Here is a 287,942-nt window from a genome sequence, read left to right on the forward strand (position 1 = left end):
AAAAAATTAGTTCAGCACTTTCACTTGATCTTTGACCTTTTGACCTTTGAGGCAAAAACAAGAGAAAAAAAAAAACTTTCCAGAGAATCTCTATTAGGTTATACATGCATACACTAAGTGTAAAAATAAATAATCCTGCTGCCATTGCATAAACATGAGGGTAATAGTAAAATTTTGAAGTGTTGCCCTTGACCTTGGACCCCCATAAACCCTTAATTCTCTAGATAATCACTGCCAGTCAGTACATGTATACTAGTACGTTCCATGAAGATACCTTGAACAATTTCCAAGGTACGGTGAAAAAAGGTGAAGTTTTAATATTTTTACTTGACCTTTTGACCTTTGACCTCATGACCCAAACTTTCACCAGAGAATCATAATTGGGTAATACATGTATACACTAAGTTTCAAGAAACTATCTTCAGGCATTGCATAGATATGGTGGAAAAAGTGAAATTTTATGTATTTGACCTTGACCTTTTGACCTTTGACCTTGAGTATGTGCACCCAAAAGTTGATAAGCACAACTTCACCTCGTACACATACATGCCAAGTTTCATTAGGATACCTCAAAAGGTTTTGATAGTTACCGGCCCTGTCTACAAAATTCATTACGGACGGACGGAAGGATGGACGGACGGACGGACAACCCGAAAACATAATGCCTCCGGCACCACTTCGTGGCGGAGGCATAAAAAATTAGGGGGATACAGGTAATAACCTGAGGAAACAGATCCCGGGAAAAAGAATTGAAGAAAATCCTCATTAGTAATACTTTAATAGGTCCAACTATACTCAAGAAACTGCTCATAAATCTAAAGAATAAATGGGGAACTGCCTACAAGCCTTCATTTACCAAGTGTAAAAGTGGAAATTTTTGTGCATTTTGCTTGACCAGAAACAAGTATGAAAATAAAAACATAATTTTACTATACCCGGTACTAAAATTTTAGCACGTCATGATATGTTCCACCAAAATTATGGCTTTTTAAAATGCATTTCACCCAGCCAAGCTCAAACTTAAAATTAAAATTAGCCACGTTTACAGCATTGGGTTTGGATGACCTGTTCACAAGGAACATGTAGTAAACATTAGAAGTTAGAACCACTACTCACAGGGTTAGATATCTAACGTTAACAGCTAGTTATCTGTTTGATACTCTGTGTTAGTTTAACAGTTATACAGTAGGTTGTAGACAAGTTGTAGACCCTATCTACTGATAATCTATGTCTAGATCTAGCATGTCTAGCTAGAGTAGAGAAGATTGCTGATGTGCTAGTACCGTACTAGTAGGCTACCTTAGAGTCTAAGTAAAACTAAAATACTACTGTGCAGTCTTTGTTTGGTCTATATAACTACTGCCAGCACAGTACAAGTAGGCATGGTAGAGAATGTCGGATTACACAATACGACGGCAACAACGTGCCAGCCAGCGGACAAAACAGTTCAGTGAGTTTGACCGATTGGGCGCTCACTTTTTGTTTACAAAACACTCAACAGTCCCACGCAGTTTTCTAGACGGTTTCTACATTTTATATTGGTATATTCGCAAGCGCTTCCTTCCCATCCCAATCTTTATAACGCCATCAAATTTTAGACCTCCTTTTACCCTTCCTTGGACCTTGCTCCCTTGATGCTGATATCAAAAACAGATGATCTTACCGTGAGATCAGACATTCAAATTCTGAGATACAGATAGATCTCCCTCACTTCGCACTCTCTACCACTGGCAGTGGCACTTGACTTGTCACCGAGCGCGAGCCGGTCGGTGTGTGTTTACCGCATGCCTTAGCAGTAATTTGTACGTGTACAGTGTACGTTGTACGTCTAAAAACTGTTGCGACATCACCCTAAGCCTATAGAAGGCCATCGCCGCCAAAACGCGTGCCAAACCATACGCATACATGTCAGAACGTACGCATGCTTATTTCATAACGTACGCATGGTTCTTTCATAACATACGCATGGGACATTTGCTATTATTTTTCAATGAAATTCCTAACGTACGCATGCTTCTGTCATAACGCACGCGTGGTTTTGCCATTACATACGCATGACAGAACCAAGCGTATGTAATGAATGAACGATGCATACGTAATGACAGAGCCATGCGTACGTTATGACGGAACCATGCGTACGTTATTACGAAACCATGCGTACGTAATGACTCGACGATGCGTATGTAGTGCATCATATATTTTTCTGTAGCTATTACGATCTCGCACAACCAGTGAGAAAGCAATTAAAAGTTAACATATTAGTTCGGTTTAGTTCAATTCAGAATCGGACTTTATTCTCTTGTCTGCATTGAACGTACTCCAAAAGAAAAAGAGTATTCTTTTTATTTTTTTCAAGAACAATAAGGCGCACAATCAGTACACTCACATAAGTAAAATTAAATATACAGTAGTCTGATGACAGAATGCAAAATTGTGTTGATTTTAACAATTCAGGATAGAGGAATAAATGGTGATCTAACTGGTTCATGGTAGAATGATTTTGGCGGGATTGGAATGCAGAAATCTGTCGTTATAAATAGGCTAATAACTTGACACGGCAGTCTGAAGAAAAGAGTTTAAAAAAATAATAGGAAATAGAAATGTGAAAATAGATTGTCAAGTATAAAGGGATGAAGTGAGTGCAATATGCCTTAAACTATAGACGTGAATTTTTCCTGAATGGTTTGATGTTTAATACATTCGTGAATAGTGATCCGAAATATCAAATGCATAAAGAATATCGTGAATGACATATTTAGATGTTTCCTGATCCTTAGAGTTTGATAGGCCTATGCTTTGTCATGGGAGATTTGTAAGAAAACCAGAGGTGTCGCGCATGATTTGATTCGTACCGGCAGTGATTTCTATTAACTGCAAGGTCCGTGGTATGAGATAGAACTATGGAAGAGGAGTTGCTTCGGATTAATGAAAACGAAAATCTTTGCAATGACGTGTGGGATATAGGAGGTTGGTATTGCAGTTGGGGATGAATGTATCGTGGAAGAAATGAAGCAATTGTGTTGATGTGCTTTAACATAGTGCAGACTGGTAGGTACAGAGGTCATGTACTCTCATAGTTCTATAGTTGTTTTGATAAAGGAGAGGTATGAGCTAAATAGACATATATACACATTGGAATGTCCTTTTCTGTACGAGAAATAACGCATCAATTTTGGATTTGTTACAGTAACTCTGTGTAGTAGGCTATTACAGAAGTTGAGCCATGGTGAAACAAGATAGTTTCTCGGTTGAAAAGCAAAACATTTTCGCGGCATGATATTGTCGTGACTTCAGGCCCGTAGCCAGGATTTTTCAAGGGGGGGGGGGGGTGCGGTCACTAAAAAAACGGACCTTCGGTACCAATACCAATGATGACACACACACACACACACACACACAATTATATATATATATATATATATATACATATTCTTTGGACGACCGAACTACAAAAGTTGTATAAGAATTTGCGCGCGAAGCGCGCCGCAAATTGTGAATTTTGACTGTTTTAATGACGTTTTAAAGTCTCGAGGAAATTTGTATTTTTGTCTGTTGCATGCAATCGCGTTACGGTATTTCATCTAGGAAATAGTAAAAACTCATTTTGCCAGGAAGTTGCAAAGTTTATTTAATTGTGTTCGAGACTCTGCGCGCGTAGCGCGCCGCAAAATTGAGAATAGTGATTTTCCTGGTGTTGTTTTAACTTTTATTTTTTCTATTGTATACCCGCGTTAGCAGGCCTGAAGCCAGGATTTTTAAAGGAAGGGGGGATTGCGTTAATTAACAAAACGGTCCTTTGATACTGTCCCGGGAGGGGTAGCGACAATTAAAAGGTGGACACCATGCTCATACATGGACTTTCAAAATGGCCCCTAAACGAGTAATGATCATATGATTTTTTCGGGCCTTAAAAACAAGTATTCCTTAAATGTTTCCTGCACCCTAAAGAAGTACTTCATCATGATTGAACAATATACCATTTTCCCAAATTTCGGCCTTTTTGATACCCTTTGATTATATACGCTCGTACATCACACTTTCCATCTATAATCCGTGAGAAAAAACGACCCCTATTACGCGTTTTCTTTAGCGAGTATGGTCACGGTGTCCACCTTTCAGTTGGAGTTTTCCATCCCATTGGATGCTGTTTGGAAGATGAAACATTCACTTTACTATACAGTATATCAGCCGTTGGTATGCGAGTTTGTCAAAAACGAAAATAAATAAGAAAATTTTTAAAACAAAATGAATTGTAAATGTGAACCATTTATATTTTGGCTCCTTGTGGTAGGATATTTCCAGCATTTCCGAACTTTCAAATAATCATTTTAGATTTAATAATATTAAAGGTAGTAGATCCGATTCGCAAACATCTCCAATATCAGTCAAATGTCATATTAACCATCATGCTAAGAAGGTTTTCTTTGTGAAATTTGGAGGTCAGTGAAATTCAAAAATTAAACATCCGTTAGCCATTGGAAGAAGTTGAGTGCAAATTCAGACCTCAGGCTTAGTGCTCAGATGTTTTCCTATTTGATTTGATCTGTCTTACTGTGCACACTAAGATACATACTGGAATGGTTATTTCTTATTTATTAAATTATAGTAGCATATTTGGTTACTAGCTGTCTCTAGGCATTGTCGAATTTGGGCTGCAAAGAGATCCACTACCTTTAAGTTAGAAGAGAGATAAGTAAATAATGATAAAATAAAAAAACAAAAAAGAATGAGTTTCTTTTGTAATACTATCCGACAAACTTTTTACTTTACCATTTTACTTCATAGCTCAGCACTTTCCATTCTCTCTCATACCCTCTTACCCATTACATTTAAATGAAATACAACTAAAATGAGTTTGCGTGCCTGCATAATACTCTTTGGAAATTATAAGTGAGAATGTTGTTAGGTTTTGGCTCACTTTAAAATGAGAACCAATAGAACTGTCACAACATGAGAAAATGTATAAGTAATAATCAACAGTACATTTCCGAATTTGGCCTGCAAAGAAATCCGCTACCTGTAAGTTAGAAAAGAGATTAGAATAATGATAAAATAAACAACAAAAAAGAATGAGTTTCTACCGCCGTATAATACCAGAACAGAGCCTGAAACGGTGCAGGCTCAAGAAATCGTTTGTACTAATACGTCTTGAAGTACTGTGTGATACTGTTGACTCAGACTTCTACAAAGCTGTAAGTGAGAATTTTAACCCAATCCGGCTCATTACCTGTGTTTTTTATGAAAAATATGAATAAAGAATGTAAATTAAATAACGACGCGTCACAATGCAGTCTAACGCTCTCACAGTGTTATCATACATAGGGTTTTTCCTTTTACTCCGGAGCTCTTGCAATATTCAGGCTTTTGTAATACTATCTGACAAACTTTTTACTTTACCATTTTACTTCATAGCTCAGCATTCTCTCTCATACCCTCTTACCCATTACATTTAAATGAAATACAACTAAATTGAGTTTGCGTGCCTGCATAATACTCTTTGGAAATTATAAGTGAGAATGTTCTTAGGTTTTGGCTCACTTCAAAATGAGAACCAATCGAACTGTCACAACATGAGAAAATGTATAACTAATAGAGAACTGGAGTAAGACAGGCCTTTCATTTTGTTTTGTCTCTCCTGATCGTTCGTAAGAAATGCTAATTCATGACCACCTTTTCACAATTTGATTGGAGCATGCATTCATAATGGAAAATAGTTGACATAATAATCTATCCCCTGGCATTATCATGCCAACATGTACTTATATATACATGTACTATATCTTTGTGAGACGTAGATATAAAATGTCTCAGGTTTTCGATTATAGTAATTTCGAGGAAATTTCTTTAATTTTTATCATATATGTAAACTTGAGGCAATTAGATTTTCATCCACTTACCTCTGTTCCTGTGAAAAAATGCAAGTGTCAACCTCAATGTCATCCACGAATCGCACGTACTCGGGCGGCCAGTGGAAAAAAAAAAAACACCGGTCACACGCGCCAAGGGCCATGGCATGCAGTGCCAATATAATAATAGCTCGCACAAATTGATACATAACATTTGTGTTTCTGTGCATGGGGACGATCCCATGGTTCATTCAACAACAGGGTTTCGTACAATTATTTTTAACATCGTTAAACGTACTCTTCCACATTTACGTAGCATATAATGTGTCTTTATATTTATTTGGATTGTTATCTTGAGAATTGCTAAAAACCGTTATTATGAAAAAGTGGACCTTTCAGAATTTGGGGGGGGGGGGGGGGGGGGTGCGTACGCACCCGACGCACCCCCCCTGGCTACGGGCCTGGACTTGGAGCCGACGGTCTTTTTTCATGGCACAAAACGTTCGCGAATCGCCACTGACATTCAATGCATATGGTATAGTAGGCAAAAACTGTCGCGTGCATTTTCATTTCGGAAACCTTGACTCGCGAAATTTTGCGAATTGATAATGCACGCGAACATCTCTTGTGTTCTGGGATAAATAAATTATCAGGAGGACTTTCTTTTTTCGGGGGGGGGGGGGGAGGAGGGGTCAATTTGATAAAGTGTTTCAATTGATATTGATATTGCTCTACATCAACGTATAGGCACCGAATTAATCAGTGTTTAGTAGCCACGATAAAAAATAATCAAAGGCCTACATATTCGGGCGGGATTCAAATCTACGACCTCCTGCGACCTCTATGACCTCTTGAGACCTCTACGACCTCCTGCGACCTCCTGCAACCTTAATTGCACAAAAATCTATAAGACCTAATGGACCAAACCTCTGGAACACACCTCCAGATTATGTTAGATTATTTAAAACGTTATCTTCTTTTAAAGCTAGATTGAAAAACTGTGTTACTGTCAGATTACAATAAATGAATATTGAATCTGAATATAAATTTTGTTTTGTTTAAGGCATTTATTTTCTTAATTGAACACAAATTTTCCTTTGCCGTCCATGAAAAAAAAATATTTTTGTGTTATGTTTCTGCTCAATATCGGGGATATGCATGCCAAAATAAGAGATGAATAATATCTTCAGAGACACTATCTGTGTCTGCGCATAATGATAAATTGTCTCATGTTTCTGTGATTAATTCGTCGTTGAACAACAATATTTTTTTCTAATGCAGATGAAATTTGCACTTTGTCTCAAGTTTTGTTGGTATAAGTATAGAAATTCTGTGTGTCGTCAATATATATAGGTATAATACTGTATAGATGATCAGAAATGTTAGTTAAAATATAACCAATTAACGTTAATAAACTGATTCTCGCCGATGTATATACTACATAGTTTATTGTTATAGATATTCTCGCATATTCCGAAGATCAATATTGGAATTGCCCATCTCTGTTTTCTTAAATATTAATTGAGGCAAATAAAAAACAAAATGTGAGTTAGAGGATAATTTATTTGGAAAATAAACGTGCGTAGTAGAAGCGTCCACCTTGTGAACGATGCTACGACACAGATCAACAGCCTCTGAGGAATTATTAAAGCGTAAGCAGTGGCGTAACGAAGGGGGGAGGGGTGGCACGTGCCCCCCCCCCCCCATCCGCTGGTAAATAAACCCCAAATCAAAAACAAAAACAAAAAACAAAAAAGACCTCACCAAAATGGTAATGCAAGGGTTAGTAAACTGCTTTTGAAATCGACATGAAAGGGTGATCAAGAAATAAGATATTTTTCTAAGATTTCTTTTAACCATGATTAAAGAGGTATTTAGTGTGGAACGTGGTTGACAAAGCCTGGAACCGACAAAAGATTGTGATTCAGCGTGATTCCTGGTTGGCATTCTAAATATAAGTAGGATGTGCGCAGTGTACTCAGAACATCCGAACGGCAAAAAGAGTCGCTGCAACGTTGCGCAATGTACACCTTTGTACCTTACCCTTCGTTATCAAAGCCAGATCATTGATTTTGCAGTGTTAATTGCTTTATACATACTAGTCTATCTTAAAATGCCTTGCATTGCCAATAATAAAACTTGACCTGGGCTATTTCCTAACCTTTCCATGTATATAAAACATATACACACACAAACACAAACAATTTGGGGATGCTCTATAGTGCAGATTTTGAACATCTTTCCCCCGCTTGGTCACTTTGACGCCCCTTCGCTGGTCATATCTCCCCCAATCACGAACATAAACCGACACCCTTGACTACCAGTGGTGGATGAAGGGGGGGGGGGCACTATGGGCGCCCCCCTCTTAATTTCCAAAGCGAAAAATATTGCTACAAACGGCAGTTTTTGGACTGTAAAATGTCAAAATCCGCTCGCTCGCATTTCATCGTTATGCCATTCTCCTGATGTTATACTGTCAGTAAATTGCCAGCAGTTGCGCCCAGTGAGCCCCCTTAATTTCCAAAGCGTAAAAGTAAAAGCCACAAACGGCAGTTTTTGTACTGTAAAATGTCAACATTTTCAAGCTCTCTCTCTCCGCTCGCTCGCATTTCATCATTATGCCATTCTCTTGATGTTACTGCCAGTAATTGCCAGCGGTTGCGCCCGGTGCACCCCCCATAATTTTTAAAGCGAAAAAATATAACTATAAACGGCAGTTTTTTGGACTGTAAAATGTTTAAATTTCAAGCTTGCTCGCTCCGCTCGCTCGCATCTAATCGTTATGCCATTCTCCTGATGTTGCTGCCAGTAAATTGCCCCCTTAAATTCCAAAGCGAAGAAACATAGCTACAAACGGCAGTTTTTGGACTGTAAAAAAAATGTCAAAATGTTCAAGCTTGCTCGCCCCGCTCGCTCGCATATTATCGTTATGCCATTCTCATGATGTTGCTGCCAGTAATTGCCCCCCTTAAATTCCAAAGCGAAAAAACATCGCTACAAACGGCAGTTTTTGGACTGTAAAATGTCACAATTTCAAGCTTGCTAGCTCCGCTTGCTCGCATTGAATTGTTATGCAATTCTACTGATGTTGCTGCCAGTAACTTGTCGTTTCACACCGTCATTCCATAATCCATGTAAGGAAAACTTACGATGTTGCTCAATGACTGCTCTGTGGAATGTATCACATTCCGTTATGTATTGTAGTCCCCATTAAAGGGACATTCCGGACGATTTTCATAATTTCACATCATGTAGTACATAAATCAACAACTCCATGTATAGATTCGTGCAATTTGTTGTGGTCCTTGAGCAGAGAAGCCAATAAATTGAAAATCTTAAACAAATTACACTGAACAGTGTTGATGACATCAGAGCCTCATATATTTCAGAAATGTAGCACTGTGCAATTCCATTACAAGACCACTTGCTCAAGAAGTTCACCTGTGAAGAATCTATGCATGCCTTCTTCTTTTGTTCTGCTTCCGTGAGCCCCGACTCATGGTGAGGCTGCCATGTCATCATCCTTGTTCATTGCACTTTGTCATAAATTTTGAAAACATTCTCATTCCTCATCCCAATCACTATAATTTCTGAAACTCTGTACTCAGTTTAGCTGATTTACAGTTGTACAAATGTAAAAGTCTGAAAATCACCCGGAGGTCCCCTTTAAGTTTGCAGACTGACAGCGCACGCACACACACACACACACATACACACGCACGCACGCACAAGCATACACACCCTCAAAATTACTTTTCCACGAGGTGAACCCCCCCCCCCCAAAGTCTTGACCCACGGTACGCCACTGAGCGTAAGTGTGACTTACTATAAGTGCTTGTGATCAGAATGTGGGTGAATTGGTCTGTCTGAAGGCCTGATTTGAGGGATATCACATTGACCATATATTATACACGATATACCCTGTGTCGAGAATTAGAGTAGTTTATCGACTTGTGTCACGAACATGTTACGCACACTACCCAAAGATTGCAAATTTTAAAAAGGTGATAGCCCTAGAACGTAGTTTTGCTTCGTTTGCGTGCTATCAAAATCTTCGTGCCACTGCTGAGTAAAGAATGTCTTCCGTGGCTGTGGCACAATGGGTCCTACGCCGAGATATGTAGTAAAAAAAAGGAAACCTCAAAACACAACAAAGTTTGTGTAAAAAAGAATATCAATGATAAGTGCTGACTGCAGTGTACACTTGTGGGCAAGCAGGTAACGTTGCCTCAATGGTAAGACTTATCTGTCAATCGCTACTGTCCATGTATACTTTGAACCAATGTACGAGAAATGGGAAAATTAGATTACAAATCACGATCCACTTGCCAAAGTATTCACTTTCTCTTGTAAAGTACGTGCAAATGAGATTACTTGAGCGATCTTTTCCCAAAATACACTACCGCTGCAAACGCATTTTCTCTCTCTCTCTCTTTTTTTTTTGCATTTTTCCGGATCTAAGATAGTTATTATCTTCCGCGCATGTAGTTTCTAGATTTTCAAAACGTAGTGTTATTTCCATTCAGGCTGAATATCTTATATTATGAAGGATATGGCAATATGATCAAAGCAGGAAAGCATATTTACAGCAAAAAGTTATTGCGACGCCTTTGACAGAAACAGGTGCATGAATTGATTAACAAGCGATGAATGTCAATAAGTAGTAGGTCCATTGTTATAATCACATGATTATTAGCTTCATTTGACGAAGTTGATCGGAAAATGATAATATAGGCTTTCCAGTGAGGATAAACAGTTTCAAATATTTTCACATTATGCCTCAGATTCATGATTGAACTTTGCACATTGTTTTGGACAGGATTTACTTCTGTTCAATGTGCTTTACCATCAGGTAAAATGTAATTTCATTGAATAAATATTAACAAGCGAAATATACTAACTGCCAACATTATGCTAGTGCTCAAAAGTATCCTCAGATTGCTTGGAAAGACGGCGGCATACAATCCCAACCGCCAAAGGCACAAATACACCAGTGGAATTCTTTTGTGAATCCTTACAAAATTGACAGCTGTTTGAATAGTTACTGCCAGTTGGAACTCTTGTTCTTGAACCTCCTTAATTGGTATCATATAGGGGCTACCGCCAAATTGGTCATTTCAACATACCCACTATATATTGCTCACGAAATGAAAAGACTATGCGTACGTAATGACGAGACCATACGCACGTAATGACAAGACCACGCGTACGTAAGGAAAAGGCCATACGTACGTAATGACGAGACCATACGTATGTAATTCCAAGACCTTACGTACGTAATGACAGAAATCTGTTAGACCATACGTACGTAATGACAGAAGCACACGTACGTAATGGCAAGACCACGCGTACGTTATGACAGTAACATGCGTACGTTATGACAGTAGCATGCGTACGCTAAGAATTTCATAGAACTATAATGACAAATGTCCATGCGTACGTTATGACAGAACCATGCGTACGTTACGAAACAACCATGCGTACGTTCTGACAAGCACGCGTATGGTGTTGGCACGCGTTTTGGCGGCGATGGCCTTCCATGCTGCGCGCGCGTATGCGACGTGCGTAGCGTGCAGTGCATCGGTCATGCTCAGTGCGTGGATTGCCATAATTCCATATTTGCTCTTTTCGCATTGAGGCCACCATCGACCACATCGACGTACGTACAATACGTGTAGCGTCAATGCTTGCTGCTGTGTGTTGTAGCTACAATGTACCTCATCCAAATCTCACCGTGCGACGACAAACTGTTCTGAGGGACGTATGACCGACCGACCGAAGGCGCTGGAGTCTGTTCATCAGCCGGTGCAGCAGGCCGAACTAAATTTGGGCGGAATCAGAAACATATCGGCATGCCAACATCTCTAACGTTACAATGAATGTAATCGAGTATGGCCACGGAAGTCACGGCTCTCCCGACCGCTGTAGGTTTCCCGGTTTCCCTTCGATTCGAATTGGAGAGAGATGGACTCGTGCATGGAGAGAGGAGTGCTGGAGACTGGAGTGGTCTGGAGCTGAGCTGAGAGAGCGAGCGAGAGAAGGGCAATAAATGTGGGCCTGGGGGTCCAGGGGTCAGATGGGAGTGGGGGAGGCCGAGGGGGTGGGATGGGGAGAATCTGGTATTGCACTGGTTTAAACTCACTGGTTACGGGCACTAATACTGTACTGGAAGATATCACTGACCATGCTGACAATGAATTAGACTAGAGTCTAGACCACTTCCATTAACATAGACTATAACAATTAGGAAATTCACCTCGGTAACGTAGAGTGATAAAAGGGCAAATGGGCTAAATCGTGGTATCGATCATGATTGGTCCCCCTCTTTACGCCTAGTAAATACTAGTAATAGACATAATATTCATTCTGTGTGGCGAGTGCATATGTGTCTTCACTAACTGCAAAGTATCAGTGGCAGATCCAGAGGGGGGTGGGCGCAAGAGGCGCACGACCCCCCTTTAATCGTTAAAAACAAAAGAAAAAAAAAATGAAATGAAACCCGGAAAGTTTTGTTGGTCTTTGCTGCCCTTTTTACTGTGAATTTGAAGAGGTAACAGGCTCAGGGCTGCCAACATTAGAAACTAGTTGAGAGTGACACTCCCATAGGCCAATGCTGTAATTTAGGAGTCAAAATGAGTGAGATCAATAGAAATGCATGCAAATGATATTTTAGAGTGAGAAAGGACCAAAATGAGTGAGTCTCACTCTCAATGAGTGAGAGTTGGCAGCCCTGCAGCGACAGGGCTGTATATACAAATAGTGAAATTACAGTAACGAGCCCATGATTGGTACAGCGCCATGATTGGTACAGCCTAGTATTCTTCGACACACTGAAGCTAATAAATGATTCATTGCCTTGTATGTATATCATGTTTGAAAGATGAAGGGCTGCCAACTCTCACTCATTGAGAGTGAGACTCACTCATTTTGGTCCTTTCTCACTCTGAAATTTCATTTGCATGCATTTCTATTGATCTCGATCACTCATTTTGACTCCTAAATTACACCGATTGGCCTATGGGAGTCTCACTCTCGACTAGTTTCCAATGTTGGCAGCCCTTGGCCCGTTACCTCTTCTGTTCACAGTAATACCAGGACAGCAAAGACCAACAAAGCTTTCCAAAAAGTTTTTGCTCTCCATGACCTCTTGCCAAACTAGATTTCAAGCTGGAAATTAGCAGGCAAGTTAAGACGTGGTCCTCATTTTGGACCGCTATTTACCAGTTGTTGGGCACTGAATGGTGAATAGTCATCTTCTGTGCAAGTGAAGCTGGTCATGATGTTCAGTCAACTAGCCTGTAATATGTTTATTATACTGTATTTCCTAGCAGAGGATGAATGAGCATTACAGTCAAACTTTGACTCAATGAACATAATGAAACATGCTCACTTTGAGATTGTTTGTCTTCTTTTCATTTCCTCTTCTTTCCTCTTCCTCTGTACCAAGGTACCTCTTCTTCTTCTTTGGAACTTTTTCTTCTCTAATTCCTCCTCTTCTCCTCCTTCTTCTCCTCCTCAGTATTATTATCATCATTATTATTATTGTTTGCATTTCAGATGGTAGAACAGGACATAAGCACCTTCACTGCACATTAATCTTGTATCAATAGTGCATACAGTACAGAGTGTAGGCTGTTTTTAGATAGTTATATGAACCGTAAGATGTAGTGAGAACAAAACATTGTCTTACCCACAGAAAGGTTAAAATTATAAAAATTTGACACTGATGTGCATGCTGTTAATTTGTCTATCTTACTAGTACTATCACAAGTGCAGGTGTGTCTAATCTCCTAGTTGCTTATGTCTTTTGATTTGTTTTGTTAAAAAACACATTGCAGTTGATGACGAGGACAGATGCCCTGATCCAAGTGCCAATGATATGCCATTGCAGTTTTCAACAAGAAATGGACCAATGGTCATAGAACAAGTTCATGATGTTGGTAAGCTGAAACCATCTTATATTTGAAAGCAAAATTCTTTCAAGGACAAGTTCCCTCATATCATTGTTTTAATCTATTTTCTCCTCAGATATATCTGGTTTCTATCATATTTCTTCCCGGCAAAAAGGTAAGGGTATCTATCTAATTGGGGGCTGCAGCCCCCTCCCCCTACACAAATTTTTGGCTATTAATGAAAAATAAATCCCCAATATTGCTAAGGAGCATTTACCTTTGACCTCCCTTTGGCCAGAGGCCCCCACTCAAAAATAGTGTCTGGTGGGTGTCATAGAGCAGGGAGGTCTCACCTCCCTGCATAGAGTGAGTCAGTATTTAGTGATAATATCCCTTTTCGGATTCATGAGAGGACATTGCCATCTGGTATTCTTTAATCAAGTAAAAATTTTAATGCTGAATATTTATCTTAATTGTTTCCCAGGGGATGTATCACCAACCTTATCCCGGCACTTCCTAACTGAAAGGCAATATTTAGGGAGAGGAGGAGAAGTTCCCGTTCGCAGAGGAAGGAGGAGTGGGTCTAGTTTCCTTGATGACTCGAGTGAGTTAGTCCCAGGGATGATGCACGAGTTGGGCCAAGGGGCCACCGCTCTACCCGCGGATCTCTTGGCTGGCGAGGCAATGAGCCATGGGTATGGAGCCGCACACCTGTACCCTGGCCTGGTCCAGGGAACAGATTATGGGTTCGAAGGTCAGGGGTCTGTTCCTGCAGGTGCCATTAGTCCACTAGTGGGCACTACCAAGAGTGCAGACATGATGGAGGCATCCAGGAAATCTGTATTTCATTTCAAGGGCTTCACTGTCTTTCAACCTAGTGTCAGTAAGTTGAACTACACATTATGAGACACTTGCTTGTATGGTGACTGCATCTTTATCAGGTTCAGATAGCTTGGTTCTAGTTTGTATTTTTATCTTTTTATTGTGATGAATACAAGGCTAATTAGAATATTCCTAATTTGTCGTTATTCAGAGGCTCTGGACACAGAACAAAAAAATTGCTCTGGTTTGGTATCCATTTAAACTATTTTCCAAGCATATGTGAACCTCTTTTCACACCTGTTTAAGAGAACTGCTGCAGTATACTCTCTAATTCTTAATTTTTTGTTGCAGTGCTGGCAAAGACTTCGGAATATGATTGTGTCTGAATATGCACAGTTGGCTGATGGCCATGATGATGAAAATAATTGTCATTTATTTGCTTTTCTTTCAAAATATTAGATTGATAAATTGAATGAATTAAACGGAGTGAAATTCATAACTTGTTTATATTGATTGAGCAAGGGTTGTAATATGCTTCTTGATGACTAGTGAACAGGATTTCAAGAATATTTCGATTGCAGTCTGATGATGTGTGGTATTCAGTTATGCCATACTTGGTTTTGTATTTGTTGGAGTAGCTGTGGTACGGTAAAATTTTGCTCCAAGTTTTCCTCTTGAAATCTATACATTCATATAGAGTACATATGACCGCTTACATTCAATTTTTGCATTTAGTATTCTAGATGGTTGCATTTGATATTGAAGTATGATAATTAGATTAGATAATTAGATTAGATATCGCATCAAAGTCCTTATACTTTCTTTCAATCTACAGATCCCGCTCCACCCACTCCTGGTGAGAGACCACCTGGATGCAAGACTATATTTGTCGAGGGATTTCCTGATGCCATGAAGGTGGAGATGCTTGAGGATCTCTTCGCCAGGTTGGCCGGGGAGATCGTCAACATTCGTCTCGGAAAACAAAATGTCTGCTTCATCAGATTTGCAGATGAATTTTCAGTCCAGGCAGCAATGTCAGTAACGGGTAAATATTCTCGTCAACATGAGCAGGGAAGCAGTTTATGTTGCTGCTACAGGCCTGTGCTAGTGTGAACGGATGGTGTCAAAGCCTTTGATTCATGAATAAAAACCTCGTAGGCAAGTCATGATCATGAAATTATCTTTGTGTTTTTTCATAAAAAATGTTTGTTAATCTGTCTACAGTGGACTCCCCTTATAATGAAGTCCTCAGGACCAGCAGTTTTCTCCCGTTATAACGAAATTTTGTTATAGTTGAACATATAACCAATAGAAATACATAGAGTGGATAATGTTGCGGCCTAAATTTTTACTTCGTTTTAACCGGAATTTTTTTTACAATCGTGTTAGTTTTGATGGGAGTGCACTGTATTTCCTTGTTGCAACTGTAATGCATCATGGTACAGATGGAGGACACATGACTACAATGTCATGTCAGATGAAAGATGGACATTGATGCTACCAGTGTCGTTACTATCAGTGGTGTATTTTCGTCTGGTCTATCTCTTCTGTCCAGTATGAAAATGCTTGCATCAATTTTGTCCACCATAAATCACTTCACAACATGGAAATGCAGAATTGAGTAAATGAGAGATGATGTCTCTTTTACGAGTGTATGATTTGTCCTGATTACTCAGGCTACACTGTACGCATCGGGGCAAGCCTCAATCCAGAAAACAATGGACGACTGCGAGTAGAGTATGCGCACACTCGCCACGACGTGCAAGAATACGAGCGTGAACAGAGACGCAAGGTCCAGGAGCGTCGACAGAGAGAGAGTGAGCGGGACAATTACAGCCCGGGGGAACAAAGAGTAGTTCCAGGCTACTCACGGATAGATGGCCTTGCACTCTCTGCCAAACTCAAAAGTAAGTTTCTGAATTCATGACACAAGAGAATACCTTTCAACTGATTGACAAATTGCCCCACGTTGACGTAAACAAGAACTGAATTAATCAGTGTTTTAGGTGTAGCCATGACAACAAAATCATGGGCATATGTACTCGAGCAGGATTCGAACCTACGACCTCCTGATCTCCGGACAGGCGTCATCTCCACTAGACCACTGAGATTTCGCCCGACAGCAAGTGTTGGTTCTAATCCTTATAGCATGCAGCGGGTACTGCGCAATTATTCAAATTCATGCAATTCTTCCGTCGAGATATTTTCATTGCAACTGATTGTTTACGTTGACGTAGGGCAATTTGTCAGTCAGTTGCAATGAAAATATCTCGAGGGAAGAATTTCATGAATTTGAATAGAGAATATGTTTGTCCAAAATTAGACCCCGTTATGAATTTCAGAATATCAGCATTGCCCAGCGCTAGGAAAGTAGATATAAAGTGAGCAATGTCTATAAAAAATGTTTTTATCTGCTTCATTCTATTGCTGAATAATCAACTTTGTCTTATATCTTGTAATGTAGGGCAGCACTTGCCACACAATATTTAGGTTTAAAATATCTCAGCGAGCAATAAATGATTACTAACCATGATAACAATGCATAGTTTTGTTAGAGACTGTATGCATCCAGTAGAATTTTACTTCTGATAAGGCCAAGTAAAAAAAGAAAGCAGTTTCTCGTCCGGGTTTTTTGAGCAAGGCGATGAGGGAGGTCCTTACTATTTGATATCTTACTATTTTTTCGAGCATTGTCAAAATGAAAGTAATATGTGTTTCTCGTCCGGTAATTCTGAGAAAGGTAACGAGAGAGGGCTTTACTATTTTCTATATCCAATTTACGAAATGAAATATCACTCTGGTAGCTGTGTTATGAGAGACCAGGTCCCAAGTGTATGTCTTGCCTGCACTATGTGCATTTTCAAACAAATAGATATATGTACCATACTTGAAATGAAACTTCATGCATGCAGAAATACATTTGCTTTTTCTTTCCACTACAGATGTCGAAGGGAAAATGGCCATCTTAATACTGGTATTTAGTGTTGTAATGGCATTTCTGATACCAGTGTACTTGCAATTCTGATGTATTGTGCTATAAATTGAAACAGGTATAAAACATGTCTTTCAACAAATGTACGACTGAAATGAATTCCATGATATTCAAAACACTGCTTTATTTATCATTTGTGTTTGTGACTTTTTGTGTCCACACAGCTGGTATGTATCTGCATTTCTTCACAGTACAATTATTGTAGCACATTCAACTGGAAACTGGCTTGTTCAATAATTGCAGATGGATGTCAAAATGATACTGACTGATATGGCATTATAGCATTAAACATTTAAAGATGTTTCTTCATGTTCTAAAAAGTCATTTGATAATCACTCATCATTTGGATGATGAATGATTGTATACCAAAACTACATATGTTGTAAAACATGTACCTGTGAAGGTAAGTCACATTCTCCCTTCATTTCTTCCATGGCCATCATTACAGTGCTACCAAGAAGCAGCAGTGATATAAACCACTTATCATTTGAGTGATGCACAATTTAATACCAAATCTGCGTATATTGCTGTTTATGCATGACAAGTATACCAATTTAACTACATTGTGACTGTATTCATTCAGTCATATCAAGGGTATGGAAAAGAAACACGTTTTTTTAATATAAAATATACACATTTTATGCATCACTTGTTGAACCTACGAATCCAACCATAATATCTCTGGAAATGCACAGCATTATTTTTGCCTTTCAACACAACACAAACTTACTGAGTTAGATCTTTTCTCATATGAAAACTTATTCGCTCAAGGATTTAAAATGCCGCAGACAGTACTGCCAATTGTCAACCCTGTGAAACAACCACCTGATTTCCTTTTTACTGAAAGACAGAATACGAACCAGTTGAATACTAAAGCCGTTCGCTGTGCACTCGTGCGCTTGAGATCGGTTCTCTCCATCACTCCACGATTTTTTTTTCCAGCTCCAGAACGATGCTATGCTGGCTGGCTGGTCTCCTCTACTACAGTGAAATCCCGTTATAACGAGTTCGGTTATAACGAGGAACCGCTTATAACGAGGTGATCGCGTCGGTCCCGCTTTCCTTTGCGTGTAATGGCAGAACGAATCGGTTGTAACGCGTTCAGTTATAACGAGATTCCAGTTATAACGAGGACAATTTCGGTAAATCATGATAAAGAAAAACATAAGCAATTTGATCGGATATAACGAGGTTCCATTTCTTGACCAAATGGCCGCTTTCAAACACGCGACAAATGAAACATTGGAAACCGAAATCTCGCTATCCACGTCTTTTCCCGTTTTGCAGAGAACCGTTCCTTCCATGTTTTCTTCTTAATCACGCGATAAGACATAGGAACACCTTCCGATGTTCTTACTAAATCATAAAACATAATCATTCGATTTTCTTTTTCGCGAGAAACGCGTGCGTGCTATGAGGTCAGACCACAGCGCAACGAGAAAAAAATAGATAACGCATTCAAAAACTTTTCATGTAGCGACAATAAAATCATATCCAAAAATGGACAATTGGAATGTGTGTGCACCTCATCATTATATCCTTTCCGATTTTAGTTCCAACTTCCAGTTCTTTTGCTGGTTTTGAGCAAATATGAGTTTGGATGATTAAAGCCGAAATAATAAAATCATCGCCCCGATCCCGCCGGGTGACAATTATCGAGTAGCGTTAAAATAGTTGAGTAACGCATGTTAACCTATACTTAATCGGTGTTCAGAAAAAGAAGCAAACGCATTTATTAGTTTGAATAGATCTGGATTTTTTCATTATCATTTAACAAATGACAATTTAAATATGAGTGTGTATGATCAAAGCAGAAATAATTAGTGAAATCATCGCGATCCTGCCAGGTGACAGTAGAGTAAAAATAGTTGAATAACGCATGTTATCCTACTTAATCGGTGCTCGGAAAAAGAAACAAACGCATGTATTAGTTTGAATAGATCTGGATTTGTTCATTATCATTTAACGAATGATAATTTGAATATGAGTGTGTATGATTAAAGCCGAAATAATTAATGAAATCATCGCGATCTCACCGGGTGACAGTAGCGTAAAAATCGATGAATAACGCATGTTAACCTACTTAATCGGTGCTCGGAAATAGAAACAAACGCACTCAACAGTTCAAGAACGGATGTACAAAACGCGAAGAGATTTTCGGAAGAAAATAAAGAACGCATCTTTAATCCCTTCGAGCGCAACCATCATGCATTGTATAAAATTACAGCCAAATGATTCATGAAATTATCGAATTCCCGCTGGGCACCAACAGCGTAAAATACCTCGCAAGTTAGCGGTAAACAACTACTCTGAAATCATCGCGATCTCGCCAGGTGACAGTAGCGTAAAAAAGTTGAATGACGCATGTTAACCTAAATCAGAAAAAGAAACAAACGCATTTATTAGTTTGAATAGATCTGGTACAGATTTGCGTAAACAGGATGACAACCTCCCACATTCAATACTGTCACATATAGATATTTTTTTAGATATTTTTTTTTCATTTAGATATATTTTTCAAGAACGGTCGTACAAAACGCGAAGAGATTTTCGGAAGAAAATAAAGAACGCATTTTTAATCCATTTGGGCGCAACGATCATACATTGTACATGTGTACATGATTACAGCCGAAATGATTCATGAAATCATCGCATTCCCGCTGGGCACCAACAGCGTAAAAATACCTAGCAAGTTAGGCCTACGGTAAACAAGGCCTGTATGTTACTCTATATATTTGCCCCCATATTTGCGCTGGTGTTTAGAAAAAGCTTCACAAACAAGAATTACAATAAAGAATTAACTTATCATTTCAGCCTCTGGCGTTCTTCGTCTAATTCACAAATCTCCCTTTATTCTCTCAATAATAACGCTTAATAATTGTGTAATAACAACGCAAAGGATATGTCTAAGTTTCATTAATGGGTATATGACGTCATGCTTATGTTTTTCTTTGTTTTTGATGAGTATGGTTATAACGAGGTACCGGTTATAACGAGGTAGTATCGCCGGTCTCACGGACCTCGTTATAACGGGGTTTGTGGTTACATTGCGCAATCAATCTAGCAGCACATGAAGCGGGCAACAGCACGAGAGAAATGTACAGAAGGTGCTCAACGTCCTGTCTACATCACGACGTACCGAGTGCGCTATACATCACAGCCCAGGCCCGCCCATCCAACTACAGTTCAACTGCTTTGTGGGTCATTCCTTCTTGCCAAGCTCGCAGTGTGAAATGCATGCGTTATTACATACGCACTACAGAAGCTACAGCTGTACTACAGCTAAGTAGAGGACGCTTAAATAAGACATCACGATTGGTAGGTGAATTGTCGATTTTTTTTTTTCGGCGGCCGAAAAAATAGTAAATAACAAAAAAGTCGATGCGGCAACTGAAAATCGATGCGGGCGGGGAGCGGGCTGGGACGAGAATTATGAATTTCTTGGTATTTTCAGCGCCATTTTGAAAATAGTAAATAGTAAAAAAATCGACGCGGCGGCCAAAATCGATGCGCGCGAGGACGAGAAACTGGTTTCTTTTTTTACTTGGCCTAAGATGTATGTAGATACACAAACTCATTCCCAGTTAGACTGATAAAAAGTGTGTGCAACAAATTAAACAAATGGGATGGAAATATGAAAGAATCTTGTGATATTTGAAGTTCCTGTCCTGTAGGGAATTTTATTGCAACACTTAATTTTCATATAGTATGGTTTAAATGTAATTTTTCATTGCTTTTGTGTAAAAATACAATTTCAAGTCATGGAACCTTTATTCTCTTATGGTTTAGTACTGTATCAATTTCTTAAATCTGTATTTATCATATAGAGCTATCAAAATTATTGAAAACTTGCAAAAGACGAATTTAAGTATAGATAGCTTGATTTAACTCCCAAGATGTTTTTTTTTTTTTGCCTCATACCAGCATATCGCTTTCAGTAAGGTGCAATTAACAGAATGTGATGTGTGATTATGCTGAAATGCATAACTTTCTATCATTATTTGTGTATAATGACAATTGATGAAATAAACCAAATGATGTGGGTATGACCTTTGATTACTGACCTTAAGGCCCAAATTCACTAAGGTGGTACAATTGAAACCATGGTTTAAACCATGGACAATTTGTATGGAGCGTTACGAAATCAGTCATTTTTTGGGACGAAATGACTGATTTTGTAACGAAATAGAAACAATTGGCGCTCCATACAAATTGTCCATGGTTTAAACCATGGTTTTAAGTGTACCACTTTTGTGAATTCGTGCCTAAATGTATGATTTGGAATGGTGTTACATATTTCTGTCCTGAATCAGGACAAATTTTCAGAAGGAAATATTAGCAACCAAGTTCTGGCATTTCTCTGTAGATCCGGAGGTATTTCCTCAAGCTGCCAACCAGCTGGTCCTTTGGTTGGAGAGGGGAGAATGTGATAAGAAGAATGCAGGTGCATTCTACAGCATGGTGCAGTCCACACACTTGTAAGTCCTTCTTTGACAGGTATATTTTAATAATGGTCATGTTCAGACGGTGATCCTCAACCTCAAGACTAGCTATCTTCGAGGATAAGCTCTTGCCCCCTAACTATGACATGCGTTTACATGCATGATGTAGCTTATCCTCAAAGATAGCTATCCTTGAGGATAGGCTCATTGCCCCCTGTAACTACACTTTTATCTACAAGTTCCTATCAAAAAGTTCTGTCCACACAATGCTTAACTATGAGTAGGAAACCCCCCCCCCCCCCCTCTTCTACATGAACCATATGAGCATTAGATATATGCTGTTGACTGGTAGTATCTCTGGGATTATATGATGTCAATTTGTCCAGATGGGCAGCAAGGGCCAGGAGCCTCAAAGCCCTAGAATTAAGGAATGTTAAAAATCTACTCTAGAAACAGTAATGATTGAGCTAGGTACCTGCTATGTGTAAGTACTCTGGTGACTGTAGTTTGAAAATTGTTCATGGTAGATCTGGGGGCACCAAATTCGGAGGCAATTTTCATCAAACTGACAGGTATTATTGCTAGGCGATAGAATATCTATTTGTAGAAATGGGTGCCAGAGCCCCAAATAAGAAAATATTTAAACAATTTCCTTCAGATCTATAAAATCTGAAATGTTCTGAGTAAATAATGTAAATTTGTGAGTATACTTCAAACATGTTTAGTTTGTTCGCAAGATCCAGGGATGCCCCCCTTTGGGCTGGGCCAAATTTGGGACCAGTTTTCACATTTTGATCTTTTTGCAAGGGCATGGTGGAATTTTCCACAGACCTCTCAGGTAGTATCACCATAGTAACAGAAAATACAAATGAATGCCATTACCTCCTGGAGGCAAGTCAAAGTTTGTTGTTTTCTTCTGCAGTAGTAGTCTGCATGAAAGGTGAACTTGTAATGCTCAGGTGAGCGGGAGACCCACTGCAAGTCTCTTGGCAAGTTAGGTACATATTAACAGCATAAAGTGCTACTATTCTTTGTGGCAGCCATGTGAGACGACTTGTCGGGGAGAAGGCCCAGTGGGACCAACAGCTAAGCCAGATGCAGCTGGCTCACCGCACACACATCATGGGAATCAACACTCAGTGTAAGTCTACAGTCCAGTTCCCAGAATTTTGTTTGCCTTTTGTTTTTGTTTTTTTAATGTATGTTTTTTTTAAGTGAACAAACGGATAGCTATCAATACTGTGCGATAAAACTGCAAAAGGTTTGTTGACATTGGAATCAAGATGCCTGCGTTCACACTAGTCTCTGAGTCTTGGAGAAAATTTTGCTCCAAGAGGTTTGTTCACCAAAGTCTGTATGTGAATGCTTCCAGCAAAACTTCTTGTGTTGGAGATTAATATAACTGAGTTGAGAGGTATGGGTTTGCATATGTTATGCGATGAACTTCATAACTACTTCTGCATGTCTTCAGTTGTCAGCTTATTACCACACAGAACCATGAATGGACACATTTTTCTCCAGTCTGTCTGCTGGATTTGAGGGCTGACCCCAAAGCAGGGATGTGGTAAGATGAGTAGGTGGAAATGTCCAGTCTTCGTGACACTTTCTGGCCCTGTGGGCTGTCTCACAGACATGATACTGATAGGGTACTCTGTATTGAGTGTTGTTTCAAATCCCTCTGAGAGAGACTTTGTGTTTGATTGAGCTGCATTTAGGCATCCTCGGAAGGTGGATTGGTGTTCATACATTGTATAAGGTTTTGATAAAAGTTAACAACCGCATCATGATGGGTAAGGTGAGTACATCATCAGTCTATCATTCCTGCATTCCTGGATATCGCCATGTCACACATGATAGAACCAAGAGGTTATTGCACACTGTTTCAAGGGATTCTACAAGAGACTTGTAGTCGCCAGACTAACAGCTCCATAAGATTCAGAGAGCCAGATCTGGTTAGTAATGAGAAGAAGTTATAAAACACCCAAACAAACAGACCAAAAAAAATCAATAAATAAGAAAAAAAAACAAAACAGATGTCATCACTTCAGCTAGGAAAACCATAATTCTCAGAGATGCCAAGTCAGAAATCAGATAGGAGTGAGATTTTGCAGTGCTGTAGCACCACTCAAGCAGGTTGGTGATCCCCCTTCTGTGTTAAAGGGGATGGCTCGTAACTGATCAGTGGGAATCAGTGGGAATGCTGTGAGATGATTGTTCCAGTTCTTGTGGGATTCATCTAAGAGTACATTACATATCTATTGTTGTGTGAAAATTGTTAACCTCAGAACGGTCTCATATTCAAGTAATGTGCAGTTTAATGTCCCGTCACTGTACAGGCATGCTGGCCTGGAAACATTAAACTGCACATTACTTGAATATGAGACCATTCTGAAGCAAATAATTTTCACACAACAATAGAAATATAATATACTCTTAAATGAATCCGACAAGGATTGGAGCAATCATCCCCCAGCATTCCAACTGATTCCCACTGATCAGTTACTAGCCATCCCCTATAAGGAGGAGCTTTAATGTTTTCAAACTGTAAATCATGCAATCTGGTGTATACCTTAGTAATACCAAATTCAATTCAAAGTAAACTTTATTGTCAGTGCAACAAATTCTTTCGATACAGCCGTTCAAAAAAATCAATGTAATACAAAATATCTAAACGTACACTGGAAAGTCAAAAAAAAAAAAGAGCAAGCACATAACTTATACTGTAAAACATTATATTTTAGCGGCATGAAATTTTCGTGAATTGGAGCCGATGGCCTTTTTCGCGGCATGAGATATTTGCGAGTTGCCTCTAACATTCTAACATTCAATGCATAAAGTGTAGACAAGAACTTTCACCTGCATTATAATTTTGCAAATCTTTGCACTTGCGAAATTTGCGAAATTAAAATGCATGTGAACATTTCTCATTCTACAGTATCAAAATATTTGTTCAAAATTATTGTGTTATTGCAAGAGAGATGCCCACATAAAGACAAACTTGTAAAAGTGTGGGCCATTCAAACCTTACTGCTATTAAAGCCTACTCTGAATTTTTTTTTAAAGCATTCTAATAAAATAAAAAACAAATCTGGTAGAATAAAGATTGCCCCAAAATATGACAATATAGTTGGTGGAAATCAATATTTTATCTTTTTGTTTTTCAATTTTGTCTCTTTTTGTGAGGCGTGAGAATGAACTTGTCAGCTTTGTGAGCATGAGATAGACCCATGAGGCTTGACTGTAGCATGTTTGAAATTTGGTACATTTGGTTTCTACATCTGCAGTCTACCTAGTGAATGGGAAAATGTTAATGTGAAGCCAAACTTATTGTATTTGATGTGTAACTGTGAATCCATGGTATTGGATTTTGATGTTTATATGATGTAGATTTATAAGTGTGTACTTTTTGCTTGGTAGTGAAAGAGTCATTTTTTTTTTTTTCAATTTTGAAAAAAGTATTCAAGATAAAAAAATGCATGCAAAAAGAGTACCTTTGAAAGAAGCAGTCCCATTTTCTCTGCGCCTTTAAATTGGCTCTAGGGCAATTACCCCCTAGGCAATTACTCCAACCCTTCCCATGACTCTAAATCTAACCCTAATCCTAATCCTGAGCCCAATCCTAACCCTAACCCAAACTCTTAACCATAAGACCTAACTCATACCCTAATCTTTACTCTATCCCTAACCTTACCACTAATCAGTATTTAGCTGGGGTGGGGGAGGGGGTAATTGCCCTCGGGATATACGTAATTGCCCTGATATGCTTAAAATTGTGTATCATTTTTGTTTTGTGTTCAGTTTTTGGTCCAGTTACAGGTACATAATTTGCATTTCTCCATCACCAAACGGCTGAAATATGATGTGACGATTCAATGCCGATATACCTATTCACTTTTTCATTGTATGGTGGATCAAAGTCGCATTCAAATTCAAAAAAAATGTTTAGAGGGCTATGTATGCAACAAAAAAAAAGAAAAAAGAAAAGAGTCAACACAGATATTGGTAAGTGAGTATTATATAAACTCTTTGTCTTTATTTAGTCTTGTATTCTTTTTAATGGACAAAGTGTTTAAGTTCGTCAGGAATCATTTCATTCCACAAGAATTGTCTCGTATGATGTTACTCATCCTCGTGCAAAATAACATCTTCAATTCAAATGACTTAGTAAAAGCTAAGTTGTGCCAATTTACCCTAATTGTTAAAAAAAGATTCCAACAAAAACGTGTACTTCGGCCCAAAGATTTTCAAGACATTACAATGAATGGTAAGAAGGACAATTTGTGCATTATTGTCACCTTGATGCTCAAGCCAACCGTAAATGCAAACAAGGAATATATTTTGAGTAACACATATTGCAAAGAGATCTTGTAGCTCTGTTACCCTTCAAGAACTCAGGGAACCAAGATCTTTTTGCATTGTGCTTTTACGTCAAGGTTTGTGAAAAACAAATCAAAACCACAGAAAAAAGAGAGTTTCTTTTTTCAGGAAAATTTGTCTTATTACCTACCTCTTCGTTGTGTCCATGGTTGGGAGCAGACTCCCTGATAGAGCAGGTTTTGGTGAGTGCATGCAAGCAGAGGGTCTGGGACCACTTCTCCAAAGCACAGAGGAAGAACATAGAGGGCTGGAAGCAGCAGATAAAGGTAGGTGTTTGACATACCCAGTACCACCCTCCTCCCCCTCCTCCTCCTCCTCCTCCTCCTCCTCCTCCTCCTCCTCCTCCTCCTCCTCCTCCTCTTCCTCCTCTTCCTCCTCTTCCTCCTCTTTTTCCTTCTTCTCCTTCTCTTCATGTTTCCAAGGGATACTCAGATGTCAAAGGTCAAGTATGGTGGTGATCACTTGTTTTGCATCCAATACATCTTGATCTCCAGAGAGTTATAAGAATGGCATATTGCTGAACCAAGATGGCGTATGTGAGTAAGTGAACATTGTTGTTACGTTGCCTCGCTTAAATTTTACATCAACATGTTCATCGGATGATGGCAGAAAAAAACACAACAAGCCGAGACACTCCAAAAATCGCAAGGCAACTTGAGGAAAAAGCTGTTCAAGACAAATTTTCAGAAGTGAAGTGTGAATGGAAGAGAAACTGTTAGCAGAATGGATGGCGAAGCGTGGAGTCAGACACACGGGAACATGAGCTATGCAGCCGCCGCAGGCACGGCGGGCAGTTGTACAGCATCAATCGGCCATGGGGAAATGGCTCCGAAGTAGTTCTCTGCCTTTGAAAGATCACATAAACAAGCGATCCAAGCAGCTCAAAAAAAAGATGTGTCTGGTATGGTTGGTGAAGTGAAGGAGGCAGTGCAGTTTTAATGAGCGGATGTGTGACAAAAAATCAACAAAATGGAGAAAATAATCCACAAATATGAAGAAAAAGAATGGCATATTGCTTTACCATAGCAGGGGAAACAAATATTCTGTACACAAAACTTTGTGAGTGGTGATTTTTCTTTTTTCTTTTTTTTTTCAGTACATGGGATTGACTCTTTGGCAGGATAAAATTGTCCAAGAGTAAAAAGCGACTGATAAAACTGCATGGAGTAGACACTAATTTGTTACTGAGTATGGCATGGTTTATCAAAAGCATTGTTTAGTCTGTTTCATTCACAATATCATCAGTTACAGTGTGACAGTAGCCATTCCAGTCTGTTGCAGTGCATTTTACTTACTGTGTCGAAACGAGGTAACAAATGCTTCGACTGTTTGTTCACACAGACATCAAGCTTGCCAACTTTATTGGGTCCTATAATGTAATGTATAGTTGAGACAATGAATAATATCTTTTCATTGATACCAATGTGTGAAAGCTTAATTCAAAGGCGTACACAAGTTGAGGCAAATGTTTGTTTTGTGGTTAGATTGAATACATGCACCAGAAAGTCTATGAAGAGTATTTCGATATTTAAAAATAAATCAGATTATAATGAAATTTCAAAGTCATTCAAATTATTCTAAATACTCTGGTAAGAGAAAGGATAAAGGTAAGTGTGTGGAGCCATCTACCTGTACCAACTATGAACTGACTCTTGAGTGTATTACAGATTAATACAGTTTCTCTGTTGGCTTAGATGCTCATTTAGAGTACATATTCACTGTGGTAGTGTCTCTATTAGTGATATTTAAGTTCAAATTGAACTAGCCCTGTCTACAGCAAAACAAGAATGCAGGTTTGGCATATAAACTATAATGAGAATACCATGGTAATGTATATACATAGGCTATGACATTATGATGTACAGTAGTAATTACATGTCATCCTGTTATTTCTTATAGCAGTTTTGCGCATTCCTCTGCTACTTATGAACAGAAAACTTACGTTATATTGTATTACAACAGAAGTCAGAAAATTGCTCTCATATATTTTGGTTTGGTTTGTCTTAATAGCTTCCAAGCAGTCAAACTTATAGAAAATTTGATGTTTAAACTGGACAGTTGTAGTGCATATATTGTTGTCCATCTCTATGGAATGGTTTGCTCACAGGAAAAGAATTGAGAGGAATTTTGCCAGTAATTTTTGCTTTTGCTGAGAGAGTCGAAAGTTTGAGGTCAATCCAGCAATGTTACAGCTAGTCAAGTTACCCTTCTCACGAAGGAGCAGATAGAAGGCTCAAGTTTTGAGGCAGGGTTCAAGCAGACTTCATCCTTACAGGATTTTGTGCAGCAGAATTTCAATTGGTGCATTTCTGAAGGATCATGGTTATTGTAAGTATTGATTGAGTGTTATTGGCACCAAGTGACACACACACACACACGCACACACACGCACACACACAGAAACTGAGGTGAGCAACACAAGCTAACTTGCTCATGCAACAGACTCGGACTGCCCATTTGCACCGTGGAGAGCAAGGTACCAGTAGTTGATCATATGTAACCACTCTTGAACCCAGCTGTCCTAAAAAAAACAGAATCTGAGTGCAACTTCAAAATGAGGAACCGAAATACCAGAATAGGCCATGCTGGTGGGATTTACTCGGTACTTGTGGATTCTTCAAGGTAATGTAATCTTGGGTTTTGCAAGTAACTCTGTTTCTGTGCAGCAGTCATCTTGAAGAAGTCTGGTCTGCAATAGTACCGTCAACGATGGCAAGTAATTATTTGAGCCTAGCTGTCTTCGAAAACAGAATCAGAGTGCAACTGCCAAATAAGGAACTGAAATATCAGATGAGACCATGGTGACGGGATTGACTCTTGTGCATTCTTCAAGGTAAAGTACTCCTGAGTGATGCAGGTAACTCTGTTCCTGTGCAGCAGTCATCATGAAGAAGTCTGGTTTGCTACAGCAAAGTGGACGATAACAAGTAATTATGTCAAACTTAGTCCTGATGTGATGATGTATCAGTGACTAGACGTGGAAGTGTCGGAAGATGGTGAGCATGACAACACCAGCAATCTCCTCTGCATCATATAGTTACCATGGAAACCGGGAATCGCCCACCGAGCCAGGATGTCAGTTGACACTTGATGCCACAGTGGTAGGAGAAAGTGTTTGATAAAAACAACAGTTTGAGTAATACTTGTAGAGCACTCTTATGTTTCTACACCATGGTATTCTGAAATTTCCCGATGTATCACATGTTAAGATGGTAAGTGAACAAATTTAGGGATAATTATTGTGCTAGGAATTCCATTTTTCAATCTGAATCCTGTAAGTCCATACATTACAAGGTTGGATATGTCAGAACTTACATTTGTGTGGGTTTTACCATCAAATGGAGGTTGAGATTCATTGAAGTTTTGAGAGATTTGTGCAGTTTATGTGAGATCCTTTCTCATGATGACAACAAAGAAAAATCAGTTTTGCTGTTTATCTTTCATGATGATGATCTAACCATTACTATAATGCCAAGGCAAAGTCAAAATGATTTCACTTGATACCTTTTAAGAGTTGTATCAATCTTTTAACAAGGCTCTTTACAAAGAGTGAGATATGAACAGAGAGAATATGAAAAGATGATAGCAGGGAGAGGGTATGTTTCAGATACATGTATATGAAAGATTGCCAAGTCTATCCAAAATTATGAAGAGATTTTCAGAGAGGAAATGTTTAGCTGTTTGTATGTTTTCCATTTGATGCACTGACGTAATAAATAACAAAGAAAACTTATTGGCTGTGAAACAGTCATGTTTGGTTTAAGATATTTTACAACAAACCTCACATTTTTAATTTCTGTCGCACAAACATAAAGAGTAAATTTCATGGTCTTGTGGTATTCATCTGTTCATAGGGGTTGGTGTCCAAACAAGTTGCATGTCTTGTAGTTGAACATGCATAGTTTGATTACCACGATACTAGGTTAGTACCCAGGATGTAAGTACAGAGAAATGACTACAGTGCCTTGGGCACTTCATCTTGTTGGAGTTGGCAAACTGTGTGAGGGCCCTCTCTAAGTTTCATTTGTGGTCATTTGATGGGTTTGTAAGGATGGGGTGTCAGGATATTGTCATAATATATCTGTCTGGATGTACTCTGTCAAATAAACATACAGTATAAATGACTATGAGTATAAACTTGGGCTATTTGTTTTGCTTTGGTTTGTAACTCCCAGCAAAGACTGTATTTTTTTTTGAACGGGTATTTTATTTGTATTTTGTGCAGAGTCTACATCAGCAGCAGCAAGATACGATGGGACTCGGCGAAAAGGGGGAGGCTGAGATGGACCTCTCTGACGACGATGATGGCACTGGAGAGGCGAAGCGAATCAAGATAGAGCAGAATGTACCAGGTCAGTTCACATATGCTGCATCTTGATGTCAGTTGTCAAAGTCACATGACTTGAGTAGAGCGAGGATGGGACAACCTATGAGGGTCTTTGTCTGCTGTTAAAAGTGACGGCAAATTCATACTGCTAAACATTTGACACAAAGTTCTTCTTCCATTGACCAATTATGCATATTTCTAACCCCGAAGAATTAATTCATTTGCAATTTCAGCCATACACACTTGTGGAATAAACATACACACACACATACACACGCACACACACACACACACACACACACACACACACACACACAAACAAACAGTGCAGAAATTCAAAATACAGATATTCAATTGCTGGTGATTCATACGAACCTTGTGAAGCTGTGGTTTAGACTAGTTTACTAGTAATCAGATAACAATGATTATTATCAACATCAAAATCCAACACTTACCTGTGTGTATTTCAGTTTTCCTCAGTTGCAGGACATTTGTACAAAGCATGGTAAATTATCTAAAATTCTTTTTATGGCAGGGTATGATGTATGAGAGTACAAACTGTGCTGTACAGCTTTGCTGTCTTGACAAGAATCCATTCTTATTTTGTCCCACCCTTCTTTCCAATGTTCATACTTCAAATGGTCGATTTTTATGCTTTTGATATTTGTTGACCATCTCTATTTTCCCTCATTGCCACCAAAATTGTATCAAAGTGGAATCCACAAAACCCGTCGCCAAGCAGCCGGACCCGCCCGACAACGAGCTCCAGCTCCAGGTGCAGGCCCTGATGCATCAGAACAATGTGCTACGCAGCCAGCTGGAGGCGCTTCGCACCGGGGAAGAGGGGGGCGGGGCTGGAACCAGCGGCACCAGTGGTGGTAGTGGCCCCGCCCAGCCCGGTGCCACGCCCCCTTCCACCCCCAATGAGGAGACAGAGACACAGATCAAAGCTTTGCAGCATTCCCTTCTAGCCATGCAGCAGGTAAGGACCAATAAGACCTTAACTCTGAGCTTGCTGTCATACATGCATTCAATCCAACCACCTCTTCATAATAGACATAGATGTATTCATCCAATAAAATGATGCTTTGGAAACTTTTAGATAGCATGTGAGCAGTTGACTCAAACAACCATCATGACTTGGTGCACTTAGAGTATGAGTTTGTTTGTTTGTTGTTTGTTTACTTTGGTGATTTCACATGTTGCGCAATGCCATACACAGTTCTGTATGGAAACACAGATATAGCACATCACCAGAAGAGTATTTTGGTGGCAGTGTTTGAGATTTCTTATCATGACATTCTTTTTATTCTCTGTAACTGAGATCACTTTGTGTTAGCTCTGATTTGTACAAGAAAAGCACTATGTGAAAAACACTGTGTTATTATCATTTCTTATCTTATGTCATCTTTTTTTTCTGCAGCAACTACAGGAAACCAAGAACAAGTTGAAGAAGGAGGAGTCTTTGAGAAAAGAGGCAGAAGAGAAAGTGAAAGTAAGTTCCTGAAAGATTAGTTTAATTCAGTTTAGATAGTCCTGAAAAGGGAGGAGAGATGCCATATTCAACTCATTGGCCAGAATTCATACAGGCGGTTTCATTTCATTCCATAGTTCATGAAAAAAAGTTTTGCATATGAAAGCCCAATGATTGTACCCAACAAATAAGCCAGATTGTCCCTTATCCATTGGCCAGAATTCATACAGGCTGTTTCATTTCATTCCATAGTTCATGAAAAAAAGTTTTGCATATGAAAGCCCAATGATTGTACCCAACAAATAAGCCAGATTGTCCCTTATCCATTATTTGATATCTGTTCCTGAATGCCGCAAAAAATGTATTGTACCTGCTCTAAATTTGCATCCACCACAAACTGAATGTAAACCGTCATTATGAATTTTGGCCTCTGCGATGCAATCAGGAAAGATATTTGAATTAAATTAATTCTACAGGGCAATTCCGCAGTTAGGTGGACATGACATGGATAAAAGAAATGTGCCTCTTTATCTTACTCTTTAATCTAGGTATCAACTAATGCCATGGATGTTCACCAATCATTAAGGTCTTTCAAATTCAGTACATTTTATCTTTCGTATTGATTGATTTCGCGAGATCTAAAACCATCATTTAAAATGTACATGTGGGACTGGGGATGCTGAAATTCACTTAAATGCAAATTACAGTGGGTTCCTTTGACATTTTTTCCTCAAAGTTTTGCTAAAGGGTAAAAGATAAATACATTTAAATACTCCAGAAGTCATGTGACATTTTGTCGATTACAAAAGGGTGAAATGACCTGCGGAATTACTCCGGACAAATGTAACGTTACTAACCGTAACGTTACTAACCATGCTTTTGGGGGTCTAGCTAAGAAATTATTGGTCGAACTGCTAAAAAACATTGTGTGAACATTTGTCATGATGCAATAATTGAAATTAATGCAACACTTTGTTTGAAGTAACTTGAATTTTTGCACACTTTTTGTTACAAGACATTGATTTTTTTGTCATGTCCTTTTTTCGTAACGTTACTAACCAGCCATTTAAGTTGCCATAGCAATGCTATTATTTCTTGGATTGTATTCATGCTTTTCTATATCATAAACCTGGGAATGATGAACATGTTTTTGACATAATTTTGGCTTGAAATGAATAAATGGTAATTTAGTAGTAGAAACAAATATCTAAATTTGTTCAAATGTAACGTTACTAACCGCGGAATTGCCCTACAGCTTTCTTCCGGATTTTGTGTCGAAACCCCAACATTGTGTGATTACCTGGAATCTTTGCTTTAACTTAGATTTGTGCACTTGATTTACTATATTATTTTCATAATCAGTTTCAATGCTACATTCTTACATATCATAACCGGTACCTGTTTTTATACTGTTTATATTCTGTGCTTCCGAGATGGATGCTGTGTTGCACTTGATTTTAATAGGGTTGCCAATTTTATTGCTAGTGGCAAATAAAAGAATGAAATGAAAACACAAAACTATTGATAAAGTAAATTTTTAAGTAGAAAAACATTTACATATTTTTACTGGCACTTTATTTTGTCAATCGTGTCTGTGTAAGTGCATTGGTATTTCCGCAGTTGTTAAATATGCTAAATGAGAATAAGCAAGTATCATATTTACTCTTTGCAGACATTGGAATCTGTGGAGAGGCAAGAAAAGTCAGATGATGGGTCAAGCCTAGAAGCATCGTTTGTTGCCATGGACACCAAGAGGGCATCCATGATTGGTAGGTGCCATATTCAGCCTCTCACTCAAAGACAAAGACAAAGAAGTGAATGTTGAAAAGAAGATGGTGAGGATGATGAAAAGGCCCTAAGAAAGGGAGTTTTTATTGCCTCATCTCTGTCTATCTATCTATCTGTCTATCTATCTATCTATCTATCTATCTATCTATCTATCTTTCTGTCTATCTGTCTGCTATCTATCTATCTATCTATCAATCTATTTATCTATCTATCTATCTATCTATCTATCATCTATCTATCTATCTATCTATATATCTATCTATCTATCTACTATTTATCTATCTATCTATCTATCTCTCTCTCTATCTGTCTATCGATCTATCTATCTATCTATCTGTCTATCTATCTATCTATCTATCTATCTATCTATCTATCTATCTATCTCTAATGCTCTATCCATCCATCCATCTATCTTTCTATCTACCTATCTAACTTTTTACTTTCTATCTATACATTCATATCTGTAATGTATGCACACGTGTTTCTACCACAGTCATACAGCCATGTGGTATTGTTTAATGATATCATTATGATGGTTCCAGTTTTCTTCTCTCAATCCATCTCGTTTTTCTTGGCATCAAGTCTATATCCCCCTTTTTCTTCCACTCCTCGCCAGGGCTGCTGAGCATCTTTCTCAACGTGCACCCCTTTGGGGCCTCCACGGAGTACCTCTGGTCCTACATGCAGCGGGTGAACCCCTCCATCACCATGTCGGACATTGAGGCCCTCCTCAACGCCTACCCCACCCTCTTCCGGCAGGATCTCTTTGGCGTTGGGGCGACCCTGGAGAAGCGCTGGCGCTACACCCTGTTTGCCAAGTTCACTGAGAGCGGTGGAAAGAATTGAACACTTATTGAAGGTGTTACGATGATTGTGTGGATGTGGTTGAAGGCAAAGAGGGATAAACTTGAAGAATTTAACCCTATTGGACCTTGTTGTGTACAAGTGGAGATTAAATTTACAATGTAGGATGATACGAGGAGACCCTGAACCAGGTAAAGAATCGCACTGCCCCCCCTTCCCACACACACACACACCCATGTGAAGGCAGCCATGGGTGGTTCAGAGATGTAAGGAGTGTGGTGATGGACCCCTTTAGAAGCAAAACAGTCCATTAGTTTTGTACTCTTCCTACTTCTCTATAAAGAAGCACCGCTGTTGGCTTAGATCACCACCCATTATGATTGGAATACCAGCTGTGTGGTGTGGGAATGAGCCTATCTGTGCTTTTCGTCAGATGAGAGAGTATCTCTACCCAAGCCTCGTTTATCACCTCCTCTGGTGGCGCATCATGTCATGTCAAGTCATCATTTCTGAGCCTGAAGACATTGAAAAAACATTCCAGTTACTGGTGGACTAGCACATGTAAGACCAATGGGTTTGAGGTAGCACCTGTCAACAACAGCAAAGAAGGATTAGCGTGGTATGAAACAGGTGGAATCCTGTTGTACCAAACTCCTTTAGAGAAGAATGTAGAAATGTTGTGATACCAGGGTTTGCAAAGAGACTTTGAACTTTGGGGTCATGAAAATTACGTAGTTTTAAGGAGAGTTTGTGAAGTCGCTGGTCTTGATACTGAGCATGCACTATGTGGGCTTCTATTCAACCAGCAGCTACATGTATGGTCAGCTAAGATGGTACATGTTGACATGTCAATTATCTTAGTCTCATGTCTTCAAAAATGTTAGGATAGCATTTCTTAATAGATTAGCAACTTTCTGTTTTTTAGCAACAGCCAGTTAGGAAACAGGATTCTTGTCATTACCATGACACTTGCCATTTTGATTAGAGTTGCTATCGAAGCCACTGTCTATGAAATTGAGCCCAGACATCTGTAGATTGCAGTCAAGAGATTGCTTCTTTTTGGCTAACATTCAATGTATAGTGGTCATCAGTTTGTTCTTTAATAGCAAAGTTCATTCTCCAGTAATCTAGTGCAAAAGATACGAATGTGTGAACATTTTTGGGATACAGAATCAAAATACTTCAGAAATACTCTTTTCTAACGAGGGAAGTACACTGAAATTTGCCCAGCGTAAAATTTTGTATGCACAAAAGTTTTTACTTCTGCAGTATTATCTTTGTGTATGTGAAGATGGCTAGAGGATCCAGTAGCAAGAACAGAAAAGGACTTAGAATAGAAAGGAATATTTCTGAAAATATACAATTTCTCTCTTAAAGTGAGTTCAACCTTTTGCTGAAGTTGGCCAAACCAAGTACCCATCATTGGAGGGAGAAAAACAGTTTTCCTAAATCCAACCATGAATGAATGCAATGCATAGAAGTTTAGTATGGTTATAGATGTGCCAAATAATTACATGTACTGGTATTTTTGTGGACCTTTGTATTGTAATTACTCGCACTTGCTTTTGTCAACTTTATGTGGAGGAGTGTTGCAAACTTCATGGTTTTAGTGGTTTTGTTCATTAAGCATAGTTTAAATTTGTTGTAGGGAAAACACAAAGCCGTGATGTATGCAATGAGTTGGTACATTCATGATTACATACAGTGTATTATTTGTATGTGGTTAAAAATGTATGATGCTCTGTAGAAATTTGAATTAAATCAATGCTACTATCAAAAGTTTCTAACAACTTCACTTATTGCTAGAACACTTTCCCTCATTCTATACATACCTATGTATTTTAATAACAGTATCATGAATGCGTGTGTGAGGCATTTTATGCTGAGGAATTCTTGTTTGGTCAAAGGTGAAATATTCATTTGGTTCAATTTTGATTACATTTTAGCAATGTCAGTGTGATGTGTGTCCATATTGTGCAGCCTGATATATTATATATAATTTTTTTTGGGTTGTCTACATCATCAAGGCATCGAAAAAGGATGCAAACACAGACAAACATACACATATACACACATACACACATTCACACATATACAAGCCCTAACACATATACACATTCAGAGTGATAATATGTTACATATTTGATTTTCCAAGCCATGACTGGGAAGGCATAATCATGAACTACGCGTGATGGACAAAGGGATTTGCTCACTCAAACAGAAACATACTGGTACTCAAAGATATATATTCATGTTCATACATTTTAACGTTTTATTCAGATGTAAAATATATAATCCATTTCCAATTGTTTAGAAATTATGAACATATATCTTTGTGATACCACTGTATGAAACATTTACAAACTAAATATTAAACATGTCTGAAATATACATTCATGATCATTTAAAAAACAAAAGTAACAAAAATTGCCACAAACGTTAATATAGCAGCATTACATGGTGCTCGTTACAGCAAAAACTCATTAAACATATTGCAATTCTATGTTTGTTTGCTCTGTACATTGTTAAATGTGCGTTAGCTTGATGGGGGAAGTTAAATATGCAGTATATTTGCCACACATATGTGACTTGTATGTGTAAATGTATTAATTTATATGTTACCCTGTAAAGGTATCACTTCCAACACTAGGATGCTTACAAAATAAAAATTTGTCAGCAACGCTATCTTTTAATATTTGTGATAATCTATATCCTGGAGTGGAAATGATTGCAACATAGGAGTAAATGGAAGCAAGAACAGTATCTCAATCTGTCTTGGACTAATCTACACAGTACGGTAGCTAAGAGCAAATTCAGATGCAATCCTACGATACGAATGTCGGTGGCCTACTACTCATTTCCATGTGGTCTCATTAAAGGACATGTTCACCTTCATAGACATGTGTATTGAGTGAATGCAACAATATTAATAGAACACATCAGCAAGAGTGTGAGGAAAATTGGACATTCCGTTTAAAAGTTATCAATTTTTGAAGTTTCTGCATAGTCACTGCCGGAATAGAAGACTACTACAGCTTGTGATGTCACATGTGTACAACGATATAAAGGACATATAAAGAAAATTCGAGATAAAGTATTTTCATTTTTCTCACATACTAAAAGAAAACTTGACTCCCCTCTTTCAGAGGGCAAGGAGGAATAATACTACCCTTAACATACATCATTGACGAGTCGAGGAAATGTGCACTTTTTTCGAAAAGTAAAATTTTCTTTATATTTTCCTTATATCGTTGTACGCATGTGACATCATACACTGTAGTAGTCTTCTCATCCAGCAGTGACTGTGCAGATACTTTAAAAATTCATAACTTTTGAACGTACTGTCTGATTTTCCCCAAACTTTCACTGATGTGTTCTGCATTCACTCAATCCACTAGTATGTGAAGGTGGACTTGTCCTGGATCTGGGATTTATTCTGTGGCTGAGCAAGACGTCAGCAGATCAGCGTTGTAACACTACATCACATGCAGTACAGGGTAACCTTGTTAAAACGAGCTGCTTGGGACCAACTGGAATTTCCTTGTATGGGGTATTTTGTTAAAATGGGGATAAAAACAAAAAAAATATGAAAGGAACTGGACCCGCAATATTAATCGTCTTAGTGGGTATCTCGTTATATTTGACCTCATTGTAACAAGGTTCCACTGTATTATGTTCACATGAATGTTACACAAATGAACACTCATCCATCATGAATGCCTACATAATCTCTCCACAATGGAGATATCTGTCATATTTCTTGTCACTTTATAGGAAATGTATGGCACACAGAGGTAAACAAAAGGCAGCAAACATCAAACATATTGAGGGCATCTTTTGATATCTCAGGAACTGGTTATAAATCCAGCAATTGATGTTGAAGTCAAGAAAAACAAACCAGGCAACAAGAAAGCAATGCACACTTGATAATTTCCGACGCAAGACGGTTGTTATCATAATGGTTGTCATCTCAGAGATGTGTATAACCTTTTCATACAAGCTGCATTGTGAAATAACAAGACAATACATAATCAATCCTCAATTCAGTGATGACCTTCTTGCAGATGAGTAGATGTGAGGTTTTCATGACATTTCAGCACCTTAATTTGATCACTCTCATCAGATTGAGCAACTTGGCAATGTTTCAGTGAACAAAAACATCCCTAAACTAACTTTCATGATATTCACAAACCTTGTGAAAATCTCTGGCAAGTAGGCTACAAGTTTGTGCTCATTATCAGTTCCAATCTGTTCTGTCGTCAGAATGCTTTACAAATACGATAGTTTTTGGTTCTTTCTGTTGATGAGCTTCAACCATGTCAGTCATTTTAATTCATAATCATTGATCTTCTTTTTTGTTTTGAAAGGAGCAAACCTCTTTTTTTTTTCCATCACATGAGCATGAGAGCTGAATGCAACACATGAATCCCACTCAACTCGCTATTTTCGCATCCAGTCGAAGCACTTCTCTGTTCTTTACAGGTACAAGGTACAACTCCTAAAGAATGCATAATTATGAGATTACGAGAATGCCAGGAATATATCAACATGTAATAGCATGTCACTTTCAAGTTGACTTAGATGAATTTATAAGAAAGTCAAACACACAGAAGCAGAGACTCCAACCCTAGGCACCTTCTGATCTGGAGATTCTCCCGCTCGAAACCCCTAGCAAACGGGAGACTCCAAATTGATGTGTGCGAAGCGCGAAGTTCCTAGGGTACTAGATGTTCTCTGGTGCTATCTAAGGCTTATTTTTTCAACGTACGATAGCAATAAGTAAGAAATCCTTTCCACCGGGAGACACAGAGCCAGGGCGGGAGAAATCAAATCTCAAGCGGGAGAACGGGAGATTTTGCAAAAATGGGCTTTCGGCGGGAGATCTCCCGTCGAAAACGGGAGAGTTGGAGTCTCTGCAGAAGGGCAGAAGTTGTTGTCAAAGTCAGACAAATATGAAAGTCCTGAGATTTAAAATTGTCTTTCATGTTTTCACTGAATAGTGATGCATAATTGGTCCAAGTACAAAATAATCACTGAAATCATAATCATGGTTGATAATTTAGAAAATGCAGCCCATCCCTTCCCCATGACCAGGAAGAAAGTTTTTTAGTTTTATTTTGTGTCTAAAAGTCCCTATACTCCCTTGTCCCCCCCCCCCCTCAGTGTGGAACCTCAAAAGTCATGTTTTGTTTGTTTTCTCATTTTAGCCAAAAGTGTGTGTGCAGTGTGTGTGTGTGTGTGTGTGGGGGGGGGGGGGGGGGGTGGACGCTGCAGCTCCCAGCCCCCAGCCTCCCCAGTTCTGCAGCCCCTGGGACAATAGGGAACATGTAAGGCATGCAATGACATCACCTGCTCAGCCACTTTGTAATATGATATCATTTTTTTCTATGAAAACATAAGAACATAACAACATTCACTACAGGGGATGGCTAGTAACTGATCAGTGGGAATGCTGGGGGATGATTGTTCCAATCCTTGTGGGTTTCCAGGTTAGCATGCCTGTACAGTGATGGGGCGATTGTTAAAGGGGGCCGTTAATGATCGCCCCGACACTGTACAGGCATGCTAACCTGAAAACATTGAACTGCACATTACTTGAATATGAGAGCATTCTGAAGCAAATAATTTTCACACAACAATAGATATAAAATATACTCTTAAATGAATCCCACAAGGATGGGAACAATCATTCCCCAGCATTCTCACTGATTCCCATTGATCAGTTAATACTAGCCATCCCCTTTAAATTCCATATTTGAAGTCGGATATTGATGAAACTGAAAATTCTATCATTCTATTTGCCTGATTTTACTCCACCTTGAACATGACGCAGAATTGCACTTTGAGATGGAATAAATGCACTAAAAACGGATGATTCACTGTAGGATACAGTGTACCACAAGCCTCTTTTGTCACATGACATAAATATACAAGCATGAATACAAGCTGTTGGTAGACTTAACGACACAGTAACTAACTAGTCAACGTCAGAAATGAAGAGGTAAATAATACTAGTAACCCTGTCACCATCACACACTAAGAGAGTAATCTTACCAAACTTCTCTTTATCCCTTCACAAATATATTCTGAAGAATCACAGAAGGATAAAAAAGAGCAATACTCTTACATACAGTTACTTTTACAAGCAATAAATATAAACATTAGCTAAAGGCATATCTGATATCCTTCAAGATATGTCTTGATTATTCTTTTTTTCTCAATCCTTATTCACAACGCTCATATTGATACAATCAAACCTGCCTAAAGCAGCCACTAAACCATTATTGACGGGTGGCTGCTATAGACAAGGGTCTTTAACATGGCTTTTTCTCTCAAGAGGAATTTTTTTCTTTTAGTGGCTGTACAGAGTAAGTGGCTGCTATCGACAGGTGGCTGCTCAGACAGGTTTGACTGTTTATGTATTTTCTTTACACTTTCTAAAAATTTTACAAAATGCAGCAATTTGAAGCACCAAACCTGCAAAGAGAGTTGAATCTTACATAATCTTTCATCTGCTCTGTAATATTTGACTTTCCCAGCTTGATGCAGCTGGACAAATTGTTGTGTCATGTTTGGCAATATTACAGTGCGCTTGAGTTTTAGTTTGGTCATAAATCTGGATAAAATTACCGTTTCCATGCCTGTGAGCGGCAATATTTAGCCTGAATTGTCAACAGCATTAGGCACTTATACGCACTAATTGTACACCACATATCTTATTTGTGAATATTACAGGTAACAGTATTTGGAAGCTATGACGAGAGACAGCACCAGCGGTCGTGTTATGCAGAAACAAATGGCAAACTATAACAACAACAAAATTTTCTTTGCCATATAACAGTCTCCACACATCACTGTGCACCATTATTGAAACAACTTAGCCAGAATGCACAAAGGTTGTTTAAATCTTATTAATGGATTGGCTTTTTTTTCGTCAAATTTCAATTGTGAATTTCTGTCAAACATCGTGAATGTTGAAATGCATTCAAGTATGAACATACACTAATATGGACATGCACAAGGTATGCCTACTTTGTGCTTGTTTTCACAGTCCATGTACTACACTTAATTGTAGTATTATCTTTAAACCATGGATTTGAGTCCATGTCCTAACTTTAAACCATGGACTTGATTTTAACTACCTTTGTAAATTTGTGGCCATTAGGTATACATATGGACAAGTCACCACAGGTAGTCAATTTGAACATATGAACGAAGCAAATGCAAAAGTTTCTCCTTCCCCCTTTAATGTTTCTTGATGTATACATAGAAGTGGAAATTGACAACTTCAATGGCAAATGTTGTCTTGACATAGCAGATGAAACAAACTAGTAGAAGGAGCAGTGAGTTAAAGAATTCAACCATCACTTTGACATTCAAAAGTTTTGCCACTGGCAGTACAGAGAAAGCTACTATGGTTACCCCGCATTAAGCTGTGAGAAAACAGCATGGCACATGGTATCAGCTTGTTGCATGGCTTGAAGAAGGATGGGATGGGGTCCCATGACCCTCCCTGGGTCAGACCGAGCTTTGTTTGTGGTCGCCAGCTGCACCCAGCATAGCGGTCAGTCTGGACTCTGGGTTGACCAGCAGGTTGTTTGGAGTGTCAAACTCACACACCTGGTGATGGTGGTCAAGAGAATGAAAAACAAGAATTTAACAAAATCTCTTTACTGGCTACAATATACATAGAAACATTCATACCTGCAAATGTGGTTATATATTTTTCTTCCAACATATACAAGCACACATACACACACACACTGTGATGCATACACATGACTTGATGATTTGGTGTTTCAATTTGATCAGCACCTTATTTCTCTAGCTTTGTTCTACTGCAAAGCATCTGTCCCATTCTGTTGATATATCAATGATCTCTGTGTAGATGTGTACACCATCATAATTATTTTCTACCAGAGCATAAAACAAGATACAGGTATAAAAAACAGAATGCCAGAATACCACGAATGCCAGTCAAAATGAATTGAAAAGAAAAAAGTGAAACAGATGAACATGTATGTTTTGTTGGCCCTCTTCTGTCACTAAATGTCACTTTGAAAAAAGTCTTGAGCAATTAAGATTGAAAATATAGTGCAAATAAAACTGCAGCAACAACAAATTGTATACAGGTGACTCCTGTTATAATGAAGTCCTCGCGACCAGTATTTTTTTTTTCTTTCTTTTTTTCGTTATATCAAAGTTTTGTTATAGGGGGAGTGCATGGTTACTTCTGCTTTTTTTCTCCCTCTCTTTCCAAGTAGAGTGTTCCCATCCAAAAATTGTATTATTATTATTTTTTAAAGCAATGATGGATGATTGATTGCACAAAGAAAAGACTACAGCCCTACTGTATAAATGTGACTGAAATGTCATACCTGGCCCTTGTCCATGACGAGGATCTTGTTGCAGTCGAGCACAGTGTTGAGTCTGTGGGCGATGATGAGGATGGTACACTCGCTGAAGGCCTCACGAATCGTCTTCTGGATGAGGCTGTCTGTGTGCGTGTCGATGGCGGCTGTAGCCTCATCGAGCAGAAGGACCTGAGCACAAACAGAAACATGACAGCATCAAGTATGAACTTGTTGTATAACTAACACATTTATGAATGCTTTGTCTCCTATTTTGAATCTCCGTATACTTTGAAATGAAGATAGGTACACATTTTATTTCTATACCACCAATCAGAGAGACAGTGTCGGACAAGAAAAAACAATCCTACTGATAAAATCTGTCAGCGCAATAACAGTCATTTTAGTCATTTGATATCATGAAATGTTAAATCATGTCTAATCTATCTTTCTTTTATTTTCTATCTTGTGTTTCTCTTGCCTTTATAGATTCCTGAGCAAGGAATTTTCCAATGAGTTCTATCAAAGAAGATCATCCTTGTCAATTTTACATGGCAAAATATTCTTAATCTGACACTGAATAATTCACAACTTGATTTCCTTTTCCTACTTGTACCACATCTAAGCATGCATTACCCCTCGTCTCATACTGTAAATTGAGGAATGTTCGCATGCATTTTAATTTCGCGAATTTCGCGAGCGCCAAGATTTGCGAAATTAAAATGCACGCAAAATTCCTTGTCTACACTTATGCATTGAGCGCCAGTGACAATTCGCAAAAATTTCATGCCACGAAAAAGGCCGTTGGCTCCAATTCGCGAAAATTTCGTGCCGTGAATATATCATGTTTTAAAGTAAACAATTTATGGTTCTGCTACAATGGCTGGTGCTCCTAAACTCACTTTGCTCTTGCGTAACAGCGCCCTCGTCATGCAGAGAAGTTGTCTCTCGCCGACGGAAAAGTTCTCTCCGTTCTCAACCACAATGGCCCCAAGTTTGCCTGGTAGGCTGGTGATCTGGGGAGTTACAAAAAAACAACAACAAACAAACAAAAACAAAATAAAAGACTAATATCATACACTACGATCAGCTTCTGCTGAGAAATGCATGAATTTCAGGGGTTGTGTTCCAGTGTTACAATCACATAATGTTTTCATGCCTCTCAGCTTCAGTAAAAGCTGCAATAAAAGATAGTAGTGATTCAAATCTCATATCATCTTGACTCCAACTAGCTGTGAGAGATATTCAAGAATCAAAATGGTATTCGCATTGTCATAGTTACATTCTTATGACGTGGCACCTTCAATGAGTCCAGGTTTTTGCAAAATTAAAATCCCATTAAATGAGCTAAATCACTATTTGTACCATCACTTTCTTGCACAGAAAAAAATAGTCTTGAATAATGTTATTGTTTGCTTTTATTTTCAAAAGACAAGTTCTTCATTCCAATTAAAGATAAAATGGAGTTCCTGTTGAGATGCATTTCACGGAGTGAAACCATGATTCAAAGTATCTGGATATAACTGCTAGTCAGTATGATGCTTAGGGAGCATTATAACTCATGTTTGATTACTAGAACATCAATTTAGATGAGAACTGCAGTAGTGACTCTTGCAAAATAACGGCTCGTTTTTGAACGGAGGATTTGGTCTCGAGCGCATGATTCATAACGCCGTTAGTTTGACTCGACGCGGTACCGCGACAATGCAACATACGAAACCATTATTGCATGATTACTAAGACATGAGAGCACTTTGGGGCGAGTAAGGCTCACAGTGTTAGTTATATGAAAGGTACTTTAACCAGAAACACGAACTTCAGGGAAACTTTGTAAAGGTACCAAAACTTTATATTATCTTTAAAGCAACATGGTTACTCACATCCTTCAGGGCAAATTGAGTCAAAGCTACTTACTGTTTCTTTCATGCCCGTTCTCTCCAACGCTTGCCAAATATCAAACTCTGAGTTTTCATTAAATGGATCCAGGTTGGATCTGAAAGAAAATCAGCAAAGACCAGCCTCCATGATAAAGCATCGTACAAAAGTAACTTTCTGCTTCTCATCTGTCAAATTACAACCAATGGTATTGTCATCTTCATGTGTAATGCTTACACAAAGAGCATCGGCATTTTCCTGCCAATAAACATCAAAAGATATTGCAGACGCAGTCACAGTGACCTAGAAGTACCTCTTACGTGCTGCCAGAGCTCTTGCCCACATATCTTCACATAAACAAGGAACCAAGACATCACAGAAACTAGATGTATCGCTATGGCGACTGATATGCCTCCGCCATAATGCATGGTTCTCCTAATAGGTCTATAGTACAATGTCTTGACAATGTGTGATGACAGTTTCACACAATTGGCAAAATATTAAAATGACAGGTTTGACACAAATGTGCTGAATGTTCACTTTCCTAGAACTAGGTTCAATTGGATGAATGATTAAAATGTCAGAGTGCAGGTATTTGGGGAACTGATGATTTTAACTTGACTTTTGACCCTTTTATAAGTTTATGCATTGAGTAATTTTCAAGGTATTGAGAAAAAGTATAATTTCAGTATCAAATGGGAAAATAGCATTATCTAAACCTGGCCTTTGACCTTTGACCTCACAGTTCCAAAGAGAATCACTGTTAGGTTGAACATGCATAAATATGTAAGTTTCAAGATGATACCTTGAGTTACTTAGAGATATGGAGGAAAAAGTGCAATTTAGCACTTTCACTTGACCTTTTACCTTTTGACCTTTGACCTTTTGGCAAGAAACTTCCCCAAAAATATATATTGGGTAATACATGCCATACATCAAGTTAAAAAAAAAACAACCTTCAGGCATATTGCATTTTAAGGAAAGTAGTGATATTTTGAAGAGTTGACCTTGACCTTTGACCCCCTGACCTTTGACCCATGACCCCCAACTTCCCTAGATAATCACTGCCCATTGGTACAAGCATATATACTAAGTTCCATGAAGATACCTTGAACCATTTGCGAGATATGGAGAAAAACATGAAATTTCAATTTTTTTCACAAAATAACCTGTGACCTTTGACCTTTGACCCTGTGACCCTAAAATCCACACAAAGTATTATCCCCCAAGGATATACCCTCATACCAAGTTTGATGTAAAACCACCACACGGTTCTTGAGATATCGACAAAAACAAAACGGGAGGGACGGACGTACGGACGGACGTACGGACGTACGGACGGACGGACGGACGGACGGACGGACGACCCGAAAACATAATGCCTCTGGCCACTTCGTTGCGGAGGCATAAAAATGTGACCCGCTACAACAAAAGGATCCTAAAGTCGCTGACGGGCGAGCCAAACATGGCCAAAAAAAATGATATTTTCAGGCTTTTCCTTTGATCATTTAGCTTCGAAATTTCGGCAGATGATAGAAGATACATTAGACTACAAAATTCTGTTAAAACAGAAATCTGAACGTTTTGACAGATTTTGGTGATTTGACTTCAATCTCGATTTTCTCGGCTCACCCGTCAGCGACTTTAGGATCCTTTTGTTGTAGCGGGTCACAAATGTCATATTCTGTGTATCTGCCTCAGTGCGTCTGTCCATACTAAATGATATTCGTGGACCATCCATACTCTAAACATATCTGATGTTGCAAAATGGTAAAGTTTTCTATATATTACGTAACACACAAAACAGAATCTTATAATGCTGCCAAAACAAAGGTTAGATAAAGATTCTAAGTCTTCAATTAGCAGCCTTGTAAAGCAACAGGCAAATTGTTCTACCTCAGCTAAATTCATGATTTAGACATACCTGAAGAATAAATAGATGCTCAAAACGGTAAAAATTTCAGAATTCTAAATCACTTGCTCATTGAATATATATGATAAATGCAAAAAATAAAGGGAAACTGATAAAAAAATGAATGTAAATATTCTAGTGAAAATATATATATACATACATATGATATGGCTATACCACAGACTGTTAAAGTTAGGCTATCAAACTCGATCAACATACTTTAAGTTTGTCTTCAAATCATAATTTCTGAGAAAATTGTTAAAAACCTGATAGTTCCGATGAATAGCACAGGTTCCTGGGGTATGATAGAGAGGTGGCTGCGGAGGTCACGCAGTCCCAGCTGGGATATGTCCACGCCGTCGATGACGATGGAACCAGACTCTGCTTCCACCAGTCTGAAGAGAGCCTTGCCCAACGATGACTTCCCTGGTGACGATCAAAGAAAAAATTCACGAGTGTAGTGTCATAAACATGTGTAGCTCAATACTATATCTGAGTGAATACTGATAATCCTGGCAAGCATGGAGATTCAGCTGGCACCTGAATAAAACCAACTCAAATCATTAAACAATATAGATGAAGTAAATGAATGTGGATATACAAAAAATCCAATGGGTCCACATTTTGACGTGGGAGCATATTGAGACAAAATTTGAGTGTCTGAAACCCAACCTGATTTAGAAAAACAAACAAACAGAATCTGTTCTCTTTTTTACGTGTAAAATCTCAGATCTACAAATATGACAAATGATAATAATAATAATAATAAAAAAAATTGTACATCGTGAGCATGTTAGGATATATAATGTGATATGCTTTTGAGACAAAATTTCAATGATCCAATGACAGCCAGAACATTTTGAAACAAACAAAAAAGTAATCATACTGGTCTAACATACATAAGAGAGTCTAAATGTAAAAAGTGATATATCCATTTTCATCAACTTCAGAATTTGAGATTGGAGCTGCTGAAACACAAAGAATATTCATTCATATATATGCAATAATTTGAATATCTTCACAAATAATTCTTGTAGCATAACATTTGCAGTATTATTGAAAAGATTTTTTCTCTACTTGATTATTAAAAAAAAACTTTGAAAGTAGCATTTATCTGTTTTTACATTCAAACTGTCCAAATCTTCCTTTGGTGTATACATACATATGATATGTATACATATACACACAAATATATATATGATAAAAACCTAAAATGGCACTGAAAAATAATATACATATACATATATATATGTATATATATATATATATATATATATATTTGTTTTTCTTCGTGGGGGGGGGGGGTGTCATAACTGCATGATTTATCAAGTCTCTTACTCCCTACAGGCAAAAGCCTTCTTTTTTTCTTTTTTTTTACCACACTTAGTTTTCAAAAAGTGAGTAATCTCACCTTGGCTCCCTTACTCTGACAGCATTCTCTTACCTGACCCTGTCCTTCCCACAATTCCAATCTTGTCTCTCGGTTCCATGGTGACGGAGATATCCTTGAGCACCAGCGGGAGACCCGGCCTGTACCTCATCTGGACCTTGTCGAACTGGACACGCCCTTCCTGCGGCCAGTCTGGATCCACTTTGGTAGTGTCTGGTTCCGCCTTCTGCTCCTCTGGCTTCAATGTCTGGCAAATGGATGAGGATATAAAGACATCAGAGAAGAGATGAGGAAATAAAGACATCAGAGAAGAAACTGCTGCTCGTTCAACATCTATTAGGTCTAACAGTAATATAATCTGATAACAGTCAATGATAATGGAGATTACAATGCTGCTGCTGCTACTACTACCTCTTCTACTAGAGATATACTATTACTACTACTATTACTTTACTACTACTACTACTACTACTATTACTACTACTACTACTATTACTACTACTACTACTACTACTGTTACAATTACCACTACTACTACTACTACAACTACTACACTACTACTACTGCTACTACTACTACTACTACTACTACTACTACTACTACTACTACTACTACTACTACTTCTACTGTAACTACTACAATTAACGACTACTACTACTTTTTCGTGTTCTTCTTCTATTTCTTCTTCCTCTTCTACTATTTCTTCTTCCTCTTCTACTATACTATTTCCCACTCCTGCTACAACTACAACTAAGGCTTATTGTGATAATAGCCTTTTGCAAAGGCAGCTCACTAGAATTTCAGCACATGCTTACAGAGAGCAATGGACTCGCACACACAGCGTGCGCCCCTCTGATCTTATCACTACATGCTGAGTATGTGCGTGCGTGTCCATTGCTCGCTCTCAAGTCCACTGCGAGCTGCCTTTGCAAAAAGAGATTGTGATAATACAATGATTATATCAGCAATGGCAGTTGAAGACTAACAAATTGATAGTACTTGATAGTAGACAATGTTTAATTTACCACTAGTTTCATGACTATCAGACAAGAAACAGATCACAACTAGAAATGTCGCTATGGCGACTGGTATGCCTCCGCCATAATGCATGGTTCTCTTAATAGGTCTATAGTACATGTGGACAACGTGTGATAACATTTTCACAAAATTGGCAAAATATCAAAATGACAAGTTTGTCATAAATGTGTTGAATGTTCACCTTCCTTGACCTAGGTGTAATTGGATGAATAGGAGAGCAAGTATTTGGAGATTTAAGAACTTTAAAGGTGCATGGTCCCGGTGTTTTAGTCAAATGCGTACGAGGGCGCACGGCGCAAGTTTCCTATAGAGACCCATGCTATCGACTTCTCTTGGGCGCTTACGCTTTGGCCCACTTTCCCCGAGTCCGAAGAAGTCCGATCCACTGTGTCAGTGGTCCGATCACAGTTCGACTCATGATTCGGCTCAGGGGGATGACAGCTTTAGCAAACTTCTTTTGTGATGTCATAATAAGAAGCACATACATGCACGCACCCTGGCATTACTACAGACTGCGTAATGCGCAGAGAAGACAACGAAGGCAACGTTACTTAGGAACACCTACGCGCTATACTCTTGATGACAGCTCAATTTCGGCAATCTTTGTATCAATGCTAACGGTGATCGGCAGTAGCATCAACAGCGCCATCTACACTACTGGGACTATGCCCCTTTAACTTGACTTTGATCCATTCACAAGTTTATGCACTGAGCAATTTTCAAGGTATGGAGAAAAAGTGTAATTTCTCTATTGAAAAGTAAATTGTTGCCATTTTCATCTGGCCTTTGACCCTAGAATTCATATTAAGATAATCACCACCACGCAGAACATGCACAAATATGTAGTAAGTTTCAAATTAACATTCCATTTCCTAGATAAGGAGGAAACAGTTACTGTAAACGTGGAAATTTTCGCGGTACATTAATTTTCGCGGATTTCGCGCTACGTTCGGCTAGCGCGAATTCAAAAACGCGCGAATATATCTTCACAATTTTCTATGCACATTTTGAACGGGATGAATTGTGTGCGCTTCATCGATGATACTGCTACGTAGTACAATGTACAGGCATGTTTACGCTGTGCGAAGAGACGATAGATTGCTGTGTACTGTAGCATGCATGACTTGTGTGCACCGCACGCACCGATGCTACATTCCCCCGTGACTACGGTACTACAGTCACAGCTGTACTACGTATTTGAGTGCTTGTACTCCCAGTCGAGCCGCTCGCTATGTCGCTTGTCGTACGCTGGCATAGCAAGCTATGTAGCAGAGGCTTTGGATGAAAGCAGTGAATGTGTACTACAGTAAAGTAACCTGCTGCGGAGCGCGAATTTAAGAACCCGCGAATACGTTTTCGAGCCGCTCAGCGCGAAAAATTAATCGCGCGAAAATATTGACGTTTACAGTAGTTCAGCACATTCACTTGATCTTTGACCTTTTGACCTCTGAGGCAAAAAAAAAAAGAAAAAAAAAATTAACAGAGCGCCAGTATATATTGTGTGTTGTTTAGACGCCCTCTAGAGGCGACTGTATTGTAACCATGTTACAGCCTGGATCTCCAATAAAGTGGAGTGTTCTTTTCGCATCCTAAATCCGATGTGTTATGTTTGTCTGTTTTACGGTAATGGCGTGGTGGCAGCGCTCGGATCGTTTTCCACCCATCAACCAAGGCTTGCAGGCCACATATGGCCGACACATCAACAGTTAGATACAGTAGCTGTCGTGATTTTTGCGATTTGAACTGGCTGTTCATCACCTCCATCAGCGTTAGCGACACACAGGTAACGCTTTGATAGCCCCACGTATACATACGATACGATGGCGCGGTCAGCTGCGGATGCGCCCGCACAATGGCGCTTATGTCGGGACGAGACTCCCGAGTCCTTCCTAGCGTGGAAGAGTAGTCTCATGAGCACACTTCGTGCATACCCGGAATTCTCTCCATTCCTAGCGGAGGGGGTTTCTTGGAAAAGGAAGTCGAAGGCAAATCGTTTGCGCGGTTTCGTCGATGATTCCTCTGACTTGTCTGGCGGCAAGACAGCCGCGCAGAAAGTTCAATTGCTAGAATTGATGCTAGGTCAAATTTCAGCTTTCTGCCCAATCATTTCTCGAGGTTCGATTGTCAATAATTCAACTTCCCTGGCAGACATTTGGCACCTGGTTTGCATCCACTATGGGTTTGATAGACAGGTAGTTGATCATGACATACCGGTACGTAACTGTGATTTTGTTGATGGTGAATCTGTTGCCAGTGATGATGAACCAGTTAATGATGTTGGGCCATTAGAGGATTATAATGATAGTGAACTGAGAATCATTGATGAGTCTGAATACGAGATTGGGCCCAGAGCAAATAAAGAAAGCAATCATGATTGGTTGAATGTGAGAAGTGTAGATAATGGGATAAGTTATGCCAGATCTAGTCACAATTTGGATGAGTCACAAAGTGAACTGACTATTGCAGTACCAGTTGGGATATGTCTGTTGGACGTGTTGTACGTGTAGCTCTACCCATTGGTTGCACAGGATCTAGATCTGTTGCAGACTGTGATCATGATCATACCGCTGTTCCCCCTTATGGTCTAGGCCAACATGGCACGTACACTGACAAGAGGTTGGTAGTAGATAAAGTCGAGCTCCCTGATGACATTCCCAATATTCCTGGTGATCATAAGCATGTGGAGAGTGTGTCAGTGTTAGATGAGGGTATTCTCGGATATTCTCATGGTCTTGAACTCGCTCTTGGATACGACTGCCCTTGTCACATGTTGGCACATTTTGGTTTGTCAGAAATCAGTAATGTTGAGTTTACTGCCAATGTTGACAACTGTTTTTGTTGTGTTGGGCCAGTAGAGAAGGGTGAAACTGTCAAAGAAGCGGAGTTTTGTGGTAGCGTCCCTGTATTGCAGGCTCAGTTCTCTTCTTCTTGTGTCAATGAGTCCCAGTGTTCTGTAATGCTGCACTCTAGGCGTACACACACTCGGCATTCACACTCACGCAACATGCACGCTGTATTTGGTAGCGAACATCACGATTTCGCCATCACGCAGAACACCGGTCCAGCCAATGCCTTGAGCACACATCATCCAGATCTGTACGTGGACCAGCCATTTCCACGTCAGCCATCACCGCTCGATAGTCCACCCCCCACACTGGGTGCTACTCACAAGCACGTTACGGCAGACGGCCAGCTCTATCCGTGTGTTGATGCTCCCCAGCCCCACACAGACCAGGTCCAGCTCATTGCAGTTCCTGATCATCCTTGTCTCTGGGATACACGTCCACAACATCTCTGGCGCAAAGCAGCGCAGTCGTTCCTTGATGACGCGCACATCTTCATGTACCAGCCAACCAGTCCCGTCCACCCCACCCCCATTATGGTCGATGTCGAGGGAACTCAACTTCAGCTTGATATGAATCAGGCTCCTCCAGGCCGCCCTCCTGACACCCCCGCTGATGGGACCCACCTTCAGCTCGATGTGAATCGGGCCCCTACAAACTGTCCTGATTACCCTGCTGATGGGACCCACCTTCGGCTCGATGTGAATCGGTCTCCTCTAGGCCGCCCTCCTGACACCCCAGCTGATGGGACCCACCTTCAACTCGATGTGAATCGGGCTCCTACAAACCCTCCTCCTGATACCCCTGCTGATGGGACCCACCTTCAGCTTGATGTGAATCGGGCTCCTTCAGACCGCCCTCCTGATATTCCTGCTGATGGGACCCTCCGTCAGCTCGATGTGAATCGGGCTCCTACAAACCCTCCTCCTGATACCCCTGCTGATGGGACCCACCTTCAGCTCGATGTGAATCGGGCTCCTTCAGGCTGCCCTCCTGATACCCCTGCTGATGGGACCCACCTTCAGCTTGATGTGAATCGGGCTCCTACAGGCCGCCCTCCCGATACCCCCGGCTGCCAGCAGACAAGCGGTTCTTACTCCACCCCTCCTGTTCCTGACACCATTGCGACCCTTTCTCCAGGCCGCCCCCCTGATGTCCTTGACTATCACCCTGCCTGTGGTGCTACCTTTGTTGCTGTCAAGGGTAGCTGTTGTGGAACCTACCTCATGTGTGACAACATGTCATCTCCTCCAGGTCGTCCTCCGGACATTCTGCAAAATGACATCACCACCACTGCAGCACTAGGGTTGCTGTTACTGTATCTTTGCATACCAATGAAGATGCCTGAGATCATCTGCACTATCTTGCCACAATATCTCGTAAGTGTCTCGGTGCTAACTCAATCCATGTTTGCTGCCTTGCACTGATCATTGTACAGCATGTTTCTGGCACTGGACTGTTAAAACATGTTTTAGTTGCAGGCTTTGCCTTTTTGCTTTGAAATGTTAACGCATTTATCAGAAACGATGATGTATTTTTGCATATTTTTGATAGTTATGGTAGCCTGCCGGCTGTTTTGTATGTTGATTCATTTCTTCATACCACTTTTGACTGAGCAGACAGTTTTGTTGAAATCCTTCTTGCTTGTTTAATACACATGCATATGGTGCTCGGATTTATATATTATGTGTATGTAGGTTCTACATATTTACCAATCATTTCCTGTTTGTACTGAGTGTTGGTAAAGTATGACTTTATCATTTGTGCAGGTTGTCGGAATTTTTGTGTGTACTTTGTTTTATTGTCTCTTACGCTCATACTCGTACACTTGAAAAGAACTTTCTGTGAATTTGTTGATGGTTTGTTTAGAATATTACAGCACTACTGTAATGTTGTTAATGGGATTTTTTTTCTCCATTGGGAGGTATTTTATTGACCACTGTATTTTTGAAGGCTTTAGTGATATAAGTATTTTGGTGTACTCTTATCGTTTATGTACATGTCGTATGCTGTGATGATACAGTTTTGATTAGTTTTATGTCTGTGGTTATTTTTTCTAATTCACATTCCTGAATAGTTCAGGGGAAGGGATATGGAACGTGGTAAAAGAAGGGAAGAGCGTATAGCTAACAATGCACTTATAGACGAAATACAGTGTACTTGTTTTATGGGGGCAAATATGTATAGAAGTTCGGGTAGTGAAAGAACAGATGAGATAAGGGAAGTAGTGTGTGTGGATAGGACCAATGAAGATATTATGACAGAAGAATAAAGAGAAGTTATGATGTGTATACAGAAGCCACAGTGTTTTGATAGGACAGAAGATTATAGAGAAGTTATGTTGTATTGATAGGATAAAATGATTAAGTTATATGTTATTAGAGGGAAAGAATGATGTTATGATTTAATGGATAGTATACAGTAATTGACTACTGTCATAGGACAAAAGAATGTCAGATGTGGTGAGGTACAATGTAATGACAGGACAGAGTAATGTACAGAAATTTTAGTGTAATGAAAGAAAATGCTGAAAGTTGTATGGATGAGAAGAAGGGAGATAATTTTATGAGTTATTCACAGTTTTTTGATGCATTCTGAATATGTTAAAGTGTAGTATACAGCACTTACAATACATAAGTGTATGTTGTATTATATTTTGGAGATATACAATGGTTCGGTGAATGTAGGGTTTTTTATTTAGGGGTTCCAGTTTGGGCTTACTGGATTGATAAAAACAGTTCGCATACTATCCCCTCTCCTTTTATGGAATACGGTGTTAGATGTTGTGTGATGGTACATGTGTATTGTGATGTTAGCGCTACACTCGTACTACGGTCAATCCTTGTTTTTTTGGTTTGATTGGCTAATTATATAAATTGTCAGAAGATAGTAGATATTGGATGCATACAAGTACTGCTTGAGTTATTTTTGAACGTGTCTGTATAGTATGTATGGCAGTACACCTGTAGTTCAGAATATAGTACCTCACAAGTTTTTTAGTATTTTTATAGTTTATACAATAGGCCTGTATATAGGTGAAAGGTAAAAGATGACATATTAAAGAAAGTTTGGTGAAGTAAAAGGTTGCTTTGATGCCAACATCATACACGTGTGATTTTACACGTCTTATGTGAGGTTGTGGAACACGTGACATTATATTTATTGTTAGTTATTTCTAATAGAAAGTTCTGTCTCAAAAGCAAAACATGTTTGCACTACGTACAGTACATATTGCTTTTAGTTTGTTGGAGTACAAAGTGTTCCCATATGTATTCATTATTCATGGTATGCACATGTTTGCACCATTCCCAAGAGAGGAAGGAAAAACAGAAAGAAAGAAAGTAGTCACGCCAGTATATATTGTGTGTTGTTTAGACGCCCTCTAGAGGCGACTGTATTGTAACCATGTTACAGCCTGGATCTCCAATAAAGTGGAGTGTTCTTTTCGCATCCTAAATCCGATGTGTTATGTTTGTCTGTTTTACGGTAATGGCGGAGAATCTCTATTGGGTTATACATGCATACACCAAGTGTAAAAAAATAATAATCCTGCTGGCATTGCATAAATATGAGGGAAATAGTAAAATTTTGAAGTGTTGCCCCTGACCTTTGACCCTTGACCTTTGACCCCATGAACCCTAAATTCTCTAGATAATCACTGCCAGTCAGTACATGTATATATACTATGATCCATGAAGATACCTTGAACAATTTCCAAGGTACAGAGAAAAAAGTGAAATTTTAATATTTCTACTTGACCTTTTGACCTTTAAACTTTGACCTCATGACCCCAAACTTTCACCAGAGAATCTTAATTGGGTAATACATGTATACACTAAGTTTCAAGAAAATATCTTCAGGCAATGCATAGATATGGAGGAAATAGTGAAATTTTACGTATTTGACCTTGACCTTTTGACCTTTGACCTTGAGCATGTGCATCCAAAAGTTGATAGGCACAACTTCACCCCCTAATACACATACATGCCAAGTTTCATTAGGATACCTCAAAAGGTTTTGGTAGTTACCCTGTCCACAAAATTCATTACGGACGGACGGAAGGACGGACGGACGGACGGACGGACGGACGGACGGACAACCCGAAAACATAATGCCTCCGGCACCACTTCGTGGCGGAGGCATAAATATATGGGTGTGACAGGGCTCCACACTAACTTTTATTTTTGGTGGCCCAAAGGCAAACATCCGACCTTTTTTGGTGGCCCGGCCACCAAATTCTTCATTTCTGAAATTTTGGTGGCCCGACGTGCATTTTTGGTGGCCCTGGGCCACTGGGCCACCGTTAGTGTCGAGCCCTGGGTATGAATAGATATGTCCCTTTTCCTACTAAAATCTGAAGTGTGCGATGTATGCAACCGTTAGCGATGTTTACCGTGATGTAGTTCAGCATTCTCTCCACCGCAATGAAGGCACTTTCTGTCTCGGTTGATGCGATGAACATGGTCTGAATCATACCAATGCATAGCTGTGGCAAGAGAAAATAGCACACAAACTGGTAAAATTTTGAGTCATACATGTAGGGTCAAACGTATACATTTCTGTCATTTTTTTTTTTTTTTTTTTTTGCTGTCAGCTTGGTTCTTTACTGCTATGAAAGAAGTCATTTGAACTTCAAGTGCAGACCTTTCAGTCTGGACAGAGTCTATCATTGTCGTCAACCTAAGGATTTCAGTTTGATGTGTTTGTTTTGATGCACAATCAATCACTAAACAATCTTCCTTAATTTCCTCAAAACCAAGATGAGCAGAACCCACCCCCCCATCATCTGAGATAGTGACTATACATAGACTGAGTCATTCAACCAACTCTAAAAATTAGATGAAAAGAGGAGTTATTGACAGAGACTTGAAAAAAAAAATGCACTGCAAGTTTCTGAGTTGAGACAAAAAGTGAATCATCAAGATTTCAGGCTGAGGTTGAAGAGAAACTCTAACACTTGAGATGACAAAGAAGATGTGAGAAAATTCCATTGGCGACTCGTTGGGAGAGAGTAATACTTGCTGTGAGATGGAAGAGAGAAAGAATCATATTTGATATGAAAAAAAAAAGAAGAAGAATAGTCATAGGTTTTGCTTTGTTTTTTGTTGATGTTGTAGAGAAAAGGAGTCTGTGTGAGTGGAGATGTGACAGAAACTGAGTCATACTGGGGGATGGCATATAAACTTTGACATGATCTAGTGGAAATGACCTAATCACTTTTAAAAAGAGGCAGAGAATGAGCCAAAACTTTAACCCTTTCTGTGCCACAGACTTTGGACAGTGTGTACAATGCTATGGGGTTTTCTGTGCCTCAAAACACATCAAGGGTTAAGACAAAGGGTGCATCTTTTATTTTGCACTCAAAAGTGAATGAAAGTGAACCGTACTGAGTGCCAAATATAGAGCATTTGAGGGCTCTGTGGAGAAAGCGTACCTCAGGAGTTATTTAGAGGAGGTCACACATTTTGTAGCAAAAGGGTCAATCATCTGGCGTGCTTTAACAAGCTAATCACAGATGTCCCGAACAAAGAGAATGAACTCTTTGCATTTTGACGTATGTGCACGTACGCGCATTCTTCACATGCGAACTTTTGGTACACTTTTGGTACGGTTTCGAAGCACATTGAGAGGTGGGCCACATTTAATGGCCTGGTTCGGTTTGGTATGGTACACTTTAGGAGCATTTGAATTCTCCTCTGGCACAAGTATGGTATGTGCCCGTTTGCTTTTGGAGAGCGCTTGAACGCACACCCAAAATGAGGAATGTATTGATCACTCACACTTGAGATGAGGTAGAGAACCAGGGCAATGAGAGAGTTTGACATGTAGTCTCTCCAGAGGACAACGATAACGGCTACAAAGCCAGCATTGATGGCCGCACAGGTGTCCAGTCTGACCGCTGCCCAGCGGATGGCCATTTGGACGGCTTGGACGAGTTGGGTATTACCGTCTAGGAAGGACTCAAACCTATGGCAGATTGACCAAACAACAAATTAAGTGCCAGTCTGTTGCTTTATTGCACACACCCAGGGGCGGATCCAGGAATTCCGTGAAGAGGGGGTGTGTTTACAAAATTAAAGGGGGGCGCATGCACCCCTCCCCCATTTTTTTCTTGTATTTCTTTTGTTTCAACAAAAAATAAAGAGGGGGGGGGGGGCGAGCGCCCAGTGCGGTCCTCCCTGGATCCGCCACTGCACACCAAGTAAATAAGCCATTTATGACTCAAGGCAGACACTAAGGAGGAATATTGTCCAGTCTCAAAACTAATATAGCAGTTACACAGCAACAGCATCATCAATGGCACTGCTCATTCACCATAGCTAATAAATGAATAAGTGGTTGAATAAATGAATGAACAAACAAATGTATGATTTCAATTAAGGAATAAAGAAATCAAAACATGAGTGAGAGATTGATTACAAGATTCCTCTTGTTTGTTTGTTTGTATTAGAGTAAGAATTCAAGCCTAAGTTAAACTGTTTAAGCAAATGGGACTATCCTTTGTGTACTAGTATCCTCAGAGTAATGTGACAGGCTTGATGATTTCTCCAAATCAAGTTTCTTTCTCTCTTTCTTGTAGTTGGAAAATTTAATGCAAATTCATCTACAAACAACTGGCATCTAGCAAGAAAATGTCAGAGTTCTGTTACAAGCTGCCTCTTTTGTTCAGCAATGAATAGCGATGTTGTAAACAAATGGGAGCTTTTATTTCACAAAATGAAGGAGAATGATTAAACATAAACAGATAAAGCATAGAATACCCTCAAGTAAATACCCACTCAGAATGGCGACAAAACAAAACAAACTAAACAATAAATTCTAGGCACCTACTGAATTACTAGCCATTCCCTAGCTGGCATAGATTCAAATAAAGAAAAAAACAAAACAAAAACAAATATACCAAAACAAAACAAAGTCTTATTATGAAAATCAATGAAGACTATAATCATAGAATAAAAGACTAGCTGCATGCCTACCTTCTAATGAAATATGCAGATTTAGCATAAGCCCTAATGGTGGGGTGTCCCTGCATTGTGGCCGAGACGTGGGAGACCACGCGGGAACGGGTGATGGTGTCCAGTCGCTTGATATCGCAGAAGCCACGGCGGAAGAACGCGAGGATGCCGAGGCAGACGGGAATGAAGATGGCGAATGCAATGATGTTCCAGGGCAGGATGATGCAGACGACCAACTCGGCAATGATGATAAAGGAGAGAAGATAGAGCAGCCGCAGCAAGCAGTTTGGAAGATCAATGTCCACTGTGTATGAGAGGAGATTATGTTCAAATAACTCACTGATGATCACGAATAAATATGATTTTTCTAATTTTTCTATTTCTTCTTTGTTTCTATATCTTCAATCATTGCTATCCCTTTCTTCTTTGTTCTTAGCATCACCTGTGTACATGGCCATTAATGTTTTGTTGTGTGGAACAGTTTGACGTTTACTGTAGTTAAGTAAAGTCGATAGTTTGTCAAAACTGTTTATCTAATAGCTTGGCTGACTGGGAATCCTCCTGTATGGTACTTTGATTTTTTTTTTCCTTTTATCATATCTCTCTTTTATCTCATGAGGATTTCCTTATCTCTCTTGCGCAAAGTTAACCATGATTAATGATGAATCAATGTGCATGTTTTTGGAAATGATTTGCTGATTAATATTACCATGCAGAAACAATAAATGAAATGAAATTAGCCCAGATACCATGACAGATAGGGTATGTGGCCACAGTCTCTTTTTCAGAAATGAAATCATTGGAAATATTGCAAAACACTTTAGAAACTATTTTTTTGAGCTGCATACATAACTAACATTACCCTTTAAGCGAGACAAATAGATATGTTATCAATGTAGTATGTATCTTTGAATATGTCATTCACTCGTTATCATATCTGTTATTTTATTCAATCATCCAACCAACTTTTACTCCATTTATCAATCTATACCCATGCATCCACGTGTCTCTTTAGCAATATGTATCTGTCTCTGTCTGTCTGTCTAGCAACTTATGACCTAGCTACTAGCACTTACCTATCAATGTCTGTATCAATTTTATGCTATCTATCTACTTATCTATCTATCTATCTATCTATCTATCTATCTATCTATCTATCCATCCTCTATGTGTCTATCAGTCTAATTGGAGTTGATCATACAGCTCTATGCACAAATTTTTTCAAGCATACCTTCATCAAGGTCCTTGGAGAACCTATTGAGGATTCTCCCAAGGGGTGTGGTGTCAAAGAAGGACATGGGGCTCTCAATGACCTTCTGGAACATTGCATTGTGGAGGCTGGTAGCTGCCCTCAGAATCACCTGGTAACCACAATTGCAAAGGTCAAAGTTCATTATGGAGATGGACAGAGATTTGGCATCCGTTCAAAGCATGTGCTCAAATCTTCTTTAGTTTGTCAAGAGAGATCAATATATTGCCCTTGAGCATAAGGAAATGCCTTCTAGATAATATGATGGCAATTATCGACTTCAACTGGGTCCTACTCCCTCTTAAGACAAAAACAAAAGCACTAACAATAAACATTCATGTATATTATCTTGAGATAAAGGGTTTCTTTTCTTCTGTTTTGAATCATATGATAAGTATCACCACACATGTGTTTTCATTTTGCTGGAATAAACAATTGAATTGAATAAAGGCAATACAAGACAAGAATTAGAAAATTATGTTTTATTAGCCCATCCAGTCAAAGAAACCACATTTTTGTGGTTTGTTGTTACATTCGTTTATGAGAAGCTTCACAACTCAATGTTAGTTATTCTTAGGGCAGAGTAAAAATCATCAAGCCCTATGTCAAGGTTCGATGCTAACTTTTTTCTCTGGTTGCCCATTTGGGTCACTAAATTGATTAAATGTTAAGTTTTGGTGACCTGAAAAAGGAGATGCGGTGGCCCAGAAATAAAAGGAAACATAACAATCCATTTTTCCAATCTTCAATATGTATAGACAGAACTTCATACAGCAGTTTCCAAGTGCATTGATACAGTACAGAAAGGCTGAATGAAAATACAGAAAATGATACAGAAGATGGTAATTTCTGAGGCAAAATTCCCAAGGTCTTAATGAATTCAGTAGACCTACATTTCACTATACTGTCATCACATGAGATACATTCCCCGAGACATATGAAATATAGAAAGCTGGTATATGACATACAACATAGTTAGAGTTTGATGGCTGTGGGAGCTGTACCAAAGAGGATTGAATGATAAGGAAAACAAACTCACACGAGTGAAAATGTATCCAGTGAGGATGTAGAGCAGCACGTCGATGAAAAAGAGGGCGACATAGACAGAAACGTGGTAATGGACACGCTCCAAACCGCGGGGCTCATACTGGATGTATGAAGCTTCTGTCGTATTGTCCATGCCCAGGTCCGAAGCATTCACACTGACTTGCACAACTCCGTCCTTTGGGAAGTCAAGTAGACAAAATTGGATGGAGGGACAATGAGTTATCACTGAAGATGAAAGGAGTATGAAATAATGCTTGCAACACAGAACTGTGAAGATTTTAGCAACTTGAACACATCTATCTATCAAAGCAGTTGAAAAATAAGTCAGTAATCTGTCGCAGCTAGTGATGGAGCCTTATGAGTGCCTACCCATAGTCGTTTGGGATATATTTGGTTATTTGTATTCATTTGGGTTACGAATGTGCTTTTTTTTTTTTTTTTGGTAGATTGCTTCATATATCAAAAACGCTTTCCATAAAACTTATGTTTTCTAACATTGCCTGATGATATATACTAGGATACACCATGAAAGTGAGTACATTTTAAACACATTTCATTTTCTTTTTTGGTCTTTTTAAACAGCACAAAACAAATCACTAGTGTCATGCAAAGCTACTTGACAACTGCACAAAGAGGACAATAATTGTGAGCATCTATACCTGAGGATGCCATGGCTGATGCTTTACTGGATATGTGCATCTTAATTTCTCCAATCTTGCTTAACTCTGAGCTGATCTATGATTCCTGGAAATGATTTCATGGCCTATACACCTCTTACCAAGAAGAATCTGCAATACAAATGAATTAAGATAACAATGTCCTGCATAACCACAGAGACTCCAACTCTCCCGTTTTCGACGGGAGATCTCCCGCCGAAAGCCCATTTTTGCAAAATCTCCCGTTCTCCCGTTTGAGATTTAATTTCTCCCGCCCTGGCTCTGTGTCTCCCGTTGGAAAGGATTTCTTACTAATTGCTATTGTATGTTGAAAAAAATAAGCCTTAGATAGCACCAGAGAGCATCTACAACCCTAGGAATTTCGCGCTTCGCACATATCAACTTTGAGTCTCCCGTTTGCTAGGGGTTTCAGGCCGGAGAATCTCCAGATCAGAAGGTGCTTTGGGTTGGAGTCTCTGTAACCATATCTTACCGGGCGAGGATAGTCAGACGACCGCAGCCACAGGCCCAGCCAGGCATTTGTAGAAATCACAAAGCACTTGGTGAGAAGGATGAGGAATCCAGTGAAGAGGATGATGGGCCATCCTCCTCCATAGTGGACGTAGGAGCGGTAGGTTGCCATGGAGATAATTCCCGATTCCATTTCCTCATCCTGAATGAGCTTAGCTGTAAACATGGAAGGGAATGAAAATGTGGCTTCCTGTACAACATCACATAGGCCTATGTATATGCGTGTATCTCAGATGGAGGATGGGAGGCCTATGATTGAACAATCCTCCCAATTTGCAACAAATTCCTGTTTCAATGGCTGAAAATGTCATTTTTTCTTCTAGCACTGAATAAAGTGTACATTAAAAGTATTATACAAACAATGCTGTTGAATAAACCTACATGAGATGGCCTTAACCTAAGAGCTTTTCCTTCTTTTTTTTTCTTTTTTAACCGAAAAAGGCCAACAAAATTTTAGCCAGGGGCTCATTTCTGGCTCTTCTACATCCACTTTCTCTATATATGCAACTCTTCTAGTTGTTTCTATAAAAGGGACTTTATATGAGGCAAGGACACAAAACCTCTACCATGAATAAAACATACACATCTATGATGCATGTTGTTAAAGTTACACTGAGTAGTTATGAAGTTTCAAACTTTTGCAGCATACTTGCAAGGGTGATTCTTGAGGGTTATTGATGTGTTATTACTGATGTCAATAACTATGTTTTAGCATGCTACTGCCATCCCGATACTGTAACTTGCTCATTCTATGAAATAATCTTTCTCTGTTGAAAACATAGACCTTTTTCAAATTTGACATGGGGGTATAGATGAAGGCACTGCATTGTCTTGTGAAATAAACACATGAAAATCACATGGATGCCTTTATTATTTTTTTTTTCTGCATGATATGGCATTTGTTATATTCCATGCTATGTTGGAAGTGAGAGAGAGAATACATACATGACTATTAGAAAAAAAAATCAGAATCACTCCCTTAATGGATTGAAATATCTTAAAAGAAAAATTAAATTAAAGAAAATGAAAACAGGTAAACAAAAGAAAAGCAAGCAAAGGCAGAAAGAAAATTGCAGGTATTGTGCTATATAAAGACATTTTCTCTTCATATACCTGGAGTGTTCTTGTTAACATTTTCAGGCGTGGTCGCATCCTCTTGAATCTTCCCCTCACGGTGGGATGAGGGATCACTCTCAGTCCGGTCCCGGTTGTCCGCCTCCTCCTCCTCCTCTCCTTCGGCTTTCTTCTCCTCTTTCTTCTCCTCCTCTGCCCGCTCCTCCTCCTTCTCCTCGGCAGAGTGGTAGGTCAGGATGAGTCTGGCGTATTCCCCCCGATGCTCCATCAGCTCTTCGTGGGTGCCCGTCTCCGCTATCTCACCATCTTTCATGAGGAGGATGTGATCGCAGTCCTTGAGGTACTGCAGGAAGAATCAGATATGAAGACAATGTTGGAGGAGAAATCCTGACAAACTAAACCCAGAGGACCATAGAATGAGGTAAACATAGAATGCATTTAGTTTTAGAGCTTACAATGTGATAATACCCATTCCCCCCCCCCCTAAAAAAAAAGAAAGTTATATGTAGGACTTTCATGCCCCAATAGAATTGGTAGCCCTAGATAGTAAGACTACTGACTGAACAGTATGATTCCTACAGAAAAGAGCTGCGCACAACAAGATGACCTGTGCAGACCATATCATAACAAAGTGACACTACATATCACTGATGAAGAAATAACCATGGATGACTGAATATTGAATTTCATTAAATATTGCCTCATCTCCACAGCACTTCACATACCTACCAATGTCCAAATAAAACTGTATGGAAGTCTAGTATCAGGCTGCAACCTTGAACAGACTAATATTGCAAACACATAGACTTTCACTCTTTACACTTTGGGGCCCACTACTACATTGATTAAAGCTACATTATATGTTCTGGTAAAAACAAACAAGGTAAATTTGGCAGTCTCAATCTTTCATTATACATGCAGTATCTAGTTGGTCTCTACTTTTGCTTAAAATTGTTTTTCGCGTATATACAAGGAAGTACAGGTTGTAATGAGGTAAAATTGAATGTCAAGGTGACTAATTGTCACAACAACATTTCTACCCTGTCAAGCAAGCTAATACTAGTGGTGTAATGGCTTTGGTAAACTAGCATGGGTGTAGAGAGCAACAGGTTATTATCATCACAGTGTATGCATTTGCCTGTTTCTGCTCTTGGGTTTAAACCAAACATTTACATTGTATGTGCAAATATAATGCTGAATATGTTACAGAATCTATTTGCCTTTGCTTTATGGCTGGGATCCATCAACCCCATCAGTGTAGGAAAGATTGAAAGTTGTAATTTCAAATCACTTGCAATTCACTGACACACACACACACACACACACACACACACACCATGTAGCACATGATATGAATATATGCGAATGAACAGTCATATGAATACATTCACATTGTAGTTATGATGCAATTATGCACAACCTTTGCCCCCTCCCCCCCCCAAAAAAAAAAATACAGTGGACTCCTGTTATAAGGAAGTCCTCAGGACCAGTGGTTTTCTTTCGTTATATCGAAATTTCATTTAACCAAACAAATAAATAACATACATCAGGAGGATAATATTGCGTCCTGAATCTCTATTTCTTTGTAACTGGAATTTCGTTATAACTGTGTTCGTTATAATGGGAGTGTACTGTAAAAATAGGAAGTGAAAGCAGCACCCCATACAACAAGGCGTACAATGTATGTCACTAATGTCTTCAAAATGATATGTATGATAAAAATACTTTGACACATAAATGAAAACAAGTAATTAATTTTCTGAATATAAATATGTACTTTAATACATTTTGCTTTCAGTTTCAAATGACATGAATGTCAGCCATAGTTAAACATAATATATATGAGAAAATTCTCCCACTTTCGTGACATACCCGAAAGTACATTGACATTGTACAAATCAAACCTCACAGACTGAATATTCTGCTGTAACAAAGCTCCCCAAAAGTCTTGTCTATGGTCTAAATGTGAACCAGCACAATATTTACAAATGGGTCAAGTCACAAAGAGTTCAATTTTGCATCACTCCACATCTCTGCCAACACAACAGACTCCTTACAAACATGGCTGATGGCATCTCATTATATCATTACAGTACATCCGCTTGTTTAAGGAATGATCAGATGAAATGTCATCTTACACTGAAGACTAAACAGGAACATAACCTTGGAAGTCAGTATTGTTTTAATAAAAGCATTTCATGCTGTGGATATTTCCACACTTGGGCTACATGTACAGTCAGAGTATCAGAAAGCAATGTGGGTACACACGAATTCCAGGAAACACTAGCAATTGTAAACATGACTTCTCTTCACCATCTCACTGTGGCAAAATCTGTTGTTATGGTTCTCACATTTATGGCAAATAGTAAGGATTACGATTACTTAAAAGGAAAACTTTTAAGCACAGATTGCAAACTTTGGGCAGTAACCTTGCTCTTTGCTTCCAACAGAATATTTCATTAAAAATGCCATACTTTCATTTCTTGTGAAATTTATCAGTACATTTGTACCTAGGGAAATTACTGCAGTTAATGGAACTTTATGAGGTAGCATCCACCACACAATCTGTTTGTTGTTGCATACAGGACATTGTGTACTGTATGTGGACAAAGCAAATACCCAGGTTGTATGCTCATTGGGATGGATGCCATTCAAATAATCTGCAGACCCATCCCCGTAAAATATAAACAAACATATACTGTTCATGCTTGTTCAAACTTGTACAAGCAAACAATGTACATACAACTGACTGTACTCTTCAAGGGAAAAAAATATTGCTGAAATGAAGATTTAGATTTTTACTTTAATTTTACAACCATATCTGCTAGCAATCATACAGACAGTATTTTGAATTACAAAAACATAATTTGTGTTAAAATTCAGAACAGACTACCAGGCAGTTTGGCACTAGGTCCACATGTACTGTCAGCCCTTGTGCGAACTACAGATCGGATACAACATTAAAGAAAACTGAGATTTGTGTAAATAATTTTTGTTTTCTATTTCAACTTGTTTACTTGTAAATACTCAAAATAAAAACAACAACATATTGAGCTGACCACAGCTAACAGCCAGAAGTCTCATTGCAGAGATTTCTATGGCAGCTGGGAAATCACACAAATTGAGCTGTTTCAATTTTATCCTTTTACTTCAATGTGGCATCCAACAGAATGAAAAGCTCACCACTGCCCATCACATCAAAGAAATACATCTATAGTCAAGTCAACTGAAATTTGTGTTTAACTGAAGACATACCTCACTAAAACCTTTAATGGTGGAAACAAAACTAACTAAGATATAATGCACTGATATTTTCAAAACTGCTTATTTTTGTTTGTGAAATATAAAGCAATCATAACAGTAAATATCAATTGTTGGCATCATTTCTCAATTAATTGCTTTACATGTAATCCAAGAGACATCAAGCAAGTTACTCCTCAATGTGCAACAGCCAAAATGCAACAAGGTGAAACTCCTGATATCTGTCTTTGCAGCTAGAATGTGACAAAATATTTCCTCTCAAATTGACTGCACTACTGCTTCTAAAATGTTCTACAAGTGTTCAGAGCCTCGAACAGCCCCCAAAGCTTGTAGATGTATGAATTACCAACTGTAAGAGCAGTCCTTTTGCAACTGAATCAGTATGGGCATTCAGAGTCTTTTCAGTGATATTTGTCACTTTCAGATCATTTTTGCTGGTACATTTTATCAATTTTTCATTTCTTAGTATACAGGAAGCAGTTTGTTTTGTCAGAATGGGTCAGACATGGACTTCAATTTACAAACTCAGATACGACATCATCTTGCCGACTTACAGTGTACATTCGTGAGGTTACATGAATGCAACATCATAAATGCACAAAATCTATGTAAGCAAGTAGACTATATTATAAAATGGGTTCAAGAATGTAGCCAATAGGAAGCGCTGAAATGAGTCGATCACGTGTGCTTTGGTTATTCTAGTCCCATCGCACTGCGTGTTAAATCCTATTGCCGATCGTCTGTGCGCGCGGCGGCTCCTTTGAATTGCATGCATACAGTACGCGCTGTCAATCCTGTAAACAACTTCTAGTTCGGACTGCCGGCCGGCCGGCCGGCCTTTCTTCCCTTGTGCATAACATGTGTGGCGTATGTATACTCTTATACGTACACTTTGTACAGTACAGTAGACCAAGCGTTGTGGGACCGGACGCGTACATGGAGTCACTTTGAAGGGCAAATCCAACGATTTAGCAGGTTAATTCTCACGCCGTTTTCAGAGTATGTTGTCTAGTAGGCCTATATGAGGAGTCTATATCAAGTCTTTAAGGTAAAGGGTGCATATTCTATGTAAAATAAGTAAGTTTTCATGCGGGAACTTACTGTAAAACATGATATATATTCGCGGCATGAAATTTTCGCGAATTGGAGCCGACAATCTTTTTCGTGGCATGAAATTTTCGCGAATTGCCACTGGCGTTCAATGCATGTAGTGTAGACAAAAACTTTTGCGTGCATTTTAATTTCGCGAATTTCAGCGCTCGCGAAATTCACGAAATTAAAATGCACGCGAAAATTCCTCGTTTTACAGTAAGTGTCCGGAAACCCAACCCCCCATCATACTTATACTGTATGTGCAGGATTTCCTAGTGCGACGTGCGTAAATGTTTGGGACGAACATCTTCGGACGTTTTGACCCACAAAGGTACGTGAAAAACGCTGAAAAATGCTATTAGTTTTCGATTTTTCGACCCATTTTATAAAACAAATGATGCACAGGATTATTTTGTGGCGTTAGTGGAGGCGTAGCGCACTCGAGGGTATTTACACTTGTGAAACATAACGCACTCTGTCCTGTGCATCATTTATATACTATATAGCATAAGATGTGCAGTGTAATGCTTGCTTTACTAGCATGACACACCGGTATACACCGAGTTTGCACAGTCTGGTACGTACACTATACCACAATAGTGTGATCCCGACAACTCTGTACTTCAAGGAAAGGTCATAACATTCAATCATATCTCCTGTGGTGGCATGGAATAAAAATGTCAGTTTACATGAGACTAGCTGGTAATAGAAGTCTAAGGGTCTTGTCTACAGGTTAGTGCAACTGCACTATTCCTGGGCAGATACTACTATGTTTCTTTGTTTAGCCATGGTGCTAGTCTGACAGATCCAAAGAGAAGTATCACCCACAGAGGGATAAAGATAAAGAAGAGGGACAGGCTTTGCTGTAGTTCCAGTCGCACACACACCAGCACCTGGAAGGCCAGCTTGAGGCTAATCCCAATCACGAAGAAGATCTTGGTGGACATGGTCATCTCCAGGTGGCGATCGTGTCCAGTCCGCGCGTGGGTGATGATGCGCAGCAGCTGGATGAGGAGCACAAGGATGTCGAAGAGCCAGAGGGGAATGAAAATCAGGAACCAGTTCCACTTTATCTTCTGGTCCAAGTGCAGCGCCAGGAAGATGAAGAAGACCAACATGAAGAACCAGGTGAAGACTACCTTTGGTGCCAATGCCATGATGCAAAAAAAACTAGCGCGGTTCACCTTCGCAAGGAGTTTTTAGATATGGTCCGGATATTGCCAGCAGTATTGGAAAGCAGAGCAGAGGTCAGTCTTGAAGAGGTCCCCTTTGATGCTCTTCACTTGGGGGGGGGGGGGGGGGGGGGGGGATGAAGTTTTAAATATTTGACAACACAGTCTGGATTCCAATCTCAACTTGGTACCAGAGCCAGGCCCAGAGGAGTAGGTCAACCACCTACATTCGTTCAGGAGTCTGGTTTGTATACCGCTGAAGAAGTATTGACTTGTTAATGATGTTATAATGCAAGATACAGTAGATGTAGCGACAGCGTGTTCACTTGAGGTAGAATTCCACTCCGTATCATCATCAGTTGACGTGAAAGCATTGATAAAAAAAAGATTGGTTCCCGCAGATCTTGGAACGCGAACGTAGGAAATTGCTGGGGCACTGGTACTGGCACTGGTAGTGCTATTCAAAATGAGTGTAGGCTCTGCCTTATTTTAGTCACAGAAATAACACAGGAAATGTTTGTTTCAGGCATCACTGCAGGTAGCTCAGCTCAGTCTCATGATTATCATTGCAGAGCCTTGAATTGTAAATCAGACGACGCACGATCGTCATATGCACTGTCCGACTGTGGAAATCACCATTATCATGATTATCATCTATATAGCCTGACCAGACACTGTGTGTCGCGACGACAGCGCTGCGTGTAGTTATCATCTATAGAAATCTAGCTGGTGATTACACTACCGTACATCCGCTGCAACACAGAGCTGCACTGATGATTGGAAATCCAGGCAGTTAAAGTTGACGTTCGTGCTCACTTGAAGTAGATCTGTACAGTTCTTCTGGCAGCTACTTAAAATATTAGGAATATAAACTGTGAACAACACTCCTCGTCTTGTTTATTATGGGCTCTTCGATTACAGCTAGCAGCGTGCAAATTACTGTATACTACCATGGCAAATCGTGTTAACGCGTATGCTGTTACAATACGTGGTTTTGATGCACTGCATACAATACATGTCGCTTCCGCATTGTACGAGGCGAGGAGGGCTTCCCATAGGCGCGCGCTATCAGCATACTACTTGGGTTAGTCTTATCTACTAGACACTAACTTCTCATTTAAAACTGTAGGCCGGCCTATTTTATCTCGTTTACACTTTTGAAATATCCCGGCTTTTTATTTCCTTTTATTGATTCACAATATCATGTCATTGTGCAAAAATTGTTATTAATTATGCATCATACCTCGTTAAAAGTTCAACATACATTCGCTCTGCAGCATTTTAGAGGACGATGCGATGATGACAAATTGTAATCACTGGAAGCGAGGTTGTGCTCCTAGCACGACCTTCATGGGAGATTGTTTACCTTTTGTCACGTGTGTGGATGTGGTGACCGATTTATCTTCGGTGGTGATTAACCGCAGCCGATGAAGTGTCACCGTCGACGGACTGGACGGAGTGTAGTGTGGAAAGTAGTCTTGGTAGTAGCGAACCAATATCCAATACGAGTTGTCCGAAAATGACGAAATTAATTTGTACAGCGCTAGTCCTTCTAACCTGTCTGTTTAATGTCGAAACTCTTCAACCTTTTGTTATCATGGAGCAGATAATCTGGGAGTCGGGAGGTCCAGAAGATGTCGCAGCTTACCGCATTCCCCTCTTAATCCAAGTGCCTACTGGAGACCTGCTGGCATTCAGCGAAGCTCGAAAATACAGCACCCGGGACTCCGGGGCGAAGTTCATCGCGATGCGCCGCTCAAGTAACGGTGGTGACTCGTGGGGACCCAACACGTTCATCCTCAATAATTACAACGTTCCCGATGGTACAAATCTCGGAACTATCACAGTTGATCGGTTAAACAACCGACTCATTCTTATCCACACTTTCTGTATTCATTCAGCCACTGTCTGTGTGAACGGAACTGGTGAGAAACCGGCAGGTACATACATGATCACCAGTCCAGACTGGGGATATTCGTGGTCCGAGCCGGTTTATCTCGCAGATGGAAACCCCCTGTTGAAAAATCTTCATTACAACCCGGGTCCAGGTTATGGTATCCAGAAGATGTATGAACCTCATAAAGGAAGACTTGTCACGTGTGGACAAGGTCGTTATTCCTTGTTTTGTCTGACCAGTGATGGTAAGTTAAATCAAATGCGAACCGGGGTATGGGTAGAGATGAGAATTGAGCTTTCAACTTTTTGCAAGATACTAAGAAACCACTTATAATGAAATGTTACAGAGCATACAATTCTAAGACTGATATTCAAAGTTTATTTGATGAATATCAGTTGTGAAATGGCTGAGATATCCAAAAACAAAGTAAAACAAAGCGATCCTAATAGAAGATGGGTCCCACCCTTTGTACCTGATCACCTTGTTTTGGATATCTCGGCCATTTCAAAACCAATTTTCATCAATTTTCATCCTAAGTAAGAGGTTTCTCATTATCTCACAAAAAAGAGAAGAAGTCAGAAACCTGAAGCCAGGTCTCAACCAAAACTACCATCTGTCTGGCAATACTTGCAAACTATATGGGGGTGGGGTAGGGGTCATAAACATTGATGCAAAAATCTGGCATGTTTGCTGTTGCTGCAACTGCAACTTAGTACTAATTAAGCAATGCTTCAAATAAAATCACATCCGTGCTTCCAAGGGTTAATCCGTGCTCAGAGTATAAAACAATAATGTCAAATTAGGGAGGTACAAATGTAGAGAGTCGCCTCCCTGGTCAAATGTGTAGATACATATGTACATGTCAATGTTGAATATATCAGGCTATGGTTTTTCCCCTTTAGGCATATATACTTTCAAGCCAAATTGAATATGCAGTACCTCTTATTTGCGCAACATGTACACTACAAGTTCCCACTATCCATCGTAGTAATTATTGTGTGGACTCTACCATACATGACAGAATCTAGAGGAGTTGAATGATTGATTGAACAAGATGTAGATTATACAGTGTAACATTGGGACCTTATCACTTTATCATGTCGTGTGATATTGCTGAGTCACTCTCAAACCTTCAGGCTAGAAATGTAGATGATCTGATGAAATTGTCTTCTTTCTGTCATTGCTATTTAGATAATGGTACAACATGGCAGATGACCCCTGGACTAATGAAGATTCCATACCAGCTCTCTTCAATGAAGACTGGGGATTTTGAGCCAGGTGAAGTGCAGGTAATTCAAGAAGAGTTTACCTTAAAAAAAATCATGTTTGGCAGGGAAAGCAGCAATAACAACAGATGCTCAAGAGCTTTCTGAAAGTTAGCAAGATATAAAAACGTAATATAATGGTCATGAAATTTCATGTGTTATGACTACCTTGGTAATTTTTTTTCCGTTGTATGTGAAATGACACTTCAGTTTTTCTTGAAAGAAACATTTGACTATTGACTATTTTGATGATAATTTTCCAAGTCACTATGTTTTGACATCACCTTGCAACAAAGTCAATATCTTCACAAAAAAAAAAAAAATCTATAAAAAAGGAGGCAATTTCTCTTTGTGAATGATATATCTAGGGGACCATACAAAATTATGAATGGACTATTAAAAGGTAGTGGCTTTGTTACTGAGTGTATTTGCTCAGATTCAAATTGATATGCTGGTATTGTGATAGCCATTCAGAATACAGTATACTGTATACATACACTTCTATACAAAGACAGACTGCATTATCTGCTTGAAGTCAAGATGCATTGTTTTTTTTTCTGTCAAAGGTCATTGAACTGAAGAATGGGACACTCCTGATCAATGCGCGGAACCAGATGTCATTCCATTGCCACTGCCGCATCCAGGCTCTAAGCTTTGATGGTGGCGAGACGTTCCCCCTCCCTTACGTCACCCTGAAGGAGGAGCTGATAGATCCCAGGGTGTGTGGCTCGTTGCTCCCTTTCGGTGACATCCTCTTCTTCAGCAACCCTTTCAACCCAAGCCAGCGAGTCAACCTGACTCTCCACTGGAGCATGGACTCGGGGGAGACGTACCCCAACTTTTTAACACTCTATGAGAAGAGTAGTGGGTACTCTTGTCTGTCCACCATTGATGAGAACCACATCGGTCTTGTGTATGAGAAAGACGATTTGAAGTACATTTCATTTCTCAAGATCCAGCTTAATCTTTGATGTTCTGGAATTAAAGTAGACCCCACAGTAATACCCACAGTTTGTGAGAAACTCAAATGGAGATACATTGTAGGGATTGACAAATGTATAGAGGGAAACCAGGACCATAAAATAAAAAAAGTTCATAAAATAAAAAGTTGATAAAATAAAAAAAGATCCATTTAATGCAGCTGAATGTTTGACAACTATTTACAGATTATAGCATCATAAAATGATAATTCCAAATGGACAATTGATACACACATAGTTTGTGACTGGCATATCAGTAAAATTGTGGTTTTTTTTTCAACAATTCATTTTAAGTCTGTCTGCCAATTTGAGAACTACAATGTATTGTGAAATGTAATACATATAGATTTGAATTATATTGCCAATGAATGCAAACCTGTGTAAAAAGTCAGTAATCTTATCAGAAACCCAGGTTGGCATAATATTCTAATTGCAGACATGCTGCACTGTCTGCCTTTTTGAGTTTAGAAAGTATGACTAGTCAAACACTGACTTGTGATAGTGTAGGTTGTAATAAGAGGAGCAGATTGTTGTTGCTGTTTTTTAAATGTGTAGTTGCATTAATTTGCGTTCCCACAAAGAACTTAACGTCTGCCGTTTTTTAAGAACATTTTGAGGTCACATTTTAAAGTTAACCTGCAAGACTGAGTATCTTTTGCAATGTATCTTGTCCATGAATCTGTCATGCAGTGACCATTTACTACAAATTATAAGGTGTATAAGTGAACTTTTTTTATTTTATGGTCCTGGTTTCCCTCCATACGTTTGTCAATCCCTACAATGTATCTCCATTTGAGTTTCTCACAAACTTTGGGTATTACTGTGGGGTCTACTTTAATTCCAGAACTTTTTGATGCAATAACCACTTACAACCAAGCTTGGGTATGGGTAAGTTTTGTATTGAAAGCCTATATAAGTCATGATGCTGATAAAGTACCCATGTGATTATCAAAGGTCATTGAAGGTCAACTTCTACGTTTTAAAACATTCAATCGCTATGCATGTTATGACAAAACTTTGTCCACCCTCATTTGTTATTGCAGTCAAAGTAATTTTATGAGTGCTCGTGCACTTATACCTCTTCTCTTCAGCCATACAATTTACTGTTGAATCCTTTTCATGAATCAACATGTAGCCTTAACACATGTAAATTTGTGTTCTGTGTGATTCATGCATTCCCCATTATGTCCTACAGTGTGCATTATTCATTGTGCCATCATTCAGTCGTGGGCATAATTTCCTGCTTTCGGTTCCCTGTTTGCAAGGTACACACCTCTGGAAAAAAAAAAGAAAAACACAAAAAATTCAATGAACATGGACAATAGTCACATTGTAAAAACTGTATATGACACCATTCATGATTCAGTGGGACAAAAATGCTGTCAACCATGGAGTCTAACCTCTCACCCCATAATAAATGTTTGCAGGCAGTAGTGTACACTGTAGATGTTTCTGAGTGCAATAGTAGGTGTCAGAAGAGACCAAATGCCTACATGTACCAGTATGTTTGACTGTCAGTGCATTAGGCAATCACAAACAAAGGATTGTATACAAAGTCACGAGTACGCAGTAAAATCAGACATACATGTTGTCTTTTTCTAATTCTCCTTTGTTATGTCACACTCTGCCCGTGTTTCTGATGGCACGCAGACATGGGCGATGTATAATATTGGACAAAGTACAAACTGGAATAATGGCTTCACCAATGTGTGCACATTAACATTTTTTAATACAATGTACTACTCTGTGTGCGCAATAGTACACAAGCGCAGAGCGAGTTGGTATGTGAATTTTACATGTAACTGTTTCCTTGTCTAATATATCTTAGCCATGACCGACTTAAAAAAGAGGGGGGCGGGGTTGGGGATTGTTTTACAACTTTGTACTGATTCACCATGACTTTGCTGGTAAACTGTATATATTTCTCCACATGATAACCTCAGGCTCTTCTCAGTATTATGTTGGAATGTTGAGGTCTTTGCTGCATATTTGCCAGGACAAAGAAGACTCAATTTACGACCCATTGAATTTGCCGTGTGGAGTTTGCTCATACCATAAAAGAGGCCATTTGGGTGTATCTGACCTTGTGTGTGCATGTTATGGGGGGTGCTTAGGGGGATTTATTTGTGGGAACATGTATGAAGAAAATGCAGACACATATAATATATGCTTTGTGTACTCATGTAATGAGTATGAAATGTAAACGCATGAAATGTATCGAGTGTGTGTGTGTTTTTTTACAGTTTTGTAGTACAGTGTATTGTGATTCTCCAAGAGCACAAAAGTGACAAAAAGTTTGTTTCACATATCTGTAGAATGTGTTTGTTTTTTAAGTTTCAATAGTCATGTTTTCCTCTCTTCTGATTTGGACACCTTTATTCAGCATATACACTACAAATATATATGATATTCTAGTACATGTATGCATGGATTTGCAATGTATGGGAGTGCCTATTTAAAGTGAACATAATCTTGATTAAGGCCCACCAAGAAGTGTTTTTAATTTGTCAAGTAGGTGCTTTTGGTAATGAAACATGCCAGCTGAAAGTGACAAGCCAGACATGTCAGTGATCAAACTTCTCTTTGCTGTAGGAATAAAATTCATTGCTGATTTTCTTTCAAGTATCTATAATTTTTTCTGTTATTTTTTTCTTTATTTATCTACATGTGCTTGGAGGGTTGAGGGCAACTGATAGTTCAAAATATGCATTAACTGAACAAGCAGCCCAATCCTGAACTATTTTTCATACTGAGCTTTTACTTTCTCAGTAATTACATGTATGTGTATGTAAGTGTACATATGCTTGTATTTAAGAGAAGATGTACCATTTAGATTTTTTCATGATGGACAATATTATGTCTTATATAATACATATATGTTATAATTTTACAACAATGCATGATTTCAATCATCTCATTGTCAGATTTTCCTGATAGGACAATAAAATGAATCTCAATAGACCATGAATGATGGTGAGTAGGCCTACTGGTAATCTTTGGTTTCTTCCACAAGTGTCATTTCTTTGCTGACTGGTGTTAGGTGGAATGTCTGTCGCGTGTTTTGAGGTGTGTGTTAATGTTGATGGGATGTATCTATGCTTATCCATACATGTATGCAGGGCTCGATATAAGCAGTGACCTGGCGGCTCAGGGCAACTAGTATTGTTTGGTCACCAAATAAATTTCCAAAAAGGCTGTCTTTTGAGGCCATATATTGGGCACATAAGTTTCCAAATGAATTGTTATGTTTCCATTTATTTTTGGCCACAACATTTCTTTCGTGGGCCGCCAGAAAAAAAAATATGGAGCTCTGCTCTGTGATATACTGTTTCACATTGTACATTTCTGCTACATTTGTTGGTTGTTGTTGTTGTTGTTTTTTTTTTTTTTGGGGGGGGGGCACCAAAATTTTCAATTTAGATATCTAAGTGGCTCAAACATGCCATCAAAGAGAGAAAAAAAGTTAGTGTTTAGCCCAGGATAATGAATTACTGTATATTTAAGGAATTTGGGTATTACTACCACTACTACTACTACTACTACTACTACTACTACTAGTAGTAGTAGTAGTAGTAGTAGTAGTAGTAGTAGTAGTAATAATAATAATAGTAATAATAATAATGATAATAATAATAAATAGATAAAAGATAAGAATGAAATAAAAAATGAAAATAAAAGAAATTCAATTTCAATTACAATCTGTGAAAAAGCAACATTTTGTCCATATACTCAATCTAAACTTCTTTTTTGAATGGAGAACACTTATGTCCCCTGTACTTTGATGCAACATTTATATACACATGTGCATAAGCGATTATTTCCTTGTAACCAAAACAGACCTTTTGTGTGTGTCTGTATATTTGTTTGCTTAATTTTGTTTGGCAGCCCTGTATTATATATACCCTCATTTTTATTGTTCCATTGCAGATTCCTTGTGTTATACATGTATATATACATATATGTATATATATATATATATATATATATATATATATGTATATATACATGTATATATACACATATATATATACATGTATATATATATATATATATATATATGTATATATATATATATATATATATATATGTATATATACATGTATATATACACATATATATATATATATACATGTATATATACATATATATATATACATGTATATATATATATATATATATATATATATATATATATATACATACAGAATAACAACTTGAAATAACTTTACCCTGAAACTCTTCAAGCACGTACACCTTTTTAACATGTTCTATACACCTTGGCAGAATTGTTCTTTATTGGGACTTTCATTGATGTAACTCGTATATTCTAAATCTATTTAGAAATATCCGTGTTCATTTTACTTGGTCATGAGATACTGCATGTGACCCTTCGTCTATAAAGCTTTAAAAGGAGCTGAAGATTTGTTTGCATGGAAACAAAGGAACCAAGGCTCATTGTTAGTAATTTGTTAGTGGTTCAAACTGTTTTAATCGGAAAGGTGCTTCACAAAAGGATGTACTCCAGGAAATCATAACTAACGATCTGCTCTATTTATATTTCTTGTCAGATAGCATCAACACATCAGTGAGGTGCATTCTACAGTTTCGATTGATAACAGGTTGAGGAAGTATGAATTTGATAAAAGAACATCTCAACTCCATACTTGACACCATGCTCATGTAAAAGAGTAGAGTGTAAAGAGAATGGAAATATAGATTTTCACATGTTTCTTGTAATCACATACGCCCATGAGATGAAGTAATGCATGGTGTTTAATCTCATAGACCATGTGTAGACACTCTCATCACTTTGGGATTCTCTTTTTATTCCAAATCTTTGTCACTCTGCGATCACTATACTATTGCCTTTGAAAAAAAAAATCTGTAATATTACAAGACTACAATCATTTAATTTGCCAGAATACACAATATCACTGATTTCGTTCTTGGGAAGCTTGTAAAATGATGACATCATGATGACATCATCTTATATTTGCATATAAGTGATATGTTTTGACCAATATCGCTTTCATGCTTGAACACTTTAACTTTAAAATTCCATATATATTTCACGCTGATTAGAATAATTAATGTGATCTTGCCTTAATATCTGAGGCAATGAATCTGCAGTGTTTGTTGCAGGTTACGATGATCATATCAACCCTGCTGCATACACTGGAAACTGATCATTTATCAATCAAAAATGTCAATAGTAAAATGTGGTATCTTTCAATTTGAAATTTGGGTGGTCCCGAAATGAAGGAAACATACAAATCCAATATGGATTCAGTTTCCTGATCGGGCAACCAAAATATAACCTGTTTGGAAATTTGGTGGCCTGACATCAATTTTGAGTGTCCCTGGCCAGGGCCACCGGGGCACCGCGATCGAAGTTTTGTTTTCTGACACCCGTGAAAGAAAGATGAGTGCACCTGCTCATCATTGAGAACCCGTGCAAATTTCATCTGTTTTAGTCGCTGGTATGACCTTAGTTACAAGCAAAACCAAATTTTACTAATCATTTTTCTTAATTTTGCATCTCTTCAGTGAAAAGCTGTAGCGAGGGCCATATTAATCGTCGTGGAATTAGAAGGGAAGCTATAAATTGTCTGATCCAAACGTAATTGCGCAAGATTTTCAAGGGTCTGAGAAATGAGAACTAACGCATCAATGTTTGTGTTCAGGACGACTATACTGGAGCACTGGAGAAGAGGTTGTTAGGTCACCTGACGTTTATCTTCACTTCGTTTATCTTCTTCGTCGAGTCACCAGCCAAGTGATCGCCGTCGAACAGATCATCATGGCGATATTCCCCCAAACGTTCGTGTTTTTATCTATTCTGACGCTTAATACACTTACGGACGTAATATCGATCAAGCCCTTTGTGTTAGAAGAGCAGCTGATATGGGAATCAAAAGCAGAAGGGGAGGTATCTACATACCGAATCCCACTAATCATCCAAGTACCAACCGGTGACCTACTCGCATTCAGCGAAGCTCGGAAGTACAGTTCCGCCGACGCTGGGGCGAAGTTCATCGCGATGCGCCGGTCGACAAATGGCGGTAACTCGTGGGGACCAACTTCTTTCATACTCAATGACTACAAGGTTCCAGATGGGCTGAATCTCGGAACTGTTATGATCAACCGTAATAACAACACCTTAATCTTGGTGCACACATTCTGCGTGCACTCTGTCTGCAACACTACGGGTCAAAAACCGTCTGGTGTTTTTACAGTGACAAGTACAGATTGGGGCTATTCATGGCAAGAGCCGATAAATATGGCAGAAAACAACCCGCTTCTTGCACAACTACACTGGGATCCCGGCCCAGGTTATGGTATTCAGAAAAAGTACAATCCACACAAGGGCCGCCTCATCACGTGTGGACATCTGCCGGCAGCAAGTGACAGATCAATGTTCTGCCTTTACAGCGATGGTGAGAGTTTTTTTTTTTTTTTTTTTTTTTTTTTTTTTTTTTTTTTTTTTTTTTTTAATATGGCCAATTTGTACCCATGATAAAGGCGAAAGAGCATACAAGTGTCACATTATCAAATGATCCTGTATAAGTGTTCTATATGTCAGTCAGCAGTATGATAAGCATGTCATTTCTTCCCAGATGCTATCAGGTTATGGAACACCCTGCCAGAAGAACTAGTCATCACCAGTGCACCACCTCTGCTAACCTCTTCAAGCAGGAGGTGTAGAGCATCCTGCTTTGTTAATGGAAGAGCATTGGTTTTTTTTTTTTGTGAATAGCTGCACATTAAAGGAAGATGTAGGACTGTTTCTAAAAAGTCGCTGTACATATATATACACCACACCACCAGACCTGTCAAATATTATGACTTTACACCCAATGGTGGACTGTACGTATCAAGAATAATAAGAAGAAGTCACCGGCAAGGTTATGATTTACAACAAATTTGTACTTGTAAGATGGAAGGCACAAGTATTGGAAATGGACTTCACAAATTCTGACCAAAGTGATAAAAGGAGATTAAAGTATTTCTCCTGTCCACAGAAATGTTAGCAATTTCCTGACATTGTGATATATCACATTTATGATACAAATTACAAGAGTCCGTTTTTTCATGAATTTTAAATGTTGCTCATCATAAACCATCTTTTAACTTGCAAAATTTATGAAACTAACATGTACAGCACTTATGAATAAAGGGGTTGGCTATAATTACAAGGGGCAACGATTATAATAATTTTCGTATTTTAAAAATGATCTGATGTGTGTTTACTTAGAACCTAATCACTCATTGATTTAGAATCAGAATTTTAAGTGAGAAAATGATTAATATCACAGTAAATTTCTGAATAAGATCCTTTTTAAGTACAATCTATTATTTTTGCCATGAATATACATAATACTAAATATTTTTGTTTGTTTGGTTGTTTAATAAATATGTACATGGTAAAATACACTTGCTTGAAGCCATGCAGAAATAATTTCAAAACCAGTTTTATAGTTATCACTTCAAAAATGTCTTGCTCATGAAATAAAAAGGGCTTACAGGATTCCACATGGCCACATAGTGTCTGTACATCCGTATGTCAATAAAAACAAAAGTAAAACCAAAACCAAATGAAATTTGAACATGGTCGCAAGCAGATACTTACATGTACGCATATTAAGTTTTATTCAGTCATTTCAGCTTGTCCAATGATCTGGTGAATGTAAATTACATGCTGTATTGGATTTGGAGAAGAGGTTAGGGACATTTCCTTTTGCGAAACACTTTCACTAAGCCAAGGATATAAAAAAAAAAAAAAAAAAAAAAAAAACTTCATGATGTGTATAAAGACCCTTACGTCATTATCATATATATTTGTGTTTCTTTTAAAGTTACTTTTCGAGGTTTTCCCCCTCTTTTCTTTCTGAAGTGATTTTGTAGTATGTGTAAATCTGCTAGCTGAGAATGCACTAGAGAATGGCTTTTTTCCACATATTACCTTTTATTCATTTAGATGGAGTAACTTGGCATTTGAATGAAGGACTGTATGGCTTGCCATATCAACAAACTAAAGTCAAAGGGGATTTTGTCCCAGGTGAAGTGCAGGTACGTATTAATGATTAAAAAAAAAGAAAAAGATGTTAATTGGTGATACCAGTACGTGAAGATCTTGTTTGCACATGATACATGTATTTAAGCTTAAGTACTGAAAGAAAGGGTAGAGCAGTCTGTCAGATTTGTGGTATTTTTAGATGTGTCATTATTTTTCCTTATGCATGTGTTGGCCCTTGGTATAATCTGAGACTTGAGGGAAAAGATGGTCTGTAATAGCAGCAGTAATTGAAAGAAGAAACCACTGCCAATAATTCCGAAATGGCTGTACAACATTTAAAAAAATACTATCTGTACTACTACTACTACTCGATAAATATATAAACAACTAAAAACATAAAAGAAAATTTGACACTAATGAAGAGGCTCTTTACGCTCTAGGGACATAATGTTACCTTCTTTTTATGAGTGCTCTGTTTCATTCATGCATACCTGGTCCTCTGTTTGTCCTTAGTATGCTTGAGAACAAACCTCATCCCATATTCTTACACTTACAGCTTTAGGTTACAGTACTGTAAATGCAAGCTTTTGCAGGTAAGAACAGAAGGGGAAAAAATAGTTGCCATGGATTGAAACCGAATCTTGTTTGAATAGACTCATTACCTTTAGAGAAGCCTTTCATATGTGTATACTGTTTATGTTTTTCACCCCTGAAAGGGAGATGATGAAATTGTGTCCATTGTATTCATAATTATGGCACTTTAACTTCAGCATATCAATGGCTGCTACCTACAGCTTGTATGCCTTCATTTTCTGACTGGCTGATTTACTGCTCAGTGCTAAGTGTATGATACAAACAGGACTTTTATCAAATCATGAAAGTGAGAGCTATGTATTGAGTTCCTACAACTATGCCAGGATGAGTTATCACAGACTTTGTGAAGGCTGTAATAATTGTGTTCCATTCATTATACACTGAATTTGAGAAATGACAAAACACATATACACACACACACACACACAAACTAACAACAGACCTGAAATCTACATTGTAGACTGCATTTTCAAGATCTCCATTGAGAATTACACATCATACATGCTTTTTTATTTATTTATTTATTTATTTATTTATTTTTCATTTTATTTTATTATTATAATTACACATACATGTGTATTATTTTGGTAACAGTTTGACCTCTATGTATAGATACTGAGAAAATGTTTTGAGCATGACAAACATTTGCTTGGTTTTCCAATGCAGCTTATTGAACTGAAGAATGGAACACTTCTTGCCAACATCAGAAATACCTACACCTACCACTGTCACTGTCGCATCCAAGTTCTCAGCTTTGATGGCGGGCAAACATTTCCATTCTCTCACATGAGGCTGAAAGAGGAACTGGTGGACCCTGGCGTTTGCGGCTCCATCCTAAATTTCAATGACATCATATTTTTCAGTCATGCATACAATCCTTCTAGTCGTGTCAACATGACACTGCATTGGAGTTTGGACTCAGGTGCGTCGTATCAGAGTATGCTGAACATCTACCCAGCAGGGAGTGCATATTCCTGTCTGAGCCCAATCGACGAGAACCACATTGGATTGATCTTTGAAAAGGATGGCTACAAGTACATCTCATTTGTCAAGATTCAGCTTAATCTTTAAGGCAATAATACATGTATCTCTGTATGTGTGCCTCAATGAAATCCAATTCAATATTACAGTGTACAGCTGTATTATGTAAATTGAACTCATGCACCTTTGTGTCATATGTGTTTACATGTCATTGGATAAAGCTGCACTCTTTGGGAACTTTCTATGATGGTGTATTTTCTTCCTTGAGAGCTGATTTTATCGTTTGTCTTGACTTCAAATGTAAATTGTGTTTTTGAACACATTTTAGCAGTATATATCTATCATATGAAGTGCTAACCTCCAAGATGTTCATGAAAACTTCTTTGTGCAGCTGTAATACTATATATATTTTGTATGTTTGTGGAATGGGGATCTCGAGCATGTGCAGTATAGTTTCAGATGTTAGCAATGTGTGTTGTTGTTGTTTTTTGTCCGGGTGGAATCATTTTTGAATCCTTGATGCACAGATTGTATTTTGAATAAAAGAAAAAAAAAATTAAAATGCAATGAGTAGAGAAGTACCAGCTCTTATATTGAATATTTCATGTAATGCAGGTATCTTTGGAAGGAGATGAAATGTACTCTTTGAGTGTGACAGAATTTCTACAAAGCCTCTTTTTACTGACTCCATGCAGTGCAAACATTCTACTAAAATCCACATGCACCCACCCTTCATCAAAGTAGAGAAGGCTTGGACGTTATACCTGACGTCTTTAAAACAGCATACAATTGTATCTTAAAACCTATTTACAACATTGTAGTTTTTTATGTAGTCACCATATAGTTGATGATTTATATCTGTCTACTCCTTAATGTTTTGCTCTTCTGACAATAATAATCAACCGATTATTCCACCTTATAGCGCTCACAGTATTTTTTCCGTGTAATCTTGAAATATGAATGTTGAAAATAAATTACATATTGTACATTTTATATCATGTAAAAAGAGATACAAAAAGAGTTTGTACATTAGATAGGCTAACATGTTGAGAAATAGTCATGAAGGTGTTGGATAAATCGTGCCATTGTAGTTATTTGATGACATCTTTCATGAGACATGGTGATGGATGAAATGTAACTTTAACGTAGCTCAATTACATACATAGTACAACTTGTATATGCCCAAATACATTTCATGCTAAAAAGTTTGGGAAACTGGATAAGTCACAGTGTACGGTGTATGAGATTAATGTCGGATATGGAACTTCAATTCTGATGTTATTTGAAGCACTCTTAAACTACACACATTGCATTCTTTCAAACTGTAATTTGATCATCCACCTTTACCCAGTTCAGTCCTCATATTGGAAAAAAAAAAGGCAATGCGGAGTGACTGTTCAATCATGTAATTGATATTTTTTAACATGTTGCCACCAGCCATGCGTTAGCCAGTCAACTGATATGTTTCAAAAATTGTACTCAGCGATAGTCTTGTTATAATTTCCACTGCAACTTTAGCTGAAATACTGGTTTCATTCAAATTTCTATTTCAGATTTTATTTGGTAATGACTGTGAGTTAGCTCCACAGTATTCTTTCTTCAAAGATCAAATGTACACATGTGCTTCCTGTGCCAAGTGCTTGACAAGTGTCTGTGGGGGTGCTGTGGCATAATGGATAAGACTCCAACACCCGAACCGAGGACCCGGGTTTGAATCCCGCCCAGTGCTTACATCCTTGGACAAGATGTTTTTACCCACGATGTCCCTCTCGACCCAGGTGTATAAATGGGTACCTGGCAATGCTTGGGTAATAATAATGGCAGGGCCCTCTGGTAGAGCAGTGGCAACACTGAAGAGGCTACCCATGGTAAATAAGACATTATTATTATTATTATTTTATTATTATTATTATTATTATTATTATTATTATTATTATTATTATTATTATTATTATTATTAATATTATTATTATTATTACATTCTTACCATGATTTCATTCCCTGTGTTCATGCATTTTACAGTGTGCAATAAAGGTCACACTATAAACATTGCACCTTCAAAACCCTGGCTCCATGTAATTGCAATCTCAGATCAACGTGTGTGAGTTTATGATAATATTGCTTGAATTTTATGCTCAGTTTGTAATATTGAAACAGTGCGTGTTTATGTCCGTGTGCATGTGTGTCAATGAGTGCATTTCTCTGTGTTTGAATGTCTTCAACGATCCAACGGTGTGAATGCAAGTTATGGTAGAAAAAGTAACAATGCATCATTAAATTCACATTTTTATATGAAATCGACTGAGATAATTATGGTCAGTACTGTATATCAATGACAGCATACACTGTATTTGTATATATGTGTACTTGTGTGTGTGTGTGTGTGTGTGTGTGTGTGTGTGTACGATCGAGGAGGGCTCCTTTCACAACCAGATGTTTTTTGTTTTATTTGTGAATATGTATTCACTTGGGTACAGTGCTTATATTTTGAACTACAGCCTGTATGTTGTTTCAATGCCTGTATACAATAGTTTGCAACGACTTATCTACACTCTCAACATAGGCCTACATTTCTAGAGGGCAAGAGAGAGAGAGAGAGAGAGAGGGGGGGGGGGGAAGGGAGGCGGTTGAGTGCATATTTTCCAAATAAGTATTTAATCACGCATCGTCACATCGCTATAAATAAACTTTAGTTCCATAATGAAATAGAACTTGCCTGCAACGACGATATCTTCTTATATGCATTTTTTACACCCACTAAACAAAGAGCGAAGGGCTGCTACGTGCGTACGTGATGCAAATCATTCTGAATATGTTTAAGTTTTCATTCTTACATGCACGAGACAAAGAGCAAAGTCGACTGCATGCATTACAGTGCACTCCCGTTATACAAAGTCCTCGGGACCGGCGGTTTTCTTTCATCATATTGACATTTCGTTTTAGCCGAACAGTGAAGTATATAAAGGCATATCATAGATGGTGATTTGGGGAAATTAATATTTACTTCTTTGTGACGAGAATTTCGCTAACCGTGTTCGTTAAGACTGGAGTGTGGACGACGTACGTGACGTTGATGGATCATGAATGACATTCTGTCATCAGCGTTGTTACTGAACTGAATGATAAATACGTCTCGATACGAAAGCTGCACTGTTTGTTGTTGGACCCACGTTGTGGGATGTTTTCATTCACTTTTCGTCGCACTAACTGCGTTCTAAGAGTATTACGAAAGGCTTCCTAGAGTGTTTGTGTGCGTTCTACATGCGATTGCGAACAATGATAGGCGTATACCCCACTGTACAGGACAATGGGTTTCAAAAGGTCGGTAGTAAATGGTTCAATGATCCATTCTCCTCAAGCTAAACATTTAAGACAATTTATCAAACAACGTCATAACAACTAACAGTTTAAATGTCAGACGATAAATGATAAATCAACATGGCTGCTCTCGATCATCATTCTGAGAGCTAGTAGCCTAGAGTAGTATGTTCAGCAGCTAGCTCACAACACACGGCTGATGCTTAAAGGGAAGATAAACCCCAAGAGCAATGTGGATTGAGTGAAAGCAGCAACATTAGTAGAACACATCAGTGAAAGTTTGAAGAAAATCGGACAATCGATGCAAAAGTTATGAATTTTTAAAGTTTTGGTGTTGGAACCGCTGGATGAGGAGACTACTAGAGGCTATGACGTATGAGTGGACAAGAATACCAAGAAAATATAAAGAAAATACTAGAAAAATCAATTTTTCATGAAAATTACAAATTCCATCAACTTGATATTGACATATGTTAAGGGTAGCAATTATTCCCCCTGCTTTCTGAAAGCGGTTGGTCCATTGCTCTTTCATAATTCTAGAAAAGTGAATTTTTGTCGAATTTCCTTTATGTTTTCTTTGTATTGTTGTCCACTCCTACGTCATATCCTCTAGTAGTCTCCTCATCCAGCGGTTCCAACACCAAAACTTAAAAAATTCATAACTTTTGCATCGATTGTCCGATTTTCTTCAAACTTTCACTGATGTGTTCTACTAATGTTGCTGCTTTCACTCAATCCACATTGCTCTTTGGGTTTGGGTTCCCTTTAAAGGACAAGTTCACCTTCATAAACATAAGGACTGAGAGAATGCAACAATGTTAGTAGAACACATCAGTGAAAGTTTGAGGAAAATTGGACCATCGATGCAAAAGTTATTAATTTTTAAAATTTTTGTGTTGGAACCGCTGGATGAGGAGACTACTACAGCTTGTGAGTCATATGCGTACAACAGTATAAAGAAAATATAAAGAAAATTCAACATATTTTCACTTTTTTCACATAATAAAAGAGCACTTGATTTGGCTCTTTCTAAAGGCAGGGGGAATGATATTACCCATAACATTTGTCGGTAACGAGTCGGGGGAATGTGAACTTTTTTCATAAGATGAAATTTTGTGAAATTCTCTTTATATTTTCCTTATATTGTTGTACGCATGTGACATCTAAGTTATTCACACACTGCAGTAGTCTTCTCATCCAGCGGTTATTGCACAAAAACTTCAAAAATTCATAACTTTTGAACGGATTGTCCGATTTTCTTCAAACTTTCAATGATGTGTTCTACTAATATTGCTACATTCTCTCAATCCTTATGTTTATGAAGGTGAACTTGTCCTTTAAGGAACAGTTCACAAGAGAGCAGAACAGGAGGACATTATACGAAGCTTTCTGTCAGATATTTTTCCCGACAAATTGTCACTATTGTATATTAAGCTACTGAATTAACTCCTTGCATCTGACTGGCTGATAGCAAATTATTTTCTCCGACAAATTTGTCGGGCAAAACGTTTCATGAAATGCCCCAAACAGTGGCGGACCCAGGGGGGAGCGCACCGGGCGCGCATCCCCTTTAATTTAGTTAAAACAAAAGAAATAAAAAGAAAAAAATGGATGGGGAGCGCGTTCGCCCCCTTTCATTTTGTAAAGGCGCCCCCCTTTGGGAATTCCTGGATCTGCCCCTGCCAGAAAAGTGGAAAGTAGGCCTAAGCGATAAGAAGGAGCATCTCATAGCTCATCGGCATGATGGCAGCTCATATTCTCGAAATTAGGAAAATTAACAACAGTGATTATCATCATGCTGCTGCTAATTGAAAGCTAAAACAGGTGATTCATAACTATCATTATGGTTTCAGGGTATGGTGAGAAGACTATTTACTGGGTCACATGAACAAACAGAACAAAACGACCTGTCACGTGATAAGCCCGCAAGACGTGCTTTCGGTCTACTGTAGCTGTGTAGAAACGAGCCTGATCAAAGCATAGCTCCTTGATCAAAGTAAAAGGCCTTTTACGACTGCGTATAAGCCACAGCAGGACAGTGGGGCAGCACAATAGTAATCAGTCAAAGAGTAGCATATGGGGACATGTACATTGAAAGACACAACTGAACTGGTACAGCTTATTGTGAACAGGGAGCAACTGAAGCGAACCGTCTGATCGTTGCCGTCTTTGGCACACTAGCAGCATTCCTATCATCAGTAGTATCAGTGCAGTGTAGCTCAATATCAGGACCTCTCCCCATATAAAGTTGTTGGCCATGGCGCTCCCCACGACAGTGCAGTGACTACACTACTAACCAATGTTACAGAAATAGCTGCTGGTTGTCTACAGTGGTTTCTCAGTAAAAGGAGGTACGTACAAATATGTTTATTGTGCAGGCATAACCTGGTTTTACATGTAATACTATGTATGGTTTCTCATCCAGTCACAGTAGTACATATAGGCCTACATGTTACAAATAGGCCTACGTTATTCCTTAATTTGTAAGAGCGCGAACTCGGACCACATAGTGTGGATCTATTACTATTTTGGCTCTTCGGGTTTAAACGTGGGAGATTAATTATTTACAACAATCAACAATATGTATATCTCCATCATGTGATATTCTTTTTTTACAATGGCATACCATCACTATACTTCGATTCAGACAATACCCTGGCCTTTGATCTACTTGCACGCACGCACCTTCTATTGTGGTTTTCAATGTTGTTTGTAATGTGTCAACACGTAAAGTTCAAAGTATGCCTATGTAAAGATTCTTAGGGAGATAACTTAGTGCAACAACAACTTATGTGCACGGATGGGTCGGAGGTGCGAGGTGTAGTAGTAGTACAACTCCCTATTACCGTTTTGTGGTGATAGATACCACATTTGCCCCTCCCAACCCTCCCCGATCCGGGGTTTGTAGGGGGTGGGGGGGGGGGGGGGGGAAGAACCATGCGCGTTCCCGAAATCCCCGGTAAAGAGGTAGGCCCTACTTTTGGTGCGACGAAATCTGGCCCGGGATTTTTTTTTTTTTTTTTTTTTTAAATGAGTGTGTTTGACTTGCATACGACGGGGAGTTCTTTTAAAAATGGGTTATCTACTATCTTGAAAATCACTGAAATATCTGTCAAACATTCATGTCTTGAGATTTTCATATCTGTATAGTTTTTATCTGAGTTCTGAGCATTTTTAGCACAAACAGAAGGGGAATTGCAGCTATAATTATCTGAGATGAGGTATGGGGTGTCTGTCTCGATTTTGATTGGGGGTGGGGGGGGGGGGGTTGGAATGACAGCTCGACCACCTGAGATTAAGGGGTGCATTGAGCAGTGTTCTGGATTTGGGGGGGGGGGGGGGGGTCTCTAAGGTAGAAAAAGCCTGCTAAAAGCCTATGAAAGGGGGTTCCGCAATTTCGGCAGCCGGTGCTTTGTAAGGGAGGGAACGAGCACATGCGTACTCCTACACGTCAACGGGTGAGGAGGGGGGGGGGGGGGGCACCATATCATGAACATGGTGGTACTGATGTTCATTAGACATAACTTGATGTGGATGTAAAAGTGCAGAGAAAGTGATTATCGATAGGCCCAGGACAACCGTAGCGACACATTGACGCGTTCAAAAACTTTCAGTTGTCGATTCAATGATAGCAAAACATCACCTTCCTCAGTCACGCAGGTGGCCTATCTATGCACCTGCAAAAAATATCAAGAAAGACCCTATGGCCCGAATTCACAAAGGTGGTACAAATGAAACCATGGTTTAAACCATGGACAAAAACCATGGAGTGCCAAGTGTCGCATGGAATATTTTGTTAAGAAATCAGTATCGATGATATGCACCTGCAAAAATGGTCATTTTGTATCAATTTCGTAACAAAATATTCCGTGCGACACATGGTTTTGTCCTATGGAGTACCACCTTCCCTATGAGTCCCCTGGTTCGGGACAATGTCGAGGAAGTCAACTAGCTGTTGGGGGGGGGGGGGGGGGGGCAATAGAAACATTGCATTACCTCCATGATCGTACCTATGTTTTTCTTTGCGCTTATTATGAACTAAAATCTATCTCTCGCAGGGATTCAACATGTTTTGCCATTCATCAAAGAATCGTCAGTCAACAAAACCAACAATGGAGACTGCCTCCCGCTGTATCACCATTGCGACCGCTGTCATCTTGTTGTGCTTCATGCAAGGATGCCTTGCCCTATCCCCAGTGGTAATTAGCGAGCAAGATTTGTGGATATCCAAGGACCAAGGAGAAATCAGTACCTACAGAACGCCAATTTTACTCAGCCTACCAAACGGCGATCTGCTGGCTTTTTGCGCGCCGCGCAAGTACTCCGGCGGAGACGCCTCGGCTAAGTTTATCGCCATGCGCCGATCATCCGACGGCGGCGTGAACTGGAACGCGACCCGCTTTATCGAAGACGATTACGAGGTGAAAGACGGGCTCAACCTCGGAGCGGCGCTCGTCGATTACGATACGAACACGACTTTTGTCATCTTCGGCTATTGCCAGCATACTGCCGGGAAATGCACCTCGCCGTATCGGCCTAAAGGCGTCTACTACAAAGTGAGCCGCGACTGGGGCTATAGCTGGTCGTCTGCGATCAACATGGCCGACACTAATCCAGCCCTAGCGGGCATAGACTGGTCTCCAGGACCTGGATTCGGCATCCAGAAACAACTGGCCCCGAATAAAGGAAGACTACTCGCTTGCGGACATGTTCTTAATGCATACACAAGACGCTTGGGGTGTCTGTATAGCGATGGTAAACTATCAATTTACGGTCCTGTATGTGGGTTTGTTCTCTCACTTGAAATTCTACTGAGGCAAAATGTTTAATAATCATGTTCAGTTGATTCCTTCTTATGACTCCTTTTATCTCAAAATATTAATCAGTACACAAGGTGTCTTCAACTGAAGGTAAAGACAAAGTCAGCGTGATTCTGTCTCTCCTTGGACGCCCTTGAATAAGATTGATTTAATAAACACTGTATAAGCATTCCTTAAGTGCTTGGGGTGGAATTACATTATAATAGATTTTCGTGTGAATCGGTTTATCATGTCCGATGATACGAATAGTATTTTATTCGTTATTATCAACCCTTGACCGTTGACTTGTTGGCGTGATATATTATTCGTATCTTTCGTTTTTTTGTGTGTAGACCATGGAAAGACGTGGCAACTGAACAATCCTATTTATGGGCTCCCCTACAACTACGCCAAGAAGACTGGGGACTTTGCGCCGGGAGAAAATCAGGTTTGTCTTGATGCTGATTGTTTACCTTAGGTTCATCTATAATGTGTCTTTAAACCTTGTCAAAAGAACTGCGTAAACAATGTTTGTGTCTCACATGTCATACATGTTGGTAGAAAATGCCATTTCCATTTGGACATGAATCAGATGAACCAGCTAACAGAAGTGAGCAAATAGTAATTGGAAACCAACCCGAAAGATCAAAGTTAACATTTAATGTCACTATAATAGTCACAGAAAATTGATAACTTGAAACACTACCAGACTAGCAATAAGTATTACGAAGTACATGTAATTAAAAAAGCACCAAATCACAGAATTGCTACTGGGACTGTAATGTAAGCGACGAAATGATGAGCAGCAGCTTCTTTCCTGAATTTCGAGAGCAGAAATATTAACTTGTGAAATACAATACAATCCGTAAGTGATGTCCAGGTTTGATTTTCATTTCGTGGTTTGTTGCGTCGGGAATCACATTTAGGACAAGGTGGTGAACGCCGCCAATGGTTCGTGAAAACTTGTTTTAAAAAGCTCAGACAGTGCAGCTCAGTTTATGCATCAGTTGGGAGAATTATCTTGTCTGACGACTGACCGCAAGCGTATTCTCCCGTCTTGCCCTATATACTCGCAGATAGTCGAACTCCACAACGGAACCATTCTCATAACCATCCGCAACGAATTGTTCTTCCACTGCCACTGCCGTTTCCAAGCCCTCAGCTTCGACGGTGGCGAGTCCTTCCCCGTCCCGTTCATGTCGCCGAAAGAATCGCTGATCGACCCCGGCGTCTTCGCATCCCTCGCCCTGGTCGGCGACGTCCTCTTCCTCTCTCACCCGTCCAACTCGCAATCGCGCGTGAACATGACGCTCCACTGGAGCCTCGACTTCGGCGAGACGTGGCCGTACGCGCTCCAGCTGTACCCGAATGCAGCCGAGTATTCCTCGCTGGCCAAAATCGACGACAGTCACATCGGGGTACTATTCGAGCGAGACGGCTATGCCTCCATAGATTTCTACAAGGTCCGCATCAATTCCTGATGCTCGCAAAAATTTTGATGCTGATGCCAATGGGAAATAATGGTTATATTCCACATTCTGTCCAGACAGATTGGAACAAAGGATTGCCAAAAATGTAGTGGCATTGTGACTGCTTTTTCGCTAATCGGTTGCCGAAGGACATGGCAATATAGTTAGTTTTTGGAGCTTGAAGTTAAGTACAGTACTCATAAAATGGATCCATTCCATATAATTTTGGTGCCGGCAGTGAGAAATGTAATCAGCCTAGCATTGTTGATATCCTGCGCTTGCGTTAACATGCTAGACCTGGAAATCTGCGATTTACTGATCGGTGTGTGCCAGACACCATTCTTTCTCCATGTGCAATCATGCGATGTTCTTCAGCTGATGTTTGTACATGGGTTTGATATTTGTTACTGATCATGAATCATTTTCTTTTAGGGGACATGTGCCACAAATACCTTCTCATGTGCCCAAAATGGTGTACTAGTACACGTGTATAATGCTTCGTGTACATCGTAAACATATGTGGGTGTGTGTGTGCGTGTGTATATGTGTATGCCTGTGTATGCCTGTGTATGTATATTTGGGTTTGTTTGACAAAGCGTCTGAGGAGAATACATACAGTATAAATACTCATAGGAAAGTCTGTGCGGTTTGCTCCATATTATCCATCAACGGTTGAGATCTATAAAAAAAAAAAAAAAAGGAATGACGAAAAAAAAAAAAAAGAGAGAAGAAGCTTGTAGAAAAAAAAAAGAAGTCATCAAATCACATGTATGATGCCACACTTATAGTATCAGAACACAATGTAATGCAAATTAGACGTTAATACCCCAAGAAATAACCTACGTACATGTGTATGTATAGCCGTGTGTGTATTTTGTGTGTGTGTGAGTGACCATGAGTGTGTCTCGGAATGGCGACAGTACTTTCAGAATACATGTATACAGCGACGGAAGAGGTGCCTTGTAATCATAGAATCTGCATTTGTGTATGTAATGACCGAGTATGTTTGAAATTCACTTGTAAGTTTGAAAACTAAGACGGCTGTGTAACAGTCAAATTCATGCAAGTTTTTATATTGCCTTAGCAATTCGCAATATCAGTAAAATATAAATCAATCAATAAAATGACTGACTGTTACTCGAGCATGAGAAATGACAATTTTATAGAAATCATTACTATCCATTCTAAGAAAAATAGGTTAAACTTTGTACCTTTACCGCAGTGTCATACACGGGTGCAACTCTGCCCCTTTCAGACCAGTGTCACGATGGGAGCACCTTTACAGTTGCAACTTTGCACCTTTTTGGTCTTGAAAGGTGCAAAGTTGCACCCGTAAAAGTGCTCCCAGTGTGACCCTGCTAAAGGTGCAAAGTTGAACCTGTATATTTTCTCAGTGTCCGTTCATGCGATTATGTTGCACAGGTGATAAACTTTGTTTCATGCCTTAACGAGTCTGTTTGTCATTATAATGCTCAGAACTGTAAAGATATGTTCCATGCAGTCGGATGCACTAAAATAGTGTGAATTCAAGGAAGTGGCGATTTGTATTGATGAGTGGGTTTTGGGGCGTGTTTTTTGTGTGAGTTTTTTTTTTTGAAGTTCCTTCTTTATGTGCGAGGGAACATAGTCCGCCTTAGAATATAAGACTCAACGACTCCTTCGCTGCACTATCGTAGTATAAATGGCATTAATTTTGTCTCTCAAACCAGTGTATAATCCAGACTTAGATATTGTGATGTCCATTGTTTAGACGTCAGACAGATAATATCCATTTGAATTTTTACCCAGTGTCACGGTCCTGAAGCATTCTATATCAGCGCACGTTGTTTTACTATAACCGTAAGATGCATTATTGCTGGTTGTCAGTGCCAGTGAAAAGTTTACCTCTCACCAAATGAAGTTATCACTTCTGGGGAATTCTAACTATTTTAAAAAGTCATTTCTCCTCTCAATGTAACTCATACAAAGAACGTGTGATTTACCCAAACGTTATTTCATGTGACGGGAAAAGAGTGGGCGGTACACACATTTCGCACAGGACATTTGAACGAAGATGGACAGAAATTGAAGATTGCTTATTCAACGCAAGACGAAGAGCAATCGATCGTGCCAGTATAGTAAACCGCCATCTGCCGGTGAACTGTAGGAGAACCATGTGCCACAAGTTTTGTAATTTGAAGGATACTCGTGCATTATTTTGAGCAAATGTTCTGTTTTAGTAAATGACTCGTGTTTCTTTATCGATTTATATTTGGTATTCCTGTCTTTCGATCGCAATTATTGTACAGATCCACCAGCTATATTGTTTGTAATTGATTGAACTCAGATTAAAATGCTGCATGCAAAATGGCCATTATAGGAGGCCATGGTGGCGAAGAACAAGTCGTGTAATTGTGGTTCGATAATGTCACCAATATGCAGATTATGTGTGTGTTTGTTTGTGTGTGTCTGATGGGCTAGGGCCATCGAGTCATCAAGTTCATCAAAGAAATGTAATCGGGTTTTATTTGTTATATATATATGTTTTTTAAAGCGAATGCACAACATTTCTTACGCTAGACATGCTCGATGTCATATTTACAAGTAGCTACCATGCATGCTTGAACATACAGTTCGCACGGAATATCATTTCAGTACTTCACAGCATTTCGGCATAAATATGAAGTTATTTTCTCTATGTGTGTATGTCTCTCCCTCTCTCTCTCTCTCTCTCTCTCTCTCTCTGTGTGTGTGTGTGTGTGTGTGTCTGTGTCTGTGTGTATGAGAGTTGCACATGTGTTTATGTAAGGGTAGGCCTATGTTAGCACACGTCATACAGAACATAAAGGGCAATGTAGACAATGTTAAAGTTTCAGGATGATCTCTCGTCAGGGTCCAGCGAGTGAGCAAAGCAAGCAAACTTCCCACAGTGTAGCGGGGGTTGCACTTTGTAATTCCAATAAGGTTCGTTAATACGCAAATGAAATAGGGTTCGTAATTTCGAAGGTTGGTTAAAGGCCTACGCACTTTTTTATTCAATTTTGCACTTGACGAACGTTTTGAATAACAAACCTAGCTTACTTCATTTTCGGGCATATAAACCTTCGGAATAACACCACAAAACCAACGTGCGGATTGACGAGCCTTATTTTGTTTTATCTATACATTGTTTATACGAAATTTATGTAATTCGGAATAACAAACATTCGAAATAGATAAAAAAATTCCCGAAGTGGGCGGGGGGTCTTATTGGACCATTTTACCTCCTGCTGATAGGATGATGACATACACATGTAGGCGGCAAAAAAAGAATGATAATAATAATAATTGTAAGTGTAATATACTCAATGTCAAGTAATGATACACTGTTTAAAAAAAAGAATTGGAATCCAACTTATTCTCACTGTGTCAGGAAGCACAGTGAGCAAGCAAGCAAGCAAAAACACACACACACACACAAAACACACACACAAAAAACATACTTACATGCCTTAGATTGAAAACCAATCTGTGTGTGTGTGTGTGTGGGGGGGGGGGGGGGTCTCCATTCTGCAAAAGTTGAGACCATCATTATTTCACGCATTTTTTACCCTCTTCCTCCACTATGCTTTCGCCAGTGGCACATTGTAAAGACGGACGACTGCGCAACTAGGGATTTTTCATCCGTGTGTACATCAGTTTTGTTTCCCTCATGTTTGAGCTTTTGTAAATCCGTCCATGAAATATGTCGCAAATCACGCTTCAGTCTACATCGTCTGTTTACTGTGAAAATTTACGGGATAAAGCATGTCGCACTGGCATTTGTAGTTTCCCTGTTGCCTTGTAAACACGTGATAGCAATGTACACTGTATTAGTGCAAACTTCGATGCTATTGTGAGCAACAACGCCATTCAGTCTAGCAGAAATCACAAATATGGAACCAAAACTCTATTCATTGTTCGAGCGAGTGAGCGAGGCCGGTTGGGGAAGTTGTTTGAATAGGAATATTACTCACATCCAAATGGTATAATACATGTACGTCTCCAATCGGTATATACGTAACGGTCTGGGGGTCATCTCGCCACTGAAAACATTCTCTGTGTGGCCGCTACGGACAAGGCGTGCATATCATTCTCTTAGGGCTTTACCGGGGTATAGTCATCTCCCGTAGATTATGCTGATACATTCCTGGTTTTATTACACCGAGGAAAGGTGAGTTTGCAGATTTTTCAAAGGCACAAGTACAAAGTGATGGTCTTTAAATTGCTTCAGGCAATCCTTTCATGATCGTAAAAGATCCGAAGCATTCGATATATGAAGAGATTAGATCTAGTAGAGTGAGATGGTCCCATAATTTATACATGTGCATATTACCTGTAGAGTCACCGAAACTTATCAATGCGCGTCTCGAAAGGATGCAATTTCATTATTTTTATGGTAGCTCGTTAGTGATGAATTAGAGCTACGTATACATGTATACTATGGCTGTAATATTCTGTGGGTTTCTTTATCGCCAAATGTCAAACTAATGATGATATGTTAGTGTCTTGAGTCCTGCAGAAAAGTTGTACGAACAATTAGTTGCATTACAATCCTTCTATTGAGTCTGAAGTGAAAGGTATAGAATGTTTTGCATGTGACATCATTTATTTACATGCATCAATTTACGTAAAGTGGTGCAAATTTATGCGTGCCAGGGCATTGGGTGATTTCAAGTTCGGTGCTAGTGCTAGTGCTAGTGCTATCTCAGCACTAGCACCGGCGATAAAACCGAACTTGAAATCACGTCGGTGTTGGGAGTTGACCTCAAAATTATGACGTATTTCCGGTTGCTGGTGCTGGGCTCGGTGTTGAATGTCGTCTGCTGAACCGAGCTCCGCCGATTGTGTAGCGATTTACGTGCTTTTTCGCCATTGACTAACACTAGCCCCTAGGGATTAACATTTTCGTCATTTCAAGTTCGGTGCTGGTGTTAGCGTTGCCGTGCGAGACTCATATTCACGTCCATAATAGATGCACGTTTTACGTGCAAAGTCTATGCTAATGCAGTGGTCGCCCACGTAACGTACACGAACACTCTCGACATGGCTTCATAAATCTGAGCCTGGGAGCAAAATTAAGATAGTTGTATTTTGGGGAGTGGATGAAATTTGTGGCATTTTAATATTTCTTCCCCACTATGTCCCTAAAACTAAGCAATTTTGGCTACATCTTTTAATATTTGACTGTAATCACGCGCAATCACTTTTTTCGTCGCGCAATTCTCGCGGAGCTCGCGGTGCTGTGATTTCAACACCTAGTGCTGGTGATCGATAATTTTGATCGGTATCGCCTCGTTAATCTGACCGTCGGTGTTGGAGCTCGATTTAACGCTGTTATTTGGGGGCTAGCACTAGCACTAGCACTAGCACCGAACTTGAAATCACCCATTTATTATTATGTGTCCGAGAAGTAAATTAATGATTGAATCTTGTTGGAAGTGATATAATAGCCAGGCCAGAAAAAAGGCAACAACAAACTTCTGCGTGTGACACAAACGTCTAAGTCTTATGCATCCAGAAGAATAATTCAAGCGCACACCGATGTCATTTATTCCTATCTCTGACAACTTATATGTCACTAGCGTAAATGATTTATCATCACTTCGACAGTTTCAATGGTCATAGCACAAGGGAGGTGGAACCGAATCGTGCTATTTATATACGCTTGGTGCATAGCTTGGGCACCGGCTTGAAAGACCGATATAACGACCGTGTTATGGTACGTATTCATACGTTTAAACTCAATTAGGCTGCACGTAAACATTATTGTCTTACACCTAAAATATGCCATTCCGATCAGCTACACATTACGCATAGGCCTAGGCCTACTCAGCTGTTTGATCAAAACTGGACAACGATTATCAGAATACATTTTGAAACAGATATGATAATGACTCATTGGGTCAGAATGAAGAAGATACGAACTGATTTGAAATGACTAACAACCAGAACTTATATTTTAATGTTCTATACCAACTGTCCATTGTCGCGTATCCTATAGAGTCCTTGGGACCTCTGCTGCACTAGTAATAGAATGATCAGCTTGTCATTAATAAGATGAATTTTACTGCATTAACTCCGCAGACACAGATTGTGAGAAGGGTTCACTGCAATAAATTTGCATAAACTGGCCATTCGACAGAGAATGTGAAACTTTCATTTTCAAAACGTGTTATCATTTAGTGCTGAAGAAGCTCTAAAAGTTCTGCACACCGAAACCTATGAACAACGGACTCAAATAAAGATTTTTTGTTACTCTGTATTCTGCATTAAACACCAAAATGAATGGTAAAATTGTAATAGAAATATTCAGCACCAAAACCACAGAAAAGTGACTTAACCATTTGTGTGCTCCGAGTGCCAATTGGCATAGAAAACTCCATTAGCATTGAACACACTGTCCAAATTCCCTGGGCGCCGGCCAATATTCAATAACTTCTAAGACAATTTACTTAATTCATTAAAAATACACCTAACGAACAATCACATATAACAAAACAGCATGCTTTCTTCGCAGCAAAGTAATCATAACAGAATTCACATGTAACGGACAAGAAATGTAGGAATGTGAAAATACGGAGGAATCCACACAAAAACACACTTTGTTAGTCATCTCATTCCCTTGTAAAGAGGAATTTGGAATTAAGAAGTGCACTCAAGAACAATTCAAGCAAGTAAAAAGCGGCAACAAATTAGTGAGGTTGTGGAAGGGAAATGAGAGGATAATAATCATAGTAATTATGTCTATGATGTCTAGACAGGAATTAACCAATTTAGGGATCATAACTGGGTGCTAGGCATGGTCCATACAAAAAAAAAAAGCATTATATTTGGTTCCTTTGTAGACAAACATGTATGAGCCTTTCCGGCAATTAGTATGTATAATGACCAACTCTTTTACATGTTATTGTTTTGCGCCATATACACAGGCAAACGACCCCCCCCCCCTAAAAAAAGGAAAGAAAATAACAGACATCCACAAAACGGATAAAGATGGTCAGTTTGTGCAAAATACATCTTGATAAGCAACTTTAAAACTGATTCGGAAGGGGATATCGCTTGCATAATCATTCATTGTTTGTTGTTTGTTCGTTTTCTTTTTTTTTCAACTGCAGCTGCATGCGCATGTGATTGTGATTCCAGCTGGTGGCGTGATTGTGACTGCATCTTACAGCACCCTCTTCCATCTTGCTATTGCGTTGACTGCAAAGAGATTTCTAAGCTCTTTGGTCGACTGTTACTGTCGCAACGGCGCAACAATATTTCCAGCTAATAGCATTCTCATCCTTGGGTTCCCTCCTCAGTGTGACCATGAAGAGCTTGATCTTCCAATGTTATGCCTTGGCATTCTGTCTTTCCCACGCCGTGGCAGCGATCTCGATCAATATCACTCACAGACAGGAGATGTTTAAATCACGTGACGCGGGATATCATATTGTCAAGTATCGAACCCCGATCCTCGTGAAGGTACCAAATGGAGACCTCTTGGCCTTCTCCGCACCACGAAAGTACACCGGCGCCGACGCCTCGCCGAAGTACATTGCACAGAGGCGCTCAACCGACGGCGGTTTGCACTGGAATCTCACAGAATTCATCGAAGACGACCACCACGTCAAGGATGGTCTCAGCCTTGGACTCGTGATCATCGACTCCGACACCAATACGACTTTTATACTATTTGGCTACTGTCTACACACGGTAGGAAACTGCACGTCGCCTTACAGGCCAAAAGGGGTGTACTACAAGAAGAGCACGGACTGGGGCTACACGTGGTCAGCACCCATAAACGTCGGCAACACCAATCCTGCTCTGATGGGCCTGGCCTGGGCTCCTGGGCCAGGTTTCGGCATCCAGAAGAAGTACGCACCTAACAAGGGAAGACTCATAGGCTGTGGGCACATGTCTTTGGCAATGAAGTGCTTGTACAGTGATGGTAATGGCAAAATTATAGATTCGATTATTATCTGCATTAGCCTTGCAATGTCTCGTGAAACCCTGGTGCTCTCACTGAAGCTGTGGAGCTTGCCGTCAACCGTCACATTAAGATCTCCACTCTGAATAACGGCGTCATTTCATTGGAAAAAAGTTGTTATATTAGCAACTCTTGCTGCAATAGCAAGTGTCATGGCAAAGACAAGAATCTTGCTTATTGATTGGCTGCTGCTACGGGAAGTTGACATTCTAGCTCAAGAAGTGCTATCCTAACATCTTTTATGAAATGGGGCCCTGTTGTATAGCATCATTCGTCGTACTTTTGCGTCGGGTAATGACAGAGTCAATATATTCCTATTCATCATAGTACAGTGTATTGATTTCACCTATTAAGATCAGTCTTGATACATGAATGCCCATCTTTCCGCTGACTGATTACAAAAGCGTTGACGAATGTTCCAAATTACAGTATGGAGATCTATACCCCTGCGCGTATTCCAATAGGACGGTGTTCTGACACTTATCAAAGTAAAGATCTTTAAAACAAAGATTCGTGACTAACATGTTGATTATGACGTGCGATGGGTACAGCTTTGATTATTACTTTGTCATCCTCGATTGTCATTCGGGTGGGCAAGTGATATTGCACGTGTTGCATACAAATTAAATACACTTTTTGCTAATTAAACGTCGACGTGTGCTCACCAGGCAATTATATTATGGAACAAATTTACTGAACCATTGTTAAATGCGCATGTTGTGTACAGCATCAGTATAGATACTGCATCCGACTTCATATACGGAGAACATAACAATGTGGATTCAAGATCGCATCATTTTGAGAGCCACGGGTTATGCCACGCACATGCTACGACATATAAAAGGCTGTGTAGTTCAAACCCTCTCCTGATTTTACACGAGGTGATGATATGCTGAGTATTACAATCATTCACTTTTCCCAACAGATCACGGCAAAACATGGCACCTGAACAACCCCCTCTATGTCATACCCTACAAACAATCACGGACTGCCGGCGACTTCAAACCTGACGAAACCCAGGTTAGTGTACATTTTTTACACGTTGCAATCTGTAAGATGGTTCATTTTTCTTTTCATAGCGATTTCGACGGCAACTGAAGAAAGTGAATGAATTACAGATCAGAATCTACGAGGTAATTGAAGACTTTATCAGCATATAACCTTCAGTATCCTGCAAAAGATCTTCATGAATGTAGTCTGGTTTCCAGACTCTTTGCCAACTGGACTCCTTTTACAAAATGCGCCCTGTCGCCGCCTTTGCCGAATCCACCTAAACCTGCTACAGTTTTCGACGTTGTCGGCGTAATATCCTGTATAGCAAAATAGTACGAGCAGAGGGTGTGGAAGCCAGACTATCATGAATGATGCGTAGAACAATAAATCACAGATTAAGTCATAAATTAAAAACATATGAAATTCTAGAAAGGTAAAGCGCCATATATGGACCAATCAAAGGATTGATTTCAGTTTCTCAGCACTGTCAGAGAAAAATTATCGAGTCTGATTTTTCCCCCATCCGTCACAGATCATTGAACTGAACAATGGAAACATCTTCGCCACAATTCGAAACCAGGAGCGCTTCCATTGTCACTGTCGACTCCAGGGTCTCAGTGTCGACGGCGGGATAACCTTTCCGATCCAGAACGTTACCGCCGAGGGGTCCCTTCTCGACCCATCCGTTTTCGCCTCGCTCGCTCTCGTCAACGACACCCTTTTCCTCTCCCACCCGTACAACTCCGAAAAGCGCGTCGACATGACACTCCAGTGGAGCCTGGACTACGGAAAGACCTGGCCCCATCGGTACCAGGTCTTCAACGGGTCTAGCGAGTACTCCTCCCTGACGCAGATCGACGAGAACAACCTGGGACTCCTGTTCGAGCGCAGCGACTACGAGTACATTGAATTTTACAAAATTCGCCTCAATTAATTGCCTCAGTGTCGTTCTTGCCACCGTCATCTGTTATACTGCATTAGATATCATGTGCACACTAAAGTGTAAAGCGTTGGCGAAAACATCAGACCAATGCAGTCTTTTCTTCAAAGGTAGGTGAAGGACTCTTGACTTGGAATCGTACGACAAGCTGGCTGGTCGTCAGGAATAACCTTTTTTTATGAAGTTATGCAAAAAAAAAACAACATTTAATATTATTAGAGAATCAGTGTATCAGTATACTTCACATGATGTTCTGCTTGCTGAACATCTGTGCATCAGATGTAATTGCTTTGCTATGCAGTAGAATAACTATCATCACTTGTTCTTTTTTTTTTTTGGGGGGGGTATTAGGTGTTAAAGGTTACCAACGCATCGTATACAAATGCAACATCCAGTGTTAATGGACGTTAAAAGCTATCATTACATCATTACATTATTATCTACTAGATGGGTATATATAGAGTTAACTGCAGACCATAAAACAGTTGTGGAAGTATCGTGGTTTTCTCGTATCAATGAGAAGCTCAGGGTTCGAGGCCTGACACGGCACTTATATCCTCGAGACGAGATCATTATCCACAACTTACCTCTCTACCAAATGTGTATCAGTCGGTGCGTGGTGTAATGTGTTTTCAGATATTGTGGTTGGATTTATCGTGGTGGTTTTATTATGCAGGGCAGAATTGCAGTCTATCGAGCTGTCTGAAATGTTTTCCAGGGCATGCAGGGAGGAGAGTGAGTCACATTGTGAAGTGTAGGTCAAGTTCAAACAGTTCAACGCTCTTCTTCAGACTTCTAATGTAATTAATAGCTTCACAGTATATAACATACACATAATAAACACTCTGCATTGTTCACATGCATCAAAAATATAGAGTTTCGCATCGACTATAGTTCATATCATGGCACCAATGGCAGATCCACAATATCTGCATAAACGCATTAGGCGTGTCTTCATCAGCCCGAAGTTCAAACTAGCGGGACATTTTGCGGTCTTAGAAAATAGCCCGATACAGCGAATGTGCGTCTTCATCAGCTCGAACAGCCTGCTTCGGGAAATTAGTCCGAAAATTGACGCATGCGCACTTTGCAATATTACTCTGCCTGGCTCGCGGTTCGAAAGTGGATTTCCCCGCTCAAAATCTCCTATATCACCATATGTACGATTCTACAACCAGGGAGGTGAGCAGTACAGCAAATTCTCTCCAAAGGGATATTAATAACGCTACTCTTTCTTCTGTCCAGTGAGGCATCTTATATGAAATTAACAAATTGCAATGTTTAAACAAATCCAAAATGCACACAATCTGCAAGAATCTTCAGCTAAGGTAGAGTGGACCAGAAGAAGTTTACAAAAATACAGCTAGCATGCACGGCACTGAGTTTTAATAGGGAGGTGAGAGAAATCACCTCCCTGGTTTTAAAGGGAAGGTAAACCCAAAAAGCAATGTGGATTGAGTGAAAGCAGCAACATTAGTAGAACACATCAGTGAAAGTTTGAGGAAAATCGGACAATCGATGCAAAAGTTATGAATTTTTAAAGTTTTGGTGTTGGAACCACTGGATGAGGAGACTACTAGAGGATATGACGTATGAGTGGACAACAATACAAAGAAAATATAAAGGAAATTCAACAAAAATTCACTTTTCTAGAATTATGAAAGAGCAATGGACCAACCTCTTTCAGAAAGCAGGGGGAATAATTGCTACCCTTAACATATGTCAATATCAAGCTGATGGAAATTGTAATTTTCATGAAAAATGGATTTTTGTAGAATTTTCTTTATATTTTCTTGGTATTGTTGTCCACTCATACGTCATAACCTCTAGTAGTCTCCTCGTCCAGCGGTTCCAACACCAAAACTTTAAAAATTCATAACTTTTGCATCGATTGTCCGATTTTCTTCAAACTTTCACTGATGTGTTCTACTAATGTTGCTGCTTTCACTCAATCCACATTGCTCTTGGGGTTTATCTTCCCTTTAAAGATGACAACAACAGTTAGGCCTATAGTACACACATGTGATCCTTGAATACACCGTGCGTGTAATGTACTACTATACACAATCACTAGCTGCTTGTACATGCGCTTTCCATTGCCAGCTGGCTAACCAGAAGCGTGGAGGGATCGAGAAAATTTCGGGCTGATGGAGACGCACCCAAGATAGCGCGCTATTTCACGAATTAGCGCTCTAGTTGACGAACTAGACCAAGATTTTGGGGGAAATTTTCCCGATCAAATAGCGCGCTATCTGCGTCTTCACTACACAGATAGCGCGCTATTTTGACATCGGACTAGTTTGGTAACCGCAAGATAGCGCGCTATTTTGAAACTTCGGGCTGATGAAGACACGCCTATTGTGAACATAGCACGGGTCGTTGCACGGTCAGGGGTCAGTGACTCGCCTCAATGCCTGAGATATGAATGCGATTTTGCTCGTAGATGCAAATTCCACAAACTGCTTGCTCAAAACCCTCTTCCATAGCATTTGTTGCTCAATCCCGATGTTTTGTTTCGGAAGACATCGTCTGCTTGTAAATTTGTCATGATGTGTAATCTGACGTGATTAATGTATTGTATATTGTATTTATTTTTACTATGCAGAATTAATAAATCAAATAATCACACGAAAAACAACACAAAATTGATGGAAAGGCTCCTTGTATCGATCATTTGACCGTTCTCTTATATTTTTCTTAAAGGGTGTGTACAATTCTGGTCGAGGTGAGGATTTAGCTTTTAACGTTTTGCGAGATATTCAGAAACCACTCTATGAGATGTCAAAGAGCATGCAATTCTAAGGGGTATCAAAAGTTTATTTGATGAAAATCGGTTTTGAAATGGCTGAGATATCCAAAAACAATTAAGGTGAAACAAAGAGATCCTAATATAAAGCGTGGCCTGTAGTCTTTTATCATTATCACTTTTTTGGATATCTCAGCCATTTGAAAACCAATTTTCATCAAATAAACATTGAATCCGTTTTAAAATTACATGCTCTTTCATATTTCTTGAGAGGTTTCTCAGTATCTCACTTCAGGAATGTTCAAAACATGAATAAGGCCCCACCTAAACCAGTACTGTACAGTCCCTTTAAAGACTACGAGGGAAATTAAAAACTTAAGGCCGTGTCACACCAGCCTTGCGTGCGACTTGCAAAGAACAATAATATTTTGACTACCCGGAGGTCCCCGTAGATGATCCGCACATGACAGTGTACCTAGCATGTATCTCAAAAGTAGTCGCCCGGATGTGCGCACGCATATTTTTTTACCCGCAACCGTGTTTAGGCTCTGTCACACCTTTCCGGGCAATTAAGCTACTCGGGCTTGTTACGTGTAGGGATTTTCTAGCATACCGGACATTGCTGAGGGCGGAAAAGGATTTGTGCGAGTCAGCGCATGTGTCTTACTTGCTAGACGCGTTATACTTGCGAGTATACTGTGTGACCTTTGTACCAGTCGCGTGGGGGCTGACAACTCAGTGAAGGAATTCCTCTAATGGAATGGCTGAAATCCCACAGAATTTCATTATCTTGGCTACATACGGGACTGCGAAGTATCTGCGTGGGAATTGCCTGGGAAGTACTGCCGCTAAGGGTCTCCTACTGGCGTTCTGCGTGGACCTCTATACGGGCATTCCCGCGACTCACCCGGAAAAAGTTTTGGTCATGCTCAAAACTTGGCTGCGGTTAAATCGGACCTGCGTGAGCACCTCCGGGCAACTACACGTTAGATACTGTCAGGTGCGGACCAACTGCGGAGAGCTCCGGGGAGTAAATTTGTTTCCCCGCAAGTCAAGCCGCAGAAGTTCCCCCGTACGGTATGACAAGGCATGAATGAACCCGCTGAAAATCTTCTACGTGCTGGAGACTACCTCCTCGCCACAAGCCCGCGTAGCTTGCCCGGAACGGTGTGACACGGCCTTAAGAAATGTGCGATACACGTCTTGTCTATACTTAGATAGGGCCAGCTCATAAAAATACCAAGGATATTTGCGTTTATTTCATATAGTTGTTAAAGTCGTTTTAATGAAAATTGTTTTAAACGACGGAAGATGCGCTGTATTTGACTGAGATAATGGTAATAATGGTGGTAATGATGATAATGATTGTGATAGTCGTTGTGATATAACGATGTATGATGATACTAAGTAGCCGCAATATAGGTCGTATCGTGGTAAAAGCTGTGGTGTTGCATATTATTGTACGTCTTTTTGTTTAAGTCGAAATCAAAACTCATCGTCTTGTATCTATACAATGTATAAAAGCCATTCAGGGCAGCCTACATTGTATACAGAAGGAAGCAAACCCATGAGAATCAAGTTTTTCTTTGAAACATTATGCAGGGAAGGTGTTCTCTGTTGTTGTTTTTTTCTCCGCTGCACCATATGGTCACGTGACATGACGAACAAACAATTGCATTTAAATGTTGAATTCAACCATACAAAGATACCGATATATGAGGTTTTGTGTTGTCTCTTTTTTTTTTCTATTCACACTGTGTATCAATGATGATCAAGGTACTGATCTGCGTAGACGTTTACTTGTGTTGTTTTTATTCGACTCGATCCTTACCCATTCCCAGCAAGGTTACCTTGACAGCATAGTGTATTATTGATTTCATATTCTAGTGAGGATTTGTGAAAATGTGAATGCAAGCGGCATTTTAGACTGAAAGGTGAGAACATAATTTTCTAGCACAATAGGAGTACACTGAATCCAATGAACCTGGGACAACGTGAAATCCATATACAGTACTCTCCGCGTAATCGGGTATCGCTATAACGGGTACTCCGTTTAATTGGGTAGGTATGTCAAAATCAGTTTCAATGCACATTAAAATTACCTGATAATCGGGTTGCCCCTCTCCGCATAAATGGGTAAATGATTTTCTTCTAATCTAATTTCTACCCACATTTTATCGTAGATATGACACTTTAGGAAATCATGAATGTTAAATTTTCCACGGCTAATGACATTCTCTGCTCAATTTGCAAAGAAGACGATCATTTGGGGAGTGATAAAACATGAAAAGACATGTACCAGTACTGACTTGCCACACGTAAACCAACATTACACATGTAGCTGGCACTCACAATTGCAAAGACAGACAGAAGTTGAACACACCTGCGCTCCTTGAACCTTGAACCTTGAACCTTGAACCTTGAAGTAGTAATCCCTTTCAGCAGTTCCTTGAAACTATCCCGGGATGGTAGAAGTGTCGTGCGTCAGTGAGATGTGACATGGTGAACATGATTTTAAATGTCACTAATGTACGATAAACGTGACGGTGCATAGTGCTAATAAAAAAAAAAAAAACTAAACAAAACATGCATCTTTTCTTAGAGCATGTGTGACCCAACAGTAGGCTGCACCACTCGGATGACTGGAAGGGCAGCCTCTCTGAATGTTAATGGGTTGGTCATTGTGACCACAGGTCCTGGCAGATGGTTCCAGGTTCTAACAGCTCTGGGAAAAAAGGAAAATTTAAACACATCTATGGTCGCGGTTGGGATTATGTACTTGAGCTTATGGTCATGCCTTCCTATATAAGTAGCTGGGAAAATCACATGTGGTAAACATAGAAGTTGACAGTAGTGTATCTTATGAAAGAGGGTGCACTATGCAAGGAGGCGTCGTGTGTGGAGACTATCCCAATCAAGAGCCGAGACCAGCGTTGAGGAAGATGTTGAATACCTGTAGTCTCCATGTATTCCGAGCAGCAGTTTTCTGCACCTGTTCAAGAGAGTTTACCATTGTAGCTGTGTGTGGGTTCCAGGCCTCTGATGCATCTCCCCTTGATGCTCCTCCCTTGCTCCGCAACAACATTCACAATATGAGAAGTTTGCAACGAAAATCAGGCCATGCACCAGCTCCATAAGTTTACTTTTCCCCAGTCACTTCTCGAAAAGTTAATAACCCGACGTATACGTGACTAATAGTGCACGCAAAGAGACGTGTTCATTTCGGAAAACGTCTGCCTGTTAGCGAGGAGTCTATATCATATATAGTCAAACGACAAATGTTTTCTTAAGACACATTTGTCAATAAAAAGAGTGTAAATTATTGCTCATGACTGAGCAAGTGTAAGGTATGTATAATATGCCATGGAAGCACGCGTGTTAAGCATACAGTGTCGGTGTTTGGTGCAGTGTACAATGCATATACATACACATTGTGTGTGTCAAATGTGAATGAGACGTATTCTTCTGTTAGTCCCGGGTACTCCGCTTTAATAATCGGGTAAGAAACGCTCTGCCCGAGCCTACCCGATTATGCGGAGAGTACTGTACTCCTGTAGACATGGTAGAGATCAGTGGGCACATACTAGTGAGACAGTCGCAGAGGGGGGCAGTGTATATACGCTCCTCGTCCGTCCGCCCCATGGGAGTAAAGCCCCATGGGGGCTAGTAACAATAAAATTTCTCGAGATTGGAAACAAGACTGGCGCCTAGTTAGCATGGCACTCAGGGTAAATGCAGTTGATCCGTGTAAAGATCATAGATTTATCTAACAAATTACATAACCTAGTGCACATCGTTTCATATTGGCAGCGTGATTCTAATACCCCTTTCCCGCTGCCCGTCTCGGTGAACCACCGAGAGGTTCCCCGGTGAATTCACCGGGGAACCTCTCGGTGAAAGTTTGAGTGCCGTCGTTTCACACTGCTCTCGGTGAAACTTTCCCCTAGACGGGTTTTCTGCTCGCAACGTGGGTGATCTTATGTACTTGAGTTTGTTTTGCATCTGCGATTTGGTTTTTTCGATCCCATGTTCAGCAAGTTTTCGGAGGAGGGACTCGTACGCGGCTAGCGTCAGCCGACGTCCCGCTCAGTTCTTCGTTCCCTGCTGCCTCGATCGCTACGTAATTGAAGTCATTCCAGCCATTTGCAAAATTCCTTGAAATTTCAACAGCACAAAACGTCAACGGATTTCTCCTGTACACTGTAAACCCAGCACTTGACGAGAAAAGCACAAAATACGAAAAAATCAAGCAAGAGGCGCACTGTATCAGACTTTACTGGAAGAGTTAAGAGCTAGACGCTAGAGGAAGACGAAGAAGGAGGACGCATCAAATCGATCAAGTACATGTACACTGTAAACCTATATCAGCTTTGTATACAGTACACGGCGTGCTAATTACTAGTAAACAATACAATGCCCAGCACGATGCAAAACAATGCCGTCGCACTGTGAACGCCACATTGCACACGAAACGACATACTAGTACTATACTATGTAATGTCGTGTGTATGTTTACAAACACGAATTACTAGTACCCTGTACGTGTGGATTTGGGAGGTCGAGTGCGCGCTAGCTAGCTGAAAACGTGTGCATGACCAGAAACAAAACATGACCTTTGACATAATCTGCATATTTTCCCCGGTGTTTCACCGAGACAACCTTTCACACTGGGCGCTCTCGGTGAACCACCGGGTGATCTCCCGTTGAACTATCGGTGTTCACCCAGGACGCTTCTCGGGTAAAAATTGCCCAAAATTTCATCGGTGTTTCACCTAGGCTTCCCCTAGGTTTCAACCGAGTGACCTTTCACACTGCGGGGTTCCCCGGGTGCCCCCAGGTGCCCCCGGGGAAGATTTTCTTCAGCGGGAAAGGGGTATAAGTTTCTTAATACAAAATTTGATTGATAATAGTATCATAACGCCAATGATTTTAGAGAGGGAGCGGCTGTCGAAAGAGGTATAGTTATGTTGTTGTTGGCGTTTTTTTTTAACCTACTGTATCTGGTTTTTGGGAGTGCCTTACTACATGATAACCCCACATAATGGCGTTGTCACAAGATCAAAGCACACGGATACATCTTGCAAAACACCTTGTTTCAACGCGAATACTGCGTGGGATTCTAAAACCACACCGGGCTGCACCACGGTCATATTGTCACACCACATTGATTTCGCCACGCTGTGATTCACATGAAAACCGAGTAAATATTCTGCACCGACGGGCTGAATGGCTTTCTACTGTCTATTTCAAGCACAGACAGCAGAACTATGTCTTTTTTGTTTGCTTTTCGACTAGTCAAAGGGAGCTTGAAAGAGGGTTATTACTCACAACCGGTAGCATCAGACACTCACAGTCCAATGGCGGGCATGTGTGAAAAAAACCCCAACAACACCACTATTCAAATTCATGAAATTCTTCCGTCGAGATGTTTTCATTGCAACTGATGTCAAACAATCGTGACTTATCAGAGAAAGCCTACTTTGCTTACTATGCGCTTATGTCTCAGTAATATGTGCACTAGATAAAGTATACGCTGTTAAGTTTTGGGCATGAGTACCTCAAGATGCTAGTATTGAAAAATCTGAATAATTTATGCTGCCACGATTTTTTAAACAATTGATATCGAGTATGTCTCAGCAGCAAGACCCATTCGCAGTCGGTCATACTCAGCGAGCATTTTAGATCAGCAAGATGCTTTTACAATGAAGTTGATCGAGTACGAAATTTGTGATACCATGTTAAAGTTGACTAGAATAAATAGGAGTAAAGGCAGCTACTTACACAGGCAGTATAGCTCGGGAGTTAAATGGAAACTGGATTTACGATTATACTATCTACGTTGATCTAAGAAAGTCATGAATTTCGAAGTTTCAGAGTTTTCAACAAAGGGTGCTTTTATTCGCTGCCATATGTAATTATGGGAATGAAATCAGGCGGTGGCGTCATTCATTACCTAGTCATGTGGTTGTGACTAATAGTGCTTATATTTAAAGCGTGCAAATATATTGACTTGATGCGAGTGTACACATAACAAGGAAATTAACAATGACTGGTCACAATTCAAAACAAACTTTGCAGTTCAAATTCGTCGATGTAGGGCAATTTGTCACTCAGTTGCACAAACTTTGCATTTCCTGGTAAAAGAAGAAAACGATCATTGTCAAATTTCTACCGGCCTACATGTAAGTGGGACCCGTTTTGTTCTGGTGAATCTTTTACCTTTTATTCATCTTGTCTGTCTCCACCACGACGTTCCCTCTTTTCCCTTTTTTCTTTTTCCTGTAGATGTCTTCAACATCCTTGAACATAACTATATCTCCGTCAAGTTTAAAATGATCGTTTCAACCTCCGCAGCAATTGATTTATTTTGGAATAATACCTAAATTTTTACCATTCATTGTGTTCGAGGACACTTTCGATCGGCATTTATTTTGTCAAGATTTCATACTCAAATATAGGTGAAATTGAAGAAGAGGAAAAGAATATCACGTTCCTGTAATCGCTGTAATTTGAAAATACCGTCTTTCCTCCGTTACTAACGACGAGTTTCGATTGCAAAATGTGTGAAACATTTTGTTCCTGCGAAAATTGATCCAGTCTTATTTTCTCCTTACGGTTAGGGTTGTGATATAGTGTTTTAGGTTTAGTTTGATGTCAGGATTATAGGATTAGGGTTAGGGTTATGTTTGTGGGTAAAAGTTATGTTTGGCTTAGCATGCAGATATTTCATGGGAGCAATTGTCGCCGGAGCAAATGTCATGAAACCGCAAAGTGACCTGCTATTTCGTACGTTGTCAGCCCTGAAGGGCCCTCACGTCACTACTTCTATTGGTTGCTCTGATTTCCTCTCAGACTCTCTTCAATCTCGGATGTGATGACCAGCACTGACTCTTCGACAAATGTGCGGGTTACAATGATCGAGTGAAGCAACGTGCGCTCCGCCTTTCTTGACGTTTTGAGCGTGTGTCCGTTGGCGCAATAAATTAATGGAAATAACAATCAGCAATAGTCCGACCATGGAGCTATATCTACAAGCAAGTTGTAGCTCCACGGTTTAGATGTTATATTTACAGGCTCAATGTAGGCCTACCTCCTATAGATTACATTCGATATCAGACCACTATTAGAAAACGACATCGTTTAAAAAAAAAAATGATTTTATGTTTCATCAATGTAAGAACAATGAATGTGAAATGGGCAATCCATTTATGTTGTAATCTTTCTTTGATGCATAAATGACTTATGCAATTTTTTGTGTATTTTTGATGTGAAATGGAGATCAATCCATTTATGTTGTAATCTTTCTTTGATGCATAAATGACTTATGCAATTTTTTGTGTATTTTTGATGTGAAATGGAGAATAAACAAACAAGCAAACAAACCACACACATACGCTGCAACCGCACAAAAACGCAACAAATTCACATTGTTAATTCTCATCCAAGAATGCTTCGAAATCAAACTTCTGTTGATACATTGTACTCAAGAAGGCTTCAATTTCACACAGTCAGTTTAAATCCAACAAACATTCTTCCAACACACACAAACACACGCACACATCTAAGCACACACACACACACACACACACACACACACACACACACACAAAGAAACAACGACAAGCCCCAAAGCAAACATAAGAAATTTGTCACTCAAAGCGTTTTCAGCGTTCTTACCTGTAGCTGGTGAGTGACAAAGATCGTTGTTTTCCCGCGCAATGCCTCCTTGATGCAGTGCTTGAAGATGTGGAGACCCACGTGCGCGTCGACCGCGCTAAGCGGGTCGTCAAGGAGATAAATGTCACGATCGGCGTAGAGGGCGCGTGCCAGGCTTATTCTCTGTTTTTGTCCCCCACTCAAGTTTATTCCGCGCTCACCGACCTGAGAAGAAATGAGACATCAGTTATGACATCTGTAAAACTTGTTAAGCTGCTACTAAGGTAGCTGCAATATTTCAGCCTCAAGTGTTGCAAAGTGCCTTCTTCATCAGTATTCAAAGGGGAAAACTCAGTACACGGCCGTCACTATTATGTAATTAAGCCAAACCTTACTTCTGTGCAATCGCCATGCGTCAGAATCTTGAAGTCAGGTCGAAGTGAACAGGCGAAGACGGCTTGGTGGTAGCGCGTGCTGTCGAAAGGGTGGTTGAACACGATGTTGTCTCTCACGCTGGCGTTCATGATCCACGCCTGCTGTGAGGCATACGCGATGCTCCCCGCCCGCTCCACTTTGCCCTCCACACAGTACATCTGGTTAAGAATTGCCGAGAGCAGCGAACTCTTCCCACTGCCCGTACTGCCGCATACTCCAATTAGTTTGCCCTTTCAAGAAACAAATATATTCCATATTTAATGAATGAAAATTAGACTAATACTTTATCCAGAATAAGATTCAGTGTTCACGAACTTACCACTTTTCGTTACTATAACAACGAAGATAAGAAAGTTGAGGACCAATATTGGTTTCTTTCAATATTCAATCAATTACCTATGTGTCGGTTACGGCGTTCAAATAAAATATAGGGCATTTTATATGCCATCACTGGAACAACAAGAAGCACTTATGAATCTTTTGAGAAAAAAGTGGTAAACAACTGTGACGAACATCTTTAGATCTTTGGTTTGATGGTATTTGGCTTCAGTTGTTCGTGTTGAATACGTCTCAAGAAATATATTATCTAACTCTTAACCACGTATACCAGGTAGCTTAACCACTAAATCCAGGGTCTAGATGCAAGAAACAGGAAAAAAAAAACCAACAAACAAACACGTCATGATAGATTGGGTACAAAGATGCCAATCGAGATACACAATAAAGGAGGCAAAAAATCATGCAACATTAATCGATATAAGTAGCAATGCGATTTGCATATTTTGTTCACGGTGTGCATTTCACTATACTATCGCGTTCTTCCGTACCTATGTTATCCACACAATCTTAACTTATTCATCTTTCTCGTCTAGTTGCTTATCTGAAGCTTCTAATTCACGTAATATGTTTAACTATCAATCTTTCTTTCTCCCTTCCCCTTTATCTGTATACAAATCTATTCATTTGTATGTCAAGGCTATGACTATCTATATTCAAATCCTTTCACTGCAGACTTATTGTAGGATCGTTTCGTTCCAGTCCATAGGCACAGTTGCACGTACCCTGCTTCACAAAAAGAAAAGGCAACATACGAACAAAACGCGATGTGTAAGTGCACGCACATCCTGCGAAAGAAAGCATCATCTTTGCTCCCTGTTGCTATGGCAATTTACCTTCTCCACGGTGAGACTGATATCGCGGAGTTCCCATTTCGGTGACTTGATGAGGTCGAGCAGCGCGTCCTCGCTTTCATCTCGCCCCGACGACGACGCCCTTTCTCGTGCTTCCCTAGAAGCACTGGGCGACTGATGCCGCCGCCCCGCAGCCTCATTAACCAGGTCGTCGTCATCGGAATGCTCGATGTCCCTTGGAGCTTCGGGATCGGTCCATGTCAATGAGGCATCGGTCACCTTAATAGCGATGTCTTTGTCGCTGGGCTGTTCGACCGTGACGGACGATTCCTTTTGCAGTAGAAGCGACTGCAATGGCGGTGGAAGACAAGAGAGATAATAATATTGTCGTCAGAATGGATTTTTCCTGATTGATTATGCCCAACGATTTGTTCTACTGCCTGATTACTTATAAGTATTCATGGCTTCCTTAGCATGCTTAGCAACAACTTAAAAACATATCACAACTCCTGATTCAAAATTCAAAATCAACTCACCAAAGGGGCCGTCTTTCTCTCTAGTTATTATTTTTCAAAACAGTATATCTACACACATCTCTGAGTAGGCCTGAACGTCTTGCTTATACCAGTATCGTGACTATCTGGTTTGATCTATTCATCTTAAAAAACAAAGATATTTCTTAATGTTTTCCGTGTCCAAATCAAATATTAGAAAGTGTATATATGTTCAAACACATGCAGCCCTCACCTTGATTCTCTTCGCGCCGATTTTTGACTCGACCAGGGGTTTCACGGCAGTTGGCAGCATGTATAGACAAACGGACAGACCCATGAATAGACTCAGCAAGGTGAAAGCCTTGAATGGAGAATACAAAAGAACACAAATTGTGTGAACATTGCATATTGTGTTCAAGGCTTCCGATGTGCGATAGTCACCGCGTCTCAAATACAGCGATACACTTTGGAACTCTTTAAACTGGTTTTAGACTGTTTCCAAAGTTGAATGAGAGGACCAATTCTCACCGATCCACGAAATAGTCCTGTGCATCATTCATTTTATAAAATGGGCCCGTAAATTCATGAAATTCAACTTTTTTTTCCCCACCATGAGTCAGGTACACCAACAATGCTATACAAGGCTTGAGCCATGCATTCTGATTTTACCGAAGGCATGGCTCAGGGCGGATCAGTAAAAATCAATGCATGATACTGACCGATCAGATTGCAGAGATACTAAAGCCCATTTTATAACACCTCTTCGTAAGTTAGTAAATGCACATGATAGATTTATTCCAGGGTTGACACGCTTTCCAGCTTTGCTTTTTAGTGTCAACCCCTGCAACCCCATCAAACATTCCGCTGTAGAAAATACAATCTATATTGCTCACTGATTACAGTGCACTGCCGTTATAACGTACACGGTTAGAATGAAATTTCGGATACATCGAAGTAAAATTCATGTTCCAAAATTAGTATAGTATCTCTATACACTTTATATCTATTTGGCTATAACGAAATTTCGACTCAACGAAACACACACACACACACACACACACACACACACACAAAACTGCAGGTCCCGATGACTTCGATTTAACTGGAGTAGGCCTACCTGTATGATAAGCCTGTTTCATATTTCATGATAATTTAAATCACGATGTATACATATACCTTTAGTTTCACCACATCTTGTAAACCGGATATGTATTTTTATGGAACATTCTGTTCACTAAAAAGCTGCCAAATTAAAAAAAAAACAAGAAATAACAGTTTTTAACCTCAATAAATAAACTCAAGTAATGGTAGAAGTATCATCAAAATTGGACATGACGTAAGATATTTATGGGATTTTGCCGTTTGCACACGCCTTCATCCGTATAGTCGCGACCATATGCGCAAATTGAATGATATGATGATGTCATCGCCTTTTCCGTTGGATTGTGCGAAAAAGAAAATAGAAAAAAAAATATGTCTCTCGTCAATAATTTAACATACAAACCTCTCGCCTAGAAATAACTATTGCTTTGTTACTGCAACAAGACTTTTTTCCTTTTTAATTCATGCAAAAATATCAAATTGATTTAAGCTTTGTCAGGACGTCAGTGGGAGACTTGTGAAGCTATGACGTCATCATCTCATCTAATTTGCATATATGGTTGCTGATTATATCATTCTTTCATGAAGACGTGTGTAATTTTAGGTCTGATTTTAATAAAATCACTACAGTATGTTCATTTGATTTTACGTTATTGACGCCGTTTTGAAAGGAGTGAATCTGCACTTTAAGAACTGCAGACACGGGCATCACACGTCTGTGCTTACATTTTCATACTGCTTCGACTGATCATAAAACTCAGCCATAACGAAATGTCCTCGCTCGCAACTTTTATTTGCTACATCATGCACGCAAACACGTTTATCGTACTGTTTATTAATCTATGAAAATAATGATAATTCTTGCGCAGAATGATTCTAGATGCGTCATTTCAGTGGCGCTGAGCATACGAACGATATTTTCATTACCAGAATGTGATCCCGTAAACATAATACGGCAGATAAAATTCTGAAGCGACGCATAGATTTATGTGAACATGGAGGTACCAGGCAAAATTGTATTCCAAGATACCCTCCTTATTTGAGCAAAATATTTATAGCTTATTGTTGCCCCTAATCAAGTACGTATATGACTCATTTTTTCGTTGTTTCTTTTTATCCCACTCCAAATGAGCCCGTTCAATATACCCAATGTAGAGTGATAATTTCCTTGTTCCCTACTGATCATTTTATTGCAATAAAAGTTCACGCCAAGTCATATTATATGAACGTCTATTTCCCTGATTCACACATTATTCAATTTCAGTGTGAGCGTCGAAAGCGATGGTAGTGAGGATATGGGTTACAAGTGTATCTCAGAATCGGTGGGTTAAACAAGGTTAGATTTATACTCAGAATCTTTTAAGGCAACTTACACGATTTTATATAGCATTATTACATCGGATACGTTAGATTGCGTTTATTTTGATTAAAAGGGACAAGCAAGAAACATATCTTTTCTTCACATACAACCGAAATCAATTATCTATCTGCCATTACTTCTACATTTGATTTCAAGCATATAAAAAGTCGTAAAGTACTGGTGTGATAATGCGCATATGCAGTAGACATTGTGACATGGACATGCTTTGATGCTTGCTTTCACAAATAAATAATACAGATGACTGTAAGGCCCACTTTCATCGATAATAGGTACTAGTATTCTAGAATAATAAAATCTCACGGTGTTAACTATAGGTCCTGTAAAAGTCTGAAACAGATCACATAAAACTGTGAAGTATATCTACACATAGTATACTGTAAATATATATATATATATATATATTTTCATCAAACCTAGTGATTTTATTTCTTACAAATCACTGCCGATATGATTTTATTGAATGTATTAGTCTGTTAGTACGTTGTATTTGTCTTACCTTTTGTTGAGTTCAATTGAAATGAATTACATACGCGTCGATTTATTTGCTTGACTTGACAATTCCCTGATTTGATGATGCACAGATCATTGTCGTCTTTAGTTTATCTCCCTGTCTACACTATTGCATAATTTCTCATCGTTTTCATAGCTTTTCGTTTTGTTGTTGATTGGTAAATATAATGAATTGTGATGAATTATGAATTTGTAATGATGTATGTGTTAACTGTCTTGTGAGTATAAAGTTTGCTTGTATAATTGTGTATATATTGACAATTGTATTTACTTATAATGTAGATTTAATATTAAATATTAGAATTAGATATTATGTGTACATGTACATGAATATATGCATGTATGTATATATGTATGTATGTAGGCCTATATATTCCTTTGTGTACGCCCATATGTTAACAAGAAGAATTTCCTAAATGGACAATAAATGAATCTGAATCTGAATATGAATCGCCTCCCCCCCCCCCCCCCCCCCCCCGTTCCCAATCAGCTCTCTTCACTGTCACCTAAGAACCTTATCAGTTTGGATGGACGGGCCTGTTCATAAATTTCATTCCTGACGGAGCACCAACTACATAAGGCTTGTAAACTTGATTTCAAGTATTGCAATGTGTAGCACTGGAATGTATTCGGTAGTAGCAGGACTGAACAATCTTTCGTTACGCAGTCATCTGGGACAAATTTTCGTATAATGTGTGAATGCATCAGTAAACAAGCCCTCTATAATCTAAGACAAAGACTAGCTCATGTATCGAAAATTTACGAAAACACGCCACAGGACGTCAATGTAAAACGAGTCTCACAGAATGCAACCTCATTTACCAAATAGTGACCACAGATATCGTAGTGAGATATTTAATGAATGGAAACGAAGAAGATACATTCAGTACTTGCTGCTCAACTGAATAACAATTTGAGCTCAAGTAGACACATATTCTTTAAATGCTACAAGTCATCTTTAAGAATGCCGGGAAATACCACGTTTCATAAAATGTGAGTAATGTAATCGTGTAGTCATATATCATAATCGTCTCTTATACGGTCCTGGGTCCCGTTTCATAAAAAGTTGATAAGATAACAACTCTTGCTGGAATGTCAATTGTCATGGTAACGACATGAATGCAGCTTCCTGATTGGTTGTTGCTATAGGAAGTTGTCATTCCAGCAAGAGTTGACATCCTAACATCTTTTATGAAACGGGGCCCAGTTCTGTAAGCTTACACCTCTGCCCGCTCTCTTCTCCATAACGGCATGACATTCATACCTACCTGGGCTGACGTCAGCTCGTAACCTAGCGACGCGTGGACGGCGACAGTAGCTAGAGTCCCCAAGGGAGCGATGAGGAAAGAGCCCGAAACGGACATCGTCTGAAGATTGCCCGATTTTTGGAGAATCGACTCCTCCGATTTGCGAATGCCTGCCGAAACGAAAACGAGCGATTCCGAAAGATATTTTTGGCACGACTCTTTTTCATGATTATATATTTTTTCTTCAGTTTCTTTTTTTTTAAAATCCATCACCATGAAATCACGCAAGACAATGACAATATCTTGACTGTGATCAATTGTTTATGTGTCCGAAAAATGTGCTAGATATTTTTTTAACATATCTGCACTCCTTCACTGAACATGCTGATGACGTGTCCAGTAACTTTATTACAACAAGGAAAAGCAGAAATTACGCGGTGCGTAACATATGTCCCCGCCGGAAGTAGCATTTTGTAACAAAATGTGCAATATAGGTAAAAAATCAAGGTCAAAGGTCAAAGAAGTCAAAGGTCAAAATTCTGTGTAGAAGTTTTGAAGCCCTCACCTAGTGCCATCACATAAAGCAAATGGAATCGAAATTGGGTTAGAAATGGCGAAGGAGTAGCATTTTGTAGCCAATGTACAATATAGGTCAAAAATCAAGGTCAAAGGTCAAAGAAGACAAAGGTCAAAATTCTGTGTAGAAGTTTTGAAGCCCTCACTTAGTGCTATCACATAAAGCAAACGGAATCGAAATCGGGTTAGAAATGGCGAAGGAGTAGCATTCTGTAGCAAAATGCACAATATAGGTCAAAAATCAAGGTCAAAGGTCAAAGAAGTCAAAGGTCAAAATTCTGTGTAGAAGTTTTGAAGCCCTCAACTAGTGCCATCATATAAAGCAAAGGAATCGAAATCGGGTTAAAAATGGCGAAGGAGTAGCATTTCGTAGCAAAATGTACAATATAGGTCAAAAATCAAGGTCAAAGGTCAAAGAAGTCAAAGGTCAAAATTCTGTGTAGAAGTTTTGAAGCCCTCACCTAGTGCCATCACATAAAGCAAACGGAATCGAAATCGGGTTAGAAATGGCGAAGGAGTAGCATTTTGTAGCAAAATGTACAATATAGGTCAAAAAATCAAGGTCAAAGGTCAAAGAAGTCAAAGGTCAAAATTCTGTGTAGAAGTTTTGAAGCCCTCACCTAGTGCCATCACATAAAGCAAACGGAATCGAAATCGGGTTAGAAATGGCGAAGGAGTAGCATTTTGTAGCAAAATGTACAATACAGGTCAAAAATCAAGGTCAAAGGTCAAAGAAGTCAAAGGTCAAAATTCTGTGTAGAAGTTTTGAAGCCCTCACCTAGTGACATCACATAAAGCAAACGGAATCGAAATCGGGTTAGAAATGGCGAAGGAGTAGCATTTTGTAGCAAAATGTACAATACAGGTCAAAAATCAAGGTCAAAGGTCAAAGAAGTCAAAGGTCAAAATTCTGTGTAGAAATTTTGAAGCCCTCACCTAGTGCCATCACATAAAGCAAACGGAATCGAAATCGGGTTAGAAATGGCGAAGGAGTAGCATTTTGTAGCAAAATGTACAATATAGGTCAAAGGTCAAGGTCAAAGGTCACGACTGAAATTCTGTGTAGAAGTTTCAAAGCTCCCATGTAGTGCTATCATATAAAGCAAACAGAATCAAAATTGGCTCATAAATGACAGAGAAGTAGCAAATTGAAGATTTTGATCACACACGGACGCACACACGGACACACGGACGGACGGACGGACGGACGGACACACGGACGGACGGACGGACGGACACACGGACACACACACGTACGGAGCCCGTTTCATAGTCCCCTGCTCGAACTCGTTCGGCGGGGACAATAAACAGGATGGATGCGCAAATGAGTACCACTTGCGCCCAATGGCATTCAAACATTGTTATCAATCCCCCGCGAAATATTACCGGTAGTTAAATATGATCGCAGCTTATCGCGGTAAATGTAATATCGGACACTCCACCTCCTCAAGTTTGACAGTACACTGTTGTGCCAGTATGGCAAAACTAACAGATGTCATGTTTGGTTATAATGCGTATGTTTCGATGCATTTAAAGTGAAATAACCTTATCAATAATTTCAATATCAAATTGAGAAACGTGGAGTTGAAGCTTGCTCGTGCCACACTATATATCCCAAAGCAGTATATGTCACTGTGAAGTCTGTCTGCAACTTTGACATTGGGACCGAATTGCGAATAAAAAAAATACTCCTTATGCCTAGACCAAAGACTAGGTCGTGTTTTCTAGACCTATCTTAATGGAGCATACCCGAGATTGTTCGTGTGAAGGGTTGCTCCCAGGCGTACATCTTGACCAGTTGAACGCACGTTAATAGTTCGTTCATTAGACGAACTCGTTTGTCTGTGAGGCTGACACCCTTCTGCCTTAGCCGAGCTGTCAATTTGGCTATCACGACCTGAAAAGAGTGTAGAAGGGACGATGACATAAGCAAAATATGATGATAATGATAATGATAATAATAATAATAATAATAATAATAATAATAATAATAATAATAACAACAATAATAATTATAATAATGAATTAACAGTAATTGCGAAATACTAAAGTACAATGAAAAATCTGTAGTCTTTTTTCAATGAAAACAAAATTGATGATAGCAAAAATGATAGCAATAATAAATAAATGGAACAGTTTTCTTCTTTTACTGGGGCATAGACCATTGGAAATTCAATGTGTATAGGCACTAACTACCTGAAGATTCTGCCATCGTTGTAACGACAAGGATTGCTTTATAGGCCCCAGTTTGACTGCTTCTTTATCCAGAGAAACAAAAACATACATACTTGGAGGGATTTAAACTCAGCCTCTCCAATTAAAGAGTGTAGTCCGTTATCCACATACATTATTCTATATAGTTTCCAGCAATTGCTCAGAGTGCTATGATACATGTGCGATATGACGGGTGATTTTCGTTATCTTGAAGGCTCGTTATAATTCCGAAAATGAAATAAGATTCGCTATACCGGAGGTTCGTTATTCCAAAACACACAAAGTCCCCATTATGTTCGTCAATCCGAAAATGAAATGTAAGGATGATGCGTACTAACGAACCTACGGAAATACGAACTTTATTTCGTTTTCGGATTAACGAACCTTTATGTTAACAGACCTTATGTCATTTTCGGACTCATGAACCTTCGGAATAACGAACCTTATTACACTTTCGGATTAACGAACCTTCGGAACAACGAACTGTAGCCGATACGATGGTACACATGCAACTCTGTCAGTATCATTTAATGTCACAAACAAACGATGCCAATTGAGAGGACATAATGGTCAATCGAGGGTTCATGCATCAATTTGAATAATACTTGATGTACACTGACTTCGATTCGTATACAGTGTATTTAAAACTTTCGTCAAGTGAAAAACAATATGACAATGCACATTTTTTTTAAATCGGTACTATACTCGTACACAGTAACTATGATGGCAATATCATTACAACCACTAATGATCAAGCTAATCACAATGATGGTACCTTTGGACTACAAATACCACTGCAACCCTGCAATGGTGTTAACTATTGCAGCAGGAGTGACATATGATGTTATGTATATTACCTTGTATTACTTTATATGGAAATGAAATTATCTGAATTGAAATTGAATTTAAATTCATATCATGTGCATTCAGCATACGCGTATGCAACTGGGACACCGTCATTAATGGCGGGTGTTTCGTTACGTCGAATCGGTCTGTAGAAAGACGTCCGTTTGAAATTCCTATAGGTTATCACGCATATCACGCATATACATTCACCTGTAAGAAGTAAAAGAGTAAGATAGCCAGTATGCCAACGAGCGCAGTTGGGCCGATCACGATGAGCGTTCCGATGAAAATCAGGAGAGAGAGTGGTAGGATGGAGACCAGCATGGCCGACATGTGGCAGGCTTCGAAGACACGCGTGCAGTCGTTGACCATTACATTGATGACCTGCGCAAAGAAACCATACATGAGATTAACAGAGAGACAGACAGACACGACAGACAGACAGACAGATGGACAGACAGCCAGGTGGAGTGAGAAAAGATCGAGAGAAGGAGAGAGAATAGAAGAGAGAAAGGGACAGGTAAAGAGGAGAGTATGGGGGGGGGGGGAGAGAATGGGACGATGATGATATTGAGTTTTGTGGTAATTAGCCCTCATGAAGGCCTACTATAATTAAGGAAGAATGTGAAATAGAAATGTCCTCAATATAACGATCATTCGTGATTTACTATCCATAACTAAAGTGATCACATCTAACAGTCATAGATTTCGTGTTTAATAATATGAATTTAAAAAAAATCTATTAGATAAGGAAAGCCCTCACATATTATGCCTTGAGCAACTGATGTACAATTACGTAACATTTTTGTCACTAGCACTTAACTCCTGTGACACATATTTCATTTTTTATCTATAGTTCGTAACAAGTGAAATTTACCCATTATCAGAAGAGTTTGCAGAGAAGGCTAACGAACTTACAAAGATTCATAAATTTACCTCTCCGACAGACAACTCAGTCGTACAACGAAGGCGCGTAAGCTTGGTGTAGATTAGCATTAGGACCGCACTGCGCAGACGCGCCGAAGTGCGGACGCTGGTGTACCAACCAAAGTGGACCCCAAAAGCGCGCATGAGGAAGCTGACGGTCAAGCCAAACGCAAGAAGAAGCGCGTATCCAACGGAGGGAGTTGGTTGATTGAGATGTGTTACAAGAGTGTAGAACAGATAGGGCTGTTGGTAAAAAGAGAGATATAGAAATAGATAACAAAATGAAAGCATAATCCTTTTCTCAATAAGTTTAACAACTGACAAGGGGTAATGATACAGAAATATACAATCCGCACATAAAAAGTGTCAAGCTTTGTTTACGAAACGGCAACATTCTTCTGTCAAATACAATACGGATTATACAATTTGTTCAGACATATTTGTCTGTATTGCAAGAACCAACAAAATGAAATGGATTTACGACTAAGTGTTGCACGCATTACATTAACACATACTATTGTCATCGATGTTGCACTTTACAGCGTAATTAAAGAAACAACTTATCAAAATCAATAGAAAAGTCTACTGTGAAGTGAATTGAGAACATTGGCCTACCATCATCACTGCCCATCTGTGTAGTGTTAATTTCTCTCAAAATTGCAGCCATTAATGTCATCCCTCGCTGATTTTGTACAAGTCAAAGATTATATGCACAGACGCTGTTTTATGACATGTAGTACGCATAATCAAAATGATATTATAGTCAGCATTGAACATCTGGAGACTTGCTGTACATTCACATCGACTGATCTGCGATATGGCTGTGCTGCCAAGTAGCATCTGAATTGAAATGATTCATCCGAAGTCTGGTCTCTTGTGCTTACTCACCCCAAGTAGAAAGTTCGACCCCATGGCTATGAATATGATGAAAGCACCAGCGAGCAAACGTGTGCGCAGATGGCGAAGTAGAACTCGGCCCAGAGAGGCATCCTCGGCACCTCTCTCTATCAACTCGGCCTCCCATAGAGCGTCTAGCCTGCGTTCAACACAGCGGATGACAAAATAGTAATTGGTAAGACTTGTTATCCGCTAAAATCATTTTTGACAAACATAATGGCGTCAGTGCCCCTCTGGGGAATAAGTGATACATAAATGTGTTTAGAGGAAATGTCTTTCTGATTTATGATCTTTCGTTCCTTGATAGTTTCACATTTCATATAGTATGCATTTATTATTTCGTTTTGAATAGAACAGATATATGACACACTTCTCCAATCATCTTTTCTGTGCCGAGGACTGTGAGCGGGGCGTACTACGTAATATCTATGCTATGACGTTTTCTGTATCATTCGGTATACGCAAAGCATACAAATGGGGTTACAATGTATTATGAAACGGCATGTGTATGGATATGGGGTGAAGTAAACTCCTTTTTGTTGCTATATTGGAGACAATGGGATAGCGCAATTAAGCTAGACTGGCTCATTTCATTCTAAGGTACACAAAGCTATGCTTCATTTTCTGTTTTTCTTTTCTGTTCTTCTTGATATTCATAGACTGGTTTTTCTTCTCTTTTTTTAAAGTATCGATTCATCCATTCTCACATGTCTTATTCGTGGAGATGTGCTGAATAAATTGCATCATTTGAATGATTTATTTTCCTTTTCTTTACTGAAACATTACCTATGTGATTAAACAAGTATCTTAATGTCAAGTTTCAGTCTCTTTAAACGTATACACACCATGCTGTTTTCTGTTCCAAACGTAGATATACAGAAGGCCCACATTGGTAAAGTGTTGCTGACTTCTATCATCACGATTCATATCATTTCAGCTGCTTGTTTATAATATCATTGTCGGATTGTAGTATTGTTTTATTCTCATTTTGGAAGCATAATTTTCCAATTCCATATCCCATTCCACTTTTAGTTATCGGGTAAAAGTGATATTGCGGCCCGAACGCTCTCGATCATGTCAATAACAAACTCAACACTATTCTAACGAAACGATACGCGTGAATGAATATCTTGCATTTTGTTTGTTTGTTTCATTTTTCCATCTCAGAAGATGGCTGGATATCCATAGGCCATATTCAGTTGCACTTCCTGGTCTCCCATAAGGTCCAGTTGGGTGTGAGGCATGTCATCATACATCAAGGCATTGAAACAATATGCAGAAGCCCTATTTATTATCATTGATGTTTTCACTGAGCAACACGTCCAACACATTTTGATAGATGGATACATAAATGTCATACGCATATTATACGGCTCTCACCTCTTTGCGGCAGACTGGGCCGTTTCCTTGTGCGACCTGAGGTGCACCAAGTCTCGCTCCTTGAGAGCATATCCGTTATAGGACTTCCGGAAGAGTGGTGTCATCCAGGTGAGTAGCATGGAGGAGAAGAGGCCGGAGGAATCCATCGGACTCATTTCCCTGCCATTCGAAAATGATGATAATTGTATAATCATTATTGTTATACAATGATGATGATGATGATGATATTAAATGATGATAATAATTATGATAATATTTTCAGGATCATTATTACCATGATTAACAATGATAACGATAATAATAATAATCATAATGATAATACTATTATTATCATTATCATTAATCATCATTACCATGATTAACAACGATTAATGATGATAATAATAATAATAACAATAATGATAATAACAATAATTATAATAATAATAATAATAATAATAATAATATTGTCATTATTATTATTATAATTATGATAATGATGATAATAATTATAATAGTAATAATAATATTATTATTATCATTAATCATTGTTAATCATGGTAATAATGATCATGATAATGATAACAATAAGGATACGTAAGCACATTAGGTTTTGCTCCAATAAAGGTTGAAGCGCAAAACTGCTAGCCTGTCTAAAAGGCACACTTTAATACGCCATAATTAATAGTAAATATATAAATATACACTTGAATAGAAAGATAATTGTATATCAATAGACAGATCTATACAAGAATGAATAGATAAATAAGTTAATGTTGTGCAGATAACGACGTTTTATCTTTATTTACTATTTCTCTTTTTCTTTTGTAATGCAGAGTTGCCCGCGTATAATAGACGTTTTATAATCGAGCTTTACACAGCTCTGGACGCGAATGCTATACTTAAGCAAATGGGGCAAATTATTTGTATAGGGCCCCATTTCTCTCTCTCTCTCTTCTTTCGATCTTTAAAATAACAACAACTATACTTAAGATGCAATGTGACGGAGCCTCCCGAGTTGGACAATGGAAACAACTGTCTCGCGCATGTGCAGAACACCATTTTTTTATACACTATAATAGATCACAGTTTGTAGCTCCACTTTGCGCATGAGCAGAAAAAAAAAATTCATCTAGGCCTACATGTACCAATGTGTTAAGGCCGTGTCACACCTTTCCGGGCAAGCCTTGCGTGCGACTTGCGAAGAACAATTTTTGCTACCCGGAGATCCCCGCAGATGACCCGCACATGACAGTACCTAGCACGTATCTCACCCGTAGTCGCCCGGAAGCACTTCTCAGTACCTATAAGTCGCTCGTAATAGAAAACGGATCGATTTCAAAGCTCTCACGCAGGTCACAAGGAATACACGCAAGTAGAAGGTAAGTAGCACGCGTCTAGCAGGCAAGAAACAAGTGTGAAACTCGCAAACATTCTTGTCCGCCCGCGGAAAGTTCTCCTGCGTGCTGAAAAATCCCTCCTCGCAACAAGCCCGCGTAGCTTGCCCGGAAAGGTGTGACTCGGCCTTACATGAGCTTATTACGAACTGGCTTATTAGCGTCGTCTCTATAGCGTTCGCGTCGCAGATCTAAAGTTCCCCATCAATGTCATTTTTGCGCGATAAAATCCCGAAAAAATCGAAATGGCGCTAAAGCGTGGTTAACTTGAGAGTATATACAACTTGCCAGCATACAGACAAAAGCAAAAAAAAAAAAAAATGCAAGAGGCTGCTGTTAATGCATGCTCAGAATGCTCGCTAAAGCGTGGTTAACTTGAGAGTATATACAACCTGCCATCATACAGACACAAGCACAAAAAAAAAAACAAAAAAAAAATGCAAGCGATTGCTCAGAATTCGATTTCCGGGAGAAGGAATGCAAACACTTGTGTACATTCAACTGATGTGGATTCAACTGATCTGAATAGCGAAGGAATGTGGATCTGTTGAAGGTTTGTTTCTTTGCGATTTCTATTTGCAAATCTCTGTTCAAAGTATGATACTACACAAGTAAACCTAGTCAAACATAGTAAAACTGCATCAACAGCATGGAAGGACCATATACCAAGGCAAATATTTATAAAACCAAGTAAGCCAAATACATGTTTTGAAACAAGATACGTCTGTATATGAGTGGTGTATAGTTGTATGTCGTTTTCTTGTTGTTCACTTTAGTTGAAGAGTGTTATGAGGGGAAAATACAGAACACAATGTCATGTATGCATTGGAAGGCAAACTATTCACACTCACACCGCATGAATTATACACGCAGACACACAAACATGCCGAAAAAAAAATCGTGCGTAGTTGCATACCAACACATAAACATAACTTCTATTCATTGCTCTCTGCTCACGTTTGAACTCTTGATCTACTCTCTGTTCCTCTCTCTCTATCTCTTTCTCTCTCCTCGACTGTTTCTTTATTTTGTTGAGACGCCCGTATCTCCTTTGTATTAATGAGGCCTCCACCAAGATCAATTAGGCCTACAGTATACAGTCCTTTCGCTTCAAGGACAAATCTGGCCCAGAATTTATTTAATTTAGTAGGAAAATAATGATAATTTCATCAAAATCGGAATCAGAATTAGAAATTGATGCAATTTAGGGATTCGCTAATTTTTGCAAAGCAGTTCTCAAATAGTTGATGTGAGTGTGCAAATGAGTGAGCTGATAATGTCATCACCTCATAATTTGCCATTGATCGTGTGAAAAAAGAAAAGAAAAAAAATTAAAGTTATTATTTTTCTGCTGTTAAGGTGTAAAATGTCATACAACTGAATAACTTTAAAATATTGACAAGTCAGATATACCGGTAACGGAATCTGAGACTGGGGCATGTACTACACGTGTAACTGCATTTGAATAAAAAAAAGGCATTATACAGAAGTTTCAAGATCGTGTATTTACAAACCATACCAATATGCCAAGTTATGAGACGATAACAACATCTCCTCACTCATTTGCATATTCGTGTTGACTCTTCAAGACATGTGTGAAAATTAGCGTAACTTCACAATTCTGAACCTCCTTAATTTGTATCCGATTTTGATCAAATTGTTACCGTTGTGTGTGTAAATCAATCTGTCTTTTTAAAACACAAATATAAACGTGGATTGAGTGAATGTTAACATATAAATAGAACACATCATTAAAGTTTGAACAAAGTCGGACGATTTGTTCAAAGCTTGAGTATTTTTAAAGTTTCAGTGCAGTTATCGCGTGGTTAAGAAGACCATACAATTCGTGATAAAGAAATTATCAAGAAAATTCCACAAACCTTCATATTCTACGAAAAGTATTATTCCTTCCGCTTGTTACAGACATTGATGTTGAGGGTAATATCATTTACCCTGTTTCTGAAAGAGGTAAAAGCCAAGTGCTATAAAGCATACATAATTATACTAACAGTACATAATTTAGTGCCATGCATGTGGGAGATATGTATAGAGCTATAGGGGTTAAGTTGAACATTTTGGCAACTTTGCAGAGGGAAAATTGTAAAACATAAACTCGCGAATCGGACACATTGTCTTTTGATGTCAGTATAAAGTTGTGGATTAACTACAAAGCAGCGGCCATCTTGGAAGGCTTTGACAGAAAGAGGAGAAAAAAAGAAATAATTAAAAAAAGAGACAGAAGGTATTCCGGAGCTGGATTAACGTGTCTCGCAGCGAATTTTGCCAATCTCTGGAGGCCAGAAATCCGCTCCCGAAACTCCGTGTAATCCGACGTAAATCCACGCCTTTCCAGGTGTCGATTGATAAATAGAATCCTAGCACCCAGGATGGGAATTCATACACATCACGTACGGCTTCAATCGCAGGAAGGAAAACGTTATCTGTGCATAAAACCCTTATAATACGACAAGAAACGTCTTAGAAAGAAGAGTCTTCTTTGTCACGGCCCATTTAGGGGCTTCCTATAATGTCAAACATCCAGCGCTACAGATAACAGTCACTATCAAAGTAAGGAAGGTGTACATTTTTCACCGATGTCATCGACTACATTCAGCCACACTTCGGGTTTAGTACTTGTTGGTGATATAAAAGAATCATAAACATTCAAATAGTGAAATCGACATTTATCCTATATAATTTCGCTATCTAAACTCCGATCAAGTTTCGTTCTCCTGGAATACACATTTAAATCAAGACTATATTACTGCGCTGTCCCTTACGTGTATCTTAATAAGGGTCAGATAATCAGTCCAGGCCAATCTTTGGGCATTTTTTTTTTTCAGCCACATAATTACTCTTTGATCAAGAATCGCAATACATATATTTTATACACCCTTTAGATAGTTCCAAATCCGAACCTTTTGAATGATATAATCGTCGAATCCCTGAAAACATTTGAAGAAATCAAAACGGTAATGTTGCCTATATCATCAAAGTCAAAGTTTTAGCAGTGATTTAATGTGTTTGTGTGGATAGGTGTGTGTGTGTGTGTGTGTGTGCGTATGTGTGTGTGTGTGTGTGAGAGAAGCTATCTCATAGACCTTGCATTGAAATGAAATGTCAACAGATCCGTATAAAGGACCAGCGGTGACAGAGAATCAGAAAGAAAAAAAAAAACACGTAAAAACGCTACAAACACGCTGACACGAAAACTAAATATTTGCGATGTTTGATTATACAAATTTGATCTTTCCACAATTTCTGTAGAAGCTCTACCTGCAGAAGCATGGTTTTATTGATTTTTTTTTATTTTGCATGATTTTCCATGCTGTTAAGACTACTGCGAAATAAAAGGGAAACGTTCCATACTCAATGGCGATGGTCTCCCACAGCCATGGGGCTATTCCGTTGACTATCACAGTGGCTTGCCGTACGGCATGACAAAATAGTAAAGCCATACTTTGTCGCATGTTGTGATGCAGCCCTACATAAATGGAAGTCATGTGACAATGTTCTTTCCTGGTTTCCGTCGAGAAAGGAAAGTCATTTTTAACTTTCAATAATTGTGTTTCTAATCTATCACGATGAGTTGGTCCTATTATTAGTTTCAATATAATATTCGTGTCGACCGGAAACTATTTAATCTCATCTGGGTTGTATCATGTGACCAAAGGGGTAGTTATCAAAATACCACTTCGAAACAGAATTTTTTATTGCATTTTAATTTCTCATATCTTCTAATTCGGAAAAGGCACCTCTGTAGAAATGAACGATTTTGTGACAGAATTCCGTAGCATACAGTGCTACTATTTACCATATTGCAAGACTGGGGCGCGGTTAATTGAAAGGAAATTTGCAAAATGATGCGAAACATAAGATATAGCAAAGAGACCTCGCTCAATCAAGCGCGGAAGCGCTGTTGGTTTTAATATGCCGAGATCCTGAAGATATACTAGAACAATATGTGTATCACGGCCATGAACCACAAATTGACAATGGTAAGAAGTAAAGCGTGCTGCACAGTGTGCTTCTCTGGGTCCCTTACATAGAAGAGCATTTAAATACTCAGTAAAGGTCTTATGCATTGGTGATTTTAAGTTTAATTTCCACAAGGCGGCTTGTTCGAGACTACTGTGACGGCAAGGGATGAACGCGCGGGAGAGAGTGCCGTCCACCCAAAAAAATTGTAAACTATCTTTTTGCGTCCGCCACGCACGCCACACGGTTGCACCCAAGGAGGTTCTATAACCTCTTCGGTTGCACCTTCACAACAAATGACAACTTGCGTCGCCGTCCTCAATCATATCAAGCTGTATAGTTTCAAATTAGTCGCGCCAAGTAAATATTCCTAGTAATTCTAATCTAAGAGAGACCTGATAAAATGATCTACTGGTCATTGCAATTCACTAGTCACGAGTAAGTTGCGATAATTGCACTTACTGGGGAAACAATCTTTAACGACTGATTGTTTCGGAGCTGCTCTCTTTGGCACTATACTGATTAGATCAACTCATAATACAAACCTCGTGGTGAAACGAGCCTCCGGGCTCCATTCTGTCCTGAAGTACTTCACAGCAATCGGAGAGAGAAAAAAATTCCATTATACCTTTGATTTATAGCCCATTGTCGATAACCAATCTGCAATGAGTTTCTGCATCGTTGTCAAGGTAACGACTACATACATTTCTATGAATACAGGGCATTTGCATGTGCACATTAAAATTAGAATCACGTGCCTTATTACAAGGCATCTAGAAAAGTGAAAATGAGGGACAGGGGGAGGATAAATTACATAGTTCTGTGTTAAACACAATACTGCAGGCTCCCTATTATGATCAGAGTGACTTTCCAGGTAAATTTTACTCACTTCCGTCGTCTGCTTCTCCTGTAGGGCAGAAGGACTTTCATCGAGTCGAGTCTCTGCAACTTGGCCGAAGTTCTCCGACCGTCCCCTAGGTAGCGATCTCTTGAAGCACACACTTTGTCCGGTATGGAAGCCCCGTACATCGTATCAAGGTCGTGATTATCTAGTGCTTCTCCTTTGGAGGCAGAAGTGAGTGAATAACGATAAGTGTACCACGAGCACACTACGTTTTTATAATAATGAATATACCACAAATACATTTCTTTTCCACAGCAGACATAAATAGCAACAACTTCATTTCCACAAAAACGGATATACCCAACTGTATGTTCTTTCTCTAAACTGTATCAGACATACAGTGTATTTCTTATATATCAATTATAAAAACGAATACACCACAAAAATATTTCTATTCCCTGTTAAATCACGATGAATATTCCTTTCCATATACCCTAAATATGGGCCTATATAAAAGCACGTTTTTGTTTAGTGTGGTATGGTGCTGCACCGGGAGTTGAATATTATGCTGAAAACGATTCCGCATTCAGCAAGAACAGATTGTGACTCACGTAACAATCATGATAATCGTAGTATAAACTCTTGTATGCAGCATAAACAGATGGCATATATTTAAAGATGCATAATCAATAATATCTACAGGCATCGTTGCTAATGTATTTCACAATCCTTTCCGTAAATTGAATGTGATAGGCCTATCATGATGTGCATGAAAGGCCTATACACCCACCTATACACACCCCACACTTTATACACACATAAATTAAAAGATAGACGTATGTGTTTGTATCACAATGTATTATTCTTGCTTGTATCCAACGTGGCAGCGTTCAGTATTAGAACACAGCTTAAACAGCATAACTGACAATATCTTTATTGGTATCCATTATACCATGGTCCCATTTCAAAAAGAATTTCTATGATCTGATGATATTGAGTGCAAATCTTGCTGCACTGGTAATAAGTCAAGTGTCATGGAGAATAACAAAATTCCTGCTTTCTGATTGACTCGTTCCTTCGGGAAACTGCTATTCTAGCAAGGTTGCTTTCCTAATATTGTTTATATGAAATGAGACCTAGTACTTTGTTCATGTTTTCGTTAAATGCTACCGACAGCTAATATTTTATAGTTGTTGTTTACGCACCAACAGAAGGGGCTTTGATGTTTATATGAACATCAATATGAAAAAGAAAGGACTGTCTAACTACAATGTAGTACTGAAAACAATTACTGAAATTTAAAGAAAAAATGATTTCATTCAGAGAACAGCTTATTCCCCATCTTTTTTTTTCTTTTTTTTTTGCATTTTATACAAAGACAGGCATATTGCTCACATCGAGATCTAGTTCAATATCTTGTTGAGAAAGAACTGAAAGCATGCCATCCAAGGGCAACATGGATTATAGAACCTTATACTCTGGACATCACTTGTATCATCAGTGACATTAGCGGATATGCTTTCCGGCATAAAAAAAAATAAAAAAAATGAATAAATAAAAAATGAAATGGAACATTAGATCTGTCATCCTTACGACATGATATATACATGGTTTAAGTTTGAAATCGATAAAGTCAAAGAACTTTTTGAGTTAACCTCTGCACAACATTTCAGAAAAAATAAAGAAAGAAATAAAGAAGAAGAAGGAGAAAAACAAAGAATCATTACAGAAACAGAAGGTGATCCGAGAGGATACTCGGATCACCTAATCAGTGGCGGATCCAGAGGGGGCGCAACCGGCGCACACTCCCTTTATTTTTTGTTTAAAACAAAATAAATAAAAAGAAAAAAAAATTAAATGAAACCCGGAAGTGGCACCAAAATATTAGTTGCGCCCCCCCCCCCCTTTTTTTTTTTTTTTTACAGAATTCCGGGATCCGCCCCTGCTAATGATAATAAAAGTATTTAGTTGATGCCCGTATTTCTCATCACCATCTCCCATTTGCAATCAACTGCACAGTCATCACGGCAGGCATGGTAGGTCTATATCGTTTTACCGTATGAATAGCGGCGACTTCCAGGACCGTCGAGATCTTCGTTTGTCGACTCCGACAGTCGCCTGTGTCCCGCGGACTCGCCGGCGTAGATTGAGATCTGATCCCCGCTCAGGTTACCGTTCAGCTCCGTGACTCCATCACTCTCATTACTCTTGTCAGCCATGTCGTTCTTTCTTCCTTTCTTCTCGACTATCTCACGATTACCAAAAACATGACCTGTAAATGTGCGAAGATAAACAAACTCTTAACATTATTCTATCTAATCATGACAGAATTGATTACAAGATGAACACAGCGACGGATGAGCGATATGTCACTGTCAATACCATACATTGCAGCTGGTTACAATACTAAAGTAGTTGCCGTACCACAGCTCGAAGGTAAACGACAACGTTATTGCAAACAGTCTTCTTACCGACACGTTTTAGATAGAAAGATGGATAGACTGTAGTTGACGGTTGACATACATGGAATTCGTGGACAGGTCGACAGACGGACAGACATTCAATCAGACAGATACTGATAAAGTAGTTAGAATAATAAACGTGGTTTCTTTCATGTTCTCCCTACCGCACTTCAATGAGCGATCATTCACATCCACAGAACACTGCATGGGCAGATGGGAATCGATAGGTACTAGAGGTACGAGGTGTGAAGTGTGCAAGTGTGCTGCGCTATTTGTCCATACTAGTAACGCGTGGCTCCAGCGGACGTCAAACAAACAAGGCGCTCTCCTCGCACGTGTCATTTCTACGGTCGCAGCTGTACATCTCCCTATCCTGCCTGCTACCCTGTCATCTACGTGAGATTCAGACGTAGAGGCAGCGACTGCATTGAACGTCATGCTGTGCATGTATACTATACACGTTGAGTGGTCCACGTGGTCAAAAGATTGTCATTATGGCATTGATGCAAGACTACAAGGAATGTGACCTGTGGTTTGTTTGTCTGGGCAAGACCCATTATGCTTTCCTCGACTACAATATAGGAAAATAAAAGAGAAGAAAGAATAAAGTCTTCTTCCATATCTTACCATGATGTTAAGTCAGCGAGTCATTTAGTATTTGAAAATCAAAACAACTGATCTACTGATCGCCTCAGAAAAGGGATTTTTCATTGTGCAAAGAGCGATTGACTGTTTGTTTGTTTGTTTTTATTTCCGTCTTCAGATAAAAAATACACACATTACAAGTTGCATATATATTGCATTATACGTACAGAAGAAACGGGGGATTGCCCGTTCAGTCATATTTGCAAAATATGGCTGTTCTTTCACAAGGTCCCGAATTTGCAATACAATACAAGAATAATAGGGCCTACACTGTATACACAAAACATAAGAAAAAAAAAAAGATAATGAAAATCACATACCGAACTGGTACAGGAGAGTACTGTTATGCCTGTACTACCAGTTCTCACCAGTGGCGTATCTAGGGAAAACGGCGCCCGCAAGCGCGAAAATTGCGCCCCTAATTTCTGAAAAAGTGTTCAAGTTCAACCCCAACCTCATCCCGGTAGGGACTTTAAACAAAGTCCACATGATATGCTTTTTCAAGCACTTAAAAGGGGTCTTTTGAGGGTGATATAAATGTAATGAATTTTGATAAATTTTGGCGAGCGAGCCGAAAATTTTTATGTTTCAGCTTACAAAACATGGAATTCTCGTCATTTTTTGCTCATCAAATCTTACAATTCTAATCAAGATATAGTGACGGCCTTGTAGATAGATTTATACCAACAAACTGAGAACTTTAAAAAATACTCTAAATTAGTACGCGCGAGTGAGCCGAAATTTGTATATTTCCGCGTCATCATCACGGTTTGTTCTTATCTTCTTCTTTTTTTGATAAATTTTGGCGAGCGAGCGCAGCGAGCGAGCCGAAAATTTTTGTATTTCAGCTTACAAAACATGGAATTCTTGTCATTTTTTGCTTATTAAATCTTACAATTCTAATCAAGATATAGTGACGACCTTATAGATAACGATTTATACCAACAAACTGAGGACTTATAGAATACTCTAAATTAGTACGAGCGAGTGAGCCGAAATTTGTATATTTCCGCATGCATCATCATTACGTTTTGTTCTTATCTTTTTTGATTTTTTTTTGCGCCCCCCCCCCCCCCCACGTATGTTCGAATCCGTTGGCGTCCTCTTTAGATCCAGATTGGCGATCGCTTCAGAACGAATGAAATTGCAGCCGCTGCTCCGTGTAACAATTTTCCTGCTGAATATAAAATTACATGTGTGAACACAATAGACATTGTCATTTTGTCCGCGTCATCGTCATGTTTTGTTCTTATCTTCTTCTCTTTTTTTAAAAAATAAATTTTGGCGAGTGTTTGGCGAGCGAGCGCAGCAAGCGAGCCAAAATTTTTTGTACTCTAGCTTACAAAACATGGAATTCTTGTCATTTTTTTGCTTATTAAATCTCACAATTCTAATCAAGATATAGTGACGGCCTTATAGATAACGATTTATACCAACAAACTGTATAAGACTTTTAAAAAATACTCTAAATTGTACGAGCGAGTGACCGAAATTTCATCATTACGTTTTGTTCTTATCTTGCTTGATTTTTTTCTGCCCCCCCCCCATGTTCGAAACCGTTGGCGCCTTCTTTTGATCCAATTGGCGATAGCTTCAAAACGAAAGAAATTGCAGCCGCTGCATGCTCCGTGAAACATATTGCCTGCAAGATAGAAAATGACATGTGTGAACACAATAGACATTGTCATTTTACCGCGTCATCACGTTTTGTTCTTACCTTCTTTTTTTATATAAAGTTTGGCGAGCGAGCGCAGCGAGCGAGCCGAAAATTTTTGTATTTCAGCTGACAGAACATGGAATTCTTGTGTGAACACAATAAACATTGTCATTATGTCCGTGTCATCATCATGTTTTGTTTTTATTTTGTTTGATTTGGTTTTCTGCCCCCCCCCCGCGAGTTTTTTTTTCTTCTTCTTTTCTTTTTTCTTTTTTTCTTCTTCCTTTTTTTCTTTTTTTTTCTTCTTCTTCGTTTTTTTTCATTTTTTGCGCCCCCAAGGAGTGACGCCCGGGGCACGTGCCCCCCTTGCCCCCCCCCCCCCCCCAGATACGGTTCTCACCAAGCTTTATGTCGAACAAGGTGCTAGTTCGTTCAGCACATCAGTGCTCATGGTGGATACTTGTTTACTAACAAGTATCTGTGTTGTAATCGATTTATGTGGCAAAAAAAAAACAGGCAAAAAGGGAACCAACTGTTATGTCTTCCTTCTTTTTTTTTTGTTGACACTGCTAATCTTTCCAGAAATTCTAAAGAGATGTATATATATATATATATATATATATATATATATATAAGCATTTACAGTTTATTGCACCCCTTTAAAGGTTCACTAAATTACATTATTTATTATTAATGTATGTTATTATCATTACATACATTAGTGTATTTTTGTGTTGATTTATGATACCTTCAACATCACTTTTGCCGTGAAACGACTATCTAGAAACATTCCATATATTTTTAACTAATATTCTTCTATTTTTCTTCAGACTACTTGGATGTATATACGCCTGCAAAAAATCCTTCCTAACCAATATTCCTATTGTGACTTCATTTTATTTTGTCAAGCATTGCTAAAGTGCTGATAATAATGTTTAGAAAGAGACATTGGGTGCACCTTCGCCTCGACTCAGCATAACATGCATGTTCCCTCGACATGTCTTTTGTTTAAATCATGGCATGTCGGATTATTAAAAAGTGGATATTTTTTGTTAGTGCTAATCCTATAAACAAACTCAATGAAACACGCCACTACCGACGTCTTCATCAGGTAGGGCCTATAATAGGCCTATATGAAACCAAAATGTCGTACTAAGAAATATTTGTATATAAATTATCGGAGAGCAATAAAGGCCTATTTGAAGTTCAAAAATCCATGGTGCTCACTTATGTTATATTTTCGACAGACTGACAGACTGATAATGAATATTTCCGATTTTTCTTTTTTACTCCATGCACACAGTGAACTTACTGTACTACATATACGAGAAGTTATACTAAAAGTTAATAAAAAGCATGTTATATAATCTCAAATCAGCAAAGGAAGAAGCAGAAATTTATGGACTGCAGTAGGCCTATACCTCAAATTGTATTCCATCAAAAAAAAAAAAAACAACAACAACAACACAAGAACAAAACTATGCAATATGTATAAAACATGACTTATCATCAAATGTTTATGTTGGCTTTATATAAATCAGATATATGGAGATTGTAGTTTCAGGATCAAAATAGGCCTATATTTTTACTTAGGAGCTTGAAATTCTGACAATTTCGTATCAATCTATATGTGCGGTTCTACAAACTGTAGTATGGGTCCATTTTGCATTACGCTATTGACGTGGAACGGCAATGCAACTTGGACAACTTTGGCAAATTTGGCAACTCTGTCACCCTGACAACTCTGTCACCTTGGCAACTCTGAACACGCGGTGTAGTGAAAGGTTGACATGACACGATACTGTCTGTCACGGAACCCAATCTCTGCATTTGGTCTGACGCGCTTCGGAGAGGCGAAGATTGTTTGATGAAATCCAATTTCCTTCAGGAAATCGTGTTCTCCCCTGCACGAGCATGCGCACCTATAGCTGTAACGAAGTATACGCTGTGATATCGCCATCTACTGAACGGATACATTTCAAATTCCACCATCCGCGTTCGGGGTTAGAATACTATAATAGGGTAAAGAGACCAACTTTCTCAACAAGTGTGACAGGTATCAATAAACGGATATTGACATATTATCATTGGCAACTTCCTTCGAAGGTCGGCATGGCGAAACCTCGACACGCTTTGAAAAGTTGTAAGGCTTGCTATCCTTACAGGAGATATCCTTTTATTCAGGCCATGTACAGCATAGATAACCCTACGCATCTCACAAAAACTACGACACTTTCACCAACGATCTCCTGTATTTATCCTTATTCATTGACATTCTTTAACGAATACCCATGCCTATATCTATGTGTTTTAAAGATAGGGTTATGTCAAAGTATCACTAGGATAGGAAATACTTTACTTCATAAATAGGTATCATGCACTCTAAGAAGAATAGGTTCAACTTTGCACCGTGTACGTGTCACACTGGGAGCACCTTTACAGGTGCAACTTTGCACCCTACAGACCAGGAAGGTGCAAAGTTTCACCCTTAAAGGTAATAGACAGTGTGACACTGCGGTAAAGGTGCAAATTTGAGTTATACCTATTTTTCTGAGAGTATATAGGCCTACTATTATGTAATAGAGTTTAGTGCGTGGATCATCGGAGAATTATGAATGAAATTTTAGGGATCTATTAGGCGGATAATCTCGTTTATATAAGATATTCATAGAGCGGTTTTTATGACGAAATAAAGTTGATAGCGCTGCAAAATTAAGAGTGGTTTCAAAGGCAAATTTTCACTATATTTTCACTATATTTTCATGGATAACGACAATATTCGATTTGTGTAACGACTTGAGTTGTGAGTCAATTAAATGCAGCGCATATCGAGTAGTATATAATATCAGTATTTCTTACCCCATATCCCATAATAATCAAAACACTTATATCAACTGCCTGAAAGTTGTTTGAAAACCAAAAGCGAGGGGAGAGGCTGCTATGGCTGGGGTCAAGGGTCAAATGTTACCTCACCTCCCCTCCTGTACCTCCCTTCCTCTCTCCCCGCCTTACCCTCCTCCATCCACCTCCCCCCCCCCCCCCACACACACACACAACTCTCTTGAAATCATGAGTTTGTTGTGATTGTCTTTTATTTTTCTTCTCATTTTTGTTCACTTTTTTTAGAAGAGCCAAAAAAAGTGTGTGTACGTGGTGGGGTGGGAGGAGTCAGTATGGCCCCCAACCCCTTACCCTCCATCCACCCCCCCCCTCCATACACACACACACACACACACACACACACACACACACACACACACACACACACACACACACACACACATACACACATCATTTCCTTGGCTCCCATATTGGTGATGGGGCATTCATAATGAGTTTAGTCGGGAAAAGTTGATCTCGACTGATGACATCAGCTCCTGTTCGAGTTGATTTCTCAAATCATGACACAAGATTCTTTAACGAAGCTATCTGGTTTATATAATCAGAGATAGCACCTGGGCCTCATTTTTCATAAAAGATAACAATTCCATGCAGCTAAAATGGCAAATTTTTCTTTTTGTAACAACCAATCAGGAAACAGAGTTAATTCTTTTCATTATACCTCAACACTTTCAATTGAAGCAAGAGTTGCTATCATAGCAACTTTTTTTACTGTGGAATGGAGCCCAGTGATATGAAATTACAACTCCTGTTTATCGTTTACTGGTACGGTGTACCCGTTTTGTAGTCACTGACGTTTCCGCGCAAGAACTCTCCTCGAGCACCAATCCGATTACACGTTCCGGATGTCGCGATGTGTTGCGGCTTCCCCTTGTTGGCCTATTTTGGGCACTTCGCGAACTTTCACCGACTTGGCTCAAAAGAGTCATGCTAAGCTGGACGATTATTCCCCAAAAATATAGATTCGTTAGATTTGAATGACAAATTATATAATGAGGCAAGCCTTCGACAAAGATTAGACCCAATGGCAGTGGTTTCAGACAGCAAATGCCCGCATGACTGCACGAACCGCACAATCTGAGGCATAATCGCTGGGCAGTTTTATGCGAAACAAGACGTTTTGAACGAAGTGTTGGAACTTCGGGTGAGTAATTAGGATCCTTTAATATTTTCTCAGGAGAATAACGCAGTGCTCCTGTGCACAAACAATTTCAGGACTTGCACAAAAGATGAACATCACAATTCTCATATACAACATGATAATTAAAGGTCCTGTTTACCTTTGGGAACAGTGATTTTAAAAAATGTTCAAGATATCACTTTTGAGGCATAATATGTGTAGGTCAGTGGTATAACAAAACATCATATCATATAAAATTTTTGCAATAAAACCTCAAATATAAGGAGATAATAAGACAATTTTTCTCATTAAACCATAACTGCAGACGGTTTAGTCTGGGAACATAATCTACTGTCCACATTTTGTATTATTTAACAATACTTAACATCGATTTACACTGGTTCAAATTTTTACATTGGTTGTTTCTATCTCTAACTCACATTAGAGCTAATTTGAAGCACTAGCTGGGTTTTGTTTCATCTGCAAATGGTAAATTATGCCTTTACATTGATATATTTTGTCAAATCGAAATTTAGTTAGAGAACTTACTGAAATTTGAAGAGCCCCTGAGAGAGGATAAACAACTTGCTGTGAGCAAGACAATCATCCTGTTCAATCAATAAATTATGACAAGCCTTATGTGTATTTTCTTTTTCTGCTCACCACATGTATAATGAAAACATAGTGGATATTGAGTATGCTTAGTGATAATGGATCAAGCTAGAGTGGCTGTTTAGATGAATTGAATATCACGCCCAGATGCAAAATGTTATTCTTGTTTACGGTGTATAGATTGATGGCGATTCAAAGAACACCGCAGTGGTGGGTATGTCAATATCAATGTTTCTATTGCTCTTTTTACTGTGGGAATGTTGATAAAAGTCACCGAATCTGTTGCCACATGGTATACCTCAACAGATACAACTAACATGCAACGAAATTGACATACAATGTATTTGCAGTATTTGTGATCAGTTAGATTCTTACCAAAGCAGTAAGTATCAAAGGCCCCATAGATTTAAATGATACAAAAATATAACGATATAAGTCATTAATCGATTCCTTCAGAATAATAACTAACAAAAGCATAAATGTGTTTCATGAGCTGAAATTTGAGGAACAAAATGTGCTAAAAGCGTTACGCAGGAAAATAGATAATCTTTTTTTCCTCTCCTCCAGTAAGTGGTATCTATACTTTGGGATTACTTTCGTGATCATCGATCTGCTGTATTACTGTGCATGTCTGTAATTACTTGATAAAAGGGCAAGGTGCCGGAAAATGTATGCCTTGAAAATAATACGCTGATATATATACAACATATTGTTACGATAAATTTCAGGAGGAATTTTTTTCTGTTCTCCATTGCACTGCCATTAATATTGTTTGACCTATAGAACACGCTATTACCAATTACTTTAAAAATATACTTAATATAGATATAGATAAATAACGGATAGATTATAGGTAGAAAGCTAGATAGATACAAGATATATATAGAGAGATAAATATGTATGTCATGTATGTATGTGTAGATAGATAGAGATAGATTCATAGATATATAAACATTAGATAGATATATAGATAGATACATGTATAAATAAATAGATACTATAGTATAACAAACACAGGGTTCGACATCAGCGGTTGCTCGGGGTCACTGAAAGTTGATGTGGGCCAGCAAATTTCTAAAAAGGCTATATTTTGGTGGCCCGATCGGGCAGCTTTAAATTCAAAATGAATATTTCAACTTCATTTTGGGGCCATTGCAAGAGGGCTTTTTTTTTGAGGGGGGGGGGGGGGGGGGGAACAAAATTTCAGATTCAAAGATTCTAGCGGCCCGAGCGGACCACGAGAGAAGAAAAGTTAATGTCGATCCTTTGTTAGCATTATTATGTTTATTAGAAATCATGATCAAACATTATCATGTACATGTATACAGGACATTTCCCTTGAATTCTGATGAGTTTTATTCATGTATTCTTTTCACCTACACGCTTTAGACGCGCTTACATGATAAATACACAAATAAAAGAGTCTTAAAAACTTTTATAGACCTACAATGTATACATCAAGAGATGTTTTGCGTTCGATATGACTTCAATATCTGTTTTGAAGTGATCTTCCAAGTATGACGTTATCGGTCAAAGGACATAGTATTGTATGATGGTAAACATCAAACAGACATAAAGGTAATAATCTTTGATTATATATTTTGAATTGTTAAATTACCTATAGAAGATGATCCATTTGCTATACAGACAGAACTGTCCCTCGCAGTCAAAGGTAATGAAAATTCTCTTCAATTCTTGTTTGAGACCTACAAGAATAACGTCACTATACTTTGAGTGTAAGCGCAAAACTCTTTGGACAGTGTACCTTCTCATAACGATAATGAATGACCATCACACTGGTCGACCCCTACGTCAACAGATTACCCATGTAATTCTCGTTAGCTTCCGTTTCACCGATAACACGTGAATGTCATTTCTTGCGATAGCGAAGGCTACGTGTGTGTGTTTTTTTTTTCCAGTTGTTTGTTTGTTTGCTTTTTTGTTTGTATTGTTTACTTTTTTACCACGTTTTTTTTTCTTCTCAGAAGGATCAGGATATGATATGCAAATCTGTAATATTGGAGCATGATACATTTTTAACTTCCTTATGTGGTTGTGAGTATGCGCGTGCGTGTGTGTGTGATTGTGTTTGTTTGTTTGTGTGTGTGTGTGTGTGTGTGTGTGCCAGCATTTAAATCAAGGGGAAGCGACTATAGAACTTGACCTCAGACAGGCTTGCGAGAAAGGATTAGCCGACCCGATTAGATATTTCAAGCGGGTCAAATTAATTCGATCCTCTGAAAACACTGGTGTCGTATCAAGGAAGTTCCCTAACAGAATATCATCTACATTGTTGGTCTTATGGTTATAGCCCTATTTTCAAAGCATTTGCTAGATACCATTTCAGTTTTCTCTGTACATCAGTGTAATGGTCTGAAGTGTTAACATGGAAGAATAAAAGTCATCATCGTTACACACAATTAAGAATGTATGCAATTCCCTCATTAATTTCTATAAGCTCTCGGGAGCTACCACATTACATTCAGTAATGAGTATGATAAGCGGAGAATACTGATAGAGAGCGCATGCAGGATTATGTTTTGTTTCGTTGGTTTTTTTTTTTTTAATGGGTCACGAGTTCAGTACAAATGTCACCTGACTATTTCATGTGCAAACAGCTCTGGTGTATGAACAAACAAACATTTACAGAAATAACATAGGCCTATTTACCGCAGTGTCCGGATGCAGTTTGACTCATACGGTGGATCAATCTAAATTTTGCGACACTCGTGACAATAAAGAAACGTTCATCATTAGTAATAATTGCGGCTTAAAAAACACCGTAAAATACTGCTCAAGTTCAGAAGTCGTTGAACTTTGTTCACTGGGCTGTTTGCTGATGTTCTAAAAATGCAAGAAAAACACTCCCTCACACAAAAGGCTAAAGAATAATGCCATCACAGTCAAGAGATCTGTGAAAAAGATGGATCAATGACTCGGGTTCGGGATTGGGTTCGAATCCAAGTGAATCTTATACTGAGAAATGTGTTTTATTATGTCCTCTCTTTATGGCTGTAGGCAAAACATTGCCCCTTGAATAGGACATAAAATGGGGGTCCCGCGTGTGTGAGAGTCACAACTAACACATATGAAAGATCCCACTTCATTCATTCATCTCAAACATGTTGTCAAAAAGCAGGGTACACTAACCCGGTGAAGTACTTAGTCCCGCTTCCCCATAATCCAAAGTATGGCCTATATATACACTACAACTGGACCGCATGGAAGACATGCGGCAAATGCAGCTCAAAATGGGCTACATCCAGACAATTATTAACTTGTCAGATGGAAATGGCAACAGACAAGCAAACAAACAGATGTCACTTCGCTGATAAACTGTTTATTGAAACATCTAATTCTTACTCTATACTGTCTGACTGTCTCCAGGATAAGTTATGTTGAGTGCGGTTTATATCATATTCATTCACGTACATGTTAATTTTCACTTTCTTGAAGCCTTTACAGTGCGTTTATTTTCAACTTTCATTTTTCTCTAAACTTTACATTGGGTCCATACTTACACAATATGAATTGAATTGGCAGACTGGCTTGCGAGAAAGCGGCTAGGAGTTTTCAGTCTGGAACCACTGCCATTGTTTAAACTGCTTTTGATCTTCGTTCATCATAATGGGTCTACTGCCTTTTTTTTCTGAATGGATTCTCCTAGTAAATATCATAGCAAACTCTCTACTATTGGTATAAAGACATCGAATATTACGCTAGGCACTTGTATGAGGGATATTATTTGAGTTTGAGCCAAAAAAAAAAAATCAAAAAAAATCAATGAAACAAAGCAAACCACTTTAGGAATAAAGCTCATCATTCATAGTATTCCTGTGGACTCGTTTGCGGAAATTAACCTGTTTTTGGTCTTCTTTTATACGTTTATCTTTTTTAGTTCTTCTAATCAGACATCAAAGCACCAGAAATGCCGATTTATTATCTTTCCCTTGGAAGTTGAATGAAGGAGTGAACGACTTTAAGATGGATGAAGACATTATCATAGTTATAATAACGTTCTTCGAAGTAAGGAGCTCGAAGATATTAGTGAAGAGAATGTTCTCTATGGAGAAAATTTGAACAAAATTAATGGACGAAGATTTGGAGGAATGAAGAAAGTGAACAATTTCATCCCCGGCTATGAAAACATGGACGTTGGAAGCATGATGATATATAGTGTAACCATTAAATCATTATTTTCTTTTTTAATGCGTGGTGAGCTTATCCTGTTATGGCTTGTCAGCTTGCCTCGAGAGATCCATGAAAGTTCCACTCCAGAGGTGCAGTGACACTGCACAGTCCTTGGGTAATTCTCACGCTATAACATTTGAAATGGAATGTGTAATGTTAAAAGACGGGCCATAGCAATGGCAAACGACTGTGCTGTTTGACATTTGAGTCTGCTGAACCTTAAGGGTATTCTACAGTTGCTGAACCCACACACCAGATTCTTGTTTTTAAAGGACTTATGCGATGCAAATGTATGTTGACTTGTGTTGATATGTGATAATACCATCTATTGCCAACTTATGTGGTAAAACGAATATCTAAATACGGTTCATATATTTTGGTTAATATTTTCTACCATTATTCGTCTGATTACTTGAATACGCCCACAAAAACCATTCCAAACCAAAATTCTGCTCGTGACCTCATCTGTCAATCATTGCTAAAGTGTGATTGACAAAAGAATGCATCTTCCCCTATACGAGTCGATTGCAGACACTCCCGAGTAGACCTATAACTTGCATGTTTCCCTTCTTATTTTATGTTAGTCATATTATTAGTAACGTGAAAACATGCAAGCTATGCTCAGTCGAGGGAAAGGTGCATTTCAGTGTCTTTTGTTAGTCATAATGGTACTTCAGCAGTGATTAACAGTGATGAGGTCACTAGCAGAATCTTGGTTTTGAAAGCGTTTCGCGCACGTATAAGAAGGCCCTATATCCAAATAATATGAAGAAAAATATACCTAGAAAAGTGCATTATGAAATAAATGGATAGATATCTGATGTGTTCCGCTCCTTTAAGTCTGTCTCGAACACACCGCCATGGCAGGTAAAGGTATATAATACGCACCTGATGACAATTTTGTGAGATTTATGTTACTCCAGTCCCACGTGTGAACGGTATATCAATACAGTCGCGTTTACGTGCATTGTGTCCCAAACTCCTTACCCACTAAAATCTCTTGATCTACATTATGCTGGTCACGCGGTTTAAAGTTGAACTTCAGAATGGCACGGCATTCCTCTGCACAGCGACATTGGGAAAGTCTCCTTGAGTAACAGATCTACAGCTGATTATCAGATTTACTAAATGTTGCTTGTAGGGCCAACATCTAAAGTTTCCTTGTAATGGCGTTCTTCTGCATCTTTTCCTCTTTGCACGGTTTGTGCACGTAAGAGTGACGTATACTGAGTATATAGTAAATTGGTCATTGTCTTGTAGGCAGTATCCAAAATTTCATCCAGTGAAGTTATGAAGTTTAGATAATGATTGCCATATTTCAATGTTTAATTACAACGTCAATGTGTCATTTAATATTTTTGTTTATGTTATATTTTTGTTTATGTACTCTCTAAATAAATCGAGTGAAAATGTTCACTCTTGAAGGAGTGAATGACAGAAAAGAGTGAATTTAGAGAGAAACTAGAGTGGATTTGAGTGAAAAGTTTATTTTCACTCATTTTGAAGTGACCGCAGGGATCATTCCAAAATCTTCGAGTGATCCCTGAGGTCACTCCCAAAAGGTTGAAAATGAACTCAGTCTTTTCTGTTTCTCATTCCCTCAAGAGTGAACATTTTCACTCGATTTTTTAGAGAGAACGTAAACAAAAATACGATATAATCCACCAATCACTAGAGAGAGAAAGAGAGCGAGAGAGGGAGAGAGGAAAGTTAACAAATATGGTGATTATTATACAATAATTCCAAGTCATCGAATTCAAAATAAAGCGCAAGAAATTGAACCTTATTTGTCCAAATTATGTCAAACAGGAGGTGCCGTGTAATGTTGAGCTTTAAGGTGATTAATGGTTGATAAGGGCATACCAGCCTTTCTCATGGCGGAACTCATCAGCGCTAATCATGGGCTGAAATTTGACACCAGCATGCTATCGTGACACCAGGCAAGACTTTCAGATGAAATGCAAATGCATGGTGACTTGGTTGATTCATGATACCCTCAACGTTACATCGCAATAACTTTTCTATGTTTCCACGATATTAACATGATTTACAAAATACATTGCAGGGAAGACTACAAGTCCTACCCGGCCTCGGAAAAAGTGCATTCCAATATCTTTTGTTAATCACTTACGTCTTGAGCGATGTTTGGCAGATAATATAACAAGCAAAATCCTGGTTGGAAAGTTCCACACTTTATTGTATAGGTGTATATATACATATATATATCTCCAAGTAATATGATGAAAGATATTAGTTGTAAGATATATGACACATATTTAGATTTCAACGTGGCTACGTATGTACAAGTGATGATGGCATGTATGAATCGACACAAGTTAAAGGGGACGGCTAGTAACTGATCAGTGGGAATCAGTGGGAATGCTGGGGGATGATTGTTCCAATCCTCGTGGGATTCATTTAAGAGTACATTATATATCTATTGTTGTGTGAAAATTATTTGCTTCAGAATGGTCTCATATTCAAGTAATGTGCAGTTTAATGGTTCTAAACTAGCATGCCTGTACAGTGACGGGGCATTAAACAGCACATTACTTGAATATGAGACCGTTCTGAAGCAAATAATTTTCACACAACAATAGATATAATGTACTCTTAAATGAATCCCACAAGAAATGGAAGTCATCCCCCAGCATTCCCACTGATTCCCACTGATCAGTTACTAGCCATCCCCTTTAAACATGCATTTGCACTGCATAATATGTTATACAGTTCCTTTGTTAGTGTTTATGTCGGTATAGATTATAGCGATTCCACCTTTAAAAGCAGTATATAGCCACCTTTACAGCTACATTACGGGATCTCGAAGAGAATAATGACTAATAGTGTAACTGTGACCGAGTTGTGATTCATCTCGTTAATATATAACCATAATAATCTTGATGTGTTAAATGATATTGGTAATCCAAATATTTTCCGATTGGCAATATCCTTGAGTCATATTCATAATCATGTGACTACATCACATTGTTAGTTCAAAATGTTAATGTCGCAAAGGGTTCGAGAAATATTTGTTCTATTCTTCGCCATGAAGGAATTTCACCAGATATACATGTATGGCAATGTCTGACAAAATAATGTTAAATTCTTAAATGAAAGCCAAATTCTTCATCTGGTGGCTGGGGGGGGGGGGGGGGGGTAGACCAGTTCTGTAATGTATTCAGCTTTTGTACATGTTTTGTTCACAAAAATGCCTTTAACAACCACAAGCTTCCTAGTGGTTTGCCCTAGATACTAGCAACAACTAAGTAAATTGTAGCTTATATCAGAATGCGATCATAACTTATATCATCTATATGATACCATAACTTTCTTATAACTTTCTTATATATGTATCATATCATTTCCTATTTAGATCAAACTTTTATCATTCTATAGGAAATAACAATACCAAATTTTTTACGACTTTACTCCAACTTTCAAACCCGGCCTTGAACATGGAGTATGCACGACAGAGCTATCATATAGATAAAGGGTATCTCAGCAGACGATGCTCCAACTTACAATGTAGACGGTAATTTCTACGTAGCGGATCACGGTATAAACATTTTCCCGCCGGTCATTTCCGAGTGTGCCATTGACAAATGACCTGGCACTGTCGTTTCATATAAAGATGACTAGAAATTAAAAAAAGACAATTATAGACCTAAGGAAAACTGTTTGATATTTTCTTCCGTCTCTGTTGTTCACGTGATTTTCACTCAAGAACCCATGCACGTATATCCCGATGGAGTAGTGCTCCATTTTATACTGTGTACAAAAAATGTGCAAATTTGCAAACACTCAAAAGGTTTATGCACCTCTGATTTCACTCTTTGCCAAGATAGAAGTGAAGATATTGGTTCTTCTGTCCCTTTACATTATATTCAGCCCTTTATAGGTCTTAGTGTTTTGATTTGAAGTTAAATAATTTTAAAATCTCAGGTATGAATGAAATGGACGACAGACATTACGCGGACTCACGAGGCAACTCAAAGTTTGTTTGTTTGTTTGTTTGTTTGTTTGTTTGTTTGTTTGTTTGTTTTTAGGGGGTCATCTATTTAGTAAGAAATGTTATTACATGTACTTTTCAACCCCAAATCATGCTGAAGGTAACTGAAGACACCTTGTACACTATAAAAGGAGTATAGAAAGTTCACGGAATCGTTTGACCATCAAGGTAAAAGGGTATTCAAAAAAATCAGTCATGGTAAAATCAGTCATGGTCAGTCCAGTCTCTACTCGCGACAGATGACATTAATGGTTCCCCATACTCCTGTTGGGGAGGGGTATAATGGAGGCCAAGGATGAACCTTGGTGTGCTCGAGTAAAGGTTTGGTGGCGTATGCGGAATGTGTTCATCATTCACAAAATGAACAATACTGAAGATTCATGCAGCACAAGTACATTAGGCCCTTTATGTATACATGATATCAAGAAAAATCTCGACTAATCATTACAATTTTTACGTGTTACTGCATGTGTGAGGACGTTGTCCATGCCGAGTTTTAAGGCTTATGTCTATATAACGTGAGGGGGGCGGGCAGTGGCGGATCCAGGGGGAGCGCACCGGGCGCCCCCTTTCAATTTTTTTTTGTTAAAACAAAAGAAATACAAATAAAATAGAATGGGGAAGGGGCGTGGGCTCCCTTTGATTCTGTAAAGGCGCCCCCTCTTTACGCAATTTCTGGATCGGGGGGGGGGGGGGGGGACCACTATTCCCGATCCTAGGGAATATTATTGTCCAACAGGACATCTGCATGAACCGTGATAACAATCTCGGCATATCCATATACAGCGTAACTAGAACAGCTACTGTGAAGCGGACTTAAATGCATTCAGGAAACCGTGTCCGCCTATTATCAGCTGCCTACAATCATCACCGTTGGGATTTTTGATGAACGTAATATCTAGGTGCTACATAATCCTTGAAATAACTCATTTAAAATATTTTCTTGCGCACTCAGTAAGAGTGTAAGTCCCGTGTCTCATACATGTAATCGCGTCGAGATAGTCACGAAAAGAGGATAACTGAAGTTTGTTTTCAACCTGTATAAGGTTACCGCTTTGCTCCTGATAATTCGCAATAATCATGTTACGAGTTTTAAAAATACATAAATCGTCATTATTCTACATTGACAGATTGAGCGGAGTGTACAAGAACTCCCATAAAAATCATGGTTTCATATTTTGATTGCTAAAGTTTACAGCAGCACTCGTGCCATCTTGATGAACGATAGAATAAGATCATGTTACCGTTATATATATCGTGACCGATTATGTAATTTGGAGTTATAGCTCTCGCTGCTCCCTATATTGTTATAGACACTTAACAGCATGCGCGTTGCGATCGTTCTCGGCTACAATTCGCTACCTCAGTAAGCATGGTAAGGCTAATGTAGAAATTTAATTCAGTACGACAGGCGACGCAAGTGAGTGAAGTCAAGAACTTACCTGAAACCGAGGAGGTACTCTTTTCCTGTGTGTCACGGCCAATCGTGTCCCAGCCAAAGTGAGTAATTATCACGTTCCCACGCTGTGTAGATTAATCATAGACAATAAGCGCTGTAGCAACTGCGTGGACGTGAATCCTCCTGAACTTGTCATTCGCGGGAGATCAGCTCAGACAAGACAGTGTCGTCTGCTAGCGGAACAAAAAGAAGAGAAGAACAAACTACCTGTCCTTTTCTTTATCCTCTCTCTATATATCTCCCTCTTTTAGATCCGTCATGTACCAGCACATAAAACCAGGATTGGATCTTGCAGTAGCTTGAAACAGGATAGCCTTCAGCCCTCTTCTCTCCGGTGCAACTTTGCTTCTCATTCAAAGATTTGCAGTGGGATAGGTGTTGTTTTACTGATGTATAGATCTACACTGACTGGTCCCTATATCCGAAACATTGAGAGGAAAATGTTGATGCATGATCAGTGGAGTGCTTCTGTATGTAACGCGCACAAGTCTGTCCAAAACTCGATCTTCTGTCATCAACAGCCAAGCGGTCCATGAATATAGAAAAACATTCGTGTACAGAACGATTCCATGATCTTCGACGGACTGTAGCACGCTGTATTGAAATGCGCCTATGAAGCTGAACAATCCTTACGATGCTTTTGTATGAAAGCAAATATAACCTCTGTTTAAAAGCATGATTTGCTATACGAGCTGTCAATGAGGTGCAATGACATGTAGCCGAACCCACGTTAGGGGTTGAGCCGTGTTTGAAGGAAACCGAGCGAAATTAGCATGTCAAAAGAAAAGGCACCCGAGCAGTAGTATCCTTATTCCTCTCTCGTTTCTTCCCCATCGCATTATTTTGTTTACCTCTCGCACTACACAGTTTACGGTAGCAATTGCGCGTGTGTGCAACAGTCGGGCGGGGAAGATGGGTAAACTATTGTCTGTCTTCGTGAAAGGAAAATTGGAATTAGCGGGAGATTAGGGCTTGTGGCTGTTCTCCAAAGCCGGCAGACTGTGAGAACCGCTACGCGGTCGAGGGGCGGGGGACGTGAATCCCTACAGACGCCCGCTTTACCGTTATATTATAGGGCTTCAGAGACTTGTGCATGTCAATACTAAAGCAGGCAGCGTCAGAGAGGCTACAGGTCTGTTTGTTATTAGAGACTGTCAAGTTCACTCTCCGGCTACATCTTTGAAAGAACATTATGTGTCATCCTTCTGTGGCTTGAAGATACAGGTGTTTTAATTTGTATATATACCTATAATGATAATTTTAGCTTTATAGAATAATATCTTGCGGACTCTGTTGTACCGAGTTGCCCATTTCAAGGTAGGACAACCCATGGAGATAGGATCGAGTAATCCCATATTCATCTGATGAGGGAAAGCCCACCGATTTTGACGGAACCTGATTTTGTTATTCTTATTTGCTGTCACAGATCGAGAACCATAGAATCACGGAGAACCACCTAAAGAGTATCTATAGGCCTATGTAGTTTATTGCCGATTATACCTCCGGCGTATTATCATAACCAAAAGCATTTCGTTTGGGCTTCATTGGGTTGCACTTGTCGGAGAGCAGAGGGTTTTGCCAGGTATTTTGTTTTGTTTTGCTTTGTAGATAAGTCCATCACTTTGGAGTTAATTTATAATCCGACAAAACCGGAATATAAACTTTCCTTTCCAAATCAATTACAATTCTGAATTGTGAAGAAAGTTGTTTCGCGAACGTTTGTCGTCTCCAAAGTAGTTTTTTCTCGTTTTCCATAGCGGTAGGTGTAATCTGACATAAAGACTATATTCGCGGAGTATGGACTAAAGAAAGCATTAGGATTCATCCTGCATTCTTTTTGGAGCAAAAATTTTTTCCTATACGTGTCATTCAAAACATGTTCAATACGGCATCCTCAACACCTCTTCAGGGGATAGTACTAACCCCACTCCTATTTAAGTTGACATTGACACCCCATGAATTTTCTTTTTTTTTTAATATGAACATGATAATTTTATATCATATTATATATATATATATATATATATATATATATATATATATATATATATATACATATATATATATATATATATATATATATATATATATATATATATATATATATTGCGAGAGATTGCTCGTTTCCCAAAAGTACGCGGTGCCTCATTGTGGGTAGGATATAGTGAAAGATTTTTTTTTAAAGGCATGATTATCATATTTCAGAAGTTTGATAGAAGAATTGAATTTGTTCGTTATTTTTTCATGTTTTATACTTAGTATATTTCAGTGAGTTGCTGAGATGATACTAGATTGCATTTTTGTGTTGAATTAATTGATTGATTTGTGTATATAAAGGTAGCACTTCAGAAGATTGGTATAATACGACATTGCGTTATATAATTATCATGGCACATTATGCCATTTAGACAATATTATTGTTCTGTTGGTAGACCCTGATGAAGGCCTGATGACAGGCCGAAAGCTCGATTAAAAGGGAGAATAAGATCGAGAGCAACGTCCACCTTAAGTCTAATTTCTTTCATTATATCTATCTATATCATGTTTATAATAAAAAAATAAACATGTTATGTAACTTGTTTTGACTAATGGCTAAAAATTGCTGAAACAAAAACAAAAATGTAAAAAAATGCTGGGTAAATAGCGGGACTTTTGTATTCGTATATGAAACACGTATAATTATAAACTATATGCCACTGTTTTGTTTTGTTTTGTTTTGTTTTTTGAGCTTTCATTGAGCCCTTCTAACCGCACAACGATCAGTGGATGTTACAGTTTTAAAACCTCATTCTATGCAATAAAATCAATGGTTAAAAAATGTGCATCATGACGCGTTGTTGCCATCATTATCGATCATACAGCAATAAACATTTTATTTGTCCCGCCCATCAGGCTCAGAGTGCTTACAAAATCCATAACATAATGATACCACACATGATATTATATACAATGATTACATAATCGTGTATCATATTCTTAAAACAATGCAGTGGAATCATAGACACAAACCTATGTTAATAATCTATAATCAATGAAAACGATATATCTATAGGACACAAAGTCAATCATTGTACAAATGCGTTGATGGATATGAAGGTTTCATCCATCAAATAATCTTTGTAAACTCCTCATTTTACAGTCACCAATACTTTAATCATGAATTCTTGAACACTCGCCACAAAGAAGCAGAAGTGTGTGGCGCTGTGTATTTAATTATAATTTCGTCAAATGAGATACTGGCAGATATTTACCTAGTGTGACATAAAAAATGTAATATAGAATATCATTAAATGAAAGTAAGATATCATTCAGAGGGGTGAAGGTTCAGGTGTGAGCTTCTTCCATTTTGTCCCCCTCTACAAATGGAATTTATTCCACATATTTGTTACTAATTTTTCTTCACATAACTTGGATAAGTACTGATATGTTTAATAAAAAGACATTGGAATGCACCTTCCCCTCGACTCAGCATAACTTGCATGTTCCCTCGCCATGTCTTTTGTTAGTCACATTAATATCACAGAAACTTGTCCGGGTAGTATCACAAAAGCCATGATTATGGAAGGTACATCCCCGGGGTACATCAAACGCAATTAACGGTACGTTGCGAACATTTTGATACTTCAACATGGCAAACACTGCATTGTTGCGCGCCAAAAGTAAACGTAATGTAATCATGAGACTGATATCACGTGCAACTTGCCATCAACATAAGGTAAAATGGTACAGACAATACTAACTTCATTTATCCAATGGCGTTTGTCAAACGGATGTTGCTGCGTCTAGAGGAATTAGGGAGACCATTCTCTATTAAAACGCCGTGAAACGCTGCCACTGGATTTGTGGAAATAATTTACAAATTACAGCTATTTACAAGAGGATATATAGATAGATTGGATTATACTGGATGACATAAACAGCGCCATAATCTCTGCATTGCATATTCAGTGTACTCCCGTTATAACAAACACGGTTATAACGAAATTCCGGTTACAACGAAGTAAAAAATCAGGCCGCAACATTATCCACTCAATGTTTTTTTTTTCCCTTGTTTATTTGTTTGGTTATAACGAAATTCGATATAACGAAAGAGAACAGCCGGTCCCGACGACTTCGTTATAACGGGAGTCTACTGTCTTGCATTTATGGGGGCGCTGTGGCATAGCGGATGAGATTCCCGACTCCCGATCGGAGGACCCGAGTTCGATTTCCGCCCAGTGCTTACGTCCTTTGACAAGATATTTTTGCCCACCATGTCCCTCTCGACCCAAGTGTATAAATGGATACCTAGTAACGCCAGGGTCATGATATATTTTTATTATCGGTCGCTTTTACTTTGGGGATTTTATCCAAAACAATTTTGTTTTTGTTTTTTCCTCTGATGAAGTATAACCTTCTAGAGGCTAATGAATCTGCCTATCATCGTATGCTGGAAACTGATTTTTTAAATATCTTTTTTTATGTATGAATATTATGTACATGACTGCTCAAGACATTCTGACTACATATATATCAAAAAGTGATATTTCGTCGGCGAGTAATGAGTATTCTAACATCCTCGCGAAATCAGGAATATCAGTCTATGATAATAAATGTACGTATACAATCGACATAAAGCTATTCAGTAGCCCTAATAGTAGTCGAACATCAGCCATTGAAAATGGTATTCTGCGTTAGACTTCAGTTTACATTTCGTACATAAACTTCGCCAAGATGCATGACATTTCGGTGTTTTTGTAGTTAGTGCTTTTTTTCTTAGTGCAATACGTCACGGAAAAGGGGTGTGGTAGGCCTATATGGCATTGTGGGGTGACTCTCACTTCGTGTGTCCACAGAGTCAAAGGTCAAGTCGTAGACAACCTGATGTCCATTATCCCATCCGTACAGTTTCTGGTCATGTGGGTTGTAGTCCAGTGACATCATTTCACTGAAGCGGTTGTCGAAGGGTACTTGAAGCTCTCTGGACACCGCTGTCTTCGTGTCGTAGACAAAATTGACCTTACGAAGAAAACAAAATTAGAACACATCATCAAACGTAAGCGTTTGGTGTACACACACACGCACACCATTATGCGGAGTAAATGAAAGACAGATAGGCCGTCATAGACCGAACATTATAAACAGTGCACTCCCGTTATAACATACACGGTTACAACGGAATTCTTGTTACAACGAAGTAGCAATTCGGGTCCCAAAATTATCATCTATATACTCAACTGCTCGGCTATAACGAAATTATGATGTAACGAAAGAAAACTGCCAATCCCGAGGACTTCGTTATAGCGGGAGTCGCTTGTAGCTATTGGGTGTGACAAAGAAAGAAAAAATATAGAAAGGGTGGAGGGGGAGAGAGTGAAGGCAAGTGGTCGACCTCTCACAATTTAACCCTATAGTAACTGGGCTATTTGAGACCAAGTTTTTACTGGGGGGGGGGGGGTCAATTTGACCCCCCTTCAGATCTCAGCCGCCAATCGCGTGATCGCCGCAACGAAATTTTGCTTGAACATAGAACTGGATTTCAACTACAAGATTACATGGTCATATCAAAGAAAAAAAATTGATTTTCTATTTTTAGAAAATTAATTATGCAGATTTACGCATGAAATCATATTTTCACCTATAACTCCATTAAAAAGACTGAATGATTGCTAAATTTTTGTGTAAGAGTTCCTCAAGACACATTGAACAATTTTCTTGTTAAAAAAATAGCACAATAAAAATCAGTTACTTTTGTTTTTTATTGTTTTGTTAATTTCTTATGTATTTCATTGTTTGTTGACCTTTTGTTTTGTATTGTTTTTTGGCAAAAATTTGTTGCAGGCACTTTTTCAAGCTTATCTACATTAAAATTGATTAATTTCAATGATTAAAAGTTGAAATAATCTAATTATATCAATTTAGCCAAAAAACACAATTTGCATTGGATTTGCACACGATATCATGAATTTGAGCCATTTTCGGGTTGACATGCATACGCAAAGCATTACGTAACTTCAGAACGGTGTACCCGGACATCGCAAATTTGGTCTCAAATCTTTGCGCGTTGCTGAATCGCGGCGCGAAATGGTGGGGGGGGGGGTCAAATTGACCCCCCCCCCCCCCCCCCCGTTAGAATAGGGTTAAGTATCTCATTGAACTCTGACTTACTATTAGTACGTGACCTGAATTAGTGACCTTCTCACTTTCTCGAACTGTTCCAAAGAAGACAAGACGACAAATTTCAATTATCGATTATAGTATTGCCTCCTCGTTGCACGTGTATGTTTCAGTAGATTTATTGCTGTTGTTGCTGTGGCCCGTAGTTTTAATACTTACCGAGGCGTCGTTGCTGAAATGATTGTTGACGCAGTAGAGCTTGGCACAAATCATGAAACAGTTCCCCGCCGTGAATTTGGAGAAGGACGCCATCTTCGTCGCAGTAATATCCAGCGTCTGCGGGTCAAGTTCACCCACCGCAATGCGATCTGACAAAGTGTGACGATTAAAGAAAAACATTATCAGTGCATTGCTCCAATCAATGATGAAGATACGAATACGTTGAATTCGTTTCTATCTTTTCTTCCTCACTTTATAGCATTTTGACATTTTTCATTTCGTGTCGATAAAAGAGATCGCTTGTCAGTGCGTCCTGCCATTTTCGCAGAAACATACAAATTTATAGAAAATTAGATATATTTTTACCTCTTTATCACACTGTGTAACAAAAGAGCACTTGACTTACCTCTTTCAGAACGCATGGAGAGTAATATTAACCTTAACATATGCCAGTAATATGTCGATGAAAAGTGCACTTTTCCACGAAAAAAAAAGAATTGTTATGGAATTCTCCTTATATTTTCTTTATATTGTTGCCATAATGACGTCATGAAGTGTAGAAGTCTTCTTGTCGAGCAATTTGACGGCACCGAAGCTTTAAAAGATTCATAACTGTTGGCTCGATTGTCTGATTTTCTCAATCTCCCACTGATGTGTTCTATTAATTTTGCTGCTTTCATTCAATTCACATTATATTTGGACTTCAGTTTCATAAATTGGAACTTTGAAAAGTATCTGTAATTTGCATAAACTACCGCCCTGAAACACCTCTCGGTCTTTCCTGCAGTGATTAATGGCGATAAAACTAAGACGTACCTCCGTTTGATGACGGTGTGTAGATGACCCAGAGACCGTACTCGTCGACAGCCAGATCGATGTCGGTGTACCCCATGGACGCGTAGGCCCCGTCATTGTCTACCAGAGCGTCGGGTATCTCTCTCGCGGCGACCACGGCGTTGCTGTCCGCCTGGTACCTAGCCATTGGACGGACGTGATTATGCGTTTTCAGTTTCGTTTATTCATTCCAATAAAAAATCCGTGGTTACAAAACACACAAAACAATAATCAATCGAAAATTGACATAATACAGACAAACAAGGTTCAAGCTTACATATAAGTTTGCCAAAAATCAAAAATTCATGGAAATGAAAAAGAGAACTAGAGAAAGGCCTTGCGGCCTTGTATGAAATAAGTTCCCTCAGGTATGTACGAGTACTAGATTATGGAGGCACATAGAGTGTTTTACAGTTTCGAGACAAGAACAGAACAAAAACAACAAAAACATATAGATGTAACAGTCATATGAAAATGTGTAGAAAAAATATATGGTTCAGTATCTGTCAAGAAAGTACTTTTTGAGAGATTTTTTGAACATCTTTGAATATTTTTGACAGCGTATATCACTTGACAAAGTTTTAATGGAAAGTTTCGAAAAACTTCACTAAAAATGACGATATAGCGAGAATACTTCCAGTCACAATAGCTTAAACCATCATTAACAATAATATACTTTGTTCTTGAATGACGGATAATAGTGTTGTTGGGGTTTTTTTAAGAAAAGAAGAGAGAGAAATATGGGGTCCTATGGTGGAGATCAGTATACAACAGGTCAAAATATCGAGCGAGGGGAACCGTCTTGATGGGAAACTTACCTGATCACTCGATTGCTGCCTTTTTCGTGGTAGTAGAGCGAACCGTTATAAGCTACCATTCCCGGCCCCTGGGAAGGGCTGCCCGTTGGGAGAATGAAGCGACTCTCGTAATTCGTGCCACGGGTAAAATCCGCCACGTTTGAGAAACGATCTACCTGGTACGTGAACCTGAAAACAGTAGAACGACATTGTCAGACGAAAGACAACTGACCTGGCACCATCAATACATTATACATAAGTATCTACCAGCGCGTATAGTGTGACTTCTACAGAGTTATATTTGAGTGAAGCTATATTAGTGCAGTCATCTTTGCGATTTGAGGAGTGAGGAGTTGGTTGAGAGTCTCACTCAGTTTTATTCCCTCATTCAAATCAAATCTGTTTTCAAGACGATTTGTCACTTGAGTGTGTGTATATGTGCATTTATGTGTGTGTGTGTGTGTGTGTGTGTGTTTGCTTATAATTCATGTAAATTGCACCATGTGGCAAGTTTTGATAATTTGACAGGACATGTTTCTGCATTTGTCATGAGTTGCAGAAAATGTAAAATCGAGTATTAAATGGAAACATGACCCCGACTTTTGACTTTGCATCATTTTTGATATATTATTTACTGGGACCCCCTACCTTCTATGATATGGATACTAATTCATTAAGTGACTACAAGCATAACGCGTACAACAGCTGCAGGCCCGGCTGAGACCCTGCATGGTCACACACAAGCGAAGACCGGTCGCCGACTATTCAACGACCACCGGGCCATCACTGGTAGGCAGTTAGCTGTCAGAGGGCGTACACATGATAGATTATTATGAAGTCGGCAAATGGCCCCAGCCAGAGTTCTGCGACCGGTTAGCTAACAAATGACTAGATGTTTTCGATGCTGCATCGAAAACCAAAGCCAAACTGGTCGGCTGAAAGTGTTCTGGTCTTTAAGTAGTCGTGAAAATGTCGGCAACTGATCGCTGACTGGTCGTCAACCTCTTTAGGACTGGTCTTCAGTGATTTCTGTCCTTTGGCAATGTTTGGCTTGAAGATTTTTGGTCGCCATCCAATTGCCAACAAATTGCCGACCCATTAAAAACTGACTGCCGATCGATTAACGACTAACTGCCGATCATTTGCCAAGGGGTCGTCAACCAGATTATAAGAATGTTCTAGAGTTTACGAGTCCACGTGTCGCGTCCACGTGTCAAGTTCTGCATCAAAAAAGTGATGCAGTCAACATTAATGTACTAGTACTTTGTCCTGACTTCAAAAAGCGATCCCTACAATATACCTAAGGGACTAAGAGAGTGTCAACGAATAGTAAGGGCAAGGGTATGGGGCAGGGAATGACAGCGACGACAGCCTTATTCACATGATCAAGCAATCTGTACTTCTGAGGCTGAGGGAGAGAGAGGTGTAGAGCAACTTGAATATTGTTGCCAAGCGCTAAACGAACATCAGCAACCAATCGGCGACCAATTTGTTTTGGTCTCAGTCACCGACCAGTTGCAGACCATTTGCAAACCAATCTGCGAGCAGATTTTTCTTCCTGTGAACAAAATTGCGAACATTTATTGCGAGGGGGTCTCACCTAGAGTTGCGGAATGGTGCGTACCACACCTTCTCGTAGTCCAGGACCGGGTCCCGGAACCAGGCCCCGGATCTTGTCCCTCGACCCCGGACAGTGAAGGGCTCTGACACTTGGACCAGGTCTCCGCAGCTGTCTGAAATCAGTAAAAAAACATGTACAGTACTCAATAGTGTGTAACAAAGCGACGGGTCCAACGAATAATCCCATTGATTCCTATGCAATAAACGCGTCTACTACACTTATGAAGCCCTAGCTACATACAATATTACTAATGATGGCAATGATGATGTTTAGAGTGATAGAATAGATGTCGATGATATCAACGACATTGACAGTGACAACTGCTCATGCTCTGCTCAACTATTTAATTATCGTTGTTGTATTTCAAGGAATTCTGTAGATTAACATTTCCAGTGGCAACATCAAGAAACTTCTTCATTATTGGCTGTTTTTAATGACAGAAATTATCTTTTTTTTTTATAAGATAGGCCTGATAATTTTTGACGGGTACGAAATGTTCAAATTATATGGCACAAACATTTTGCTGGTTAATCCAGTGAATCAGCCAGTATACAACGGCTCAAAGACTTCATGGCTCATTCTTGATTGTGAATTCGAAAAATAATATACAGTATATGACGATGATATGCACTCAATCATAAACACTTTTTACTCAAATCAGACTACAAAGACATTGATATATTCAATATGATAAAATTATCTACTTTTTCTCCATCTACCTACTACACCCATTTTGTCTTACCTATCTATCTCTTTATCTACCTATTGTCAGTCGACCAGTTCTATCTATCCATCCTTTGTCTTTACATATATTCCTCCTGCGGGGGGGGGGGGGGGGTATTCCATGAAGCGTTTTGTCAGAATTTTTGTTTGACAGACTGTTACAAGCTGCTGAAATCCTTGCATCTGATTAGCTGAGAGCAAATTTGTCAGAAAAAATATCCGACCAAAACGATTCATGAAATGCCCCTCCCCCGAGACATCTCTCTTTTCTTTTTGTTTGTTGTTTTGTTTTGTTGTGGGTTTTTGTTTTGTTTTGTTTTGTTTTGTTTATTATTTCTTTCTTACCTTGTGAAGCAGATGAAGCCCAGGGCTGGAACAAACGGTCACGTTGGTCCTCCGTGTAGGCCTGCTCACATTTGGCCAACTTTGCCTTGAGGTTTTCAAGCTGGTGGCGAAGAATACGAACTTCGTTCGGATTCGACAACTTTAGGTCTTGGATGATCTTTGTGAGATTCGCGACCTGTGCATGGCAAAAAAAAAAGAAGGAAAAAAAAAGAGAGAGAAAAAAAAAAGAAAAGGACTGAATGAAGGAAAACTGACAATCGGGTAAGAGAGACAATCGGATTGACAATCATCTCATATTCCTGGCTTCAGACAACGCGAGTATGCTAGAAAACGTTTTAGTAAAGTGTGTGGAATAAAAAGAGCGGTGTTTCTTCTAGTTACGCTATATATCGGATGTCTTTCCTGTAACCACGTAGGTACGCGCACGTGAACAAGCGAACTCTCGCACAAACGGAGATATAAACAGACAAACACAAACACAAAGACCACTATACGCGTCCTTTGCCGAAAGCACAAAGAAGATGAGAAAATATCTGCTCTTGCCAATTCAGGGACACTAAATCAGCTGTTTGTTTTGTTGTATCGAGGCGTTTATCTTTCTTTCAAAGGGGAGGTTTCTTACATTACAGACTATTCGCAGTTGTCTGTGATGTTCAACTATCAAACATGCTCTATGTAGTGCCTAGAAGAAGAAAATAATATGGGACCTTTGGACCTTCTGAACATAATTATCCCCATGAGCAGCCAACAGCAGCCTATGTCACATCCCTCTCAATGATCAGCATGAGTGGTTGCTGTAGAATAACGTAAATCACAATCGTGGCACAAATGCGTTTCCTAAACAGTGCGTTGTTAAGGGGCTTAAATTGCCTCTTCGTTAATCCAGAGGCTGAAGGATGTAATGGACTCTAAAGCATGCAAAAGTAGAATGCAATGTATAAGGTACTCTATTATGACTATTGTAAGTCTCTTGTGTCAGAAGTGAGTTTGTAATTTTGCCACCAGAACGTCTTTGTTCAAAAGTACAAATTTATTAATCCCATTTCAACTTGAAAAAGACTAACCTCTTCTTGAAGCTCCTGCACCTCTGGGACATCTTGCACGGCTGATCCGATCCTACATTAAACAGCAAATCAAGGGTTCAAGAGTTAAAATCAAGCATACAGAAACAGAGAACACATTTATTAGTTATGACCTGTACATCTCGCAACATCGCTTTTCTCTGGTCCTGTGTAATGGTTCAGTGTCAGAGGTAAACATTTCAGGGGTGAAAAAATGGGATAAGAAATAAAAAAAAATAAAAATAAAAGGCTAGAGACTCAGATCATACTCGAGGGTCAGAAACTCCACGTCTCTGCCTGGCTTTTCAGAAGAGTAATCCACAAGGGGACGGAACTTACTGCTCGAGGCTGGACGACATCTCCTTCAATTCTCGGTGGATAACCTCCACCTCGGATACAGAGATGACGATGGTGCCATCAAGCACGCCCTCTAGAGTTTCCTGCGTCGTATTCAGCGAGGAACCGACGCTCTCGAGTTCGATGTGGAGTTCGACCACGGTCTGGTTGTACTCGGAGAGCTGCTGTCGAAGTATCGCGATCTGGGTTGGTGTGAGATATGAAAACAGGAAGCACTCGAATATGTACGCATGGTTGCATCGGGGAAACCTTGGACTGCGCATATTACAAACATTCCCAAAGTAAGTCTACTTTAGGCCTATTCTTAGCCATCTTCACTCTATCGCAATGAAAATTAAATCTGCACAACTGCGTATACCATTTGTGATATAACTAGCAATGAATGCATCTAGATTATGATACACAATATGTAAATGATACAGCCCTTGATGTGATTCGTTGTAGCTTATTGTACTTTCCCCACCCCGACATCTAAAAAATGCTATAGTCCGACAAACGTGAAACAAAACAAACAAAATCTCTCTCCAATCATCATCATAATAAAAAAAAAATAAACATCTTGACAAATTAATCGTTCGTATGATACTATTACTAATTCACTGAAAATTTATCCCCTTAGCTGCAGAAGAATAAGAAATGATTGGCGAAAAACGTTTCTCAAAACGCGTTTTGCTATCCACAGAAACGACAATCGAAAACCATGTAGGCCCTATTTCATAAGATTAATGTAATAAATTTGAAAATGACAAGTTTGGGAATGGCTAAGATTACTTTGCATTCATTTATGGGTGTGGACTTATATCTACTTTGATCGAAATATGGCACTCAAACTAATTCGATGGCATATTTTGATATCATGGTATTTAGAAGGCGGCTGTCAGTGTTTTTGGAGCTGGGATGAAGAGTTAGTGACTAGATTACACCTCTGTTTACCACAATAACTACCGGTCCATAGGTTTACTTGTGGGACTTGTGCTCATTTCACTCATGGGTATAGAAAGGGTTAGAAGAGACTCACCTCGACTTCTGCTTTCTCGAGTCTCCTCAAGAACTGTGGTTCAACGTAATCTGTGCAGGTAACCAGACTCGGCCATTCGGCACGGCATGTGCATTGGTCATTGGTGGTTTCTCCGGTCGTCGCTTCGGCAGTCGCTCGGGTGAGTTCGGGAGATACGGAGTGGTAAGCTTCGGTATACCCTGCGTGAGTTATACCCAAATCTCCTTTCTGCTGAAACAAAGGTGAAACAAAAGCTCCCTTTTATGATTTTGTTTTATTCGAATTATCACAGTGTCCGTGTGACTGTCTTTAGGTGTACATTTGTATTATATACATCTTATAGTGTATATGACATTGTGTGTGTTTGTATGTAGCTTGACATTTTCAGAATAACAGAGACACAGTTACAGCGTAAGCATGGTAAGTGGTAGCTCAGTTTGAAATATAGGGAGATCTCAAACGAAGATTCCTCCGTTATACATTGCAGCATTTCTACCCTGAACTAGAATTAAGGTAAAGGGGGCACTGTGGCATAGTGGATAAGACTCTCGACTCCCGATCGGAGGACCCGAGTTAGAGTCCCGCTCGCATCAGCGCTTACGTCCTTGGACAAGATGTTTTTACCCACAATGTCCCTCTCGACCCATGTGTATAAATGGGTACCAGGCAAAGCTAGGGCAATAAAAATGGCAGGGCCCTCTGGTAGAGCAGTGACAACACTGAAGAGGCCACCCTGGATAAATAAGACCTTATCATTATTATTATTGTTGTTATTATTATTACTATTGTTATTATCATTATTATAATTCTTATCATTATTATCATTATCATTAATATCATTATCATTGTTATTATAATCATTATAATAATAATAATTATTATTATTATAATTATTGTTATTGTTATTATTATCATTATTATTATTATCAAGTAGCAGTAGCCAGAAGAAACATTTACTATGCAAAAAAAAATTTGCAGTAACATAATATGCAGAGAATAGATTTTATCTATGCCCGTTTTAGGTCTGTCTGTCCGTATGATTAACATGAACGTGGCTCGGATAGGAAAACGTATATCATCTTATATTCTCAAGCATGATAGAGAAAATATGTTGGTCTTTTAAGAAAATGGAGAGCATACAGACCATACGTGTGTTGTCCCTGGTCATCAGCAAAGACAAAAAAAAAATGATAATCAGACATATTTCGATTACTCTATAGTTCGATGAAAATAACATCACCTTAAGAAACTACTCAGACGCAATATAAAATAAGACTATGATGACATTATGATTACATATTATACATACAGCATTCCAGCGACATAGATATTCGTAAAATTTATTTTATATAATTACTTTGTGTTCCTTTCGTTCAGAGCATTGCTTTCAGTTGAGTGCGGCTTAATAGGGACGTAATCCATAGAGATTATCAAAGTAATTAGATGACATTTTAACGTTCACCTCAAATCTTTGAAAACTTCAAATGTCTTACCAATGCCCGTAGGCGTGTAGCGGAGATCGACAAGAAAATTGAGAATCGCAGCAGCAGTAGAAATACTGACGATGTTTCCATGGTGGTGTATACTGTTTGAACAAATCGAGGGTAAGTGAAGAATGAGACTTCAAGAGCTCAGCTTATATTTATCGCGCAACCAGTGCATCACAGCTGCCGTGGAATATCCTGCTTGGGTCGCAGGTCATAAACGTGTGGGAATGAACACCATGTCATTTTCTAGAAGTCATCTATCTACTGTCTTAAATCCAAGCAACGCGAAATACATCATGCACCACGCTCTTCAGAACCCTCCTACTCCAGACAAATCACCACCACCAACAACAACTAAACATACTGTTGCTTTACTGCGTCATCGCAGTGACGTCATGTGTGGGTGCCAGTGACGTTTGACAATCTTTTAACGATTTTGGGGTGTTTTTTGTGTTTTATTTTCATGAGACATTCACTTTCAAAGTGAAGGTGGTCGGAGAATATGTTATGTTTGAGTTTATTGTGTACCCTGATGACGTAATTCCTTGTTTCGGGAGGAGTCGGAGCTATGGCTGTAGAGAACGCATGTATACAGTTTGTTTTGTGGAATTCTTATTTGTTCTGTCTAATACTGCTCTTAAGTTGAAGTGATTTGCAGCTCTGTAGTCACAACGGTAGTTGTGATTCAGGGATCCATAGTAACTTTCTTCACACTTGCCCTTCGGCTAAGTATAGATTTTTTAATTTCCATTTACTTGCAGTATAGGAAACACTACTTGCCCTGAATTAAAAAGAAGAAAAAAAATCAATTATTTCAATAGTAATATTATATATATAATATTTCAATATTAATTATTTCATTAGTTTCAATTCCAGAGACCATTAAGGCACAAAAAAAATTGTTATCTTTAATCTTGGGTTGCGAAAGCTGAAATTTGTGGTATACGAATTAAATCTATTTTTGCAACAGAGTGGAACAGAATAGACGAGTGGGCCTTATGAAGATTTGTTTGTTTGTTTGTTTGATTGATTTCCATTTGAGAAGATGGCTGGATAGCCCATACTCAGCTGCAATAGCTGGTCTTCCATGGGGTCCAGTTGAATGTAAGGCGGGACCACCACCGGGTTAAACACCACGAAGATTTCATGGACGTCTCGGAATATTTCTGAAGACTTTTACTTCATTTTTTCCCTTAGATTTTTACAGGGAATATGTTGAAGAGGCCCATGGAGCCGTCATTCTGATGTTCATGATTCTGATGACGGTGCCATTAAACAAAGAATTAAGTATTTTGATGTATCTTTATCACGGTTCCGTCTTTGCGTCACTCCTATAGTTGCTTGTTTTCGTGACACGACTCTCGCCTTCAAAACATCGATGTCACGGCACGCCCTCAAAGTTAGGCACGAAGGCAAATATTAAAAGTTCAGGCACTTTTTTGTGTCATTACGAATGCATCTCAGTACAAAATGACACATGTTTTATGTTTGTTATTTCTCTGTTTTTCTATATTCCTCGTCTCTAAAGTTTGATTTATCATTTCGTCACTTGTCACGGCTCACTTGCACTGGCTAACCTTTGACGTATCCTGGATAGCGAAGATCCGCGATACTTTTTTTTCGCGTGTCGGAACTTTGATGCTCAAATCCTGTTAATCGGAGAAGTCGATATGCCTGGAAATGTAGGCCAAATTGTCATCATCATAACTAAACGTTGAGGGAGACATGGCAATATGATACGATAATGTCTCTTGACTGAGTTCACCTGTCAAGAAGACGAAGCATAGTAATCTCATAAGTGATTATAGTGTATACAACTTTCTGTATTCTTGATCTTTGACATGCTACAGAAATTGCTAGTACATTAGCCGTAACTTGAGCGTTTAGAGAAAGAATTATTCAACTTTGTTTTGCAGACAATTTTACGTTCGTATATGATATCTTGTAAAGATCTTACTAGGAAAAAGGAATAAAGTTTTAAAATCAAGAAAAACTTCATAGAAAATTAAACGCAAAAACATTAACGAAACAAGCAGAAGAAAAACAAAAACTGAACATCAAGCATAATTTGACATCAATTTGTCATAACGATGTGAATGTGGACTGATTCCGCAATGACTTTCTTTAGTGATATGTTCTGCAGCAGGTTTACCTGTTCCGGAACTGATTGTTTGCACATTGAGTCCACTGTTACTGGAAGTGTATACCACTTCGGAGTTCATGATTGTGTTTGTTTGTCTGTTTTGTTTGTTTTTTTTGGTATGAAAGAAAATTGTCCATTGTAAATACACATATTTCTTGGTCGTTGGTATATGCGGTAAGATGATACAGAAGAGTTTACGTTTGGCCTTATACAATTCTTTTTAACTTTACATCTGTTAGACAAAATGCACGCATTAGCACAATGATTATAATTATAATCATGATAAAATCTGAGATCGCATTTCACTTTGAAAGAAACGAACTGTTCTCTTTTCTTTTCTTGTTATGCTTCAACATGCGACTACAGTACAAACAGAGGTTTATCTTCATTTTCCCTTATTCTTAAGAGGTTGCAACTTTAAGCATTAGATAGCAGTCGAAATGTCTTTGACGTTTCACGTTTGTTTCCTGTCGAATTTTAATCTTGACGTATTCAACGCAAGTGACGGAATAATTCAACATCTACTGTTGGGAATTTAATTTGTCTTATGGTACTGATTGTGGCTATAAGTCAACGATCGTTCCGATAAAGAAAACAAAAAGAATAAAATAAAGCATTTGCAGCAAAGCAATAAAATATTACGATCGATGTATGGCTTAATGACATACCTCCCGCTACGACACTTACACACATAATAGTTGGCTACCACACGTACTCGAACCGTTGTTCGGTATTTCTGGGAAAAGATGCGTTTGGGGACCTTGTTTTCTGGAACCCCATACGGAGCTGACAAGGACAATATCCGGGCAATTACCCCCAAGGGGCAATTACCCCCCATTCACTACTGGTTAGTGGTAAGGTTAGAGTGAAGATTAGGGTTAGGGTTAGGTTTAGGGCTAGGACTAGGTTCAGGATTAGGATTAGGATTAGGGCCAGGGTAAGGGTCCGGGATTAATTGCCCAGGGGATAATTGCCCTGGACAATACTCCTCTAATGTCTTGGGTTGTTTTCATATACAGCACTGCTTCAGGATATTAACCAGAGGAAACGCATTTCATATCGTTAATTAGATAAAACACGCATTTTTTGGTAAACAACAATTGGCATGCTCTGTCTGGAATTTTCGCCAAAGGGAAGTGGGCTAAAAATAATACACATTTATGTATCTAGTTCTCTACCTCCGGGATGACTTGATTTTCGCATCATCTCCGTCAAGAAACTGATTGACAACCGATATATATTTTTTTTTTGGGTCGATTTTCAACTCCCAACTTCAGCTAAAGGCGACATTTTTATAAAGAGGAAATATGACTGCCACTTCTTTGATGAGGCCCTCATATCCTGAAGTTTTAAATCCTGGGAGAAATTTGCTTTGAATTACACGATCATAACGATAGAAATGAAGAATATTAGTTAGAATCTGGTGGATGCGCGACGGGCGATGAGAAAACTTGGATAGGATGTTCGAACTAATCACCCTGATCACAAAAAAAAAAAGAAAAAAAATGCACAGGGGAGCCTCTTTTTTTTTTTTTTTTTTTTGGGGGGGGGGGGGGGGTCCACGTACTTTGTCTTATTCTAAACCCTGCCATAAAAATCCTAGTTACGGGCCTGCACTGTATTGAAATTTAGTTATAACCGTAGGCCTACAAATACATTACATGAAATAATATAGATGATAAATTGGAACTTCATTTTTACTTCATTGTATGTGGAATTTCGTTATAACCATATTTGTTTTAACAGGAGTGCACTTTAGATACAAATGAGCAGTATCCTTCGCATCCCATACTTGAAGACTTGTGATAGCCTATAAATGACAATGGGGGGGGGGGGGGGGTAGGGGGGCTTTGTACCATAGTAGTTGCTGAATCATTGAACAATAACATACTTTAATTTGTTGCTGTTGTTTTCAAAATACAAATGAATGCAAGATTTGTAAGGTGATAACACCACTGTCTCACCTAACTTGTCTTTGTGGTTTCATTAGGTGTACGTGTAGTTAGTGAAAACGTGTAAAACTTCAAATTTCCATATCGTCAGCCGAGAACCAGAAAGGCGTTACATGTACTGCAATTTTGAAGGGGTACTGAACTACTGGTACATGTACCACGTTGTAGAGCTCAATCTCCTCTACATTATGGTGTTAGTTCTAAATCATTTTCATTTAAAAAAAATGTTAATAATCAAAACCACAATGGTGCTATTTACCCAATATTTAGAACAATGTTTATAAAATCTACCCACTTTTGATATAAATCAAATTTTAAAATTGATTGTTTCATTTTTATCTTTGGTCAAATCTTAAATGTGATAGCGCCCCTGTTATTCCTAGTTGATAATATATTCATATTTTAGATTTTCAAAAAGGAATGGTACAGTTTTGGTCGAGATAGAATTGAGGTTTCCAATATTTTTTGATGATTATTTTTTTAGCTAATGAGAAACCTCTTATGAAATATGAAAGAGCATATAATTCTAAGAGGGATTTAATATTTATTTTCATGAAAATTGGTTTTAAGCTGCTTGCGATATCCAAAACAAAGCGATTCTAATAAAAGGTGGGACCTTTTTCTTAGGATCGTTTTGTTTTACTTAGTTTTTAGATACCTCAGCCATTTTAAAACCAATTCCCATCAAATAAACTTAGAATTCCTCTTAGAATTTTATTTTTTTTTCCCAAACATTTCACACAGTGGTTTCTGAGTATCTTGCAAAAAGTTAAAAGATGAGTTCTCACCTCAACCAATACTTCACCATCCCTTCCAGATGCAATTTGACCAGTCTGTTTGACTGATTTTATTCATTTCACTATTAAAAGTCAACATGTTCACAGAGACTCCAACCCAAAGCATCTTCTGATCTGGAGATTCTCCCTAGCAAATGGGAGACTCCAAGTTGATGTGTGCGAAGTTCCCAGGGTTCTAGATGCTCTCCGGTGCTATCGAAGGCTTAATTTTTCAACATACAATAGCAATGAGTAAGAAATCCTTTCCAACGGGAGACACAGAGCCAGGGTGGGAGAAATTAAATCTCAAGCGGGAGAATAGGAGATTTTGCAAAAATCGGTTTTCGGTGGGAGATCTCCCGTCGAAAACGGGAGAGTTGGAGTCTCTGTGTTCATGCTGTACATTTTTGCTTTTCACATAAAACAATCACAGAAGAAGACTTTCATTCGGTCCAAACAACACTCCCAGAACAATAACTGAACCTTTTGAAAACTTTGGTATTCATTTATACAATTGTACAATCTTGTACAAATATATTTCAATGTTGACCACAGTAGTGTCACAATGTAAAAAGCTGTTGGAAAAACATTCCACAGTCAATTGAGAGACAAGTCCAACACTAAAGTACATGTCAAAACATTCAAAAATGCTACTACACAAAACAATAAACTTGTAACATGATGCTCTTCAAAGACAACAATGAGTTTTGGAATAAGTCAGTTGAGAACAATAAGATCCCTAATGCTGTACATTAACATCACTCTGGCTTTGAATCTGTGAATACTCTAAGCACATTTCGGAAAATTTGGGCCTTGCTTTGACTGGGCATATTGGCATAACTGATTCAAAATGGAAAAAGGACATAAATTTTATTTTGATACAGGTCAAGAAGTGTTGAAAGACTACATGACATTTTGAAGTTTATACTGGAACTTGCTTAATTAGCAAAGTTGAAGAAGCTCCTTTAAAATTGTGATCTTAACACTTGTACCAACAGAAATAATTCCTTGAGAGCCAAAGTTAAGTTATGCTGATGTTTTATGCTGTTTCATTGAGCATTATACACTGTACTGTATCAAAAACATTCAATATGCCAGTAACAAGATTTACAAACTATGTACAATCTTTCAAAATGCACTCTATGAATGAACAGGCTTGTAACATTCCTAATCCTCCAAATGTACATATGAGACAAATTTTTATCTACACCATAAACTTCCATGTAGCTGACATTAAATCACAATGACTATTCATGTTGTAAGCTAGGGTTTCCCATTTGTACAATGTAATGCTCAATGAGTTCATACCTCCAAACCTGCAAAATTAACTGTCAAACATGCAATGTAATGCTCAATGACAATTCTGCATATATATTCACATTCGAATTAGATATTTATGATGTAATTATCTGAAAGGGCATTTGGATCTTTAGATTAGCTGAACAGTCTTGGTATGAGACTAGTAAAAAGAGCTGCACAATCTGGCAGCCAAAGTTCAAGTTCTTGAATATCTTTTTCTCAAGAATTTTCTTGGGGATAAGTGATGTGCTGATGGGGTTCACATCAAACTCATACCACAATTTCCTCCTAGTTGGTGAGAATATTGTCTTAATATGCAACACATACTTTAATAATTCCTTTTTAGATCAGTACAAGTGTATTAGGATGCAGCATGTGAATGGAACATCAATATGGACTATTTTTTGTTGCTGGATTGTGGGCTGATATCCAAACAATACAAGGAGCACACACTTTTCAAAGAACATTGCTCTGGAAACACAAGGCATTATCTCACTGATATGCTGCAGTCACATGACCTCTTAATCTTACTTATATTTGACCATCTTTTGCATTTGAAGATAAGTTAAAAAACAATCCCCTTATTTTTTGTTCTAATTGCCTTCCCTAGGAAAAAAAAACTAATCATAACAGGATATTAAATAACATAAATAATAAATAACCCTCCAGTGTCTTCAGAGAAAAATACCCATCATACATTCTCCTGACTTTGAAACAAAATAAAAAGCTGCCCATCATGAATCACTATCAAATATGTGACTGAAAACATTATCCAAATAATTACGGCAAAATTCCATTTGAACTGCTAAATGAGGGAGGTGGGCAAGGCATGGAGCACTGAGAAGTCGGGTGTAGACTCTGATGGAACCGAGACTGGCTTGGTACTAAGTTTACGCCTGTAGTATGCTTCACTCAAAACAGCACTGAAGACCTCACTCCTCAGAATGAACCCATCTGCATACCCTCCTGCAGAAAATAAAAATACAACAGAAATCTTTGTCTCATTATATAGCCCAGTGAACTCTGCTGACAGGGGGGGGGGGGGGGGGGGGGAGTGAAGGAGCAAGATTTACTGATCAAATAAAAAAGTCCTTGACTGTGTCCTCGCAATGTAAAACAAGGAATGTTCGCAGAAATTTCAATTTCGTGAATTTTGCGAGAGCCAAGATTTGCAAAATTAAAAATGCTCATGAAAGTTCTTGTCTACACTACATGCACTGAATGTTAGAGGCAACTCGCGAAGATTTTGTGCCGTAAAATAGGCAATTGGCTCCAAGTTGCAAAAATGTCATGCCGCGAAAATATTGTGTTTTACAGTACATGTCTGTTGTACTTTCAAGACTCAAAGAACTCCACTGCCTGTAAAATCTACACATTTCATACCTCCAGACATCTCTTTTTTCCCCCTCTCTTTTTCTTTGTTGTTGATTTTCTAAATAATTGTCAGCAGTGGCATATTTTCAATGCTTATGCCAAAGAGTGGTGACACAAAAAAGCAGCTAGCTAACTGTATGGGTAGGGAATGAGGTGGGGGTGGAGGGACTGAGATGCATTGTACTGACATGACTGAACTCTGACCTGTCAGGTATCATAAAATACTGCAAGTTTTCAGGCAACAATGTTGACAAACCAAAAGCTTGTCACTCATATTTCACTAGACGGGAGTCGATGACATTCCAATGCATGACCTGCAATGCACATCTGACTAGTTTTAACAGCTCAGGCTGATCAGGCATGTTTACTACCAGAGTAAATGTTGCTTGCCAGGAAAATGAACATGTTTTACATCTTGAAATTGTTGTCTGTAGGTAAATGAAGCTTCTACTGTATAGCAAAACTTTATCAGTAAACCAAGACGTGTATAGATTAGCTTCTCATGTTCGACAAATGATTCTTGACTGCTAATAAAATTAACACAAATACATGACAACTGTCTTATAATCTACACCAGGGATGCCAACTTTGTAAACAGAATTACAGTATTTTTGACGGCTGAAAAGGTGTATTTTTGGTGGAAAAACAGCATTTGTACATGTACCTTTTCTGCATAGACATGTGTAGTGCAGTCTAACAAATTTTGGGAAAAACAACATTTTCCATGAAACCTGCAGTATTTTGGTCAGAAATAAAAAGGTACATTACAATGACGAAGAGGTACAGTTGGCATCTCTGCTACACCCTACCTGATTGGTATTCTCGCTGAGCTGATAACTCTTCATTCACACAAGTTAAATGTACAGACTTAAAATCTACTCCCTTGAATGGGCTCACAACAATATTTGAAAATGAAAAATCAAACCAAAACTCTACAAGAAAACATAATAAAACTTAAACTAAATCAAAGAATCATCTCAAATCCTGATTAGAAGCTTGAAATATATGCTGATGGCTCTGAAATTTTGTTACAGCAGCATCTCAAACATCACCGATATGTAATTAAAGATTTGAATAAGGGCTGTGATCAACGTCTACAAATATATAACATACGAATATTTTATATCAACACGCAAAAGACAAAAAATGCCAATTCTGAAACAAAATTGTCATACAAATATTATCGAGATGACTTCTTATGACCAAAAATGTGATTACATTCAGAAGGAATGAATATAAGAAAAGAACAGCCTGTGTGACGTTCAACAAGGCAATCACCAAATTGTGTCTCGCCCATTCGCGTACAAGGAATTAATATTTGTTATAACTCCCAGAAGTTAATTGACCTGCTTATGACCTTTGACCTTGTGGTGACCTTCAACACCCTAAGGGACATTTACCATCCAAGTTTGGGCACAAACGGACAAAGGGATCAAAAGAAATGAGCCATAATCGAAACGCGTCATAAAAACTTAACATTGGGCCCTAAAAATTTGTTGACCCCTTTCTGTGACCTTTGACCTTGTGATGACCTTTAACTCCCCAAGGGACATCTACCCTCCAAGTTTGGTCACAAACGGACATAGGGATCAAAAGTTATGAGCCACAATCAAAACGCGCCCTAAAAACATGACACTGGGCCCTAAAAGTTTGCTGACCCCTTTCTGTGACCTTTGACCTTGTGACGACCTTAATCTCCCCAAGGGACATCTTTCATCCAAGTTTGGTCACAAACGGACAAAGGGATCAAAAGTTATGAGCCATAAACGAAATGCGCCCTAAAAACTTAACATTGGGCTCTAAAAGTTCGTTGACCCCTGTCTGTAACCTTTGACCTTGTGGTCACCTTCAACTTCCCAAGAGACATCATCTCTGACCATCACCCAAGTTTGATTGCCATTGTAGCAACATGTGTCGAGTTACATGTGATAAGAGAGTCTTGCAAGTAAACTTTAACGTATGACCTCAAATGACCTTTGACCTTATCCTGTGACCTCCAACGGCACCATAACATGAAGGTACCCCTAGTGCATCTATGACCCAAGTTAGGTTGAAATCCAAGCAACTTATGTGAAGTTATTTGTCAAAAGAGAGTCTTGCAGGTAAACTTTAACATAGAAAAGAGAGTCTTGCACATACTCTTTAATATATGACCTCAAAATGACCTTTGACATCATCACATGACCTCTGACAACACCATAACATGAAGATACCCCTAGAGCTTCTATCACCCAAGTGTGGCTGCCATTGCTGTAACAGTTGCCAAGTTATGCATCATAAGAGAGTCTTGCAGGTAAACTTTAACATTTGTGACGGACGACGGACGACGGACGGACGACGGACGACGGACGACGGACGGACGACGGACGGACGACGGACGGACGCCATTTGGATCCCTTAGTCTCGCCTTCACCTCCGGTGGGCGAGACAAAAATGTTTCCAGAAGGTCAGTGAATGAAAGGGAGGATGTAAAATGACTTGACAAATCTACATTTCAGGTGCTGAATATCATCAGAAGAGAGTTTTCTCCGCTACTTGTCAGTTACATATTCAGTTGTCTCATTGGCAAATTAAGTACAGTATTGTATAAGCTGTTATTTTCACATACAGATATTTTCGCGAACAGGGAGGTCACAGACATTTTCATGAGATGTTGTTTTCGTGAATTGACACTGTGGCTATCGTAAGTGCACTAGATTACTCTAGGGCATGACAACATTTTTGAGTGTTGCTAGCATCATTAACCAACAATAATTGACAAAATTCTCGAAAAATTAAACTCGTCTGAAAATAACAGCATACACAGTAATCAAACATCCTTTCTATCTATAACTAAATCTATGACACACAGAAGGAAATATGGTATTCAACACAGCAGAAAGACAATTTTATTGAAATGTTCTGCTGAATTTGAGAAGAAAAGAAAGATTAACCTTTCAGGAAAATCATCAAAACACAAACACTTCATCTTTGAACAATTTGCTCTACATCCATGCATTAGAACATTAATACAAAACCAATGAGAAGAAAATTGATTAGTAAAAAAAAAACAGTAAACAAAGCATACACACAAATTCTCACATACGAGATGCCAAAAACTTGTGAAGAAAGAACCAAAAAAAAAAACAACCACCTTACTTTGATGGAAACAAAGCGGGTGGTAATGCATTCTTTGAATCAAATGATATCACAAGCCATTATAATTTCAAACCAATACGCATCTAAATCACTGTATCTATTATTATCATGAGCGGTGAAAAGTTTGCTCATCGTGAAAGAAAACCGTTATATTAGTAATCTCAAGATCTGTCAAAAGCAAAAATGAAAAGTATAATGCTTTAAATATTGGTCAGCCATCAAACATCGTCAGCCAACAACGGTAAGCAGCCAAAACAAAGCAAAAACTGCCAACAGCCATCTGTTAAAAAGAATGGAAAAGAGAAAAAGTAACATTAAAACATGTGTATCAGCTGAACGATGTTTGCTGATTAATCAATGTGGAATGTCATGCTTCTGATTATCTGTTCCCAACACAACAAACTGTAAGAAAAGAATGAAAAAGAATGGGAAACAAACAGAGAAGCTGAGGTGTTGATAGAGGGTACAGCTTGCCTAGAAGAAATCCTCCGAGGAGTCGTAATCTTGCACAAGCTGTGCCATGTCGTCCTCCTCCACACGTGGCAAAATCAGCCGCCTGCTCCTCCTCGTTTTCCGCGGCGGGCCCATCCTGCCGCGGGCTCCATTATGGTTCTCTCTGCCATAGTCGGAGCCTGCTCTAGTGGCCCGGCCCATGCTGGAGAAAGCCAGAGCTTTCTGCTTCCTCTGAGGAGGCGGAGTTTCCCGCGGTGTGGACCTGTAACGCGACGACTACAAAGCAAAATGTGGGAAGCAAGAACCCTGTTTGGTGTAATTAGATCTTTTACGAGGTGTGAGAAGTTCCACTGCTGCACCACTCAGAACTCTCAAGCTGTGGAATAGAGAGAAGGGTTGTCAATCCATCCTTCACTATGTAGTAGGTCTAGGAAACTCTTATAAAAACTAGCGAAGCACTCTGAGAGTGCAGACCTCCGCCAAGCATGCAGCTCATTTCCACCACTGATCTTGTTCTTCCACAGAGATATCAGTGATTTCCACCCATACATACTTATACTTCATGCTGAAAGTGTTTATAATAGTGCGCTGAAAGTCTCCCGATTTCCCAATATAGAAGCCTTTGTTACGTCATAAATCCTCAGCTGCACAGCGCACCTAGCCCTAGCAGAAACTAGACCACGCACTTTAGTGCGCGCATGCAAACCTCAAATACGTGCAGCCTGAACTCCCAAGTTCATTGACCCTACCTGCCAAAATATCAAAAATCCTTCATAAATTCCCGAAAAATTCTCGCATCACTACCAAAAGTTAATCGTTTGTTACTTGTATCGTTCTAAACCTTTCCTGCAAGTTTCATCCAAATCCGTTCACTACTTTTTGAGTTATTTTGCACATGGACAAACGAATGAACGAACGAACGAACGAACGAACGACCAAAGCAACGGTAATGAAAACATAACCTCCCCCTTGGCGGAGGTAATGAAATGTGAGTACAGATGCTTCAGGAAGTTGACGAAGTTCCTGTAGACTTTCCTAAATAGAACATTTATGAAGAACAGCTACACACATGATTTCTTTTGGGAACACTGCCTAAAATTTCCCTGGGTGATGTTGATGTAGAAGCTGCTGGTGGCATTGAGAGGTTATAAAACAAAGAAAAAAAAAGGTGTAATCAGTGTCTAAAGATGCCATGTCTGAGGTCTCTATCTACAGACAAAGGACTCACTCGTATTGACACTAGTAATTAACTCCAGTGCACTTTTCATGAACCGCAAATGAATAAAAGAACATGCTAATCTGAGATGAAAGAATAGGTTTGAGGGATCAGTAAACAGAAGCACTGCAAGTGGTGAGACGGTATACACATCACATGCACTCACGCACTATTAAACAGTGTATCCCCTGCTTACTAACTAAATCATTACATCCCCTAATAGAAAAGAAAAAAAAAAAGATATGGGTCAATCATCAAATTTAAAATCTATGTGTCTTGATGCAATATTGCCGACTTCCATTATTCTGCATTCCTGCAGGAGTAATCATTTTATGTTAACCAAAGGTTTGGGGTCATAACCTTTTACTTTTATGACAGTCTGACATTTGGAGTTATTCCTTTTTAGTTTCTTTGCTTTTTCATTTTACCATTTAGTGGACTCACATTTCTTTAGTGGAAGATTATTTTTCTCTATACTTAAACTTTTCATAATACATGTAGTCAGCAGTAACATTGATACTGTAAGATTATCATGAACAGAATGTGGTTAATGACTGTGCCACAATTCATAATCTAATGATGTTTCTATAGTTGTTGCTAAGAAGTTTTACATGCTTTTCTGTGCTTCTGATGTACAGTATAAGTTAGTGTTCCTCTAGTTCTGAACTGGCTATATACTGTATACAGCACATATTTTGTTGGATTTTTATTTTCGGAAATTTCACAAATCAGACTTATTTGTGAATTTTGAAACGCACAAAAATATCACTTCAGATCCTGACATAATGTGCACGTGTACATTTCTCCATTCATTGCTGTATTCCATGATCACGAATTCAAATTGCTGAGAAGTCCTGATTTGCAAAAACCTAGACTCGCTGAATACATGGCTCATACAGTGCTCCATTTGCCATGTGTATTACACTTGTAGACACAGGGCCTCATCTTTGTCAGGTCCTCATGAGACAAGGGGAATGAGGGAGCATCTCAGACCATTTCATCAACATCACAGGGAAGGGAAAGGGTAGGGGGAAGAACAAGATAGACAACATATGATTTCAAACAAAGTCAACCAACCAATGGTGATATAGGTAGTTCAATGTTGTTTTTGTTGTTATTGTGTTGTTTTTTTAATCCTTTGTCTGGTCTCTAAAGGAAACCAAACCCCAAAGAGAAATGTGGATTGAGTGGAAGCACCAACATTAGTAGAATACATCAGTGGAAGTTTGAGAAAAGCGGACAATCGATGGAAAAGTTATGAATTTGTAAAGTTTTTGTGTTGGAACTGCTTGATGAGGAGACTACCTGAGTTTATGACATCATGTTTATGGACAACAATAATATAGAAAATAAAAAGAAAATTAAACATGATTTCACTTTTTTAGCATAATGACAGAGCACTTGACTAACGCTCTCAGAAAGCATAGGGAATAATTACTACCCTTAACGTATGTCAGTATCAAGTTGATGGAATGTGTAATTTTCATGAAAAATTAATTTTTGTGGAATTCCCATTATATTTTCTTTATATTGTTGTCCACACATGACATTATGAACTCTAGTAGTCTCCTCATCCAGCTGTTCCCCCCATAAAAAAAAAAAACTTTAAAAATTCATTACTTTTGCAGCGATTGTCCGATTTTCCTCAAACTTTCATTGATGTGTTCTGCTAATGTTGCTGCTTTCACTCAATCCACAATTTCTCTTTAGGTTTTAGTTTCCTTTAAGGGGGTGAGATTTGCACCGTCACTTACCAAGACCTGCATGGCTTGGCCCTCCTGGAAATCCTCCTCCTCATCCTCCTCTTCGTCTTCCTCATCATCTTCCTCATCATCAACCTCTTGGTGCATCGGGTGCCTGAAGAGGTAAAGACAATACATCCAAATCAATTATCAGAAACACAAGCAGTCCGCATAATGCTTACTCTCCAAATGAAGCAAATAAGAGTTTTCATTAACAGAGACAGTTTGAAGACTGATCATGAACTCTGTTTACTGTTCACAGTTGCATATTCCCTAAGATTCAATGAGCTGATTATCCTGCTATATGCCTCAACTTTGAATGAAGTCTAATGAATGTGTGTTTGGTAATGAGTGAGTGTCTGAAACAAAACCATGGGCAGATAGACAGCGATGGATGGAGCCTCTCATGGTGTAGAAACATGGAAAATCACTAGATTGTTAATAGTTCATACAACAATGGAATTGGATTGGAAGAGGTTCATCGTGGTGAAGAATGAATGAAGAAAGTAATCAGTTGTCTCACGATGTGCAAACGTTGAGAGGTTGTGACGTTTCGACTGCAAACTGCTAGTCTTCGTCAGGCAATGAACATAGCATGAACATCGCCGAGATGTTCGACTTGGACGCACGGAGAGTTCCGCTGTCGCCGAACATGCATGGTCATCCGAGCACCATCCCAACTGGGAAAAGGTTAGCTGCATTATCCACATCCGTCTACACCCGAACAACATCAACAGGGATAGCGGCATTGACATCCCTGACGAATGGTTATCGGCCATTCGACGCCACTCGACCAACCGGTTTGAACCGGTTCGAGATAGCAACCCCCCCCCCCGGGAACAATAGCAGCACCGCGCCCAGTGATTGGCCATTGACAGCGGCCAACCACAACGCAGGAGCACCTCGACCAATAGCAGGCCAGCGGCACCGGCCAATGGCAGTCCAGCTCACACCTCAGTAGAGCCGGACAATAGCGCGCCCGGTCGCCCGGGCCCCCTTCACAGCTGTATAAACCGCACACAGCGAAGTCTATGTTCATTGCCTGACGAAGACTAGCAGTTTGCAGTCGAAACGTCGCAACCTCTCAACGTTTGCACATCGAGAGACAACTGATTACTTTCTTCATTCAACAATAGAATTATTGCACAAATATTGGTGCTGATCTGCTGATCCCTGATCACGGACACAAGAAACCCTAGGTATTCCTATGAATTTTGCAAACGTCTTTTTTATTCTCAGAATTATGTGTTTGGGCTACATTTCTAAACTTCTGTCAGAAAAATCTTGTGTCATGACAACTCAATACTCTTATCAACTTTGAAAGGAAGAAAAAGTTAAAACAACAGCAACAAACAGAAAGTGACCATGCCTAGTGCTTGAGAAGCACTATGTTGCATAGGATTTCAAATGCTGATATGCAACAAAAATACAGTAAACCTCGGATAAGTCGACGTCGAGTGAGTCGAAAATCACTTAACTAGAAGCAAAATAAAAAGTCCCGATTTTTCCCTATGTGTTTTTTCTAAGAAATATTTGGATAAGCCGAAGTGCGATAGTCGAATTTCGGCTGTGTCGAAGTAAAACATTCAGTCCCTTTTGTACAAAATACACGTAGTTTACATCGCTTGAGCCGAAGAAAATTTCTCTGGCATTCTCATTACATTTAGAGGAGAATAAAAAATCGGCATGTCGCAGAACCCCGTCCCTGACCTGCTGCAGGTAAGCATGCACACTCACCGTACTGCTCCGCACGCATGTCGAATACATACACATGTATACACACAGCACATCGATCCATACTTTATCCATACACACAGCACATCCATACTTTATCCATGTCAAGCCAGAACTCCTTGGTCAACCAATCGCTGCTTTAATATTTTAGTGACAGGCCAAGTGGGCGGAGCTTGTTTGTGGGTGCCCGGCTGGCTGTATAGTTTTGTTCAATGGAGTTGGGATGGGCCTGGGAGAGTGTTTGTCTCATGGTAGGTTTATGGCTACCTATGTTGCACCATGGACATAGCACATGCACGTTGCCACATTAGCGCAGACATTCTCAGAACTACGTTTAACTACACTAGTATTGATACAAATTCCATGTTCAATTTAGAACAAAATAAGAACATTATCTTCAAGAACAGACAAATTTGAATGCAAACACACACACGCAAGCACACACACACATACATGCATGCAAATGTACTATAATACATGTACATAACTGTGAGTCGAAAAAAAATCGACTCTCGCGAGAGTCGAAGTTCACTTAAGTCGACGCATTTTTGTCAGTCCCGAGAGCTTCGACTCATGCGAGGTTTACTGTATGTGCAAATTTCAGAAATCAACAGGCAAAAACACAACATGATTTAATAGAAATATGTGAAAAAAAACACACACAAAAAAGGAGAAATTCATTGTGATGAAATGGTATGGCATGGATCACGACAGCACATGACTCTTAACTTCTAAGTTGTTTTCTATTTCGTTGTCATGAAGTGTTTTTTGTTGTGTGATTCTTGTTATCAGACCACACTACAAATGCATAACAACCACTGTATGCAAAGTAAACCCAGGTCAGGAAAACCCTATCAAAGGCTTGTGTTCACATCCCTCATCTATCCACACCCCAAACAGTACAGAAACTCTACCCGTTGAGGACGGATTAATTTTGCTACAGCACATATTTTCCACAGACACTTACACAAGTATTCTCGGGACTCATCTTCAATGGGTTAAGATGCTTATCGTCGCTGGGGCAACAAGACCTCGTATCTACAAAATGTCAAAGGTTCAGGAGAGCCCCAAAACATGGCAGCCAAAGCACAATATAGCAAATGGAAAAGCCTTTCCCTTGACATGCCTTGGTGGCTTCATTTTTGGAGTAAGACATCTAGGATTTGGACAGGACATCACTTACCTGATTATTTGACCATAAATCCAAAAAAGTCATTTTCACCAAAATTTGAGATACACAGTCTTGTCACCCCAGTGACGTTATGCATCCTGGTCGATTCCCATGGTCATTTTGGCATGAAAAACAATAAGACCCTAGAACAGTACGAAAACATGCATGTAAAGATTTGTATCTTCCTTGTGATATTTCAATTTGAAGTTACAAGATAGAAAACAAAACAATATCGTTTCATGCAAACTAACACACTCCTAACAAGGAGTAACATAGGGATTTGTTTTTTTTTTCAAAATAAAGATAGACTCCCTCCTCTCCTGTATTGCTCATGTGCTTCAGAAGGACTAATTCCTTCTAAGCACATTGGAGTTAATATACAAGTCATTAGTATCATTATGATTAAGGTAAATGTAAAACATGGCAATCTTTTGTTTTCTCACATAAACATTAGACTGACTTTGAAGTGAGATCAAAAGATAAAATCTCCCCCTAAAAAAATAAAAAAACCACAACAACAAACAACACACAAATCCAAAACCAACGAAACTAAACATGGCTAGTACCTTCAAGTTTCATAATCAAATTATCAGCAACACGTTAGTCACCTTTTTACATAATTTATGTAAAGAAGGTGGAACACAACATTTGAAAGTGTATCTCCACAATGTTATTCAACACCAAGGGAATGTCTTGAATAATAAATCATAGGAGACAAATAAACAGGAACACTGTTGAACATGGTGTAACTTAACACCCTGTACCTTGCCCTAGGTCTAGTTCCACTTGCTCTCGGCTTGCCCTCATAACTATGCCTAGCTCTATTTTTCTTGGCCCTGACAGTCTGGCTGTTCAGCCAGGAGGCGACTGATGCCTGGGAGGACTGTGACAGGAAGTGTTTCCTGTGGAGGGGTAGCCATGACAACACTGCAAAAGTTGTGCATCCATTCATAATATATGCAGAAATAACATATACTCTTAAGTACTTCACAATGCTGAGTGAGGAATCTTGCATCTGCATCAAAAAGTGGCAGCTCTACTGCCTGAGGATTTAACACATATCTGAAGACAAATTTTGCATCTTAGACATCTAAACTACTGCAGCAAAGTTGACACCATAGCCAAAAGTGATCACAGCCATCAATATCAAGATGAGGTAAACCCCCATCCTTCCCCCTCCTTTAAAAAAAAAGAAAAAAAAAGAAATGCCACCAAGCTGTATATAACTGCAGAAGGGATGCGAAAAGAGAATGGATTAGACACTCTTCATTTAATGTGTATTCAATAGAGACACAGTAAACATCACTTGCTAGAAACTATCTTTGACTTCGCACTCAAGAAACATTTTACTGAATTTGGTCCCAGTGCAATCCATGCATGACCCTGAAAGTAGGGAGTAAGTACTGTAATACCAAAAATTTTCGTGAGCATGAAACTTTTGTAAATTTCCTGAGGAACTGAGATTTGCGAAAGCAAAATGCACCAGCAAGTTTTTGTCTACACAATGCATCAAAGTCCAGTGGCTATTCGCTAAAGTTTCATGCTTCTGGTTTACAATAATTGTTTCCATCAATAACATGACACCATTCCCAGGCATGAAAGAAACAGTGAGCTGAATGAATGCAGACACTACTAAACCATGGATTTTTCACTTGGCTAGTAAATGAGAGACAGCAATATGGGAAAAAAAGACTCAGACACTCACTCAAAGTCTCTCTCTGATCCCTGAAGGGAAGCCTCTTCATCGGCGCGAAGACGTTTCGCAGCCCCTGTCACGTTCATGTGAGCATCGCGGGACAGCCACTGGTCGTTGGTTCCCTCCTCTACACAAACAGAAAGGACATCAGGATATTTGTTAACCCAAATCTTCCATTATTTTAAAAATAATTGTGAAGGGATTAATCAGAGTGTCAATACACATTTTCACAAATTAATTACAAAAACTATTCCATTATCTTGCAAAGAGATCGATCCTAGAGCATTGGCATGTTTGACTGTGAAAGGAAAGGGTCCTAGAAGCATGTCAGTGCACTCTGGGGAGAGGCTCTTAGTACAAATCATGGAATGATTTACAAATCAGAGCTATTGACTAATCATGAAGTAAAGTATCCTTTTTCAATGCCTGTATATCAAATAACTTGCAACGATTTAGGGTGAAAAAAAAAAAAATCACCATGATTTACTGCTGCAGTCCATAAAAAATCAGTGAGTTTATATTAATTATTATGTTAGACAGTAGACGTTATCAATTTGGAAACAACAAAAAACTTATCATTATTATCTTTTTAAAGAAATCTAATTCAAATTGATCGGAATCCATGTCCATTCTTACCCAGATAGCTATACATTTATCATTGCAAGGTTGGAAACTACAATCTCACTAATATCTTCCAACCACATCATATGAGCCAGTCTGACTCCCCTCTCAGATTATATGACTGCACCCTGACTGCATAATATGCCACCCTTCCCAAGAAGAGAAATGGTCGGATTCACTCACCCCCTTGCATGGCCATTTTCCTCTTGAGGTTCTTAGCCTGCTTCTTGGAGACCTTCAAGGGGCGTGGCACCTCTGGCAACCTCTCCACCAGGTCTCCCTGCAGGAGGCTGTGCCGGTAGATCCTCAGGGGCGCCCACTCCTCCCCCTCCTGCTCCGTCATGCCCTCCTTAAGGTTCTTGTCAAGGTACTGCAGCCTGTGGGGTGGGGGAACAGGGGAACCATGAATTGAAGAGAATCAGTTAAGTGACTGCAGCACTGAGTTCGCATGGGTAAAGGTCTCAACTCTCTTTGAGATTCTGGATTAAAATTAAAATAAAAACAACTGGCTAAATTTGGCTAATTTTTGTACCCCCAGTTTTTGCCATTATAGCTCATGTGTGTTTTTTCTGGTTCATTACCTCTCAGATTGTCTGTCTGCCTATATGTATGTACATTTGTATGTACACATGTGTACACGTTTGTCTGGCTGTCTGTGAAACTTTGGAGTGTGCATATCTATACATGTTTATACAGTATGTATACATGCTTACTTATGAAGGTGTGTACATATAAATGTATGCATATCAACACCACATCACCGAATGTATCATTAGTTGTAATCATATGAGATAAGTTTTTCTTTCCTTGGGGGTCAAAGGTCAAACTATGAATGGTTTTCTTACACAGTGCGTTTGTCCTGCCTCATGAGTTTGCTGCTGAACTCGGTCAAGATTTCCAGGTAGCCTACATTAGGGGGAGGGCCATACTCATTGGCTGGGTCCTCCAGTGGAGTCAGGCTGAACTGGATCCCTTCCCTGTGAGGGTGGGCGGGTACACAAACAAACAAACAAACAAACAAATAAACAACTTGCCATGAATATAATCCAGCATACTAAACTTGGGCTTAACACACATTAGCCACACATATGATCCAATATACTGCACTTCAGTTTATGAGCTTTCCATGAATATGTATAAAATGATACCTGCTGATCTTCTTTTTGTATTATCATGGAATAATATTGTACATTTTAGATGATAATTCACCTGTTTCCACTATCATGATTTGAAAATTTGCTCAGTAACTTTGTTTAATTGACATAGTACTACATTTATGTATAGAAAAGTAATGCAAATAATCACTCACTCAATCTATCTATCTATCTATCTATCTATCTATCTATCTATCTATCTATCCATTTATTGATCGATCGATCAATCAATCAATCAATCAATCAACACAATTGAGTACAAGTGTATACTGCGTTAGATATGGTGCATTATCTACGGTATGTAATATACAAAGCAGGGTCTTGGTTTCCTACTTGTGCAGGGCAGCCACTGCATCCCTGGTCTTGATCTGGTCCAGGCCAAAGGTGAGAGAGAATCGTCGGGCCAGCTCCTTGATAGCGTTCAGCTGGCTCTGAGTCTTGGCCTCATCATAGCCCATGTCACCCTTCATGTCCTTGAAAAGCTGCACACACACAATTTAAACAAACATCACTTGAAAAGGAACTTGTTACGAGTTTTAAGTTTTAATTACAACTTATGAGCAGCATCGGTGTTAGTTTGGTCCTATGACAGTATCTAAGCAAGGAGGTTCAAAAATGGAGTCACAACAGTCTTATTCGCTTTGATCCCATGCTCGAAGCCGCCACTCAAAATTTTTTTGAAGTATGTGTCAAACTGGATCTGCCGCTCAGATGTGAAGACAATTGACTCGTCTCATTGCATAATCACCAGCCACTTTCCAAGGAAGATATGTCTTTGTGATGGTAATTGCTTTTCGCTATCCCTACTTACAAACGATGGGCGGTAGACAATGGTAAAGGCACGGGGGTGCGCGAATAGAAATTGCTCAAATATTGCTGAAATAGATATCAAAATTACTTGACTGTACGTGTCTGTATGCTAATCTGACATATCAATTTATAAAGAACTATACTTGAAGATGATACCATATTAGTTTCATTTGGCGGAAATAAGGAGAAAAGTGATAAAACCGGCTTTCCATGAGGGTAAAATTTCAAACACTTTCACAAAATACAGCTCAGATAAACACTTTTACACATATTTTCAAACGGAATTGACTTTTGTTTTATATGCTTTATCATTAGGTGAAATTTCATTGCATTTGATATAAATTTAGTTTATTTTTATCTAAATTTTATAAACGAGCAGCATATACCCGATATTATGTTAGCGTTAAAAATGAATCTTCAGATTGCTCAGAAAGATGGCGGCTTCAAGCATCAAACATCAAAGGCACAAATGCACCTGTGGAATTCTTTTGTCCATCCATAGAAAACTGACAGCTGATTGAATAATTATAGTCAGTTGCACTCCATCTCTCGAACCTCCTTGATCGAAGTGAAGACATGTGAGTAACAAGCATAACTGTAGATCTACCTGTTAAAACATGATATTTTGATTTTTCACAGAACCTTCTTGGTACTGGATGCATCAAAGCATATTGTTTTCATCTGAAGCATTTACTGTGGATCCGCAAATCATATCTTATTATCAACAGGAAATATTGCAAAATAGGAATATCTCAAATTATTCATGATATCCCCTGCCAGCACTAATATCTTTATTGACAAAAACACAAATGAATGTATGTTCATTTTTCCCCTTTTTTAGGCTCAATCTTACAATGACTACCAGGAATATTTCACAGCATACACATAATAAGAAAACTGTTCAGCAGAGAAACGAAATAATGACATGACATTACACAGCAGTCACAGTATAAGAGAGTGAATAGAATTAGGGCATCTGTTCATAGTAACAGACAGAGACAAAAACACGGGTCTAGACACTATAGAACATGGGTGAGTTGTGTCCAATTACATAGCAAGTGAGAAACAGAGAGAAAAATGGAAAAATAGACCAACTGGGTTTGGCTGACGTACACAGGGTACAATAAACAAAGGGAGGGTGGAATAGATGCTAGAGGTAGACAGACAGATGAAAGGTGAGGGACCCCATCAAACCTTAACCCCCAGCACAGTATGGTAAACAATGATGGGGGGGGGGGGAGGGATGGCAACAGGGAGATTGAAATCAAAACAGCTGGGCAGCATTTTCGTGAAGCTTGCCAGGCACTGACAACTCTTCTAAGCTACTGAAATCCTTTCGTCTGATTGGCTGCGAGCAAATTTGTCAGTGAAAATCACCAATGAACCACTTCATGATATGCCCCTCCCCATCACAGCATACTTCGACTGACCTCACTGGCTTACAGGCCACGGGTAAAGAGACTGGCAGAGAGGGGCGGAGTCGCAGAGAGATGGAAAGTCCAGAGATATCAAATTACCACAATGAGCATTAAGTATGTACAGATTACAATCAAATGCCCAAGGGAGATATAGAGACCTGGAGACACTGAAGATAGACATCTTGACCTCATTTGATACGAGTGATGTACAGGGTGCAACAAGAAGGTATTGGGGAGGTGGGGGGGGGGGGGTAGGGACACAGAGATTTAAGCTATAAAGTCTCAAACAATATTTCTATAGTTTGCTGCTTTTTCCTTTTATTATTACAAGTGGGTACACTTTTTACCATCTACTGTTAGTATTTCATCGGGGAAGGCAAAAAAATTTCTTCTTTGTGAACCCTTTGTTGTTGTTCACATACAATTGTTTTGGTTGCATAATTGTCAAAAGCCTCTTAATTGCTAAATTCTAAACTGGCACTGTATTTGAGAAGATTTTTACTGAATTCTCCCTCAAATTGACAAATTATCGTACATTTATTTCTAATTTGTGCAGACTTAATTAATTTAGGCAGTTCCAACTACTTTTCTTTCTGCCCACAATAAGATAAATGGTGAAATTCGGAGATGACACTTTAATGATGGCAAGATGATATCTGTCAAAGAAAATTCTCCCCTAACTCGATGGCTAAAAGTGACAAGGCTATATCTGACCTGCGTGAGACTGAGACCCAAAGTACGTGCGCAGCTGATCTTGTTGTTTTCTCTCGACTTCGCCAGTGTCATCTTGATGATGTCCCCATAGTCATTATAAAACTGAAAAGAATGAAGTTAGCATTGGCTAATTACATCTTCAACTGGGCACTGACTGACACAGAGGCCCGAATTCATGAAGGTAGTTCAAATCTAAACCATGGTTTAAATTTCGAACATGGTCTAAAACAAGCGTGAAATAAGCGTACCTTTGACATGCGCACATAAACATGCGTTTGTTACTGGACATCTGTTGCCGTACTCAATCTGTCAATCGTATTTATGCAACAAAAAAATTTGCATAAACCGTGGCCTAAATTTAAACCACCTTTGTGAATTCGGACCATAGTGAGAATTACCAGATTCATAAAGAACATTGGGAGAGTATGGTACTTGTCCAATCAAATCGTCCTCATTTTAAGTGCAAGTGATCACAAAGTAATTTCACACCTACATTTCACTTCAGTACAACAGATCACTCTTATTTTATCCTCATAAGTACAATTCTTGGTATGTGTTGAGATGCAGCTTCATACACACGTAAGTATCCTTATTTGCAATGTTTTCATTGAAATAAAGGCAGCTGAAGGAACAAATACATACTTCAGCATCATCACATTCTCTTGCAATTTCAACTAAAACATGAGAGAATACACTCTTATAGTCAAAATAAACTTTAGAACATCTTCAGCAAAGAAAGAGAATAAAATCAACTGGATTCACTTTTTTTTCCTCTCACTTCCAGAAAAAAAAAAGGTGTCTTGTTTGATCTAACATTCTGCATATCACTCTAAAAAGGAATAAAAGTCATCAGAAATAATGAGACAATTAAGCTCAAGGCCACCTTCAATTGCATACATATCAATAGTGTTACACACGATGTGTGAAATGTTTAGTTTATTCAAAGGCTAGTATCAAATCTGTAGAAACTGTTACATCTGATGTAAAACAATAAATAAATAAATAAATGAATGCACTACCAATGAAATTATCAATATGAAACAAAATATATTTTGTGTAAATCCACATTATACAAAAGACAATTGAACATTCTTACAGCCATGATTACTAAGATTCATTTGTCTAATGTTCTGAACCATACCCAAGCAGCTGTTGAGATGATTGGTGTACTAACCTTCATGTAGTGCTTAAAGATGCCTGACGCGTTCCTCATCTCAATGATGCTGAAGACGATCAGCTTACAGAAGGAGGCCAGGAGGTTGCGCCTCTTGTGGAGGACCTCGATCTTGTGGGAGTCGTCCCCCTCCTCTTCATCTTCTGTCAACAGAGGGCGGCATGACCATGCTCAAGAAATGAATCGCGACTGCAGCACAGCACAGTAGCCTGCCACATTTATGCTCTTCAATCATACACATTTTGCATTTACCATGGTACTTTTATTTAGCAAGGAGTACAATACAATTAATATGCACTTAATATGCACCTTAAAGGGAAAATTGTACAGAGACTGTTATCGGACATGCTATAAAAGTAGTGTCTAATATTTCGTGAATTAGGACTTTCTGATAACATTGTGAGTGGATGAATTTGCAATAATGAAGTACAGCAGTAAACAGAAAAAGTTGGAAGTGTGTACATCCATTCGCACAGTAGGCATGCCAGCGCCAAGGCCTACTAAAATGTATTATCACGCACCTTGTTCATGTACTGTGTACTGCATACCAGCATGTGTGCGTGTGCACATTACATTTATTTTGGAGTCAAAGTTGATATTTTTGTGAATTTTTGAATTCACCAACAGCATCCAACTCACTGGTTTCGAGAAAATAAAAACCTCACAAAATATATGCGATATGCAGCAGTTTTTTAACTAAAAGGAAAACACAAAAGCATCACTAAACTTTTAAACCAGATTTCACACTGGAGAAGAATGTTAGAACTCAAAATCAGCAGATTATTAAACATCTTATTCTCCTGTTGCCTGCTCAGCAGAAGGGCCCTAATCCTTGCTGGTGTGAAAAATCACAAAAATTATGATCTCATCATATGAAAGAGCTTTCAAATCTCTGACAAATTATGTACAGAACAAAACTTTGATTTTGAGGTGGATTTCGTGCTAGGGAACTCTGTTCTTCTCTCTCACCTTCATCATCTTCTTCCACGAAGACATGCTCCTGCACAAAGTCCGACAGCTGCGTCTGCAGGTTGAGGTTGGCCTCGTAGACCAGCGGCGTGAGGGCGCTCTGTATGGCCAGCTGGCGGCTGAAGACCACCATCAGGTCGCAGATGGTGGTGAAGGCGTCCTCCCGGATCTGCTCGCTGCCGTCGATGAGGAGGGAGGAACAGGTCTTGATCAGCTCGCTGCACTGTTTCCTGATCTTCCTCATGTCAGACTGCTCACCAGAAGGTGTGGGAGAGAAAAGAGTTTGAATGATATATATTGAACGAAAAGATAATATACAGAGAGAGATAGACAGATTAATAGATGGAGCTTAATAGATAAGTACATAGATCGATTGGTAGGTTGATAGATAGATAGAGAGACAGATGAATAGATATACAGATGGATAGATATAAAGTTATATAGATTGATGGGTGGATAAATAGATAAATAGATAGACAAATGAACAGATAGATGGAGATAGGCAATATTGTGAGGAAAAGATGAGATGGGAGGGTGAGAGAAAGACATGAGGAATGAGAATTTCACATACAAGGACGTGATGACACATAATTATTCAAACCATGAGCTCCTAACAATACATGCCAACCTTTTCAGTTTATGCTCTGCTGAAAGATATACGTTTTAAAAAGAAAAAAAAAGGGAAGGGAGAAGAAAAAAATACAAATTCATATGTAGTGCATAGCAGGTAACGCTACATTTAAAGCATTAGGTTGTCATAGTAACACAAGAAGGATGGTTGGGGGGGATGATGGGAGAAGGGGTAAGGGAACATCCTTCTCACCATTTCTGGATTCAGGTTGTCCAGTTTGGACATGTTCCACATGATGCCATAGTGGCAACAGGCAATGGCGTGGGTGAAGATCTGGTCTGGGGCTGTCCCACGGTCACTGCATCGCTTGACCAGACTGAACAGGGAGTCATACAACTCCCATGGTGTCAAGTCGTGGCAGCTATGGAGAGGCAAAACAGGACAAAAGGAACAAGAAAAAAAAAAAGAATGAATAAATCTTGTCAATTTGAAGATCACACAAACCAGCAAGATTGTTATCTTTGATTACTGTACGAGTGGAAATTTTCGTAGTGTGGAAATTTTTGCACATTTCGCGCAACCACAAGCTCCCGTAAAAATATATGCCCTCAAGTATTTTTGCATGCCATATGTTCCAGTAATCAATGTCCTGATTCCGTGGAAGTAAGAACATGCAAAATTCATTTTACCCAACCGAGTGCAAAAAAAATTACTCACACGAAAATATCCACTTTTACAGTACACCTGAAATATGCCAAAGCCTACATCAACTGGAGAAGACATCAAACCTATCATTTCCAAAGACTTGTTGTATTCAAACTTTGAATGTGCATGACACACACACTGACTGGAACTATGAGTGTATTATATAATATCACTTGCATATGACACATACAGTATATCATAGCTTGCAGAGATAGGGCGCTCTGCTAAATAATAATCATGCATATCAGACATATAGTGTCTATACACATGTCCTCACATCGACAGGGCTGATATAAACAGAAGAAATGCCCAGCTAATTCAGTCATGTAAAGTGAATACAAAAGGTATGTTACCAACTTCCTTGCTGCACATAATGGATATCCTTACAAAATCATAAATGAAACAACATAACGTTTTCTTACTACTTCTCATTGTGAATTGCCCTTCTATCAGTAAAATAAAACTTTTTTTTGAATCACATGTTTTCCAGAATATTTTTTTCATATCATGTTATCATGCAGTGTGAGAAAAAAAAAATAGTCAAATACCTGTAAAAGGAGGTAATTCTTCTGATACTTGATGAGAGAGCATAAATCTCATCTTCTGTTGGATTCTGTGACTGTAGGTGGAGAAAAGGGATGAAATGCAGTCATGAGTTATGGAGTAAGTTTGTGAGAGAAAATGGAGGCAGAAATCATGACAGGGAGTATCAACTTACAAATGCTTAACATTTCACAGACAATCTTACTATCGATACTTACTATAAAGATATACTGCATACACCATATATTTAGCCAGTCAAATTTTTGCAAATAGAGAATTTTTGAGAATTTTGGAAGTGGTTACATCTGCGATTGCGAAGTACAGTAAAAAACAGAGAAAGATATGTGTGCACATTACATTCATATTGGGATTTGAGTTAATATTTTTGCATGTTGTTATATTGGCTAATAACACCCGAAATGCACAAAGAAAGAACAAAAGCTAGATACTTATGGTAGAAACAGTTTTCTAAAAAAATCAAACTACATAATTCATATTTATTCACATTTAACTACACAAACTCTGAATTATGCAAAGTGCAGAAGGTTTTTTTTTTTCACGACAATGTATACAGAAATTTAGTTTCAGCTTTAATCGACCTTCAACTGCCCACCTCTTCAAAATAGTGCACTGACTTGAAGGTACAGAGCTTCAACACTTCATGTCAATTGGTAAATGGAACACAAAATGGAATAAAACTAATAAAAAACTGCCACACTCACCATGAGGTATGCATCAATGCTCCTCTTGAGCTTCTCTGCCACACTGTCAAGGAGCGTACTCCTCGCCACCTCCACCCTGGGCGTTGTGCTGAACTGCTCCCCTAGCAGACACTCATAAGTCTTGGCACAGGCGTCCAGCACCTGGGGGGGGGGGGGGGGTTGTTTTATCAAAAGTGTTTGGCAACTGATTTTCATTTACAAATCTGCCCTCAGCCAATCAGATGCAAGGATTTCAGTACCTTAAAACTTATCTGTCTGATGGTGCTGCATACATATATCAAATTTCTTGGAGTTTCTTGGGTTATTAAAGCTTATTGTGGTGGCAAGAAGTAACTACATGTACATATCAATAGATTGAATTGAATGGTACAAAATAACACTACATTTGCCACTCCTAATGCTGCAGGGGTGTGATAACAATCACTTGTTAAACTCAATATGTGTAGGATACGAAAGCTTACCCTGGTATTCAGATTATCATCGGGTTTGTGAATGGTTTTGTTTTATGTTTGTTTTTTTTACTCTGATGGCATACATTTTTCAGTTTCTGAGCACAATGTTGAAACACATATTAGCTGTGCCCCCATTTTGAAGGAGAGTTTAGGTCCTGCTGTATGGCCAAGACTGACCCGCCCAGTGTAGTCTCACCTCTGACTCTGTGTGCTTCTCCACAATGTCCCTCATCTGGCGGAGCAGAGAGTCCAGGTGCTTGTCCAGCCGGCTGGTGGTGTAGATCTCGACGTCAAAGTGCTGGGGGATCTCTAGGAGATTAGCCACCTTGTCCCAGTCGGTGTTGAACTGCATGCAGGGAGATGTGGGAATATGGCAAATAAAAAGAGCTCTAAGAGAGGATAGTGTAAAGACCTTACAGTGATTTCAACATCATATTAAAAATGGCTACTAAGTAATAAAATCAAACAAAAAGTAATTGAGGTTTCATCAAAATCTGACCTTAGATTCAAAAGTTTCAGAATATAAAGTGGAAACAATGATATTAGTAGAAACTACCACACAAATTAGATGGGGTGATGACTTAACAGCTTGCCTTCTACTGCCATGGCAAATGTCATCAAACTGCATACAACATTAGAAAAGAAGTTTTATTAAAGCTATATTCCATAAACAATCTTGTTACAAATTCAAAGAAGAACCCACTCAAGTTGACAGATTGCTACAAATGGCATAAACGTTGAGGGTGATCTCACCCATATGGAAATGATCATAAACCATTTATTTCATTACATGTATGGTGATCTCACCCATATGGAAATGATCATAAACCATTTCTTCCATTATATGTACTCTGAGGCAAGTCTCAGTGATATATCCACCGTTTTGCTTCTTGCAGCAGTCATACCTTGGCAAGTAGTTCTGGGAGCTTGGTGATGAAATGTTCTGTGAGCTTCATTTTGTCCTCCTGTACCACCTTCTTCTCTTTGCTGGTTAGAAGTGACTACAAAAACAAAGTAACACACACGATATTGCCTTGTCTCACGGGGAAATTCTGTGGCAGAAAGTTATGAACACTGAGAAAATCACATTCAGGAATTGAGTCACTCGCACCCCATTCATAATGACATCTAGATTGGGTTACATTGATACTTAGTCTGGGCTCTGATCAGGCTTCACCAAATGTAATGCTTTTGTCTGTGTATAGTCTGGGTTTTGGTCTGGGCCAGGCCACATCTGGGTCTGGCCAAACTACCGACATGAGTGCCAAAGTCTGGGTGTGGTCTTGGTCTGGGTTGGGCTTGATATGGACTTAAGTTTATTCACAGATACCAATGCCTCTACCTGGGTGTGGTATAGGTTATGATCTTTGTCTGGGTGATGCAAAGTCTGAATTAGGTCAGGCTTAGTCAGTACGATGAATGCCTCTGTCTGAGTGTGGTTTGGGCTAAGGTCTAGGTCTGGCTAAATCTGAGCTCAAGCTGGACTGAGAGAAGATGTGGTTTCAATTCATCCATGTGGTTTATGAGTATGTTAGAATAATACTGTATCTGTAGACATACAGCTTCATGCAAGCACACGCATAAATTTTTCTGATCAAATTTCAACGTCTTGGTTTTCCAAAACCCGGCTGTCAATAGAGAAACATGAATAAATTCACTGCATGTAAAATCAAAATTACATCAATTACAAAGTAATGATACCTTAATAATTACATCATCCACATCAATGTAGACACAGATGACCAAGTGAAGCTATACACAGTTCTATGCAATTTTTGCAAATGAATAGTGTAAAAGTGGAAATTTTTGCAGTGTGGAAATTTTCATGCATTTCGCACAACCCAAAACTAGCGCGAAAATAAAAGCAAGTGAATACTTTGGCTTGCCATATGTTCCAGCAGTTATCTGGATTCTGCAGAATTAGAAACACACGAAACCCTTCTTACCCGGCTGAGTGCGAAAAATTAGTAGCGCAAAAATATCCACTTTTAAAGTAGTATAAAAATGGAAGATATTGACAAACACAGAAAAAAATAAAAAACAGTGAGGAAATAAATAAAGGCAGAGAGCTGCCAAAGTTTCCCACCTTCTTGGCAGACCCTCTCCCAATCGGAGGATGTCCAAGGGCTGCTTGCCTCACAGCGCTGACCATGATCTCAATCAACGCTGTCTCCTGGCGGTCATCAAAGGCTTTGAAAACACAAATGGTCAAGCATCAAATGGTCATGCACATGATACAGCATAACAATTCCTTAAAAAGAATTCCCTCTATAAATGTAAACACACCTCTGAACCTACGTCATTAATTTCCTTCTTTTTTATCCAAGCTATGTTATTGTAATGCTTAGGGAAGGAAATCAGATGATTGTGAAACTCAAGGCAAGCAGTACTATTTCTTTCAGTAAATAAACATTTAAAGGTGAAATGAAAGATGACTGTTGTCATTCTTCTTCTTCTTCAAGTATGGCTATGAAATTACATAATATACATTTTTTGCAACTTCTGTTTTGTGAATGTCTTTACCTTTGATGTTCAATTAGGGTTGCCCATCATGTTTATGATTACTGCACAGTGTTGAAATGCTTACCTTCCTCCCCTCTCCCTGGGTCTTCCAGTAAGAGCTCCGTCATGCAGTCCCAGTCTCGGATCATCTCATTGATGTCCCATAGGGAGTCCACAAGGTAGGCAGCATGTTCATGGAGCTACACACATACACACAAAAAAGGACATGGCATATGTCACTATTCAGTCCCACCTCGGTTATGTGGCCATCACTTTTATTCCGGATCTCTCCAATATACTGATGTGGGCTGGCATACTATTTACTTCCTTTTTCATGCATTTTTGGTGCAAAATCTCTGAAAATCAAGGACTTTATATATTGTGAATGACTTGTCGGTGAAACTTTAAAAAATCTGCCAAATTTGTGCACACAATTTCAAGTTCAGCCGTATTTACTGTGAAAGACTAGGATTTTTGATAATACGCTAGTCAACTGGTAGCAACTGCAGTGGTATCATACGGCAGCAGTATTTGACGAATTGCGAACTCAATCTCATTCTTAGTCAATTATCAATTAAAAACACATATCAGAAGGAATATTTTACTCACATTTCATATCATTTTTGTATCATCTTTATCATGAACATGACCACACTAATTTTAAATATTTAAAAATCCATCCTTTCATATGATCAGATCTTCAATAAATGAAAAACATAAAGATGAGTTAAAAAAAAAATGCCAAACATGTCCTTCACTTTGAGGATTATTCTAGCAAAACACATAAATATCCTCCATATCATGTATGCTAAAAAAAAAAAATATCAGACACATGTGAGTATGAGATACGTATGTTTAGTATGAAAATGCATGGCAGACCAGAAAATAATACTGTCGGTATTGCATTTGGATCAATCTGCATCTGAGAGCCACTGTCAATATAAACCTTCTATGTTATGTTTAGATTAAGATATCTATTACAAAGATGATTTGTGTTTGAGAGCCACTTCAACCTCCTTGTTTGTTTTGCTTGTTTGTTCATTTTCCATCTGAGAAGATGGATGGATAGCCTAATATTCAGCTACACTAAGCTGGTCTTCCATGGGGTCCAGTTGGATATAAGGCAGGACCACTTCACCGCGTTTAACACCCTGCTCTTTGCGATGAATAAATGAAGTGGGATCTTTCACGTGCACGAGTTGTGACTCTCTCCAAGGGACAGAGTGTTTCGCCTACTGTTAGTGGGGACAGTATGATTACACTTAACATTGCTTCAGTCCAGACTTGGGTATCGAACCAGGTCACTTGGGTCGGAGGCAGACGCACTATCAACTGAGCTAACTCACCGCCCTATGGTGTGTTATGGTTAAGCTATTTAATCAATGCAGGAATAATTATGTGTCGTAGAGCCACTTTCAAATTCAACTGCTCCTGGTCCATTTGAGACAAAGTATTCAAAGAAGAAATGACATACAGAGATCACAAGAAAAATTTACAATTGTAGATCCAAGAAGACATATAGTAGCATAATAGAAAATGAATAGGATATTACGATGATACCAGCATCCCTGTCCTACCTCACTTTCGATGAAAAACTGGACGAGGTCTTTGATGAGGGGGGCGTTGATGTTCCTCCTCTTAGTCCTCTTCACCTTCCCGCTCTCCAGGTCCTCCCTCTTGAAGAGGCGCTCATTGAGGAACTCCCCTGCCGCCTGGGCCACAGCCCTGCTGGAAGAGTACACCAGCTGGTAGACATTCTCACAGTCCTCCGCAGACAGTATGTCCTCATTGTACCTGTGCAGAACGTCAAAGGTCACTCATTTAGATTTTTTCAAATTTAAATGGTAAGATTTAACAAAAATCAGAAGTACAGCCTATTCTATGATGTCAAAATTAATTACTAAGGAGAAAAAGAATCTATTCAAAACCTGACTATAAAAACCAGTTACATGAGAGGAAAACTTGAAAACTGGACCACTGTCTGCATTAACCCTATTTTAACTGGGGGGGGGGGTCAAATTGACTCCCCCCCCCTCGACGTTTCGCGCCACAATTCCGCAATGCGCAAAAATTTTGCCGCATCGTTTCATGACTTTTTTCATTGAAGTCTCCCGCATATTTTGAGACCAAATTTGCGACGTCCGGGTACACCGTTCTGAAGTTACGTAATGTTTTGCATATGCATGTCAACCCAGAAACAGCTCAAATTCATGGTATCATGTGCAAATCCAATGCAAATTGTGTTTTTTGGTTAAATTGATACAAATTAGATTATTTCAACTTTTAACCATCGAAATCAATCAATTCTTGTGTAGATAAGCCTGAAAAAGTGCCTGCAACAAATTTTGGCAAAAAAACAATAGAAAACAAAAGGTCGAAAAAACAATAAAATACATAAGAAATTAACAAAACAATAAAAACAAAAGAAATTGATCTTGATTGTGCTATTTTTTTACAAGAAAATTGTTTGATGTGTCTTGAGGAATTCTGACACAAAAATTTAGCAATCCTTCAGTTTTTTTTAATGGAGTTATAGGTGAAAATATGATTTCATGCATAAATTTGCATAATTAATTTATTAAAAATAGAAAGGCAGTATTTTTCTATTGTATGACCATGTAATCTTGTAGTTGACATCCGGTTCTATCTTTAGGCAAAATTTCGCGGCGATCGCACGATCGGCGGCCGAGATCTGAAGGGGGGGGGGGGTCAAATTGACCCCCCCCCCCCCCCCCCCCCAGTAAAAACTTGGTCTCAAATAGCCCAGTTAAAATAGGGTTAAGTGGCAAATGTTGGCAATATCAACAAAAAGCATAACTCGTACTGTAAATGACTATGCAAGGCAAGTCAGGTAAAATTTTTTATGGATTCATGTGATGAATATAAATCAATATATATGCACAATGACTTGATGCTAGCAATTGAAAAAATGCATGGATTGTTCATGGTCAAAAGCTAAAACTTGCCTTTAATCTCTATTAGCATTAACAGTAAAATGTCAAATGTCTTGATGGCAGCTTGAGCGCCTGTTGCTACAGTTATGCATCTGACTTAGTGGAAGGCTACTTTTGTGGGGATACATACAAACTAGTGTAACAGAACTCACTTCAATATGAGTGTGACGACTTTGATGGCATTCACGGCCACATCTGTTTCCTTGTCAAGCGTCATGGTGACGACGCGATCCTTGAATCGATTCGTAAACAGTTCCAGTTTGGGGACCAGTTCTGGGTTGCCGTAGAGGGCATGGAGTGCCACAAGACACTTGTTTCGAACATCACCGACCTTTGAGAGACATAGATGAAATAAATGTTATAACATTGTAAAACAAGAAATGTTTGCAGCATGAAATTTTTGTGAATTGGAGCTTACAGCCTTTTTCCGTAGCGTGAAACTGTGATGAATTGGCATTCAACGCATTGTGCAGATAAAAACTTTCACATGTATTTTATTTTTGCAAATCTTGGCTCTGCGCGAAATTTCGTGGAAGTTTCATGCGCACAAAAAACTTCTGATTTTTAAATATTCTCTCTGATATATCAGGCCATAAGTTAAACACAATTCTGCAATTTTGAAGGACTCGCTTTCTTATGCTTTTGATATACTTATTTTGGTGGGCATTCTTAGAGGGTGTATCAAAGAGGACTAGCATTCATTCATTCATCTTTATCGGTCCATGCCAAACATAGAAATTTATTTCCATTGGCATTTTATTGTACTAAAATAATCATGACAATACTAACACATTTCAAATCACAATAACACATCTCAATGACAGGTACAATGAACACAAACAACACCCTACAGTCATGTACATGGACATAATGTCTCCAATTAGGTGAAGAGATATGACAAATATGTCCATTGTCATACAGCTTCACACTCTATAACAGTATATAACATCCAACATATAATTGCAAATCACACACTCAACTGCATGTCTTATCTATTCTCCAGGTTTGCAGTACCTACACTATGTATCTTGCCATTCATTTCAAAACCTTAGATTATTAATAGTCCCCAAAACACTCTCATCTGACATCTAGCTGATAAAATTACAATCACTGAAAAGAGTATACCTTGTCGTGCAGGGTCCACCCCACATACTTAAGATAGCTGTCACTGAGAAACATCTCACTGTAGCTCTTCATCCAGACTCCAATCTCTCCCATGCAAATAGCTCTGATCTCTGGTTGGGTGTCCCTGTAAACGGTATTGAAGACACGATATTGGATCTTTAGTTGATCATTCTACATTACAGAACACTTTCATTAATACAAAACGATCACAATAACTGAATAACTGAGCAGGATTTCTTTGAGATCATGCCCAAGACATACATACATGTACTGTATATGTCAATATTTTCGCGCGATTGATTTTTCGCGCTCAGCCACTCAAAAACATATTCGCAGGTTCCTAAATTCGCACTGCATAATTGTCAACCCATTCAAGTTATGCAGAGAAAACTGTGAAGATATTTTCACAGGTTTTAAAACTTGCGCTATCCAGAAGGAGCCAAAAATACATGAAAATTTGTGCATTTACAGTATGACATTTGATAGTAAGTTTATAAAAGCAACATCAACAACAAAACCACTCTTTGGAACAACTTGACATTATAGTGCCTTCTCATATCTTTATGTGATGATTCCTTTTTATCAAAGCTTCATCAAAATTACAGCAATTTGACTGCCACATGCAGTCAACTTGGGTGTCTCCACATTAAATACAATCAGTATGTCTGCCTCAAGTATATGGCCAATTATTTACACTTAGGTACAGTTCATTGGCGTCTTTGCAATTGGGAAGTATTTCCAATCCATTGCTCCATTCCACAAAATAACATCAATATTGGAACAAGTGACTATTGGAATTTATGGCAAGAAATTGGCATTTAAAAGTCAAATCTATGTGACCTTTGACATTGATTCTTCACCTTTTATCTAGTCCTGACAGGCAAGTGAGTGTTGGTAGTATCTTTTACAAGATCACTAGTGCACAATCCTAGCTGAAATAATACTGGTGGAAAATGACAGTTGAAAATCAAAGTACAGTAACTTTTGACCATGAGGGATTTTGCCAAAAGTCTGATCAATGCAGCAACACTAAACTTACATGGGTCCAAGCACCAAGAATATCTCATGAATGTTTTTTTTTTTCTCTCTCTGGCAAATTGTGATAATGAGATCTAGGAAGGACAGACAGAGAAACGACCTGAAAACATGCCTCCTGCATCCTATCGGGTGGAGGCAGTAAAATCTTCCTACGTGTTAAAATTACCTGTATCTATGCACAAAGATGCCCTTGAAGATGTTATTCATCATCTGCTGTATCTCCTCCGTGTTTTCCATGATCTCCTGTCTCTTGGCCATGAGGAATTCAATGCGCTCGCTGGCCCGCTTAGAGGACTGCTTGGCCCGCTCGGCGTCGTGCTGCCGCTGCGTGTTGTCGAGGTTCACACTCAGGTTCAGCGCCACGTTTACAAGAGCAGTCATTAGCTTCATGGCTATTGAGAAGAAGAAGGAGAATGAGGAGGAAGGGACAAGGAGAAGAAAAAGGCCAGTAAACTCCCATTAACATCAACAGAATGTGTAAAACACAGCATTTTCATACACCATGTCACCCTCATGTCTCACACAAGAGGGCGCAGTCATAGTTCCAAGATAGTATATACTGTAGACAAACTCACTACACATGACTTTTTTTATGCTTCTAATGCACACCAATGTCCAGAAGAGCTGGTGTGTACTTTTTCACCACATACTACTTCATTCAACCACCTAATGCTGAAAACTCATTCAATCCCCTCTTCAGGACTCTAATCCTTATAGTACAAAACTGCTCTACCAAGAAACTACATGTCCACACACCCACCCCCCCCCCCCCCCACACACACACACACAACACACACACACATAATTAGTGTGTCCCTTAACCCTTCGATCCTCTATCTCTCCTACATAGCTACAATCTTTTGACGTAAACCAACCTGCCAGGGAACTGGTGTGTCTGAAGGCCCGGACCTGAGAGTCGCTAAGTCCGGTCAGGAGTGAGATAATGCTGTCCGCCATGTATTGGTCATACAGGATGCTGTACTGGCACTGCCTGACCAGCACACTGATGAAGTCACAGAAACTGCTGCGGAACTTCTTGTAAGACTGGCCTGAGATGATGAGAGGGTAGTCTCCACTTTCCTGAAGCAGAACAGAAAAGAAAAGGAAAGAAATGAAATGTGAGCATGCATGTAACAAATACTGAATTGTTAATAATCAATAATTATGCAAGAACATTTTATCTTCAGTGGGTGAATTAATCTGCAAATTCTTACATCCACTTTCCCTTTGAACTTTTGCTAGTTTAGTTCATACACTTCCAGTGCAATGCAATTACATACATGTACACCTTAGCACCGTAATGTGTTTCTAGTAGTAATATCTTTCACACAAAGTTGACAATTTTCCATCACTGAGTGTTCAGTTTGGGTCAGTTTAATGATGGCATGGCAGATGACCAATATATTGCACAGAGCGAAGCAATGTGAAACACTGTAAACTGGTATCTGATTAGGACATGAGCAGCACAGATATACCATTACAATACCAGAAACCACATTATTTCTACGATGACTTTTATGGCAACCTATGATTCTGGACATGAATATTCAGTGGATGCTGACCTCATCAAATTCCTCAGTCATCCTCCTGATGATGTCACTGTGCTCCATTGTGGTCATCATCTCCGCGGTAACGGTTCCCTTGCATCCCGAACTGTGGATGAAGAAGTTGATGAGGTCCAGAAGGGCCTCCTCGCGGTTGTTCTTGTATGACTCAATCCAGTCGTCCACAACGGTCTGGAATAGCAGCATGGACATGATGAAGAGGTCATACATTGCATTTATACTATGTGTCAATCAAATAAACACACATACAATGCATACTACCATTTGTTTTTAACAATCCGTAACTAACGACACACTAGCCAACAGTCAATCAGTACACTTTCTTTATGCCTGTTTATGCTGAATTTAATTTTGTCCACTTCTTATTTCCATAATACACATTATACATCCAAAGTACCTTTGGAACATCACTCACCATACCACGCAGATAATACACTCTTCACCAACACAGGATTGAAGTATTTCCATATTTGTGGACAAAAACTGAACAGAATTTTAACATTCTCCTACAAGCTTTTGTAGAAATCTGCCCCTGAAATCATCCTACTGGAATCACTAAAATCCAACAAGAAGAAGAGTGAGTACTGAAAATATGATATATGGCTAATGATTATTACCAGGATAAACATAACACTAGATAAACAAAGCAAGATATCCCAAAAGGCATTTAATTAATCAGATGGTACAGAAAATACATCAGTTACCTGCAGAGCACTCTTGCCATGCCTTACGATCTCAAACATGGTGACTGGCTCCGCGCTCGTCTCGGAGTCATCATCACGACCTCGGCCCTTGAACCTTTTGGCCTTCTTGCCATGCTGGTCATACACAGGAAAGAGATATTCAACATTAAAGATATATACATATATTATACTTCAAAATGAGTGGGAGGTATGAAGCATTTGATGATAAGTACTGTACAGTATGCCATATATTTTGCAAAGTGTTATTTCACAAGTCGACTGATATACATGAAGTCAACAGCTGGCAAAAATATTGCCACCTGTATCAGAACAGGAATGATAATCGTCTCATAGGCGTAAAAATTGATAACCTTTTTTCCTGCTTTTTTTCATATTTTTCTCAAAAAAAGGAATAATACCTACAGTACCTACTGCAGTGGTTTTAGAGAATGAATTCAACCATGTACAGAATGGTTCTTACAATTCTTGATTCACAAGTTATTATGCCTACAAAATAGAGAGAATAAAAGCGTTTTGAAGTTATTTGCATTTTTTTATAATTACAGATGCAAAATTTATATTTATAAGGCTGCAAATTTTGTGCATAACTTTCAAACAATATAAGCTTATATTCATATGTGTAACAAACATTACTTTTCACCATCAACACTGCTGACTGTAGATATGCATGGAATGCAAAAAGGAAAACAAAAAATATCATGCCACTGATAGTGCACATACTACTTCTAGTTTAAATACTACAACTAGTAATACTATCAATACTCTGAGTTTTTTTCATCATCATTATTGTGTCATTCATTTTCATACGCATGTTTGTGTGATGATTTTTGAACTTCATAACTCACGTTTTCTTCTGCGCCTTGAGCATGTTGGTTATTTGGAATTGGCGTATTATAAGTACCCTGTATTATTGTTATTATTATTATTATTATAATTATTATTGTTATTATTATTATCATTATCATTATTATTACTATTATCATCATCATGATTATCATTATGACAATAATGATAATATGAAGTAGGAGAACATATTCCTGTACATCATATTCCATTTTGTAAACAGTTAAAACTATCAGAAGAAGAAAAAAAAAATCATTATTTAAAACACAGCATCCTTGCAGCACTAAATATCCAGAGTATCTACTGTATCAGTCCTTGTTGATACATAAGTTCAACTGTAAAACTTGAGGAAAAGTTATTGGCATAAGGTGGCAAGGATAAAGGAATTTTTCAAGAAAAGAATTTTAAATAAAAGAGATACTTACAAATCCACCTTCATCAGAGCTGGTGAGAAATGAAAATAAAGAAAACAACATTAAGTTTGCTCAAAGTGATTTCTGGCAGTGAAAAAAAAACCCTGCACAGTGCACAGTAATATTACAAACCTATGTTAAATAGGGCAAAGTGCATGTGTTTTCACACTCTAAACTTAAACAAGATGAATAGGAAATCAAGACATTTAGTTTACTGCCATACTGAAAAAATCCAAAAATATTCTATCAACTATAGCAACAGTGCAACTAACAGGGTAAGAAGTTGATAGATTATTGCCACTGGAGATATCATTGTTGGAAGTTATAATTATAAATCACAATAATAAAAGGTTTTACTGTGGAAAATATAATTCTAGTCATGGAAAGCATGGAATTTCCCAGGTTAGATTTGTTGTTGTCTACGTGTGAGAAGATATGGAAATGGATGAGGTAATGTCTACATGTAGATGTTGGTCACTTACTGAGTGCTCTCTGCATTGGTGAAGTCAGATTCCTGGGCAGGAGACCGGTCACCCATGTCTCGCTGCCCACCTCGCGTTGCTGGCATCATTGGTGGTTGGCTGCCATTGGAGGGAAAATCATTCAGTGATGTCAATTACGGCAATAATGTGAAGAAACTAATGAAACTACTCATTCACACAAATTTACATCAAAAGAATTACTTGTAAATGTAACACAAACTTTAGAAGTGACATTGATGTAATACATTGATCAGCATTTCAAGCAGTTTTAGATTTCAATTTATTATTAGAAGGCATGCACTTTATTGATGCACTTTCTTGATGCATAACAGAGTTACTGCACGCCCACTTTCATCACCAATTTGTCTGCATTTTATGAGTAGAGTGTAGGTATAAAGAAACACTTTATCCATCATACTATGATTTTACCTCATATTTTGTATTGTAATATTTTTCTTTGGGAAATTGTGCCATTTACTTCCATGTCCTTTAAAAACATGCACACAGCCCATATTTAAACGGTTTATATTACTGACAGTGTATATTAAAAAATTTGCTGTCTGCATTCTTATGTACTTGTATCTTCATATCTTGTCTAAATTTCTTGCCAACTGCTTCACCCATTACTCATGTTAGAAATATATACAATACTTGGCAATTTCACAACTTTTTTCTGCTTTATATGATTATTTTTATCAAATTATTATTATGTATAAGGATTAACACATTACATTAATTTGCCTAGTTGTTCTGCCTTTTGCTAGTTTTGTCCTTTGTAGTGTCTTCTGTTTAAGTCTTTGTGATGTGTGTTTGGTCTTGTCCATGTTTAAATGAATATTATTATTTCTTGGGGATTAAAATTGAAAGCTGGTCTAAGCCTACACTGTATGTTGTACTTGATTCCTCCACTCCTCTCAAAATAAAGCTTATGTTTTGTACATTTAACACTAAATCATTTGTTACTGGCAGAAGTGCATATTTTAGTGTATGAGATGATATCGCATTCCACTTCACTTGATTAATTCCAAACATTACAGGTACAGTACAATTTTTCCACCATTTATGGCATCTTCGCTTTGCAAGAAGGAGAATTAGGTTTTCACATACATATAAAATGGGTATCGCCACAGACGACGCATACACTTCATTTTACATGCAATTTTGTGCATGGACAAAATGAACTTAGGTGATTGGTCAACCGTGAAATGTAAACGAACATGGCTACCTCTAGTCGCGGAGAGAGCATAGTTGTAAACACACATCAACCCAGATTTAATCTTATAATGGAGGAGGAACTGCAGGAGATCATTAACTTTACTGACAGTTTAAATACCAAGAAGCAAATCGAATACAGGCTCTCTGTATTTTTTAGACTTTTGCCAGCAGTTTAAGACCAACTTTGAAAACATCAAGAACTATGAGTTGGATGAACTGTCCCAAGTCTATGCGGGTGCAAGAAACAAGAAAGGAGAATACTAATCAGCAAGGTCGATGTATTCCATTCGCTTGGCATTGCAGCGCCACTTTCTGGTTTCCTGCAATGTCGACTTCATCATAGCAGAAGAATTTTCTCTAAACAAGGCACTCAAGGCATTGTTAAGGAAGTTGAAAGAGTGTGGAAAAGAAAGTATGAAGCATCACCCTCCAATCACTGCAGATGAAATGAAACTCATTAATTGACAAGTTTATATCTGAGTACAGTGAAAAGGCTGCAAGATAAAACGTTTCTGGATATAATGCTTCATTTTGCTAATAAAAGACTGGAAACTTTGCATGCTATGAAGCCAGAAGATTTCATTTCACACCAGGAAGAAGATAGAGAATTTTTCACTCTTGAAGACATGAACACAGCAAACCATCAGAATGATGATGATGACCAGTGCTAAACAGGACAAATGCACTCATACTTATAGCCAAAAAATCCTTAAAGCCAAGTCACCAACCTCAAAAGGTATTTGTCAAAACCAAACCCCGAATGTTTCTGGGTGGCATGGCACAGGCCAAAAGAAATGATCAGTGACAAAGAAGTGGTGTACCTAACTATACTCAGCCCAGTCGCTGTACGTAGATACGTAGCACAGCGTAGTAACAGCGTCTGGTCGGGCTATGGTGTACCGTGGTAAGGAAATGCACCACTGGGCAAAAACACAATGGGAACAATGACTAAACAAAATAAACCACAATCCCCTACTGTTCAAGAGAGCGGTACCAACATGCAATCACCAGGCATCAAGACTTCACCCCTGTGTAGTGAAATAACATATGATTATATAGGTAGGGCACTCATATCCACACATACAGGTGCACATATGTGCCCGTATATGTATTGTCTGAACGACACAGACCAGCAAGCGTGAGATGTCGTGGACCGGAGACCGAGCTTGAACCAGGAGAGAGAAGCTATTCTGGACGAAACCACCTCGACGCACTGTTTGTCTCCTATACCGAGATACAGTGACCGGGCAAGGCACTCTCCACTGACGGGAAGCGCACCAGGTGAGTAGACACTTCGGCCATTACAACACCTGCTATTGAAGTCACCTCATCAAACTTTCAACCACTACCAGGGCCCCATTTCATAAAAGATGTTAGGATAGCAACTTTTAGTAGAATGACAACTACCAATGGCAATAGCAACAGCTAATCCAACAGCTGGATTATTGTCATTACCATGACAGCAAATTGTCATTCCAGCAAGAGTTGCAATCATATCAACTTTTTATGAAATGGGGCCCAGAACCTCCCAGTCTCACACCTCACGTCAGTGCAGTGCAGGGCAGACTCGACTCACCTCAGCTCAGCTCAGGCCTGGCCTAAATAGGTAAAAATAAAAATATTATCGTCTAGCAACTGTTATCTATTGACAGTATTATACAGGTAGGCCTAATGTAGTACAATGCATCGGTATATTCTATGGTGTAATGTAGCTAGGATGTACTACTTGATGCGGGTGCCGATGTGGTTAAAATCCATAACTCAAAAGATCAGCAAGGCTACGCTACCTGCCTGGCGCTGGAGTAGTAGCGAGCGCGAGGTTAAAATACTACCAAGAGCTCCCTATCCCTCCTGTACAAAGTCAAAGTATCCGTACGCAAGTACATGTAGTAAGCTCAGTCAAGAGGCATTTGAGCACGACCGATCAAAATAATAGTGACATAGAATTTACACTCATAATTCACTCTTCAACCCAAGAACCAATGTCAAACAATCTTAGAAAAATTCTAGTTTGATACATGATACAAACTTACCAGAGCGCTCGACTTTGTTGCAGAAAATCAGCAAAACATATGAGAGTTTGCCTTTTCAAAATCCACCTTTCGCGCGAGATTGTCTGCTACACAAGCTTTGTCGTGGAGTGGTGTATGAACTGGATTTAGTGTAACATCTAATAATAAACAGCGCAAAGATGTGGATAAAAAAGGATACCATTCTTCTATTTATTAGTGGTGTTTGCTGCCCTCAACGTTGGCCAAAATACCACGCGAGGGAGAGAGAGAGGGGGAGAGGGAAATAAAAATACGACTGTACTAAAAGCAGTGTAACAAAAGTGCATGTATGTCGACAGTGTAAAAGCAAATACAAGTAAAGCAATACGTGTACTTCTACTACTTCAACTGTACACTGCATACTACATCATGTACTAATAAAGGTTTCGATAATCATGATGACAATGATGACAATAATAATAATAATAGTACATGCAGTACACGTAGTAGTAGTAATAGTAATAGTAATAATAATAATGATAATGATAATAATAATAATAATAATAATAATAATAATGATAATAATAATAATAATAATAATAATGATAATAGTAATGATAATGATAATAATGATGATAATAATAATAATAATAATAATAATGATGATGATAACAGAAAGGAAAAGAAGAAGAAGAAGAAAGTGAGATTTGGTGGTTTAGTTATAAAATATACAAGATAATATTTTACAGCTTTCAGTCGAGTTTGTTTCGATGTATTTTAAAGAAAGAAGAGAGAGAAAATTTTGTTTCATATTTCTCAAAATAAACAATACCTTTTAATGGTAACACAACAGACATAAAATGGACAAGACACATCTTATTAAAATACACAGGGAAAAATAGGTCTACATTAACGGTCGTGCGGATAAGTACTACAGATTTTAAAAAAAAGAAAGAAAAAGGGTGGACCTAGAGAGAGAGAGAGAGAGAGAGAGAGAGTAACATGGCGGATACCTAGGCCTACACGAAAAGTAAGTTCAAGTCTGCAGGAATTGCAGATTCCCCGGGAAATATGAGTTTTAGCATTGCGGAGGTTGAAAATGATTGAAACTGACCAAAATGAGCATTCATATCAAAAAGAAGAAAAAAAAGAAAAAAAAGGAGAACTTCAGTAATTTCCGTATTAAGGCACAACCACGATGATGAAATAATTAAGTCATTTACACAGCAATATGTGATATGATATGCGTACAGTACGTACAAACATAATAGTACAGCAAGTCAAAAGGACAAATTAATTGTTAAGCTGAGTGCACGATCATCGATTTTATTTGATACTTGCACTAAAACACCTCACTAATCACCCCAAAAAGTGATGTTAACTTACGTCTGAACGCACAAAGCGATGCACTCTGAATCAAGAGTTGCACTCTGAATCATCTCTAACAATAGGGTCAAAATAACTGTCTAGATACGGTAAACATCAGGGCCGGTGCAACTGGGGGGAGGGGGCTCGGTCCCTAACTTTTTTTTTTGCACTAGAAAAATGTGGTTAAGATTTTGTTTTGTTTTGTTTTGTTTTTGCATGTCAGGTGATGAAACCCGGAAGTGGCACCACAAATAAAATCGATGTCCCTCGGATCATCATCACCATCATCACCATCTGTATAAAAGTAGGAGAGAAAAGGTATAGATAGCTCTGTGGGTCTCCTGTCGAATCAACTGCGATTCGGAAGGTTTTCTACAACTAGAAGTGTGTTGTGCGTGGTGGATCTGAGACGAAAATAAAGTGTTCACGAGCCCCAAATAATGCAGATCATTTTTTAATGGTTAAACAGCCAAGCAGTGACTAAAAACTCTGGTAGACCATTCCAAGCGTGTTTAGGCCCCACATTTAAGGTTCGTTTGCTGAAAGATAATGCTTTTGAGATATCATATAGCTTGCAAGGTATAAGTACATTGAAGAGTTTCGTGGGATGACCCTGGGTATATGTGTGCTGATACTCCGTTTTCTTTAAAAAATATGCTCCGGGTTTATTTTGTCTATTCCATGTGTAAGACCTTGTACATCTGAATCACATATATTGCCTCCTTCACGAGTAGCGAGAAACAAGTTCAGTTGCCGTTCAAAATCCGTCTGAATATTACCAGCTATAGGGATCATCTTTGTTTCACTATACGCTGAACAGCCTCAATATTACGGATTATCGTCATAATAGTTACACAAATCTGGAACTCCATGAAATACTTCATTATTCAAAACAAAGACGTACCGGCGTTTTGTACAGTGGTTATCAAATACATAAGAATCGTTTTATCAATTGGTCCTACTAATTGACGCAAACTAATGCAAACTAATGCAACCTGATGCAAACTGACGCAAACTAATGCAAACCCAAAGCAAACTCAATGCAAACTACTAATTACACAACGCTATCCTAGGGTCTATCCTATGTGAAAACCAAGTAATATCGATAACAAATATCGGAAAATGACACCCCGAAATACTAATTAATGCAAACTCAACGCAAACTGCAAGACACAACGCTATCCTATGAGAAAACCACATAAATCGATTCTAAATTTCGGAAAATGACACCCCGAAATACTAGCGAAATTAATGCAAACTCCAAGACCCAACGTCATCCTATGTGAAACTGACCTAAATCGATTACAAACATCAGAAAATAACACCCCAAAATATAAAACAACATTATTGACAACCTAGGTCTCACGGAAAGTAGGAACAATTAAGCATCAAAACTCACTCTAGCAGAAGCAAAAGTACCATTAGTTAGCGGCAGATTAAATCAGGCTCTACATTGATTTAAAAGGAAGAGTGGCGCATAGATGTAGAAGAAATTTTAATCCCCAATGTTTGCACTATCGAATTTTCAACCAGGAGCTTCATTCTAAGAAATACCTCAAGCACTTGAATGTATAACGCAAGGAAATTTTCATGCAAATTCCGTTGTGCTAATCACAAATCCCAACTGTTTCTGGAAGATATAATCAATTCACTTCAATCCAATTCAATTCATTTTAATCGTTCAATAATAATAAAAAAATTACAGGAAATTCAGTGCGGGATTTTAACATATATAAATACGAAGCATAACAAATACAATATATATATATATATATATATATATATATATATATGTATATAGTTATATATATATATGTATATATATCTATATATATTAAGAGAGAGAGAGAGAGAGAGAACACGAAATAGTATACAATAATAGTGAATGGTCACGAGTGCAATGGTACGAGATTTCGCACGAGGTGAAAGATAGAGGCGCTCTATTCAACGAGGCGAAGCCGAGTTCACCGAGTGCGAAATCTCGTTCCATTGCACGAGTAAAGACCATACACTATTTGATTTATACAACGTCCAAGTAGATCTTTTTGGTCTAAGTAGGCCTAGAAGTCTATGTATGTATGAAAAATATAGCCATACTTACATGTGGATCCACTGCGATTCTCTTTCTGGCTTGTGCAGTCAGGGCGTTTAGATACAGGTCACAGCCTAGCGCTCATACACGTACACTACCACTACGAAGGCCTACGTACGCGCATGCATGTACCGCACACGTACACTGCGCTAGCTGCATGCGATCCTCAATATGCAACACACAGTACACGCAGTACCGTACACTTTCTCGAACCGTGGAATAGAACGAAAAAATCGAACCAAGTTGCACGCAAAAATAGAACCAAAATTGCACGGCGCACTGAATGGAGTACTTATTGAATATCACGTGACCAACAATCCTCCAATCAAATTACAAGGATCTACTTGGACGTTGTATAATACATGATAAATAATAAATAACTGAACATGCATGCAAAGTCAAACTGAAAAGAACAATCGTATAAAAACGCGGCATAAAACCGACTCAATTGGCATGATGGTAAAAACTGCAGAAACCTTCCCTGTTGCTACGTTCCCAGTCTCAACCCCCCCCCCCACCATGTCAACCAGCGATAAACTGAAACAACTCAAACCAACTCGCCCTAAAAGATGACACAATAAGCAAATTAACACATACGAGAACAATATCAGTGATTACATCATCATCTACATTTCTTTCTACATTCCACCATTGTATTGCACATAATCACTTTACAATACAATTAACGGTAGAGAAAAGAAAGAAAAATAAGAATGGAAAAGGAAGCGGGGGTATAACAGCTCATAAATAACATAATCTATATTATACATCAGCAGCTAGCTATTACATCATAAATCCAAAAACTGTAAAATCCCAAGATGGTGATCCCAGGTAAAGATGACAATGACCCGTCTGTGGCAATGACTGTAAAAATGGCAATGATTGGATGATGAAGCTGATAATGAAGGTAGCGATAATGTCGTTGAGATGATAATGATGGTGATTAGAAAACAAGCAAACATGGGATCTTCAGTGCAGTTTCACTGTTTTACAATACCGCCCCAACCCGACAATTATTTTCCAAACCATAAATCACCACAAATTTGTCCCCTATCACAATTCATCCATTTGAAAGCCCAAGACTCCACCAAAAGACCCGCTCATCACAAAAAACAATCCCAACACACTCCTGCTGGTGATCGTGCGTCATCGTGATCGTCGTCGACGTTGTCGTTGTCGACGTTGTCGTCGTCATCGTGATTGTCAACGATGGCGTAATCGTGATCGTCATTATCGGCGTCACTGCCACTATTGCCTTTGTGATCGCCAACGACGTTGTCATCTTCGTAAGCACTATCCATATTGACCTCGTTTTCATCTTCATAATCATCGTCGTTATCGATGTCTACATCATCATTATTGTCTTCATGGTCATTGACGTCGTCTTCGTGATTATCGACATCGTCATTGTCATCACTATTATCACCTTCGTGATCATTATCGTCATCGACATCGCCTTCGTGGTCGGCATCGACATCATCATCTTTGTAATCGTCATCGTCATCGACATCGTCTTTGTGGTCGACATCGACATCGTCTTCATAATCATCATCATTGTGGTCGACATCGACATCGTCTTCATAATCATCATCTTTGTGGTCGACATCGACATCATCATCTTTGTAATCATCATCGTCATCAACGTTGTCTTCATCATCTTTGTGATCTTCGCCATCATCGTCATCATCGTCGTCATCGTCGTCATTGTGATCATCATCATACATATCATCCTCATTGGCGTCATCGTGATCATCATTGTCGTTATGTCTTATATTTCAATGATGGGAGTATACCCTGCATTACCACTTGCCCTCAAACTAGAGAAATTGACCTAAAAGAGTCAGCTACTTCAGATACCATATTATGTAATATATTTCGATGTGCTTTTATTTTCTCAATAATTCACAAAAGTCAACCCTGTAGCAAAAATGTTGCCTTCTTTAACACATTGAAATGCACTGTATATTGTGTGAAAGCTAAAATATTGTTTCCTTCCATTTTGAAAGAGATGCATGGGCCTCACCAGGGGGGGAGGGTGCGTTGGGTGCGAACGAACCCCCCTTCAGATCCTTAAAAAAAAAAAAACTTCAGTCTGCAAGCGACCTCAACGCCGGACGCTAAATAATTATTCTTTTCTATTTTGTTTTTAATTTTGCACCAGGGACATTAAAAAAAAAAATCGTGGGCAAAAACAATTCGCACCCCTAGTTCTGGCAGCACTGTACCGTACGGTACGGAACACGTACACGTTTGCATGTACGTGTGCTACTTACAAGTATGTAGGGTCTATGTAGGTTACTTCTGACCAATCCATATTGCCAGCCCAAGAGCGAGCCCTAAATTAGCCTCATAAAAAAAAAGAATCCGCGATGCAGTGACATACTGCGAGCATGCATTGCCAAACGCAAGAAAAAAGCATGCCAAACGCAAAAAAAAAAAGAATGGAGGGGCAAGCATATCATTTTGCCCCCCCCCCCCTCCATAATTCCAGAGACGAGAAGATTTTCTTACCTTTTATTTGACAGAAAAAAAAGTTGCCCCCATAAAAATATTGGAGGGGCAAGCATAATTATTATAATTTCGCCCCCCCCATAATTAATAATTCCCGAAATGAGAAGATTTTCTTGCTTTTGAAAGAAAAAAAATGTTGCCCCCATAAGAAATATTGGAAGGCAATTGCACCATTTGCCCCACCCCACATGCTCATAATTCCCGCGATGAAAAGATTTTCTTGCTTTTTTGTTAGAAATCTGTCCAATTATTTCACCCAAATGCAGTGGCGTAACTACGGGGGGGGGGGGGAGGGGGGAGAGGGGGGGGGGGTAAGAAAATCATCTAAGGTAAGAAAATCTTCTATGATTTCTTTTAACCATGAAATAGGTGTACAATGTGAAACATTGTTCAAAAAGCCCGGAGCCGACAAAAGATTGTGATTCAGCGTGATTCCTGGGGCCCGTTGCATAAAACTCCAACCAGATTTTTTTTTTCCGGTTGAAAATCACAAAATTCCGGTTGGAAGCTCCCAACCAGAGTTTTTATGCAACGGATTTTACATTCTTAGGTTAGCAACCTTAAAAAATTCAGGTTGGGCAAATCCCAACCTGAATTTTCTAAGGTTGCTAAAAAAGTTTTATGCAATGGGACCCTGGTTGGCATCCTGCATAAAAGCAGTATGTGCGCAGTGTGTACTCAGAATATCCGAACGGCAAAAAAGAGTCGCTACAATGTTGCACAATGTGATGTAGAATTTACACCTTTGTACCTTACGCTTCGTTATATCAAAGCTAGATCATTGATTTTGCAGTGTTGCTTTACATATATACTATAGTCTATATAAAAATGTCTTGCATTGCCAATAAAAAGACTTGACCTTTATGGGCTAATTCCTAACTTTTCCATGTATATAATACACACACACAAACAAACACTCACAATTAGGGGATGCTCTAAAGTGCAGATTTTGGACATCCTTCCCCCGCTTGGTCACTTCGACGCCACCTCGCTGGTTATACCTCCCCCAGTCATGAACATAAACCGACACCCTTGACTACGAGTGGCGGATCCAGGGGGGGGGGGGGTGCACCGGGCGTCCCCCCCCCCCCCCTCACAATTTCCAAAGCGAAAAAACATAGCTTCAAATGGCAGTTTTTGTCCGCTCGCTCGCATTTAGTCGTATAATGCCATTGAAGTTGCTGCCAGTAATTGCCGGCAGTTGCACCCGGTGCGCCCCCCCCCCCCTCAATTTCCAAAGCAAAAAAATATAACTACAAACGGCAGTTTGGGGACTGTAAAATAACACAATTTTCAAGCTCGCTCGCTACCGCTCTTGCATTTAAATTCTCCTGATATTGCTGCCAGTAATTGCCAGCAGTTGTGCCCGGTGCGCCCCCCCCCCCCTTAATTTCGAAAGCAAAAAAAGACAAAGCTTCAAACGGCAGTTTTTGGACTGTAAAATCTCAAAATTTTCGAGCTCGCTCGCATTTAAAATCTTTATGCAATTCTTCTGATGTTACTGGCAGTAATTGTCAGCAGTTGCGCCCGGTGCGCCCCCCCCCCCCTTAATTTCCAAAGCGAAAAAATATAGCTACAAACGGCATTTTTTTTTTACGGAAAATGTCAAAATTTTCAAGCTCGCTCTCTTCGCTCGCTCGCATTTAATCGTTATGCAATTCACCTGATGTTGCTGCCAGTAATTGCCAGCAGTTCCGCCCGGTGCGCCCCCCCCCCCTTAATTTCCAAAGCGAAAAAATATGGCTAAGAACGGCAGTTTTTGGACTGTGAAATGTAAGATTTTCAAGCTCGCTCGCTCGCATTAATAATAATCGTTATGCTCTCCTGATATTGCTGCCAGTAATTGCCAGCAGTTGCGGTCGATGCGCCCCCCCCCCCCTTAAATTCCAAAGCGAAAATATATAGCTAAAAACGGCAGTTTTTTTTTACTGTGATGTGTCAAAATTTTCCAGCTCGCTCGCTATACGCTCGCTCGCATTTAATTGTTTTGCCATTCTCCTGATGTTGCTGCCAGTTATTGCCGGCAGTTGCGCCCGGTGCGCCCCCCTTTATTTCCAAAGCGAAAAAAATATGTCTGCAAATGGCAGTTTTGGGACTAAATGTCAAACTTTTCAAGCTCGCTCTCTTCGCTCGCTCGCATTTAATTGTTATGCCATTCACCCGATGTTGCTGCCAGTAATTACCAGCAGTTGCACCCGGTGCGCCCCCCCCCCCTTAATTTCCAAAGCAAAAAGAAAAAAATAATAAAAAATGACTGTTTCAAGTCGATAAAACATGCAAAAAACTTGCATCAAATTATTCACTATTTACAACATCAAAATGCAAAAAGTGCTCACCGTGGGAGGGGGACACCCACATCCTCCCACTCGCTCACTCTTATCGCTCTTGCTTGGCCGCGTTCATGATATTCAGTGTAAATATTAAAACAGGAAGTTTATTTGGATGATACTATTTTACGGGCAAATTGTTCATTAATAATCTACATCAAAATTTACTGCTACCCTTAAACAAGTGGGACTGTTTCAAGTCGATAAAACATGCATCAAATTGCACCATTTACAACATCAAAATGCAATTTCAGTTCTAAGAGTGGGAGGAGGGGGGGGGGACAACAGGTACTTCTACATCCTCCTCCCCCCCCCCCCCCCCCCAAAGATAAAATCCTAGCTACGCCGCGCCGGTGCCCTTTCCCCGTTTGGTTTCCCTCAAAAAACAGTAAAAGTCTAGGGATTGAGAGCTTCCTATCATATTCCAAATGTCTGTCCAAAAAATCTCGTTACATTTTAGTGTCAAAACGCACCCCCCTTGAAAAAAAGCTGGTGACGCCCCTGGTTTTGTATGATATTATGTTATTATAACACTGGAGGCGGCGAACTACGCGAGGTGACACAAATCTCTCACTCTTGGATAAATGTCAAGTAAAATTGATGCTTTTGGAGAAATTGAACATATTGATTATAACAGGAGATTTACCGATATTTCTTAATTGATCACTGTGAACATAATTATGTAACACCTGGAGATAAGGTAAAAGTGCAACTGATTTTTTTTTTTAATGTTCAACTCCAAACCCTTCCGTTGGTAAGAAGCTGCCATCATTCCCCCTATCATAGTCCCTGTTAATAATGTTCTGCTGGAGTTTTACTCTGATTTGATGCTTGCGGCTCACCAGCCCATTGACTCCTATGATCTGTATCATTCTCCTTTAGTGTCCTTTTATCATCTCCACATTCCTCACAACTGTTCAACCCCTTATAGGATCTATCATACTGTGATTCACTTTTATGCATGACAACATACACGGTTAACAAAGGCGTTGTTTAAATAGATCTTCCAAGACATTCTGCTTATAGGCGATTAAAGGAGGCTATGAGGAGGCTGTTGACTTAAAAAAAAAAATCATTCGACTGGAGCAGCAAGATATAGCAAGCCCAGTCCTGGAATGAAAGTGAACTCAACCACCTGGAGAAGGAATGAAATAGCTATGTGAATAGTAAGCGAGTGAATGAACAATCTGAAAGGAAAACTTGACCAACAGGAGCAATCTATATACTCCAAAAAGAAGCTGTGTCTGGTAATTCGGATCTTCGGCGTCCCTGAAAATACGAAGTGTCCATGAGCCGTTTTAATTTTTAGAAAATTACCTCTGATCTATAGTTCTCCTAATAAGATCAGTGACTTCCACTCATATGCAAATGCAGCAAGATTTCCCAACATAAAAGCGTTTTGTTACGTCATCTGTGTCATGACCAGGTCAAACTGCGGCACACACTTTATTGTAGTGCGGGTATGCAAACCTAAAGACCCTGTGTAGAGCCCATGTCAAAAATCGACCACCAATGTCGTATTAGCAACCACTAATGTCATATAACACGTCGAAGACAAATGTCAAAATGACCACAAATGTCATAACACGTCGACTACAAATGTCAAAACACGTCGACCACGAATGTCAAAAATACGTCGACCACAAATGTCATAACACGTCGACCACAAATTGTCAAAACATGTCGACGGCCAATGTCATAACGCGTCATAGGGGCGGATCCAAGAATTCCGTAAAAGGGAGGCGATTTTACAAAGTCAAACGCTGGCGCAACCCTGTCCCCCTTTTTTCATTTCATTTCTTTTGTTTTGACAAACAAAGAAAAAAAAAGACGGAGATGGGCGCCGCGCCCCTCTATAGATCCGCGACTGCGTCAACCACAATGTCAAAACCATTGCTTGCCTTACAGGGGCGGATACGAGAATTCCGTAATAGGGAGGCGCCACCACACCCTCACAATTTTCGTTTTTATTTCTGTTGTTTTAACAAAGCAAAATAAAAGGGGGCACCCGGAGAGGAATGCGCCCCCTCTCGATCCATGATTGCGTCAACCACAAATGTCAAAACTCATTGGTTGCATTAAAGGGCGGCTCGAGGAATTTCATGAGGGGAAGGCGCCTTTACAAAATAAAAGTTACACACTAAGAAAAAATGGTTCACTTGCACCTTTTAAGGGTGCTAAGTGATGTCACACTGGTGGCTCCCTATGGGTGTTATCTTGCACCCTCAAGAAATGGGTGCAAAAGTTGCACCATGTGCAATGGTATAATTTTGCACCATAGCGATGCACCTTTGCACCTCCAGAGAGGTGCGAAGTTGTTCCCTTGGGTGCATATTTCCACCAACACTAAGTGGTGCTAAGTTCCACCTTTTCTTGAGGGTGCATCTTTCCACCCACACGAAGTGGTGCTAAGTTTGCACCTTTCTTAAGGGTGCGATCTTTCACCCTTTAGTTTTTCGGCGCAACTTTGCACCCTGTCTTGCCTTTACTTTTGGTGCAACTTTACACCCTTTCGTGAGGGTGCAAAGAAGCACCCAAAGTTCCAAGATTGTACCCTCTCTTGAGGGTGCAATTATGTGCCTTATATATAGGTATAATGTTGCACATATGTGGTGCTTATTTGATCCATGACTGCTGCAAAATTGCTTCTTTAAAGGAGCCAGTCAGTGTCACTGTCTACTCCTTTAGAGGCGCAACATTGCCCAGTAACCTCAAGTGCACCTTGAGGTTACTGGGCAATATTGCGTCTCTATAAAAGGAACAGGCAGTGACACTGATTGGCTCCATGGATCAAATAAGCACCACATATTTGCAACATTATACCTATAGGGTATACATACTTAGCATCACATTACCGGGTACAATTTAGTTACGTAACTACTTTGAACCTTAAATAGTGCGAACTGATGCAAGCCTATTTGCTCAGTATATCAAACTTATGTTATTGTTGCACTCTGCAAAGTAAATAGGATTCGTGTAATTTGGATCCTGTGAATCATGAAATGTGTGTGTGTGTGTGAAATAAGTGCGAGTTTTGAAATGTTAATGTAGAAGTTAACTTAGTTGTGTTTGAATGATATACTGAAACCAAATATTTACCCAATTACCTTTCCAACAAGGTGAGCACTATCACTATCAATCAAACAAACCCTCTGGATAGGCAAGAGTATACATCTGCATGAAGAAAGAGGTAAAAATATTAATTCATTCATTCATTCATTTATTTTGCATTTCCAACAAAAACATGTAAATATATTACAAAAAAAATGAATATATACAGTGCATAAATTTCATCATACAAAGTAAAGGATACATTTACAGAAAACTTGTAGGTATAGGAAAATGTTGGAAATGGGGAGGAATGCTAAAAAGCTGAGCTTGTAGGCTGCATTCCTCCCACACGTAATACAAGAAATTATATGATCGATTGACTGATAAACATTATATGCATTATTTAATATATATGCATTATTTAAAAATATGATATGCATTATTTTGTCTGGATACGTTTTATTCAAAAGTCCTTTGTTTAAGCAAGTGGTTAGGGAATAATGTGTAACGATACAATTTACGAGAGAAAGTAAAAATATATCGGCTTAATTAAAGTTGGTTCACCATCAAAATAAAGAATCGACAACATCTGACTAATTTGAATGAAAAATTTATGAAATTGTGTGAACAAAAACGAATTTCATCTTCACATTCTGCGATCCGTCAGCGGGAGGGATGAATTTGAATGACAATTGACGATTCTGAATGCTGTGTCTTTGAAAATGTTTGACGAAAAACGAATTATAATGACAATTGACGAAATTGAAGTTAGGATTTGCGTTGCACGTGCTTCTCGAGACAAAATTGAATAATAAATCTTTGAAATTGAATGACAAAAGTGCAAAAATGGATGGGAAAACCTATATAGGTTTTCCCGCTCATTTTCACACTTTTTTCATTCAATTTAATATAATTATTTGTGGTTCAATTTCTTCCGGAGAGATCTAGAATATGCCAATCCTAGTTTCAAATTCGTCTTTTATCCATCATTTTCGAACAAAGTCTATTCAATTTAGTCATTTGTCACACATTTTCGTCATTTAAAATTCAAATTCGTCCGTCACACTCGCTGCACACAAAACAGCAAAAGCAATTTCGTCTTGTAGCGATCATGTTCGTCAAATTTTCCTTCAAATTCGTCTCATATCTTTTCTGTTGTGATTTCTTGGTTATTAAATTTTTCCAACAACCCTTCACATATTTCCACATTTAGGAGTAACATACACATATACCCTACCTCTGCACACACACAAGAAACCACAAACATGCACACACACACATATACAGACACACCCTTCTCACAGAACACACGGAGACATACTGTCAAACAAACGAAAACAGTGATCCATGATTTCCAGACAGTTTTACATGTGTGTATAAGAGTTTAAACCCATTGTAATGTATATAAAAAGACATCAATTTTTTGCCGTTAATCATTTTGAATAAAGTTTGTTTCATGCAATAACATAAAATCAGGAAGTAAAAGAGCTCAAGTCTAAAAGTTGTCACAACATGATGAAAGATTGTCTTTACTGTTTTTAATGTTCTCTGACTGCCTTTTATCCTTCAGCCTCCTGTGTGTGTATATAAAATTATTGTCAAGCAAACGGTTTAGGAATAATGTCTGTTGATCCCAATACCAGGAGAAAGTGAGGTAATGCAGGCTTAGAATTAATTCACCCTCACACTAAAAGAACAATGCTATCCGACGAATTTGTTTGAAAAAATCATGAAATTGTGCGAACAAAGACGAACTTGATTCTTACATTCTCCAGTCGATGGGCGGCGGGGACGAATTTCAGTGACAATCGACGATTTTGAATGCGATGTCTTTGAAAATAGTTGACGAAAAACGAATTACAATGACGATTGACTAAATTGAAGTTAGGATTTTTATTCTGTGAGTTTCTCGGGACGAATTTGAATGAAAAATCTTTGAAATTGAAGTTTAAAAGTGCGAAAATGGACGGGAAAACATATATCTAATTTGGAATTAATAGTTCAACATCAGTAACTTTGATGAGATGAGGAAATAAAAGAACAAAACAAATAATACTGCCGGCTCTTTTAAACTCTTTGGTTTCATGCAAAAGACATTGTCTTTAAGAATTCCCATAAGATCTGAAAACAAAACCAACGTAGTATAATCAAGTCATAAATGGAGGGGGGCAAAATTATATCATAATTTATGTAAAGTTACATATTTGGGCCATTCTCCGAAAAAGTGTGCAATTACCGTTGTACAAATTAATGACAAATATTCCACATCAGAGATTTCATTCAGTTTTTGTCGATTTAAAAATTTTAATTCCTTAGGCTTAGGAATACAAAACAATCAATTGGTGATTTTTGAGAGTCCATATTTTTTCTATAAATATTTCTAAACGTGGAGTCCTTTTTTTGCATGTTAAAACCAAATATCAGACACGTTACCAGAGGTATCTTAGAACACTGTTGATTGTCTTCTTATTTCCTGCTTTAAAATGGCAATGCTTATGTAAAACTAAAAGCTAAAACATCTACAAACATCATGAAAACATTTTTGGAGTCAGCCTTGATCTTATCTGTAATAAAAGTGATCGTATAAGTTATAAAATGGAGGCTAAATAAAAAACAAGAACATATTCGCAATTCTGATTAAAATATCATATGATACCCTAATCTAACTTTTTCCTGAATTTGAATTTATATATCAATAATCTCATTGATTATGTGTGAAACTTTAAGAACAAGTTTTATACTTCTCATAAATAGCAAATGCCATGTAACATCTCTGCAAGATTAAATACATTTCGGATCGAAAGAAGAACGGTGTGTGGTAACGTATATCTGACGCATCAGACGTTCCGTTAGTATGAACCCAACACCAATCATGCCAATATATTCATTTCAACTTGTAAGAACATCACAATATATGATTATTTTCATTCAAAAACACCGCACTTCTAAACACAAAGAATGTTCTCGTCATAGATAGAAGATTAGATGACTCTTCAATAAAACTTTGAGATGTAGACGTGAAATACGAGAGAGAAGCAGGCACAAATCCACAATACTTCTTTTCAAATATGGTTCCGAAATTTTGTTATTAAGTAAACGGAATACGGTAAGAATGAAATTGGAAAAGATTTGTGCAAATGATACACATGAATTCATTTTTCCTTTGTTCATGTCTGTAATGAATTAAGTTTCAAGAACCAATAAACGATGGTAACGTATCTGACAACGTATTTATATTCATTGACACAATGAACTACCTACATGAAAACCCGATCACTCAAACATATTGTGATTCAAAAACCTGATGCAAAATGTTAGACATCAAATCCTATATTGTCATTTTCAGACCATAAACCTGCAAAGAAGGAAGTGCTCTTGACTTTAACCATAATACATGTAATACTAAGCCCATTCATTTTTATGTAGATAACAAGATGCAAAATTATAATGAACAACGGTAGACCGTTCATGTTGTTGCGTTTGCTGTGAAGTTGAAAGAAAAAAGGTATACCACGCTTCAGTCCTTAAAGTCTTCTGTTATTGTGAAGCAAAACACACACACACACACACACACACAACAACAACAACAACAACAACAAAGCAGAAATAAGATGAATTTGTAACGTATGACGGCCCTTTTTGTAAATGCCACAATTCTAAGGGATAGTACAGTACTAGTTCTGGCTTACATCATGAGTATTTAGGTTGTAACTTTTGCAATATAATCGAAATCCACTTATAAGTAATACTTAAGAGCATTATACAACTCTAAGAAAAATTAAGTATTTATTTCATGAAATCGGTTTTTCAAATGACTGAGATGTCCAAAATAAAGTACAAGAAAGATGTCCAAATAAAAGAAGATGAGCTATCACATTTTATTAGGACATCTTTCTTTTACTTTATTTTGGATATATCGGCCATTTCAAAACTGATTTTCATCAAATAAACTTTTAATTCCTTTTAGAACTTATGTCCTCTTAGCAAGTAGAACACGTTGTCAAAATCCGCGCGCAAAAGCGCGTCGCGGTTAACCTTGCTGCACGATACGTTTTATTGGCAACGTATGTGACATGTTAGATGGTAACGTATCTGATGTGCCGTTACCGCTCTCACACTATTATTCTACAAAAATATTCATTTTCTCCAACACTTTCTGTTGTGTGATTAATCATTACCTTAAGTATTCAAAAGTATCTGAGCTTTGTTTTTGTTTACAGCATACTTTTTCTAAATGAAGCAAATTTTAGGTATCGTATCTGATTTCAGCTCATCGTAACATAAGGCTTCCGCGGCTTCGGATCAGTATATATATAATTTGTATTTATATATATTGTAACAAGAGATTCAATGAATAAATCATGGTTCCATGTATGCGTTAGGTTGACTTTGTTTAACACATGAAATTACATTGACATGCGGCATTTCTATGATCTTCTCTCTAGAGTCTGAAAAAGGGTAACCTATAAGGGCCTAGACCGCGATTTGGCGACATGATGGTTAATGATCTCTTAGAGAAATATCAAAACATCATATTGTTATGTAATATCATTTTTCAGTCAGGCACTCCAGGGGCAATGAAATGAGGTACATAAGATTTGATTTGAATCATATGTTAAAGGGACTGTACAGCACTGGTTGAGGTGAGGATTCAGGTTTTTAACATTCCTAAGTGAGATAATGAGAAAACCTCTTACGAAACATGAAAGAGCATGTAATTCTATGATGAATTAAACGTTAATTGCATGAAAATTGGTTTTGAAATGGCCGAGATATCCCAAAAAGAGCGATTCTAATAAAGTGTGGGACCCACACTTTATTACTATCGCTTTGTTTTACTTTGTTTTTGGATGTTTCAGTCATTCCAAACCCGATCTTCATGAAATAAACTTTGAATTCCTCTTAAAATGGTATGCTCTGTACTATCATAAGTGTTTTCTTGGTATCTTGCAAAAAGTTAAAAGCCCAATTCTCATCTCCACCGATACTGCATCATCCCTTTAACGAGTAACAACTTGTTATATGAGCACTTCCTTGTCTGGCGACATGGGGTATATATAGGGTTACATCAAATTTCGCATCGTATTTCTAATACTATCCCGGACTGTCCCAATAGCTTTATTGATATGTATTTTACAGGTCTAACCTCTCGCATGAATTTAACTAAAACATTGATTTCTAAGGAACAAAATATCAGTTTAAACTGTATGAACATGCTGGCGACACGAAAATCGCAATTTTGCACACTTTTCGGGAGAATGGCCCATTTATATGTATATATATATATACTATATATATATATATATATATATACATACATTTATACATGATATAGTAGGGCCTATAGGTCCCATATAATATTATTATGCATACCATTTGAGAAGGCCTGATTTCTTAATATCTCCTATTAGTTCCATATACATTGTACGTTTTGTTTTCTTTGAATTTGTATAGTCGATAACAAACACGTGTTATTGGAAATAAAATTTCATTTGAATTGCATTTCTTGTTTTTTCCATCATCTTTTATTGATACTTTCAATGCAACAGAAATACATTATAATGTGGAGAGATAATTATGATATAACTGTTTTGAAATTTGAATTGAATTGAATTAAATCGAAGTGGGTCCTATGCCTTGTAATGGCATTAAGGCATTAGAGTCCTTAGCTATAATATCTTGTATCCAGCATAACTGCACAATGTTCTTCCATGGCAACCATGATTTAAACGACTAAATATGTTTTTTTTTACATTATAGGCCCTAATCATATCCAAAACTCCGCCAGAGTTTACTCGAAACAAACCATCCCCATTCTGCGGGGGGGGGGGGGGGGTGTGCGGGGGGTGGGGTGCGCCTCCCTCTTTTATACAAAAGAAATAAAACCCGGAAGTGTTGGATGAGGGCACGAATCGTGCACGAAAAAAAAAATGAGTCCCTAATCGTTACGTCGGTGGCGGAATGGGGGCGTCAATAAAATACCTGTTTTAACCCTATAAAGCCCAAGGGGGGCACATTGTGCCCCCCCTACCATATTTTCATTTGCCACTCCTACACCCTTTACCCAATTTCAACGAAATTTTGTGACTTTTCCTAAAATCTTATTGCGAACATTTTGATATATAATCTAGCTATGTCCGATATTGCTGGTTGCCATGGCAACTGTAAACTGACAACCATGTTCATCAGATTTTGCACGATTTTCTGTTCCAATTTCAGTTAACATTATAATAATGGATGAAAGGACGGTTTTCTTGGCTGTAATTTGCTGAAGGACAAAAATATGAAGTGATTATGGTTGTGAATTACCCTGAAATGGTCTTCTTATTATTTCCTTTATTTTTTATATAATATAGGCATCAAACAATACATATAATAGAAATAATCGAAAATACAGCATTTTCCAAAGACTTCCCTTTTATTTTATGTTATCTTCACACAAGCTTTGCCGGTAATATCATTTGTTTATCATATTATCAATCTACAACTACTCAAAATTTCAATATTTTGGAAATATGACATATGATACCAATATATGTACCCATTCCAAGCAATACATCATAGGTTTCATATATTTCTTTATATTGCAATGAATAGCGCCCCCACGTGTTGACCTTGAGAAAGTTCAACCATAAAAGACAGAGAAGGTTGACTTGCTTTTCCTTTGTGGTAAACATGAAAATGATTGATATAAAAAACCTCATATATACTGGGGATGAAGAAATATAAAGAAAAAACCTGATTTTAGCGTATTTTCTATGTATTTCTTTGTATTTTGGTGAATAGCGCCCTAAGTGGATGACCTTGAGAAATTTCAAATATTGGGTCATGTAGAGCATGAGTTGCTCTACTCATGTACCAAATATGACGGTCATACATCATAATAAAGAAGTTATATAGGGGGGCACAATGTGCCCCCCCCCCCCCCTGCATGGGCCTGTTTTATGGAAGGGGTCAAAATAGCTTGGGCTTTATAGGGTTAAACAAAAGAAATAAAACCCGGAAGTGGTGGATGAGGGCGCGAATCGTTACGTCGGTGGCGGAATGGGGGCGTCAATTCACCGCTTATTAATAAAGCAAGAGTCACTTATTAAAATGTTCACCTGTTTGCCGATCATTTTTTTTTTCTACCCGTTTTGAAAGGTGGGAGGAAGCAAAACAACTTCAGTTTAGGCTCTATTAAATGTAGGTTATCTTCCAGCCTGGAATATTTGCGAAATGACGTTGCTTGTGACGTAGCGATGACGAAGGCTTTCCAGCTGCAAGTAGGCCTACTGTAATTCCAAGTAGTAGCTATAAAGCATTATGAGTGGCCTACTGCTACGAAGTCATGTGGGCGCCCACCGGGTCACATACTATTGAATGCCCTGGCTGTGCATATCCGATCACCGTCTTGTTTTTTTTTTCAGATTTTCACAACTGTTTTCTTTATTGACTGGACTTGCTTTAATCAAGGACAAGCTTTATGAATTTTTAGTTAATTCGGGGGACGCCCGTTCAACAATTTAGATGACCACGAATGGTGGCACCATTCTTACTTGTTATTTCAATGGCACCAGACTCGATATTCGTAGCGAGCGCTGTGGCCGCCGCTGGAGTCGATTACTTCCGGAAGCACTGGCGTTGTGCGAGCATGCATTGATCACGAAACACATACGGACGGAGAGAAAGGTTGAGGCAAAATTTTGTTTCCAACCAAGGTTTATGCAGAAGCCCTTGGTGTTCGCGTTGGTGATGAAAGCAGTCTTTCCGCTCATTTTTTATTAGGCCCCCTATATATTCCATAAAATATTTGACTTGAATCTATAGCCTTTTCCTGCCTTCTCTTTCCCCCCTAAGATGAAGTGGACTTTTAAAAGTCAAAAGCAGGAAACGGAAAAGGCAAATGCATGAACCTTCCGATAAAGAACATGGGTCAAAAACAAGCAAACCCAAAACTGAGGATAATTTTTCTTTTTTAAATATTTGAAAGCCACAAGTATTAAAGATATTTCGGGGTGAAATACTATTTTTTTTAAAAAAACCTCCGTTGAACAATTTTTCTGGATTTCCACCACCTAAAATCTTACCGTCCTTTTCCCGAAAAATCGGGAATTTAACCATGTGGTGTACAGTATGAAAGCCTGACAGAGGGAGGGGTGCCTGAAGTTTCTATATAGTTGTGAATGATATGTTTGTTCCTTCTTCACTTTTGTGATTAATTGACTTAGTTGTCAATGAGTTATGTATGAATTCGCATCTGTTTCATAACACTTGGATATCGCTGAGCGCACTTTTCCCAAAGCGGAGGTCATTGTGGGTTCAAGTGCTTTGTTGGGGAGTGGGCGGGGCGCGGCGGCGCGGGCGGGCGGGGGGCGGGGGAGCAGTGGGTCTGTTTTACCTCAGTGGTAACAGGGATCCGTGAGTCCCTGCTTCTAGCACTCAACTTGTGCCAACTGTACTTCCCTAGGTGCATTAAACGTTGGATAAAGCTGAGTTCAGATTGTTTATTTTATCTTCTGTTTTTGTTTTATTAGCCAGTGATGAGGCCTGATGGTAACGACATCATAGTTACTTTATTCCGATTTGTTGATTTTGTCATACAAGGTTTTGTATCGGAAATATGTGTTCATCATAAAGTTTTGTTTGTTGTACCACATTTCTATCATCACATTTACATCGCTAAAATTCTGACAATGTAGTAAGCTGAACATATAAGTAATATAGTCTGATTAGTTACATCCTTTGGGAATAAAACTAAAAAAGTACTCTGTGAGTGCGACTGGGATTAGGCCTACGGAGTAAAATTTTCTGTCTTCGGAAATATTGTTCCAGCGCCGTCATAACAATGTGGAGCATTCCGTAACCGACTATCGGTTGACCCGCACATGCAGTGGCTAAAGTTTTGTTTTCTTTATATTTTGTCATGTGCTCATAAATATTAGCAAATAAACTCTATAATAATGTAAATAACACAGTCTGCAAGAATCTTGAACAGCTTATTGAAGGGGGCAGACTTAACCAGAAGAAGAAGAAAAAAGACCTCCTTCAAGCAGCTCATTTTAATCCATACACACATAATTATGCTGAAAATCGTCCAATTTCCCAATATAGAAGCCTTTTGTTTACACGTCATCAGCTTCCAGATGCGCGGCGCCTCGCATCGCCCGAGCAGAGCACGTGCTTTAGAGCGCGTATGCAAACCTCAAATACGCGAAACTTGAACTCCCAAGTTCATTGACCCTCATATCGATAAACATATAAAAAATCCTTCAAAAATCAATTTAAAAAAATCCCGGATCTAAACCAAAATTTAATCATCTGTTCCTTGTGTCATTAACAACTTTTTGCCGAAAGTTTCATTCATATCCGTCCGCAACTTTTTGAGTTATTTTGCACACAGACAAACAAATAAGCAAGCAAGCAAACAAACAAACAAACGAACTAGAAAAGCACTCTGAGAGCGCAGACCTCCGCCAAGCATGCAGCTCATTTCCACCACTGATCTTGTTCTTCCTTAGAGATATCAGTGATTTCCACTCACACGTACTTATAGCATGTGTGCTGAAAGTCGCCCGATTTCCCAATATAGAAGCCTTTGTTACGTCATAAACCCTCAGCTGCACGGCGCGCCTCGCCCTAGGTTAAGCAGAAACTAGAGCACGCACTTTAGTGCGCGCATGCAAACCTCAAATACGCGTAGCCTGAACTTTCAAGGTCATTGACCTGACCTGCCAAAATATCAAAAATCCTTCATAAATTCCCCAAAAATTATCGGATCACTACCAAAATTTAATCATCTGTTACTTGTATCATTCTAAACCTTTACCTGCAAGTTTCATCCCAATCCGTTAACTACTTTTTGAGTTATTTTGCACACGGACAAACTAACTAACTAACTAACTAACTAACGAACAAACACACAAACACACAAACCAACGGTAACGAAAACATAACCTCCTCCCTTGGCGGAGGTAATTATAAAAAAAAAAAAAAAAACAGCTGTAGTGTAGGCTGCCATGCAGGGGGCAAGGAATTGGCAATCCACCAACACATGTACAAAATGAAATTTCGCAATTCTGCCACATTGGGAAACCCGACTGAGAATACGTCATTATATCAATGCGCTCACCGACAATTAACATTTTTTCAGTATATCAGCACGGAATGCAAGGGATAAGCTAAAAACATGTAATTTTCAATACAGAATTGTACTTCCAAGAATCTTAGCATTATTTTTCTCCCGTATTTTCCTATGTGATGAATATCATCTGTTGTTATATGACTGTGCGGATGTATATTTCATTGCGCACTACCGTCTCACACTTCCGAACGATATAACCCTCGTTCGGTCTTTCTCAACGTGAGACACGTTATTTGAAGAATGTCGAACTATAGTGATAATCCGAGGTAAGAATTTCACCTTTTTCTCGACTGTCAATTTAAGCGAAACTTCACGTAGTAATATATGTGGTAGCAGTCTATCATACTGTGGAAAAGAAATCCAGTTGGATGTAATCTTCATATCATATGTCATAGAATGATATTTGTTAAGAAATGCCGGCGCGGCATTTCATTCATTCATTCATTCATTCAGAACGCTGTAGCGCCTGCCCCAATGGCCGGTTCTTAGTTCGCATGTATCTTGACGTGTGCACGCGCGTAGAATGTCTGTGGGCTGTACAGAATAGAGAGTGCAGCACGTGTATAATTCTAGGCGCGGCTTGTTCACGCATAGCTGAATGGTGTGTGTTACGAAATATGGCGAGCGGAGTTTTACAGACGCTGACTGTGGTGTGAAACTTCCCATTATTCAGTGGGATTTATGGATATTTTCATGTTGTCTTAACTCATCTCATTAGCAGTGATTAGTTTGTAAAACTGATGATCTACATCTAGAATCTATTGAACGTTCAATGTTTCTTGGGGATGGGGTTAAAACGTTCTGTCAAAGGTGATCAAGATCAAAGACAAAGACAAGTCAAAGTGATCAACTCGGTGATCATGATCATCAACTCATTCATCACCTTTCTGACAATCTGAATCTTTTATGAAACAAAGGAAAGACTGGTCCTGCTATCCTGTCATAGTGCAATGCTGTTTTTAAGGAGATGTGTGGGAGTGAGGCGCTTGTTCACTTTCACACCTGTTTGTCAAATAATCTCCAAACATCCACAAACTCGCCCTTGTTAACAGTTACCTAAAATACTAGACAGAAAGATGCTTCTCTCCGGAGGATTCTAATTTTTTTTTTGACGTTATTGCTCTCCTCCGGAGGAGGGGATCCGTTAGCCAGACGCAGTCTCCGCGGAACATATCCCCGACGACCAGATAGATCTATTGACAGACCGATCTTTTCGGTCAACTAAGATACTTGCATCTGTTCTGAGTCTCCAAAGTCAAATAGACAATTAGTTTTAACATGTGTAGATTTACAAGTGTTAGAAAATCATTGGAAAATCCTGATCACTTGAATTGCTGTTCTGTACACAAGCTCTCTGCGCATGCTAGGGGTCCATCATTTTGTCTGAATGTAGCGACACACCAGCTTTTTCTATGGAGGCTGAGTGTGGTTTGGTGTCATTGAAAAGCTGAAATTTGTTTTTCTCTTTTCCTTGGCCAAGTCTTGCATTGCAGTTGTAGCTTCAAAGCGATTGAGCGCGTGCACGAATGTGTGCTGCCATGTAAATTATATCTTTCTCATTTCAGTATATCTTGAACTCTTTCATTTTCAGGTAGAATCTATAGGCCCTACCCAAATTTCCCTTTCCTTCCTATCAATCATATCTTTCACTTTGAGGTTTTCATCTTGTCAAACTTTCACAATTTCCTATTTAACAATACTTTCTGCCTATTCTTTGCTTCCTTCATGTGTTCTTTTTCCCTCCAACTACAAGGGTCTTTCCCATCTATCCTCTCCATTATATTTCATGAAATATGTGTCATTCTAATGAATCCTTTTCTTCATTTCTTTTTCAACCTGTATAATTCTTTCTTTCCTTCCTAATAATCTTTGCTTTCATCTAGTTTTAATTCATCTCATTAGATCTATTCCACCTAGTGCTTTTCTGTTTTCAATCTATATTTTTCTCTTCGTTTTCCTCTTTTCTTTTTAAACATATCCATCTCTCCCTTGTATTCTTCTTCCATTAAAGTACATCCCTTTTAATAGAGAATAGTCGTACTGAGTGCAGTGAGGTGCGCGGTCATGGCAACACATGTAGTGCAGAATACAGTTTGAACACACACAAATGAAAAAAGGGAGAGCAAAATAAAAGTACAAGTAAAAAACAAATATCTTGATATTTTAACTGAGGCGGTGCGTAAAGACCTCAATGGATGGGGCTGACACTGATTTGGTTGGGAGAGCATTCCATAGACGGACCACACTGGGGAAGAAGCTAAACTGGTATGCTAAAATAATTCTGCAATGATGTTGCCTGATTTGTAGATGGTGACCTCTTGTTCTTTCTAAAGCTGGGAATATGTAGGATGGAGCTGCAGGGATAGCCACAAGGCCATTCATGATTCTATATAGCATGATTACCTTGTTGTGAGCACGGCGTTCATTGAGTGACTGACACTGTAGTTTCTGCAGCATTTAATAGGGCAACACTACTTTGCTGTCATTCCTTGTATAATGCAAGCTTCCCTTTCTTTCCTTCCATTAAAGGGGAAATCCAGTACAAATATAAGTTAGTCTGATAAAAAAGAGTAAAATATTACGAGTTCAATGGTAAAACTTTGACTGAAATCGGATGAAAAATAAGGAAGTTATGACATTTTGAAGTGTTGCTAATTTTTGCAAAACAGTGCTTGTACAGTGGATATGAATAGGCAAATGAGTGAGTTGACCATGTCATACCCTCACAATTTTCCACAGTGATCGTGTACAAAAACAAAAAACAATGATACAAATTTAGTATTCAGCGGAAAAGTATTATCTTTTAAAGATACCATAGAAGAACTTGCTTTGATGGCTGTGAGATAGCAACATTTAACCCATCCCCGTCAGCTCCCACAAAAAACGTGGTTTTTATTATTTATGACCAAAAGAGGGCGTCCTAGGACCTCAGGCTTGGCCAGGAGCTGTAGAATAATTTTAGCCAATCACAGAGATCCTTACTGGGACTCAGAAAAATAATTTATGCAAAGAAACATATTTTAGAATGTCTCTTATTGGCCAAAACACCTGCCAGGGGTTCGAGCCTGCTGAGAAACTAATCAATATTCATGTTTACAGCGCGCATGTATCTTTGTTGCCCCAGCAACTGCAGTGATTTCTTACGCGCGGTATCGTGATATCGATCTCCTCATAGAGTGCTTGACGATATCTCCTTGTGTGTGTACGTGTACTGCTATGCTATGCTTATGCTGGGGCGGGCACGGGGGTAGGGGGTGTGTGTGTCGAATTCCATTTACGTTAGTGAGTGTGGGTAACTTCTCTAGGTTTCCCGTCCATTTCTCTCTCTCTTTTCTCTCTTTTGCTTTCGTATCATTCTATATCTTTCATTCTCAGAGAACAATCGTATTTCTGAGAGTGTTTTGTTCAGTTTTTCTAAGTGATTATCTCGTTTGCAACAATTTAGAGGTGAGTTTTTGTCCTAGTGTTTGTTGAGTTTTTTGATTGAACACGATGTAGCTTATCTACGTATGTGCGCATAACATCGTAGCTTGTGTGGTACCCACTCGTTTGTTTTCCGTGTAAGCATTTTTGCCGTAGTGTCTTCATCGTTCGTCTTCCAAGCATCGTGTTTTCACCCTAGTTTTTCTCATCGTAGTTTTTTACCTCGATTTTTTTTTGGGTGCAAGATGTTCTGTGTATTTTTTTCTACGGTAATATGCCATCGTTGATGATCTTCGTGTATTCATTACTAGTTTTTCACCTCCGTTTCATTTTTGTGTACAACTAATGTCTGACGTGGCGTAGTTACAACTATGTTTAGAGCTAGTAGTTAGCTAGGTCTGCGATGTCTGTATCGTTTGCTGATATGTTTTGTGAGCTGAGAGTGACTATGATGGGAGTGATATTCAGGGTTTTGCTGTGGTTGAGGTGATGGCAAGATGTAATTTATTTTGTGTAACCATGTATGACATTGATGATGGCGAGTAAAACTACGACACGAGTAACCTAGCCTAGGCCAATGCAAATGACGAGAGCTAGAGTGACACTGAAGAAACGGGGGCTGATGCTCGCTCGTGCACGGGAGTGGTCTAGAGACCTGCATTACAGTTGTGTATTTACTTATTTTTTTCCTTTTTCTTATTCACTCGGGTATTGTGCTACCAAAATTCGTGTCTCTGAAGAAACTCAACCACAAGCTTGACAACAAGTTTGCATCAGGTCTATTCTGTAGTACTAGCACTAGGTTCTAGATCTAAAATCATAATGGCGATGCTAATTTAGTTTTCATTTAGAACTCGATGAAATCCATTTTCTTTGCTCATTTTTCAACTGATAAATTATTTAGAACTGTACTTAAATTCTGATGTACTGCATTCACCATTGTAATAAAAAAGAGCCTGCTGATCAGGTGTTTCATTGTATCCTTTTCATTTCCTCCCTATCCTTTTGGTTTCCTTCCTGTCACTTTCTTCTTTGACCCTGGATGGAAAAAAAAAAATCCCATCTTGCCATGTAAAGACAGAATACATAACCATCATGAAATATCATGACATTGAAGTAATAATAAGAAATATTCAAGTGACCAAAATACTTGTTTGTGAAAATAAATAACAAATGAAAGGTGATTTCTTATGGAGCAGTTCTTTCAAATGTCAAACAGCTTCGATAATGAAGCAAGTGAAATCTGAAAACTATCCTGGCAACAAGTTGAAATTGATAGGGAATTCTGACAAAAACTGTCACACCATTTGATGTTTGAATTTGTCTTTTTATTGGATGAGGTTATAAAACTAAGTGCCGCCGATAAAATAACAATCCTCTCAATTTGAATAAGAGCAGTAGGGTGGTACACTAGTACGACTCAGTAAACAGCTGATTATTTATGCATCGTATCCATGGGCAACTGCGGGGTAACTGCAAGAAGGCGCAGGAAATTAGACTTGAGTCAAGAACGACTATTTATTATTATTTTTTTTATTCAAACTATTTGTTTTCTTGGACTAAAATAAAAAACCCAAAATATTTCATATTACGCTTCTAAAATATAAAATGAATATATGAAGTCTTTTTATCGTGATTTTATGAAGAATTAGAATTATTAAAAAAATATAGATACTAGACGGGCTGAACAAGGAAGTCTAATTTCACCCCAAGAATTTGCAACACACCGCATCTCGGGTGCATTCCTAGCGTTCTTGCCGCACTCTCACGATCACCTAGCTAGGCCATGTGCACAAGCCAGTCACATGTTCACAGTACACACGTTGTTAGCCAGTTCACCGATCTCATTCCTGATCTCGTGCGTGTAGAAAATTCTCTCAAAACTAAGCCAGACATGATTTTGGAACATACATTACAATGTCAAGACCTTTTCAGTGGACTTTGAATTCGCTATTTGTCTGTTTTAGCTCTTGAATGTACGACTTCGAACGTCCGATTTGTTTTTCACGACACCACGTGGAGTCCCGGGTTTTCTCAGCCCCATGCTTCTCCACACATGCACTGTGTACCTGTGTACACACACAAGCCATCGCGATCGAAGTTTGAGCGATAGCGATAACATGTGCGGAGCAGACATGCGGATTTCAGCACAGGGTAAATGAGTAGTTGAACGTATCACGATTGTAAAACAAATCTTTTTGTATGTCTCTGCAAATTTGAATTAGGCTATCTCAGCATAGATAGATTATGATACATTACAAAATAGATTAGCCATAGCAAGAACTTGCTTACATGAGAGTTATTAGATAACGTTGCAAAATAAAAACCCCGTCATTGAATGGAATGTTCCAGAGCTATCTCGGGGGCGGGGGGTGGGGCTCGAGGACATTATGGACACGTCGATTCGCAAGTGGGTAAGATGTGATTACAGATGGCTTGAAATGAAGAGGATTTATCAATGAAATACACAGAAACAATATTTTTTCATAATTCCTGCACAATTTATTATTTCTTTTCATAAAATTCACATAAACTAGTGCTGTATTGAGTCAACTAAGTGCATATTAGCACGAGTGTACACGCATCATCCCTCCTGCCTAGTGGGAATGACACAGGCAGTTTTTTCCATGACGTATGAATGCTCTTCGCGTGTAGATCGCGCCGTAGGGAAGATCGCGCCCAAGTTCATGGCCAACTTACTAGGCAGGCACGATATTACAGATTACACAGAGGCCCGTACGTGGATGGGTTAAATCAATTGCGGCACTCATTGCTGTGAACGTGTTTTGTACACCATGCTGCACTGTCTGCTCCTGTGTAATACGCAGGTATCACAGAGTGGACTACCTGCAACATATTCCGACAAGTATAACAGTGTCAAAACGGTGAAAAATGCCTTTTCTGCTGGACTTGAATCTCACTCAGATGCAAATATTTGAGGCTGTTGGATATATAGAGTGAATTTGTGGATGTTTGGAGGTCATTTGACAAACGGGTGCAAAAGTTACATTTTGTACACTAGCGCCTGGGAGTGAGCAGTGACGATATCGGCAACTAACCATGCTAACTGGCATAAATTAAAATAACATCTTTATTACAATGACTTCGTGGTTTAAAAAGCCAAACAAACTGCATGCTCCAGGGTTGTCTGATCGTGCACTGCCAATCTTCGGACAAAAACAGACCCCTATCTAGTAACACGCAAGTCCCATAGAAAACAATGGAGTCGCGTGCCTACGCTGTGATGACCCCGCATTTTTGTGCCAAATATAGCCTTCATTGCAAAATCGCCAGACCATGCCAGTAACAAATCCTGACAAATTTGGTATCAGATGAAATGAAGTTTTTCATTATATCTTGTCAAAACGGCAGTACATGAATCCGACGATAAATTAATGTACACATCAATAGAATCACATCTATCCTCAAACCTCCGCGTCTGCTTTGCTGTTTATATTCCCGAGAGGCATGCTAGTAGTTGAGGATATGCTGAACCCGATTGTGCGATTACTTTTTCGCTAGCTCCACGTCTTGGTGTGGGGATATTGCCGTGAAGATACCCCTTGCAGTAATTTTTTTTTTTTTTTTGTGGTCACAGCGAACGTTTTAGGTGTGGATTTGTATGCAAGAATCCATAGTAACGTCTGCGTGAAGGAGCTCATGCATCTGTAAATTTAACACGCATCGCCGTCTGCAACATGGCCTCTGCTTCATGTGGATCGCATGTGCATGCAGCACCCAATGCAGCGAGCTACCTCTGTATGTGTGTATATTTTCAATGTGTAACAGGAACACACATAACTCGGGGGATGCTCTGTTTTACACAGTTATATTGTGGGAGCACCCGAGTCGACAGAGTGTTGTCTCTACCATGTTAAAAAAACCCCACAATTCTAAGCAGTTATACCTCTAAAAGTGCCCTATTTTACCAGCAAAAGGCTTACATTTATACTACATCAATTTTTCTGATAACGGCACGAGACCAAGATATGATCCTTTTCAAGAAGAAAATGAAGTTATGGACTTTTTCAGGAAAAATAGATTTTCCAAAGCAGTTTTTGAATGTTGTCTTTGTACCATGTTCAAAAAACACAATTTTAAGCAGTTATACCTCTGAAAGTGCCCTATTTTACCAGCAAAAGGCTTACATTTATACTTCATAAATTTTGCTGATAACGGCACGAGACCAAGATATGATCCTTCTCAAAAAGAAAATGAAAATTACTTTTTCAGGAAAAATTAATTTTCCAAAGCAGTGTTTGAAGACCTTTTTGACATTGTAGAGAAATAGTCTTCCAAGTTTAAAAGTGTGTACAACAGAAATGAGGAAAATTATTGGAAAAAGGTTTTATGTTTCCGTAAAACCAACAATCCATCAATATGGGAAACTCAAATTTCTGAGCATTGAATTTACTTTGAATTTTGTTTTTGACCTTCCCATACGGACAGTTGCCCACATGCAGACATATGGTCCATTATTCTTTCAGTATGCTTTTCAAGCCACACACGAATGTCAGTTAATCTTTCAGCATATGTTGCAAGGAAATTGGCTCATAAAAATGCAGCACAGTGAACTCTAACCACTGGGATTTTGTCTTGCAGAGATTCACCGGTCGGGAAACCGGGACCAGACGAAAATGGAAGGTTCACTGAAGGTGGAGATGTTACCACCCAAATGGAAGATGATGTTGTCAAGGTGAGACGTTGTGCACGACGTGAAACTTCCTAGTGCCATGCTATATTGCAGGGGTGGATCTAGGAATTCCGTAAAGGGGAGGTGCCTTTGCAAAATTAAAGGGGGGGGCGCACGCACCCCCATTTTTTCTTTTTATTTCTTATGTTTTAACCAAAAAAAAAGGGGGGCGTGCGCCCCAATGTGCCCCCCTCTGGATTCGCCACTGTACTGTAAAGGCAGGAACTTACACACAAGTAAATTTTTCTGTATTCGGCAGGGTGACATAAATTTCACGTTTTAACAAGAAAACAAAAAGTGGGTGCTTTTATTTTTGTGCCAGTTTCTTGTCATGAAATACTTGAAAATTTAAACACTGTAAAAAATTTTAACTTGTACAGTAGATGCCACCTTCCTGTGGCAGTGTGTACTCGGTGGCCGCACGAACTTTTTTATGCCTCCGAACTGAAGTGCCACTGGAGACAATGTTTTCTGGTTGTCCATCCTTCCATCCGTAATCAATTTTGTGGACAGTGTAACTTAAAAAAAGTTTGAGATATCCAAATGAAACTTGGCATATGTATGTATGAGTGGACGAAGTTATGCCTATAACTTTTGGTCGTGCATGCTCAAGGTCAAATTCTCCAAATTTCAATATTTTCCCCCATATTTATGCAAAGTCTGAATGTATTTTCTTGAAACTTCATGCATTTCTCTAGAAAAAAATTTTGGGCCATGGGCCCTCACATCCATGAACATTGGCTTTGTCTCCAAGAGAGAATGTGGTGTCCAAAATACGACAATGTCAGTGCTGCAGTGACCGAGTTTGTGTACCTGATTATACAGTCCATACGTTATTCAATGTCATTTCTGCGATACAGAAAAAATATATTCAAGTCCTTTTTCTCCCCTTTTATCAGACAAACTGGGACACCGTCGTCGATAGTTTTGACAACATGAAGCTGAGGGAGAACCTACTACGAGGCATCTACGCCTACGGCTTTGAGAAGCCATCTGCCATTCAGCAGAGAGCTATCATCCCCTGCTGCAGGGGTAAGTCTGCTCGACTCTACATTTATATGTACTTTGCCACCCTTTGTTAAAAGCCCCTTTCATGCTCCTTTGTAATTTTCCCTAAAATTTGGTTGTAGAAGAATAAAGGAAGTTCTGTATTAGCAGTTTATATAGTCACGATTAGCTGTCAACTTTGAAATTGTTTTATGATTTCCATGATCCAAAGTGAGCTCTCTTTCACTGTTTCTCTATTTAGGAACATTTAAATTTTAGAGAATGCACTGAATGCCCTTTCTTGATGAGGTTAGTGAATTGTCAGTATTAATGGTCTCTTTCCACCACCCAAATTTAAAAGAAGAATGGCAGAACATTTGTTGGAATGCCTTTCACAGTTCATGTTGATGTCTTTACACTGGAAATCAGCGTTTTCATGCTATCAAGCAGGATGCATGCGAGGGAAATGGATCCTGATAAATGACCTGTCCTTGTGTAGGCCTTTTGTTGACTGCTACCCATTGTGTTTGTACAAGGCGTACAACTCAGCACAAAACAAAGTGCAGTTAAACACAAAATAAAAAAAAACACCCACACGCATTATCCCACATGCTCTTTTGACCAAGTATTATTATGCATCATACAGAGTGTCCATGTGAATTATTTTGAAGAAGCAGGTCTGAATATCAGTGCAAAATTAATGACAAATACTAAAGAATTAGTACTCAATTTTGCTATTCATTGTTCAGGTCAACATTATTTACTTTAATATAACAAAGTATTTAAAACATCTACTTGCCTTGTTTGTTTAACCTTAGTACTTTGCACAAAAAACTGTTGTAATACAACTTGCTAAAGTAATGTGTTTCTGGAATTTGTGCAAATGTTATATTTCTTTTGTCATGAAAGGTATGTGGAGTACACAAGTGCAAAAAAAAAATTGAAAGGGAATGATGCATGTAATTACACGTCGGAAGTGTATGCCTGTAATCCTGTTGTGTGGTGAATCTGTATCAGAAGAGGAAAGAAGTGTTGGGGAATCAGTTCGATTATTGATTATGCCCTGTGTGGTCCCTTCTGAATGTCCTTGGTCAGTAAGCTCAGGGAGGTCGAGGAAGAGATTGTGCCATCATCTGATGTTCTATGCAGCTGTATGCTTTTTACATTGATGGATGCTGTGTGTGATGAATAGTGAACAATGACCGAGAAGTCTGTTGGGACGCTTGTTATCCATGGTGCTGGGAGATGAAATCCTGTGAGGGATATTTTTGTAAGAAAACTGTAAACACCAAATATTTTGTGAGGTTTTTATTTTCACGAATTGCACAAGTCAGACGCTGATCGCAAAATTACAGACATGCAAAAATAATGACTGATCCCGATATAAATGTGACAAACACGGATACATTTCTCCATTTAGTAAAGTACTCTACGATCGCGAATTTAACCACTTGCAAAACTGTCAGAAAGTACCGATTTGCAAAAATTTATACTCTAAATATATGGCGTATACAGTAATAAATGATTGAAAAAATGCCACCATGTGAAGAGACCTTGGATGGAGCATAGATGTCTTCCCTGGGAGATGCACAATGAAGGAAAGAGGTGAGTTGAGCTCTTTCTACTGAAATGTTTTATGTGTTATGTAGACATTTATGCCGAGTTTAGTATACATATGCAGTTAAAAAAAAGAACAAAAAAGGAACAAAAATGTAGTGAAATCAAATTGCATATATTGGCAATCACTCAAATTATTGCCATTCCTAGATACTATTAGTTATCCCCTGCTTGTTCACGAAATACGGGCAAATATCTACGGTCTGGTGCCATATTCCATGAGGCCGAAGGCCGAATGGAATATGGCACCAGACCATAGATATTTCCCGTATTTCGTCAGAACAAGCAGGGGGTAACGATTTTATCTTTTAGTGTAAGTGCTAACCTTCTTCTCGCTGATTTCCCCTCGTGAATGATGTTGAAATCGCCGACTGTCAGCCATGACCATGTTGATTTAGGCCTACGTCTCGCGAGCTGATTACTGTATGCGCGCATACAATGTACAAATATTAAATACGTACAAGCCATACGATACTGCAGTATAGCCAGATACGTAAGTTGCTGTTGTCGTTTATCAAGCGTCTAGTGGTCTCAGATTATGTGCGTAATACGCTTGAGGACCACGCGCTGTCCATTTGTTTTGTACAGGATTAGCGCGCACTTTCCTATAAGCGTCTTTGGTACACGCGCAGCTAGCTGTGTAATATGACGTCATATCACGGAATACGGAATATATTCAGTGGTGGATTTAGCGCATGCGCATAATATGACCTTATCACGGAATACGGGATATATTCAGTGGTTGATTGACCAATGAGATTACAGAATTCACGATCACTAAAAGATAAAATGTATGGCAGGGTACCTGCAGTCATGGAAGACCTGATAGAATCTGAAATACAAAATTCTAAATATAGATATGGAAAAGTCAAGGAAATCAGATATAAATCCATATAATTTAAGCCTTTCATTGATCTTTTTTGCAATGTTATTTTTCTTTTGAGGAAAACATTTACCGTAAAGTTCCGTGTATAAGACGCACTATTTTTTCGTCGGAAAACATTGAAAATCGGGGGTGCGTCGTATACACGGGTACAGTCGAATCACGGAAAAAAATCCATCATGTACACCCAATTTTATAAGGCCAACTTGGGGCCATGTATGCCCATCGACGTTTGGAAGGTAAGCAATCACTCAAACTTACGGATAAATGAGCGATCTTTCAATCTGGACACACACAAAAGCTGCAAATACGAGATAAACTTACGATCGGCCTTGTGCAGTAACGATGTATCAATCTGGCCATAGACAACAGCTGTAACAGCACTGCTGTATGCTAGCAATGTCAGTCTACCAAGCTACCAACAGCCAACCTAGTAGCTGGAATACGCGATGTACAGGTATCATTACTAAATTACCGATACCGTAAAACTTATCAATGTACTAGTATCAATATGGCCATAGACAAAAGCTGTAAAATACGGAGTAGGATCGACACTATGTCACCGTAAATATGAACGATGTGTGAAGCATGCATGCATATCCATGTCGTTCATTTGCTCTTCATTTCACGAGGCCAGCTAGGATAGCATAGCTACACTGCTAGCTAGCTAGCTACAATGTAGCAAGCCTTTGGCAAAGGCAGCAGCTGCAGAGAGGCTTTTGCAATGGACTCGCGTGCACACAGCGATCGGATCGTAGCGCGCTTGCCTGTTGCGCGCTGTGTGTGCAAGTCTATTGCTCTCTGTGTGCGTGTGCTGAAATTATAGCGAGCTGCCTTTTGCAAAAGGCTAGCACTGTGCATACAGGCATGGTACAAGAGACACTGTCATGTTACTGGTAATCCAGGGCGAAACAACAGTGAGTGTAATTACCGTACGCACCGTACGTCTCGCCGTATGATCCCTCTGCTACACTTGTTGATGTTTTTCTTATTTTTCGTAATGAACCTTCCAGTATGACATGCGCCAATATGCGAGACACCCTCTGCTATATATGACAGCAAACATCGTACTGTACACTCATGAGTACGATATGCATGACACATGTACCACGATTGAAAGGCGAAACAATAGCAAGTGAGTACCGAGACAAGTCTCGCATTTTGCGTCTTCCATATTTTGCCGATGTCCGATGAATACCGATAAAACAAAGTATAAAAGGAAACGAAAAATAGAGCAAATACATGCTGCATTCTAAGGAAATTTTGAGCTAACATAATATGTATGACACACGCAATATTTGCGTGGAAATTTTCGTGTTTTTTTGTTTTTTTTTAATCTTAGGCCGAAAGTAGGGGTGCGTCTTATACACGGGTGCGTCTTATACACGGAACTTTACGGTAATCATATAAAATCAGACCAACTCATTGGCCACAGACAGTGTGGGTGTAGTATACGGACTGACACTTTTACATGGACATGAAAATTTCCAATGCTGACACCTGGGTCCTCCACTCAGGAACTGTCAGAGTGGCTTGCAGGAGCTGAGTCCCAGTGACATCACATGATGTATGGTCCTTTGCCACGACATTGGAGAGCAGTCTGGTCCCCACTTGTCACTCCTCAGTAGGGTACAGTGACATGTGGTGTGGGCCATTTTCTTGCATATTCCTGTTTTCTCTCAGAGTCACTCTGTGACCATGACTGGGAGGATAAACCATGCGAGGAACATTCTCCGTATCTTGGTGGCCATAACCCATTTGAGCAGTGGTATTTTCAGCTGAAAAGCAGAAAGATGTTGGAATTTGTGGGATTTTGTAGTACCCTTCGCGCTTTCATTTGAAAAACAAAGTGCTTTGTTGTTACTGGTGATACATGTCAGACAAGATATTTCTTTCTCTTTACAGATCAATACAAAGTAGCATTGTGGTGATGCAGATACCTGTGACTGAGTTACATTTAATCGAGAACAGTAGAGGCCTGGTCTTGTCACACAGCAGAAATGTTTAAAACATGGATGCCTCGTGAATTGGTGAGTTCCCACTTCTATCAACAACTGTATGAATCACACTAACCTACATGTACTTGTATGAACAGACTTCCCCATAAAGCTGTTAGAATGTGTTGGGGCAGCATTTACTGCAGTAACCCCTGTAAGAGTACTAAGTGGTTCCCTGCAAGTTTAATTTGTAAACTTTATACAGGAAGTCTGAAATTTGCACTTCTAGCTTATGGGTATTTCTGTTTTGTGGTGCTAATATGACTAATCAGCTCTCTGCAGGTTGAATTATAAGCTTTCAACAGGAAGTTGGAAATTCGCACTTGTAGTTTGAGGGCATCTCTGTTTTGTAGTGCCAAATGAAGTAGGCTGCTTTCAAGTAATAGGCGCTCCAGAGTGTTTTTTTGTTTTTTTCATTCCCTGAGATCACCTTCCACAAAAGCACCTCTTTGTAGTGGTACTTCATCGCAAAGTATTGCCATGACAATGCAGGTTGTCGTTGGAAGGAAGACTAAATGCGAGGCCCTGCATTTGGGTGAGATTGGTGATCAGTTCATGAAACTCGTCTCAATTTGCAGAGCTATATGGTTATATATTGTCTCGGCAGTCTCATGTTTATTACTAACCCTGTTCTTAATTGAATATTCAAGTGATTTTTTTTTTTTTTTTTTTTGCATAGCTTTGACATATGAGGCATTCATTGAATGTCCTATACAGTTGTGCTTATTTCTTTTTATCTCTTGTTTCATTTTCTAGGAGTGAGCACACCAGACTTGCTTCTCAACATTCAGATGGATTGTGAAGTGGAATTTACCCACTATTGGCAGCACTGTTCAGCAAAGCAGAATACTGTACAGCCACATCCACTTCAGACTGATGGCCCAGCCTGTGTCCAGGATCAAGCAAATATGTTGTAGTTCTTGGAAAAGACTACCAGTAATTAAGCAGAAAAAGAGCACAATGCATTGAAAAAGGTCGATCAGTTTGACCATTTCCCCATTCCCCTGTGCAGAAGTATCTATTTTCAGGTAATCTGGTAATTTGTATATATTTTATCTCCCATGGCGACCAGGGATGACATCTCATAGTGCTTTATATCCAGTGGAAAAGGCACTCTAAAAATGTCTACTATTATTTCTGTTATAATGAAAGCTGCAAATGTGTCCACTTCTGACTCTGGTATAATCTTTACAAACAGGAACATGTACAATTCATTGGAGAGCAGACAAAGTCAACTGTATAGCCACGGTGTCGGCAAGTTAGTAGATGTACGCCTGACATGCAGTTGGCATGTGATATATGAACAGTTGACAGGGCTTGCATAGGAACAGTATTGTATTGTCAGCAAGCAAATTCCATGCCAAACGTTCCCAAGATGAAAGGTATTTAAAAGCGAACACGCCCATGAGGATTGTTTCAGTTGGACAGGCCGGAATGTCAACCTCACTATGTACGAGTCTCTAAAATGAGGAAGCGTTACAGGATGGTCAGATTCACAACTGTTCAAGTGCTCTACCTTAACACAACTGCCATGCCTCCCTGATTTTGGAGGTTCCCTATAGAAGTATCTTTCTTCACAACATGAGAGGGGGGTACTGTACGAGCTGAAATTTTCGCGGTGGTTTTATTTTCGCAAATTACGCGAATTGCCTTTGAACCGCGAAAATAACCGCGCGAATAAGTAAGTTCAGTTAGACTCTCGCAACCGCGAAATTAACAACACGCGAAAATGTCCTCTAAGTAGCAATTTGCGAAAATTTCAGCTCGTACAGTATATTAAACTCACTGGTTTGGGAGTTCTTGCCTATTGACATAATGTGACAAGGAATTCTTGTGACTGGCCTTTTTGGAGCCTATGTGAGTTTAATGCGTGAGTACAGTGTACTCCCATTTATAAAGAAACTTTCTTTACAAAGATGTAAAATTCTGGCCCAAAATGATCTGTGTATCGTATACATTTGTTGTTCGGCTATGACAAAATTTCTGTATTTTTAACGAAAGAAGCTTGCCATTTCCAAGGACTTTATTATCATGGGAGTGGCATGTATTGGCAGTCTGAAATAGCCTTGATTTATACTTGAAGAAATATGATGGACCCAAGTCGCAGTATCGCCTCTAAATCAGTTGCATAATGCCTAGGGAGTGTACGAAATTGCATTAGTTTTCTTGTTTGCTATCACTGTTGATTTGTCAGTTTTTGTGTACATGTGCTGATTGTGTTGAATAAATGCATTCATATAAAGAACACATCTTGATTCAGATCTCTCTTTTTGGAGTGTCCTTTGAAGTGATATGAATGTGAACAGAACCACAGACTTGATCATCTGCTGCAACACTGGTGTTTGGTGTGTTTATGTGGTAGATAAGCTCTTCCTATCTGTATATGTATTCCAACTTGATGTGTTCATACTGATATTTGTGAAAGTCATGATAATTTTATTTTTCTTATATGGAATTGTGCGACTGCCTACAGGATTTGACGTGATCGCGCAGGCCCAGTCTGGAACTGGCAAGACTGCCACTTTCGCCATCTCAATCTTGGAGCAGCTCGACCTGAAGAACCCGTACTGTCAGGCCCTTGTCCTGGCTCCAACCAGGGAGCTGGCTCAGCAGGTTTGTTTAAAGCATTCCAAGCCAAGTTCTAGATGAAACTGCTCTCCAACCCATCACCCTTCTTGGGGGTAATTTGCACAGTTGCATACTGAAGTATCAGTTTATGGTGCCATATTTGCAGAACGTTTGTTAGTAGATGTGTCTACCTGCCCAGATTTTTTTGTCCGATTTACTACAACATGCCAAAATGTAATGGCCTGGAACCCAGTTTGGCTGCCAGCAGTCTCAATTTTGGCAATAACCGTCACAGATCTTGTATCAGTGAGTATGCAAGAAGTAAGTCAAGTGTAAGTATTGCTTCAGGTTGCCTAAAGAACAGTCAAAGAATGCTGCATAATTAGTCATGATACATTGAGCAGTTAAAATAGTAAAGCAGTGGTGTACATGTGTTCATGAAATCTTGCACTTAGAAAAAAAAATAAATGAAAGCATGATAAATCTATTTTTGTTTGAAGTGCGTAAACTTCTTATTTCTTTCCTTTTATCAAACCTTGCAGATTCAAAAGGTAATCCTTGCCCTGGGTGATTACCTGAACGCACAGTGCTATGCCTGCATCGGTGGCACCAATGTCAAGAAGGACATGGAAACACTGAGGAATGGCCAGCAGATCATTGTTGGGACGCCAGGCAGGGTGTTCGACATGATGCAGCGTCAGGCGCTGGACACCCGCAACATCCGCATGTTTGTCCTGGATGAGGCTGATGAAATGTTGTCCAGGGGGTTCAAGGATCAGATCTATGATGTGTTCAAGCTGGTGCCCAGAGAGGTGCAGGTATGTCAGCAGGGAAATCATATTTTGAAAAGTAGAGAATTCCTCCTTTGCTGCCCCCCGCCCCCAACCCTTAGCATTTACATTTCTTTCTTTTTGTTTTTATTATTCAATATCTTTTAAAGCAGATAAATTGACAAGTTGTTTATTTTATCAAAGTTTTTTTCTCGTCAACTTTGGGCATATTTTGCTGGAAAATAATATCGGTACCCAAACTTTTCAAATAATCTTCTTTCCTCTTAAAAAAACTCTTGCAGTGGTGGGTGATTATCACAATCCAGTGCTATAAAGCCAAAGTATTTGGACTTAATCATGAAAGCAATTTACATGTACAAAAATTAGTACAAATGGCAGACTAACCAAACAAAAGAAGATATTCTACCACGTAACAAGAATAAAAAAGAAGGGGGAGAAAAGCTGTAGCTAAAGCTTTTGTAGTGTCATTCATGGCAAAGTCAAATCGTTCCTCTCAAGACTCTGGAGCCTCTAAAACTAGAGCAAGATATCAATTAAAAAATCAAGAAAAATGATTTGCTGGAAAAGAAAAGAAAAAGATGTTTATCCCTTTATACTATGTTTATACTTCTCTCTTTTTTATATGAAAAACCAAAAGAAAGAAAGAAACCTTCAGAAAGTTTTCTTCCTTTTCATGTCTATGACAGGTGGTGCTTCTCTCGGCCACAATGCCCCAGGACGTCCTGGAGGTCACCACGAGGTTCATGAGGAAACCAGTCCAAATTCTTGTCAAGAAGGAGGAGCTCAGCTTGGACGGAATCAAGCAATTCTACATCTCAGTAGAGAAAGAAGTAAGTGTGACATAGATGGCTTTTCATATGTAAAGAATTCATTAGTGGCACAAAAAAAAAGAAAAAAAGAAAAAGGAACCAAGGGTTTGGTTATAATCCGGTGAAAAGTGCATGTGTTGTAAAAGAGAGTATTTACCGATGGTTTGAATGCCTCAGCCACCAACTGTTGCCGGAGGCATGATGTTTTTGGGTTGTCCATCTGTCTATCCATAATCAATTTTGTGGACAGTGTAACTTTAAAACCGTGAGAGGTATCCAGATGAAACTTGGCATATGTACTTCAGAGTGGACAAAGTTGTGCCCATTAACTTTCAGTTGCACATGTTAAAGGTCAAAAGGATCAAAATTCTGAAAATGTCACTGTTTCACCCACATCTATGCAATGCATCAAGATTTTTTTCCTTGAAACTTCGTGCGCGCAGGTGTGCAAGATCACCTCATCATTTGCATGTAGCATACTATCAGCGTATGGACCCAACTGCTAGTGACAAAATTTTGACAGTTATGTGGAAATAGAGAAAATACCTCTTGTACTACACATTGAAAATAAGTTTTCCCGCACTTAATTGAATCAATTGTATTACTTATTTCAGGAGTGGAAGCTGGAGACGCTGTGTGATCTTTACGAGACCTTGACCATCACTCAGGCGGTCATCTTCTGCAACACGAGGAGAAAGGTCGACTGGCTGTCCATCAAGATGCATGACAGGGACTTCACCGTCTCCATCATGGTATGTGACTTGCTGCCTTCTTGCGTGAAAGTGCTGTGTTGTCTTGGGCGTCCAGTGCCATTGAGATTAGAGCAGCCCCTGTCTCAATTACTGCTTTATTTTGCTGGAAATCAAGTATTATATTATGGGAGATCCAATTGTCTGGACGGCTCCATGCTCAGCAATTACGTAATTTCTGTGACTAGTATATCGTCGCTGGGGCGACAAGCCCTCGTATCTACAAAATGTCAAATGTTCAGGAGAGCAAACAAACCTGGCAGCCACAGCACTGCGTCGAGTGGGAGAGCCTTTGACATGCCATGGTGGCTTTATTTTGGGGGAAAGACAGCTAGGATTTGGACAGGACATCACTTAACTGATTATCTCACCATTAATCTAAAAAGGTCATTTTCACCAAAATTTCAGATACGAGGTCTTGTCACCCCAGCGACAATATTCAATTGTAGTGTGATGATGCATGTTCGTGAAAGACAAGCCCATGAATTGAATTGTAAGATGGGACGGGATGGTGGAATGCCCTGTTGGTACAGTGTAGGACAAATTGTTTTCTGTGGACCTTATCCCAGAACTTAAAGCTAAATAGCAGTTGATGTTAATGACATCAGAGCATTTCCTTAACATCAACCTAGTGATCTAATATTTCATCGCATTTCCTGGAGAACCATCTGATATCTGCAGATATCTTGTATTAATTTTCCTACGTTTATGCAAACCATATCAGGGCAACCCCCCCTTTCCGGCTAAATACTAGTTAGTGATAAGGTTAGAGTTTGGGTTAGGGTTGGTTAGGATTAGGTTCGGGATTAGGATCAGGGTTAGGGTCAGTGGAAGGGTCTGGGGTAATTGCCCTAGAACCATGCAAATGTGTACCAGTGTGTCATATGTACCACTTTGTATGTTCAATCACAAATAGTTTTTCTTGCCCGGCCATGCTACATTTTTATATCCAATGCTGACACCTGGGTCCTCCACTCAGGAGCTGTCAGAGTGGCTTGCAGGAGCTGAGTCCTAGTGACGTCACATGATGTATGGTCCTTTGCCACGACATTGGAGAGCAGTCTGGTCCCCACTTGTCACTCCTCAGTAGGGTACAGTGACATGTGGTGTGGGCCATTTTCTCACATATTCCTGTTTTCTCTCAGAGTCACTCTGTGACCATGACTGGGAGGATAAACCATGTGAGGAACATTCTTTAAAATGTCTGTATGTGTTAGCAAAGCTACTTGTGATGGTTTTAGACCTTTCCCAATAGAGAATAATTGGTCAAAAGTGGCATGGAATGGCCTATTCCCAATGGGTTGGCTTGCTTGCAACCCTAGCAGCAAAAAACAAACCAAAAAAAAAAACACAAAGAAACAATGTTCTTAGAAGGTCTCAAAACTCACCTTCCACCACGTAGAGTTTGCTTGCTATATATTGAAAGGGTTCACCAAGAAACTTGTCTGGCTGATGCAATTTGCAGGGAAAAATAGTTATTTTGAGATGGAAAAGAGTGAAATATCTTTTTTTAGATTGCAGTTCTTGACTCTTATTCCTGAAGCATCCTCCCTGTTTAGTAATCGTTAGGTAGAACATTACATGATGCTCGACTGTGCCCTAGTCGGAACTATTTCCTGACATGCTATATGTCATTCCCTCTTACTATGGCCTGATTTGACGATTTTCAATAATCCATTGTAGAGCATTGCCCAGCAATCACGATCAGATATATTCTTGGATAGCAATACTGCTGACATACCTTTTTGGCTAATGTTTCACCTTTTTTTCAGTACCCTGCTGAAATTGTATTTTCGCAGATTTATTTCACACATTTCTGATGCATATTGATCTTTTTTAGAGCAATAAATGGACAGTGTCTGCAGGCAAATGGAAACTACATTTTACCGTCAGTGTCTGCCAGCTTTCGACTCTTTGAATGGATTATGGCAACGGCTTCTTTCTCTTTTGTTTCTTGTGACACAGCATGGAGATATGGACCAGAAGGAGAGAGACAAGATTATGAAGGAGTTCCGTACCGGCTCTAGCCGTGTGCTCATCACTACTGACCTGCTGGCCCGTGGTATCGATGTCCAGCAAGTCTCATTGGTCATCAACTATGACCTGCCCATCAACAGGGAAAACTACATCCATAGGTCAGTGTTGAATTTTCTCTCTCCTGAATGTCATGCTTGATTGTGCACTGGGAAACAGCAATATTAGTGACCATATGTCGTGTAAGACTTATCTAGAACTTGATAAACTTGACTGGTCAATAATTTGAAAAAAGAAAAAAATTTTCTTTGGCATTCTACTAAGTAATGAAACAGATAGCAAAGTGCAGTTAATTAATAGGAAATTGTTAATGTGGTGATCTGAGATAAGGACTACCAGATGTATTATCTATTATGTCCTGGAAGGTTGCCATTTCAAAAATCTTCAATTTTGGGGGGTGGGGGGGGATGGAGGGGAAGTGGAAGAAACTTTTTGGTTTGGATAGATATTTCCTGCCATCTGTCTTGTGTGAAGATGTATGTAATACTGTTCGCACCCACCAGGGTTAATCTGAATGCCAGAGGCACTTAATTTATTTTTTTTTTGTAAATGCACATTACAAAATAATCTCCATGTATCAAGAGTAAGTTTTGAACAAAAACAACACAAAACAACGTTGCAACTGTTGTAATACTTGTGTTTTTTGCTTGTGTGGCAGGATCGGTCGTGGAGGCCGTTTCGGTCGCAAAGGTGTGGCCATCAACTTCGTTACGGAGGAAGACAAGCGAGTTCTCAAGGATATTCAGCAGTTCTACAATACTCAAGTGGATGAAATGCCATCAAACGTAGCGGATCTGGTGTAGTGGAAAGGTGCCCTGTCGATTTTGTTCCTACTTCGATGCTTCAGTGCGATATGTGATTATATTGATGCGACTGCGACTCAGCGATGCTCTGATATTGGAATAACTCTTCATCACTTATTGTGACGGATTGCCCTTGGAAATGTGAATAAAACTGAACTAACTGAACAGCATTCCTCAACTAAACACTTGAAAGAGATTAACTTCTCTTTCAATTCTATTTGATACTTTGTGTTGGAGACGAGAGGACAAGAGAGACTCGAGGTCAAGGGTTATACCCTTCCATCTTGGGGGTCACCCCGGTGGCCCCCCAGATATTTGCTTTGTAGTTATTTGTCTGTGTAGATGTAGTATTATATTCTATTACTCACTGTGCTTATATAACGTGAAATGTGAATGGTTTGAGAATTCTGTAAGACATTTTAAGGAAGTATATTTTTCCTTGATTTACGTTCTATATTTGTAGAGAAATATATTGTGAATTACATCGTATAAAACCATTTTGAATAGTTAATTAGGAAGCTCTTGTCGGTCAGGAGGAACCATATATGCTTATTGTGGGCAGAAATACTATTTTGCTTGGCAGAGAGCTATTATGGCAGACTGCAAACTTTGCTCTCGAGGCAACTCGACGTTCTGCTGTGGTAACTCTTCACCCACGTTCAAGGCCAGCGTTTTTCGCCACCTTGCATTAGAACAGCTGGTTGTGCTGATGATTTTCTTTGCCACGTTGCATCCGTTTGTTCACCCCTGTCTGCTGCTGCAAGTGTGTACCATTTTGTTTTGCCATGTCAACTGCTTCATTCTGCGACTAAGTGACTTTTTCAAATGTTTCAAATACCGGAGGAAAACTATTCCAAGGCTTTTATGAGTAATTTATTGCGCTAGGCTATTTTACTGTCTAGGTAGTGAATTTTTGTGTAATACTGACTTTGATGTTCATAAAAAGATTGATGGTACTTTGCCAATCTTGAGTTGATGAAGCAGCTCCCAGAGTTGTTCAAATCGAGATCATACATCAAACTGATTGTAGTTATCTTCATCCCACCTGTCACTATTTATGACCCATACAGAGCTTGATGAATGGGCCTAGGCAAGGCAGAGAAGTATGCTCTAATTGCCATTAGACAGCTGCTGTCCAGATGTTTAGCAATGTAGTGCTTAGACACTATCATTTACAGTCTTCACAATCTCTAAATGTTAGTGTAACATGAAAGGCTCATGTTGGCATCCCTACAACCATGCCAATGTTCTAAACATTGCAACCACAGCTGTACTGTAGTCTCCTGTCTTGTTGAACTACTGTACATAATTGTTAAGTTAGATCACCACTGCTTGCATTCGATCATGACCAATTGCTGATTATCAGAGAAATTGGATGTTTGCAACAGTTTAATGCCATGGGAGCATTATTAATTTATTTGAAAAGAGCTCCCTCACCTTGAGCTATTGTCTAGAGAGTGTCAACGTGTTTTACCCCCACCGTCAGACATGTAGGTGTAGAACCAAAGCAATCGATCCCCTCATTAGCAGGTAACAAGAATACAGCATAGATGGGTATAAAATTCACTCAAAAGTGGAGAAGTATTGGGGACATGGTCAATAATGAGTGCAAAGTATTGTGATACTAGGGGATACAATGTTGTACTGCAGACACATGTGAAAGCAGTTGAGAAATTCAAAGATATTTTGATCAACATTAAAAGAACCATTTCTTCAGCGTTAGCTTCATTTGAATGCACCACTTACGGTCATTTTAGTTTACTTTGTTTTGATAGCACACATCGTTGGCATAAACACAAGCAGCTTCAACTGTCGATGCAATTTACAGTTTATCCAAGTTTGTTATCCTTTGGACAGCAGTTTGCAATTTGAAAGCTGTAGAAATGCCTCTGTCTCTGTAGTGTGCATGGTGGGATGCCTTAGTGTAATTTGCAGCCTGTATCTTGATCAGTCAGTCCAAGACTGGCCTCTTCGTATCACTTCTCTTCTCCCAGACTAAATTAAGATAGGTAATAAATCAAATTTATAGACTATATAAAATGTGGATGAAATGATCTTTACATATGGACGAGTGTTGTCTATCTGTGTGTTAAATGTATTTAGAATGTAGGGGGGTGCATTTCATGTTGAATGTGAAGTGTCACAGGCCCTCTTTTATTTTATTTTTTTTTTGGGGGGGGGGGTGCAAGGGGTCCAAATGGCATTTCATAACACATGTGACCCGCTACAACAAAGGGATCCAAAAGTCAAGGGAAGTCAAATCTGAAAATAACATGACATTATTCCCTTACTCTTTCATATATAACACAACTCCTAAAAGTACTCTGTTGCGGAGATATTGATGATTTAATGAGACCATGAGAAAACCGCCTTCAAAGTTTTCTTTGCGACGCAATCATGATCAAGGGGAGGTAAGACCAGGGCACCGTTTCATCAAGGTTGTCAGTCTCTGACAATTACCATAGCAACAGTCGGTGACCAAAGCTTCTCAGCCGATCAAAACCAAGGATTTTGCTGAAATTGTCAGAGACTGACAACTTGTCAGCACTGACAACTTTGATGAAACGGTTTCCAGTTTTCATGTCTTGACAATAGATGGCTCATAACAACCTCCGCGATGTTCGTCCAAGCTTAGAGCCAGCGGTCTACGCGTGACCAATCGGTAATGGGGATGCCTCCCACTGATGAATAAGATCACTCCTTTGTTGCTAGGTGTGGAGTCTATCTGCAGCATAAAATCCAAATCTCCGGACATGTGTCTGTTCCGTTGATAGTCGGAAAATTGTGGCCCAGAAAAAGGCTAATTTCTTACCTTTCCTTTAATCATTTACCTTTGAAATTTCTGCAGATGGTAGACGAAACATTAGACAACAACATTATGCCAACAATGGAAATTTGATGGTTGTGACTGATTTTGATGATCTGACTTCAAACTCTGACTTTTTTTCTGACTCTTTTGTTGTGGCGGGTCACATTATACAGTACATATTTCACTGATGAACCCCATTATTACTAACACGAGTACAATGAGATATGTTACATGTATGATCAGTACTGTGTGTGATGATGATGACGACAACGATGGTGGTGATGGTGATGATGATGATGATGAAGAAACAACATTTATATACATGTACAGTGTAGCACCATTTGTCTAAACATTCAAAGGCGCCAGATAAAGTTGCTGGAAAAAATAAGTCTTCAGTTCAGATTTGAAGGTACATGTACATTGTATTCAGGTTGTTACAATTTCGAAGTGTGGTAGAGAGTTCCACAGATGTGGTGCAACAGGAGAAGTGGCTATATCCTCATACATTTTTAGATTTTTTTTTTTCTTAACATGCATTCCTATGGCACAACTTGCTCAATATAGCCAGCTCTATGAAACACTACGAGACAACTTTATTTTGAGAGGATTTCTGTGGTAAAACTGCCCTATCCCTTATTTGCTCTGTGTCAGTTGAACAAATGGGAAATAATGTTTGTTCCAATACACACCTTGAGGATTCACAAAAAGGTGCTTAATTTACATACAGTACAAACACACACACACACACACACACACACACACACACACACACACATTGCTACATGTACATACTAGTAGTTCATTTACCTAATCACTTGCGAAGGGGAGCGGCCTACTCATACACAGGTTTCACAGTTTCACAGCAGTTGCATGCAGTATACATTACACATGTGACTGCCCAGCTAAAAACCCACAAAAAGTACTGGTAGGCCAAAATGAAACACTAGTGATTCATCTCGTTTTTGGTTTTTGTTATAACCCTAATACTACCGGAGCATTTTTAGCCTTGTTATTATGAGGGGATTATGCCCCCACTCCCCGATCTCTGCCATGGATTGCCCAATTGCCTCAAAATTTGCATGAGGGTAGAGGATCTACAAAACTGGCCAAATTAATCCATGGGCCAGGCTAGATATTGGTACCACCCGAGGTGGCAAAACCTTTTTGGTGTCATTTTGTTTGTCGCACATAGATATGCTTATCAAGCTGTGATAGCATTTCCAAATGAGTAGCTTAGTCATAATAAATGAATTTGTAACCAATTTGGTCTCGTCGTTATATTCCTATACATGTACTTCTGAATCGAGACTAACCGCTATATAAAGAAGAGCGCTGTCCTCTGTATAGATGTTCTGTTGTAAATGCGGTGTGCTTAGTCTTTATTCAAGGCAGCGAAGGGAATATCCAAAGGTTATGATGTCCACAGCGCTTAGTCTGTATTCAAGACGGCGAAGGGAATATCCATAGCTACAGTGTATATATCCCTTTATCTAAAAATAACAACAATACAGCAATTCCACATGAATTTTACCGTATTTTTCAATTATTTATCATTTTCAGGTGAAAAAGCTATGGTGAAAACACTATTACCACGCCAATGTCGCTTTATTTCCATCCAACAATGAAAGATAATGCAAAAACAATGCACCTGTACACTACAATACATTATGATAAATAATACAGTGTATTGTAAATGAATGGAGTGATTTTTGTGTAAAACTGATTATTTGTTGAGAGGATTGTATAAAAACAGTATAGATACCGGGTAATCACTTTTATTAGGAACTTTAGATATGATAACGATACATGTACATCATTCTAGATAAAGACTAAGCGCACTGTGTGACAGCTGTGGACATCATTACCCTTTGGATATTCCCTTCGCTGCCTTGAATAAAGACTAAGTGCACCGCGTTTACAACAGAACACCTGTGGACATACAGAAGACAGCGCTCTTCTTTGTATAGCGGTTAGTTTCGATTCAGAAGTATAGGGATATAAAATCGAGACCAAATTGGTTAAAAATTCATTTAATATGACTAAGCTACTCATTTGGAAATGGTATCATAGATTGATAAGCATATCTATGTCCGACAAACAAAATGCACCAAAAAGGTTTTGCCACCTTAGGTGGTACCAATAACCCATTTTTCGGGTCTTGGCCTATGGACTAAATTTACGGAAGTCATGGCTTTGGTTATTTCTCACTAAATGAAGCTGTAGTAGGTGCAAGTTTCTTCACTTTGTCTCCCTCTACAAATTGAATTTGTTCAGATCACAACTGCTGATCTGTAAATTAACAAATTTAATTCATAGAGGGAGACAAAATGAAGAAACTTGCACCTGAACCTTCACTCCTCTGAATAATAATCTTTCTTTCAAAGCTTTGGTAGTTACAATGTTTTGTTACAAATCTTTTATAACTTATCAATTCCTCAAAAAAATAATAGGTTCTGATTTCTTATGTATTTCATTTTCTTAAATATTTCTCTGATTTTCTCAACCTTTTCTGACATTACAGTATGTGGGTGAGAGAGAGAGAAAGAGAGAGAGGGAGCATGTGGACTGTGTGGAATTTGTTTTACACTATTTGACATAAGTTATGATACTTTCTATAAAGTATTTACAAAATACATAATTAGGAGAAAGTTCTGACTTTTATCCATAGGTTTATACACAGTCATATACACTGTATGTAAAAATAGCGAAATTTCAGGAACGTGGGTTTGGCTAATGTAATCTGACACAAATACCGTAAGCCCAATTACCATAAATTTGGTATCATATGTGCAGGAAGGATCACAACAAATAAAGAGACATGGAATTTCGTTTCGCATACAGTGTACAATTGACTCCCGTTTTAACGAAGTCCTCTGAACCAGCAGTTTTCTTCCGTTATATCGAAATTTCGTTATAACCGAACAAATAAACAATAAAAATACATAGAGTGGATAATCTTGCAGCCTGAATTTTTACTTCGTTGTAACCGGAATTTCTTTATAACAGAGTTCGTTAAAATGGGAGTGCACTGTATTAAAGCGTTAAGAATTAGTATTGGGGTTAAACAACCAAACTTTGACGGTAGGTAGGCAGAAGATTAAGACAAACTTCATTAAAGATTAGAGTCAGTCAACGTAAATGGCATATTTTGGTCCATTACAGGGAATCCTAGTCTGCGATTTTGGGGGTTTTGAGCTCAAATGTTGAGCACATTATGGTCGTAGGAGACGGGACTAATTCTTCAGCTATGATGAGTAGGCACTCCCATATAGGTGGTGGAATTAATAGATTGCTCTTCAAATGGAATCAAATAGTGTACGTACAGCTCTACTTGCTTACGTCATTAAAATGTCTGCAATTGCAAACCCCACAAATAAACTGAATATTAATGGGGCACTCTACACAACTGTAAGAATGATGAATTATGCTAGCTCAATGCCGGAAGAAAAATTGCATCCTTCACAATATCCTTCACTTATTTTGCATCAGGTAACTAGCATAGTAAATACACTGTACGACATCACACACCTGAAATCAAAGTCCTGTTAAAACATGAAAAGGACTTCATGTACAAATATTTATTAACACAGATACATACCAAGTACCTTGGTCACAGATGAACTGTACATTTGACAATCACTGGTATAGCAGTGGGCTCCACAAAGTAAACATTTGATGCAAGCTCATAATGAAAGGCAGAGACTCCAACCCCAGGCATCTTCTGATCTGGAGATTCTCCCGCCTGAACCCCTAGCAAACGGGAGACTCCAACTTGATGTGCGCGAAGTCCCTTGGGTCATTAGGGTTCTAGATGCTTTCTCGTGCTATCTTGGGCTTATTTTTCAACATACGATGGCACTAAGTAAGTAATAATTCAATGATTCATATCATATATTTTGGCTTAATTAAACTTCATTTCATATGCAGATGCTATACATGCATGCATATGAAATTGACTGGCATCTACAAAACCATACAAGCGGGAGACACAGAGCCAAGGCAGGAGAAATTAAATCTCAAGCGGGAGAACGGCAGATTTTGTGAAAATGGGTTTTCGGTAGGGAGTTGGAGTCTCTGGAAAGGCAACCTGACAAGACAGTACGGCCAGATAATTCAGTGCCGTGACACGAGTGAAATAGTCACTCAAATTCTGCCAATGACGTGAAAATGTGAAGTACAATTTCGCTGTCACTCTATTGCAATACTAAAATGCACCCATTTTTTTCCCCACAATGGTAAATAAAGAAATGTTCACAAACTTCTGAGGGAGCAGTACATGACATGTAAAGAGTTTAAATCTTTAAACCATGAAAGTAAAACATATGTACTTGTGATTACAATGAACAAGTACATTGAATGAATGAATCATTTTCTTCACAGAGCTCAAGAGTAACATGGCGGGGAGGGGGTTCAGAAAGATAATGAATAAGAAATTGAAAAACATTGGACCTGGAAGTGATATTCTTTGCACTGCGAGTTCAAGGCTGTATCCTTGAATATGGTGTTTTTGTATGTGTGTGCATTTGGTTTACAATTTTAACTCACTCTACAAAATACACTGTATTTTATTTTGACCATTGAAAGGGATATAGGTTAACCCGTTGAGGACGGGATGATTTTGCTGCAACACGCATTTCCCATAGACCCTTGCCCGAGTATACTTGGGACTCATCCTCAATGGCTTAAAGGTAGTTGCTGTGATATTCAACACTTCATTAACATCTGCACAAGTTGCTGAAATATTAACATCAAACACATACCCATACATCCATGGACAAGGTACAGATATCTTTACACTGATCAATTCCATAGAAGGGCTTACAAAGTGACATTTCCTATCACAGCCTTCATGGAAAGTCTTGACCAAAATTGACACAGATACCAGAGATGTCAACTCACTTTTTCCAGTGACATTTATTACTGTTCTTTGTCAAAAATGCTACAGGTTTGTTGGAAAATACCATTTTTCCAAAATTGTATTGTACTCCACATGTCTATTACCGGAAAGGCTGTAAAAAAAATGAATCCAATACCAAAGTACTGTACTATTTTTCCATTAAAACAAAAAAGCCTCCACCTTTTCAGCCCTCAGAATACTTCAGTGTTGTTTACATGGCTGCCATCTGTGAGACTTTTACAGCTTGAAATGGTGTTTCTTTTTATAAAGTTACTTTTTTGGGGGGGGGGGGGGGAGTGGGAGAGTAGGTGTTAAGTACAGTGTATCAGTGTGTTAAATGTCTTCTCAAACATTGTTCATGCACCAATGTGATAAAAGGGGAAAATTCATGAGAAATTTCATTTTTCTCCACTTCAAACATCTCATATAGGTTACTCTCAAACGACTATGTTATCAAACAAAATTCATGTGTTTGTACAAATAGGGTTTGTAGCTTGTAGAAGAAATCTGCACCTCTCAAAACAATGACTTTGACTTTGCCATTAAGTGTATTTCTTCTTTCAAGCAAAATGAAACATGCATAAAAGGAAAATATATTTAACACCTCAGACACAAGAGGTACTAAAATGTGTTGTTGCAACACTTCATACACTGATTCATACACTTCTACATGTACAGCTGTTCCACAGAGTTACAGTGTACATTTCATGTAAATGTTGATTCAAATATAAAATCTGCACAAAAATCATTCGTCTATTCAGTTGATGCACTTTGTATCACATGAGAGGATTTACTCCTCCTGACTTCAGCTCAGACACCCTTCTTGCTCTGAGTTGAAGGTGGTACTATGACTGTGACTGTGAACAATACATGTGACAGAGCATTACTGTCCTTGCAAAGTTTCCTTTATCCATATCAAGTATGAAGAGGGCAATGCAAAATGAATGTTAGCATTCTCACTTTATTCTGACCCTTGGAACAATTCTGTTAAGCCTGTTCACTGCAGAACTGATCCATAGCCAGTGTGAACAGATCCATAGTCTGCAGCCCTTCATCCGCGCCATCACATAAGCGTTTGTCGATGACTGCGAGTCGCTCTGCGATCGCTGATTTCTGCTTGTCCGTAAGCTCCCCCCGCTCAACTATGACATCAAAGACCTGTTAATCACACAGAAGAGCATTGGCTCATTAGATAAACATGCAACTGAAGGACATTATCGCTGTCATTGCAGGGATGTGACGCTGAAATAGTATTGGTGTAAGTGTGCAATGCAGTGTGGCAATCTGCTTCTAACTAGGCCAGATCTTGTGGGAAAGGAACTACCCTGGTTTGTTTTTGAAGGTTGAAACACACTTTCATTTTGCTTTATTTTATATTGTCATGTGTGGCAGTTTAGAAATCATCTGGAGGTCTCTTTAGAAGGGGAATTTACCCCAAATATATACCTGGTATGTGGATTAAGTGAATGCAGACATTTTAGTTGAACACATCAGTGAAGTTCCATCACTGAAGATTATGATATAATCCAGTATTCGTTTGGGGTAAATTCCCTTTTAAGAATGGCAGAAAATCGAATAATGAAATTTTCAGGATTTTTATATATGTTTGTTTTGGTTTTGTTTTAGTTTAGTTTTGTTTTGTTTTGTTTTGTTTTGTTTTGTTTTTGTTTTTGTTTTTTTTACAGAAGGCAAAATAATACATGGATAGCATTTGCAAATGGTGAGCTACTGTAAATATGTATCATGACAATGAAAATAAAAAGGAACTTTACCAAACAATCACTTAGTATTTTGCTCTGTTTAGTTAGTTTTTTCCCCACTTATATCCTAGATTTATGAAAATTTTTCAGTAAGTACTGCACTTGCATGTATGAATTGTAGTAAGGCACACAAACAGATGAAACTGAAAAGTGTAATGGATTTTTTAAAAATGAGCCATTGTTGCCACTTGATTCTTCAGCATGCATTGAAATAAAGAATAACTGTGGCCAGATCTACCTAGCGTTAGTGAGTAAATATTCAATCACAGTTCCAGCAGGGCTCCGATGGATCTTACCTGACTAACAACCTGCGATGCGGAGTAGCCGTTCTGCAGCAGATCTTGGACGGTCTCATCCAATTTCTCATAGGAACCTTTGTAACACGTCTCGATCAGGTTCTTTATTGTATCGTCAGGCACCACCTGCAGACCAAAGAACAAACAAGATCATCCTCCAAAACATCACTCACAGGAGGCATTTACTTAAATGAGGATAATGCATGTAAGCATGAAAAAACATATGACACAAATTATCTCGGCATTTAAATCATAACATCAAAAAGCAGCTCATCCATTACTGTAAGAATGGAAATTTTGCAGTGTAGAAACTTTTGCGGATTCATGTGATATGAAATTAGTACATTGTACAAAAATAAAACCACACAGATTTATTTTCTTGTCATAGTAATACTCTTTAATATTTTAATCCCGCATAATTCAAAACACATTAAATTCATCTTGGCCAACTGAGTGTGAAAAATTACTCAAACAAAAATGTCCACTTTTACAGTATTACTGATGTATGACAAATATTAAATAATGTGGCTACTTCACCTGCCATTATTAAACCTTTCTACATATGCCTACATTGAGAGAGTCTCTTGGTAGTTTGTAAGCAGTCTTCAGACTTGGAAAAAAATAAAAAAACATAAATAATGCCAAAAAATACTTTCATGACTTTACTGCACATGATCTATACTAAGAAATGTGGGTTTGTCCAGTGCAGGATGAGCCATCCCTGCCATAACAAGACAGTGTATATTCAACAGTCTATTCAAGCTTAATTTAGTTTAATGCTCAAAAAGTTGGGATTTTTTATATATATTTCATGTCTGGCATGGCATATACATATAGCCTTCTGTTTTTTTCCTCACACACACTGGTATGTTCCTCAAGAAAGAGTAGAGTTTTTATTTTGTGCACGTGTTTGTCTTTTTTTTATTATTATTATTATTTCTGCAATGCTGGAATACATTTTTTTAAATAGTTTCATCGTTATAAACACAAAATTTTGTGTAATAACAATAACATATCTTTGGTGAATATAATATCAATTGTTGTTATAGCAATAGAGTAATGGGTGTTCTTATTTTGATAATTGTAAAATCATGTGTGTGACTATTATACCAAGAATACCAAGCTGTTATTTTTGCAAGGGTTTGATTTTTATGCGAATTTTGCAAATTAAAATTGGATCGCAAATTTAACAACACACAAAAATGTCTCCTCACGCTAGGGTAATAGTGTATTTACGTTAGCATCATATTAATTCTTGAAAACACTCGCAAATATGTCTATGACCTCCTCATTTGTGAATTATCTGCACCCGGAAATATCAGCATATTCAGTAGGATGAGCATGAAGGAGAAGAAGTTGGTTTTTTTTTCTTTAATCATATGTAGTATTGAGAACAGTGGTGTTAGAGACAGGATAAAGCGTACATTGAAATTGATTATGGTAATATATATTTGTTTTAATTTCAATTTTTTAAGTTTAATTTATAGCACATCCGGTCAATAATAATTCTTTTATTCTTTTATCATGTGTATATATATATATATATGAATTAAGTAGAAATTGCAACCTTTAATATTTGCTTTGGTCTCACAGTAAAGTTCCATTTGTATAGTGCAATATCTAATATGCATATTTTTGATATTTTGTTATTATATGTTACCCTTTGTTTTATATACATTTTAACATATCCAAATTGATTTCATGTAAAAATGTCCACAAGGATGATTTTTAATAAAATATCTTTCAATAGATAATAAATTAATGAATAAATAAATAAATAAATAAATAGAGCCAATGAATGAGCAGAGTGTAGCTTACACCAGCAATCTCATAGATGTCTTGGATGAGAATGCCATCCTCCCTCTGCATGCGGTGGAGACTCTGCAGAAATGTGATGGACTTTCTCATATCTCCTTCAGAGACCTTTAAGATGGCATCCAGTGCCTGCGGGGAAAAAAAAAAGAGATTACAAATTACAAGGCAAGGAAAATGGGAGTTTATTATTATACAGTGTGTATATGTGTGTGTGTGTATATATATATATGTGGATCATTCTTTGCTAAGTGCATATTTCTGGTCTTGCAAATTATTGAAAAAAAAGTGTCTCACAAATGAAAAATCTTTCATAAAGTTGGAAAATCACGATGAATGTTGACTTCAGTTTATACGGGTGCAACCTTTATGGGGTGTTTCTTCATTTAAAATAACTTGCAATTGTTAGCACTGCAGTGATATATGCAAAATGTGACGTGATGGAGATGACATTTTGTAATCTAATATAGCATAAAACAAATTTCAGGTTAGATATTTAATGCAATGAATATAAAATAAATAGCAGTGGTTAAAGGACTTCCGATATGATTAACACCATGCGTTTTTAATATCACTTTATTGCTTTTTTGAGATAAAGAATAAATTCCGTCAACATCATCTCCGTTACTTTTCGTAATGGAGATGACGGATCCAACAATTAATGGCCTCATATCATCTTCCTAATCCATTTACCTGCAGTAAGAACCGTATGTGCTGATAGAGGGCATAATCTTCTCTCTCGTTATGCCACCAAAATTATAAATTAATTTGATTTGATATGTAATTTTGAGCGTTCGGAGATGACGCTGAATAAAGGTACGACCTGGCTTTTGTCACAAATCCCCCCAAAATTATAACTTTCTTGACTAAAATAGGGGGAAAACCAGGTGAGTTTTTCAACTTCAACATGTATACCTAGGGTACGCGGCATTTTTCGTTAGTGGCGCCCTAAATGTTCGTGACGGAGATGACGCAAAATGGCGGGACACGCGATTTTGAATTTTGAATTTCATTTTTTTTCTTAAATCGTTTGATATTGGTATACTGAAATGAATTTAAAAAGTATTTTAAAACGTTTCAACATGCTTCCATCTTGAAATACGACATTAGAATATATATTTGTAGTATCACCGGGACATGGGGTTTTCAGTGGTACGGACACGGGAAAACTAAAATAATAGGTCAAGATAAACAAGTCATCCCCTTTTTGTATGTTATCCTAATTACATTAATGTAAGTCATTGTAAACAGAACAGAAAGTAACGAAATTACCTTTTATTTTCACACAAATTACCTTAAAACTAGAGGGACACAGAAATATACACTGTGTGAAGAATGACCCATATATATATATATATATATAAGATGTTAATCTTGGAATTTTCCATGTGTTAGATTTTGAATGTTATGATAAAAAGAAGGAGTCTCAAATATGCCATTTGTAGATCCAACAAAAAGTCTAACAGACTTATCATTCATTATACACTGATGAAGGCTCGAGGCAGGCCGTAAATTTTGTGAATAAAACCTTCTTGTTGGACCTACAAATGGCGTATTCGCGACTCCTTCTTTCTATGAATATATATATATATATATATACATATGTACACACAAATGCAATTAAATTTGAAGACTCAGAGCACCTCCTCACAGTTTACATACTGGCATTCAATAATCATGGACCTTGCATGCAATAATGTACCATACAGAAATATAGAAACATTCTAAGGATTACAAATTATCTAATTTGGAATTAACAGTTCAACATCAGTAACTTTGATGAGATGTGGGGAAAAAAAAACAATACTAGTGGCTTTTTGAACTCTTTGGTTTCATGTAAAACACATATATTTGTCTTTAAGAATTCACACTTGAAAACAGAACCAACACAGTGTAATCAAGTCAGAAACGGAGGGGGCAAAAATGTGGTCAATGGTGTGGTGGTGAACCCAAATGAACCTGTAGTAATCACTGAGTGAAACTTTAACAATTGTGAGAGAGTAAAGTCCACCACCTCCGGACCACGCATGCTCATTGATCTTGACTGTTTATATATGCCGCGATTTACCATAATATTGTTAGCGTGGTTACCTCTTTACTTGGAGTATGGAAACGAATTTTGCATTATTTGTAGCTTACCAAAATGCTAAATACAATGAACCACATACAACCAACTAATATAAAAAATCTAATATTTCTGTTCTTGAAACAAATCTGTATAAAAAACGGCGCATTAAGAAATCTTGTAAAACGATGCTATTTGCCGAAGTCTGAAACACGCATACACACACTAACCAATACCAAGGATACTAGGCAGCGTACGTAGCTCCTTTACATAACAGCGTACGTAGCTGTTTATGCGTGTGTGTGAATGTGTGTGTGGCTGCGTACAGACGCGCCCATCTGCTAAGCCGTGTACTAGTACACGCGAAGACATTTTGCGGTACACACTTACCAGTATACAATGTATTTTACACGTAGTGATGGCTATGTGTGTGTGTGTGTGTGCCGCGTGGACACGGTACTAGTATCGCACACTGAGCCCTAGGTATAATCCCGGTAGATCGATATCGGTACAGAGATCAGTTCAGTGGTAGGAGATCTGCGCCGACTCTCCCAGCAGTTCACACGTCACGTAGGTGTACTTTTAGTACATTGACACGGCGCCATTATGTCAGAAGAAAATACGGTCACCACGTTGACTGGTTGGAAGTTTTAACATCTAAAGGGGCCTGTTTCATATAGAGTCACGACAGCATGTCTTACGATCCATTTATTAAAGGTATTATTTACTACAGGTGCATTTGCAGGTGACACAAAAGCCGAACTTTACTGCTTCAAAATATTTATAAATTGTGAGTTAGGGATAGAAACAACAATGTAAAAAAATGAATCAGTATTAATAGTCAATGTTAAATATTGTTAAATATACAAAATGTAAACAATAGTTGTGATAAAAAGTTTCTAGCCTAAACCGACTACAGTTATGGTTTAATGAGGAAAATTGTGATATCTGCTTATGGATGTTAGGATTTATTGCGAAATTTTTGTATTGTAGGATGTTTTGACACAACTGACCTACACATATTCATCAAATGCGAAATCTTGAACATTTTTTAAATCACTGCTCCCAATGGTAAACAGTACCTTTAAGCGTAACTCAGTAAATTGAGGTTAAGATCAATACTGATCGTAAGTTTGTTTTTATAAAGATACTTCTGCTTGATTTCGAGCGTAACTTTTTTTTTTTTTTGAATTGCGTCAATCGTAAGATCAATCTTATATGATCAATTTTCGTGAATGGGCCCCAGGTACAGTGTATTATGTTGTCCCAGAGCATACAATCACTATTATAGTCAATGGAGTCGTATCATCAATCTTGATATAACAGGTTCCGGAACTCGATCGGGGTGGGGGCAAATTTTGAAAGGAACAAGAGAATTATTATTACAGAATTTCCCGTCCAATTTCAACAGATTTGCATTCGAATTAATGAAAAGGCGCTCAAATCAAGCGATTTTGGTCACTCCTCTACTCTCACGGTTCATATCAATTCTTTGAGCATTCAATTTCGTTTCATGTCAAATTAAGTCATTCTATTTAAATTCGGATTTCATTCAATTTAGAGAGAAATTCATTGAATTGAACTCAAAGTTGACATTCAATATCGCGCCAGCTGGATAGACGTTCAGTTTTGTCCGAAGTACCAGTTATTTCATTTTCATTTATTATAGGAAAACAACTTCGCAATTTCAACATTCCAATTCAATCAACATAATTATTTCCACGCGTTTTACGGATCTTTTTTTTTAATGTGATATATTGAAAGTGTGTAATTTCATTTTCATTTCTAAGTTTCATACATTCAGTTCAGTCTATTTGCATTGTGTGTATTCTTGCCTGTCGACCTTTCTTCCACCTTCATTATATCCCATTACAGTATCGTTGTAACAATACAGTCATAATATAAGGGACGGCTATATCACCCAAACTCAAATTCACTCGAACTTGAATGATCGCATCGTTAAATCAAATGCAAATCTGATGAAATTGGGCGGGAAAACCTATACCATTTCTTCTTTTTTTTTCAACCATCGATTCGTGAGTTGACGTACGCTTCAGCCATAATTCACATGAAGAAATAGTGTGCCGTGCAATAAAAACATACCCTTCCCAGACAGTAATATATTGGGGTATGGTCTGGGAGGGGTATACTTTCAACCGTCCTAAGTTAATCATTTTCTTTTCTTTTTAAACCATTCATTGTTTGCGTTGACGTATATGTTTCAGCCATATTTCGTATGAAGAAAAGTCTCTGATCTTCGTGCCTATACTCTGAATTGTTCTAATCTATTATCTCTACCATGTTCAGCATCATCCTTCTATATTAGGATTTGCGTTGCTAAAGATGTCAACCACCTCTTCCGGGTTGATCACTTCCTGGTAATGAATGTCAAGGAATGCAGGAGACGTTAGTCGAGTTCATGGCCGTACGCAAAAACAAACAAACAAACAAACAAAACAAAACAAATGTTTACATGGGGGTAGGGTTATGAGAATATGCTCGATATTTGGGGGAACAAGAACGCAAGAGGAGAAAATATGGGAGGGGATACATATCCCTCCTCCTACGCCATATTGCTTGTACATTTTTAGTACATTTGTACAGAATTGAATTTCGCGTGACGATCTGATTAACACTTCTGGTTAAAAATTTGGGAAATTTTCAATCAAAAATCAAAGACGACACGTTGAATATAAAATTAAGTAGCGAGAAAAGTGCCAGACCAGTTATTGTGGCGTAATGTTCTCGTTTATACTAAGCAACTAATTTGAAAATGAAATATGTATAGGTAAACGCAGAGACTGGACCGGGGGAGGGTGGAGGGGGTGCGGGAGGGGAATACCCCCTCCGCGCAAGGGAGCTTTTGCAGAAAGATCTGTAGTGCACACTATTGGTGGAACTAATTTTGGAAAACTTGCAATCAACAAAGTAAGGCGATACTTTTGTTATTTCAGAGAATATTTTGAAAGAAAAGCGCCAAACAAACTAAACGCTGTAAATGCTACGTGCTGTAATTTTCCGATCAAATTATTTGCAAATAAAACATGTAAGCGCAACGACCGAGCAAGGGCAGGAGGATGTGGGAGCGGATGCCCCTTCACGCACGAGGGAGTGTTTGCATTTTTAGATACTTAGTATGCGAAATGCAACGATATGGTGCACGCTCTTGTAGGAATATTTTTAGGAATTTCAATAAATAAAAAAAATGAAGAAAAACAGATACAAAATGAATGGAAAATGTGAATGGGTAAATCGCTGTTTATCAGCCGCATCTTGTCCCACTTACGCGTCTTCACGATGTAAATATTAATTTATCCATATGAAGTGGACAGCGCTCACCGGCAATGAAAACACATAAACGGCAATGAATGGAGTGGTGGCATGATTATCACCAGCGAGCGGCGGATCCAGGCGGACGCGCAGCGGTGCGTGCCCCCCCCCCCCCCCCTTTTTAGTTTTGTAAAGGCTCCCCACTTTCAACTTCCTGGATCCGCCCTAATCACAATACGCCACCACGCCTGTATTCTCAAAATAGGATAACGAGAAATGTAATAAGCAAAAAGAAAAGAAGTACCACTTTAAAACTAAAAAACAAAAACAAAACAATGTATTTGCTTCGTGATTTTCTGATTACTGATCAAATCATTTGAAAATCTAATCCCAGCTGCGCAGGGCCATGGTGGAGATTGTGTCATCGTGCAACTGGCTCTCAAGATATCTCGCTCAGTCATTCACTCGGAATTAAGATTCTCAACCAGAAAGATCGACGAAGCGGAACCGGAGGTTCAACCCAACAAAGTTATTTATGTGGATCGAGTTTAAACAAAACAAAAATAACAATACACACTCTTCTGTTGCGTTTGGAGCGTAGGGAAGAAGTTTCCATCTTCTTCTTTTCTCCAAAGCGGATTCTTCATATTCGCAAAAAAGGGGGGGGGGGGGGGGGTCCTACAAACCCTAATTATGAGCCTGTATGCTGGCATTAGTAAAACAGAAATTGTGAAAGCTGCGTTTTAGGTGTGTATGATGCCATTGATTACCATCGTAATACGACTAATTTTGATTTAAAGCCCCACAATTGTTGTTCTTTCGTCTTTTTGAGCCTGAGAAAGGCGCGTTGTGTTGTAATTAACATAACAACTCTTAACAAATTTTTCACGCGAGACAAATTTGAAGTAAAAACTTCAAGCGCATTCCGTGGCAATTTCATATATAGCTGAAAGAAAAGCCTTGGTTCACAATATCGATATTTAAGACCATCACGTACAGCATGTTCTCCAAGAAACATGCGGCTACATTCTTCAACTCATAGTCAAGAGATTTTGAACTATTAACTGATCTTTCTTTCATTCATTCTTTTTTCATTTACTCATGCCAACTAGCAAAGGCATACGCAGCGGTCATGTTGCTACAACGGCTATACTTTTCACTCGTGTTTCCTACATCGATATCAGGTGATTTTCCGCGCGACATTTATTGTAGTCCTGCACTCCATCAAATGTTCATTGTTCTGCTTGTTTAGTTTCTGTGTTTCAGTCTTTAACTTAGCTTTTCTTCACCACAGCGCATTTCCCCAAAGAAAATATATCGTGTTTTTTTTTTTTTTTACTTCTTCTTGTTTAGCACATTCAATGCAGCACAAATATATATGCACGCTGTCTTCATCTGGAAGTTATTTTTTCCTCAGACCTATAACCTGAAGAGCTACTAGTATAGAGGGTTTATTTTCATGCATTATGCAGAGCTCCACACTAAATTCATATCCTAATTGTCCTTTGGGCAAGTAGGCCTACATCTCATCTTCATACATATATATTTTTTGTTTCTATTTTTTTTTTACTCGCTCGAAAAGAAAACTTATTTTCCCAAAACTGAAGAAAGAAAGAAAGAAAGAAAAAAAAAAATATCATAATCATTTCTCATTAATCTCAACCACTTTGGTCTTTAAATTCCATTTGTTATTATCTTCAGTCTGGGGTAAAAAGAGCAGTGATTAATTATGCATTTAAACATTTTTGCAACAACAACAACAAAGAACAGATGGGTGGGCATTATGATGATTTCTATAGACATCTCCGAACATTTCTTGTTAATACTTTATCTCTATCTTTCCTTAGGATTTTTAAAAGGAAAGGCTGAAGAGCACGGAACTCTGGTTTTGATGTTAATGATTTTGATGAGGAAACCAAGTTCTTTAAATCCTTAAGCGGGGCGTTTACTCGAGTTAAGTGATCATATCAAGATATCTAAAAGAATATGAGATTTAAATCACCATGTGTTACGTGCGAGGGAAAATGGCAATGGGGAAGGGGAATATGACAAAAACGCAAACTTTCTGTGATAACCAGACAGGCAATAACTGATCCATTAAATTGAAGAATTGGTTTGAGTTTTATCACTATATGTGTCAACAGTCACCAACCATGATAATCAATTTTGTTTTTTCCTGTCACTATTTTTCTTTTTCCGATCAGCTGATCGTTGTTGTGTTGGTAATCTGAGCTAAGGTCACTATGTGATTTTGCTGCAAATACAATCTTATACACAACATGTCGGCATGCGCTTGCACACCATGGTATTTTGATCCCAGGCATAGCATGTTCTCCGTTGAGATATAATGGTTGAGACTTGACTTTTTTTTTTCTTAGATTTTTTTTTTTTTTTTTGTGAGATAATGAAAAATCTTCTCATGAATATGACAGAGCATGTAATTCCAAGAGGAATTTAACGTTTATTTGATGAAAACTGGTTTTGAAATGGTTGAGATACTAAAAACAGAGCGATCATAATAAAAAGGTGGGACCCACCTTTTATTACGATCGCTTTGTTTTATCTTTTTCTCCTATTCGCGCCCTGTGTTTGTTTGCTTCAGGGACGCATATTTCACCTTTTCGGAAAATTAAGACTTTTTTGAACTTGTTGAATACACTTGCAGGATCAGGCAAGTAAATTTTATCATTTTTTTTTCTCCTTACCCAACATGAAAATTTACTTGTCCCTACCATGCATTATGTGGTTTAAAAGGGATACATTACAGAATTTCCTGCAAACGCAGACAGATACTAAGAAACGTATGACGACTTAAGTGCAAGTTGGTCATCTAGGCATTGTAAAAATACATGTGAAGTAATTTCATTTTTGGTTTTGCTTTTTATTTCTCTACAATAAGCATTCTACACAAACATGGGTTTTCAAGAATGTGTATGTAGGTATTGATTTTACTGTCTATGGATGCAGAAGAGCACTTTGATGTTAAACTTTAAGTAGTTTACACTGGACATTTTCTCACCAGAAAATCTGAAGTAAGGGATATTTCTCTCACAAGGCATTTTGTAATAGACTTACGGACATCACAGCCTCATAATTATAGACAGCCCTTCCCAGGCACTTGAAGGACAACTTCCCACTTAATTCCTGCACTGACATTCCAATGGTTACAATTTTCTTGAAATTCAATTCACCTCAGTGGCAGAAGTTTTTATCAAAATTGTGCCTAAACTTAAAAGTTGTGGAATTTTAAAGTTTTACATACTATGTGCATGTGTGTGTGTGTGTGTGTGTGTGCATGTGCATGTACGTGTGTCTGTCTGTCTGTGAAACAGAGATACAAACAGCAACCACCCATGCAAATGAGATTAGATGATATTGTCATGGTCTCATAATTCTTGCACTTATCCACACACAACATCATCATCACTCACAACATCATCATCACTCACATCATCATCTCATCTTTCCCTCCCTTCTCCTCCTCATCATGATCAACATCATCTGTCGGGCGGAAGCTCGGTGGTCTAGTGGAGATGACGCCTGTCCGGAGATCCGGAGGTCGTAGGTTTGAATCCTGCTTGAGTATGTACGCCCATGATCTTTTTTTATCATGGCTAATACTAAAACACTGATCAGTTCAGTGCTTATTTACATCAATGTAGGGCAGTTTGTCAATCAGTTGTAATGAAAGCATCTCAACGGAAGAATTTCATGAATTTGAATCATCATTATAATTGTGATAAATATCATTTGCATTTCAAATCATCAGCAACAGCTTCATCACTACCATTTACAATCTAAATCATCATCATCACACTATATTAATACTTTCATAATTGTCTTCATCCTCATTGACAACCTCCTCTGCCTTCTCCTTCTCCTTCTCCTCCTCCTCCTCCTCCTCATCTTCATCATGATACCATCATCATACTGTGACATCCTCTCAAGTAAAACACTTTCAGTACATTCCTCTCTGCTTATGGTATTATTCATGCCATTGCCGTGTACTTCAAGCATATTGTGACTTATCACCTTATCTCTGGAAAATTCCATCTGATCTCTTTCAGTGCCCTGATCAGAGCTGGTAGGGTTGGGGGAGTTAACAAGACATGTCAATAGTGTCAGGAAACACATGAAATGCCAAGAAAATTTTAGAGTAAAAGTGAAAGTAACATCTCCTTCTTTTTTTAATTCTTTGTGACTGATCCTGTACACACAAAAACACAAATATTAACAGCATGCTGGAAACGGGCTCTGTCATTTTCCAGAAGACAAAAATAACCCTAAATATATAATTATGGAATTCAGGTTACAGAAAGAATGAAAGAAGAGGATGCATCACTTCAATTTCAAGAAAGAAGGAAAAAAAAGAGAAAAAATCTCAGAATATAATTATTCATGACCTTTTGGAGTACAGTTGGTACATATATCTAAACGTTCATGGCAGGTTTTGATATATTACCTCTTCACTGCATTTGACATCCTCTGCCTGACAGATCTCTCTCAGCTTTCGGCCCTGGACGTCCTTACTGAGAGGCTTGAACCGAAACTTGGAGCAACGGGATGTCAGAGGCTCAATGATTCTAGAATGAGATATCCATTGCCATATCAATTAACAACCTGTCAGCCACATCCATGTTGATGACTTTATACTGGACTAAGAGATTAGGAAAAATGATTACAAAGGAATCAGTGCAAACCTCTCTGCCCAACGGGGAAAATGCTACTTTGGGTTCATAAACCATGACACAGAAACAGCAACAGAAAAATCATGCTGGATGATGAAACAAAGTTGATGAACGTGGACTCTTGAAATATACTTTTCACATTTTCCCTTGCATTTACTGACAATTTTTGCAGGGTTTTGTATCTTTGTATTTTGATTTGTTTTATGGAGGTGCTAGGAAAGCAATGAATAATTGTAAGCAAGCAACCACAGGACTGACAACTCTAAGTCCCCTCTCAAGGACATATGTAATGAGGATAAAGTGCCTTGCCTAGGAGCACAACTGTTGCAGCCGAGGGACTTGAACCATAGACCTCATTTTGACAGTCCAATGTCCTAATATCTACACTTGTACCAACTCACAACAATTCTTGAAATAAGATAACACACAAACACTTACACAAATGCTCACTGAAAAGAAGAACTTACCTGCTGATGTAGTTACAAATGAGACAGAATTTTGTGGTTTTGGATTCTTTTTCCATTGTTCTCCTCAAAGCAGACTATGAAAGAAAGAGAAGGGGAAAAAACACAAATCCCTTAATTGTACAATTACAGGTAATGTACATACAGCGTATTTTTCCTAAGCCCACTGTCTATAATGCAACAAAGTGCTTCAGAAAATCCCACTAGTATCAGATAGCATAAGCAAGATACAACAGCAATGTAGGTCTACTTCTTTCGTTTTTTACAAGCATCCTCTTGAAGTCACCTCACAATAAAATTCCACAAAGTCATTGTTTATCAACAAGCTTTATAACACACACATGTAATCATACTCATAGATATCACCATCGACATTTCAGCTTAAAAAGTCACTGCTTTAGCTTGGATATTGGATATGGTTACAGTGTAATTTAGCACCATGCCTCATTTTTGTGTCAATATCACATCATGGAATGAATAAGGGGTACAGATACTTTACCAAAGCAAATAGAATACTTTAACAAAGAAAGGGGTTGCCCAAATTCAGCAGCATTGATAAACTCTAGCTGTCTTTATGTGGGGTCCCTTTCATTGTTCAAGTTTACTGTAGAAATGCAGTGAAATCATCTGTACAAAATGGCAGAAGTTCCATCACAATTGGACATAGAAAAAGTGATGTGATTTGATGGTTTCATGTGTATTTACTCACAGTTTATTGATATTACTTACATCCATCTTGGTAAATTATCTGAGGTGATGATGTCAATTCACAACTCTCTCAACTGACTTTTGAAAAATAATACCATAAAACCTTTTTTGGGGGGGCATAATAAGGCGACTATAAACTGCAACCCTTTCAGTATTGTACTTGTTAGGTTATTTTGAAACTATTTTAAAGAAATACAAGCGTTTCATTTTTCTTTCATGCAAAAAGACAAAATTTGGTAGATATTAGTGTGTAGGTCAATGGAAGACTGGTGAGGCTATAACAGTGATATTGAGGCGTGTGAGGTTGACGCTACAATTACTTTTCTATACAATAATACAGATCAACAACTCAAACATTCAAACATTATCTTATTTTTGGTACAACTTTGGATTGGATGTCTTCCACTCTGTTTGTTTGATTAAACTCTACCTATGAAAGTCAACTTCAAAAGAATGTGACATGGAATGTCGCTTTCAAGTTACCTGGGCATCGTTGGTCATAGAGTCGGCTTCATCGAGAATGATGATCTTGAATGGGGGACACGGTTTTCCGCTACAGTTTTTAAAGAGAACACCATAAACAGACAGAAAATAAACATATCACCTAGTTTCATATTACGAAAGACGTTCATATAATATATCTCTATCAGATGATACTATATGTACTAAGAGGCATTCCTATCAAAATGTATTTTAAGTAACAATAAAACTTTTAATCCTGTCTGTGATGGCTTGACAAGATTACAGCAATCTGATACTATGCATGTGTTATATGCAAGACTTGTAACTCAAAGGAAACTTTAGTACCAGTCTTTAAGACGTGGTTGTAAATGCTATTATATCGCTTACTTCCTACTATACACATAATTCATCTAATATATTTTTGTTTTCCTAGCTTTCTCACATATGAGCAACAGGCATAGAGACTATATGATGTAAAGCGCACTAAAAAGTTATTGTCATTATCATCATTGTTTCTGTCAGTATGAAGAAAGAAAGGTAAAATCAGCATTCTGGTAGTTGTGAATGAACTGCAAATATATGCTTCTTCTTTTTTTCCTTGAATACTCTAGCCAAGCATATGAATCATGCAGAATCAAAATTGTTACACACAAAAAGACATGACGGCATTCTATACATGGAATATGCATAGTATTGAAAGGTCATGGCATTGTATATTTCAGCAAGGTAATAAGACAATTCGAATTTAAAAAAAAATCAACTTGATATCTTCAACTACTTACTCTGGTCTGACCCCACTAGCCGTGGTCTGTGCAAAATTCTTGACCTTTGTTCTGACGACTCCAATCCCTCTTTCGTCTGAGGCATTGAGCTCCAGGACACGTGCCCGATACATGTCAGACCTGTCCACAGATAAATACATCACACATGGTGTTTTAAATGTATGATGTCTCTAAAACAAGTGAGGGCAAGATGAAAAGCGTATATATCAAGGATTTGGTACTCAGCACTCAAACTGCAGTACTCAAACACGTATATATTTACAATCTGAATGCATGACATCAAACATCATGCACACATACACACATAATACACACACACATACATACACACACAATGATTAAAATAGACCCCTCTCCTTCTATTATTGTAAAACTAGAAATGTACACACATTTTGTGAAACAAGAAATAAATACAAAAATAAAAGCACACAGTTGTTATTATTATTTTTTTCTTTGCTATGTAACATTACTTTATGTTTTGATTCTGCAAAATAATAATATGTGAAATTCATCTTCAATGGCCAAGGGTGACAAATTTCTTGGGTGAAAATTTCCATTTTTACAGTAGGCCTACCTAGCTACCATGGAACCAAAGTCCCTATTAAGAACCAAATTGATTTCCTACTAGATGATAGCTACGGGCTTACCCAAATAATTCTCTTGCAGCTGCTAGAATGGTAGACGTTTTTCCCGTTCCTGGCGGCCCATAGAACAACATGTTTGGTAGCTGTAAATCAAGACAGTGGTTGGATTGTAATCACAGGGATAGTACATTAAAGTGTAGTACCCTTCAAAGTATGTACGACAACAGAGTATGGATAGCACAGCTGGAGAATTCGGACAAAGAAAGTCATTTCAATTTTTTTTCTTCAATATGTAAGTGCTAAGGTTTCCACTTTTTTTAATATCTCGGGTGCAGATACTCTAAATATTATGATTTTACACTATACTACCTTGATAAACTAACCTGTTTTAAATTCTTATGAAAAAAAATAAATCACTATGCAGGCCATTCAAATACTTGCAACATACAACAAAACTGTTATGCATCAAATGAAATAGGAATCTTGTATGCCTGAAATCACAAAGGTAGTGTAAGTCAATGCCATGGTTTAAATTCAGTCCATTAATGAAAACGAGCACAGAATAGGCATACTCTGCACACCCACATGCACATCACTAGATGTCTGTTGGTGTGCGTGATACTATACATCACACACATTTACTCAGTCTAAATTTGCATATTCCATAGACTGAATGTAAACTAGGTTTGTGATTTCTTGCCTAAGAGAGCAATTTGATGCTGCTAGAGTCTTACATCAGCTCCTTGGAGAGATTTCTTCAGGACAGCCACTACCTCATCCTGGTAGGCAACTTCATCAACTGTCTTTGGTCGACTAGGAGGAAACACAAACAGAAGTTACTATTTTTTACTTCTTCAAATTGGCAACTCTCAATAGTACTGTATACATGTACTCTATATTGCAGAAAAATTAGATGTATTACTGATTAAATTCATCAAGTCTGCACAAAATCAGAAGAAAAAAGAAATTGCTAATGAGAGGCAAATTGGATAATTTTGCTCTTCAAAATTGTATTGTCAACTTGAAATCAGGCATGAATGATGAAAATATGATAATACAAGCATCAAACCACAGAAAGGTGACATCTGGGATTTGAAGGGTTAAAGATAATAGGCAATGAAAACAAGCGGGCCTTGAACAGATGCATGGCACATGTATGTTCATTACATGAAATGACAGCTCTTACAGTAAACATATCATGGCATCTTTTTCACTGACTTTAATCAACATTTTCTCTAAGAAATCAAAGCCCTTTCCCACCATTCAGTACACTTAGATGACAACGTTGTGATATCCAAGATATTTCGAAGAAAATTGTCCATTTCTGCACTATAAAATTAGGATTTTAGTGAGAAAATGAGATATCAATATCACCCCCAACAAGGAAATTACAAGAAAACAAAATAAAGGAAGTTAAAAAAAAAAATGTATAATATATATCATATTGACCAGACATCTACTTTCACACTTTTTCAGACATAAAAGTGTGTCATTCCTTCGTATTTTCTTTTCCACTTTGCAGCATATGGTGCAGTTTCAGTATTCTTTCACACACAGGACAAAACATGGCAATTGATACATACTATTTCTCCACCCAAGGCACCTGCCGCTGCTTGCTCTGTCCAGATGAAGAACTGGAGGCTGCCTTTGCCTTTGAACTTCCTCCCTTTAGAAATGCCTCCATGCCTAAACACAAACAAAAGAATGAAGACATAAGTTTGGACACATGGTATACATAATTCCATCATTTGAAAATGAAAGACGGGGGGTTCAAGTAGAATTTAAGTCGAACTTAAAATTCAAGATTGACTAAATATTATGGTATTCCACTGGTTTCCCCAATGCAATTTTATTAGCCTAATCACCGTCCACTTCAAATTGTCATTTAATGTTTACAGAATAATTCCTTTGTTATTTATTTTATCTTGTATTATGAATGGCTACTTGAAAAAAGGTCTCCAAAATCATCATTTTCATTACAAATTTCAGCAACATTGAAGACAGACACAGCATACCATAATTTTTAGTCAACTAAGATTTTAAGTTCGACTTAGATTCTTCATGAAACACCCCCCCCCCCCCCCCCCAGTACATCAGATAGAAACAGTGGCAGCCAGGGGACTAAAACCAGTGAAATCATCATTGATAATCTGTGGTCTTTTCCATTGCACTAAGTTACTTTTGTACATACAACAGCTCCTCAATGTGACTCGCATGAGAATGATATGGAGACATCTAGACATCTATCTTGATTTTCAACCAAGGACAAGACCAATGATGAGATTGTGATTATATTATAACTAGAACTAAAAAACTGTAAACTGTAGATCTAGACCCTATATGAATAATTTATATCTAATCTGTGTCTTATGACTTGTCTCAAAATCCGGTCAGTGCCAATTCAGCAATAATGCACTAATCAGCAATCATGCACTACTGTACAAAAACTAGGAAAAGTTATAACTCAAACGTGTCAGAGATTGAAAATGTAACTCAGATGAAAGAAGCAAAAGTTTAGCATTGATATGGTTTCTTAGGAAAGAATACAGTAAAAGTGGCTATTTTCAGTGGGTATTAAAGATGAACTTTGCATGTCTTTAATTACGTGCATTCCCAATCAGGACATTAATTATTGGAGTAGATATGGCATGCACAAGCATTCACATGCTTTTATTTTCATGCAAGCTTCTGGTTGCACGAAATATGTGAAGATTACGCGAGGTACGTGTTTTAGTAAAACAAACACGTAGAAACTACCTCGCATGTGATTGGCTAATAGATTCATAGTGTATGTTTCTGCAGTTTGAACGTGACGACCCGACAGGCTGTGTTTTACGTTGAAAATTCTACTAAAATTTTGGATTATTCATTAATCTGGTGAGTTTAATGTATTCTTAAAGAGCTAATTTCACTATACAAGCTTAAATTTGCCGACCTAGGGCCGTGAATTAGACGCAATCGAGAAGGGTTAGGTACCTCACCCAATTTTCCATAGAGACAGTGGTTAAGAACATCCACACAGCAATGGGTACTGCAACCTTCCGTCTGTCTACGGAGGACAGTGTTAATGGCAAAATATAAAAGGAGTCCTCCGGACAGACGGATCTTTCTGTCTAAGTAGTACCATGCCCCATCACAGTGCCCATGGAAACCTAAAATGGCATGATCAACAGAAATTTAGCCCAACCAGCTTACCAGCTTACCAACCGGGTGCGGGCCATGCTAAGTTATTGAGGTAGACCCTATAGCATAGGCCCTCTCTATAAAGTATAAATTTGTACTACCTACAGACAGTACTCAGCTACACTCAGCTACACAACATGGCTGTGCTGTGCAGTACGTGCATGGCATGGATACAGAAAATATAACACCTGGGACTAGCAAAATGGCAAATTCGCACTAACGAAGCTAAGCTCAGAGTCGAAAAGTATAGCCCCTGTTCCGTTGATAAAGCTTGAAACAAGAGTACAAAGATTAATCTATGACAACTGTATCTTAGAATGCATGATAAACATGATAAATACATGGTACGGTACTCACTGGTGGTGAGTCTTGCTCTAGAAAGTACAGTCTGGTACAGTGTTGTTTTGCTGTGGTACATATGGCACATAGGTACACACACATGTACTGTTGATTAGTTTTCCCGGGGAAATTCGGGAAATTCACTCACAATATTACATACCGCCCTCAGCGATGCTTTTGCAGAGGCACCCCAGAGAGTTTATCACAAACGGTGGATCTATTCAAAGTAGCACGAATAGAAGAGTCCAAATGCAAAAACAGATACCGGTACCCGGGCCTATGTCTATTTTCATCAATTTGAGATATTTGAAATCAAATCTGCGTAAAAACAAAGAAAATACTTAGTTCAAATATATGTGATAGTTATAGTAATGTCTTCAAAGATATTAATTTCTAAAGAAAAAAAATTCTGTACTTAATGATGACCTTACTTTAACAAAATAGATAAGATAATTACAGCATTAAAAAAAAATTGAACTTTATATAAATCATACAGTGATCTAAACAATGGATAGAAGTAGGAAAAGAGCAATACATGTATCATGTACGTATAGGTCAATAGGAGTAACAGAAGTCGTGATCATTTTCATCAAGAGCTATACGGAGAAGTGCCTGTTAGGTCTTTATAAAGAGCTGGTTATGAATAGGAGAACAGACCAAAAAAAAAAACTAAATGAAATGTTATGTAATCTCCGATCATAGCAACAGTTATTCATGGGGGGGGGGGATAAAACTTGGAAGATGATTATGTACGAGGGAGCGGGGTGCTTTTATGGGAGTGACGGGTATCTCCCTCCTACACGATTGTGATTTTGCATTTTCACATGTGAAATTCAATGATCTGGTGCACATTTTCGATGAACATCTGATTTTTTTTCTGTCAATAAGTAAGAAAAGTATTTAGGCTGCATATTCAAGGATGTGAACCCCCCCCCCTCCCCCATGTACGCCATCACTCAGGTGCACTGAGTCTATAAAATGTGGAGGATATCCCCTCCCACATCAAGACGGAGCTTTATTTCGTATTATTGGAATCAAACTATCCGATTCCATTCTTCTTCTTCTTCTTCTTCTTCTTCTTCTTCTACTTCTTCTTCTTCTTCTTCTTGGTGGAATAAGGTTTATTGTCAATCCCAAGTGTTATACAAGACCTATCAGTGGTGGATCCAGAGGGGGCGCACCAGGCGCGTGCCTCCTCCAGTATTTTTTAACACTTGCGCCCCCCCCCCCCGCTTTAATTTTGTAAAGGCGCCTCCCCTTTAGGGAATTCCTGGATCCGCCCCTGCCTATGGAGGGGGGTCGAGCTGCGAGAGGAGGGTGCTGCGAGGACCAGGTGAGAAGGGTTTCCCCTTGCCACACGAAAGACATTTTGTAGTTTCAGAACTGTTAAACACGATCTGGTAGACACTTTTGGTGAAATAAATGCATTAGGATTTTTCAATCAAAAAAAGTTTAAAAAAAAATATTTAGGGAATTGTGAGTGCCTTTAACACTTTATGTGCCACGTTCTCACGTCCGACTCCAGTGGCGGATCCAGAGGGGGGCGCAACCGGCGCACGCCCCCCCCTTTATTTTTCGTGAAATACAAAAGAAATAAAAAGAAAAAAATGAAATGAAACCCGGAAGTGCCACCAGAAATATTAGTCACGCCCCCCCCCCCCCCTTTACAGAATTCCTGGATCCGCCCCTGGACTCAGTCAACGACGTGCCAACTTCACATATCTGCTCAAACACACAAACCCGCCAAATCCGTTCAATAAATCGCCAAATACTACGGTACAATGAAATCGTTTCTTGTGGTTGCTTCCTGTCACACATAATTATTGTGGTGATTGAATATCACGTGGAGTTCCTTACTCGATTTCATTTTTTTCATTATTTTAATTATACAATGATGCTTTTACTGATCATTTGAAAGAAAAATAATTATAGATATGTCATACATCCAAGAAAAGTCCGCCATTTTCTCTACAACTTAGCTCTTTACAGGTCGAGACTAACAAAAATCTATAAAAGATGATATGGGTTTGAAAAACAGAATGTTTTCCAAAAGCAGGACTACGCTACTTTCTCACTGAAAAATAACGTGGCACACAGGGGGTTTACACGATGGCACATAAAGAGTTAAACAGCGGTATCTGTCACCTCTGCAATGTGCGACATCACTTTGTACTCATGTCAGGGGCGGATCCAGGAATTCCGTAAAGGGGAGGCGCCTTTCCAGAATTAAAGGGAGCGCACGTGTCCCCCTCCATTAAAAAAACATAAAGTAAAGAGGGGGCGCGCGCCCGGTGCGCACCACGCCCCTCTTGGGATCCGCCACTGCATGTATTCTTGCGGTCGGCTACACGTCACTTCCGGTTGACTGGAGTGAAAACAAACAGCTTGCAAAAGCGCTAAGCCTGCATAATGCGCATACTGCATGCTGTGCATGTGCGACGCGTATAATTTATGTGCAACTCTACGCAGACATGGGGACTGTTTTTCATTATTCATTTTGTCATTTGTGCCATCATTCATGAGATACATGCATCATATCTTGCCAGCAATATTCTAATAATCTGGATCCTGTCGATCGATCGGTCCCGGTATTTTGCCAAGTTGAAGGCAGTCGGACTGGACCTGTGCCCGTATGAAATCGCGGCAGGACTCTGGATCAACGACCCGACAAAATGGCCAGATGTGCAGTAGAACCTCTTTGAGTAGGCCCTACCCCGATATCTACGCTTACTTAGTACCTCATAGAAACTTCAGGTAGGTCTATAGGCCTAACGTTAGTACTGTAGTAGGCTTAGGGTAGGGCCTAATTTAGGGTAGGCCTAGGGCCTAATCCTGCCGCCCGCCGCACAGCTACATACAGCTTGCGCTAGCGCTATGCTCGCGGGGCGCCCCGGCAGAAAACACGTACAGCGTTACCACTCCAGGCCCACGCGACTGTTTGTTTTCACTCCACCGCTATCCATGACCCCGTGTCACGCAAAATACCCGGATGTCCGACCATGAGAATTGTGATGGAGAGAAGGGGGATACCCCAGCCCACTCCATTCCACATTCCACACTCCAAAGGAGATTTTGTGATCGTTAGAATTGGAACGACATGATTTCCTGCACACCTATTGTGGAATATTCGGAAAATCATTAATGCCCGTGTATCTGGGGAGGAGGACTAAGCGAGGCGATGTAAGGGAATCCTCGACCTCCCTGCGAGGGAGCTTTTGCATTTTTAGAATTAAAATTCAATAATCTAGCTCACACTTTTGGTGGAATATCTGGAAGTTGGTCAGCTGGAGAAGTATAGTAAGTCTGTGCAGGGAAGCCAAGGGGGGGGGGGGGTCGATATGACATTCATTCCTTCTGGATACAAGGAAGCTTTGACATTCTTATTTTCATAATTGAAATAAAAAATATCTCGAATACATAGCTTGATGCACGGGATAGGCATATTGGTATGATTATGATTAAAATGACAGCTTTGGTGCTCACCTTAGCTGAAAACTGATGATTAGGAAATTTGTCATTCTCTGAAGTGTACTTATTGTCTGCATGGAAACGCTCTTGCATCGCATATCAACATAATTATTTTGTGTGTTCTGAAGAGTTGTTCTTATCATATCATGTTTTACCTGCGATATCATGTGAGATGGCAAAGCAACATCCTAGTATTAAGTAGTAAGAAGTCTTCCCGTATGATGCTAACGTATACTCCTTTATTGATATAAAGGGCCTGTATATCCTAACCATCTATGAGGGTCGGAATCTATATTCAATTCATTATACCTATTAATGTATTCCAATACTTAGAAAATCATATTATACGTGCAATATTTACTGATAATCATTATATCTGTAAAACCTCGGTTTCTGGTTGTTAGGGTTAACCTTGGTTACAAAATTTGGCCAAAATTAATATAATAATAACAGGTTCTGATGTTGTGGGTAGCTGTGCCTGCAAGAAATGGCGATGAATGTTAGTATGACACATGATATTGTGTCTATTGTGAAAGTGTTACAAGGGACTGTTGTCACACCTCAATATGATTAAACATGATCTGGAGGATTCTTTTAGGTTTTTTTATATTATTGTTCCATATTCCACATTTCAACAAATACATAAAACATAAACATCACAATACAAAAGCATGGATGAATTGTCAAGTACAGCTTATAAGACAATAAAACATGTGAAATATGAGGAATCTACATAGAAGCATTGCTTGTAGGGTGTAGATTCCCAGGTGCGGATGTGAGATTATTTCTTACTTGGTATATGTAATTAAAGGAATGACAATTTCTGAACTGGAGAAACATAAACGCCGAAAAGTAAAAAAGAAAAAGAAAAAACAAAGAAAACAATGTCCGCGGCACAAGACTTCTTGAGAGTTGCGTGATCACCCGAGCGAGGTATACAAGTCAGGGGGGCATTTCATGAAGTGTTTTGTCAGATATTTCGTCTGACAAAAATGTTAAAAGCTACTGATATCCTTGCATCTGGGGGGCGTTTCATCAACGAGTTCGTCGGAGTTTTCACCGACGAATTTGCTATCAGCCAATCAGACCAAGAATTTCATTAGCTTTTAACAGTTGTCAGTGTAAATCCTTGCGTCTGATTGGCTGATAGCAAATTCGTCGGTGAAAACCCCCGACGAACTCGTTGATGAAACGCCCCCCTGATTGTCTGAGAGCAAATTTGTTCGACAAGTTGTCGGACAAAAATGCTTCATGAAATGCCCCCCAGATGCATTGTACAATAAATAAGCAGAGAAACCAAATGTGTAATACAAAGGAAGTTCAGGAGATAATACAGAAATCACGAGCGAGGCACATGTTACATAATCGATAATGTCAGTAATGTGAAGTATGAACAGAGAATGTCGAGGAGGATTGAAGAATAGCTATAGATATGAATTCAGAAAAACTAGTTTAAGTTTATGCTTAAATGAATAAAGAGACTGAGATTGGATTATTTCTCTATCCAACTCATCCCCAAATTTAGGTCCTGTAGTGGTTATTGTTTTTAAAGCAGATACGGTTCGTACAGGAGAAAGATGAAAAGAATCTTTTTGTCTAGTAGGGTAAGAATGAACTTCAGTATTTTTGACAAACATCGAAGAAAACACATCAGGGAGACCACCTGAGTTTAATTGATACATAAATGACCCGATATTGAAATGATATAAATCCTGGATCTTAAGTGTTCTAGTGGAAAAGAATAAGACATTAGTGTGTTCCAAAAATTTTAATTATCCGCATAGCTCTTTTCTGTATCAATGATAAAGAATTAAGTCTATAGTTGTACAGCAGTTTCCCCATGCCAGGATTCCATAACCTATAACCTATAAGGCAAAAAAGAGGAGAATACAATGAATGGAGAACATGTTTAGGAAAATACTGTTTTAACTTATACATAACACCTACATTTTTTGATAGTAATTTACGCAAAGAATCAACATGAACTTTCCATGTCAACTTAAATCAATACAAAGACCAAGGAATTTTATATATTCCACCTGGTTCAATTCCACGTCGTTTACGACCAACTTACCCGGTAAAATATTAATTATATTGCTAAAGACCATAAATTTTGTCTTGGTCAAATTCAGTGACAATTTATTAGCCTGAATCCACTTAAATACTGAATTTAATTCAGTATTAATGATATTCAGTAAAACATGAGGGTTTCGATTTGAATAAAAAATGCTGGTGTCATCGGCAAAAAGTAGAAAATAGAACAGAGAGGACGAACTGCGAAAGTCATTCATATAAAGAATAAACAATATACAGGATCTAAAAGGGATCCTTGCGGTACCCCACAAGACAGGCTGTGAGCTGGACACATGGCCATTCAAACTAACAAATTGAGTTCTTCCAGTAAGGTAACTTCTAAACCACTCCAAGGCCATCTTCCACGAATCCCATATATTAATAGTGTTGTAATTTGTATAATAATATTTCATGGTTGATTGTGTCAAAGGCCTTGGAGTAGTCAAGAAGGATACCTACTGTGTGACACTTGGCATTGATCGCTTTAATAATTTTCTCTGATATCATTAGTAAAATAGCATGAATTGTGGAATGCTTTTTACGAAATCCAATTTGATTATCATCTATTACATTACAGTCGTTTAAGAATCGGAATACACGTTTGTACACAATCTTTTCAAGTAATATATAGAAAAAGAAGTTAATAACGATATTGGTCTATAATTTCCCAGTTCGTCCCCTCGGCCCTTTTATATCGGGATAGCTTCAGTGATTTTCATCCTGTAGGCACTATACACCGTTCAGTAATGACAAATTATATGGGCGGGAGGTACAACAATCTCATGTACAACATATTTCAGAAGATAATTAGAAATTCCATCATAACCAGTACTTTTTTTGGCTTTAAGATTATTTACAATGTCAACAATTTCGGATTCTACTACAGGCATAAAAAACAAAGATTGACTATTGCGATGACATAGAAAACGGTATATCCGTTTCCGGAATAGCATCAGCTAAATTAGATCCAACATTCACAAAATATGAGTTAAACGCTTCAGAGATTTCATTATCATCTCTTAACTCGATGTCATTAAACAAATCTTATGGATATCCGATTTATTTCGTTTCTTCTGAAGAACATTATGAATAACTTTCCACGTGGATTTAATGTCCTTCTCATGGAGAAGAAACAGTGAAGAAAAATATTTCTTTTTTGCCTCACGCAACACAGAAGTAAGAACATTACGATAACTATATATTTGCTTTTAGCAGCATCAGTTTTTTGAGACTTAAATACATAAAAGAGCATATTTTTTCCTATATTGATAGACCTCAACAAATATTTCGATATCCAGGGGGATCGTGGTATTTTTTTATAATTTGATCTAGATTGTGATCTTATTGGAAAATGAAAATAGAAAAGAGGAGCGATCAGATCAACAAACTTAATGGAACCAGGCCGGACTTTTTGGCTGTTCTGTCTCCCCCCCCCCCCCCCCCTCGTTGAATCCACCCCCCCCCCAAAAAAAAAAGGCCCCCGAGCATGCCGTTGCTCGTGCAATGGCCATGCAAATTGGCACATACATGTACATGAAAAAAAAAAAACATTTTTTTAAAAATTTTATATTAATCGATAATGCTGATGATCAGTATAGTGCATGAAATCATACATTTTGCTCCAAATCGGCAAATAAAGCTCCTACAATCCTAATTTTTGGTGATAACACTCTTTATAGCATTCCTAACAATGTACTTGAAAAAAAAAAACTGGCATCAAAGTTAATTTCTTATGAAATTTATTGTTTTATGAATATCATGTATTTTGTTTTTCGACCTTTTGCTTTGTCATTCTTTTTTGCAAAATTTATGACAGAACCCATTTCAAGCATAATTATGCTTAAATTGATTGATTTCAGCCAGTGAAAGTGAAAATGATCATATGTATCTTTTTTTAACAAGGTGAGAAAACTCCATTTGCATAGACTTTGTACACAATATCACATTTTTGAGCTGTTTTCGGTCTGACAAGCATGTAACAAAGGTCGTGAAGCGGCCCCGGCCATTTCAGAATTTAAAAAAAAAAAATGTGTAAAGAATAATAACTCATTTATTTGCACAACATACTCAGTGATTTGGTTATATAAATTACCAAAAGGCATCAACAGAGGTCAACATACATTAATTGGTCATTGAACCAAGCGATATTCATTCATTTTATTCATTAGGGCGGCTTTCATTCATTTTCACCCCACACGCTATACAGCGCCTTGATATTCTGGTAATATATTAAATATCATGTTGTAATTTTCTTTCTTCTCTCTTTTCTTCTTTTCTTTGAACGGTCCGAATTCGGTTGGAAAACTGCTT

The 287,942-nt window shown here is 38.7% G+C and overlaps 11 protein-coding genes, 1 long non-coding RNA gene and 2 other non-coding genes across 14 annotated transcripts in view; 9 read left to right on the top strand and 5 right to left on the bottom strand.

Moving 5' to 3' along the window:
• LOC139722090 (DNA excision repair protein ERCC-5-like) overlaps positions 1-1,725 on the bottom strand; it is an 18,997-nt gene extending 17,272 nt beyond the window's left edge. The window contains exon 1 of the mRNA XM_071633411.1: positions 1,664-1,725. The gene's annotated coding sequence lies outside the window, so the exon portion shown is untranslated. The remainder of the gene's footprint in view (positions 1-1,663) is intronic.
• A 9,941-nt stretch (positions 1,726-11,666) lies between these two features.
• Positions 11,667-14,372, top strand: LOC139722127 (uncharacterized). The gene is made up of 3 exons (XR_011710261.1): positions 11,667-11,770; positions 13,685-13,786; positions 14,223-14,372. It is a non-coding gene; the product is annotated as an uncharacterized lncRNA (long non-coding RNA).
• A 133-nt stretch (positions 14,373-14,505) lies between these two features.
• Positions 14,506-35,519, top strand: LOC139722110 (ecto-NOX disulfide-thiol exchanger 1-like). The gene is made up of 11 exons (XM_071633430.1): positions 14,506-14,621; positions 15,396-15,605; positions 16,237-16,467; positions 21,919-22,030; positions 23,035-23,135; positions 26,531-26,637; positions 30,597-30,723; positions 31,412-31,680; positions 32,122-32,193; positions 33,845-33,941; positions 34,577-35,519. Exons 1-11 carry the CDS (start codon positions 14,555-14,557, stop codon positions 34,804-34,806), a joined length of 1,623 nt encoding a protein of 540 aa, XP_071489531.1. The 5' UTR covers positions 14,506-14,554; the 3' UTR covers positions 34,807-35,519.
• Positions 35,520-42,282: 6,763 nt separating this feature from the next.
• Positions 42,283-134,393, bottom strand: LOC139722091 (ATP-binding cassette sub-family C member 12-like). The gene is made up of 25 exons (XM_071633412.1): positions 134,231-134,393; positions 132,220-132,391; positions 125,977-126,135; positions 124,588-124,735; positions 123,709-123,942; positions 122,983-123,156; positions 121,462-121,609; positions 119,158-119,306; positions 115,151-115,258; positions 114,446-114,751; positions 113,234-113,503; positions 112,860-113,063; positions 63,726-64,029; positions 62,575-62,768; positions 61,418-61,600; positions 60,361-60,490; positions 59,151-59,433; positions 57,954-58,140; positions 56,567-56,659; positions 48,347-48,539; positions 47,169-47,328; positions 45,030-45,108; positions 44,018-44,131; positions 43,143-43,307; positions 42,283-42,384 (listed from the first exon to the last, which is right to left on the bottom strand). The coding sequence occupies exons 1-25, from the start codon at positions 134,391-134,393 to the stop codon at positions 42,283-42,285; spliced, it is 4,422 nt and encodes a 1,473-aa protein (XP_071489513.1).
• Positions 68,581-73,344, top strand: LOC139722131 (sialidase-1-like). Its single transcript, XM_071633450.1, has 5 exons — positions 68,581-68,616; positions 68,999-69,165; positions 70,802-71,352; positions 72,300-72,397; positions 72,940-73,344. The coding sequence occupies exons 1-5, from the start codon at positions 68,581-68,583 to the stop codon at positions 73,342-73,344; spliced, it is 1,257 nt and encodes a 418-aa protein (XP_071489551.1).
• LOC139722085 (sialidase-1-like) lies at positions 79,112-83,035 on the top strand. The gene is made up of 3 exons (XM_071633407.1): positions 79,112-79,790; positions 81,884-81,963; positions 82,631-83,035. The coding sequence occupies exons 1-3, from the start codon at positions 79,154-79,156 to the stop codon at positions 83,033-83,035; spliced, it is 1,122 nt and encodes a 373-aa protein (XP_071489508.1). The 5' UTR covers positions 79,112-79,153.
• LOC139722117 (sialidase-1-like) lies at positions 88,202-94,983 on the top strand. Its single transcript, XM_071633438.1, has 4 exons — positions 88,202-88,614; positions 90,322-91,018; positions 91,416-91,510; positions 92,139-94,983. The coding sequence occupies exons 2-4, from the start codon at positions 90,331-90,333 to the stop codon at positions 92,541-92,543; spliced, it is 1,188 nt and encodes a 395-aa protein (XP_071489539.1). The 5' UTR covers positions 88,202-88,614; positions 90,322-90,330; the 3' UTR covers positions 92,544-94,983.
• On the top strand, positions 99,843-102,430 carry LOC139722086 (sialidase-1-like). The gene is made up of 3 exons (XM_071633408.1): positions 99,843-100,464; positions 101,429-101,523; positions 102,029-102,430. The coding sequence occupies exons 1-3, from the start codon at positions 99,843-99,845 to the stop codon at positions 102,428-102,430; spliced, it is 1,119 nt and encodes a 372-aa protein (XP_071489509.1).
• Positions 134,394-155,652: 21,259 nt separating the features above from the next.
• Positions 155,653-165,875, bottom strand: LOC139722112 (noelin-2-like). The gene is made up of 10 exons (XM_071633431.1): positions 165,774-165,875; positions 164,302-164,511; positions 163,266-163,465; positions 162,930-162,981; positions 161,866-162,040; positions 160,777-160,909; positions 159,198-159,365; positions 158,362-158,519; positions 157,546-157,694; positions 155,653-156,228 (listed from the first exon to the last, which is right to left on the bottom strand). Exons 1-10 carry the CDS (start codon positions 165,852-165,854, stop codon positions 155,986-155,988), a joined length of 1,569 nt encoding a protein of 522 aa, XP_071489532.1. The 5' UTR covers positions 165,855-165,875; the 3' UTR covers positions 155,653-155,985.
• Positions 165,876-171,301: 5,426 nt separating this feature from the next.
• On the bottom strand, positions 171,302-209,266 carry LOC139722121 (cohesin subunit SA-1-like). The gene is made up of 26 exons (XM_071633441.1): positions 209,189-209,266; positions 205,941-206,039; positions 205,471-205,489; positions 204,203-204,316; positions 203,496-203,669; positions 202,809-203,013; positions 202,100-202,325; positions 200,896-201,019; positions 199,923-200,101; positions 198,394-198,610; positions 196,902-197,016; positions 196,401-196,504; positions 195,220-195,315; positions 194,511-194,660; positions 193,863-194,003; positions 193,146-193,216; positions 192,145-192,313; positions 191,322-191,571; positions 190,353-190,495; positions 189,179-189,280; positions 186,570-186,718; positions 185,928-186,059; positions 185,266-185,459; positions 184,471-184,588; positions 179,873-179,975; positions 171,302-172,903 (listed from the first exon to the last, which is right to left on the bottom strand). Exons 2-26 carry the CDS (start codon positions 206,027-206,029, stop codon positions 172,877-172,879), a joined length of 3,411 nt encoding a protein of 1,136 aa, XP_071489542.1. The 5' UTR covers positions 206,030-206,039; positions 209,189-209,266; the 3' UTR covers positions 171,302-172,876.
• Positions 209,267-230,836: 21,570 nt separating this feature from the next.
• On the top strand, positions 230,837-254,020 carry LOC139722116 (uncharacterized). Its single transcript, XM_071633437.1, has 9 exons — positions 230,837-230,884; positions 238,644-238,737; positions 239,634-239,766; positions 246,692-246,831; positions 247,329-247,604; positions 248,264-248,407; positions 249,001-249,138; positions 251,101-251,270; positions 251,828-254,020. The coding sequence occupies exons 1-9, from the start codon at positions 230,859-230,861 to the stop codon at positions 251,970-251,972; spliced, it is 1,266 nt and encodes a 421-aa protein (XP_071489538.1). The 5' UTR covers positions 230,837-230,858; the 3' UTR covers positions 251,973-254,020.
• On the top strand, positions 243,709-243,953 carry LOC139722135 (small nucleolar RNA SNORA73 family). Its single transcript, XR_011710263.1, has one exon. It is a non-coding gene; the product is annotated as a small nucleolar RNA SNORA73 family (small nucleolar RNA).
• On the top strand, positions 250,085-250,329 carry LOC139722134 (small nucleolar RNA SNORA73 family). The gene has a single exon (XR_011710262.1). It is a non-coding gene; the product is annotated as a small nucleolar RNA SNORA73 family (small nucleolar RNA).
• A 6,419-nt stretch (positions 254,021-260,439) lies between the features above and the next one.
• LOC139722125 (replication factor C subunit 4-like) lies at positions 260,440-280,166 on the bottom strand. The gene is made up of 11 exons (XM_071633444.1): positions 280,110-280,166; positions 278,153-278,255; positions 277,304-277,382; positions 276,633-276,712; positions 275,986-276,105; positions 275,225-275,294; positions 274,037-274,110; positions 273,344-273,464; positions 263,553-263,678; positions 261,735-261,860; positions 260,440-260,836 (listed from the first exon to the last, which is right to left on the bottom strand). Exons 2-11 carry the CDS (start codon positions 278,251-278,253, stop codon positions 260,666-260,668), a joined length of 1,068 nt encoding a protein of 355 aa, XP_071489545.1. The 5' UTR covers positions 278,254-278,255; positions 280,110-280,166; the 3' UTR covers positions 260,440-260,665.
• Between the last annotated feature and the right edge of the window lie 7,776 nt (positions 280,167-287,942).

This window comes from Diadema antillarum, unplaced genomic scaffold, assembly GCF_040938485.1.
Source record: "Diadema antillarum isolate AM-2024a unplaced genomic scaffold, OU_Dant_1.0 scf00000157, whole genome shotgun sequence".
Lineage (NCBI taxonomy): Eukaryota > Metazoa > Echinodermata > Echinoidea > Diadematoida > Diadematidae > Diadema > Diadema antillarum.

What these genes read in the sequence shown, in the direction of transcription:
- LOC139722117 (XM_071633438.1), top strand. Translation starts at nt 90,331, where the DNA reads ATGTTTTGCCATTCATCAAAGAATCGTCAGTCAACAAAACCAACAATG. An exon ending in GGGGTGTCTGTATAGCGATG is followed by an intron (nt 91,019 to 91,415) that starts GTAAACTATCAA and finishes TTTTGTGTGTAG; the next exon opens with ACCATGGAAAGACGTGGCAA. An exon ending in TTGCGCCGGGAGAAAATCAG is followed by an intron (nt 91,511 to 92,138) that starts GTTTGTCTTGAT and finishes ATATACTCGCAG; the next exon opens with ATAGTCGAACTCCACAACGG.
- LOC139722091 (XM_071633412.1), bottom strand. Translation starts at nt 134,393, where the DNA reads ATGGCTGACAAGAGTAATGAGAGTGATGGAGTCACGGAGCTGAACGGT. An exon ending in TACTCTTTTACTTCTTACAG is followed by an intron (nt 121,610 to 122,982) that starts GTGAATGTATAT and finishes CACTCTTTTCAG; the next exon opens with GTCGTGATAGCCAAATTGAC. An exon ending in CGCTGTTACGCAAGAGCAAA is followed by an intron (nt 43,308 to 44,017) that starts GTGAGTTTAGGA and finishes GTTTGTGCTCAG; the next exon opens with GTCCTTCTGCTCGATGAGGC.
- LOC139722112 (XM_071633431.1), bottom strand. Translation starts at nt 165,854, where the DNA reads ATGGAAACATCGTCAGTATTTCTACTGCTGCTGCGATTCTCAATTTTC. An exon ending in GGCAGCAATCGAGTGATCAG is followed by an intron (nt 158,520 to 159,197) that starts GTAAGTTTCCCA and finishes TCCAATGGCTAG; the next exon opens with GTACCAGGCGGACAGCAACG. An exon ending in ATTTCAGCAACGACGCCTCG is followed by an intron (nt 156,229 to 157,545) that starts GTAAGTATTAAA and finishes TTTCTTCGTAAG; the next exon opens with GTCAATTTTGTCTACGACAC.
- LOC139722086 (XM_071633408.1), top strand. Translation starts at nt 99,843, where the DNA reads ATGAAGAGCTTGATCTTCCAATGTTATGCCTTGGCATTCTGTCTTTCC. An exon ending in GAAGTGCTTGTACAGTGATG is followed by an intron (nt 100,465 to 101,428) that starts GTAATGGCAAAA and finishes TTTTCCCAACAG; the next exon opens with ATCACGGCAAAACATGGCAC. An exon ending in TCAAACCTGACGAAACCCAG is followed by an intron (nt 101,524 to 102,028) that starts GTTAGTGTACAT and finishes CATCCGTCACAG; the next exon opens with ATCATTGAACTGAACAATGG.
- LOC139722116 (XM_071633437.1), top strand. Translation starts at nt 230,859, where the DNA reads ATGTCGAACTATAGTGATAATCCGAG. An exon ending in AACTATAGTGATAATCCGAG is followed by an intron (nt 230,885 to 238,643) that starts GTAAGAATTTCA and finishes TTTGTCTTGCAG; the next exon opens with AGATTCACCGGTCGGGAAAC. An exon ending in AGGGAAAACTACATCCATAG is followed by an intron (nt 251,271 to 251,827) that starts GTCAGTGTTGAA and finishes CTTGTGTGGCAG; the next exon opens with GATCGGTCGTGGAGGCCGTT.
- LOC139722121 (XM_071633441.1), bottom strand. Translation starts at nt 206,029, where the DNA reads ATGATGCCAGCAACGCGAGGTGGGCAGCGAGACATGGGTGACCGGTCT. An exon ending in GGTGGACCCTGCACGACAAG is followed by an intron (nt 200,102 to 200,895) that starts GTATACTCTTTT and finishes TGTCTCTCAAAG; the next exon opens with GTCGGTGATGTTCGAAACAA. An exon ending in GTCGTCACACTCATATTGAA is followed by an intron (nt 198,611 to 199,922) that starts GTGAGTTCTGTT and finishes CGTTCTGCACAG; the next exon opens with GTACAATGAGGACATACTGT.
- LOC139722131 (XM_071633450.1), top strand. Translation starts at nt 68,581, where the DNA reads ATGACACACCGGTATACACCGAGTTTGCACAGTCTG. An exon ending in CACCGAGTTTGCACAGTCTG is followed by an intron (nt 68,617 to 68,998) that starts GTACGTACACTA and finishes GGTCATCTCCAG; the next exon opens with GTGGCGATCGTGTCCAGTCC. An exon ending in GTTTTGTCTGACCAGTGATG is followed by an intron (nt 71,353 to 72,299) that starts GTAAGTTAAATC and finishes ATTGCTATTTAG; the next exon opens with ATAATGGTACAACATGGCAG.
- LOC139722085 (XM_071633407.1), top strand. Translation starts at nt 79,154, where the DNA reads ATGGCGATATTCCCCCAAACGTTCGTGTTTTTATCTATTCTGACGCTT. An exon ending in GTTCTGCCTTTACAGCGATG is followed by an intron (nt 79,791 to 81,883) that starts GTGAGAGTTTTT and finishes GTTTGTCCTTAG; the next exon opens with TATGCTTGAGAACAAACCTC. An exon ending in GTAAATGCAAGCTTTTGCAG is followed by an intron (nt 81,964 to 82,630) that starts GTAAGAACAGAA and finishes TTTCCAATGCAG; the next exon opens with CTTATTGAACTGAAGAATGG.
- LOC139722110 (XM_071633430.1), top strand. Translation starts at nt 14,555, where the DNA reads ATGATGGAGGCATCCAGGAAATCTGTATTTCATTTCAAGGGCTTCACT. An exon ending in GGCAGCAATGTCAGTAACGG is followed by an intron (nt 15,606 to 16,236) that starts GTAAATATTCTC and finishes CTGATTACTCAG; the next exon opens with GCTACACTGTACGCATCGGG. An exon ending in AGGCAGAAGAGAAAGTGAAA is followed by an intron (nt 32,194 to 33,844) that starts GTAAGTTCCTGA and finishes TACTCTTTGCAG; the next exon opens with ACATTGGAATCTGTGGAGAG.
- LOC139722125 (XM_071633444.1), bottom strand. Translation starts at nt 278,253, where the DNA reads ATGGAGGCATTTCTAAAGGGAGGAAGTTCAAAGGCAAAGGCAGCCTCC. An exon ending in GCTGCAAGAGAATTATTTGG is followed by an intron (nt 276,106 to 276,632) that starts GTAAGCCCGTAG and finishes ATCTGTGGACAG; the next exon opens with GTCTGACATGTATCGGGCAC. An exon ending in ATGTCAAATGCAGTGAAGAG is followed by an intron (nt 263,679 to 273,343) that starts GTAATATATCAA and finishes TTTTCCCCGCAG; the next exon opens with GCACTGGATGCCATCTTAAA.